We start from the raw sequence: 288,358 nt of genomic DNA on the forward strand, positions 1-288,358 counted from the left end.
TCATTTTGTTTCATATGTCCAACTTGGAAACAGTTTCTCTTTTAATTGTACAAATAATGACTTCAATGTGTCATTTTACACAAAATTAATATGCAATACACAACACATATTCACTTTTGATTAAACTAATACTCAAAACGCAGCTCATTCAGAGAACACCAATATGGTCGGGAGGAAATTAAACACAGAATAAATATGGGAAATGCCTGTTATTATCCAGTCTGCTGTCAAAAAATCTGAAAGTTAGAATTTATAAAACAGTTATATTACCGGTTGTTCTTTATGGTTGTGAAACTTGGACTCTCACTTTGAGAGAGGAACATAGGTTAAGGGTGTTTGAGAATAAGGTGCTTAGGAAAATATTTGGGGCTAAGAGGGATGAAGTTACAGGAGAATGAAGAAAGTTACACAACACAGAACTGCACGCATTGTATTCTTCACCTGCCGTAATTAGGAACATTAAATCCAGACGTTTGAGATGGGCAGGGCACGTAGCACGTATGGGCGAATCCAGAAATACATATAGAGTGTTAGTTGGGAGGCCGGAGGGAAAAAGACCTTTGGGAAGGCCGAGACGTAGATGGGAGGATAATATTAAAATGGATTTGAGGGAGGTGGGATATGATGATAGAGAATGGATTAATCTTGCTCAGGATAGGGACCAATGGCGGGCTTATGTCAGGACGGCAATGAACCTCCGGGTTCCTTAAAAGCCAGTAAGTAAGTAAGTAAGCAAGTAAGTAAGTAAGTAAGGTTGGTTGGTTGGTTGGTAGGTAGCCAAAGTTCTGCTATAATGGCAATGAAGCCATCAGCCATCTTGCAGTCGAATATTTTTCCGTGGTGTTGAGGTGAACAGGCAAGGCTTCTCAATTTTCCAGGTGGTGCTTATCCATGATTACGTCCTTTCCACATAACACACAATTGGGTGAGATGGAGATGCCAATTATATATAAATGAGCTGCCAAACAATCATGCCCGGTCAGAAGACGGAAGGCTATCAGTGCTGAATTTCTTGGTTCTTCAGGGATGATCTTTAAATTTTGGAGGAGGGGTTCCCATGAGTTATCTTTAGCCGATTCCTTTATTTTGTTCAAAAATTGTTGTTTGTATTGAAATTTTTAATTTAATATGACAGAAATAAATGATTTTTCAGTAATATGTTTTTCTATTAGGGTGCAGCCTTTTGCAGCCAGTTGACCCACCAATTGATTACCTGTATAGCCGCAGTGCACTGGAACCTATTGCAGAACTATTTTCTTGCCAGTTTTTGGAGCTTCTTGATGAGGGTGCAGCACTGAGAAGTTGTGTCAGTTTTCTGTGAACTATTATTAGCTGTAGCTTGTATAGCTGCTTTTGAGTCAATGAAGATTACAGGTTTGGAAAATTTATTTTTTTATTTGAAGTAGTTTGGTTAGAATAGTGCATACAGCTTCAACTCCTCCATCAAAGTTTGTGGAGTTCTTCCTGACTTCTTTATAGAAGGAAAAAAAATTACAATTTATTTTTTATTTGAAGTAGTTTGGTTAGAATAGTGCATACAGCTTCAACTCCTCCATCACAGTTTGTGGAGTCCTTCCTGACTTCTTTATAGAAGGAGAAAAATTTACAAGTTCCTCCAGCTCCTGCAGCATCAAAATCGTTTTATAAAGATGAATCACTGTAAATGTGTAGCCAAGTTTCACAACGATATTTGCTATTAATTGTTTCTAATGTTAATTGTTTTGCTACATTTGGATTTGTATTTTTTTAACAATTGTTTATTGTTGTTTATTGTTAGTAAAATAACATGTACAAAAATACAGTCTTAATTCTTCCCTGAAGAAGTAAAAAAAACTCGTGCTCAGGGAGTTCTAAACACATACTCGTACTTAACACAAACAGAGATAATTATTTGACACAAAGTGGGTCAAGGAAAAAAAAATTATAGGAATAAATTAACTTTAAAAACACAATTCCATTTTTAACAATTTAAATCATACAAATACATACACATATTAAATGAACATAATATGGGCATTTGTTAAAAGGGCAGATGTCACTTTTTTTGTTTTTTGTTTTTTTTACTTTTTCACAGATAATGAAACTATAAGGGTAAATACATCATTCTATGTTAAAAGGGCAGCAATATCTTAGTTACAAATAAGTTAAAAATGCTGTAATGATCTTGAGATATTGTTAAAAAGTCAGATGTCCTGGACATCTGCCTTTTAAACAATAATTAGTTGTATTGTTAAGTTGGGAGCAAATATCACCAGTTAGATCAAAGGCCAATCAAAACCCACTCACGCTGTGTGGAATTTGCATTGTTGTAAACTTCAAAGTTTCAAACCTTGAACAACATCATTAAGCATCATGAGTTCTACAGAAGAAGATGAATTTTCTCTTGGAGGAAAAAGAAAAGCCAATCCTCAAAGTTATAAAAGAAATGTTGTAAAACAAGCAAGACTGAAAGGAGAAGCTTACACAAATTACTCTGGAAAGAAAATAGATGCCAAAACAGTTGGTGAAAATTGCAGGTAATTTAATATTTCAATATTAGTAACTTAGCGTAGTCCTTATATTTAGGTGGTTTGAATGTAGGCATATTATTTTTTATTGGTATTGTTATTCTTCTTCTTCTTCTTCTTCTTCTTCTTCTTCTTCTTATTATTATTATTATTATTATTATTATTATTATTATTATTATTATTATTAGCTTTAATAATTCCATTGCACATATTATAGACTATGAACACGCTAATGATTAACTTTTATTTATCATTGGCACCATTTTTATATCCATCAAAGTACAAAATAATCATAATATAATATTATCATTGTAGATGCAGAATGCAGTGCACACAGAATATTGGAGATGATGATTACGTGGAAATCTTCAAACAAATTTACACTCTTAAAACAAAGAATGAACAAGACATATTTCTGCAGGGTTTAATAGATGTGCAAGACATAGCACGTAATCGTCTACGACAAGGTGAAAAAAAATTAGATAGAACCTCTTTTAAGTATCATGTGTTATTGGGTACTCAACCCATCCAGGTATGTTTGAAGTCATTTCTTTCACTATATGCTGTTTCTGCTAAGAGTGTTAGACGTCTCAGAAATTTAAAGCTGAAGGGACAAAGCCTTACTGATAGGAGAGGTAAACATGTTAGTTTTTCTTTTCCAGTGGATATAAAAATCAAAATTCATGAACATATAAGTTCATTTCCATTAAAAGAAACTCACTATACTGGAAAAGTAGATCGTTATCTAAGTGCAGATTTGACTATTAAAATGATGTATAACTTGTTCAGACAAAAACATCCAGATGCTAAGCTCAGCTATAGTGGCTTCTGTAAAATATTCAAGGAGAATTTTAATTATAAGTTTGGTCAGCCACAAGTTGATTGCTGTTGCACTTGTTAAGAGCTAAAACTTAAAATCAAATCACCACATATTAATGATGCTGCTAAATGCTGTGCTATAGCAGATCTTGCTGTGCATAATAGAAAAAGTAAAAAGTTTCATGCTGCACTTAGAGAAGAATTCTTGGATGAACTAAAAGGGCTTAACAATAATGTTCTATCACTGTCTTTTGATTATATGATGAATGTTTCACTTCCAAAAGTTCTAGTTCAAGATCTTTTTTATCTGAGGCAATTGACAGTAAATTTGTTCTGCGTACATGATATAAAGAAAAACAAAGCTGTATTCTATTTATATCATGAGGAACAAGCCAAGAAAGGTCCAGACGAAGTGTATTCATATTTGTTAGATTATTTACAACATTATTTGCCTGCTCATATTGAAGTAGTCCGGTTGTTTAGTGACAATTGTGTCGGACAGAACAAAAATCACCCTCTTTCCAGACTACTCGTAGCATTAACTGACACAAAACAATTGAAAATAATTCAACACTTCTTTCCCACAAGGGGACATAGTTATCTCCCTTGTGACCGCGATTTCAATATAGTGAAGAGGAGGTTGGAAAAGACAGATAGAATTTATACTGTACACCAGTTAACAGAACTAATAATAGAAAGTAGCACCACACAAAAATTTACTGTGAGAGAAGTAGATAGTTATACTATTTTAAACTTTAAAGACTGGTGGACAAAGTTTTATAAGAGAATAGCTATTTCCCTGGAAAGTTCATTGAATCGGAGGGATGAGAGGGTCCATTTTGGCATAACTTCACTGCATCATTTCATTTATGATTCAGATACTCCTGGCTATATTGTGGCAATGGCATTCATTAACGGTCTGGTCAAACATACCTTTAATGTTGGCCTACAACAACATGTTGAACTAGCTTAGAATGTAAGTTATCCTATAGATAAAGTGCCCTTAAAAAAGGAAAAAGTAGGAGACCTTCAAAAAATTATTCAGTATGTGGAAGATGGTCACCGGGAATTTTATATATATATATACATTTTGCAGGGTCCTGTTATGAGTGAGGAAACCAGCAGCTAGAGTTCTTGCTGAAGATTATGATATTGAAAAACTATCTTTAAACAATAAATTGTAACAAAGAGATATTTTTGTAAAATATAAGAAAACCATAAATGAGTCTTTAAAATTAACATCACTTGTAAGTTTTTCAACATTGTTAAAAGGGCAGAAGCCCTTGAGTTTCAAAGTGTACTGAAGTGTCAATTTGTTAAATTTAAGAGATTTCAAGTCCAAGGTCAATTTCAAGAAGATAAATACTATGTTCTGAGTCGTGCAGTATTTAATAAATCAGCAAAATATGGATAAAAATCAGTTTTTTGTTAATACTGAAAAGTTTACTGTGTTGTAAAAATAAGAAAACCAATAAATGAGTCTTTAAAATTAACATCACTTGTAAGTTTTTTCAACATTTGTTAAAAGGGCAGAAATCCGTGACTTTCAAAGTGTAATTGAAGTGCCAATTTGTTAAATTTAAGAGATTTCAAGTCCATGGCCATTTTCAAGAACATAAATACTATGTCCTGAGTTGTGCAGTAATTGCGAAATGAGCAAAATATGGATACAAATCAGTTTTTTGTTAATACTGAAAAGTTTACCCTAATGGACATGTGCCCTTTTAACAAATGGTCATTCATATATTCTTTAAAACTTAAATTCCTAACGCTACTTTTGAAATTTCTGATAAAAAATATTCCAAATTCGGGTATTTTTCAATTATTTTATTATATAACCTTGGACCAAAGTAGGTACCATGGCTAAGAGCTGTGCTTGTGAAACACTTTGGTTCCTCTAGTCGTATAAAATCGGATCTTTTAGTTCCATATTTATGATGATACAATTTGAATTTATTACGATTTTTATGTATTAAGTTTAATAAGGCAATATAATAAATCTGTTTAATTTTCAAAACATTAAAATCAGTGAACAAAAGCTCGGATGAGTAAGCAATTGGTTTATTAAGGCATATTTTAATTATTCTTTTCTGAATAAGTATTAGTGGAGTGAGATTAGAATTACAATCATTTCCCCATCCTAAAATTCCATATTGAAGACTGGATTGAAATAAAGCTAAATAAATGAGACGTAAATTATTAGCTGGTAAATATGACCGAAGTATAACAGAGATATAAATTGTTTTACGTAATCTATTGCATAAATATGTACTATGTTTATTCCATCGTAAATGTTGGTCGATTGTAATGCCTAAATACTTAACTTCTGTTCGGTTAATATGGGACATTCACAATAAAATTTTGGGAAGAACAATCAGAATGATGAATATTGGCCTAAAAGAAGATTGAGGAGATTTAAGACCACTGGATCTTAGTGAAAACGGAAAAACAGTTGTTTTGGATGTGTTTAAGAAAAGAGCGTTTGGTTTGGTTTGGTTCCAATAAGTTGTTTCCTGTTTGAATATTTATGTATTCCAAGGGATTTTGTCGGATTTGTGACATTTCAATGTTAGTTTGGGGAATGAGATGCGTTTGTAATCTTTTAACTTTCTGCATAAATCCTTCTTGTGTGTTTAATTTAGTAGGCAAGATTTTGTATTTTCTCCAATAATCTGCATTAGACAGTCTGTTTAATTTCTCATACCGGATTTCTGCTTGTTCTTGAAACTCGTGTATCAGTGGTTTTTGTTGAGTAAGTTGTCTCATTGAATCTATTGGTGTGAATTTCACTGCACCTATAATTAAACGTAGTGCTTGGTTTTGAAATTGTTCTATTTTATTTCATTGTTGTGGGGTGCATGTGATGAGTATTTCACTACAATATTTGAGGACAGGTTTCATGTACATATATGTGGAATTTAGTGTACGTCTCTGGCTTCCCCATTTGCAGCCAGCTAATCTTTCTAACAGATTTAATCTCTTTTGGGCTTTTTCTACTACAGTATTAATATGATCATTCCAAGATAATTTGTTACCGGTATCAAATATGACTCCTAGATATTGTGAATTGATTGCTCTTTGTAAGGGAAGTTGATTAAGCTTGATGTTATGTTTAGTGACATTTGTGAATATTTGATATTTAGTTTTGACTGCATTTACTTGCATTAGGTTAGTAGAGCACCAATATTCCAATTTAGTCATGCTGTGTTAATTTGGGTTTCCAATGGCTTGAGCTTATTCTTTGGTTTTGAAACCCAGATGAGGAGGTCATCAGCAAATAATGTAAACTTTACTTCTTTGCCAAAGATCTGGGAAGATCGTTGATAAATATATTAAATAATGTTATACTCAACACTGCTCCTTGAAGTACACCCATAGCTGTTTGTTTGTATTTTGAAAAATATGATAGATATTTAACTGTGCTGAATCGCTGTGTGATGAAGTCTTGTAACTAACAGAGCGTATTACCTCAGATTCCTATTTTATGCAATTTTTCTACAAGCTTACATACATGAGAGAACAGATTGTTAAACTTTTTGAATATCACCACTGGGTGAGTGGTACTGTATAAAGCTAGACTGCTGTTTTGAAAACAAGTTGTTGGATTCAAGGAACCAATTGAGACGTGCAGCAATCATTCTTTCCATATTTTCCATATCTGACTTGTCAGAGAAATAGGTCTGTAGTTATTAATATTAGATGAAGTTTTACCTTTCTTCAAAATGGGTATAATACCGGTAATGCTTTTTTTCCAGTTAGCAGGCACTGTAAAAAGTTCAGCATGGTTTTTTACACTTGTCTCTAAGGTTCTTGATAAATTCTGAATGAATTAAATCTGGACCGGGGACTTCATTCGATTTAAGAGTCCCAATAGCTGCATCTAGTTCATGGATTGTGAAACTATCAACAAACACTTCTCTTGTGTTTCATGTAAACACACTTCTTTTGTTCACCTTCATATTTTTTTCATGTTTTTTTTTTCTAACATTTTGTGAGTTGTTGTGATCCTATGTATTATTGTAGGTATATGTAAGGCATTTGCAATAACCTGGGGGTCTGTTAGTTGTGTATTTTTGTAAATTATGAGTGAGTTACTTGGTGGATTACTCTTTGTGATATTAGATATAAATTCGGGTAAGCTTTTATACCATCTTTTCTATAGTCCATTTTAGAGATGAAATTGTTAAAACTTTGCCTTTTGGCTGAGAGTACATCTTTCTTAAATGTGGCCACTTTACAAGCTTCCAGTCTATAAAATTGTCTCTATTACTGTTCTCTTCTGCTTGTTTTCTGGCTGTATCACGAGCTAATTTTAATGTCATTGACACTTTGTTTAAAAAACTTAAAATTGTTTAACGACACATTAAAAGTGTTAAAATTTTTAAAAAAGGTTATGTGCCTTAGACAGACGGCCCATTTCGACGCCGGTTCTGTGTCATCTTCAGTGTCCTACGAACTACTAATGTTCCTGTTGATCTTGCATACTGTCATTTGCATTCGTCAGTTGTAGGGGTGGGGGTGTGTTGCTCCTATGGTGGGGGGTGTTTGTTTGTGTGTTATGTATCATGATATCGAATAATGTGTGGGTATTGAACTGTATTTGTGTATTAAGTATATGTTGTGGGTGTGTTATTGTATGTTTGTATATTTCGTATTGTTCTAAGATGTTTAACTATGGACTTTTTGGTGTGATGTGTAGAATTTCCATATCTGTTTCTATATTATTGTAGTCATGATTATTGTTGATAATATATTGTGCGTAATTTGATGTGATGTGTGGTTTGGTTATAGCTTTAATGTGTTCTTTATACCTTGTTTGAATGTTTCTTCCTGTCTGTCCTATGAAAAAATGTGGGCAACTGTTGCATTTTAGTTTGTAAACCCCAGTTGAATTATATTTATTTGAATGTTTAATGTGATTATTTCGATATTTCTGTGTTGTGTTATTTGTTTTGTATGCTATCTTGCATTTTTAGTTTTCTGAATGAAGTTGCAATTTTGTGAGTATTGGTATTGTGATATGTTAATGTTATGTATTTATTCTCGCGTGGTGTTTGTGTTGGTTTGTTCTGTTTTTGTTTTGTCTTTTTTATTAGTGTGTCTATCATGTTAGGGTATATCCATTGTCTTGTGCTATATATTTTATTGTGTTTAGTTCTTCAGTATAGTTATCATTGTTCATTGGTATGGTAATTAATCTGTATGTCATTGTACGGAAAGCTGCATGTTTATGTTGTATGGGATGGTTTGATGAATTGTGTATGTGTGTTGTAGTTGTGGTGGGCTTCCTGTATATTTTGAATTCGTGTCTGTTATTTGTTTTGGTTATGGTGATGTCTAAGAAATTTATAGCTTGGTTATGTTCTGTTTCTATTATACACTTTAATTTGGGATGTATTTTGTTGAGTTATTGATGTAGGTTCTCTATTTGTCTTTTGTTTCCATTATATAGGACTATTACAGTATGTCATCTACATATCGATGCCAGTACATTATTCTCTCTGCGTGTTTGTTGTTGTCAGTGTTTAATATGTGTGTTGTTGTTGTTTTTTTGTGTTGTTTTCTAATGCCAGGCGTTTGACAATAAAGTCATTTGACCTTTTGCACTCCAATATTTTTCAAAGATATGTGTTTGTTCTATATTATGAATGAAGATTTCATCTAATATACTTGATATAGGTGAACCCATTGGTAATCCTTCAGTTCGTGTATAATATTTATTGTTATGTGTGAAATAATCTTTTTTTAATGTTTCTAAATCTTTTGTCCAGAAAGGTTTGTAGCTTGGGATCTTTCCTCGGGGCACCCATTTCTTTGCTCCTTTTAGTACCGGTATTATAGTTGCACAAATTATATTGTTACATTTTTCTGGGGATTCGTTCATATTAATGGAGAGGTTATTTTCTAGGTCTTCTCTGAATTTAGTCCAATTGGATTTTTTAAAATTCCAAGAACATCTGTTATAAGATTTGTTTGTAGGTTTCTGATGGTAGTAAAATAGAAGTAACAATGATTCTGTGGCCAAGTCCAGGGTCTTCCAAAACTTTCCTGCTTGCCTTGTTATATATGTCTGAAGATATTAGAGTTAAATCTGGATTAGATGTTTCATGGGAATGAAGAAATGTTGGAGGATCTTCTGGGTTGAATAATAATTGGATTGATTGGGTGTTAAGAAAATCTTCTATTGAACGGCCAACAGAATTGATGCCTACATATCCCCATTCTTTAGAATGACCACTGAAGTCTCCAATTATGAGAGTCTTTGGTGTAACTACTATATTGTCCAAATTGGGTTTGTTATTGGGGGGGGGGGGTATATGCCATACATTTTGAAGTGTTATTTATCCAAAGTTCTATTTTACAAATTTCAGATTTGTGAATAATTTCAAGGGAAAAATTGTTCCTGGGCCGGGTATCGATCGTGGGACCCTTTGCTTAGCGCATGAATGCTCTACTGATTGAGCTACTCCAGGAACTATACAAGACACCGTCACAATTCTTCCCTTTATATCCACACAACTCAAATGGGCTGACAAGACGCCAGAAACCCAACTTTGAGTGCACACAATTCTGTGTGACGTAAATTGTGGCTTTCTGTTAACGTACCTACAGTAATGAATATATTATGCCTGCTTCACAGGGAGCTTCTACCTGAAAGTCAGATTTGCATAATATATTCGTTACTTCAGATTTGTCTTCCTCAGCCATTTGTTTAATAATGTTGAAGGTTAAAGTTATTCTCTTTTGATGCCAACTAGTACGCCACTAGCTCTTTTTCTTGCTTTAGGTTGTAGAAGTGTCATTTGCAGAATTTGTATAACAAATGAGGTCCATCAATTCATATCCTTCCAATTATTGCATTTACATCGGTAACAATAGAGTTATAAATTCCTAACAGTGAGTAGTTTCAATACTAATGTAGTAAACGTCACAAGAATTATTTCCTTGATGTGAAATATTTCATAAGAATAAAATAAAATTCTCACAGTAACAGCTAAAATCCCGTGTTCATACTAGTTAAGTATTTAAAATGGAGCACGATTATGTACAGATAAAGCACTGTTTAATAATGTAATTGAGAAAAAAAAAATTAAAGAAACATTTGATCCATGTTGAATCTTTCGTACACTACTTTTAACACTTGAATATAAATAATTGATTAAATCATCAAACGCACCCACACAACAGGCAGCGAAGTTCGAGATGACGCCGAGATCTAGTAGGCTCTGAGGATGGTGTGAAGAAGCACCGAAACAGCTGTAAGCCGCAAATGCTTACACAATTAACACGAGTAAGATCGCCATTTAATCAATTATGAACATTTGATATTATCAAAACTTCTTCAAAACTTCTTCATTTATGTCTGACTTTATATTTCCTTATACAGTGAAACCTCTCCTTACGGACGCCTCCAAGATACGGACACTCCTCATATAGGGCAGATTTTTATGTCCCAACTGAAATAATATAGAAATAATGATCAATTTAACTCTCATTTACAGACACTCTCAGACATGGACACGGACAGCTGTTTCACAGTTCTAAAGCTTGCTTTACCTCCTGACTGCGGACAGAACTTTGATTTCAAAACCTAATGTGTTACAAAAATGGAAAATTTAGTTTTGAGAACTGTACAGAAATTCCTTACCATGAAAGAAGACAATAAGGGTCTCGTAGGCTACCACTAGCCCAACCGGCTACCCCTTGTTGCCTGGAAGCGGGTGGATAAACAAAGTCATAAAATTTAACCTGTCTGATGGGTCCAAGGTGAAATTGTATTCGACACATGATAGGGCTAGTAGGATTATTCTCTTCACTTCAATCAGTTGTTCTGTTTCGAGAGACATGGCACCTGAACGTAAAGGTTAAGTTGAAAACAGTAAATTACAGTACTGCATAACTGTAGACCTAGAATAAAATTGCATGGCATAGTACTGTATTTTACTTTTTCAGTCTTATCTACTGTAGTTGAAAGTTGCAAAGAATTTACTGTAGTATACTATATTTAGAATTAAACTACAGTAATACATTTCATTTAAAGCATGAAGAAATACATAATGTATAAGTTATTATAAATTTACTGTTACATTGGGGAGCCTCCCTCCCAATAAAGAACACCTCCCAGATGCAGACAGATTGTTACGTCCCTTCGATGTCTGTAAATGAGAGGTTTCACTGTATATGATTGCATAATTACTCTAGTCCAGTAAATCAGTCAGCTCTGTTACACCATTCTGTTCCTATGGGTACACAGTTGAAAAATAAATCCCACAGGTGTTAGCACAAGCCAAGATGATGCACAAAAACCATCTTGATTGTACTGCTATGTTCATCCATTTTGATTTGGCGAGTTTGTGTGTCATACTCTTGCTTTGTGTTTTAGTCTAAGCATGCATTTTTACTATGTCAGATCTGTTAGTGTTGTGTTTTCCACAAATAACAGGATATAAAGTCAAGATCAAGAGGACATAATAGTACACGTGTGCAGTAGCTAAGTTGCTATTTTGGAGATTTTTAAGAAAAAAAAAAAAACTTTAGGTTCGCACATGCTTATGTTTGCTTTGTCATGTCTGTTACCTGTCAGATCTATTACTCCATGTCATGCCTGTTACATCATTCAAAACAGAGCCTTAATTTTTTCTAATTATCTATCATTAAAGAAACTAAAGCTCAAATATCTTCGCCTTAAGGGCAATCTACTAAGATAATTGTTACTGAAAGAATGGTTTCTGTTAGTTACTGAACAAGTTATTATTTTATATTAGGTAAAAGATTTGATATTAAGATATTTAAAATATTTGTTCATTTTTGATCTGAAGTTAGTTCTGTTACCATTCTAAGACCTACTCACTGTTTAAAGAATGTCTGATATAAAAATAAAGGAATTCTATTTCTATAAAGATCCACTGTCTTGTCCTATAACACACCTGACATTTCGTCGTGCCATCAAAGATTCATCGATGCTTGTAGAGAATGCTGTACAGCAAGGTGAGTGTACAGTGGCTGATTACTATGGCAGAGACATTGCACTATATTAATACATGCAGTGTAACATAACATGACTTAAAATACAGATTAGCCCAAAAAATGTATACACTATTTGTTTATAAATAACTTTAGAACAAATTCAGATAAAATTCTCATTTTCGGGGAAATTGTAGCTTAATGGATAGGTCGAAGAGGTGCTGTCGAGTACCCAGCACAGTCCCCAGACCTAACACCAATTTCTACATATGGGGGACCCTAAAGGATGTTGTTTATCAGGAAATGCCAGCTACACTGGATGTGCTACGAGAACAAATCAAAATTTAACGTCATGTGCAGCTATGACACTGGACACATTACAGAACTTAGTTCGTGGAGCAGTTCGGCGGCATCAATAGTTTTTGGATGCTGATGGTGGCCACTTTGAACACCTATATTAAGCTACAATTTCATGAAAAACGAGAAATTTTTCTCAATTTGTTTCACTCTTTTAGGACCCCATCTTCTTTCATTCAGAGCAGAACTAAGTACAGATCTAATATTTTTCTTCCTAGGCATAATTAACAACTTAGCCAATTAAATATAACAACTATAAATAAACTGAACACTACAACTATACTTATTTCACTATTTTTAGGTCTATGCAAATGTTTCTGTGTAAATGAAACACTCAGAAAACGATTATAAACCCACAACACAAAACTAAACACTCAACTAACGATTATAAATGCACACAACACACCAAACAAGGCTGCAGGCCGAGTTTGATAACCAGTCTACTATTGTAATATGAAGTTACGACATGTGTATCGTACAAAGTTTTATCCACTTTGATTAAAAAAAAATAATCTAAAATTGAATATTGTCTAAATGTAAAATTTTTATTGCCAGCTATATACATTTGCTTTGTAGGTGATCGATTCATATAGAGGGGCTTGTACGAGAAACATTTGAAGCTATATACATTTGCTTTGTAGGTGATCGATTCATATAGAGGGCCATGTACAAGAAACATTTGAAGAATATTATTGTCGGTATTGTCACCATGACTATTTATAAATATAAGTGTCAATGGTATTGCATTAACAGCTGTACTGATTTATTAATTCCAACAAAATCGCGACAGAGGTATGAAGAGGAATATAAGAAGTTTGAAGAGTGGTGTAAAAAACAAAAGTAGAGAATATTTCTGAAAAGTTTATGCTGGAATATTTTTCAATGAAAAGTCAAAAGAAGAAATCAAGTTCTCTGTGGATTCATTATTCTATGATGCGGTGTACGATATCACTGAAGACAAACGTGGACATCAGTCAGTAAGTAGACACAATAATTGTTGGGTTTTTAAAGCAAAAAAGTGAATTGTGAAAATGTTACCATTAATGTGTATAACAAATAAAAAGCTTACAAGGACAAGGATCCTGCTGATCCAAAGTTGCACTTGGGCATGGGTTCGATTCCAGCTTGTGCTCATTACTGGTACTTTTTTCCGAGGTTTTCTCCAACCATAAGACGAATGCGAATGCCAGGTAATCTATGGCGAACCCTCGGCCTCATCTTGCCAAATACCATCACGCTATTACCAATACAATCAATGCCAAATATCCTAGTAGTTAATACAGGGTCGTTAAATAACCAACTAAAAGAATTGCAGAGAGCAATCAGAGTAGTATAATGAAGCATTAATGGTTGAAGTGTTGATCAAAACTTTTTAGTGGTGGTAGCAGTATGTGTAAGAAAAGTAAATAGTTGGTGTACTATGGTTGATGTTTAAGAAAGTGCGAAGTTAATACAGTGCTAATAGTACCTCCCTCATGCCAATAACTGCTACAGAAAAGAATAATAAAATTATGCCTTAATAAATTCTTGATTACCCTTCAGAACTGTTGTATTCAGGATTTAAAGTATTTGACTTCCATCAAATTCATAACAATGTATTATTGAATTTCGTACATAAAAACCGAAATATATTTAATTTATATTCACATAAATCAGTCATGTCAATTGATGCCCACAGGAACAAGCGCGCGCTTTAGAGCTGAGGAGAGCCTGAGCAGTTTACAGCGGAAAGGAAAGAGACAGACGAAAGAAGTAGTATATGCCGCTTGGCCGAGCTATGTTCAGGGATGGCCAGCACTGATTCAATAGATAAAGGGAAGAGAACTTATTAAAACTGTATCCATGTTAATTTTTAGATTTGTCTGGAAGTATAAATGCATTATAAAAATATAAGTTTTAATTTTAATGTTCATTTTTCACAAGTTTGATTTTTTTGTCCAAAAGAAATACCGTATTTTCTCAACTTTCTTTGTAGAAAAGTGAAATTTTCAGATATAGGCCTATTTATTTAGTAGCCTTACAGAATGTTTTCGTTAATTTAATATACCGTAAATGCGTATTACTGAAGATAGTGTATTAAAAGTTTTGAAAATATTCGCATGGAAATGAATTATTAACAAAGCAACTACTGTTACATCATAAGCAAAAGATACCTCCCCATGTGTTGTAAAAATGTCAGCTCTATAGCTTCAGCACGTTTCGAGAAAATAATTTAATATTCTGATGATAGGAAGTTGCTCACCAATATCACCTTAAAAGCATAATGCGATAAGAGTTTTGTTATGGAATATTAGTTACACTTAAAACATATACTGCACCTAGGTAACTGCTTTGTACTGTAATATTTTTTTGATTAGTTGATTGATTATTTTTATAGGGCTAAAGGTATCATCAATATCAATTACAACTTGTCATGTCATACTCAATCTCTTTTTTTGGGATATCACTTTCTTTATGAATGACATGTTTCATCCATTTAGTACAGTATAGTACAGTACAGTATGGAATTTATGTGAATATTCCTTCTTATCTCTTTATTATGTTATTAACATTTAAAACACAACTGCAATATTAAGAAATTGGTATTAGTATTTTTGTTTTACAAACAATATAGATAATATCAAACAGAAAGAAGCCATATAAAAATAACGACATAAAATGTCACATTCCGTTTGAAGTTTGTGCACCAGTGTTTTCTTAATCCTATAGGCTGCTTATTCATATACACAACCCTTCTCTTTCCAACTTAGCGCTTGATGCCTGCGCACGACGTCAAGGTCAGAAAAATGCGCTTGCTTTGACATCACTGACATAAATATAAAACCAAAAGATCAAAAAACATATATTATGCTTAACAGAACCTAAATGTATCATAACTGTAGCATATAATCACAGTAGCAACTTCGGTCCAAGGCTTTATAACATGATAACTTAATAGCTAAATTCCCAAATACACAATTTACTAATGCTCCTTATTTAAAAAAATCAATTAAAATTGCTGTTTAGAGAGAAAATTTAAATTATTGTGATATGTGTTTTTTCTTCTTCTTTTTTCTTTTTCCTTTTTTTTACTTTTTACTCTGTTATTTAATAAAATATCTTAACATTATGTGGAATGCCCTCTGAGCACGAGTTATGTAACTTACTCTTTCTGGGGATGCTAGAATGTTTTTATATAAAAAAGCAATATGTATCTTTGTTCTACGAGGGCTATTCATAAAGTAACTTCCGTTTATTTTTTACAAACCTGTGAATGACGTTAAAGAATTGGGTTACAATACGCTTGAAATTGTACACTTTAATTTATTTTTCCACACAGTTTTCAGTCACATTGAGACACTTGTTGTAGCGTTTGACGAGCTTTGAAATTCCGCAATCATAGAATTCGGCCAACCTATGATGCTGGTTTTCAACTCTTCGTCATCGTTAAAGCACTTCGAGCCAAGCCACGTCTTCATGTGCATGAAGAGATGGTAATCGCTAGGCACCAAATCTGGGCTATAGGGAGGATGATCCAATACTTCCCAGTTGAACTCTTGCAGTTTGGTTGCAGTACGACGCACTGTATGCGGTCGGGCGTTGTCATGCAGGAAAATCACCCCAGATAACAACATGCCACGATGTTTGTTTTGAATGACCCTTTTCAAGTTTGTTAGTGTGTTACAGTAACGCTCAGCGTTAATTGTGGCATTCCTCTCCAAGAACTCCACTAGCAAAATTCCTTTTCTGTCCCAGAAGACAGTTGCCATAAGTTTCCTCATGGAAAGTGTTTGACGACACTTTGTAAATTTTTTCGGGGAGTGAGTATGGCCCCACTGCATTGATTGAAGCTTTGTTTCTGCATTCACATACTGCACCCAAGTCTCATCTCCTGTCACACTCTGATCGAGAAAAGCATCACCTTCTCTTTCGTAACACTCAAGAAAGGACAGTGCTGCTCCCATCCGCTGAGCCTTTTGTTCCTCAGAAAGAAGTTTAGGCACCTATCTGGCAGAAAGTTTCCAGTAGCCCAAATCTTCGGTAATCACTTTGTACAGAAGAGTACGACTAATCTGTGGAAAATCCTCACTAAGCTCTGATATGGTAAACCTGCGGTTTGCTCTAATCCTTTCGTCATCCAAATGAATCAGGTCTGCATTCACGATACTCGGTTGATCACTTCTCTCTTCATCATGGACATTGGTTCGCCCATTTTTGAACATACGGCACCATCTAATTTTTAACAACCTCCTGACTTCAGCATTTCTCTTCTCTTCGAGCCTTTTTCTACCTTATTTTTGTATAATGTAAAAATGAATTGAAACATTTAATTTTTACATGGTTGAAGGTGATTTATATGTTGGATTCTGTTGTTCCAGAGATGCACTGAAATGTGCATCTAAGCTTATACAAAGAGTGTTTTCTCTTATGAACAGTAAGTGAACAGATATATACATACATCCGTATATAAGGTCTCGCATCCTCATTGAATAATCAAGACTACTATTTTTTGTTAGTAGTCAACATGTAGATACCTATTAATTTTGAGAAAAATTCGTTCCAGCACTGGAAATCGAATCCAGAACTTCTCAGCTCTGTGTGCTGATCGCTCTTTCCAACTGAGCTATTCTGGGACACGATCCACGGTGCCAGCCGAACTCTCCTCATTGTATCGTCAATGGCCTACTACCTGCATTTTAGACATATACCGGTAAGTCATATATGCAGGAGCACATATTTAAATAACTTTATGGCCTTATTCAACAACAGTTTCTGAATACTGTTAACATTGATATATACATATATTCACATATGAGGTCTCACCATCCTCAGATGTTCGAAACAGGAACGCGACACATCTAATCAAATCAGAACTGCAAATCACAGTCAACTTCAACTACTCATGTAGGGAATTTTTACAATTTGTTTGAAACTATTACGCTAGGTAAAATATCTCAAAATACTTTAATTTAAGCCTAACTGCCAAAATGTAGAATAAAATTGTTTTTAGTACCGCTAATTGAATTGAATAATTTTTAAATTTTTTATGTGAAATATTGTAGACCACTTAGTCTCCCGTATTTTCTTCAAAAATAGTTGGCAACCCTAGCACCAACACTATTTCTACCCAAGTCTTCAACAGAAATCAGAGTGAAAATTCCATGTGCTTGTGTAATACTCATACATGTTTTCCATCTATTAGGAATATTCACAATTTGTCGCATCTTCAAATAATTCTTTCGACATTCTGTAATATTCTGTGAATTTGTCTGGATGCTATGCTAACTCTACCAATAAAACATTACAAGCACCACGATTTTCAACCAATGAATCCAAAACCTACACCTTTATCTTCGCATTCTTATTATTGACTATAGCAGAAGATCTTCATCATCCGATGACTCAATACTGAACGACTCATTAGATCAAATAACATGGCGATATGTGTCATGCGCCATGTGCCGTGCATCATGTTGCTTGCATCACCCGATGTGTAACATGTGTAATCGATTTTATTCAAGCTATGGACTCAAGTTGCGCACCCAAATTATAAAATACAGCCCACATGGGAATGCAGCAGGTTTACAGCATGAGCTTCAATTGCAAGTCTGGTTGTAGTGTAATGTTACATATTTTTAAATACGAATGTTGTAATTATATTGTACAGGTGATATATTGTTGTTGGTCCAGTGTCTAGGCACTTGACAATAAGTCAATCGCTGTCTTGCACTCCAATATTTTTGTATGATGTTATCTTGTTCTAGCAATGCTTTGCATCCCTGGACATGTTTCACGTTCATTTCTTCATTTGCATCACACAATACACGGGCTGATGTATGGGAAATTCCTACCCTGTGCAGGTGGCTTGTCAAACAGTCGTGACCTGACTTGTTATCAACCTGATTTATGTGGCCCTTGAGGGATTATCTCGAGGTTAACCATTCAAAATTTCCAGGGTGTGTCATTTGCCCCATCCGAATTTTATTGTTTTGGGCAGATCTGAATTTACTTCTGATTAGTTGTTTTACAGAATAATTGTTATTGAATTGTTGTAAAATTTCAGTTTTCTTTTTAGCCAAAAGTCTACTGTTTCATTTCTTTCATGTCACAATGGGAAGGAAACAACTATTTTTTTTTTCTGTAGTTTAGTTAGATAATGCATCTTTTTTAAATCTTGTAGGCTATTTTAGTCTTTTTCGTGATCTGTTGTAAGATTATAGTCTGTATGGCTGCCCTTCAATCTGATAATTAGAATTTATTTACTCTTTCTTACTTACTTACTTACTTACTGGCTTTCAAGGAACCTGGAGGTTCATTGCCACCCTCACATAATCACGCCATTGGTCCCTATCCTGAGCAAGATTAATCCAGTCTCTATCATCATATCCCACCTCCCTCAAATCCATTTTAATATTATCTTCCCATCTACGTCTCGGCCTACTCAAAGGTCTTTTTCCCTCCGGTCTCCCAACTAACACTCTATATGCATTTCTGGATTCGCCCATACGTGCTACATGCCCTGCCCATCTCAAACGTCTGGATTTAATGTTCCTAATTATGTCAGGTGAAGAATACAATGCGTGAAGTTCTGTGTTGTGTAACTTTCTCCATTCTCCTGTAACTTCACCCCTCTTCGCCCCAAATATTTTCCTAAGAACCTTATTCTCAAACTCCCTTATCTGTGTTCCTCTTTCAAAATGAGAGTCCAAGTTTCACAGTCATACAGAACAACCAGTAATATAACTGTTTTATAAATTCTAACTTTCAGATTTTTTGACAGCAGACTAGATGACTAAAGCTTCTCAACTGAATAATAAGAGGCATTTCCCATATTAATTCTGCGTTTAATTTCCTCCCGAGTGCCATTTATATTTGTTACTGTATTTATTTAATCTATATAAGAAATTTTGCAAACATATAAATAAATAGCCAGAAATGCATATAGAGTGTTAGTTGGTAGGGCAGAGGGAAAAAGACCTTAGAGGAGGCTTAGACACAGATGGGGGAATAATATTAAAATGGATTTGACAGAGGTGGGTTATGATGGTAGAGACTGGATTAATCTTCTCAGGATAGACATCGATGGCGGGCTTATGTGAGGGCAGCAATGAACCTCCAGGATCTCTAAGAGCCATTTGTAAGTAATATGTAAATAGCAGTAACTTAAAAATTTGTTGTATATTCTCCTATAGAATAGTCAAATGAAAAGACAGGGCATATTCATCCCAGTTTCTGCATTCCTGAATATGATACAAGAAATCCATCTGTATAAATTTGTCAACACTCCATATGTGTGTATTTTGTCTCAATTGGCATAATCTTCAAACCTAGTATATCTGTAGCCTACATATAATATTTGTTTGTAGTTTATAGACATTACTTCAATAGTTACTTTAAAGCTGTAATGATATGTATTGAAAAGTCACTTTACAACATTTTTTGGTGTGTAAAAATTGCATTAATATTACTGCCAGGATACAACGAACGTATTTTTCATACTTGTTAATTGTTTTGGAACCCTACATAAGAAGTTGAATGTCTTAAGAGGAATGTGATGAAATAGAATGGTGAAGTGTTTGGCAGCGAAAATATATATTTTTCTTGTTTTGTTTTTTCCTCCCAATGTATAAAGACCATTATTTCGATATGTAGACAGTGTATATTTCATATGATATTATGCAAGTACTTTCGTTCCTTCACAGTTTATGACATTGTCACATAGAATATATGATGTTTCTTTCAAATAATTCACAATTTAATGCACATTAATTTTATCTTCCATTGTTTTATATGAAACTTTTCATAGCCTATTTTTGGAAATCTATTGAATTCCCAATATGCTCAGTCAGTTTAAGAGAGCAGTGTATTATGATAATAGATGTTTGAAAGAATTTTAGTTTTGTCCTTTAAAGAGAAAATTTGGTACGAACAAATGTAACATTTTTTCCTCAAAATACATGGAGAAAATAGAGAATACAGAAACAAAGAAAATACAAGATGATCAAGGTGAAGACAGATGGATGGGCAGAAAGGCAGGCAGATAGTTTAATTTTTTCCATAATATTCTTACAGTTGCTTTATAGCATAGAATATAGCCTAACATATCCAATTCTTACGTTTAACATATAAAAATGCAAATATGAAATATATATACAGAATTAATACTGGTACCTTAATAACATATATACAATGCAATATGTTTACCATTTAATAGTACTAAAACATTTACATAGTACAGTGAAATGTCAAGAATTCATTTACAGAATAAAAAAGTGTGAGATATTAAGTAATTTTTTAGTTTTACCTTAAATAATGCAGGGTTTTGGTTATGATTCTTAATGTCTTCAGGAAGACCAATGAAAATTTTTATTGCCATGTAACATATTCCCCTTTGATAGCATGATAAATTTGATAATGGTATACGAAAATCATTCTTTCTGCGGGTATTAGTGCTATGTATGGCTTAATTAGTTAGAAAATTTTCTTTATTACATAAGAGGAAATTTATTAAAGAGTATATGTACTGATTTGTTAAGGTCACAATCTCTCATTAAAAAAAAAATTGTCTATACGATTCTCTAGCCTTTGCTCCAACTATTATTCAAATTGCTAAGGAGACAAGGAGAACAAGTGTGGGTTATTTATAATAATAATAATAATAATAATAATAATAATAATAATAATAATAATAATAATAATTATTATTATTATTATTATTATTATTATTACTACTTATTTATTTATTTTGGTAAGGTTAAGGCCATCAGGCCTTCTCTTCCACTCCACCAGGACAGTGACAGTTAATTCCAGAGTTAGTCCACCGTTGTGGCTGAGGGGTCAGCGAGTCTAACTCTAAATCCAGTGGGCATGGGTTCGATTCCCGGTCAGGACGTAGTTCTACGTGGACAGTGGATACAAAAGAGAACAAGAGGGCATACACTCATTCATTCATAGGGTTCTGCCGGGGCCTTTGCTATAAGTTCTTTATCAGGACTGGATAGCAGAATCGTGACGTCATACAAACGGGGCATGCTCTGCATGCCATTTCTCTTGGGTATATTTAATAGCGGTGCTTGGCGTTATTTACTCTAGTTAATAGTAAATTATATTAACAAGACAGTAATCAGCATAATTATTATTTTATCTACCACTACTACTACTACTACTACTACTACTACTACTACTACTACTACTACTACTACTACGTACTGCGGTTGTTAAACGAGAGTTGATTGACTTCTTTTCCTATTGTGGATATATGCATGTTCAGCAGTCTTACATGTCGTACCAACATAACTTACGAGACATTACAAACGTTTCACGCTAGTTTGCATAGAAATTCGGCCATTTTCATACCTCAGGGAAGTGTGTAGGGGTAAGAAAATAGAGTGTTATGACAGGCTAGGTTAGTTTAGACTTTTATTATGTCTTACGTACTTATCTGTGACAGGTTAGGTTACGGTAGTTTAGGGTGTTTGTATAGGCAAATCTATGTTACGTTAGTTTAGAATTTTAGTGTTAGGTTAGGTTAGGTTAGTTTAGGTTAGTTTAGGCTTTTATTATTCTTTGCATATACGAAACTGTGACAAGTTAGGTTAGGATAGTTTAGGCTTTTGTTATGCCGTGTATAGGCGAATCTGTGAAAAGTTAGGTTAGGTTAGTTTAGGATTTTAGTGTTAGGTTAGGTTAGTTTAGGCTTTTATTATGCTTTGCATATACGAAACTTTAACAGGTTAAGTTAGGAAAGTTTAGGCTTTTGTTATGTCTTGTATAGGCGAATCCGTGACAAGTTAGGTTAGGTTAGATTAGTTTAGGATTTTAGTGACAGGTTAGGTTAGGTTAGGTTAGGCTTTTATTATTGTCAAGATGAAGGTGAAAGCGATTGAGTGTGGAACTCTTAAACAGGTAGTGATTTTTTGTTTTCTATGTTGACAGTTCAAGTCAGTCGATGTCTATTCCAAATTCGGCGGAAGTCATTCAAAGCTCGTTTCTTACTACTGTTAGTATAGAAAAACGACAGTTAAGAAAGCAGAAAATTGACAGGAATGCGCAGTTCTCTGAAGAAGTAGAAGCAGTATAGTTATTCATGAGATGTCATTTAAATACACACTGTTATCGGTACCTGTTTTTTTGTGAAACTCTGCAATTTTCTTCTTGTTCCTGAAGCACCGGCAATACTATCTTGTTTCATTTTAGAATATTAGCCATCTAGTTGTGGCTCTAGAAACTAGCATACTTGTGGAATGTTCGCAATCACCCACTGTAAAGTTACCACTATTACCAACACTTTCACATTGTTCACATATTAATGTTTTCAAGAGACGCCTTTGATTTGTTGCATTAATGAAGTCGCTCTCATATTTGTCCGAAATTAAACACTGGAATACATTATATGCAAGTACAGTCACATTTGTTACGAAATGTGTGCGCCACATGAGTCCTCCTCTGTCTATTATTCTTAAATAATTATTCAATTCTACTGTATCACTGGAATATTCTAATGTCTGATCACTGTATAAACTTGTCAACATCTAACACACTTTACTACTACACTTACACACTTGGTAACATAACCTACAATGTAGTAGGCCTATATCAGCGCCATCATATTATTTTCTTCTAACTCAACATCCTCACAAACAAAAATAACATCTTCACAACCACATTCCACAACAGCATCTAAATCTCCCTTATAGTTACAATCATCTCCATTCCCATTTTAAGGGAATTTTAAAAGTAGATGTTAGTTGTCCATTACATAATTTCTCTAGCACAGCGTTTCTCAAATTTTTTTGAAGTGAGGACCACCTTTTTAAGTTACTTGTGATTGGGTACAAAAAATATAATTAGAAAAGTATTGTAATTTGAATTTTTGGATCTGATTTGCCCGGATTTTAAAATAGACAGAGTCTAAAATTTCTTATATCGTCATCTGGAAAAACAGAAATAAAAAGAATTAATGCAGAAACATGCCTGATTTCCAACAAGTAAATATGCAATTTGGCACGTTCTATTATTGGTGTACGACGTACAGTATGTGACCATTTCAGTGTGCAGACTGGGTGTCGGCAAAACTATTAAGAAAGTCATAAATACATGAAAAGATTCGGTACTTTGGACCTCTGTTATGAATTCGGGTGGTCCCTGGCTGGGTTACAGACACGGGATGTGCAGGGAAAAGGTGGCGAGAAACACCACGTTCATAGTGCTTTACATCCCTCTTTTGTTGCTGAGGGTAGAGTGCGAATTCGGTAGACGAGTAGGGTAATAAATTTCATAAAATGTCAGTACTGGGAGAAAAAGTGAAAGGCGATTGCCATGGTTCATTTCCAAACTGAGATTTTCAGCTATAGTGTGATAAGAAATTCGTTTGAATTTTATTTTTTCTTCTGTCTTTTTTGAAGAACCAAAAGGGCAGACCTCGAGGACCACAGGTGGTCCTCGGACCATAGTTTGAGAAATAAATAATTAAATATATGAAAAAATAATTAAATAATAAATAAATAGTTTGAGAAATAAATAATTAAATATATGAAAAAGACCCAACCCACTTTATTAATAACTATAAAATATTTGATTTTTAATAATAATATTATTATCTTACGCAAGTTTTGTAGTTGATATATTAACAGCATGGCATTAACTATATTAATAATTAATTTCTAATGGTAATGATGTCATCAAACCACCTCAAGTTTTGTAGATTTTAATATCCAATACACAGCTATACTCAGAAAATTACACACCGGAGAATCCGACCTGTAAATTATTTTTAGTAAATCTTGAAGTTTTTAATAACCAATTGAATTTCAACTCTAAATATGTCAGCAATGCTGCAGATCATGGCCTTCGTGTAATAGCTTGTAGTTTATTGTAGTGTGTGTTTTGTTTTATTTTGAAATGCAATTATTTCTCAAAACTGATGAAAGATGGATTTTGGAAAATAGGAAAATTATGTAGGAAAACTGACATTTCACTGAAAACTACTATTTTTCTGAAAAACTTTGAGCTTCAAGCTTCAAAATGAGGGGTCATTTATTAAAATCCATTCAGCCATTGTCCCGTAATTTCCATTACCAGTTCAAATTATATATATAAATAGCATAGTTTAGTATACATAATGTAAATAATTTAAATTGTAAATATTAGTGTAATTGTTAAAGTAGTCCATGTTTTGTTCTGCCGAACACAGTCACGTGAGCAATCTGTCAAGTACTTCGCTTGCTAGATGTACTCGCGTCATCTACTTAAAACTCCAGTAATACTTAATCTTATAACCTCGTTGGACAAAGTATGGTCCCTTGTGATAATTGTACTACATCATAACATTTTGTACTTCATGTAAGTATACATATAATCAGAAAATGGAAGAACAGTTGAAAGAAGAGCAGTTTGGCTTCAGGAAGGGAAAAGGTACGAGAGATGCAATTGGAGTCCTATGAACAATCAACGAAAAATACCTAGAGAAGAATAAAGAAGTTCTTATAGTATTTTTGAACCAAGAAAAAGCGTTTGACAAAATGGATAGGACGAAATTGATGGGGATCCTAAAGAAAATTGGCGTGAATTGGAAAGAGCAGAGGCTATTCAGTAACCTTTATATGAAATGAGTCAAGTCAGGATAGGAGAAGAAATGTCAGAAGGAAGCAAAATAGGAAGAGGAGTACATCAACGATGCCCTTTATAACCTACCCCGTTCAACATCTACTTGGAGGACTTAGTGAAGAACTGTTTTCAGAACATGGGCGGAGTGATAGTAAGAGGAAGAAGAATAAAGTGTATAAGATTTGCTGATATGACAATGTTAGCAGATGAGGAGATGATAGTAAGGGATATGCTACTAAAGCTAAATGACAGCTGTGAGCGATATGAAATGAATATAAATGCCAACAAGACGAAGACCATGGTCATAGGAAGAAAAATAAAGAAGGTAAACTTGCGAATTCTAAATGAGGCAATAGAGCAAGTTTACAACTTCAAATACTTGGGATGTACTATAAGCAGTAACAAGAAGTCAAAAGGAGAATAGCAATGGCAAAGGAAGCTTTTATTAGGAAAAGGAGCATCTTATGCGGACCTCTGGAGAAAGAACTAAAGAAAAGACTAGTGAAGTGCTTTGTGTGGAGTGTATCATTGTATGGGGCAGAAACATGGACATTACGATGAAGTGAAGAGAAGCAACTAGGAGCATTTGAAACGTTTACAGTTCTTGCATTATGTATTTGTACCATTATCTTATAATATAGTGAGTCCAGCTTAGGTTTAACATCATAGCTATTTATAACTTTAGTTGTATTAGATTTTAGATTCAGACTCGAAATTCTTGTATATGTGATGATATCTGTGGCTTCATGCAAAATACCACATCGTCGCACTGGCATAGTGTGCGTGATTAGGATACACAAAAATGTCGATTTAGACTCAACAGAATTTAAAAAGTTACCATAATTTATTGGCAAACCTCGTGTATTCTGGTACAGAGACTCAAGCATTTTGTGTCACACTCAAGGAACTTCGATATGAAGAAGTGGATTCCAAACTGGCATAAGTCCAAATGACAAGTTATGAGAGAAATGACGAAAAATGGTAAAATAAATTTAACAATAGCCCTATAAACTGGAAAAGGATAAATTAAAATGTGAATAAAGCAAGTTAAAATCTTAAAAAAAAAAAATAACTTAGGACACTTTGGAATCCACCTCTTCATATGTGCAACCCCCCCCCCCCCCCCCCCCCCAGTGGCATGGCAGATATCCAACCTGCACTCCACCTCCAACCAGATATTCAGAAACATTTGTACTTGGATAGCTTGACGAATTTTGTGTCACAAATCGTTGAAGTTATCCTGAGGTACATGATACACTTGGTCCTTCACAAAATTCCACAGGAAAAAGTTCAGATGAGTAAGATCCAGTGAGCATGGAGGACAAGTGAATGCTTCGGCTCGAATTGACTTCCTTAGGATTTTTGCAAAGGTCGTGTGAATCTTTCCACTTTTTTCTCAAAGACCTTTATTTTACTATGCTTTCCATGCACGGACACAATACAGCCCATTTCTCTTAATGCTTGTCCCATTTAACTATGCTCACATCTAGGTAGGAACATCTTTGTGATGCCAAAGTTAAATTCATTCTGAAATGCACGTTGTCTACACTTCACAGATTTCATTTCCATCAGTGAAAGAATGCAGAACAATTTCTGTTGAGGTGTTCATATCGTCATCTTTGCTCATTCTGATCATGCACACCACACCAGCACCAAAGTATGGTATTTTTCATAAATTGTCATAGATATCATCATATTTACAACAATTTCGAATTGGAATCTTAATACAGTGAAAGTTATAAAACGTCGTAATATTAAACCTATAAGCCAGACATGTGGTACAGTACTTATAATGTGTTATGATCTTAAATTTTTCCATAATTTCGTAAGCGTAACATCATACAATGTTGTATTAATTGTATTGTTCATGAATATATTCTAGCTGTATTCTCTTTCATAAAATAAGCATTAATATCCGTTGTAGATCACAATTCAGTCACATTTTTCTTTTCATTTTTATTGGTTCTGAAATCTTGCTATCATGCTATTCTTAAATTCTTTACGGACTTCTGTTTTCCTGTTTTCAACTTGTTTATATTGTCGTTTCTCAGAATTATTGGGAATATTATTTTGTAAATTTTTTTAAAGTATTAATAAATTACTGTTCATGTTACCTTAAGTTTCTCACAACCAATAAAATATGATATATGGTTATAAAAGTCGTTCTTTTACAATACTGCGTATACAACTTGTGCTCTTCTTAAAGCGACACTTTTCTCTCTCTAAGATATTCTCAAATCATGTTTGAATTCATTTTGTATGATGCAGATAATCCATTACTATATTTTCCTTTACCTTGTTTATTAATGCAGTCCTTATTTTCAATTTCTATGTATCTGTTTATTTCATTCATTCGTAATTGTCTGCCCAAGGGCAGAATCTATCAGTCCAAATCCAATTTTTTCCATTTTTTCCTCTTTTCCTCCTACTTCTTAAACAATCTATACAATCTCTATATCTTAATATTGATCTGCTTATTGTTGTGGTTTAGTCAACTGTCCGAAGACAGGTCTGAACCTCATAAGTGACACCATAAAGCATCACTCATGAGGCATCTAGGCCAGGAGATAATTGCATACATCGCTGACTAGTTACATATTACACTAATCAGACTTCAGATGTATACAAACAATTAATCTTCCTCTGATACATATCATCAAGTGATGTACCTACTGCCTGATAATAGATGTACATATCAGCCAGAACTTCAATCAGAGGTAGCTCTGTTTATTATTCTTCACTAATTTATGGTCTTTTAAATTTTTTAATGCAAAATAAAAATTAGAACTATTACTTCCTCAGGAGGCAACAAAACTATGTCAGCATCAGAGCGATGGTGGCAAAAGAAAGCTGGACAAGATGATGGTCAACAGGGAAACCAACAGCAACTAACGGATTTGACAGAACTGGCTAATCGTCTCCTTACTGAAACTGGTAACATGGATATTTACCAGGAAAGCTATGAACATATATCGAAGTTGGTAAGTTCATTTAGATAAATATCTAGAATGGCTTTCTTACATAAATTTCAGAGATATATGGTCTTACTAATAAACCATATATAGTTTTTATAGGAGACTTAAGTAGAGTTGGGACAGAAAACATTACTAATAAACCATGCATAAGCTATGGATGTATAAACAGCCTGTAATTATACATGGGAATTGCTTTGCAGTAGTTATATACAGAAATCCCTTGTTTGAGTGTTGTACAGAGATAAAAAAAATGGGCACCCCTCTAACAGCTGTTTGTATAGATTGTCATTTTACGATGATGGTTGCCTTGTAACCACAGAAGAACAAACCAAGGAGCACAGAAGAATTAGAATAATATTGCTGTAGCTATACTCTTTGACCAAAATATAATGTGGTAATCGACCAGGTCCAGTTGTACTGTCGATACTTAGCGTGGCACACTAACGCTCAGAATCGGATGCAATAGAGAACCACAATTTTATTATTCTATCACATTTTGTAATGAAGTAATGACGAAACTATGACATAGCTATGTAACAGTTGTACTGTTATACATGACATATGTAGTGATTATTGGAATTTACATACGAATTATGAATGAGTTATTCATTGTGTACGTATAAGACAGTTAAATGTCTGTATAAGAGTTTTTATTAGTAAGACATAATAAAAAAGTCTACCAGAGACATTTCGAAATGTTATAAAGTCATGGCAATTCCAACTTTGTAATATAGCTCAGAAACATGAACCTTAACATTCTGACAACTTCAAAGAATAGAAGTGCAGAAATGAGAAGTCCTAAGACCTTTGGTCGGATATATTTTATATGATCACTAGGCCTGTGACATTGGAGCATGTGTACAGTGAAAGAAAGCCAACTCACTCCAGAATATAGGTACACAGAGTACGCAGCACTCTGTACTGTACAGTCTGCAGAAGAGAATAATACATACATCTCTCTGAATGGCGTCTAACCTCCTCTGCTGTTCGGGCGAGACATGTGATGCATACCATCTTTCTGTATGTTTACTGCCTTTAACATATTGGATGCTGCATCGGTAACAATCAGAAGTACCTTGTCATGCTCTATACCTTATGGCCATAATAATTGCATTGCATGTTGAAAAACCCTACATATTGTAGTTGAGGCGTGCAGTTCCAAAACCCTCTAAATCGATTTGAGCAAATTTTTCAGGAAACGAAAAAAACTTTTACTGCTTTTGTTTTTATTTTGAAATGACTGATTTTTTTTTCTAGTGAACTTAACTTGAAAGTAGAAAACATCAATATAATTTTTCATATAAATATTATAAACCATATTGCCAAAAATTAATGTTCTTTTTTGTATTTAGTGGGTTTTGGAACTCAATCTTTATTTAGAGGATATTGGAAAGGAATAAATGTATTTAGCGGATATTGGAAAGGAACTTTAAATATGTCAAGTTTTAGACACGAGATGAAGCCTATGAAAACAAAGATTTCAACTCATTCAATCATAAATGTTCTGCCCATGCGCAGATCTTTCACTGCAAACCCAGCATTCTCCAATCGTTCCTATTTTCTGCCTTCCTCTTGGTCTCCGCATATCATCGGTATATCATAATGTCGTCTATCATCTGATATCTTCTCCTGCCCTGAACTTTTCTCCCGTTCACTATTCCTTCCATGGCATCCTTAAGTAGACAGTTTCTTCTCAGTCAGTGACCCAAAAAATTCCTTTTTTCTCTTTCTGATCAGTTTCAGCATCATTCTTTCTTCATCCACTCTTTCCAACACAGCTTCGTTTCTTATTCTATCTGTCCGCTTCACATGCTCCATTCTTCTCCATATCCACATTTCAAATGCTTTTATTTGTTTCTCTTCATTTCGTCGTAATGTCCATGTTTCTGCCCCCATATTTTTCTTTTTTTTTCTTTTTTTTTGTAGAAATTTACTCTACTTTGTTTTTTTCCCCTTTATCCATTTTTTCTTTCCCCCCTTTTTCGTTTCTCTTTCTCTGTTTTCCGCTTTCTTAAACTAGTACGTACACAACACCCATGCCCAAGGCGGGACTCGAACCCACAACCTTTCGGACCAAGTGATAGAGACATGCCGTGCCCCTACTGCTTGAGCCATCCAGGCCGGCAAATATACAATGGCACACTCCACACAAAGCACTTCACTCGTCTCTTCCTTAGTAGATTTCAGCTAACATATTTTTTTATAGAAGCTTTACAAGGATATTATTGATTATTATACTGTTCACGTAAATAAGAATGCAGATTGAAGATAAAGAATTACTCAAGAAACAATCTATAGTCCACACCTGTGGAGTAACGGTCAGCACGTCTGGCCGCGAAACCAGGTGGCCCGGCTTCGAATCCCGGTACGGGCAAGTTACCTGGTTGAGGTTTTTTCCGGGGTTTTCCCTCAACCCAATACGAGCAAATGCTGGGTAACTTTCGGTGCTGGACTCCGGACTCACCGGCATTATCACCTTCATTTCATTCAGACGCTAAATAACCTAGATGTTGATACAGCGTCGTAAAATAACCCAATAAAATAAAGAAAATAACCTATAATCATGCTACAAATTTGGATATGGTGGGCTACGTGCTCGAATACATACGAAAGTAATCATTACTCAACTCTTAATAGAACACTGTTGAGCTGAATTCCAAGAGAAAAATATCTTCAAATGTATGCAACAATCACACATATCACAATGGAATCCCAGCAATAAAGATCATAGAATTCAGTCCAGGATTTACTTTGAACAATCTCCTTACAAATACACGTTTGCTCCTACAGCTTCAGGTCGTCACTTTCATCGACCAAAAATATCTCCAGATGTATGCAATAATCACAAATATCATAATGGAATTCCAGCAATAAAAAATAGAACTCAGTCCAGGGTTTACTTTGAACCATCATTTTATAAATTGACATTTACTCCTACAGCTTCAGGTGACCAAAATGTTGTTGTTGTTGTTGTTTTCTAATGCCAGGCTTTTGACAGTAAAGTCATTTGACCTCTTTCACTCCAATATTTTTCAAAGATATTATCATGACCAGCCAATGAAGCACAGATTTAGGTAACCAAAATGTTTCCTTCGTCTTCTTCTGCTTCCTCTGCTTGCTCTCCATTTTCATTGATGAGATGGGCATAAAATTCCAGATCGTTGTTTGTTTTCCACAAAGGACCGAAATATTTTGAAAAAAGTTTATCAATATCTTGAATTTTCTCCTTTATTACTGCCACCCCAAACTGTTTTCTTTGCAACTGCAAGTCATGGATCGCTTCTCCTCGTTTCAAAAGACTTCGGTAAACTCCAAAATCGTTACGATAGTGGCATTCTCCTCTCACTAATACACCTGACTTCCCTTTTTGAAGAAAATTCTCTTAGAAGGGGCTAAGTTGAAAATGCTTTCAGCACTTGTGTCACTCCTTTCCTTCCAGCTGTTGACAGGAACATCATATACTAGCTTCTTAACAGTTCCTTCTTCTACATAAATTCTGATGTATTCAGAAGAATCAGTGATCGTATTTATTTTCCTTATTCTTTTTCTAATCTACCAAAGACTCTACCTGCGGGAAAACATGATAAGGCATACCAAGTGCCAGATCTCACAATCAGTAGGCCTACACTACTAGAATATGCAAAAAATAAATACTGGTTGTAGAGAATATTGGAAAAGTCGCATGGTATTTAGAGGATTTTGGAAAAGTAGAGATTGGATTACTATCACCTTTACTTTTTAACTTCGCTTTAGAATATGCCATTAGGAAAGTTCAGGATAACAGAAAGGGTTTGGAATTGAACGAGATACATCAGCTTCTTGTCTATGCGGATGACGTGAATATGTTAGGAGAAAATACACAAACGATTAGGGAAAACACGGAAATTTTACTTGAAGCAAGTAAAGCGATCGGTTAGAAAATAAATCACGAAAAGACAAAGTATATGGTTATGTCTCGTGACCAGAATATTGTACGAAATGGAAATATAAAAATTGGAGATTTATCCTTCGAAGAGGTGGAAAAATTCAAATATCTTGGAGCAACAATAACAAATATAAATGACACTTGGGAGGAAATTAAACGCAGAATAAGTATGGGAAATGCGTGTTATTATTCGGTTAAGAAGCTCTTATCATCCAGTCTGCTGCCCAAAAATCTGAAAGTTAGAATTTATAAAACAGTTATATTACTGGTTTTTCTGTATGGTTGTGAAACTTGGACTCTCACTCTGAGAGAGGAACATAGGTTAAGGGTGTTTGAGAATAAGGTGCTTAGGAAAATATTTAGGGCTAAGAGGGATGAAGTTACAGGAGAATGAAGAAAGTTACACAATGCAGAACTGCACGCATTGTATTCTTCACCTGACATAATTAGGAACATTAAATCCAGACGTTTGAGATGGGCAGGGCATGTAGCACGTATGGGCGAATCCAGTAATGCATATAGAGTGTTAGTTGGGAGACCGGAGGGAAAAAGACCTTTAGGGAGGCCGAGACGTAGATGGGAGGATAATATTAAAATGGATTTGAGGGAGGTGGGATATGATGATAGAGACTGGATTAATCTTGCACAGGATAGGGACCGATGGCGGGCTTATGTGAGGGCGGCAATGAACCTTCGGGTTCCTTAAAAGCCATTTGTAAGTAAGTAAGTAAGTAAGAGATTGGATTTAGAGGATATTGGAATAGTAACTATTTTTCAAATGAATTTTTTCACTATATGTAGAGTTCTTTTGAACATTATTGATATATAGGTCAATAGAGTGCATTAATCCTTACTATAAAGAGATAAAAAATAATTTTGGTGAAAAAGTGGATTTAGAGGGTTTTGGAACTGTGCGCCTCAATTGTTCACAGCATTTATCACATCACACGATAGTAGGTATGATCCAGCAGGGCCTTCTGGATCTAGGCCTCCAACAATCACATTAACTACATGCCGTCCAACAGCATCCGTCGTCTCATCAATTGACACCATATGTGTTGGTTTGTTAGTTTACACCTGATCTCAGTAATGCATGTGTTGTAAATTTTCTCGACATATTACTTCAGTAACGTAGTCTGATGTGGAATTTCTCTTCTAGTGTATTTCTGTAAAAACTCGCGGAATGCCGTATTTGCGAGTTTGTTAAATGGTTTGTCGGCAGGTATAAATGCTTTACACATGTCTTCATAAAATGTTGAATTTAATATACGGTCTTCTGCACATTTACTGTTCCAGCCATTTGTGTTTCATTGTACTTATGTGCCTTTGAACATTATATTCCTTGTTTTTAGCAGACGTAATGCTGACATTGCAAAGTTTACAATACAGATTGCTATTTAGAATGCAAAATACATCTGCACCATACTGTGAAACTAAATATTCTAGTTTCCAAGACGTGTTTCTTTCCTTCTGAGCCATACTGCGGAGCGCAATTAATTGCTTCTTATTTAAGATAGATTGAATAATCAATACTTTTTGAATGCATGACAGTTTGTATCATACTTGAATGAACTGTACCACGGCGGTTGTGTCGTCTCCATACACACATACACTTGCATACTCCGTGTATATCCTGTAGTGAATTGGCTTCCTTTCACTGTAAACATGCTCCAATGTCACAGGCCTAATGATCACAAATGGAATGTCGACAACAGGAATGAATTAAACATAACTGCATCACTGATACCATATCAACATACAGAAACAACGGGTATGAACATGTATCACGGACGCCCAATAACAGGCTGCCTCAGAGGCTATTTCACTACAATCCTTGTGGGAAGCGAGACCTTGGACGACCAAAAGTGCAATGAAGAGGCCAGCTTTCGGCTAGCATCCAACATGGACCCTATTCTACAAAAGTATGGTCTAATACATTACAAGTGTATTGAGCTGTAACAGTTATTAGTCACAAAGATTCACAAAGATTTCTTGTACATTTGTACTTTATTACTCCATACTTACAACAGTAGAGTTGTAACTTTATATTCCACAATACTATACAAGAACTTTTACTAATAATTAATAATGTATTAAACTATACACCACACTAATATGGTGTATAATACAATTTTCTGCTGTAAATTACTATGAACTGAATATTTTCAACGAAATTGCAAAACGATTTTGAATCTTCATTTGTCACCTCTAACATAAGAGTGCTGAAAGCATCAAGCACACTTCTCACTTCTCCCTATCCACTTCCTAACCCACACTTTTATTTTCTGTTTCTTATATTTATTTTTTCACTTTTATTAAAGGGAGTCGTCAAGCCCTGTCTTACTAATGTTAAAACAGCAATATTAATGACCTGTTATCACAGAACATACTAGGTATAGAAATGTGATATTTTACAGGATTTTTATGCATTCCTTCTGAGTGCACTGATTCGTTTTGATGATAAAATATCTAATAGAAAAACAATATTTTTTTTATAAACTTCTAAAATTAAAAACAAGAATTAGACATTTTATTTATTTTTATTATTATTATTTTTTTAATAAACTATTACAGAAAACTCAATCAAAGGAATTCCATATCATCACACTGTTACCTGAAATGTATCGTAAAAATTTCATGCAGATAGACCTAGTAGTTTCTGAGAAAACAGGTCATTTATGTTGAAAAATGTAGTTTTAAGTAAATCATGTTTCAAGTAAAAATTTCTATAAAAATTCACCTATTACAGAAAAAATGTTTTAAAACCCTTCTGGTTGGTGGTCCTTGTCTTCTTCCTATCCTGCTCACCTAATACTGCCCCCCTTCTCTTGGATCTTGCCTCCTAGGTTGTGTTTGTTACATCTATCTCATCCGCCATGTTTTTTGAGGTATTGTATCCTATTTGAATACCGATCCCTGAACGCCTGTATTCTTGCAGTGTATTCATCATTAAATGTGAGTATAGCATCTAGTACACCAAGTTCCAACGATGATATCATCACCTGAATGTAAGAACTAGGTAACTCGAAATTTGCGTTTTTTAGTTATAATAGCATAGCAAAAATCGCACAGAATGTAATCCAAGAACTAGGTAACTGATCAAACGATACCAGCGACATCTATTTTCCACTGTAACAAATAAGTAAAAGAAAACGAGACATATTCCTTAGTGCAATATGTAAGTAAATAGGCAATATCTCAAAATAGGAAGAATCAAGTTACCTAGTTCTTGCATTCAGGTGACGATTATATCAACAAACCCATTTTTGGGACTCGATACCCAACAACGTTATTGAATGATTCATTAGTATTCTGAGTTCTTCCTCTCAAACATTTTTTTAGCTAATACTGCTAATGGCTTCATTGCCAGATGCAAGGCACTAGACAACAACATTTTTTTAGCAAATCAGAATGGACAAGATCTTAAAACACAGACTTTATGAAGCATTAATTTTACTATAAAACAAGCCGAACCACAGCCTTCTAAGACAATTTTAGTTCCTGAGATAATAATTTTTTTGTGAAAAGTGATAAATTTTTTTCTCTGAAACATAAATACACTAATATTTTTTAAAAAACATTTAAAATATTAAATATTCGAATATTTTCATAAACCAAATACCATATTAAGCAGAATGAACCATACTGTCATAAAATGTAAAAAATAAAAATTTATTTATTTATTTTTTTTCATTTTGGGTCTTGATGATTCCCTTAATTTAACAATTCTGGCCATGGCTTCAACCATTCCCACTTCTAACATTTTCTTATGATAGTATGGTCTCATTCTGAGTCTCGTATAAACACTTCCCATCATGAGAGTGGACTATAGCAACTGTCATGAGAGAACTGTCGCTGTGTAAAGGAGGCTTTAATCTGTGTAGAGTAAAGTAGGTTCACTTTGTGTTTCTCAATGTACCATAACTGACAACTCAAGTAGTGCTAGCTATCAGGGATTTCTTCCATAGACCATTTATCACAAAACTCTCATGGCATTGGTCTCCTGGAAAAATTATAGGTACAATGTAATAGATTTCCATTGATTTCTAGATGACTGTGTGAATTATGAAGCAGTGGTGGAATGACAGCACAGGAAAAGGGAATATTCTGGAAAAACTTGATACATCATCATCATTGCTCATTACAAATTTTACTTAGATTGCCTGGATTGGAAAGTCTGTGCTCTAGTTGTTTGGGAATGAAACATCAGATTCATCTCACACCTCCTGAAAAGAATATTCTGAAATGTCGTACCTCTCACCCATAATAATTCCAAGCTATATGCATAACTCAGTGCTTGGTATTTATGAATAGGGATTGGATTTCTGTGACAAGTCATATTTTTATCCCAGTCTCATTTTATAAGCTTAAGTTAAATTAAACATATTTCTAGCTTTTTTTAAACATGTCACAGTGTTTATTGATTATGTTGTTGTTGTTGGCCAATACTAAGGATCTTAGATTTCTTCCATTCTCCTGCGGGCGTCCCAATAGTATTTGGTGAGCTGCGATGGTAAATCAGCATCTAATTTCTTTATTGCTGGGAATTGTAGCAAATGTTCTTTATCCATGATGGAGTTCTGATTTCTACAGAGGGTGTACTGTGGATGCTGGTAGATATTAATTCGATGTAGATGAGAGGCGAGACAATCATGTCCAGTTGTTAAACAAAATATAGCAACAGCCTTTTTTTCGTGGTAAATCTGGGATGTTATTACTGTCTAGCTCTAGCAGAATGTTCCAAGGTTTGCCTTCGCTTTTCTTCAGGAATTCCTGTTTACAAAAGGACTGAACTATGTGTTTGATCCTGACTTTTGAGGCATGAAAAGAGATTGTATTATTTTGAGTTTGTCTGATGTTTGTTCCTTTTTTGGCCAGGAAGTCAGCTTTTTCATTACCTACTATTCCACAGTGTGAGGGTATCCATTGAAAAACTACCTCTTTACGAGCCCTTGTAGCATTTTAAGAGCAGAAAGAATTTCTCTTACGAGTCTGTTTCCTGGAGGACTTGATGTTAGTCCTTGGAGTCCAGATTTATAATCACTAAGTATAACCACTTTGTTAAATTTATGTATGTGATGAAAAAGCTGTTTCAGGGCTTCTAATTCACCATCATAATGAGTGGACAGTGTTCCAAGAGATATGTAAAAGCTAAAAATGTCACTGTAGATTCCTGCTCCAGCATTACTATGTTTATCAAGCAGAGATTCATCTGTATAAATATGAAGCCATTCAGATATTGGATATCTTGTACATATGGTTTCAATAGCTAATGATTTTAATACTGAGTGGTCGACGTCACGTTTTGCAGTGATGTATTGTATCAGATCATTTTCACATTTAATTTCAGGCTGAGAAAGTGGCTGTACTGAGAGTAGAAGCTTTTCTATATTATCAGTTGTTTGTACATTGTATTTACTTTGTAATTTATAAATATCCTGGAAGAAGCCAGATTGTGTTTTGAGTTTCCGTTCAGAATTTTTTAGTTCCTCCAAAAATCATTGTTTATTGTTTATAAAAATCCATATTTTACCATATTTTAGCATTAAGTCATATTTGATCAAAAATGGTAGAAAAGCATATTTTTAGTTACATTACAACAGTCTTAACAGTTCTCCAAACATGTTTTTTGTCAATAATGGCAAGAGATTTTGTTTACATTTGGCTATTTATTTAGATTTATTTTCTTTAGAAATATTTTGTGGTTAAATGAAGTTTGAAGATAACTGGATTCGCCAGCAGTAAATTGTCAAAATACAGAGGACAAAAGAATGTTAGGATTATGGTCAAATTGTTGCTGATCGGTCTCACCTTCATCCTCTTCACCCTCCCAAACATGTGACACTTAAGAGGTTCTAACTATACTGTTGCCATAACATTCAGTGACCCTGTTAACATAGCTGTCATGCAGAGGACAGACGTTGGATATTTTTCACCCGTCTTTTGCCCTGCTATATTTATAGGCTGAACAGTCTGCTATGGCCAGTACAAAAGTTAATATTCACGAAAACAGTTTTGTAAAATAGCCAATAACTTGTTTTGCGTCATATTTCCAATTTTTTTGCTATATTTTAGTGCTTTTATGGCCTAAGTGCATACATATTTCCAGAGTTTTTAGTAATAGAAATCCGAGCCCTTTTGGTAGTCTAGTCACTACCACAAGTCACAGGAGAGCCAGTCCTAGCAATTTCTCGTCATAGAATGTTGAGTTCAATGTTAGAGAAGGCTCTATGGCCTTAACTCTGCCAGGTTAAATAAAACCATTATTATTTTTATTATTACTATTCATCCTCTTCTATTGTCTCAGTCCCTCGTCAATGGAATTCTCTACTCAGAATATTAGGGACTACCAGACAATAACTACTTCCAAGAATAGGCTAAGCAATTTCTTACGAACATAGTCAAATTGAAGTTATAATTGTAATCATGATTGAGTTTAATCATTTCATTATATTGTAGGCTTAATAATGATTATTATTATTATTATTATTATTATTATTATTATTATTATTATTATTATTATTATTATTATTACATAATTATTGTATTGGTATTTTGGAATGACAAAAGAAACTGTATTTATTGTATTACATTAATGATGTATTATGTAGCTATTATATTATATTATAAATGTTAAATGTTATGTTTTATTTAACGATGCTCGCAACTGCCGAGGTTATATCAGCATCGCTGGTGTGCTGGAATTTTGTCCCGCAGGTGTTCTTTTACATGCCAGTAAATCTACTGACATGAGCCTGTCGCATTTAAGCACACTTTAAGCAATATACTAATTTTATATCATACTGATTGAGTAGAAGAGAAGGCTGAACGTCCTTAACTCTGTCAATTAAAATAAAACATTATATTACATAAAAGGAATGGATATTTGGAAAAATTTTAGTTGAAAATACATTTTTTAATTATTTTAAGAGTTGGCCTGGTGATGTAGTCGGTAGAGTGCTGGTTTTCTGTGCCTGAGGTTGCTTAAATGTGACAGGCTCATGTCAGTAGATTTATTGGCATGTAAAAGAACTGTTGTGGGACAAAATTCTGGCACACCAACGGTCCTTATATAACCTCGGCAGTTGAGTGTGTCGTTAAATAAAACATATTTTTTTTATTATTTTTAGAATTTTGGTAACTTGTAATTATTATTTATTGTATTTATGTTCATTTCAGATTGAGGATTCAGAACGTAAAAATGTCAAGAAAGAGAGTAGATCAGCAATAAATTATGATGATGCATTGGATATGTATGCTGAAGACTTTGATGAAAAGGAAAAAGCAAGACTTGAAAAGAAAAAGGAAGGAGTATCTAGTGCTGGTACAGGAGAAGAAAATGGAAATAGAGTTGATGATACATCCAGAAGTGCACACAAAGAGAGCGAAGGTATTTATAATCCCATAGTCAGGCATTCAAATTTATAATAATAGTAGAGTGATAGTGATGGAGTGTGTTCGTGTGTACATACATGCTCATGTGAGTGTGCGTGTGTTTTCTTTTGTTCAACTCCTGTAAGCCATCAGAATTTTTATATGTGTCAGTATTTAAGATCTGTCTGAAACGTTTAGAGGCACTAATTAAAAAAAAATAGCATATATCGTAGTGAGGATCATTTAAGAGCAGTTCTTAAATTGCTGATTTGACTGTCTCTTCAGTATTGACAACTAATACCAGATATCACCAAAGAGGGTAAAATCACAATGCCTTGTACTATAATAATAATAATAATAATAATAATAATAATAATAATAATAATAATAATAATAATAATAATAATAATGTACTGTAGTATTAACAATAACATTGTCTTGCTTATGCACAGTAGTGGCAAAAAAAAACCGGACCTACCCTTGTAGCTGATTTCAGAGTCTTGTTCACTTCAGAGCACGATAGACTGGTAACTAAGACTTTCGTGGTTCGAATCCTGCCTCGGAAGGAAACTTTTTTTTTGTTCCTTATTCAAATTTATTCCCAATACTTTTCGATTGCTGGTAAAAATTCATGTTCTGGGAATAATAAGTTAATTAAGTAGTAAAATATCGCTGCAATCGAAAAGTATTGGGAATAAATTTGAATAAGGAACAAAAAAAAGTTTCCTTCCAAGGCAGGATTCGAACCACGAAAGTCTTAGTTACCAGTCTATCGTGCTCTGGAGTGAACAAGGCTCTGAAATCAGCTACAAGGGTCGGTCCGGTTTTTTTTGCCACTACTGTACTTATTTACCACATCTCATCTTTATGTTGGGAGGTGTTTTGTAAATGGTTCAATAATTTGTGAAGTATACTTTTCTCCCGGACCTCTCACACATTATGTTGATAATTAGTAGATTAATATGATCTAATGTTTTATTTTCAAAAGGCCAAATATTTTACAAGTTTTTGGACATTGAATCTAAGTTATCTTGGCTAGGTAATAGGTACTGTTTTGTTTCCCTAAAGTTTGCAGCATTTACTCATAGAGAGATCAGCTGTTAATGTATGCTTTTCAAGGAGCTATTGTTGAAGAAATGTTTTGAGGGTCTGCACTGTTAATTCCAGGATCAACTTTTTACTCTGTACTATATTCTTTCTGCCATTCATTTTCAGTAGTTTGAGTTAATAACAATTAAGAGTTCAAGTGAATATTTTTTTGACTTAAAAATGTCACAGTTGTTTTGAAACTTGACAAATTAAGGACATTAACTCATCTGTAACATCCATGACAAAATGTGTGTAACATCCGTGACATGGAAGAAACAGCTATAAAATATTTAGCGATTATGTTTTTGTGAACTAATTAGATGCCATGAGATTTGCATAGCTTTCACATGGACACTATGAGAATGAATTTCCTTTTGCTTGAGGCAGAGACCTGAGTTTTACACTTTTTGTTAATAAGGTGTGAAGTGAGTTCACAAATCTTGTAACATCTGTGACGGAACCTTTCCTTTATTTTCTGCAATAATAAATATTATTCAACAACTTTTTTCTGTAAAATGATACTGATATTCTAAATTGATTCTAATAATAAAAACTGACAAAAGTCACTTCATTTTCAATATATATAATTTGAAAATAGTAAAAATGTAACATCCATGATAACTGGCATGGCTGTTATCAGAATTTCCCAGTGTTGTAAGTTTAACATGTTTAACAGTGTGGACAAAGTGTTAAATGAAATTAGCATTAACATGATCAATCAACATGTTGGGATGTTGATGGTAAATCATTTAACATGTTGTTGTTAAATGTTTAATAGTGGAGACGAGCCTTTACAAGCTTTTTGTAATGCTAGGGTAACCAAACTATTACAAGATTGGGTGGAAGCAAGGCAATCAATCAAGAGTTGGTATCCAAAGAGCTTTAATTGGATCAGTGACAGAGATATCCAGAAATGATGCTGTAGATGGAGTCAATCATCTTCCAAGGATTTGGCAACGTATTGTTGACATGGCAGGGGACTCTATTTGAATTATATCATGTCAAAAGTAACCTGAATAAATTTAGTTACGAACAATCTTAGCACAGTAGTATCACAGACAAGCACTTGTCAATAACTAACATTCGAATGGAGCGACAGAAAGGTCTCTTTGTTCAGGTCATAAACCGCTAGAGAAAGTGTGGAGTGAGTTGTTTCCGTACCAAACCAAAAACCCGCCTATTGATTCTGCCTGTACTATAGGTGTACATCAGTTGCAAGGAGGTAATTGAACTCATTGTTATGCTCCCTTTGTAAGAAAGGGACGTGACGTCATGTCGTTGTGTAGGGACCTAAACTCTGCTGTCTGATTTTGATAATAAATTATTAAAAGTATTTTAGTTTCGTCCTTTAAATGTGCAAAAATTTGATTTGAACAAATGTAATATTTTAAAATTCCTTTTTAGAACGAAATGTTACATTTGTTCAAATAAAAGTTCTGCACATTTAAAGGACAAATGTAAAATTCCTTCAATCCTTTATCATCGCAATACACTGCTCTCTTAAACTGACTGAGCGTACTGGAAATTAAGTCAATGACTTTCCCAAAACACACTATGAAGCAAAAAAAAAACGAGCAAAATTGTGTTAAACTTTTTTGTTTGAAGTATCTCAAAGAATAACCCTCTGAAAATAATAACATTTCTTACAGTCCACGCTGTATATCCTTGTTTCATTTAAGAGCTAGGGTATGTTAAAAGTATAAAATAATTGTATCTCCTTTTCTTAAAAATCAATGTGAAAATTCATACATAAGATAATTTTGCACCTTTGTAAAAGGCATACATAAAGTTAGTTTTTCTAAAACCTATTTCTTTGGTTATTTATTGAGATATTTATTTGGATTTATCACACGTGTCGTTTTCCTTAATGGTTGTTCTTAGCATGTTCGTGTTAAAATTTGTTTTATTCTACCTTAAATACTGTCAGAAGCATAAAATCTCAGCGCAATGTGTAATTTATATAGAACTTACCATTTTTATCATAAGATGCATTATTATTGATGGTTTTCCCTCAGGCCTTAACATGAATTGCAACAAATTATTTGAAATAATTATTTAGCTTTTAATTGATGTTTAATTTTTTTGTTGGAATGAAATCCTGTTCTTATTTCGCTTACTAAAGTAATACAGACAACTTTGAAAAACATATTATATGTCTTTCACGTGTTAAATTTTATGATACCTTATTAACACGTGAAAGACATATACTGTAATATGTTTTCCGAAGTTATATGTGTTAAAAGTTATGTAATCAAGATGTATATACAAGCAACATATTGTGGATTAATTGGTGGATTAATTGATTTCATTTCAACTAATTCAAATGAAGAATGAAAAATAATTCGTAATGTACGAGTATACAATTACGTGGTCAAAATTCGGTACGGAGATTATTATTTCAAGCAAATATGATGTATTTAATTTGTAGTCATGAAGACATTAGGTGGAATATATGTAATTGTGCTTAGTGTTTTCTGGATGGTTGTACATCTCTTCTTTTTGCTTAAATCTCTTTCCATTTCACAAAAACGTCTTATATATGCTTTCTAATTATGAATTTTGTATGATAGAAGCCTGTTTCCTATTTTGAACGTTTGAGAATATTTACATCTATATTAACCTAATAAAAATGTTCTTATACTTTATTTCTAAATTGTTTGTTACTTATCTGTATGCCTTGCTTTATATTTCGAGATCATTGTCAAGCGTCAGGTTTTGTAGTGTGTTGTACAGATTCTTTGTTTATACATTTATAATATCAGGAGTTGATGTTGATAGATATGTCACACCGGTATATTCGTAATTATTATTGGATTTAGAATACATTCTACTGCCCGTGTCTCACGTCCTGAACCGAGAGTTCCCTAGTGCTTATAACCACGCCTCTTTGGTCTGCACGGACTGGCACGTCAGCTGCAGCGTGCGGCACGGCAGCATATTACATGTTCTGAAAACATCCTATGCCAGTACAGGGGTTTTTACTGTTTATAATACTGGATACTGTAATCGTGGTTACCACTATCGCTATTATCTCTGATGGCGATTTCCTAAAATGTATGTACACACTAGGCCACTCTTCGTTCAGTCTGGACAACTGCTGAATTACCATAGAGCAGCATTTCTCAAAGTATGTTCCGGGGTTCCGTGAGCCCTATGTGAATTTAAATTTTATTTTATACTTTTTTACTTGGTTATTTAACGACATTGTATCAACTACTACCGATGGGATTGATGATAGCGAAATAGTATTTGGCGAGATAAGGTCGGGGATTCGTCAAAGATTACCTGACATTCGCCTTACGGTTGGGGAAAACCTCGGGGAAAAAATCCAACCAGATAATCAGCCCAAGCGGGAATCGAACCCGCGCTCGAGCGCAACTCAAGATCGATAGGCAAGCACCTTAGCCAACTGGGCTGCTCTGGTAGCTATTTTATACTTAGTGGATACTATAAAAATATATAAATGTTACGAAAATATGAATCAATAATAACATGAAACCACCAATAATAATAATAATAATAATAATAATAATAATAATAATAATAATAATAATAATAATAATAATAACCCAAGAATATGCTTAATAATAATGTTTAATGAACATCTAAAACGGAAAATACCCATAATACTCATCACTTTCATTACTGGATTCTCTGCGTATGTGTTCACTAAAACAAAATATCGAAAAGACAAAATGCAGAAGTACAGTAGAAATGAGACTACAACTTTCCGCCATAAAACCAGATTGCAGGCTTAAAAAGCAAATACATTAGTCCTACTGAACAGAATTATTGAGATACTAGCTTTCACTTGTCTGTTAATTATTAAATATTAATAAAATATTACAAGGATTCTGCTATTACACTTTAGATTAAAAGGGATTTCGCGGTGGAAAAAGTTTGAGAAACACGTGATAACTGTAATCGTGATTAGGTCGATAATCTCGAGTAGAGACTGTAGTGTACCACTGGTATTAGTGTTTAGTTACAGGAATTGATGAGGACATATCTGTTTTGTGGGAGGATAGCCTATACATTCGCTTGTCCATGGCTGATCTTGCTCCATAGCTGACGAAAGGAATCCTGAAAAGGCCGATGTATTGAATGTAGGGTAGTAGGCACATACGGTACCCAGTACCTCCTACTCCCCCCCTCTGCATCTCGCCCCGCAAAGAAACAGCTCAGGAAGTGAGGCAAGGGCAGTATATCTAATATATATTTCTGGTAGGTAATAAAAATACAAGTTTGGGATGTGTAGTAACTCCATTTAATGGATATCAAGTACACTCACTTTATTTTCTTTTCTATGTTGATTCAATTTTATTTTAGACTGTGTTTTTTCATTGTTCTCCAATGTTATATTGTTGTTATTAGTAGGTCCTGGATTTTTATGTAATATCAAAGTGCGAAATATGTACATAAAAATGTAGTAAATATCGGGGAAATATGTAAATTCACAAAAGTGTCGTCACAATTTAACTGATCAGTTGAAGTGTGAATAAGTTATGCTGCCTGGCAAGTCGATTTGCCATTTCCAACCCCATAGTATGGCTCGCAAATACAAATTATCTCTGCTACAATCTATGCTTTTTCTTTTATCATAAGATTTCGTATAAAAATATTTTTGTGTCGCACACAGAATGGTATTTTGACTTACCTGACACCCGACCCAAACTCTGAACTACTGTGTTTTACAGACATAGGGTTGGAATCCCCAGTTTTATGTTTACTTTTATTTTTAAAAGAATTACTCTCCCTCTCTCTCTCTCTCTCTCTTAAGCCAGCTTTAGAAATTGAAGTGAAATATTTTCTATAACTGTGAACAGAATATAACGACGTCAGTTCCAGGCCCTCTCTCTTTACTATCATCATGTACTATATTGCATGTTCAGTTCAAAGTGTGTCATGGCTCGCTGTATGTCGTCATGTGGCTAGCCGATGAGCCTAGAGAATTCAATCTTTCTACATTTCCGCAGAGGCGTATTACCTATGTGCCAGAGAAGTTGCGTGGCAAGTATGGCGTTCATTCAGAAGAGTACTTACCGATACGTACCGTAATGCCGGTAGTGGCAGGAATGTGAACTGTTCGAAAACACGTACTGAGGTGAGTTTTTTTCTTACTGGCGGGATATGGGGAGAGGGTTAAGACGATTACTTACATACAGTATTTGTTGACATTAACTTCGAAGGTCAACATGGACACGGAGCATTTGATTTGTATTGTGGAATGTTGCCGTACGGAACCGATGATAACAAATATCCTGCGTACGACTTGCCCGCGCAAAACACAGTTCGAAAGAGGTTATGGTAGCACACAGACCGTACAGACCGCCATCTGTTGCTACGACGTTCAAGTTATACTGTATATGTTCTCAAGTTCAGATAGAACGCCTTGAATAATAGGCAACGTCTCTGACATAAAAGCTGAAACTCGCTTCAAATCGCTGACTCACAACAGTGACGTCATGACACACTTTGAAATGAACACCCAGTAGTGAGAACAAAAGGTGGCCCTCCAGGCGGTGTTATGGGACAGGGACGTTAAGATTTATTTCCAAGTATATATGAAAGAAAATTCAATATTGTACTCTGAAAAATAAAACGAATTTAATAAAAGTATTAAAAACTCGATAATTGTTTAGATATGTACAAAAATGTTACATTCTTTGCATAATATGTAAAATATGTAATATTACTAAGAATATGTAAAAATATGTAAAATGAAACTCAACTATAACCATATCGGAACCACAAATCGCCAACATTTGTAATTTTCAGTAGTCCACAAGTAAAGGAATGCAATATGTAATTACATAAGAATCCGGGCCCTAGTTACTAGTCTAAGAACATTCGAGTCTGGCAGCATGAATTAATATCTGTATTGTTTCATTGTACAGAGGATGATTACTATGATTGCACATGTTTGTACATTCTGTTCAGGAGTTCTTACTGTTAATTTTTAATTAAAATTAGGCTTTTAAATACAAAGGGCAATCAATAAATTTCCAGACTGTCCTGGAATGTAGAACACGCATAGGACATATGAAACGAAGAAGTTATCTAGAACCAGGGAAATGCCTGGAATCTATACTAATGCATCACTTGAAATGCAGAGAAGAAGACTAGCCATAAGGTATATATGGAGAGATTCCAGGAAAAATCGCATTTCAGTGTTTGCACAAAATCACGTATAGAAGCTCAGTTCTTAACCCTTCAGTATTCGTGTACTTTTTCATAACGTATTCAGTCAGGTGTGGAACAGCTGTCACCGAAGTTATATTCTTGCTTTAGAGAATGAATTTGAACATTCTTTGAATATGAATGGTTACATAAATGTGTTAATACGAAGTATACAGAGTTCATTTATAAATAAATGTAAAAATAGTTTTGAAACGGAATTAGTTTATTTATAATTAATAGATACAGTAATTGAACTGGTGAGTGAAAAAGAGAATAACCAGCCAAAAAATTGAAAAATTAAACTGAAATAGCCATTTTGTAGATTTTTGCTTAAGCTATTTAATGAGTGTAAAAAGGGGAATATTCCACTCTCATATTATTAAAACCAGCATTGAAGCTTTATATATATATTTTTTTTCGTTGTTGGTAACTCTATAGCATCTATTACTTGCTTTATGGTTGTGCTAACAGATGGAGTTACTTGTCAACAATGACGCTGAAACATGTGTTCAGGTTACTGCCCAGTGACAGTCCTGATATATTTTTATATTTGTGATGATTGGTTAATTAATATTAACCCGGCACAATCACACTCACATTCATACAAATTTCCAGACTCTAGACGCCCAGGAATTCCTCTTCTTCAAGAAAAATTCCCGAGAACCGAGCCCGGGAATCGAACCCGGGACCTCCTGATCTGGAAGCCAGCATGCTGACCAACAGACCACGGAGGCAGTCGAAGCTTTAGTTGAGTGAAATAAGGATAACATTCTGCCATTTGACAGAACATTTTCAGTTATTAAACGACGAGTTCGAAGATTAGATCGGATTTACTCTCCAAATCAGTATGATGACATCATTAGAAGTGCCAGGAAACTCAACCCCCTCCGCCATATCAAGTAAAGGGACTTCAAAACAACCGGGTACTCAACTTCAAACACTATGGCACAGTATTTCAAGAAAACATGTAAAGATATTGAGAATAAAAACCTGACATTTAACATCAGTAAGTACAGGAAACTTATATTCACTCGGAAAGATGAAAGGCTGTGTCGAGACTTCAGAGTACATTGATGGTTTGCACCATGGAACATTCAGGTTGAAGGAACAAGATCATGTGGAGTTCCCCACTACTGCAGCATATAATGGAAAATTTGGAACCGATATAAAAAGTTAGAGGACATCTCAAAAGTCACGCATTACATACCTGATGAGTACAAGTCACTCTATGAAGACATCCTTAAGTGTCAAATACAGCAGACAGTGATAAGGATGAATAAAGACTCATATTATGGTCATCATTGTATAGAGTAAAACCATTTTAAAGTGTCGTTTTTACTATTAAACATTTCATGTCACAAAAAAATATTATAGTTAATAATTTTATCTGTTGTGAAAACATTGAGTGGAAAAAGGATAATATTCCAACACATTTAATTATTAATAATTATTTAAAAAAATAAGTATTTGACTTTGAGATTGTACGAGGAATACAGAATGACTAGTTCTACAATTGTCTACTAGTAACTTTCCCAATCCTAAGCTTTTTCTGCAAACTTGTTTTTTTTGTTTTCCCACAAACTAGGGAAGTTGGAATGTTATCCTTATTCCACTCACCCATTCAATTATTTATGTGTAAATTTCAAATGCTTTCTACATTTACCTACAAAATTAACACTGGAAACACGTTTATAATCCTTGCTTTGTTGTGAAAATCTTTCTTTACAATAATGCCTTAATAGCTTATGTCCTATTGTCCTATTTTTCTTGGATTATTCTTCTAAATGCATTCTCATGAATGCTTTCTACAGACATGTCTTTGCAGTACCTAACAGATATTCCTCAAATGGTCGACACATGTCTGTTTTGAACATTTCACACATCATTTCTAGTCTTTTGTCTCTATCTATCTTCATAGTGTATCCAGCTATTTGCTGACAACACGTGTTCCACTATGTTTCACTATGAATTTCCTCTTCTTGCAAATGATGGGTAAAAGCACGATGCTGGTTGTATATTTCAGCAGCCACATTCCAAAGATGAGGTGTATTCAGTATATATTGGAGAGAAGTGTCCAAGCTTACAGGGATTGCACATTTTAGATTAGTTCTATGGATGTTTGTGACAGGGCAGTTTAAGAGGATATGTTCCAAATCTTCGTTATTGTTGCACCAGCAACAACTACTAGAGTCAACAAGATCAAAGCGGTGAAGATACTTCTGAGTGATAATATGGCCTGTCCTGGCTCTTGCTAAGAAAGTTTGTATGTGTCTGGGAATGCTGCGGAACATTTGTAAATCATTACATTTCTTTTGTTTGTTTTGAAGAACTTTGCATTTATCAGAAGAATGCCATAATTCGACCCATACATTTGTTAAATGAGAATTAACTGCAGAATATGCGCTGGTTAAAGAAGTTGTTTGCATAGGTTTGGGCCCAAAAGATGTTGCCTGTTTGACAATATTATCAACAATCTAATTTCCAGTAATGCCACAATGACTAGGTATCCATTGGAAAACTATTTCTTTTTGAAGATTTAGTTTATTTAATATTTTCTGTATAGAATTGTAATTTGTGCATAGGAAGTTGGAGTATATTTCATGATATTTAGAATAGCTCCCATCAAGTCACTAAAAGTGCATATAATTATATCAGATAAGGAAGAGAGATGTAAAAGCGCTGTCTCTATGGCCAGTAGTTCTGTTTCGAGACTAGAGGGAGCTGAATATGATATATAATATTTCTCGTTATACAGACTTCTCCGTCACTGAAAATTAAGCGGCTGAATAAGTCATCGTCGTCTGCTGCCTGTTGTTGTAGCTGGCAAGAAAACTCATAGCGCTTGCATTTGTCATCTTCATTTAGCATATGCAGAAGCTGCAGTGTGTATGCTTTCATAGCCAGCCTCTTACACAAAATACTCCACACAGTCATTGAAGGAAATTGAAGCTCATGGGACGCTCTATGGACTGATTTCCCCGGGCTCCTTACGAATGCTTCTCTGACTCGCTCAACGTTCTCTTCACTCACCCTGGGATGGCCACTCCTCTTTTGTGGACACAAGACAAGATCTTGATGACGATTTCATCTTTCAGCAAGATGGGGCTCTGCCACATTTCCACAATGCAGTTCGTGTTTACCTGAATACGGAGATGTCTGATCATTGGATAGGACGTGCTGGAGTAAGGGACAGATGTTTCATGACATGGCTACCAAGGTCACCCGATACGACTGCATGTGACTTTTATCTATGGGGGTACCTAAAGGACCGTGTGTTTGTACCGCCTTTGCCACGTGATTTAGAGGAACTAAAAACCAGAATTCGAGAAGCTGCTGCCACGGTCACAGAGGATATGTTGAAAAGGGTATGGGAAGAGTTTCATTATCATTTGGACATCTGCCGAGTCACTCATGGTTCACACATTGAATCTCTGTAAGGTGTAAACAGAACTTTGAGAGTTTGACTTTAAACTGACGTTTGTTTGAAGTGCTATTATTAGTAGTTTTTGTGTAATAAAATATTGAAAGTGTTACCGGACTTTTGATATGCCCTGTATTTTGGGATATAATACTCTGCGTCTGAAAATCCATTATCAGGATTCCGTGACTCATCAGTATAGATATGGAGAAAATTATCATATTTATTACAGATTAGTTCCATGGCACTAGATTTTAAAACATGTGGTGCATCATTCTTAGTATGATCGCCAGGTAACAACGGCCCCTGGATCCATTCCTTTGTTCTGGGATTGGCATATCGGTTTCTTGAATTCCCAGTAATACATGAGAACGTCTTCTAATCTCTGAAGAAATCTGATAAACGTAGATCCACAATCCTTCGAAGTTCAATAGAACAAATTATCCCTAAAGATACAGTATATAACTCACAAAAGTGATAATGAATATTTACCAGAACTTTACAGAAACTGTAATGTAAAAAGTTGCGTAGTTGACAATTGCCACCCGAAGAATAAAACTTTAGCTACAATATGAGGAACTTCAAGACTGAAACTAAAGAACGTGAACTTGGTTTTGAAGGTACCTAAAGTTTCACCATTGTAAACCCTTTCTAGGAAATACAACAATGAAAAGAAACACGCTGGTTGACAGGTGTTCCCCACACGAGTACTGAAGGCTTAAAGACAATCTGACACTGTTTGATAGATTGACTTAACAGCCATGAAAGCAGCAATCTTCAGTGACACACATACATATAATATGGTTAACAGTATAATAAATACAAGCACAGTTCGGAAATATGTTGATTGCACCTTGTATTTTGCAGCTTAACATAAAATTCACATGTAATTTCCTATGTAACAGTTAGAATATCTGTAATATATGTTTTGTATTAGTTCAAACATTAACATTGAAAAAAAATTAAGAATTGAAGTGAATATTTGTAATCACTTGTGGTGCTCCACTACTGTTTTCGAAATATAATGATGCTCATTACCTGTATTGTTATCAAATATATAGTTATAAAATATATTTTATGGTATGGTAGCATTTGAAATACTTTTCAATGAGCTCCATGGTCACAAACTTTACATGAATTTCTTTATAGAAGGGTAAAAGATATGAGAGAAGAACAGGCATCTTAGCTTCCATATAAAAGTAACACTTCAGAAGAGTTTAACATATTACCTGACTTTTTATGCTTTTAAAGCACACATATGTCTTTGTAGCTGTGGCATAGTGTCCTTCTCCCTGCCGAGGACATGACAGGATACAGAACATGATGACATAATAAGTAAGCTCTGAACTGTCTCGAGATTTAATAATAGCAAATAAAACGCTAACAAACTCGTACTAATAATGACTACTTTAATAACATAAAAGTCAATCTTAACATTATAGAAAGCAGTCCTCAACTTGTGTAACAATTAGGCAAGGTACATCTATCCTCAAACAATTAGGCAAGGTACATCTATCCTCCACCGACCAAGGGAATAATAACAACTTACTAGTAAAGCTGAACATAAAACAATTCCTCCTGACAATGAGGTAAATTCAATAAAAGAACAAGAGTGACTGCACAATAACTAACGTGGCCTAGAAATAAAATGCCTCTTATATTACTTGTCTGATGAATGATTACCTGTGGCAGCGGAGACAACTGCTCGAAATGAAACCTGTGACAATCTCTTATCTCAGGCGTTGCAGTCTAATTTTCACATCCATGCAGTGTATCGTTGTGACAGTATTAAGTTCAGCTGTTGCTCAAGTACAGTGAATATGCACCCTCTCAGTACTGATCATTATAGTTGGCGAGAGTACTGGACAGATAACACCATTTACTAGAATTGTATTAGTGGCACTGCCATTCTCGAAAACGAGAAATAATCTGCCTGTTAACATTACACCGACTACTACTAAATACTACAATTCGTGACTCATACTAAAAAATCAATCCTCCTCTGAAACAATAATAAGCGGAGACAGAGGCTGTGAAGCAATTTCTTGTTATCAACATTCACCTTAATCAGCTTAATCACTCGACAGTACACATTTTGAATATTGTAAACACATGATTTATTTCACTTTGAATGCAGGACTATATAGCAGTAGATAAGAACTAATTACAATTAGCTATCGGCACACATTACATTAATGATTTCACAGTAAGAATATATAATATTGTAAAATGAAATAAACTGAAATATTATGATTAGAGCCAGGATGTTTGGCAAAATGGCTTTTTTACTGGTGGAAGTAAATCATTATTTCCATAGATATAAATGTGATTTGGAGTAAATCAAAGTGACAGGGATGCCTTTTTCAAAGATTATTGTGCCTCTTTTTAAGTTTTATTGCCTTTTTTACCTGCCTACTTTAACTGTTATAAATTCCTAAACATCCGGGCTCTAATTATAAGTAATAATTGACATTAAAAGAGGTGCTGGTATTAATATAATAATTTTCTTGTTATATTGGTACCAAGTGCAGGACAGCATGTGATTATATGTGCTGATAACATTCGTGCTAATAACGCTTTGAAGTGGAATGTACATGCCCTCCCTCTTGCTCCGCATAGTCCCTGCAGTGCCTACATACAGATGTCAACAAACGACAGTGCACTCACTGGACAGTGATAAAGAAATTTCAGACAACCAATACGAATTAAGTCAACATATAATCAAACACATTCATACTTATAACTTGCACTGTCAAGCATTACTTGCGGACCACTCCAGCCACTGAATTAATATCCGCAAGTCCAAGGAAGAGTCACCAAGTCAGCTCCAGCAGACTGAAAACCCGTGTAACACAGGCGAAACTATAGTGCAGTTACTAATCACTTGCTGCTGTACAGCTACACATCTCGTCGATTGACGCCTCACTCGGTGGACAAACAACCACCACTGTTGTCAGACATCAAATTCTGATGTGTACTCGGCTGCACATCGCAGATCACTCTTCCATGATGCACCACCACTCCAGTCGAATGCTGCCCTACAGTCACTTCCAATGGATGATGTCCGAAAAACAGGAGTAGGGATTTTAACTGACAAATTTGAAAAAGCACCCATAGTAGAAAAATCATACAAGACACTGGCTATCCAACATGCAAAATTCGCGGGTACTCGTGTAAAGGGGGTTAAGTCAAATTATAAGATATGTAAACTTCTCTCCTTTGGTATTGAACAAAACCACTTTGTCACAAAATACAGAGCACTGTAACTGCATTATGGATGGAAGCATGATTTAACAGAAATAATCGTGGAGGGTTCAAATCTTTACTTATCCCACTTTAGCCAATTCATAATTAATCCCCTTTACACAAGCACCCGTGAATTACTACCCTCATTTGAGGTGCCAATTGATATAATCAAAAGCAAAGATGATAAGCCACTAGGACTGCCATCTATGTAAAAGAAAGAAAACGAACAGAAATATATGAAAATGAAATACGAGCGAAATAGAAACAAAGTGGCATTAGAATACATCACATAACATATCATAAATTTAAACTGATGACACTGGTTCCACTTGTTGAATTTAATTTGAAGGACTTCAGTATTCATTAGGAAGTGGTATGTTATTTCACTTAGAAAACTCAATGGGGATTTCATTGTTAATGGCTAATATGAATTATTACTTACTTACTTATGGCTTTTAAGGAACCCGGAGGTTCATTGCCGCCCTCACATAAGCCTGCCATCAGTCCCTATCCTGAGCAAGATTAATTCAGTCTCTACCATTATACCCCATCTCCCTCAAATCCATTTTAATATTATCCTCTCATCTATGTCTCAGCCTCCCCAAAGGTCTTTTTCCCTCGCCCATACATGCTATATGCCCTGCCCATGTGAAACGTCTGGATTTAATGTTCCTAATTATGTCAGGTGCATTGTATAATTTTCTCCATTCTCCTGTAACTTCATCCCTCTTAGCCCAAATGTTTTCCTAAGCACCTTATTCTCAAACACCTTTAACCTCTGCAAATCTAATACATTACCGTAGGTACATTAAGAGAAAACCACAATTTCAAGTTGCACAGAGTTTGTGAGAGTTTCTGGCGTCTTGTCAGCCCACTCGAGTTATTATGTGGCCTCCAGATGTGGAGGGTAGCTGCGAATATATTGAATAAGCAGTCGTGGACAGCCGATAAGGAGTGGTCCTCCAGCTTGGAGTTGGGCGAAGGGCTACAACCCATTAACATAAAAAACAGCTTGTTACGAAACCATACAATAAGCTTCGGAATATTACTATTGTAAAATACACACTTTTAACCTTTTTTTTCTGACATTTCTGTAAATGTTGTGTGTGAACATGTGAGCCAAATCCCATTCTGTAACTACATTGCATACCAAGGTTAAAAGAGGACAAAGTTATGCAATGTGTTTACCGCATAAACTTTTTAAACCTGCATCAGAATATGTAACCTGGAACCTACCAGCATTCTATCAGTTAGGTTGTGGTGCAAACATGGAAGAACGCAGTTACAGCAGCAACTGTTGTTCTACACACATTCAACTGTTATATTAACACAACAGAGAAATGTAAACATTTTAACATAACAGAATACTGGTTTACTAATAGCTATAGGTAGGTAAAAGGGAGGAAAAAGTATATTTACTTAAAGTTACAAAGACTAATTATAAAATCATTACGGTAAATAATATTACCTACAATCTGATTTACTTCTTCCACCTATCCATTAAGGCAGGTTGCTGGTTTTTGCTTTCTTATAAACCCTATATACCACATTTTCAACACTGCTGGGTGCAGGCATTACATTATCATCACAATCAAATCTCATTAGGTATTTAGTAGTATTGCTGATGTCTTCCAGCGCTAACAGGAAAATTGTTGGGGACTCATTGTTTTCTTTATTTCCCTCGTCCTTTTCTTCATTTTCAGATGCATCAAATGTTAGATTTCTTTCTAACATTAATTGTTCCATGATTTGAACTTCACATGTTACATATTCTTCATATGACACACCAGCTTTTAATTGATCACATTAGTCGTCTGTTGTGTTAATTCTGTTCCACTTTCAGTCCTGAAAGATCCACTTTCATCCATAGATAATCCACATAGTATGAAAATAGTTGACATTATTGAATCTGTGATTGCTTTCCAAGCCTCTGCAATGACATGCAGAACATCCAGAACATTTACCTTAATCAGAGTTGCATCATGAATCAACTTGTCAATTGCACATATTATTTTTCTCACAAGATTCTTGCGGTAATAATGTTTAAATGACATGATTATATTTTGTTCAGTGTAGAGTAATCAGTAATTATGTCCACCACTATGGAGTAACGATTAGCCTGCCTGACCATGAAACGAGCAGGCCTGGGTTCAAATTTGGTTGGGACAAGTTACCTGGTTGGGGTTTTTTTCCATGTTTCCCTCAACCACTCGAAGCAGAATTGCTGGGTAATTTTCGGTGTTGGACCTCGGACTCATTTCTCCTTCATTAGCATCATTTCATTAATCATATTTAACAGTTAACAGGTTGACCAGGAGGAATTTGCCTACAGGTGGCATCTGTCTGCAGGAGCTGCACATATCCCAGAGATGTCACATGGGCTTCAATCAGCAGACTGGAGATTATTTACTTTATAAAGTACTTTACTATTTATAAAGACCTCATCTTGTCCTGCCCTAAGCTTCAACAAAAGATTGTCAGCTTCATTTTTTCACTTCAATACCTGAGGAATCCTCACGCTCAGTCATCAGTACAGCTTCAGAAAATATCTTTTTGACTTTTTAAGAAATTGAAATAGTAAAAATTCTCCCTTTTGTTGAAAAAGACCACAAGCCTGCTTGGAAATTTATCCAAGCTTAAGAAACAAGACCTGAGGGATTTATACATTTCACTCAAACAACTCAAAGCAGGCTTTAAAGAAAACCATCTGGTTTTGCTATGGTCTAACGTAATTTTATTTTCTCCTTCAGAAAATTCACAGAATGATTTTAAACTCTCCAGTTTGACAGTAAGCAAACGAAAAAAATTGTAAAATCCTTTCTATAACAGCCTGAAAGTCAAGTGGCAAAATACCTACAGCAGTTCTGTACAGTATTGTGTATTATATGGGCTGCACAACTACCCCACATATTTGCCTACTCAGTTCTTTTTTATTTATTAAATATTTTTTTTACCAGCCGCCACAGTGGTCTAGTGGTAGAGTGCTGGACTTATTATGTTGTGAACCTGGGTTCGATCCCCGACATACCTCAATTTATAACTTGTGTTAGGCAAGCCCGTGATCCAGGTAACATGGGTTTTCTCCAGCAGTTCCGGTTCCTCTGTGGCATTCCAACAAATCTTATCACCTCATCATGGGTGTAGTGTATGCCAGCCTCCTATGTCACATCCTTGGCAATGACTCTGTTGGTAAATTGGTCTACACAACTGGGTTCATATGGGTGAATGACGAAAAGTCAAGTACCCGCCATTAGTTAGCCTATAAAAAGTTTCTTTTTAAATAACCAAAATTGGTGTTTGTATTGTTGTCTGCTGATATTCCTAGTATTTTGTCTGAAATGTTAAATCTTTCAACAATTTCCATAATACAGTACTCTCATTTTACAAGGGATCTAGATTACAACAGAACCCCGGCATTAGGGTTGCCAACTTCTTTTGAAGAAAATATGGGAGACTAAGGAATCGACAAAATTTCACATAGAAAATTGACAAATTATTCAGTTCCATTACTAAAAACAATTCTGTGGCCGGGAGGAAGAAGGTCTTAAGTAAAAATTTTATACTTTTCAGGAGAGCAGTAGAAAGATGGCAATTGGTGTCAATTATAGAGTTTTTTTAATTAAGAGGTTTTCCCTGGATATTATTTGTTTATATTTCTTCTAAAATAGGTAATGTTGCTCATTTAACAATTTTCTTGATTATTTCCAAAAATAACCGCACTTAAGCCCTTTTAAGACTAGAACCCAAACTGAGTAGAAGGGACTATGTAAACATAAGACCTTTTTCATATCAAAATAAATGAGAAATGTAAATTATTAGGAATGCAAAATGGGTCTTAAACAATTATTATAGGACTGTTTACAGTAATGCTCTATAAATCCAGTCAGGAGTCTTATTTGACTTTAATCATTTTACCAGATTGTAGAGAATTGTTTCCGCTTTCACAATATATAAAAATCTCATTTTCACAAAAAAATTGACTTAAGACCTTTTTCCTCCCGGCCACAGAATTTTATTCTGCACTTCAGCACCTAAGCTTAAATTAAGAGTATTTTGAGACACATTTTGTGTCGCATAATAATTGAAGTCGTCAGCAGTTTGCTGTTCTGGTATGATTAGATGTAGTCCGACCAGATATTTTGTGGTCCAGCAGGGGACATCGGCAATTTCAAGAAAAACCACTAACACTTACCTAGTCATGCTCTATTGAAATGTTGCAGAAAATACATGTAACATTAGATACAATGATAGAACTTTGCACATTAAATTTGTTGAATATCTTAACTTTTTTAATTAAGTGCAGAAACAGAGGTAACTCCTATACATAATTATAGCCACTAAGAATTCAAGAATTCAATTTCAGTTCTGACGCATGCATGGAAGTCTTTCACATAATATTGTACACACTGAACTCTAACACACATTTTACAAGTACTTGTCTGAAGAATCTGTTCATTCCCATACAGCTTTCCACTAAGTTCTTCACATGAGAAATGAAAGTTTGTTTTCACTTGTAACAAAGCTTTAAATATTTCAATTTTCATTCTTGACTTTTCATCAGTCCAGATTGAGTTCATTGTGGAGAAAAGTCTTTCAACTGATGAATTACTGACTGAAAGACACATGATTAATGACACTATTTTGAGAAGATTTTCAAACTCAATGGAATTTTTTTTTATAAATGTTGAAAAACATCTTACCACTTTTCATCTGTTGGTTTGTCACAAAATTCCTCATTTTTTGAATTACATAAAAATGGACGCTGTGACAGTTCTAACGCTTCCATGCAACGCGAATGCTAAGATGACCAAAGAGAAAGATGCTATATTCTTCTCAAAGAGTGCAGAATATCTCATACTGTGCTCACTGGTTCTTCTGTCTCATACTGAGAAACTTTCAGAAATGTGCATGAATCACAGCAGTTTCAGTAAAATGCTATTGAAACAAAATCAAAGCTTCTGGGGACAAAATTCACTTCCGGGGACAAAAACAGGGACATTTTCTCCCCGGGGACAGCATCTCAAAACCGGGGACTATCCCAGGAAATCGGAGACGTCCGGTCAGCCTAATTAGATGCATCGTGCTCCTGTTTTGAACATCTGTGTAATTATTGTTCAGGAAATGAAATACCCTCTTTGTATGAGCATTACTACTTGGTACGCTTAGAATAAAACTCACCAGTTTTTTCCAGTTTATAATATAAACATGGTTTGATTTTAAACGAGTCAGCAATAAAAACCTATTTCTGACAAGCATTATCTTCTCTGAAGACTGCACATTTTAATTCATCTCTTGAACAACAAAATTCAGCATATAAATCATCATTCACGGCAAAATCAAATGCTTAGAATAATAATTTTTACATTATGCAAAAATAAAGAAGAAAATGCTCGAAGAGAAGAAAAATACAGGAGCCGGGAGAGTGTTAAAAATGAGGGGCAAATACGGGAGGGTTGGCAACCCTACCCGGCGTACACTTTACTTAGTACACAAGCAACAGTCACTCACATGTTCCGGTACAATTCTCAGAAGCAACTAACTGCTGGGAAGTTTTGTAGAACTGGCTTCCCACGATACGGTCGGGAGAGCAGGAAGTCGGCCAACGGAGGAATGATGCAAAGTTTTCTCATAAAATGAGAGCACTGTATAATGAACCAGAATATCTGAAGTCTCTCCACGTGTATTGGTGAATTTTAAATTTAATTTTTAATTTCAAAATTTGGAGTTTTCCAGTACCAACAAAAACTGATGACGTTTTCTTGTCAATGTGGTTTGATGTATCAATTTATAATATGCAAAAGGGCGAACCTTTTAAATCTTCAGTGATGTCCTTTTGAGCATGAGGTGTCAAATCATTTATGGTTATGGATTTGCATTTAGTCCATAAGTAAATTCCTTATCCATGACTTTAACCCGCCAGTGGTCGCTGTATGAATATTACTCTCACATCTCTTTAAATCTTGATTCTGAATTCTGGTTTTCTCTCTAGTTGAGTTTATGACTTTTAGTCACAAGCAGCTATTATTTTCACCAAACCCATAATTGCGATTTCATTAAGCCCCTGCATCATCTGTGAGGGATTCTCTTATCATGCGACCAACCATGCTTGGGCTTTTCTGCCAATTCTCAGAATGTCTTACGAATGTCATTCTTTGCAAAATGCAATTATTGTAGATTCAGTTGTTCAGTTAACAAATTATGGGATTATCCAGAGTGCTTGAGAGCTACAATGTGTATGAAAAGATTTTTTTCTTCTCCTTTGTGCTTTGAGGTTGGATAACATAAATGACAGGCACAGGTTGCTATATGAGAAGTATTCAATCACACTGTAAGCAAGCTATCAGATTGGAGAATATGGAACGGTGGACGAAATGTTGGAAGATTTTCGAGGAAGGTGTAAATTTCGCGTATATATTGAAAATAAAGCTACAAAATACAGCATAAAAATATATTCTCTGGTAGATGTCCGCACATTTTATGCAGACATTTTTGTAATTTATGCTGGAGAGCAGCCAAAGGGGATGTACATAGATGACTATAGCGCAAGTAGTTTTGTCAAGAGATTTGCGTCTCCAATATTAAATAATTGGAGAAATATTGCAATGAATAACTACTCCACGTCTATCCCCCTAGGCTTGAAGAAAGAACCTCAATTCTGAGAACTTTAAGAAAAAACAACTAAATCTTACAACTATAGTAGAATCCCTCTTAACCGGCACCAATGGGACCAGGCAAATTCCGGATACGAGATTTTTCCGGATAATTGAACAAGTATTTTAACAAATTACCTGTTCGTATTTTATGATGCCAACCTATTGAAATCGCAGTCATATGAAGCTTATTTCTCAGTCACTTGATCATAACTAAATAACATAAACTGTGTAGATTTTCTTTATTAAAAAACATCACTTAACACAAAAATACACTAATTTAGCATATTCACTGAACGATCTTTGTTTTGTTTGAAGCCCTTAGGTGAGGTTTCTGTCGCACATGCCAGTGTTGTGGAAGACATCTCCATAATAATCCAGTCTTGTCAGCGTTGTGTATTTGTTCCGCACTAACATTACTCTCAGACACAATTTTCTGGAACTGATTAATAAACTGATCCACTGACACTTTGTCGACACTCCTTTGTTCACCGGACTCATCTAGTTTTCGGATTCCATATTTCTCTTTAAATCTGTTAACCCACCCAACGAAAAATCCACACTCACCTTGCAGTTTCATTTTCTGGTGCAATTCCTTGGCTTTCTCAGTCAAGAAATGCACATTCCCTTAGATCTTTTAATTGCCAACCATTCATATAGAACACTATCTAATTCTTCACAATGGGACTGTAAAACAAAAACAATGGCTTTTCTAGGACCTCACCCAATTAGAGCAAAAATAGTTATAGATGGTAAAATAATAGAACAAGTTAGTACATTTAAATATTTGGGTTGCTCTATAACTTATGAGAAAAAGTTTGAAATTTATATTAAACTAAATATATTTAACTACAGTATTTTTGTGGTACAATTCGCTGTACTTTAGGTGAAAAGTTGCGAAAGGAAACTTTACTGAAGTTTTATAAAGTCTTGGCAATTCCCTGCTTTCTTGTATGGTTGTGAATGCTGGACTCTAACCAAAGACCACAAACGAAGAATCGAAGCAGAAGAAATGAAATTTTTTAGATACATAGCTGGCTATACTTTATTGGATAGAAAGAGGATTGAAGATATAAGAAAGGCACTAAATATACAGTAATAGAAATAATCAGAACAAAACAACAGGACTGAAAAGAACACATACCTACATACAATGCCAATTATATGTATTGCTAGAGCAGCCATGGATTATAATCCAAAAGGAGGGAGGTCACTAGGAAGACCAGTTAAGAGATGGCGAGACCAATTTTGGTGGAGGCGGAATAGGTCGAAAAGTCTAAGCCTTGAAGGAGATGATGATGATGATGATGATGATAAAAAATAAATTCTATATTTTTTTCTGAATACGGTAATCAGGTCATCCTGTAGCACCATGTTCGGTTCCGTGACATTTGGCACACTCCGTGGAGCTTTTGCCTACTGTTATTTTAACCTACGATACATTTAACCTATGTTCACTTCACCTATTATATATTATACATACTGCTTGTTTAGCCTGCTGGTATATTTCATACATTATTATTAGAACAATGTTTTATTAATGCCCATCAAGCTGTGTTTCCTGCAGCTTCTACCAGATTAGGGGCCTATGTTTCTTTCACTTGGGACAATCAGGTTACAGGACTGTAAAGGCTACAGATTTGCAAGCTTCATATAACATTGCAGACAATAGGGCATTTAGGAATGGAGTACATCAGCTGTTAAGTCTGGCGTTCGTTCCAAGAGCAGATATACCTTTTAGCATATGACTAGCTGTATGAAGATATTTCAGAACTGTTATTAAGGGAACCAGCTATGATTAGTGGTTAAAAATGCTACTTTTTGTTTTGTGTTTAAAAAGTACAAAACTTGCTCTTTAAATAATATATTGTGGGGGTATCTCTGCAGATAATCCCTTTAAATGACCTCTTTAAATTTGATGGCACATGTAATTCATGCATCATTTTTAATGCAGTTTTTCGTAAGTTGATATTTTCCAAACTTAAGTGCATTTTTCTCTGAAACTATTGAATCTATTTACATGAAACTTTTACAGTGTTTTCTACAGCCTGTGTTCTACAAAGTATACCTACGGGTTTAAGAATATCACACACATAACACAAGGGGGGGGGGGAAATATATGCATTAAAAAAATGGCAAAAATGGTTAATCAAAGTTCAATATTTTTCTGTTTCATTACGGGTGAAATATTTAAGTAACTTTTGCTTTAGAATTTACAATATACAATACTTGATAACTTTAAAAAATACAAGGCATATGAGTGAAGATTGTAGCAAGTGATGTGCACCTGAAGATTGGGGTACATTTAGCAAAGTGGGAAAACAGGTTATCAGTTAGGGTCTTTCTTTTGCACTTGGATAAGAAACTAATTAGTTGTCTTTTATAGAACTGAATTCAGAATGATTTATTGTATAACCATGGAAATTTTTGTTCCACTTTAAATACTAAATGCCTAAAAATTTGTGTGTGTGTGTGTGTGTGTGTGTCTAATGCTCTGGATTTAACAATGAAGTCATCATCCTTCTTGCTTCCCAATATTTTGATGGAAGGTCCACAAATGTCCTAAGAGTTTCACAATTAGCCAAGTGCTCCATCTCCATGTCCTCTTCTCTGGTGCACAGTAAGCATTTAGGTGAATTCAGTACTCCAATACGATGGAGGTGTTTACCGAGGCAATCATGACCAGTAATCAATCTAAACATGGCCACGGCAGATTTTCGAGGTAGATCAGGAATTAGTTTTGGATCTTTGAATGATTCTTTCCATTTTTAATTTTGATGTTTTGCCTGTTCGCTGTAACTTATTCTTTTTATGACTCGCTTTATTGATTCATATGGGAACTTGAAATTTGTTTTTAAGTTGATATAAGTTCCTTTCTTTGCTAACATATCTGCTTTCTCGTTACCGTTCAGTCCACAGTGGGCCGGGATCCACTTTTTTATTTAGCATTTGAATTTGTTTTACCATGCAATGAATTTCTTTCACTTTTTCCATTTTAGGGGATGTAGTTGAGCTGGTGGACTGGATTGCAGCTTTGGAGTCAGACAGGATGACTATGTTTTTGCACTGGTTTAGCCAAACAAATACATTTTGAAGTGATGTATAAATGGCTTCAACTTCGCCATCAAAATTTGTTGTGTACTTGCCAACATTTTTATAAAGAGAAAAGTATTGGCAAGTAGCTCCTGCTCCAGCTCCTTCATTTTGATCCATGAGAGATCCATCAGTGTAAATGTACAACCAGTCCTTTTGTGGATATTTTCTATTAATTGTTTGTAGGGCAATGGCTTTTGCTATTTCTGGATTTATATCTTTTTTGTTGAAGACTTCATCAAGATCAAGGCAGCAATCTACTTTGAAGTTATTAAGTGGATTATATCGATTCATCAAGTTTTCCTTTTCACTTGGTATTTCTAGAATTTGCTTAAGCTTTTCTACCTCTTGTATGTATCCATTTTGGGTCCTCAATGTAAATTTAGAATCTTTGTATTTACTCCATTTATCCCAATTTGGAAGCCTTCTTAATTTTTCATAGGTTAAAAGGGCTTGTGTTTCAAGATCTGTTACAACAGGTTTATTAGATGTGATTATTTGCATGGCTTCAATTGGAGTAGTTTTGATTGCACCAGTGATGAGACATAAAGCTTGGTTTTGAGTGTGTTCTAATGTCTGTTTATTTGTGGTTGATGAGGTTATTAGTGCTTCACCACAGTACGTTAAGATAGGCTTTATGTATGTGTTGTAGGTTGTATTGAGTGTACTCCTTGAGCTACCCCATTTCGTTCCCGCCAGTCTTTTTAGTAATTTAAAACGATTTGTTGCCTTTGTGCTGATCAGTTCAATGTGATTTCTCCATGAGAGCTTATTGTCGAAATGTATATCCAGGTATTTTACTTTTTCAGTTCTTTGTAACTTATCATCTCTATAGTTTAGATTTATTTTCACTGGTTTCTTTCTTAATGAGAAGAGTTTAAAGTTTGTTTTTTCTATGTTCACTGACATCATATTATTTGAACACCAAATTTCAAGTGCCTAAAAATATTGAACTAAACTTTTGTACTGAAATTATTTAATCATACAGGCATCACTACCCACTACCCTTAAAAGTTGCAGATTATTTTAATGTAACTTATATTCGAGGAAGATGGAAGGGGAAGACGAGGTATGCACCCCATTTATGGAACCAATACAATGCAGTCATATTGCAAGAGCCAAGAACTAATAACGTTACAGAGGGATGGCATCAATGTTTCCAACTAATGGTTGAAAAAAGTCACCCTTTCTGTGTTCAGTACTGAATGAAATTAAAACGGAACAAGAAGACATGTCACAAATGATTTTTGAACTCAATGCCGGAAGAAGAATAAGGAAGAGACAAAGAATGAATTATGCATGAGTCAATCGTCAGTTGCACAGTATTGCTGAGTGTTATGATGAGTATAAAGATGAGGGCCGAATCCTGGATTATTTATGTTCCTGCGAGCATAACTTTGATTTGTTAAGTATGAAATACAATTTAATAATACTCGTAAAATTTATCAGTCTCAAAATTATAAACAATACTTATGATACTCAACAACTTTTCCAAATATACAGAGTGATTCATGAGGATGTTACTTGAAAAGTGCAACGAGTTTGGAATCGAGACCCATCATCCTTTTGTTTATTTTCGAGCAGCCTATGATACCATAAATAGAGAAAGACTCTATGCTGCAATGGAGGAATTGAAGATCCCAAAAAAATTGATCTCTCTGGTGAAAGCTACGATGACAAATACCAAGTGCATAGTTAAAATTCAAAACATGATGTCTAACTCTGTTTCTACTAGGTGTGGCGTCCGACAAGGAGATTCACTAGCTTGTCTCCTTTTTAATATAGCACTGGAGAAAGTCATGAGGGATTCACGTATTAATACTAGAGGAACTATTTTCTATAAGTCAATTCAGGCGCTGGCTTATGCGGACGACTTAGATATCATAGGAAGAAGTCAGGCAGCAATGAAAGAGGCCTTTATTAAGCTGGAAAAGGCAGCAAGAAAGATGCATTTACAAATTAATGAAGAAAAAACAAAGTATATGCCAGTCACGAGAGCTAATATAAATGGACCCCCTTACCTGGAAATAGACTCTTTTAAATTTGAAACTGTCCATAGTTTTATCTCTCTTGGCTCTGAAATTAACAACAAAAATAATGTTAGTTCTGAAATAAAAAAACGAATATTATCTGCCAATAGATGCTTTTATGGTCTTAGAAGACATATGAAATCTCAAATTATATTTAGGAATACAAAAATTGTGATGTATAAAACTCTTATAAGGTCTGTACTATCTTACGCATCTGAGACTTGGCCATTGTCGAAGTCAGATGCGACATTATTATGTACATTTGAAAGAAAGATTCTTAGGCAAATCTTTGGACCAGTTAGAGAAACGGAACATGGAGAAGAAGATATAATTTCGAACTGTACAGATTATATAATGAGCCGGATATTGTTAAATTCATAAAAATAAGAAGATTGGATTGGGCCAGGCATATTGTGAGAATGCAAGATGATAGAGTTGCGAAGAGAGTTTTCAAATTTATTCCGATGGAAAGAAGGAAAGTTGGGAAGACTGTGTGATGGATGATATCAAGACTTTGGGTGTTAGAAATTGGAGAAGTTTGGCATTGGATAGGGAGGAATGGCGAAAACTTCTGAAGAAGGCCAGGGCCCATGAAGGGCTGTCGTGCCATTGATGATGATGATGATGATGGTGATGATTCACGAGGATTTACCGCCACTTACGGAGCTTATTTCAGAAGACATTCTGAGCAAAAAATTTCATGTAAACATGTGTCCAATCTCAATATCTTTAGAGTTACACTAATTTCAAAATTATTAGTGAAATACCTTTTTTTCTTAAGTTTTAAGGGTAAAAGAATATTACAAATAGAGAATGAACTATTCAGAAATAATGATTAGTGTTCTGAAGCTAAAAATGTGTTGTTAATTGCTTTGTACAGATTTTGTTTTTCAATTTTTAACTAAAAAGTATATCATTCACATGCACTTTTCACAAAAATTATTACAAATTATACGACTTTAGAAACTTGATTCTTTGCAGTTTAATTATGCATCCTAATGTACAATCTTACAGAATTTACAAGCAATTGATTTGTAGCAATTGTGATAAATACGTAAGAAAAATGTAATTTTGTAGTTAAAAATCGAAAAAAATTCTGTACGAAGCAATTATGGAATTCACAGCACATTTTTAGCTTCACAATTCTATTTAATATTTGAGGAGAAATATTACAGATATTATTCTGTAGGACAAATTAATAATATCTTTAATATTCAGAATTCTAGCTAATTAAAGAATTGATACTCTCATTAGTTCATTCTTTATCTGTAATATTCTTTTACCCTTAAAACTCAATAATAATGGTATTTTACAAATAACTTCAAATTAGTGTAACTCTGAAAATATTTAGATTAGGACTCATGTTTAGATGACATTTTTTGCTCAGAATGTCTTCGGAAATAAGCTCCGTAAGTGATAGTAAATCCTCCTGAATCACCCTGTATGTATATATATTTTTAAAAAATTGTTAATTATTCTTATTTAACTTGCATATACGTACAGTATGTCAAAATATGCTGTAGGTTATATTGGAGTAGGCGAAATGTGACAATTGCTGTGTGTCATCTTACACTAGGTGCAATGACCTGTGTGACAATTGTGTGCCAATCATCCAGAAACGGCACGTTCAGCTTTTAAACAAATAGGCATGTTGGCATCGTTTATTCTAAGAAGGAATAAAAGAGTGTTGCTTCTGTCAACAATTCATCATGATGACCGAATAGATGATGACAGGAGAGAAAAGAAAACCAGAGATGGTGACATTTTATTGACCAAGAGGAGGAGTAGTAGACATCAGGCTTTTATGGAAATTATTGCATTTTTTTTTCTATGTTTACGTTGATCTGCGTTACCTTCAATTCTTACTTGTATAGGCCTACTTTATTCGTATTGATTAAAATTGTCTGTCTTGTAACTGCGTAGTTTATTACTATTTTGTTTTAGTGCCACATTTTCATGTCCTTTTTTATACTAGCCTACTCATATTCACTTCAATGTAAATAAATATAACAGTCAATGCAAGTACAAATTTATTATTTATTACAGATTTGAACATTATTTTAAAAAAGAACTAGAAAACGTAATGTGAAGGGAATCCCACAAGTGCGACCAAGCGCATGACTTTTTCCTAGCGACCACTCCTGGGTTAAAGAGAATAGAGATGAAATTCATCAATTATGAATCTCTGATTATGTTCGATAGTGTTAAATGCAGAAGTGGCTTCTTGGATAGTCAATTCCTTTTCTTTTTCTTACCTATAAATTTGTACCTGAAGAATTTAGGGAATGCTTGACGTGAGCATTTTGCCGATTTTGCAGTTTTGTGTTTTGTAGTCTTGATATAGTCTACAATATCTGTCCTACCTACGTGACTGATGCTCAACACTGATTTTCACTTTTGAGTTGAATAAATTTTTTCAATTAAGGATATCGCACTTTTATATTGTCTAGAAATTTATAATTTCTTTTAGGCATGATGGTAAGGAATTGATAGCTATTAAACTGTTTAAAATAAAATACTACACTTTCTAACAGGTCTATTCTTTTAACGTTCATTGAATAATAGTTAACATTCAAATTCATGCAAATCTAGTCTTTCAGGTGAAGCTCCCTGTAAAGCAGATTTGAATAATTTCAAGGGAAAAATTGTTCCGGGCCCGGGTATCGATCCCGGGACCTCTGGTTGAACGTACCAGCACTCTACCACTGAGCTACCCGGGAACTCCACCTGACACCGTCTCAATTTTTCCCTTTATATCCACACAACTCGTGTGGGCTGACGAAACGCCAGAGACCCACAACGAGTGCACACAATCTCTGTGTGACTTGGAATTGTGGTTTTCTGTTAACGTAGAGCGCTGGTACGTTCAACCAGAGGTCCTGGGATCGATACCCGGCCCCGGAACAATTTTTCCCTTGAAATTATTCAAATTCAGTAAAACAAGTAAGGCACTTTCTCTTAGTAATGCTGGTAAGAAACTAAACTGATATAGGCAATTCGTTATCTTGTGAAACCAAATGAATGTGTGCACCATTGCTCATAGTAAAAATCCTATGGTGGAGGTAAGTGAGCTAGCTAGCTAGCTGCAAGTGGAAGCTTTTAGGGAGGGAAGCTTCTAAGCCCACTTTCTTCTTCCTCTTATGTGCAGGTAGGTTTTACAAGAGAACGAATGGCTATAACTACATGCAGGTGTTACGTGCTGTCTCTTCTCACTTTATAGATCTCTTGGATATGGAACAACAAGTTTTGATGGTGAAATCATTGCAATAAATGAATGTCTCAGGAATCTTCTATGCCACATCTATAAATTTAGGAATGCAGTTATATTGTCAGACTCCAAAGCAGCTATTCTATCAATCGTCTCTAAACACACACCTTCATCTCAAACAGCAGAAATAACTAAAATGCTCTCTCAATTATTATCACTCAATAAAAGAATTGTATTCCAATGGATACCATCCCATTGTGGAATCCTGGGAAACGAGAATGCGGATGCTTTAGCAAAGAAGGGCAGCACTGCTACTTACAGACCTGTTACTAAATCTACCTATTACTATGTGAAGAGATTTATTAAATCTACATACTTAGACTTCAACAAACAAAATTTGATAACTCAATCCCAAGGGAAAAAATGGAACTCTCTGCATCAAAATCCACAGTTAATTCCCGATTTACCACGAAAATCGTCTGTAGCTGCATTTAGATTGGCAACAGGCCATGACTGTTTGGCTAAACACCTGCATAGAATTGGAATATATCAGTCCCCTAACTGCCCATTGTGCAACTCAAACCAAGAAATGGATTCGGAACACCTCAAAATCTGTGCTTCAGTGGCTGGTCATGATAATATTTTTGAAAAATATTAGAGTGCAAGAGGTCAAATGACTTTATTGTCAAACGCCTGGCATTAGAAAACAACAACAACAACAACATTCAAAGAACAGACTTCACTTCCTACACGTGGTCTACACTTTTAATGTTCATCTAATAATGATTAACATTCAAATTCAATAAAACTAAAACAAAACTCCCATGTGCAAATGTATCCGAACTGCAACTGTAAATGCCAGTTAGAGAAGCAATCAGAATCAGAATGACGAACACCGGAAATAGTAAGAATGTTACTCATGCTCATACTAAGATATTCTCATTGAGTGTCAGAGGGGATAGAACTGCAACCAGTTGAATATTTGCTAATGCAATTTAGAAATTTTAAATAGGTAGGCCATTGCATGAGGATATGGGGAAAATTATTTTTAAAATTAAATTAAATTTTTTTTTTTTTTTTTTTTTAATTTCCGAGATGCACTCCTTCTATGTTGTTTCACTTGATAAAATATGAGTGTATACCAAGTTTTAGGTAATTTGGTCATGTCTTGACCCCCGCCCAACATGACTGACTAATAAGACATTCTTTTCTTATAGAAAAATAATGTGAAAATGTAATATTAAATGTTTCTCTTTTAATGCAGGTCATTATGCAATACTGTAAATCCACATATATAGTAATTAATAAGTACTGTAATTAAATCTTGCTCTCAGCTATACAATATCCACATCAAATCACTAGATTTACTGAATTTAAGGTTTGTTGGAGGCTGCTGTTAACATCCTTAATGTCTCTAAGTATTGTTTTTGAGTTTCGTCATTGATAACACTAGTTGAGAAGTCTTGAATCACCTTTACGGCCCATTCAGAGAGATCATTCACCACTTTGAAATGCCGTATGTATGCCTCAGCTTCTTGATATCTGGGATCTAGATGCCATTGGCTAATGGATTGTCCAAGCCATTGGACCTCAAGAACCAAGATTTAGGGCCAATAAGGGTACGGCCACACGAGCTACATTTGTGGCAAGTTTTCTGCGACAAATGTAGCTGGAATTATAGGCAGCAATGTGTTAAATGGAAGCGGCCACACGGAGCAGTAAATGTAGCAAGTTTGGCGCATCCCAAGGTCGTGTCGCAACTCGAATGGGTCCGGGTCCATTTTTTCTGCGACATTTACTGCTGTTGGGTGGCCACACGTAGCGACATGGGTGGCTACACGTGCAGCTACATTTGTAGCAACTTTCTGCGACAAATGTAGCTGGAACTATAGACCGCATTGAGTTAAATGGAAGCGGCCACACGGAGCAGTAAGTGTAGCAAGTTTGGCGCCGTCTGACATGTTAGGTCTACTCGTGACCAATAATTTTCCACCTTAAACGAATTAACATTGTTGTTAGTTACTGGGAATTTATTATGAAATCCATATTTTAAACTTTAAATTTATATTAATATTTATTTCCGCTTTACTAATTCCCAGAGGAGACTCAGTGAGTCAAAGAATATACATGTCAAAATACTTTTATCTACTAATTGACAATAAATAAAGAATAAATATCATGCAAACGAAAACAAAAAAAAAAAAATTGTAGTAAAAGTACAAACAACCGTGTAAAATGAATGGTTATGCTTTAATTTTTTAGGAATGAGATAGAAAGCGAAAATCAAATGTCATGTAAAGGACACACAGATTAAGACTTTAAAAAGAGTGAAATAACAAATCAAAGTTATTCATTTTACAGTAGAGAATTACAATAATTTAGCTCAATGTAAATTTACAAATGCATATGGAAACACGCGTAAGCTAATTTTAAATACTATTTTCTTAATCTTACTCCTGTTTTTTGTTACTTCACCAGAAGGAAAAGTAAATATCGCCACTAAGTTCCTTTCTGGTAATTGAATTTGCAGCCAGGCATACAACAGCTTGGCATTTTATTCAGGCCTAATGTATTTAAAAATAAAACAAGTGACATTGATGAGTGCAGTGAAATTTGTCTCTTGAATTAGCTATAAGATATCGCAATTTGTACCACCCCGCTTATCTTTTAGCGTTAAAATTTTCTTTTGTTGGTAAAAAAACTTTATGAGACATGAAACTGTAACATACCCTAAGATTCACCTTTCAGTTTCCCCCTCCCCCGAAATTTAATAATCTGAGAAACGTGATCTATCATGTTTAAGAGAACGTAAACTCTGTTTTCTATTGGATAAGATGTAGGTCTACAATGGAAGAAAGGCATTCTGAAATTGGAAGGAAAACCCGTTCTTTTTAATGGTTGAAATTCTCAGTATGTATATGTAATCATAACAACAGAATTTACTTGTGTTTATGAGGGAGTGAAGTAGAGAGGGAGATTGACTTTTAGATGGGAAATTATTATCATGACAAATTTATAACAGTACGATGCACTCCTATCTCACTGGCCGCCAGCAGTGTGTTGTCTTTAATAATCGGTTCTCCTCCTGGCAGACAGTAGAGTCAGGATTTCCCCAGGGTTCGGTATTGGATCCATTGCTTTTCTGTCTCTATATTAACGATATCGCCAAGTCATTTAAATATTGCAGATATCATATTTATGCAGATGACGTTCAATTATACATTTCTGCCAGTCCTAATAGACTAAGTGACTGTATTAATAGACTCAGTAAAGATCTCGAATCCGTTTCATCTTGGTCTCAACAATTCGGACTTAACTTAAATACAGATAAATCACAGGCTATCTTATTTTCGAATAAAAGATTAATCCTCGATATTAATAAGCTGAACTTTCCTCCTGTGACTCTGAATAAAGCGATCATTCTATTCAGTTCAACTGTGAAAAATCTGGGAGTTAATTTTGAATCTAACCTTACCTGGGACACGCATATCAAATACACATGCAAGAAAGTATTTTCCACTCTTCACTCATTAAAACGATTGTACCACTATCCAGCTAAATTAAAGCAGATGCTTGTACAGACTCTTATTATGCCTCATTTCGATTATTGTGACGCTTTATTCAGTGATCTCAGGGTGGATTTATCCCAGAAACTGCAACGTGTTCATAATGCATGTGTTCGTTTCATTTGTAATGTCCGCTACTACCGTACGATCACATTTCGCCTTCTTTCGATAAATTATTGTGGCTCAGGTTAAATGAGAGGAGAAAGTTACATTCCCTTTCTCTCTTATACCGAATTTTGCACACCTCTACTCCCTCTTACTTATCTGTCCGATTCCACAGTCTTTCTCGGTATCATAACTTAAATACTCGGTCACAATATAACACGCTAGAAATACCACTGCACACATCATCTCTTTATTCTTCATCTTTCACTGTTGCTAATTCTCGTCACTGGAATTCTCTGCCGCCCGAAGTCAAGGGCTGCCGAACTTTAATTTCCTTTAAATGTAAATTAGAAAAATATCTTATGATGAGTTGCCAAATCTAACGCGTTGCAAATATTTAATGGAATGTGTTCCACTGTATTTATTTTTATTTATTTTTTTTTTTGTTTCTTATTTTTATTATCGAAATCGTGTTTATTTATCACTTAACGCCAATATGTATCCCACTATGTTGTCGTTTTTTTATTATTAATCTATTTTTTTCTGTACATTTTATTCAATTGTCGGTTTCTGGTTTAATTATGTAAATCCTACTTAATTGTAATCTAATAGTAATACGTATACTAATGTGTTTATTTTTATTTTTACTGCGTACATTTTTTTATTGAATTATCGGCTTCTGTTTTTTATGTGATTTGTATTTGATTCTAACAACATTAATATGTATTTTACTATGTTTATTTTTATTTTATGAGGTAAATTTTATGTAACTACCTCTTTTGATCTCGTTATGTACCTAAATTGTATCAGTATGTAATTATTTAATTCCGATCCAGTTTTATGTTCAACTGTGTAAGCAAGTTTTAATCCTGTTGAGTGTAAGAGAAGGCCTTACGGCCTTAACTCTGCCAGGTTAAATAAAGTCATTATTATTATTATTATTATTATTATTATTATTATTATTATTATTATTATATATGACATATTTTGTTACTAACAATACGGTGCCAATAAATATTGCTTCGCTTATGTATAGTCCAGCTGAGTTGCCCTATTTTTTTTAACTCTCTTCCAAATATCTTTCTTTAAAAACTACATACATTTTTCTTCTTTCAATTTCGACCTAAAGAATTCTTCAATAATAAAATGTATACAATAGCGTTCTAGCAAACCCTTCACAGCAATTTTGTTTGGTAAAAAACGTACAATTCTTTTGCAGGACAGACCTCACAAATCAGTATTGTTTATAAAGAAATTTCCACTTTTAGTTGTATTTTGCGATATAAGGGTCAAGTTTAAATTGCTGCAACATCCAATAAGCATTCTGCAAAACCAAGAAAAAGATAACTTTTATGATAGATGTGTTTACTTATACTCTATTCAAAATACCGTTCTTTGAGAGTACGCATTTTTTTGTTTCATTTTCGACCAAAGGTTTCCTTCAATAATAAAATCCATACAATAGTGTTCCAGTAAACCCTTCACAGCGACTTCATTTGTTAAAAAACACAATTCTTTTACAAGACAGATCTCTCAAATATGTTACAAACCGATGGCCTCTTTGAGTTGTGTTTTGGGTCATTTTTACAACTCCTTTTTACTTGGAGATGCTTCAGAAATTCATGTATTAAAAAGGGAAGAGCATGTCTAATCTGTCGTACAATCCCAATGACCCTTCTACAGAACCACGAGAAATTAGGTCTTCATACAGCCTTCCAGCAAACCCTTCACCCACACCGTACTTCCGATTGTTACTGACGAACAATATTGCCTGTTGTAAAATCGACACAGGAATAAAAGTTAACTTTATGGCACTGCTATAAATTTTCTTCTCATGCGCATTACAATTGTGTGTGACCGTAATAATGTACACTAACATCACACACAAAGCGACTTTGGCTTCATAATCCATCTCGGAAGAAAGCTTTCTACTACACTACGGTTGAGTGCTGCAAAATGCAAAAGAACTAGCTACAAATTTCGCTACGTGTGGCATATCATGTGGCCACACGTAGCGACATTTAACGCAGAAACTGGCAGTAATTGTAGCACCCATGTGGCCACCCATTTTGCGACAATTACGGCAGCTTCATTTGTAGCAGAAAACTTGCTACAAATGTAGCTCGTGTGGCCGTACCCTAAGAGACGAGAATTTCGTACTGTGGTTCAGGATTGGAAATGTTGGAATGCCCCTCTCAAATTCTTTTGGTCTCAGAAATCGAAATAATGTCCGAGCAATTTTCTGCCATTCCGAATCAGTAACTCTGTTTGAAAATAGGGAGAACACTGCACACTCTTTGGTTAAATACCACAAGTGTCCTTCCATGGCTTGTATGGCTGCATTAGCAACTTGATGATCGTGCTTGCGGTATTTGGTCAAGTCATGCCACAGCTTCAGATCATTGTAGACTGCATCGGCACCATTGGATGAAGAGAGCCATTTTTCAACATAGAGGAGTGCATTGAATTTGCATAGTGCTTCTAATTTATCGATCATGATCTTGTCATATCCTGCTTGAGCACTGAAAGCAAACATCTTTGCTGGATACAAAATGGACGGCATCCATCGAGTGTGCTGAGCTGCTCCAGGTTTTAACCAGTGTATTCCTCATTCAGGTATTTCTCCCAGAATTAACAACATCAGTTCAGCACACTTCCAATAATCAGCACGAGGTAATAAGTTATTTCTATCTGAGGTGGAAAATATTCTCTTCATTGATTGAATTGTATTTTCCATTATGAGTTTCAGTGACCTGTCCTTGATTTGTATGGTCGTAAATTTTTCTTCTGTATTGATAGTTTCCCAAATAGAGTACCTGAATTGAATGAAATTGTCATTTTCAGGACCTGATGTTTCACCAAACAATTTCTAGTGAACCGAACACAAAATTCTCTCAAAAACGTGATGCAGACAAGCAAACAAACAAGTTTTTGTCCAGTAATTTTTTGAGCTGTACACGTGCTCCAATTTTCCATCCTGAATTTGAAGCTGTAGTATCAAAAACGAGAGATCTCATGTTATCAGAGAGCTCTCATTCATTTGCAAAACTGAAAGTAGCTCTTGCTTGCTCTGTACATGTTGTGTACCTTATAGCAAAAGTGATTATTGAGGTGGGCGGGGGTCAAAATATGACCTAAACATCTGAAAATTTGTACATAAGTATGTTTCAATAATTGTAATAACATGGCGGGGGTGCACTTAGGAAATTTAAGAAAAAAATTTTTTGCAATGCCTTATCACATAAACGATATTATACTTGGAGGAAACTGGGACATTTGGCATCCTAGACACACTCTTTTGGGACAGGGGTACAAATGTTAGAAATTCGAGACTATCCTAGCTAAACTGGGACGTCTGGGGATGCTACTAGGTAGCAAGAAAGGATACCACATAGAATAGAGAACCTACTTATGTCCAAGAAAATCTGACCATGACAATGCATTTTCTGATTGCTTGGTGATTCATATACTATCCGCAATATCTAGTCACAATTTCCTAACAGTCTATAAGTGTTACTGTTCCTGAAATGTATCAAGTTCTCAACCATCTTGCTACCAAGGTTTTTTACAACTTACTACTATACTACCAAGGGGGGGGTAATAAAATTACCACCATCAAAAACATATACCGATCTTTGTTAAGCATTTGAAATATAAACAATTTACTGTATGTATAGACTTACGAAAAATGTTGTTGTTGTTGTTTTCTAATGCCAGGCATTTGACAATAAAGCCATTTGACCACTTGCACTCCAATATTTTTCAAAGATATTGTCATGGTTAGCCACTGACGCACAGATTTTGAGATGTTCTGAATCCATTTCTTCATTTGAGTTGCATAATGGACAGTTAGGAGACTGATATATTCCAATTCTATGCAGATGCTTGGCCAAACAGTCATGGCCTGTTGCCAATCTAAATGCAGCTACAGACGATTTGCGTAGTAAATCAGGAATCAACTGTGGATTTTGATGCAGAGAGTTCCATTTTTTCCCTTGAGATTTGTCATCAAATTTTGTATGTTGAAGTCTAAGTATGTAGATTTAATCAATCTTTTCACAGAGGAACACGTAGATTTAGTAACAGGTCTGTAAGTAGCAGTGCTGCCCTTCTTTGCTAAAGCATCCGCATTCTCGTTTCCCAGGATTCCACAATGGGATGGTATCCATTGGAATACAATTATTTTATTGAGTGTTATTAGTTGAGAGAGCATTTTATTTATTTCTGCTATTTGAGATGAAGGTGTGTGTCTAGAGACTATTGATAGAATAGCTGTTTTGGAGTCTGACAATATAACTGCATTTTTAAATTTATTGATGTGGCAGAGAAGATTCCTGAGACTTTCACTTATTGCAGTGATTTCTCCATCAAAACTTGTTGTTCCATATCCAAGAGATCTATAAAGTGAGAAGAGACAGCACATAACACCTGCACCGGCACCTTGTTCCCTGGAGATCAAGGATCCATCGGTGTATAAATGAAGCCAATTTTGTGGAGGGTACCTAATATTAATTGTCTCTAAAGACAATTGTTTCATTATTTCAGTGTTTACTTCTGATTTCAGTATTTCTTGTGTTAAATTTATATTATACTCTATATTTAATAGTGTTAAAGGGTTTGGTTTAATTTGTAAGTTTTCTTTTAAATTCGGGATGTTGATTTTCTGTTTTAATTCTTGAACCATGGATATGAAACTTTTTTGAGTTTTTAATCTACGGAGAGGACTGTATGAATGCCAATTGTTTCCTGGTAATCTGATAAGTTTTTCATATTAAATCAGTGCTTTTTATTCTATTAATTATCATTTTGATGCTGTTAATATTAGTGAGGAATCTCATAGAATCTATTGGAGTTGTTTTGATTCCACCAGTGATGAGTCTGAGAGCTTGGTTTTGAACACGTTCTATTTCGTTTATGAAAGGTGAAGTAATTAAAATTTCTCGCAGTACGTCAGAACTGGCTGTATAAACATTTTGTATGTAGTGTTCAAAGTATTTCTAGAGCAACCCCATTCCTTTCCAGCTAGTCTTTTCAGAAGGGAGAATCTTTTACGAGCTTTTTCAAATGGTTGTTCCATGTTAACTTACTGTCGAAAATAACTCCAAGATATTTGGATTCATAAGTCCTAGGAAGGTGTTGGCCATTGTATTGGATATTGAATTCTCTTTCTTTTTTACCAAGTGAAAATATTTGGTAGTTACTTTTGCCTAAATTGAGTGTCATCAAATTTGATGTACTCGTATTCCATTCATGTAGTGGATTTAGAGCTTTAAGAGCAGAATTATGAATTTTGTCTCTATGTCTGTGAGATCTCGAAGTCCACAAAACTATGTATATCATCTGCAAATAGTGCTGTTTTCATGTTTGATTCCTCTAATATGGAGAGTAAGTCATTTATATAAATATTGAATAAAGTTGTGCTGAGGACAGCGCCCTGGGGTAGACCTCAATATGTTTGTCTGTAACTAGAAAGTGAGTTATTGAATTTAGTAGCAATGAATCGTTGACTAAGGAATTCTGATATCCATCTGAACATATTGCTGGAGATACCTAATTTCTGGAGTTTTAATAATAATTTATTTCTCCAAACAGAGTCATATGCTAACTGAAAGTCAATAAATATTGCCAAGGCATCTTCTTTTTTGTTAAAACTGTTTTTTATTTCTTGGCCGAGGCATATGACTTGTTCATTAGTAGAGTGTAGTTGTCGAAAACCGGCTTGTCTTGGTGATAAAAGATTTTGGGATTCTAAATACCAAGTTAATCTGTTGGAGATCATTAACTCCATGGTTTTTGCTATCATGCTTAATAGTGCTATTGGTCGATAACTATTAACATCATGAGCAGGTTTCCCTTTCTTGTGAATTGGTACAATGATTGCTTTCTTCCAAGCTGCAGGAATTGAGGTGTTCCATGATAAATTGAAAATGGATAAAAGTACAGACTTGGCTTTTTTCCCCAAATGTTAAAAAAATTCTGAATGAATGTTGTTGGGACCTGGAGATTTCTTGGTTTTTAAATTTTGTATAGCTATGCTTAATTCTTTGGAAGTAAAATTTTGATGGAATATTTCAGGTTTTGTGATATTGTTTTTTTATATATTTATGTAATTCTCTTTTGATAAATTTGTCATTTTTTTATATTGGGATGTAATCTGTGAGAGTTTGAGTAGTGTTTATTAAATGCATTTGCTATATCTCTATCTGTTAGTGTTTTGTTATTGTGAATAATAGGTTGGCTAATATTTTCCTGTGTATTGGAAATATTCTTCAGAAATTTATATGTTTTAGCGCTATCGGTTCTGTAATTAATATTTTCGATAAATTTATTAAAACTGTTCTTTTTTGCTGTTATGATTGGTTTTTTAAGAATGGCAGTCTTCCTCCCCCAATCTCGAGTATCTTCTGGTGTTTTGCTATGTTCTGCTTTGATTCTTGCTTTATCTCTATCTTGTTTCAATAAATTCAGGTTTTCTGTCCAGAATGGGGTGTATTTTTTTGGTTTGCCTCGTGGGATGTGCTTTTTTGCAATTTTAAGAATAGATTCACAGAAATATTTGTTCAATCTATCTGAGTTTTTATTTTCCATTAGTGGTGTGTTGAGCTGGATGTGTTCGTCTAGTTCTGTAGTAAATAGTTTCCAATCCGCTTTCTTAAAATTCCATGTTGTTTTGTTATTGTAGGGTTCTTTTCTTCGGTTTTGGTGGAGATGAATAGAAGCAATGATGACTCTATGGCCAGATCCGGGGTCTTCAATTATTTTTTTCTTGGTTTCGTGATGGATATCTGATGTTACCAGTAATAAGTCTGGATTTGTGCCAGAACCTGAATAATGTATGAAAGTAGAGGGATCTTCTTTTCTATAGACAAAAAGTGTAAAAATATAAAGTAATCATCTTATTTTAAAAAATACAGAGTGGTTCAAAAGTCCTGTTCCATTTTGTTGAAAACATAGTATACCAAAATTAACGAACTTCAGATATGTTACCAATGACACAATGAGGTAACATGTACAGTAAATTTAAATTTACCTCCCTTTCATTTCAAGACAAACTCCTTAATGCTACATAATTTTGACATGGTAGAAAACACTTCTGTACAAGCAATGAAAGTCACAGTACTATAACATAAATTGGAAATCAATTCAGTTAATTTTTGAAATTTAAATATTAGAACACCATATATAAAACAATGAACATTTCAAAAACATTTGTTTATAATAAAATAAAATAAAAATTTTTTGAAGTTATAATAAAAATATAAAACTAATAAATCAAATTTTAGTTCTTTGTTGAAATTAAAATATTCGAGCACCACCTATATAACAATAACATATCAAAAAGAGGAAGTCCGCCTGGGTAGCGTAGTCAGTATAGCACTGACCTTCTGTGCTCGAGGTTGCGGGTTCGATCCCGTCCCAGGTCGATGGCATTTAAGTTTGTTTAAATGCGACAGCCTCATGCCAGTAGATTTACTGGCGTGTAAAAGAACTCCTGCGGGACAAAATTCCGCCACATTGGCGATGCTTATATAACCTCTGCAGTTGTGAGGGTCGTTAAATAAACCATTATCGAAAAGAGGCTCCACTAATAATTATTTCAAACAAAATCACTTTTAGAAAAACCATAACACACAGAAATAAAAAATTAAAAATAGGGAACAAAAAAACATGATAATATAAATAACAATATAAAAATTAGTATAAATATCACAAAATAAAATAATTTGAAAGCAGACAAACTTAGAAATTAAGAGAATTAAGCTACAGATTGAATTTTATACCCTGGAATTTTCATGATAGATTATCAAGGAGGGTAACAAGATCACCCCACATGAATAATGTGAATTATATCTTAAAGTAGATTAATTATTTAGGTTATTTTTAATTCAAATTGTTAGTAGGCATATAACGAGAAATACATGGAATTTCAAAAAGAAATATGGAGAAAACTGAAAATTACATTGACAAATCATCAGTGGAGTAGTTCTATTGGCAGCAGGAGGGTTAATGAAGGACTTAAACAAAATACACAAGTATAGTAATTTTAATAGAATATTCAATCTTACATTTAGATTTCGGACACTTTTTCTGTTAATGGAGAAAATAATGATAAAAGACTCTGTGCATACACTACTACATTTCCAGAAAACTTTAATTTTTCTCGCGGAGTAAATAACACGTCTACCTGTCGTGTTCTCAAAAGTGTATATTTCCTGCTTCTGCTGCGCTAAGTAAGCCTCCTCGAATTGATATTTTTGTAGTGAGTTATAGCGAGGCAATTCCACACCATTCTGACATCAGCCGAGTGCACAGGTAATGTGTCAGAAGTCTACAGGTCGGTATTCTTATTTTCTACCAATATATAAAAGGTTAAGTAACACCATGAAACACTATTTTTAAAAATTAAAAAAGCCTGAAAATTCATATCCACATCTTGGCAATTGGACGTACTTGATGCTAGAAAAATTTGGGTTTGAATTGAGTACATTGCTTGACAAGGTTAGGGGAATTGAAGGAATTTTCTTAATATGGTAACAGGCATTGTGGTGGATGAACATTACAGTATGATGTTGAGAACAATGTATACGGTAAACTGTAGAAAGAACTGGATGGCATGTTTGGACACACTGCCTCAATTCCACATCAAGTGAACGTTTATAATAGCATGTTGGACTTTGCTCTGTGTTATGGATGAACATTGCTACATCTTTTAGCTATAAAGTTCCCGAAGATCTGGCATTCAACCACTTCATGTTGCCTTGCTGCAGATGCCATTAAAATTTCAAATATGCCATATTGAGTTTCTATTCCTCGATTCTTTGTTTTTTAGATATGAAAGGTGGAGATGAAGGCGTATTATCTTTATTATTGTTGTTCTTTCTGATGAAATAAGAAATAATAATCCTCGTGTTTTTGGTTTCTCTTTTAGAAGCAATGGAAATCAGGAAAGTTGAGGGGTCCACTCTGTATTATTCTATCTGCGGCATTTGAAGAGTCAACTTAGAAAAAAATTTTTATTCATTTGGAACAACTGGATAATGCCTGCCATACAGCAGTGCCAACTATGCTCGCATCGGGGCTCACGACAGGAAGAACTTGGCTGTGAGATCAAACTGCACATGCACAGACTTCTCTTGTAGTGTCAGCGTGATTCTTATCTGGATTTATTTTCGCGTGTACATTCCAAATCAAATGAAGTTCCATTTGTACTCCAGTTACCCATCTTGTATATACGAAGGTTAGGTTTGGTTAGTTTAGGTTTTCATTAACCAAGTCCGCACATGTACGGTTTGATCTCACAGTCAAGACCTTCCTGTCGTGAGCTACATGTGTCATTAGTGACCAGGCCATACTAAGCCGTAAACAAAGAGAATCGAAATGTTACTAGTAAAATTGGTGATAATATTCTTTAACTTTACTTTAGTAGGTTATTTTACGACGCTTTATCAACATCTTAGGCTATTTAGCGTCTGAATGAGATGAAGGTGATAATGCCAGTGAAGTGAGTCCAAGGTCCAACACCGAAAGTTACCCAGCATTTGCTCATATTGGGTTGAGGGAAAACCCCGGAAAAAACCTCGGTCAATGTAGAGTATCCACCACCCACTGAACGAATAATATTGATTAAACGAGCGTTGAGCGACTTCCTCCGATTTTGGAAGACACCGACGCACTTAGGTTAGGTTAGGTTAGTTTACGCTTTTATTATTCCAAATGTTTAGGATTAGTGTAAAACTGGCCTATGTCTCCTATAGTGGGCGGGACATAAGTAACATTCACCAAAACCTCAACCAGGTAACTTGTCCCGACCGGGAATCGAACCCGGGCCACCTGGTTTCGCGGATAGACGCGCTAACCGTTACTCCACAGGTGTGGACGATATTCTTTAATAATTCCCTGTACTTGTTAAATGTAAGATCTATGGAGTATAATGGCGATTTTTTTAATACACTAAAAGAAAATGCACATTTTCGAAGATATCATAACACTTTACCACAGACAAATTAATGAGAAATATGATGTGGTCCAGGGAATATCGTTGAAATCAACAGTGTGTGCAACTGACATTAATACATTATCTCCTCGTCAAACCCCAGCCAACCTTATCACTGGCAAAGTGTGTAATTAACACTAATGTACTTATCTCCTCATCAAACCTTATCCAACCTTGTGCTAATAGTGGAGCTATCTCTCAGTAATGTTGAGAATGAGGGAGAAAGTGAGAGAAAAAATTAATTTCTCCTAGTAACGACATCACAGGTAAATGTCATGTCCTTATGTTAACAAAATTGTGTACTTGATTATCATTGTAATGGTACATTGAAAGCTGCGGTACCTAATTCTCCAGTTTAGTGGTGTATTTTTTTCTGTTGTGATTAAAAATTATTCAGTCAATTATTTGAGAAACTACACATGTTCCCTTCTGCTTAGTTTTGACAAAAGTGTAAAAAACTGTCAGCTGTATATGATTTTCAATATTCCTGACTATTCTTAAGAAACTTACCTTGTAATCTGAAGGTGCAATGAGACCCGAAATTTCCAATGTATGTGGTTTCTCAAATAAAATATTAGTAGCACAAAAAATCAGTATATTTTGCTTTAAGTATGATATAGTTTGACGGATTACTGGTTTTGACGGATTTCGGGTTTTAACAGTACTGGTAACATATACATTTTCAAATTAACATACATATACAGCTTACACAGCATAGATTTACCTCTAATAAATATGGTTTCTTTGCAGATAGATGAATGAACGTTATTTAGAATCATATATTCATTTCCTGCTGCCTCTAACTTTTTGCTTTCATTGCCAGACTCTTTCAACCTTCCCTTCTTAATGACTGGTTCAGGAATTTGAAACAATATATTATACGCAACTACCTCGTTATACTCACTAAGCTATAACACCAAATACAGCAGACCAGCTGTTACAATATGTTGAAGGAGGGAAATGCACACGAAAATCATTGCTACTTGACACTTTTGTAAGGAAAGTGGCTTGGCTAACTGGGTTGTGACGTCATTGAAGCCGTTTGATGCTCATAGGTACTACCAGTACTTACTAAGTTACGAATTTCACTTAGCACTCTTGTAGAGGAAATGCAGAATATGAAATAACTTCATTCTACAATAAATATGAATTGTACTTCTTTGTTTACTTGTTTCCTTGTTTGTTTATTTATTTTTAATTTGGCTCTTTAGCCCTTTTGTAAGGTTAAGTAGGTACTCAATTCAAAGTGAGTTACCACAGTTTTTTTTTTCCCCCATAATGAAGGATGGTTTCCTTAGCAAAATAATTTCACGTGAATATCTTTATGAACTTGTCATAGGAAATGGAAATTTTGTGCTCACACTAAAATATGTTTAAAATGTGACAGCATCATGCATTATACAAGTTGGTATTTAAATAAAATTGAACTTACAGTGTTTAATCCTTCTCGAGGCTTGTCCTTCCATAGAAACGGCAAAGTCTTGAATACAAATCGTGTATTCTGATATATTATATCCTCAGTTCCAATAAATGAAACTTTTGAAATAAAAAATATGTAAAAAGATAGGAAACCACTGTGTAAACACAAACACGACCTATGTAACAAGTACCGGGTACTAGGAAACTACCACCATATCTAAATACTGGTAGGCCTATATACATCTTTTGGTATATAGTAGGCTATACAGCAATGAAATGATTCAGTAGAAATTAATATAATGCAATTGAAAGCTATCACATTTTTACATGTCTTGTCATTCAGTTAGATCACTGCTTGTTTAGTTTGTCCACAATGTAGAACTGGTTGTTAAATGTTTTAAATTAAAAAAAATAGCATTTACAGGATGGAAGAGCACTGACAATACGATATTATCAAGCATTTTAATATTGCACAAAACATAATGTAATAGTTATTTAGATACCAATGTCGTAACGTTTTATTTTACAATACGAGATTTTGTCAAACAAGGCTGCAGGCCGAGTTTGATAACCAGTCTACTATTGTAATATGAAGTTACGACATGTGTATCGTACAAAGTTTTATCCGCTTTGATAAAAAAATAATGTAAAATTGAATATTGTCTAAATGTAACATTTTTATTGCCTGCTATATAATTTGCTTTGTAGGTGATTGATTCATATAGAGGGCCTTGTACGAGAAACATTAGAAGCTATATACATTTGCTTTGTAAGTGATCAATTCATATAGAGGGCCATGTACAAGAAACATTTGAAGAATGTTATTATTGTCGGTATTATCACCATGACTATTTATAAATATAAGTGTCAATGGTATTGTATTAACAGCTGTACTGATTTATTAATTCCAACAAAATCGCGACAGAGGTATGAAGAGGAATATAAGAAGTTTGAAGATTGGTGTAAAAAAAAAGTAGAGAATATTTCTGAAAAGTTTATGCTGGAATATTTTTCAATGAAAAGTGAAAAGAAGAAATCAAGTTCTCTGTGGATTCATTATTCTATGCTGCGGTGTACGATATCATTGAAGAAAAACGTGGACATCATTAAGTAGACACAAATTGTTAGCTTTTTAAAGCAAAAAAGTGAATTGTGAAAATGTTCCTATTAATGTGTATAACAAATAAAAAGCTTACAAAGACAAGCATCCTGCTGCTCCAAAGTTGCACTCGGGCATGGGTTCGATTCCAGCTTGTGCTCATTACTGGTAGTTTTTTCCAAGCTTTCTCCAACCATAAGGCGAATGCGAATGTCAGGTAATCTGTGATGAACCCTCGGCCTCATCTTGCCAAATATCATCACGCTATTACCAATACAATCGATGCCAAATATCCTAGTAGTTAATACAGGGTCGTTCAATAACCAAATAAAAGAATTGCAGAGAGCAATCAGAGTAGGGTAGATGCACTATCTGTGGCCACTTTTAGGATTATTTTTAAGTTTATTTAGAAAATCAATAAATGGGACACTATAATCCCCAACTTTCTTGAGGTACGTGTTAACTAATATGTTTACTATGAACTGTTTTATTAGCATAGCTCAAAACAAATACATACACTTACACAAAAACTTTTATACATATTTACAATTTTCACCATTTGTGGCGACGAAAACGCCATTTTTGGCCACCCGCTTGTACCATATGTGGCCATTTTTGTTTTTGCCATAACATTGTCACAATCTTTCATTTCCATAAATTTAACAAGATAAGGGATAAATTACTGTAATTTGAGTTTACAAATGAGTATATGTTTTGCAGCAGACAAATCTTAAATACAAACAACATACTATGTTAAGCTTACTAAATAAACAGAAAAATCACTCCACATTCAAACGTTTAAAGCCTCCAGAGAAAATGAAGCATATTGCACGGTCATCTTTTCCATGGAATTTGGGAAGAGATAACACTCTTTCTATTTGTTCATTGTCAACTACTGATATGTCATCATTTACAATCCATTTAAATTTATTCGCCCCAACTCGTCTAGCAAATTTCACAAGCCATCCATCAATATGTTTTTCTTGTATTAAACCCACAAATCTTCGGACACTTTTCTTGTGCCTAAATGCAACAAGTACCCAATCATTTACTTCAGCCTCTTTGGCATGAACATTTTCATCACTGGATTCGTCACAAAGTTCAGATTCAGATGAAATAGCAATGTCACTTTCGGATGTGGTTATTTCATCTTCCATCTTCCTTTGATTTTTAGTTTTTGATCTTTAGGACACTTTCTGTTTATTTTCACGCCTCTTCTTAATTTCATTCTCTTTCTGCTTTTTTTTTTTTTTTTTTTTCAATTTGCTTGCTTCACAACTGTCATATTAATTCTTTCATATTTATACAAAGTCAGAGGAGGTGCCAATACTCCAGATGCATTCACTGTGATAAGTGTTGTAATGTTCTCCTTATCACTAGTCTTTGACGTGTCATAAACATGCTCATCTTTGGGTGCTAGACCTAAGCCTCCTGAGGGTGAAAGGCAGAATGAAGTTTCATCACAATTCCACACTCTCTGGGGATCATTTAATATTTCCTGTTCTTCAGGAGTAAGCAGATCAGTAATTTCCCTAAACCAATTCCGGATTTTTTCCTCTGTGATTAATGCCTGAGCCTTGTTGATATGCTCTGCTTCTTTTATACTTAGATCAGGATGTCTTCTCATAAATGCATCAAACCACTTACGTCCAGGTCTGCAATTGATGAATGGTGTGTTTAGTTTACAGTTTCGTACAATTTTTTCAACATAATCCAGCAAGCTTTCTTTATTTATTGGAAATCCAGACCTCGCACAACTTTTCAACCATTTTGCCAGCAACATCTCCGAGAACCGCACACTGTCCAACTTTTCCAGATGATTCAGGTGCACGTCCTGATAGTTTATTCCTTAACGTAGATCTGGGAACATTAAAGGTTGTGGCAGCTGTTGCAACTTTCATTCCATCTCTCACTGCACGCAGAGCACGTGATACTTTTGATGGCGAATATTGAAATAATTTTCTTTTGTATTCACGATTTTTCTTAGAACTCATGTTAAGTAAAAGTGCTGTAAAAAAATAAAATAAAGAAAAAACGAAATATTAGAATTTCCTAACTGGAATAATACATTTCAAAAGTGGTCAGAAATGGTGCTTAAGTAACCCCTATTTGTGGTCATTATTGTGATCACAAATGGTGCTTGATACTACATTCATGTTCCATTTGTGGCCATCCCTGGTATCAAGGATTGTGATTATGTTTTCATAAAATACTGAATATCAGTAGATACCTTTATGCTTTGAGATGGATCACAACAACAATATCATGTAACTTTATAGAAACTAGTACAGGTTTTATATTGTAATTCTTACCTGCAACTCTAAAGAAAATACGTAAGCAAGAAGCACAACTTCAATACATTTATGAATTAACCATTTTGTACAACAAAAGATTGGAGCTGAATGGCAACCAATCAGAATCATGGTTGCACAGCAACACACTGGAACATGTTAGCATGATTCCCATTGCCAGAACTAAATTAGGCACTTAATATAACATTTTAAATTCGAAAATGGCCACTAATGGTGCACTGGCCACAAATGCTACGTCTACCCTAGTATAATGAAGCATTAATGGTTGAAGTGTTGATCAAAATTTTTTAGTGGTGGTGGTAGCATTATGTGTAAGAAAAGTAAATAGTTGGTGTACTATGGTTGATGTTTAAGAAAGTTAATATAGTGCTAATAGTACCTCCCTCATGCCAATAACTCTGCTACAGAAAAGAATAATAAAATTATGCCTTAATAAACTCTTGATTATCCTTCAGAACTGTTGTATTCAGGATTTAAAGTATTTGACTTCCATCATATTTATAACAAGATGTATTATTGAATTTCGTACATAAAAAACCGAAATATATTTAATTTATATTCACATAAATATAAAACCAAAAGATCAGAAAACACATATTACGCTTAACAGAACCTAAATGTATCATAGCTGTAGCATCACAGTAGCAACTTCAGTCCAAGGCTTTATAACATGATAGCTTAATAGCTAAATTCTCAAATATACAATTTACTAATACTCCTTATTTCAAAAAATCAATTAAAAATTGCTGTTTAGAGAGAAAATTTAAGATTCATTTATTGTGATATCTTTTTTCTTCTTCTTTTTTCTTTTTCTTTTTTTACTTTTTACTCTGTTATTTAATAAAATATCTTATGTGGAATGCCCTCTGAGCACGAGTATGGAACTTACTCTTTCTGGGGATGTTAGAATGTTTTTATATAAAAAAAAGCAATATGTATCTTTGTTCTACGAGGGCTATTCGTAAAGTAACTTCAGTTTATTTTTTACAAACCTGTGAATAACATTACAGAATTGGGTTACAATATGTTTGAAATTATACACCCTAATTTATTTTTCCACACAGTTTCCAGTCACATTGAGACACTTGTCATAGCATTTGACGAGCTTTGAAATTCCGCAATTGTAGAATTCGGCCAACCTACAATGCTGGTTTTCAACTCTTCGTCATTGTCAAAGCGCTTCGAGCCAAGCCACGTTTTCATGTGCATGAAGAGATGGTAATCGCTAGGCACCAAATCTGGGCTATAGGGAGGGTGATCCAATACTTCCCTTGCAGTTTGGTCGCAGTACGACACGCTCTATGCGGCCAGGCGTTGTCATGCAGGAAAATCACCCCAGAGCTCAACATGCCACGATGTTTGTTTTAAATTGCCCTTTTCAAGTTTGTTAGTGTGTTACAGTAACGCTCAGCGTTAAAAGTGGCATTCCTCTCCAAGAACTCCACTAGCAAATTTCCTTTTCTGTCCCAGAAGACAGTTGTCATAAGTTCCCTCGTGGAAAGGGTTTGACGACACTTTGTGGATTTTATCGGGGAGTGAGTATGGCCCCACTGCATTGATTCAAGTTTTGTTTCTGCATTCACATAAAGCACCCAAGTCTCATCTGCTGCCCTCATCTGCTGAGCCTTTTGCTCCTCAGGAGTTTAGGCATCCATCTGGCAGAAAGTGTCGTAGCCCAACTCTTCGGTAATCACATTGTACAGAAGAGTACGACTAATCTGTGGAAAATCCTCACTATGCTCTGACATGGTAAACCTGCGGTTTGCTCTAACCTTTTCGTCAACGAATCAGATCTGCATTCATGATACTCGGTCGACCACTTCTCTCTTCATCATGGACATTGGTTCGCCCATTTTTGAACATACGGCACCATTGTCTTACACCACCTTCACTCATTATGTCTGGCCTATAATCTCCACAAAATTGGAGATGAATTTCATTGGCTTTACAGTTTTTGGCCACAAGAAATCTTATTACAGAAAGTATCTCACACCTGGCGGGACTTGCAATTGCAGCACACATTTTGACAGGAACAAAGACACGACCTTGACTCTACCGCTGCTTGATGCATACTGCTTCAAGGTACACTCCACTGCAAGAGCGGCGCCACTGTCTCTGTTGTTACGCACGCTATATGAAAACGGAAGTTACTTTATGAATAGCCCTCATAGCAGTAAAGTATTATTATTATAATATTGTTGTTTCAGTACATCACTGCCACTTCTTATGAATGCCATGGTGTATTTTTGGTCTAGAGTAGGGTGACCAGATTTACAAAATAAAAAAACGAGACATTTATTAAAGTTGACATGAATCAACATTTTATCTAAACATTCATTATTAGCCTACTTGTGTTTATATAATGTCAGTGAGCAATAAGGTCCAGTTTTATTTATATTAAAGTAATAAATACTACACTGTTTACAATAACTAGGCTATAATAATTGTTGTTTTCTAATGCCAGGCGTTTGACAATAAAGTCATTTGACCTCTTGCACTACAATATTTTTCAAAGATATTATCATGGCCAGCCACTGAAGCACAGATTTTGAGGTGTTCCGAATCCATTTCTTGGTTTGAGTTGCACAATGGGCAGTTAGGGGACTGATATATTCCAATTCTATGCAGGTGTTTGGCCAAACAACCATGGCCTGTTGCCAATCTAAATACAGCCACAGACGAGTTTCGTGGTAAATCGGGAATTAACTGTGGATTATGATGCAGAGAGTTCCATTTTTTCCTTTGGGATTGTTTATCAAATTTTGTTTGTTGAAGTCTAAGTATGTAGATTTAATAAATCTTTTCACAGAGTAATACGTAGAGTTAGTAACAGGTCTGTAAGTAGCAGTGCTGCCCTTCTTTGCTAATGCATCCGCAATCTCTTTTCCCAGGATTCCACAATGGGATGGTATCCATTGGAATACAATTCTTTTATTGAGTGATATTAATTGAGAGAGCATTTTAGTTATTTCTGCTGTTTGAGATGAAGGTGTATGTTTAGAGGCTATTGATAGAATAGCTGTTTTGGAGTTTGACAAAATAACTGCATTCTTAAATTTATTGATGTGGCATAGAAGATTCCTGAGACTTTCACTTATTGCAGTGATTTCTCCATCAAAACTTGTTGTTCCATACCCAAGAGATCTATAAAGTGAGAAGAGTATGTAATAGAGTAGTATGGATACTTGGCTTAAGTCACTGTTGACAATTTTTTATGTGGCAGCTAGTCTGAATTAAATAGGTTAACTTATCTGTTTAAAAATACTTCAGATTAATTGGACCTTACAATTATATGTCACTGTATTCTGAACTTGTTTCGTGACAAAATTTTTTGCCTCATATTACCTTTTAACCAGTGGTGATATTCAAGAAATTTAACACCAGTTCACTCATGTGTACCTATGTTAAACATATACGGTATATGTCCATGGTAATTGCAAATATTACTGAGAAATAATAAGTATTTCAACATTCTCCATGAAGATCAACTGTACAATTTGCATCATATTTCTTTGATGAGTGAATTTGCTGTAGAAGTGTTGGCTTTTCCTTCAAGAAACTATAAAAGTCCATGCAAGACACATTTTTGAAATTACATTTTGTGATTATGGTTTTAACTGGAAACTGATTCCTTTCGTCAGACCAAATTGAATTCAACAACGAAAACACTCTTTCTGATGATGCATTGGTACCAGGTATTCCTAACACAAAACTTACAATCTGAATTATGTTTGTAACACTAAGTTAATGTATTTATCTTTCATAATAAAATAAAAGAAAAATAAATATCTTAATGATAATTTAGGGAAATGCGATGCCATTTAAAAAACGAGACATTTGGCGCACCGAGCATACTTTTCTCGGGACAGGGGACAAGAAGCTGAAAAAAGGGACAATCCCGTTAAAAATGGGGCGTCTGGTTACCCTAGTCTAGAGAAAATATTAATACTTTCTTACGAAAACGTTCCTATTTTTTACGAGTATTACTGTAAAAGAAGTGTATTTTCCCTGGACCAAAAATACAATATGGCATGCTAGAAAGTGGCAGTGATGTGTTAAACATTTAGGGCCGTATTCCAGTGGATGATCAGCGTTTTTCGTATTCATAAATCAGTGAAAGCGATTTGATATGATTTGAATTCTGTACAAGTAACCAGTGGATAGCAGGGGGCTAGCTTAGTACGCTCATAGTGCATGCTGCGAAATGTCTATGAATATCACCCATAATGTTAAACTAACCTGATGTAACAGTAATGATAAAAAGTACTCTGCATATATACTCTGTAGCGGTAAAGTGTGTTGTATTTTGTTAAATGCACTCTATGTTCACTGTTGATGAAGACTGAAATAAATGTTATTTGCACAACCACACTTAATGCAGTTCGAGCTTGCTAAACCCCTTTTGATGTCACAGCGAAAAACCGACAAGCTATGGAACACAGCAGTTCAAGTAAGACAGGATACACACCAGAGACGGTTCCTCGGGGGAGGGAAGGGAGGAACATCCTCCTCACATTTTTCTTCTTTCGAAAGTAAATACCAAATAAAATATGTGCCTTGAAATGCAAGGAAGATTCGATAATTTTTAAGTTCACAGCTATAAGAAAACCTCGGTTGATCGAGTTTTAAACGATGCGCGCTCATGTGCTGCTAGAAAACTCTAAGAAAGATGCGAAATTGTTTGTGCGGAGGAAAGCCAAGACATTCCTCCTTTACTGCAGTTAGCACACATAGACAACAGCACACTAGTGGCCAGAGAAAGAAGCAGAGTTTTAAAGCGAGTAAATGAACGGAGAGGGAGGAGATCCTCCTCTGAATCAGTCATGGGCGGGAAATAGAAACCGACTGGTCGTGCAGCAAGCTCGCTACCACTGCCATCTAACGATCTTGCATTCAAGAAGACTATAACACATCTAGGAGGAGGCACAATAAAACAGTTTTAACGCAACGCTATGAAAGACACCGTATAAATTTTTTTCTAAAATTATAAACCAAAAATATTATTCATTGCACTTTATATAGGCTACTATTCATGGTTTGAAACTTTCAAGGATATTTGAAAGTTAAAGTCGTGTTTATATAAAACAAAGAGGAAGTAGTTCTACATTGGTATCACAGATCTTTTTGGCCCCTGAAATTCACTTCTATTCATTGTTTACTAGACAGAGCAACAGCCAAGTTGTCAGTTTTGTACAAATATATTTGAAATTGAAAGTAGGTACTCCAAACTACATTATTTTAACATAAAAAATTGGCCACCGGCAACTTTGAACAATAATGGTAGTATGACTTTACAAGAACTGATATTCTTAAAAAGCATGTGATACTGAACTTGTAAAATGTACATGTGGCAACACAGACCACTTGGGTGGGTGCTGTGTTCTCGCTTTCCTCAAATTATTTCCCATTCCCATTTCCGCAGTTCCGATTACGTGTTAGTAGCTATAGTCTCTTCCAACACGTGTGATGCTGTAGTGTGCTCGAAAAATGCTGCGAGGTGAATTTCCTTGTAATTGTTAATTTGTGCAATTATTCAACAATGAATGGAAGTGAAAACATTATATTTTATGGAAAATTTAGGAAACTCAGTTTACAAGAACAGATTATTGCTATACAGAAGGGAAGGCCAACCCCAACACTACCTGGTCTTACATGTGTGCATGTTGGCTAATTTGCAGCATGTTTCATTCAAGAAGGTGTCATTTCGTCCTGTTACCTTCTTTCCTCCTCTTAAGAAATACCGCAGGAGCCGCCACTGATACACACCAGTCGATACAGTTACATGAAGCAGTATGCATGGAACATTAAGCATGCATCAAAGGAGAATAAACGAACGCCTTTAGGTGCTACTAGTCAGGCCAGATAATGCAACACACAAGCAACATAATGCATGTGCCTTGCATCATAACCAAGATAAAACATGCTGATTCTTTGTGTCGTACTTCATGCAACCTGGCCACTACAGCCCAGAGTTCAGTTGTCAGTGTACACTTTCCGATCATCATGAACTACCAGAAATTTAATGTGATGAAGAGGTATCCAGTTATTTACGACTATACAGGAGCAGATTATTCAAAGAAGAATCTCAGAGATAAAATTTGGGCGGAGATAGCTGCAGAAGTAAAACATAAACTGAAATAGGATTGTCCGGGAAAGTAGCTATTTAGTTCTCGTATATGTATTCATTCATTTATTTATTTGTTTTAAAATATAAATCTTCACTTAAATATAAATATCCCATTTCATAACAAGTTTTATTAAGCCACTGGGAATTAATTGCCAAGGAAGAGCTACGCTAGACTTAAAAAAATAAGAAACTGACCTATCCCTCGTATAGACATTTTCATCTGTAGGTCGGTCATCATACGGCGTAATGGGCAGCACAGCACCAACTAGTGTTGCCAACTCTCCCGTATTTAGCCCCAATTTTTAACAGTCTCCCAACTTCCACATTTTTCTTCTCTTCGATCCTTTTTCTCCCTTATTTTTGCATAATATAAAAATTTATTTGAAAAATTTAATTTTTATATGGTTGAAGGTGATTTATATGATGGATTCTGTTGTTCCAGAGATGCACTGAAATGTGCAGCTAAGCTAATACAAAGAGTGTTTCTTTTATGAAAAGTGTCGTATGTATACATACATACATACATTCATATATGAGGTCTCGCCATCCTCATTCAATAATCGAGACTACTATTTTTTGTTAGTAGTCAACATGTAGATACCTATTAATTTTGAGAAAAATTCGTTCCAGCACCGGGAATCGAACCCAGGACCTCTCAACTCTGCGTGCTGAGTGCTCTTTCCAACTGAGCTATGCCAGGACACGATCCATGGTGCCAGCCGAACTCTCCTCATTATATCATCAATGGCCTACTACCTGCATTTTAGACATATACCGGTAAGTCATATATGCAGGAGCAGTGCTCCTGGAGCACATATTTAAATGACTTTATGGCCAATTTTAACAAGCTTTCTTTAATACTGTTAACATTGATATATACCTATACTCACATATGAAGTCTCGCAATCCTCAGATGTTCGAAAAAGGAGAGCGACACTTTAATCAAATCAGAACTGCAAATCACAGTCAACTTCAACTATTCATGTAGGTAATTTTTACAATTTGTTTGAAACTATTACGCTAGGTAAAATATCTCAAAATACTTTAATTTAAGCCTAACTGCCAAAATGTAGAATAAAATTGTTTTTAGTGCCGCTAACTGAATTTAATAATTTTTCAATTTTTTGTGTCAAATATTGTAGACCACTTAGTCTCCCGTATTTTCTTCAAAAATAGTTGCCAACCCTAGCACCAACACTATTTCTACCCAAGTCTTCAACAGAAATCAGAGTGAAAAGTCCATGTGCTTGTGTAATACTCATACATGTTTTCCATCTATTAGGAATATTTACAGTTTGTCGTATCTTCAAATGATTCTTTGGACATTCTATAATATTCTGCGAATTTTTCTGGATCCTGTGCTAACTCTACCAATAAAAACACTACAAGCACCATGATTTTCAACGTTTTGAACCAATGAATCCGAAACCTATGCCTTTATCTTCGCATTCTTATTATTGACAATAGCAGAAGATCTCCATCTGATGACTCCACACTGAATGGCTCGTTAGATCAAATAACATGGCGTTATGTGTCACACTCCATGTGCCATGCATCATGTTTCTTGCACCATTCGGTGTGTTAACGTGCAGGGGCGAATCTAACTACTTGGCGCCTCTAGGCAGAGAAAAATATTTCTGCCCCTTATTTCGCCCTATATGCGTCATTTGGATCAAATGAAATAATTGATTCTGCGTCATTATTACTGTTTCTAATATCAGAAACGCCTGACTAAAATAAACCACATGCTGCACTATTTTCAGAAACTACTGTTCACCACATTATTACACTCTGATGTACCTGGACTCGAACTGGACCAAGCTGGCTATGTTTGTTTTTTAAATAACACATATTTTTGCACTTTTTCTCACCATTTCCTCTCTTTTTATTGCCTTGTCTTTCTCGAGTTTCTGGTATTGTTATTTAGTCAACTGTCTGAAGACAGGTATGGACCCCACAAGTGACACCATCAAGGCATCACTCATAAGGCAACTAGGCCAGGAGATAATGGGGTAGGGTGACCAGTTCCTTTCCCCCTCCATTGCATACATCGCTGACTAGCTACATATTACACTAATCAGATTTTAGATGCAGTTCATCCTCTGATACATATCGTCAAATGAGATGTATTGTCTGGTAATAGATTTACATATCAGCCATAACCTCAATCAGATGTGTTTCCGGTATTGAGAACCACTGACATTTTTCCGACTGTCACTTATTATAATGAAAATTAAAATATGTCTCCTAGGTACAAAACAACTGCACTCTTTACCGTTTCAAATTAAACTGAACTCCCAAGCGTCCGGCTGATACAATGACTGGCGGTATTTTCTTTGAATTTAAGTCTGCATGGGGATTACTGAGTGTTGATACTGGCTACTTTTATGACAGAGCAGCGTCTCTCTCATAATTTCATCACAAAGCTTATGATTGCGAGCAACGAGATTTGCCTTCCTAACATATCATTATATAATACCAGTAAGTTCTTTAATGTTATTTCGTGAGAATCTCACGATGAGAGGGCATAACATTAAAAAAGGTACTATTATTGCATTGTGACACTAATATTGAAAAACTGTCATTTTCCCTTGGCATACTGTTGATTAAATTTTAACTGATTGTTGCCAATGTTATTGATATCTTTTTCATTGTGCGTTTAAGTTCATGTACTCTTTTAAAGAGTTATGAATCAAATTTTAAAAAATGTAAAAAAAAAAAATTAACAGTAATAGCTTAAAAGCCGCCCCTCAAATCTGTCGCCCTAGGCAGCTGTCTAGTCTGCCTAGGCCTAAATTCGCCCCTGGTAACGTGCCTAATCGATTTTATTCAAGATACAGTCTCAGGTTGTGCACCCAAGTTACAAAGTACAGCCCACATACTGTAGGAACGCGGCATGTTTACAGCATGAACTTCGATTGCAAGTCTGGTTGCAGTGTAATGTTTACCTTCCTGAATGTTACATATTTTTATACGAATGTTGTACTTAGATTGTACAGGTGATATATTGTTGCTGGTCCAGATCCTAAGCACTTGACAATAAGTCAATCGCTGTCTTGTATCCCAATATTTTTGTACGATGTTATCTTGTTGTAGCAATGTTTTGCATCCCTTGATGTGTTCGATGTTCATTTCTTCATTTGCATCACACACGGGCTGATGTATGTTGAAATTCCTATCCTGTTCAGGTGGCTTGTCAAATAATCATGACATGACTTGTTATCAACCTGATTTATGAGGCCCTTGAGGGATTATCTCGGGGTTAACCATTCAAAATTTCCAGGTTGTATCATTTGCTCCATCCGAATTTTATTGTTTTGGGCAGATCTGAATTTACTTAGAAGTACTGATTAGAACTGATCGAACTGATTAGTTGTTTTACAGAATAAAATGGAAGTCTGTTATTGGATTGTTGTAAAATTTCAGTTCCCTTTTTAGCCAAAAGTCTGCTGTTTCATTTTCCTTATGTAACAATGGGAAGGAATCAACTATTTTTTTTTCTGTAGTTTAGTTAGATAATGCATCTTTTTTTATAATCTTGTATTTCAGCCTTTTTTGTGGTCTATTGTAAGATTATAGTCTGTATGGCTGCCCTTCAATCTGATAATTAGAATTTATTTAATCTGTATAAGAGATTTTGCAAACGTAATATGTAAATAGCCAGAAATGCATATATAGATTGACAAATCGAACTCAAACCCTGACAGAGTTACTACGTGAGTGCTGGCTGTCTTGGGGAGGAGCAAGTGAGAAAGCACGGGGGGAAGGGAGAGAGCACTATGCACTGTGTACTTGCAGGTCCACTCACAGTTTGTCAAACCTGCTAACAAAAGCTTTAAAAGGTTGACTAGTTGCCTGCAATGCTATCATAATGGAACCTTCCTAGCCGACAGAAGAGGCAAAAATGAAGAATCCGTTATTGTGATTATACTGGAGAGTGGTTCTTCTATTGGTCGCGATGCCCACACGCACCCTCTCAGATATTTACATGGTGATTGGTGACTGAATGACGAGGAGCGAGGGAGAGAGAAGAAAGAAAGAGAGAGATTCCAGAAGTTGGCGTATTTTACGGGGTTTCACTTGAAGTTGTCAAACTATAGAGTGTTAGTTGGTAGGCCAGAGGGAATAAGACCTTTGAGGAGGCTTAGACATAGATGGGGGAATAATATTAAAATGGATTTGAGGGAGGTGGGATATGATGGTAGAGACTGGATTAATCTTGCTCAGGATAGAGATCGATGGCGTGCTTATGTGAGGGCGGCAATGAACCTCCAGGTTCTCTAAAAGCCATTTGTAAGTAATAGGCCTATGTAAATAGCAGTAACTTAAAAATTTGTTGTATATTCTCCTACATAATAGTAAAATGAAAAGACAGGACATATTCATCCCAGTTTTTGCACCTCTTGAATATGACATAAGAGATTCATCCGTATAAATTTGTCAACACTCCGTACGTGTGTATCTTGTCTCAATTGTTTCTATAGCCATAATCTTCAAACCTAGTATATCTGTAGCCTGCATATAATATTTGTTTGTAGTTTATAGACATTACTTCAATAGTTTCTTTAAAGCTGTAATGATATGTATTGAAAACTCACTTTACAACATTTTTTGGTGTCTAAAAATTGCATTAATATTACTGCCAGGATACAAACGAACGTGATGAAATAGAATGGTGAAGTGTTTGGCAGCAAAAATATATATTTTTCTTGTTTTGTTTTTTCCTCCCAATGTATAAAGACCATTATTTCGATATGTAGACAGTGTATATTTCATATGATATGCAAGTACCTTCGTTCCTTCACAGTTCATGACATTGTCACACAGAATATATGATGTTTCTTTCAAATAATTCACAATTTAATGCACATTAATTTTATCTTCCATTGTTTTATATGAAACTTTTCATAGCCTATTTTGGGAAAGCTATTGATTGAATTCCCAATATGCTCAGTCAGTTTAAGAGAGCAGTGTATTATGATAATAGATGTTTGAAAAAATTTTAGTTTTGTCCTTTAAAGAGAAAATTTGGTACGAACAAATGTAACTTTTTTTCCTCAAAATACAAGGAGAAAATAGGGAATACATAAACAAAGAAAATACAAGACGATCAAGGTGAAGACAGATGGATGGGCAGGCAGGCAGATAGATTAATTTTTTCCATAATATTCTTACAGTTGCTTTATAGCATAGAATATAGACTAACATATCCATTTCTTACGTTTAACATATAAAAATGCAAATATAAAATATATACAGAATTAATACCGGTACCTTAATAACAATAATATATTATACAATGCAATATGTTTACCATTTAATAGTACTAAAATATTTACTCAGTACTGTGAAATGTCAAGAATTCATCTACAGAATAAAATGTGTGAGATATTAAGTAATTTTTTTAGTTTTACCTTAAATAATGGAGGGTTTTGGTTATGATTCTTAATGTCTTCAGGAAGACCATTGAAAATTTTTATTGTCATGTAACGCACTCCCCTTTGATAGCATGATAAATTTGATGATGGTGGTATGAAAATCATTCTTTCTGCAGGTATTTGTGCTATGTATGGCTGAATTAGTTAGAAAATTTTCTTTATTACGTAAGAGGAAATTTATTAAAGAGTATATGTACTGATTTGTTAAGGTCAGAATCTCTCATTTAAAAAAAAATGGTCTATACAATTCTCTAGCCATTGCTCCAACTATTATTCTAATTGCTGAGGAGACAAGGAGAACAAGTGTGGGTTATTTATAATAATAATAAAAATAATAATAATAATTATTATTATTATTATTGATACTAATTTATTTATTTATTCTGGTAAAGCTAAGGCCATCAGGCCTTCTCTTCCACTCCACCAGGACAGTGACAGTTAATTCCAGAGTTAGTCCACTGTTGTAGCTGAAGAGTTAGCGAGTCTAACTCCGAACTCAGCGCGCACGGGTTCGATTCCCGGGCGGGACGAGATGCCTGGGTAAGGTTTTTACGGGGTTTTTCCCTCACTCCTATAGGTGAATATCAGGTAACTTTATCAGGCGACTGGAACCCCACTCAACTTCGCCACTTCCTTTCCTCCCCTATCATCCTTTCATTCATCATCCCGTTGCTTCTTCTGGTTTTCAGATCGTTCTACAGGCGGCCCTCCGAAGCTCCTGGCTCTCTCAACCGGCCTCTGTGGATTGTATTCAAGTGATGATGGATAGCTTCTGCAACGGAACCTGGGGCAAACCTTCTCTGTGGAGGACTTCTGCCTCAGACCGTTAAGGGAGCCTTGGAGGGGTTGCCGGAGCAGGAGTGGTACATGGACTTTGTTGGCTGTTGTGACCGATAGTTAAGGGGGTCAAGTGGTTAGGTCAGTGCGCGTAGGGGATTGATCGGTGGGCATGCAACTCATCCCATATAGGGGGTGTACAATAGACCTCAGGTCGTAGTGCGTGGGATGTTCCCTCCCTCCCTTCCTCCTAACAAGAAAAAAAAAATCCAGAGTTATCACTGATAGGCACCTCCTGAGGAGAAAGACGTAGTTCTACGTGGACAGTGGATACAAAGGAGAACAAGAGGGCATACACTCATTCATTCATAGGGTCTGCTGGGGCCTTCGCTATAAGTTCTTTATCAGGACTGGATAGCAGAATCGTGACATCATACAAATGGGGCATGCCATTTCTCTTGAGTATATTTAATAGCGGTGCTTGGCGTTATTTACTCTAGTTAATAGTAAATTATATTAACAAGACAGTAATCAGCATAATTATTATTTTATCTACTACTACTACTACTACTACTACTACTACTACTACTACTACTAGTATTGCTGCATACTGCGGTTGTTAAACGAGCGTTGATTGACTTCTTTTCCTATTGTGGATATATGCATGTTCAGGAGTCTTACATGTCGTACCAACATATCATACGAGACATTACAAACGTTTCACGCTAGTTTGCAATGTTCCAGCGGCATAGAAATTCGGCCATTTTCATACCTCAGGGAAGTGTGCAGGGATAAGAAAATGGAGTGTTATGACAGGCTAGGTTAGTTTAAACTTTTATTATGTAAGGCTAGGTTAGTTTAGACTTATTATGTCTTACGTACTTATCTGTGACAGGATAGGTTACGGTAGTTTAGGGTTTTGTTATGCCTTGTATAGGCAAATCTGTGTTAGGTTAGTTTAGGCTTTTATTATGCTTTGCATATACGAAACTGTGACAAGTTAGGTTAGGATAGTTTAGGCTTTGTTATGCCTTGTATAGGCGAATCTGTGAAAAGTTAGGTTAGTTTAGGATTTTAGTGACAGGTTAGATTAGGTTAGTTGAGGCTTTTGTTATGCCTTGTATAGGCGAATCTGTGAAAAGTTAGGTTAGGTTGGTTTAGGATTTTAGTGACAGGTTGGGTTAGTTTAGGTTTTTATTATGCTTTGCATATACGAAACTGTAACAGGTTAGGTTAGGATAGTTTAGGCTTTTGTTATGCCTTGTATAGGCGAATCTGTGAAAAGTTAGGTTAGGTTAGTTTAGGCTTTTATTATGCTTTGCATATACGAAACTGTGACAAGTTAGGTTAGGATAGTTTAGGCTTTTGTTATGCCTTGTATAGGCGAATCCGTGAAAAGTTAGGTTAGGTTAGTTTACGATTTTAGTGACAGGTTAGGTTAGTTTAGGCTTTTATTATGCTTTGCATATACGAAACTGTAACAGGTTAGGTTAGGATAGTTTAGGCTTTTGTTATGCCTTGTATAGGCGAATCTGTGACAAGTTAGGTTAGGTTAGATTAGTTTAGGATTTCAGTGTTAGGTTAGTTTTGGCTTTTATTATTGTCAAGATGAAGGTGAAAGCGATTGAGTGTGGCCCCCCTTGAACAGGTAGTGATTTTTTTGTTTTCTATGTTGGCAGTTCAAATCTGTCTATGTCTATTCCAAATTCTGCGGAAATCATTCAAAGCTCGTTTCTTACTACTGTTAGTACAGAAAAACGACAGGAATACGCAGTTCTCTAAAGAAGTAGAATCAGTAAAGTTATTCATCAGATGTCATCTAAATACACACTGTTACCGGTAGCGTACCTGTTTTTTATGAAAGTCTGCACTTTTCTTTTTGTTCCTGAAGCACCGGCAATACTATCTTGTTTCATTTTAGAATATTAGCCAATATAGTTGTGGCTCTAGAAACTAGCATACTTGTGGAATGTTGGCATCACACACTGTAAAGTCACCACTATTACTAACACTTTCACATTGTTTACGTATTAATGTTTTTAAGTCCCTATTTACACTTGCTATTTGTCGCGCAACATCAAGCGCTTTCTGTCGGCTATATGTAGCATCACCAGCGAATAGGGATTATAAAGAATGGACACTGAGTTAATTTTCCTGTGTTTTGTTTCTCTGTGCGCCAGCGGATAGTTCCACTTTCAAGCGCTAGAGGTAGTGTAATCGAGCATACGCTAACATAATAATTGAGAATAGAGTTGAGACACAGGATCCAAACATCGCCTACCTCATTGCATAATCCAGTAACGCTTTGCTTCAAATAAATTCAAGTTAACAGCTTTTCCTTATTTCTCAGTGACAAACTAGTTGTAATAATAATATTTTATATTTCAGATATCATAAATTATATTATAAAATAATATAATACATTATAAAATGAAGTATCAAATTCGTTTAATATTTGTATATAATATAATATAGGTATATGGTTTTACTTCTCGTGAGAGTTTTGTTTTTCCATTTTCAGCGCTATCAAATCATTACATATTTTAATTGTTGTTGGGTCAACGTCTGAACTCTCATTATAAAGGAACTCTAGAATCTAGACATTACAGTTAATGAAGGATTTATTATTTTATGGATCCAATTTATTTTATTTGAGTACATAATGTACCTAGATGTATTAATTATATGTGTTATATTTCCGCTGTGTCGACTGCTAGCTGGTGTGATGTCAGCGCCAACTCTAGGGAGAAAGCAGAATCTGACGCTCTAGCTGGCTTAAAGGCCATTGAAATCGGTCCGGCTACATCAAAGGTACCGACGCGAAGTGTCCATTCTTTATAATCCCTATTCGCTGGCATCACCGTTTACACTTGGCAGATTTTTCGTCCACAAGTCGACGCAAGTTGTTGCGCTTTCTGTCGGCTAAATGTAGTATCACCGTTCACTCTTGGCAGATTTCTCGTCTGCTACTCGAGGCTAGTTGTTGAGCTCGAGCAACGTGTGAATGATGTGGTGAGCCTTTTAAATGAACAAAATGGATTTTAATAACAAAAAGTAGCTATTTTAGCTTCTGCAGGTTCAAGTGTTTTGTTAGTTTGCACTAATGAGAAGCCAAAAAAAAAAAAAAAAAGAGAGAGAGAGACTGGGAAAGGAGATGGAGGTCCAGAAGGCAGGAGAAAGGGTTATTCCATGTTCTCAGTAAAGATTTCAAACTGGAACAAAATTGTCCAATAGATATTTATTATATTAAAATGAATTGAAAGTTTATTTTTTTTTCTTGCATATTGACTCCTGATGTTCTTTATATTTGTTTTGATGTCGGAAGGAATAGTATTGGGACGAACAGACTCCAAATTTTTACAAACAAACTCCAGTGCATTTTCCCTCCAAATCCTATTGTGATAGTCCTTATTTCTGATGTCATAAAAGTATGGAAATTCCTCGTAAAGCTTGATTAATTTCATTACTTGGTTTTTGTTCCACTCTGACATTATGCTACAAAGCGCGTGGAAAGAGAGAAACAGCCGCGGTTATTTAGTAAGTCTATGGAAACAGCTGATTAAAAGTTGTCTGCTACTGCTTTTCCGAACCATGTTCGGGTCCTGTCGCGTCAATTCGGCTGGCCCACCTAGGAAATGTCGCACAGAAATAGAAACCTCGGTTATTTAGTCATAGAGTTACTACTCTATGATAGAAACAGCTTCTACTCAGCAGATGTCGAAAGGAAAGGAACGAAATTAGTACTGCGCATGCGCCCGCGCTGTAAGTCGAACGACAAATAGCAAGTGTAAATAGGGACCATGGTGGAAGAATGGTATTCTTCCACCATGATAGGGACTAGAGATGCCTTTGATTTGTTGCACTGACGAAGACAGAGTCGAAGAAAATTTAAGAAGTTGGTATCTCTGAGTCTATGGCGCCAATAAAACAGCTGAACGTTATTTGAGAAAATAACTCATGCAGCAGAGGGTTAATGAAGTCGCTCTCATATTCGTTCGAAATTAAACACTGAAACACTTTATATGCCAGTACAGTCACATTTTTTACAAATTGTGCGCCACAAGAGTCCTTTTCTGTCTATTATTCTTATATAATTATTCAATTCTACTGTATAACTGGAATATTCCAATGTCTGATGACTGTATAAAACATATCTACATCTAACACACTTTACTGCTACACTTACACACTTGGCAACATAACCTGCAATGTAGTAGGCCTATATCAGAGCCATCATATTGTCGGACCATAGGATCTGTGCCCCTTCAGCGCTGTCGCCGTTCTTGAAAAAGTTAACGCCTGTACTCACTCCATTCCACCTGCTTTGCTCCCACCATGTTAAACAGCAAGCCACGAATCTTGCCGAATAGGGATGTTGCCAAACTTTCGTCAAACGGTATCATAAATAACTGGTCCTCCATGCTACAATATCATTTCTTTCAATCAAAATACATCTTCTATTTCTACATTTTTGAAACCTAAATCCCATGTCTCGAATCACTTTCCGCAGCGTTTTTCTCCAACCTTGGAAAATATTGTCTCTCTCAATCTTCAGTAATTTCTTCAATGTCGGAACTTCATTCTACACGGTATAAAATTATTGTGTCTTTCTTCTTAAAATACATCGGTTCATATCATCTACAAGAATTAAAGGTTCCCTTGGTCTGTTCTTCTCTTCATCTCCTGTACAGCCTCCCTCTCTCCTGATTTTCTTTGTTAGGCGCTCTGACCTGCCTATATAAATTATAAATTACATAAAAATATTGTATTATTAGTATTAGTTAACTAAGTAATTTTAATATGTAATCAATTGAAATAAAATTAGCCCCACCTGTGATCGCAGCTGCTCTTTACGTTGCCTGATTTATAGGAAACAGATATTGACCTGTTTGTTTCTCTTCATCGCAAGATGCTATTACGTACTTGCTTAATAATATTTCTTTCGCCACTCCGTGCTACAGTGTTCATGTTGAGTTGACAACACTGGACTGCAAGTGCAAATAAACTGTCCCGCAAGAAGGCTCAAAATTGTGAGTAGTGGGAGAGAGAAAGGGAGAGAGCTAGAAAAGAGAGAGATAGGAATGCAGGGAGAGAAATGAATTACCGAGGCTGAGAAGGAATTACGGTTCAGTTCGCATATCTTACGGGGGCACAGATCAGATGGTCCGACAATAGTTTCCTCTACCTCAACATCCTCACAAACAAAAATAACATCTTCACAACCACATTCCACAACAGCATCTAAATCTCCCCTGTAGTTGCAATCATCTCCACTCCCATTTTGAAGGAATTCTTAAAAGTAGACGTTAGTCGTCCATTACATATTTCTCTAGCATGTTCCAGTTGATTCTATTGTTGTCTGAAATGAGAGTGATACCTCGAAAACCGCACTGATTCAGGATATTTACAATTGATACTGCGAACTCGTAAAGCTTTCCTGAAGTCAAATTTTTTGCGGGAAAAAGACTTTATGATGTATCTTTATTGTTTGACAGAGTGACGTAATCATAAATGCTTGCACTGTGGTAGCAGGTTCAATTTATCTGCGAAATCCTGTATTTTGCCACCCTTGTAAGAAATTGCAGGTTTAACATAAATTTCATCCAGTAATAAGTTAACAACTTTCTCGTGATCTTCTAATATCTAAGCTTTTTCAGAAAGATATTTTAATCAATAGGGATTTGAGCATGGGAGTGGACTCAAGACGTGGGATAGCTGTCTTAGATAGGATGAGGATGGTGGAACTCCATAATTGTCTACAGCAGCCGTGGCAAAAGTGTGATAGTGCGCCGAGCCACTGTGTAACCTGCAACGTGCATAGCACCTATGGAGGGAGGTGGACACCCGAAAGGGAAGTGAAGCAACTGTCTGACTTATTAACGGATTTTCATTTTCCTTACGTCAAGCACTTAAATATAATTTTATACAGTACAAGGCTTCAAACTAATGTTTAGCACGTGTAACGAAGAAAGAAATGAACAAGGAAACATAGGAAACATTATCACAACCTAAAATTAACTGTCTTCAGAATGTCTCTGCGATAGAGTTTCAAAAATCAGGAATTAAGTCACTTACTGCCAGTCGTAGTTGATCACGAAGGTATTTGTCTGTCAGTCGTGATCTAAATTTGGTTTTTACTATTTTCATTGTTGAAAATAACTTTTTCACAAACGTAAGTTGCAGCGAACATGGCTTGAACAGAGCAAGCGAAAGAACGAAAATTCGGATATTTATTTTTTGGCAAGATTTGAAAAGTTCAACATTTGTGAAATCCTTACATCTAGCTTTCATTTAACATCACAATACATTGTAAATCTGTTAGTTTAAACAGAAGATCTAACCGCATTATTCGTACATCCGCTGAAAAAGGATCGACGTACAGAGATAATAATAATAATAATAATAATAATAATAATAACACTTAACCTTTTAATGTTTCATGAGTGACATGTAGTAAAATGCCGTTTTGTTATACGACCATTTTCCTCGTAATACTTGTGAACAATTCAAATATTTAATATTCTCATCATACTGGCAGAAAAAATCTTTCGTATTTGTAGAGGTACATGGTTTTGAGAGAGACATTGCGATGATACGCCACTCGCAGGTCAGAGACAAACACAAATGGAACGGAGTTTGACTCCAGTGAGTGAGAGGGTGGGGTTGGGGAAGACAGGAAGCAAGAGAAATGCACAGATATCATTGCGAGCCACAATGTTCTCATGAGTCATATTTTCGCCACGGCTGTTCTATAGGATGGCGGATTTGAAAAATAATTCAAGGATGCCTGTACTAAAATATCAATCGAGTATTACGGCGCTTTTGTTGTTAACAGTGATACTTGCTCCCATAGGTTGAGAGAGAACAGCTTTCTTGAGGGGACATCATTTACCTTCGGGGCATTTGTTTCTTACATTTACATCCATATCCGCGATGTTTCAGACCGAGTTGTATAGGGCTTGAACTGTAGGTCTAGTACATATTATAATAGGCATAACTTAAAACAATCTCCCTGTTTTTGTCTTTCGTACAGAAATACATGCATGCATCAATAAAATTACGTAACAGTGCTAACAAAATTGTTTATATGAAGCTTACTTTCCTGAAGATATCATAACAATTAATGTAAACTCTAATTATTTTATTTATCTCGTCTTTAAGTTTACACATTATACCGGAATCACTTTTTTTTTTTCTGCAACGTTGTGCAGTATGTTATTTATATTTCTCCAAGTGGCGGCCTGAACACCTGCAGACTTCTAACACATGAGTACAGGCTGTTACAAAAGAAACATTACAATGCTTTCATTCCTCAAATGAATGGAAATATTGAGAAACCCAAAATGTCCACTTTTTTACGAAATTGAGTTACATTCCATTTTGTATTCTACACACCAGGACGCATCATTCTGAAGAGAGACACTACCAGTGGCGACTCGTGATATTTTTTGTTTGTAGGATGAGATTGACGACTGATGACCAAGACATAAAATAATAATAATAATAATAATAATAATAATAATAATAATAATAATAATAATAAAGCATGCGCAACTAATTTCTTGCTACAGTTACATTCTTCTAAATGATCAAATGCAACTTCAGATATTCGTTCGGCAGTCCTGTCATGTAAAAGTTCTGTTAATTCTTGTGTTTTATTAGCCTATAGCTTATTTTATTTATTTTTATGTAATTTTGGTTTTGATTCATTTTATTTTTTATGTTATATCATTTTAAATTATTATTTCATTTATTCCGGCCTTTTAAAATGACCAATGAACTGCAATTAAGGAGGCTACAAGGGTACTTGAAATTCGTATTGTAGTCTCTGATAGGGTTTCCTCACCACCACCCAGAAAGAAGGGTCGTAGTATTAGGATATATGGTCATATCCTCAAATGCGGTTAAAGGCAAGCCATACCCCGCCCTCCGCACTCACCCCTGTCTGTAACTTCACTGCTAGAAAAAGCCGTTTGCTGTAATATTAATTGTAAGATATTTGGATGGTTCCTCGGAAAGTTTTCCTAAGGTCTGAGATGTGCAGTGGCGACAACTCACGACAGAAAGTGAAAGTTTGAAGAAAATTATTACATCGGGAAGCATTAAAAATAAAATCTGTCATTAAAATGTTTTCTATCCTCAGAGGCACGAAATTAAACTGTAGGATCATCCTCATATCCTTCATGGAGGAATCGTCACTGGACACTACATCTTCCATCATATCCTATGCCAGAATTCAGTTCAACTTATTTCCAATATGAAGAGAAACCACATGTATTCAGAACTTGTGAGGTTTCTCAATATTTTAGATTCTTAGATTGGCAGCACATGCATAAGATTTACCATCAATTAATTAAAAATAATTATTATAGTTTGGTAACAATGTATATTAAATACAATTTTCCCCAGCACAGGGAAGGTTTGAAACAATCACACAATACTTCCCCATAAGAGGCCATTCCTTCCTCCCCTGCGACCGTGATTTTGGCGTTATAGAAAGGAAACTGAAAAAGTTAATCAGTTCAAAAAATTACTTTAAGTTACAGTTCCAGAAAGAACTGAAATATTGATTTTAAAGAATGGTGGCCTCACCATTATCGCAAGAATACATAGTCTCTGGAAATTCAAGTGAGAGGAACCCCACGTTCTCAGTAAGAACCATTTTAAACTGAATTCCATCAGTTTCATTACTCCAGTGAAAATTTCGGAGTTGTAAAAGCAAAAGTACACATAGATGGAAGAATAATGGAACATACTTTTGTATTATCAGAACGTTCATTGATTCCTCAGAGCCCTAAAACCATATCATATAAAGGAAGTTCGCCAATTAATAAACAAAAGACTGATCATTTGGAAAAGTCCCACAGATTCCTTCCAGAAAACGAAGGGGTGCAGGAAGTTTACATTATGATTACACATGAAAATGATTGAGTATTATAATATGATATTGATGATTTGTGAAGGATTAAATTTGCAATATGTACCCTTTGTTCTGAGGAATGCGCGCTCGTTCGAGTCCTCATGGGGAAAGAAATTTTCTCATGAAATTTCTGCTAGTGTAGGCCTACTAATGGGACCGATGTGCACCTAGCATCATGATGTACTTGGGGAACTGTGATAGGTAGCGAAAATCCGGTTTCGCAAACCAGCAATAACGGTTGGGGTCATCATCATGCTAACCACACGATACCAGTGCACACCTGTGGGGTAACGGTTAGCGTGTCTGGCCGCGAAACCAGGTGACTCGGGTTCGATTCCCGGTCGGGGCAAGTTAAATGCTTGAGGTTTTTACCGGGGTTTTCCCTCAACCAATATGAGCAAATGCTGGGTAACTTTCGGTGTTGGATCTCGGACTCATTTCACCGGCATTATCACCTTTATCTCATTCAGACGCTAAATAACCTAATATGTTGATAAAGCGACATAAAATAACCTACTTAAAAATACCACACGATACCTCCAGTCTGGTTGGATGATCGTTCACCTCTGCTTCAGCATGTCGACGTGAGACCAGCAACCGGCTGGTCAGTCTTGGTCCTTCATATGCTGTAGCGCCACGGATTTACTTTTTTTTTATTATTTTAGTAGGTTATTTAGCGTCTGAATGAGATGAACGTGATAATGCCGGTGAAATGAGTTCGGGGTCTAGCACCGAAAGTTATCCAGGATTTTCTCATATTTGGTTGAGAGAAAATCCCGAAAAAACCTCAACCAGGCAACTTGCCCCGACCGGTAATCGAACCTGGGCCACCTGGTTTCGCGGCCAGACGCGCTAGCTGTTACTCCACAGGTGTGGACAATTTACTTTTTACTTTTACCCTTTGTTGTGAATAAAAATCTAATTTTATTGTTCTATTCCGACGTTTACTCTCTGAGTACACATAAAAATAAATTAATATTGTATTATATTGATGATCTGTGAATGTTTAGAAATAAGTAACAATTTTTCCTGAATAAGAATATCATTTTAACGTTCTATTCTGAAGCTTAAAGTTTGACTATACATGAAAATGAATGAATATTTTATTATATTGATGATCTGTGAAGGATTTGCAATCCTAAGTAACAATTTATTCTGAATAAAAATTTAATTTTATTGTTCTGTTTTGAAGTTTACAGTAATACTACACATGAAAATGATATATTGATGATCTGTGACAATTTTGCAAAGAAACCATTTGTTGTGAGTAAAGATGTAATATTTTATTGTATTCTGCTAATTAATTTATGTTCAAAATATGGAGAAACAACACATATCCAATGGCTTTATATATTTTTTCTCGGAAAATAGATGTCGCATAGGGATGAAATCTACTGAAAATCTTTAACTTACTGTACTGAACCACATATATTTTTTTACGGGGTCAAAGTATTAGATAAAAGTAGCTGTGTGGTTTTTGTCGTTCCTGAAAATTTTATTTTTATGGACGTGTGTGGTTTCTCAATATTCCCATTCAAATGATGTATAGAGATTATTATACATTCAGAAATTTAAAATAAAATATATTATAGTCCAGACACATGGTCTGAAAACATTAATTCGTCAATTAAGCACAGAAACTTAATCATAAACGAAAACAAAAAACATCTTTTGAATTAATTATTTTCTAATTTTAATATACAGGATGATTAAAAAACTCTGCAACAAACTCTGAGGGGTGATAGATCTCTTTTTGTTAAACAACCTATGTCGTTTCAAAGTTACCGTTGAAAATGTTTTTGCGCGGGCATACGTCAATGTATGAGAATGTGTGCACCCTTGTTTGTTGAGATGTTTGTAAGACAAGAGAAGGGTTGTTGTTGTTTGTTTACGTTTAATGTTCAATGCCTTTTCATTTCAGTTCAGTGTAATCATCAATTTAGAATGGATGTCTACGTAGTCTTCCACCAATGCGCCGGAGACGAAGAGACCCATCGTCTCGAAGGCGCTGATAAAGTAGAGCAAACATTGTGTGGTGAGGGTGATTTCTGTTTTGAAACTGTTGTTGGTACATGTGGAGAGCTCTTCTTCCGTTTCCGTGAGCCTCCCCCATAACACATTACCATGTCGTCTAACTCGGGAAAAGTGTAGACATCCTTTCTCAATTGATGATTAGACTGAACTGAAAGGAAAAGGTATTGAACATTAAACGTAAACAAACAACAACAGCCCTTTTCGTCTCTTACATACATCTCAACAAACAAACAGGGATGCACACATTCGCCTACACTGACATACGCCCGCGCAAAAACATTTTCAACGGTAACTTCGAAACGACGCGTCAAAAAACATAGGTTTTTTTAACAAAAAGAGTTCCTTATTGTTAGATCTATCACCCCTCATAGTTTGTCGCAGAGGTTTTGAATCATCCTGTATAACGGTAAAGGAGTTGACAATTTTTGGGGGGTAGTGTCCCCCATGTACCCCCCTATAACTCCGCCTATGCTTGCTCCTTCAAAAACTTAACCTTACTGTATAGTCCAGAACTTTAGTCAACTTCATCGCAGTAGTTGCGCAACAAGTTTGACGCTAGTTCAATTTTCTCGTTTGGTGATAAATTCCAAATTTTTTAAGAATTCAAATGACTCAAAAGAGTGTCGAATTTAGACCACTTATGCATTACCATATCTTTGCCAAGAACCCATTTAAATTTAGAACTAGCAATGGAAATGTCGTTGTTTGAAATAATAATTCTAAGTTCGTTAATTACTTTTAAACTCGCGATAATCTTTGGCACAACAGAAGTACTGCCAATTTTCAAAAATACAACGTTCAGTATCATTTACTATTACCGTGAACCCATCAATTTTCATATTTTCGATCCTACTTCTGTATTGGTTAAAATCTGAAATCACGTCATTTGCCAACCACTTGCTAAATGCATCTCCATCTCTCGCCTCTGCTTCTTTTCGTCTTTCTTCTGGTTCTTCACGTTTTTGTTTACATTCAGAGGACAAATATGATGGCTGATTTTAAAGTTTTGAAGGGACTGCATCATCTGTGAGTTTAGGTATTTTTCTGGGCACTACAAGAGCACTACCGTCACTTCGAACTGCTCTTCCAGATTTTAACCAGTTCAAAAGTAGGATCGAAAATATGATAAGTGTCTCTGGTAATCGACTTGGATACCACGAAACCTGCGACATGAGTAGCACAAAGGAAACTGGACTCTGTTCACTATGTGAAGATGGTTGTGCACCACTCAATGACAGTGAAACGGTGTGTGAACTAGATCCATATAATGGAAAGACTATTATTAAATTGAAATGTGTGGAATACTACTAAACGTGTTAGAAATGCTCTACGCCAACTAGCAAAATCAAACAATCTAGGTTGTAGAGGGGGGCTAACGCACAAACTTATCGACAACCTCCAGAACTACTTTGGCATTGCTTTGAGGGACAATACTGGCAATGTAGAAGATAATTGTAGAGCAATCTGGGTTTCCTTGTTCCATATCGCAGCAGATGACGATCAGCCTCTCCATGCTAAGCGTCCATTGGGTGAAGGGAGTTGGTGTCCTTACCAAGTAGTGAAATTCAAAGGAGAAACATACAAACACAAAGGACCTGGCATGAAAATAGATATCGTAAGAGCGATTAAATCTGTATATGAGAGATTGATCGACCTAAAGTTGTTGGCAAGGTGCTTACATAGAAAAACCCAAAATGTGAACGAGGCTTCAATGGAACAATATGGAATAAGTGCCTCAAGGAAGATTATACAGCTCAGGAAACTGTAAATTTGTGTGTCAGTAATGCTGTGTGTCATTTTATTTTTGGATCCAGAAGTAGAAATTGAAATTCTAAGGAGGATGGATGTAAACCCTGAAACAAGCACCATCACAGGAGTTGCTGCATCAATGGAAAATGAGGACAAAGCCGCATCAATGGAAAAAGGGGACAAAAGTGCCAGAAAACAACAACACCTGAAGTTAAAACAAGGAGGAGGTATCTGAGAGACAGAAAGAAGCTGAAACTGGACCAACATGAAGCTGCTGAAGGGGTGACATATGAAGCTGGAGGCTTCTATGCTCTGAAAGTTTGTGGCTCATTTCCTGTAAGTAGTAATTTTAGAACATTTAATTTTTTGAGACATGATATCTCAGCCAAATATGATGATTAAGGAGCGGATTCCTATGTAATTAAATATTATTTTTGCGTGTGATAAAACACATTTAACAAAGTTAAAAATTCCGAACATGAAGTTTCAAGCTTAAAACCCGAATTTTATTTCACATAAAAACACATATTTTCACAAAAAATTATGTAAATACATATTTTCAGGAAATCTATTATAAACACATAAATCTTGGAGTTTTTTTACTTAAATAACTTTTTACAAGAATTTTTAAACATTTTAAAACTAAATCAATTATGTAACTCAGAAGGACGTTATCTTTTTAAGAATTCTTGGTTGCTTTGTGTTTCTAAGCGCTGTGTGGTGTATCCGTGATCCATTTTTGTAATAGTCCTAGTTTCGCCTCAAGTTCTGAGAACTGCTAGGCAGCATATCAATGTTATTATTAGGAGAATAAATTAACATAGATAAGGAGGAGAGATCTTGCAACACATAATTAGGAATGTTTATTGTTGCTGAAGATGATTTCATTCAACGCTTTGCTTGTGAAACACAACAGATAAGAGCTCGGGTATGAATATTTTATTTTTTTTTTTAATTTAGACCGGCCAGAGGCCGTTTACCAAAGTTATCTCTTTTGTTTTCTGTTTTTAATTTGTTTTCCTTTGTTTTACTTATATTAATACAAACACAACACCCATGCCCGAGGCGGGACTCGAACCCACAGCCCTTCGGAGCAAGCGGTAGAGACAGTCCGTGCCTCTAGTGCTTGCGCCACCCAGGCCGGCTAATTTAGACAAATCTCTCGCCTCTCGTTCGGCAATACGTCTTGTTGTGATTCCCTGATATCGGCTTCGTCAATCGATATCCTTCAAGATATACTGAAAGATGGTTGTTTAAAAAACGATTTGGCTTTCATATTAGCAAATCTAAGCTTTTTGTGTGACACCACAAAAAAAACTCGAAACATCCAAAAACCTGTTGTCTGAAACAGGGAGGTGCGTGCCGTGAAAATTAAACTAGACTCGCTACCAGGTTCAGAAGTACAAGTACTAAGGGACAAATTCCAGAATGTGTTTGGGAAAAACAGTAGATATAAAAAAAATGTATAAAGTTGCTCAAGTATTGGAGGGTGTGCCTATAGATGAAGCTGACGGTGTATGTGTTTGTGACATTCCTCTCTTTAAATATGCACGTCTGACGTCCTGTGATGTGGAAAGATCGTTTTCACAGTATAAGTCGTTGTTCAGAGATAATCGGCAAGCATTTGTGATGGAGAATTTGGAGATGACCTTTGTTGTTCACTGCAATTCTCGGCCAACTACTAGCACTCAAGTGTGGTTGGTGAGTATCTAGTAACATTTTTTTTTTCCAAGCTAAGTAAGGTATTTTTGTCATATTAAAAAAAAAATATTTTTTAATTTTTAGCAAATATTTTCGTACTTTTTAGCACATAAAAATAAATATATTTAAATTTTTTAGCACATAAAAATCCGCTCCCTAATGATGATACCAAGAAGATATTGGTATCATTTTGAAGCTTCTTTAGTGCCAGACAATGAATAAAATTACAATAATATAGTTAATATCTTTGGATTTTTTTTACATAATTATGGAACATAAAACACTGTCATATGTTACATATATGGTAATATTTAATTAATGTAAATGAAAATAAAAAATAGCTCTATGTCAGGCATTAAACAATAGTTTTAGCTATAAAATAGTGAAAAAAAAAACTGTGGCTCTATCTTGAAAACTGCATGAGATATGTATCAGTTTTAAGTCAAATTTAAAAACAAAATAATTTTTAGAAACAATTTAGAAACAATTGCAAGGGATCTGTTCAGTTCATTCTCTTTCCGGCACTATACTCAATTGTTTACAAATTTTATAGGGCAATATTATGCAAAACAAAATTGTTTATATGTAAAGGTGTACATATACCTAAAGGCAATTTATTCATTTTGTTTGTCTATAGTTGAGTTGAGATTTCTGAAAAGTCTAACAAGTTTAATGAAAAATAGAATCAAGAAGGTGCTTTCAGATGGTACAACATAAAGACATAAAAATTACATTATTTTGTTTTGTTATAAAATAAAATTAATTGCTCTATTGAAGGACAACGTTTTATAGCTTCTTCTTCTTCTTCTTCTTCTTCTTCTTCTTCTTCTTCTTCTTCTTCTTCTTCTTCTTCCCTTCAAGTATTAGGCCAAATGGCCTGTTACGATCTCACGTTTTATAGCTAAAAGAAAAAAATAATGACATTTCATCAACATACTCTAGGATTCCAGAATCACAATATTTTCGTTGAAATTTTTTAATTTTCCGAAAACGTAAGATTCGAAAATAATTGCAATGCAATGTTCATTACAGTGGTCAACAGTCATTTTGCGCCAGACATAACACTAACAAATTGTTACTAATTTCGACCTCCTGAATTAAAAAAAAAATAACAAGAAAAATGTTCCATCAGTTTGGGTTTTCGAGGTGAACAATATAATTTTCTATGTATTTTATTTAAAAAATCACCATATTTCTTGTGAAACTATTTGTGATGGCCTATTATGTGGAAAACAATGTGTTAGAAACACTTGTGGAAATGTAAATTATTTTACTGCCCTTTCACGAATCTATTTGGAGGAGGTGGAAACAGGTTCGCGATATGAATTCGCTTGAGTTGACATGATTTTACTTGAGATGTGTATTTATTTCACTCTGAGCTTTGATGACATTACTGTAGTTTATATTTTTCAATATACTACTCTGTAAAAACCATTTATAGAAGTAGAAATTGTTTTAATGCCCTTTTCGTTTCCATTTGGAGGGGGAGATTCAGGTTCGCCACATGAAATCACTTCAGATTACCAGGAGATTTCCTTGATGTTAGTATTCTGTATAAGACGTGTATTGCTTTAAAAAGTGTTTTAATGATAACATTCAAAGTATGAATGTTTAAATGTGCGGATTTGAAGGTTGTAGCATTGTTTCTTAGAATGCAATTATGGCTACACAAAATCTTTCTGTGCGAATGGGATATGCTCGAAATGAGCATTATAAAATAAAAGTATGGCCAACACAATTACTAGAGCCAGGGAAGAAAAATATTATACATCAACTCATTGTACCTCAAAGTAAAGTAATTTCATCCCGTTTACACATTAAGTTAGGGTTAATGAAGAATATTGTTAAAGGGATGACTCATGAAACTGATGCATTTAGTGACTCAAAAATAAAAGAGAAAGTTTTCAACGGACCACAAATTACAGTAATAATGAAGGACAATCACTTCGAATCTTTGTTGGAAGGAAAAGAGAGAGCCGCATTCAAGAGGCTGTATTAAATTTTCTGGGTAACCGTGGAAGTTTATTTTTATTTTATTGGGTTATTTTACGACGCTGTATCAACATCTAGGTTATTTAGCTTCTGAATGAAATGAAGGTGATAATGCCGGTGAAATGAGTCCGAGGTCCAGCAACGAAAGTTACCCAGCATTTACTCGTATTGAGTTGAGGGAAAACCCCGGAAAAACCTCAACCAGGTAACTTGCCCCGACAGGGATTCGAACCCAGGCCACCTGGTTTCATGGCCAGACGCGCTGACCGTTACTCCACAGGTGTGGACACCGTGGAAGTGAGTACAACTAAGAACTAGTACAAAATTTACTGTTGGCGTTTGAAGCTATGGGTTGTAACATATCCCTTAAAATTCACTTCATTTACTCCCATCTTGACTTCTTTCCTGAGAATTGTGACAAATTCAGTGATGAGCATTGTAAGCGCTTTGATGAAGAAATTTTATCTATTTAAAAAAGATACCAAGAACAGTGGAGTACCAATATGCTAGCAGACTATTGTTGGACTTTAGCTCGTGATGTACCTGATGTCCAGTATAAAAGAAAATGCAGAAAAAGAAAGCTGTAATCTTTTGAAGAGTGAGTATTTAACTTTACGGTCGTTACGATATATAAAGCAGTATTTTGAATAGATATAAATTCGAAAAATTTCTTAAAAAACCGTAACCTAAAACTGCTTTTTATTGTCATATTCGTATTCAGAAGGTTAAAATTATGTAGAAAACATGTATCACATGCCCAGTGCAAAAAAAAAAGTTAAAATTGCTTACACAGTGACCAACATTAGTTTTGAAAGTAATTACTAGGAAATAGACATTTATTGCAATGATCGAATGTCGAATTAACCTATTTCTATAGTATTATTGTTTGAAAATGTTTTGACTCCTACAAATGTTTCTAATCTATGTCTTCTATCAGTAAGTTCATTACCACATGATTGACATAATGTAGTATCAGAAACTGTCGTAGTGTGATAAAAAGCGGTGAAATTTCATCTGTCTACTTTCACTTGTTCAAGAGAAAATGGGGACACATGCAAATAAATGTAATTTTTTAAAAACCAAATACACAGTTGAACACGTGGTAAGAACTATATTTCCTTAACTGCACAGTCGCAACATTGAAGTTCATCTCCTATTATGAAAACGCAGCCAACATAGTATAGAATGAATTTCTCCTGCAGAATTAATAAAACAAGAGGAAGAAGAACTCCAAACCAAAGAGTGAATTTTATAATGATAAAAATCAAGTAACATGAGTGCAATACATAACTGCATCATAAAATGTAAGTTATATCAGTTTCTTTACAAAACTCAAAAATACGGTTTAAATATAAAATACGAAAACGACAATATTTAAATTCCATTGCGGCCGGTTGACTACATTTAAAATCAGGTCGAAAGTTCTCAACACAAGTACCATCAATTTTCTTACCTACAGCTTCTAATCCCTGACGCTAGTTCCAGTTTTTCATTCTCTATGGAATTCGCGTTCATCGCTCAACGCGTTAACAAAGCCCTCTTCAACAATGCAAATGACATATTGGACCGCCATTTTGAGTTTTAATTTCTTTTAAAGCAAGAAAAGATAGCGCTTTATGTGTATTGAGGAGCTCGGTTCGATTCTCATGGGACAATCAGGATGAAGCTCTTTCCACTGAGGTAAGCTTTCTAAGTTATATTAAAATTCCTGCTTGAAAACTACAACAGTAAGTAGGGAATAAAACATTTACGTTTCGTAGCGTCAATGGCTATTCTAGGAATAAATGTGTATATTAGGGGGCTGATAATTAAGACTGCATTGGACAGGCATATTTAAAAACACTAACGAACGCATGACGCAGTTTAAAAATTACTGAGGACAATGAGGTTTTATGGTTATAATGCATTACACTGTTTTATGGCCATCCTTCCTTACTAATAGTAATAAAATAAATCATATAATGCTACACATGTGAAAGTTTCGAAACATGTGAATCGTAAATAGTATTTAAACAGTATTTTAAATTTGGATAATACTGCAAAATGTATACAAACTCACGAAAATACGAATCAATAAAAACATGTAATATCACCAATAAAAATTATTATAATATAATCGTAACAGAAAATAAATAGGTAGTTTCCTAGTACCCGGTACTCGTTAGATAGATCATTTTTGTGTTTACACAATGGCTCCTTTCTGAAAAGAATTTTAACAGTTTGTTACTAGATGTGATTCTAGTCATTTTATAATATAATTTTGGGCCAGGGAAAATATGCATCTTTTATGATTACACAACAATGGCCGACTTAACAGCTTATGTAACGAGTACCAGGTACTAGGAAACTTCCAATAAATAATAATAATTATTATTAATATCATTAATACAATTAAAGATCTAAAAGATATATAATAATTATCAGTTCCATATCTGGGTTCTCTGCGTATTTATCCATGAAAACAGATTACCGAAATAGGCTAAATGAAGATGCAGAAATGAGGCTACACCTTCCCGCCCTAAAACCAAATAATTATACAAAAAATATGTAGCCTTTTAAAAAGAACATATTCACTCCACCAAACAAAACAATTCAGTTCTATATTTTATATAATTACGTGTGTTATTTATTAAATATTATTAAAATATATTAACATTTGCATCGTAAGCATTACTTTTTTTATTCTTTTAAAGATCTTATGACCGTTCATAGTAGGGCTACTGAGTAAAGCGAAGGTGCACTTCAAACTAAACTGAAAATACAAGTTTTGACAATGTATGTGCATTATTAACATAGTTTCAATCCACTTACACCCACTTCAATAAATTTGTAATAATAATTACTTAGGCCTACAAATGGCTTTTAAGGAACCCGCAGGTTCTATGCTGCCCTTACATAAGCCCGCCATCGGTCCCTTATCCTGTGCAAGATTAATCCACTCTCTATCATCATATCACACCTCCCTCAAATCCATTTTAATATTATATTTCCATCTACGTCTCGAACGCCTCAAAGGTCTTTTTCTCTCCGGTCTCCCAGCTAACACTATATATGTATTTCTGGATTTGTCCATACCTTCTACATGCCCTGCCCATCTCAAACGTCTGAATTTAACGTTCCTAATTATGTCAGGCGCATGCAGTTCTGCGTTGTGTAACTTTCTCCGTTCTCCTGTAACCTCATCCCTTTTAGCCCCAAATATTTTCCTAAGAATCTTATTCTCAAACACCCTTAATCTCTGTTCCTCTCTCAAAGTGAGAGTCCAAGTTTCACAACCATACAGAACAATGTGTAATAATAATAATAATAATAATAATAATAATAATAATAATAATAATAATAATAATAAATTCTAACACTAATTCTAGCAATAAAGGACCTTCGAAACCCTCCCATACCACATATGAAACTTATTTGATTTGCGTTGTGTTAATTTTATTCATGTTCTAATGAAGGTGAGAAATGCATTAATATTACTAATGAATAGCCATTTTTTAGAAAGGAACTAAGTCAAAATTTCCTGCTATTCAGGAGCGCAAAGAAACTTATTTTCAAGAATAGGCTAAATATGAGTGTACCGGTCCCGTACTATAAATATCAACTTGAACTTGAAAGTATTAATCATTTCATCAGTAAAAAAAGTTACAAATTTTGACTTAGTTCCTTTCTAAAAAGTTTTATTCAAATATACAGGTTGAATATATAATGTTGTTGTTGTTTGCTAGTGCTGAATTTCTGACAATAAAATCATTAACTCTCTCTCTCTCTCTCTCTCTCTCTCTCTCTCCAGTATTTTTCACTCAAGGACGCTAAGTTGATAGTGGCTGGGTAGTGTTGAAGATGATTTTGATCCATTTCCTCACAGGTGGTTTATATTAATTATTGGATAAAGTACACATATTTTATCACCTAGTAACATAGTATCTGGGTGACCTGCGGTAATGTAAGCTTAAATTCTATTTGTTCCACATAAAATACTAATTTTTACTGAATTTCAATATAATAATAATAATAATAATAATAATAATAATAATAATAATAATAACCCTATTCTTGCGAGGGTTGTGAAGGACGAGTATTTTCCCTGGACCAAAAAATGAAATACAAATTAAGTAACAATTTGTATTTTATTGTGGACCTACTACTGAAGTTGTTCATTTTCATTCTTTAGGTTATCCTAGTAGTTAAGAAAACAAAGTGTCCCGAAATGCCATTTCTGTGTTCATCATTTACCAACATTTGCCCCCAGTGTTTCTTAAAATAATACTTATGTTGCACGTTAATTTTTATTTGTTCTTGTTTACAACTTAAACAATGATGCACAAATCGGTCAACACAAAAAATGACTTCCTAGGTTACACAATGCAGTTATTGAAATTGGTGTGGAGTGATTTATTATGGATAGTATACAAGGCTGATTTAGAAACGTGTTAAAGGAATTATTCTTACATCAAATGTATGCTTCATGGACTAAAATTATCGTAGATATAATTAAGTTAAGTTGAATTCACAAACATGTTGAAGAATTTCTTCTTGTGCAAAATCGGATGCAGCCTGGACCAAATGATCATATCTTTATTATGTAATTTACTTTATAAAGTTTGTTCAGGCATGGTTCGGAATAGATATTGAACTACCTACTCATGCGCAGGGTACGATTAAATATAAACTTACAATTAAATAAATTATTAAGGGAAATTAATATAGGGTTTAATAATTAGTTGCTATGTATTAGTCTCATTCATTTATAGTGTCCGGCACAAGGGCAGATCTTTCACTACAAACCCAGCATTCTCCAGTCTTTTCTATTTTCTGCCTTCCTCTTTGTCTCCGCATATGATCCATATATCTTAATGTGGTCTATCATCTGATATCTTCTTCTGTCTTGAACTCTTCTCCCGTTTACCATTCCTTCTAGTACATCCTTCAGTAGGCAGTTTCTTCTCAACCAATGACCCAGCCAATTCCTTTTCCTCTTTCTGATCAGTTTCAGTATCATTCTTTCTTCATCCACTCTTTTCAACACAACTTCGTTCCTTATTCTGTCTGTCCATTTCACACGTTGCATTCTTCTCCATATACACATTTAAAATGCTTCTCTTCACTTCGTCGTAATGTCCATGTTTCTACCCCATACAATGCTACTTTCCACATAAAGCACTTCACTAGAGTCTTCTTTAGTTCTTTCTCCAGAGGTCCGCAGAAGATACTCCTGTATTAGCCTTATATCCTTGTGAATATTGGTTATAAATTTTTTTCAATTGTGATCCCTTTATATCATAATTGTCGACTCTTGTTTTTGTAATTTCTGCTACTTTAGCCTATTGCTTATATTAATTGTTTACTTTGCCTTCTTCTTTCAGCTTATCTACAGCGCGGTTTTGATCTCCCGACCATGAGCATTTGCTCATACGAGAGACAAATTCTTTAATTTATATATCTGTTTTTTTTTTAATATTTGACACGTACATTTTTGTTCGACGATGTAATAGCTCTTTTAATGAATTTTTATGTCTTCTGTATTTAACACCTATTTTTGTAGTTTCCTGATTGCAATAATTGTAATCGTTATTGTAACATGATTGTTTCCCAAATAAATTGAAAAAAATTACAAAAATATAATAATAATAATAATAATAATAATAATAATAATAATAATAATAATAATAATAATAATACTTACAAATGGCTTTTAAGGAACCCGCAGTTTCATTGCCGTCCTCACATAAGCCCGCCATCGGTCCCTATCCTGTGCTAGATTAATCCTGTCTCTATCATCATATCCTACCTCCTTCAAATCCATTTTAATATTATTCTACCATCTACATCTCGGCCCTCCCAAAGGTCTTTTTCCCCTCCGGCCTCCCAATTAACACTCTATATGCATTTCTGAATTCGCCCATACGTGCTACGTGCTCTGCTCATCTCAAACGTCTGGATTTAATGTTCCTAATTATGTCAGGTGAAGAATACAAAGCGTGCAGTTCTGTGTTGTGTAACTTTCTCCATTCTCCTGTAACTTCATCCCGCTTAGCCCCAAATATTTTCCTAAGCACCTTATTCTCAAACACCCTTAACCTATGTTCCTCTGTCAAAGTGAGAGTCCAAGTTTCACAACCATAAAGAACAACCGGTAATATAACTGTTTTATAAATTCTAACTTTCAGTTTTTTTGACAGCAGACTGGATGATAAAAGCTTCTCAACCGAATAATAACAGGCATTTCCCATATTTATTCTGTGTTTAATTTCCTCCCGAGTATCATTTATATTTGTTACTGTGGCTCCAAGATATTTGAACTTCTCCACCTCTTCAAAAGATAAATTTCCAGTTTTTATATTTCCATTTCGTATAATATTCTCGTCACGAGACATAATCATATACTTTGTCTTTTCGGGATTTACTTCCAAACCTATCTCTTTACTTGCTTCATGTAAAATTCCCGTGTTTTCCCTAATCGTTTGTGAATTTTCTCCTAATATATTCACGTCATCCGCATAGACAAGCAGCTGATGTAACCCATTCAATTCCAAACCCTCTCTGTTATCCTGGACTTTCCTAATGGGATACTCTAGACTAGAGCAAAGTTAAAAAGTAAAGGTGATAGTGCATCTCCTTGCTTAGCCCACAGTGATTTGGAAACGCATCTAACAGAAACTGACCTATACGAACTCTGCTGTACGTTTCACTGAGACACATTTTAATTAATCGAACTAATTTCTTGGGAATACCAAATTCAATAAGAATATCATATAAAACTTCTCTCTTAGCCGAGTCATATGCCTTTTTGAAATCTATGAATAACTGATGCACTGTACTCTTATACTCCCATTTTTTCTCTATTATCTGCTGAATGCAAAATATCTGGTCAATAGTTGATCTATTACGCCTAAAACCACACTGATGATCCCCAATAATTTCATCTACATATGGAGTTAATACTCGATTAAAACTGTAAAATTCATTATTCCACATTTCTGAAATTTTCTAGGAACATCAGGAGCGCATGCAGTTGGAAGGCATCGACGCCAAGAATGACATGCAGCCCATGGAGTGGGAGTCTGCAACTAACCCAGTCGAACATCTGGTTACAACAGAATACCAGACAATGGAATGGGATACCCAATGGAAGTAATGCTAGTGAACTAATCGTTTCGCCAACAAGGTAAGACCTTGCGGCTTTCATCTTCTTTATTAGGTCACATAACTTAATTAGCATGATCTATTACTCCAGCAGTATTTCTGGTCCGCACTGCACTAGCAGGAAACTCAGGGTTTAAGATTATTTACCTACAGAAATATAAGGCTTTTGTTTTGAGAATTATTCTAATTCAGTGGTGGGCAAAATGAACGCAACCCACAAGACAGGATTTAAATGGCAACTACATACAGTGGGAGGGGTTGCACTCTACAGTGCAGTGACGGATTTACAGACAGTTGCGCCACTACACTCCTACCTACCACATGTAATTAGAATAGTCCATTCACTTGATATTTAATTAATCATTTTTCAAAGTATTTTCTTCGAAATTGGGATTTATATCTGTGTATGCTATCTTCAGTTGCGCAAGAAGATGAGCATCGCTTAAGGGGAGTCTGTACTGCCTATCCCAGCAATGTAAATTTCATCTAATTTAGGTACACTTGTCTCAGGACTTACATAAGATACACAGTTGAAATTTTTAGGGGTTATTCTTCAAGTATTATTGTATGTAACAGGCTAAAATTACGGTCTTTATCTATTATTGCTCTGCTTTACATTGATGGGATGGCAGTACAGACTCCCCTTAAGCGGGATCTGTGGCTGGATTTCATTTTAGAAAACAGCTGTTCGCACTGGTAGGTTGATGAATACATACCGTCATTTCCCACAACTATGGTTCTGGAACACAACTATGGTCCACGATACAACCATTCAAAGATCATTGCAGAAGCAACATAGACCGTTCGTAGATAGCTGCAGTGACTTGAATTCAAACTACAGTACAGCAAGAATATAGACAAACGACGTACTACGTTATGGAGTACAAAATTTGAATGGTTGTATCGTGGACAATAGTTATGTTCCAGGACCACAGTTATGGAAAATGACGGTACTCATTATTTTTTAAGCAAACTGTCTAAGCAGTAGATATGTAATACTGGACATCTTTTAAAAATTTTAGCCCCCAGTAGACCTTCACATTCTGCTTTCAAGAAGCCATCATTCTGCAAATCCAGTACCTCTAACTGCAATTCTGGGATAACATTTTCAATTTAAACATGAAAAGGAGCGGCAAAAATATTGAAATCTTTCACCATCCTTTGAAAATCACTGAATCTGTGTTCTTTGAACTCGTATAACAGGTGATCTATTTTAAGAATGTACATATTTAAGTTCGCGTCCTGAATACTTGTAACTAATTTTAAACATGAGAAATGAAAGAACCGCCTTTCTTGTAAGTGTGATATCCTCTCGATTCATATGATTCTGCGAAAGACATTGTACCACTAATGGAGCTCCGAAGTACAGCAATCCAGTATAATCCGCCACGTACACGCGCAGTATTTTCATGGAGTGGGGAAGGGGAAGGTAGGGGATAAGTTTGATGCTTCGCTGAGGTCTGACGTCACTGCGACCGCAGGAATGCCCACCATTGTTCTAGTTAAATGATTGCATTTTTATAACGTCTTGAACGGGCAATTTTAACGAAGATAGAACACTATGTTCTTTCGTATAGGTTTTGTGTCTTTTGGGATTTAGGCAAAACCAACTGTTACAGACCGCGTACAAAAGTATTAATCACAGATCTACGAGTATGTACTGTATAGATACGGAAAAAAAAAATTGGAGCTCCCTTATTGTTCTAGTTTCGCTTACCACACACTGTGCATGTGCAGTAAACAAGTGCCCCTGTAATATGCTACTTGTGGACAGTCGTGCGAAACTGTTGCCTACTTACCAGTGGACTTCCATCAAGACTCGCTCCATGAAATAATTTCGAGAAGAATAAGTACTCAGTGCGTATGAGAATGCGTAGCGCTTCTGTTTCATTACGATTTTATTGAGACGGGCTGTTCGCTCTTAGTAGCGCCTGTTCTGTCTGCTTAGCTATGTTTTTTCTACGCGAATCATCAGAGGACTGAAAGCAAGTAATGGTCTCTTAAACCAAATTATAGTAATTTAGCAATTCCTTCTGATGACAAAACATAGGAACTTCACCAATTTTAATACCTTTCATAGTATGTATTGAAACAATTAGAAACATAATTCGACCTGGTGTGTACAACAATAATGTCAAAGAACACTAACTCCAAAATCACAACTTTACAGGAGAGGCAAAAAACAGTTCAATTGTGTATATTTTCTTATGTTACTGCTTTAATTTAAGAGATATGTTGATAAAATTTAAACCATATATATATAGGATATAACCTTAAAGACAATACAATACATATTTTCTAGAAATATTTAATATTGACTTAAAGATTAACATATTTTGGAGATAGTGTTCTTTGTTACTGACACGAAGCATTCAATTTAGTAGATAGTGTTAAAAATAAATGCCAAAATATTGAATTCAAACACTCTAGTAAAAAATTATAGATCTATTTGACAATGCAAATTAATAAATTTAACTTATTGTGGAGAGCTGCAATTATCATATTTCTTCTTCTTCATAAAGGAATATTATCTAAACTCAAAACATATCTGCATTATTATAACAGTGCTAGTTAATATTATTTATAAAGCATAAAAGCATAATGTTATCATTATTAGATTAATTTATACTATTATCTGAAATAATAATTTTAACAGTGCATTTATAAAATAATAAAAGAGTAAAAGTTATCTTCAATTTACATTGCATTTTAGAACAACAGTGTTTTTAAATAGTTGCTAATGTTACACTACTTTAATTTACCACAGCTGATGAGGAGTTTCGATGAAAAAGTTATTTAACTAATTATCAATTTATTTTTAAAAATAGCAAAGCCTACAAATTCAGTTGATTTAAAAGTCTGTCTGCACGTAATAAAACGAAAATACACACTTAACTCAGAATTTATACCCTAAATGACATTGAATAAAATTATAATCTGAATAGGATTATATTTGATTTTATTCAGTATTTGTTTTGAATAGTATCAATATCCATACCTCTCATATAAAAATTTAAAATTTCTTCTTGATTTTATAATCACTTATTGCTCTTCATTTTGAGTATCTTCTTCTACGATTTCCTGTTCATTTTTAAACTGTTGTAAAGGAAATGGTAATTTCCTGGTATAATGTTCTGTTTACACAGTTGCAATACATTATTCATTTTCTAATCTTGTATATTTTCAGTGCACCATGATCCTTTGGTTTAAGTTGAAGATTATCCAGCCTAAATCCACGTGTAATCTTCCTCTGTACCTTGAATTTATGGAATTCTTCATCATAATTGTATTTAAAAAAAATACGTGTTCACTGTCACTTTTCCGATACTGGAACCACACTATATCCAGCCATCTACAATGTTTCCATTAGTGTCAACTTTCTTGTTCTTTATTAATGTCTTCTGAATTTCTCTTACATCATTACATTACTCTGTTCCACTTCTATTTTTGATACAGCTCTAACTATAGTATACCACTCTGATGGATCAAATATTTCTGTATATTTTGCTGTTTTTTTTTCAATGTGCGTGTGGACTGTGTCCATTTGTGAATTTCTTAGTTAAAAATAAAGTACAATTTGAGATACGTCCAAAACATTCACAGCGTAGAGGAGCATGGTTGATATAAGCACAGTCCTCCACAGGTATCGGACATGAAGCAGAACCTTTTACCATTATGCAGTTTTTTCATTTGAGCAAAGAGACATGATGGTACCTCTGCAGCTCCCCTTTCTGCAATTTTCTCGTTCCATAAAAAATTTCCTGCTGTTCTGTTGGCTACATCCATACTTGGTCAAATTATGTACAGGTAATCCACGTTTATAAAACACTCATTCCATTTTAACATCTGGACCATTGCGCACAGGTTCAAATCAAATTAAAAAAAAGTAAAGATCATTTACTGATGCTCTAAATTTTGTAATCTTTTTTTTACTTGACGAGCTGCTTCCTTCTTTCAATGTGGGACTGATGAACTTCCTCCGTCTCTATCTTCTTACTTTCATTGATCCTTTCTGGAATTATGAAAAGGTATATTAAAATTATTTTTGAAAATATGACGATAATATGAAAGGTTTTTCTGCTTTAACATTAGCATTCCTGTGTCCCCCCCCCCCCAACATTTAGGCCCGTCATTGCTCCGGACGCACTGCAACCTTAGACTTATTGGGCTGCCTATGTTTTATAATTTAATACCGATTCATCAGCCCTGTTACCTTGATTAAGGTATACAGTCCAGATATAGAAATCGGTTCAAAATCTGAATTTTTCTTTATACAATTCATACATATTTTTGTAAATTTAAATCACAAGACAGATATTCTCTTGCAGTTCGTTTCTTGTACTCTTGTTGGACAGTACTCTTGAAAATGATGCAGTGTGGTTCACTATACATTCACAAGTATTTTCAGATTTCTTTACTCCGTGTTCATGCTTTCCTCTTCGATCAGTTTTCACTGTGTTATTGTCACTTTTTTCAAAATATATTCTATTATTGTGTTGGATATGTCAAAGATGGCGAGAAAAAAAACCCCTGCATATCCATATGTTTTCTTTATTTTTCACCAGGCAAGAACTGGTGTTTCGCCTTCTAGATTCATCCTTTTTGGATTTGGATTTCCTTCACTTCTGTAAGGCCCATAAAAAAATTGCCGCTTCAAATCGTTATTCTCAATATTCCAATATTGTTTATGAATTTCATGTTTGTCTTTAGCACTAAATGAGAGGTTGCATTTAAGAAGACATTTTGTACAATCTTTGTCTAGAACTTTTTTTACCAGCAATTTCTTTCCACTATTTAAGGACTTGTGGGCTTTCCTGTTATCCAGCGTTGGACATGGACTACTAACAGCTATGCTCTTATTAGCTTCATCACTCATTCCTTGCGAAATTTTATATGTCGCTAAAGCCAACTTCACCATTAACCTGCCCCTAATATTCGATCTGAGTATTTCTTAGCTCTAATAAAAAAGTATCAAATTATCAGAGCAATCCTGTGCTGCGTCTCTTACAAACTGTAAACTTCTTACAAACTGGATTGATTTAAGAATTCTTGTTCTATTAATTAAAAAATTATAAATTCTCTAACAATGAACAGTATGGTGACTGTATTACATTCTTCGTTGTATGTTCTGAGGCAGTGTCAACAATAAAATCTTAGAAATGTTAAATAATTTAGTGACAAAGAACACTATCTCGACTTAGTGTTCTTCTAGTCTATATTTTGTTACTGTCAAAGAAAACTAAGTCTAGATAGTGTTGTTTGACACTCAGCATCTGTCTAAATTAACACAACACTATCTCAAAAAAAAATTAATAAAACTATTATTTGTAGAGACATATTACTTTCACACTATATAAAGGCTACTTTGTACAATATGATACTATAAATAACTCAAAAAGTCGATTTTTGGACTTAGTGTCCTTTGACACTAAGCCGTCGAAATACAGAAAGACGGGAGTAAGCTTATTCCAATATTCATGTTAAACAGTGTGATGTACACAAATTTACAATATGAATAACACTGGGCAATTCTGTAAAGCATAGCCCAGTGATGTCAAAGCGAGCGCATTTTTCTGACCTTGATGTCGTGCGCGGGCAGCAAGCGCTAAGTATGGAAAGAGGAAGGGTTGTGTATATGAATAAGCAACCTGTTGGATTAAGAAAACAGTGGTGCACAAACTTCAAACAAAACGTGAAATTTTATGTCGTTATTTTTATATGGCTTCTTTCTGTTTAATGTTATCTATATTGTCTGTAAAACAGAAGTACTAACACTGATTTCTTAATATTGTACTTGTGTTTTAAATCTTAATAACATAATAGAGAGTTAAGAAGGAATATTCACTTAAATTGCATAGTAGTATAATATTATACTGTATTAAGTGGATGAAACACATCATTCATAAAAAAAAATGATATTCCAAAGAAAGAGACTGAGTGTGACATGATAAGTTGGGATTTATATTGATTGTATCTTTAGCCTTACAAAAGTAATCAATAAACTAATCAGGTTAAATTTATATTGTGATGAGTAGCCAGACCAAATGAAAAAATACTGAAGCTCCACTGGCAGTATCTTAGTCTGGTAAGATGCCGATTTTACTGCATCTACAAAGTCTGCAAAATCATATACTTTATATCCACGTCTTTTCACTGACTGTTCTACTTTGTGATGAAAGGATCAGAAGCCATTAACGAATGGCCTGGTTCAAAATAACTTATCACAATTTCATTAGTACTTACTTCATTTGAATTAACAATGTAAATCAAAAATGAAAAGAATGTCCAATTTTTGTTCTGGACCGTGCAGTTGTCCAACCATAGAGTAATTTTGAACAATCTCTCTTGTACTTGAAAAAATTGTAGAAAGTGCTTACTATTTCTTCTTTGCTCCTTTTAAAGAGAGCCTCGTGCCGGACAGCTGCAAACGGCTTGCACATTTTTTGTTTTGTTCCCCACCCCCAACAGGAACGAAGCTCTCATGTAGACAGTCAAACACTTGTGAATATAGCTACCTTAAATGTGTCTAGTCTTGGCAACAAGATAACTCTTTGAAGATCTGCATAATAAATTATTTTGTTAACCTCTTCAATTTTTTCAGTATCTTCTCTATATTTGGCCCGAGATTTTGATGCTCTCTCAATATGTTTTCCACATTTTACAAGTTTAAAAATTAGTGTCCAAATTTTCCTTTGTGTGGCATTGAAGATTTCACAGTTTATCAAATGATATGTCCATTTCACTGACTACCGTTCTGTACTTTTCATATGAACATTTTTAATTAACATTCTGAGTAAAAAAATCATGGTGCATGGCAGTCAGCGTTATATCACTTGGTAAATAAAGACGATTAGATGCATGTTCCCTCCGGTAATGTACTAATGTGATATGGTGGGATTAAATGAATTTATGTGTCTACGAATAATTTCATTGTCCATTTCGTTGTCTCTAAAACATATGTGCATATGAACTATCAGTCCAATAGTGATAAAAATATAAATTATTTTACTTACATGGTGATTATAATGGTGTTTCTAAAATAAGGTTGAGTAGAATCAATATTCTGTGTTTTGGCTACATAACAACAAACAGGAAAATGAAAATTGACATGTTTTCAATAATAAGCTAGAAAAATTAATTGGAACACACCTTGCATATTAATTTTCATGATCAACAATGAATTAATTATAAGAACTATGTTTAAACTATGAGAAATGAGTATTCGGGTAGTGGCGATTACATGCTGAAGGATTTGTTACTAATGCAGTTACGTCTAATTTGACTAGAATGGCAAATAGGAAATACTAAGCGAAAAGAACGTATGCCTGAGAAACGGCCTTTTTGCTTAGAAAAATGAACTTCCGCCAAATTCGCTTAGGAATTCATATTAATTTTGAGATACGGCTTTCATTAAATCACATCTTAAAGGCACAATTTATTGAGAAACGGCCATTTCCTTTAGGAAATAGATATATTAGCATCTGAACTATCCAATTATTTCAAAAACTGATTTTTAGAAAATCATTGAGATACGCCCTTTTGGCTTGGGAGGGCAGAATATGCAAGCTTAATAATGAACTGATGGTGTGGTGTTTTCTTTGGGATATGAGATTGAAATTGAAGTAAAAATATGTATACTTATTACTAATTTCGGAAGTTTCCTAGTACCCGGTTCTCGTTGCATAAGCCATTAAGTCAGCCATTGTTGTATAGTCATAAAAAGATGTATATTTTCCCTGGACCAAAAATATTTTACAAACTGACTAAAATCACATCTAGTAACAAATTATTAAAATTCTTTTCAGGAGAAACATTAAAAAAATTAGGCGTTACATAAACCCTGATATGAATCCGAAAATTAACCTACAACAAAACTGTTTTATGTGGAAAATGAAGATACTATGTGCTACGTTAGACTTTAATCTCTGAATATTATGATAATAATAAATCTCTTTTATTAGACCCTTTTCTACTCGTAATATGACGGTCTTTCCTCAGTAATTGGGAGATCATTTTAGGTGAATTATAGGCGAAGCTTTCATTTTATTAGAGTGTAATTATTTTATTTTTTCAGAAAGTAAAAGAATTTAATTTGTGACGGTTTTCCACATAAAATTAAAATTATGGGAAAATAAAAAAATGGTGATTTTTGAGTTGTGACTATTTTATTCCAAGGCAACGATTTGTCACCAACAGATGTTTATAATGGTCATTATGAAAATTGTTTATAATTTACATTATCGCTATTTTAAATGTTATGTATTTATTATTATTATTATTATTATTATTATTATTATTATTATGTACAGTATTATTTATTTTTATTATGTAGCACTTATGGCTGAATCCAGAAATGCATATAGTGTGTTTGTTGGTAAACCGGAAGGAATAAGACCTTTGGGGAGGCCGAGACGTAGATGGGATGAATTTGAGGGAGGTGGGATATGATGGTAGAGACTGGATTAATCTTGCTCAGGATAGGGATCGATGGCGGGCTTATGCGAAGGCGGCAATGAACCTCCGGGTTCTTTAAAAGCTATAAGTAAGTAAGGTATTTGTTTATTAATATTGTACTGTTTTAATAGAACATATTCTTGAATATCCTTATAAAATCTTTGAATCGTAATTTTTTCACATTTATCCAATTTTTAACAAATTTCAACTTCTGTCTAATTTTGTATAATAAAAAATACTTGTGTTATTATTACACTTACATAAAAAGTTTAAATTAAAGATATGAACTGTCAAATGCACATAACGTTAAACGAACGTTTCACAATAAAGTCAGAACTCTAACTAACGAACGGGTGAATACCACTCTTAAGATTAATTTAAAATCGGCAATGCACAATATTTAACATCTGCACTGTAAAACTGACAAAACAAGCTTTTCAATATGTTTCACAAGAAGTTAGATTTCATATTGTGTTGGCTTTATTTTATTAGGCTGTAGGTCTCTTTGTAATAAAGATAGCATGATTATAATTCGTACGTGCCGCGGCATCAAACACAGGGATTATATTGAACAAGGGTTAGGAGGGCTATGTCTTATGTCGATGTAGATTTTGTTACTCTGGCAGTGAAAAATTAGACAAATGAAAACGATTATGGATACAAATAATACTCAAATCTAAATATGCCATTTTTTAAGTTCAAAGGGGGGGGTAAAATCCCGTAACCCCCTCTTACGTACGGCCGTGTTAGGACCTGATGATGCCCGACATAAGTGAAGACGTTAGTTCAAATGATATAAAATTGTATTAAACAGGAGTTATTCACGGAAATAAAAACTTGTAAGAAAGATTATTTAAGTTATCAGAACCACAATGCCATCAAACTATGACTCATTCATTCATTCATTCATTCATTGTTCTGTCCAAGGGCAGATCTTTCACTGCAAACCCAGCTTTCTCCAATCGTTCCTATTTTCTTCCTTACTCTTAGTCTCCACATATGATCCACATATCTTAATGTCGTCTATCATCTGATATCTTCTTCTGCCCCGAACTCTTCTCCCGTTCACTATTCCTTCCAGTACATCCTTTAGCAGACAGTTTGTTCTCAGCCAGTGACCCAACCAATTCCTTTTTTTCTTCCTGATCAGTTTCAGTATCATTCTTTCTTCACCCACTCTTTCCAATATAACTTCATTTCTTATACTGTTTGTCCATTTCACACGCTCCATTCTTCTCCATATCCACATTTGAAATGGTTCTATTCACTTCTCTTCACTTCGTCGTAATGTCCATGTTTCTGCCTCGTACAATGCCATCTCCATGTAAAGCACTTCACTAGTCTGTTCCTTAGTTATTTTTCCAGGGATCCGCAGAAGATGCTCCTTTTTCTATTAAAAGCTTCATGAGCCATTATTATCCTTCTTTTGACCTCATGGCAGCAGTTCATGTTACTACTTATAGTAGCCTACACTCCAAGTATTTGAAGCTGTTCACTTACTGTACTGTCTCATTTAGAATTTGAAAGTTTACCTTTTTTATTTTTCTTCATCGGTATTCTAAATTTTGTGCTTTGTTGTTATTATTATTGTTATTATTATTATTATTATTATTATTAATATTATGTTGGTATTATTTATTAATACTGTACTATTCTAATAGAACATATTCATGAATATCTTTGTAAAATCTCTGTAACGTGATTTTTTCATAGTCAATTGTTAACAAATTTTAACTTCTGTTTAATTTTGTATAATAAAAATACTTGTGTCATTATTATACTTACATAAGAAGTTTATACTGTATTAAAGATATGAACTGTCAAATGCACAAAATGTTAAACGAACTTTTCATAATAACTAAGGAACGGATGAATACCGCTCTGAAAATGATTTTAAAATCGACAATGCACAATATTTAACGTCTGCACTGCAGAACTGTCAAAACAAACTTTTCAGTATGTTCAACGAGTTAAATTTCATATTGTGTCAGATTCATTTTATTACAAGGTCGGTACTAGGCGGTATAATAAATATAGCATTGTTATAATTCGAATGTGGCGAAGCATCAAGCACAGGGATTATATTGAAGGAGGGGTAGGAGGACTATACCTTATGTCGATGTAGTTTTTGTTACTCTGACGTGAAAAATTAGAAAGAATACGATTATGGATTAAAAATACTCAGATCTAAATATGTCTTTTTTTAGTTTAAAGGGGGTTCGAACCCCCTCCACTCTTTGCGTACGTCTCTGTTAGGACCTAATAATAATCACATCAGTGAAAACGTTAGTTCAAATATAAATTTGTATTAAACATAAGTTATGAAGGAAATAAAAACTTGTAAGTAAAATTATTTAAGCTATCGGAACCACAAAGTTAATCAAGCTTTGATTAAAGAGTGTTTATTGGCGTAATGGAAGCGAGAGAATTACAGGATGGTGACTGGGAAGGTAAATTGAATGTAGGAAGAAAATTTCAATTGTAGTATAACAATCAGGCACAGGGAGCTGATATATCTGTATATATAATTTGAACTGGTAATGGAAATTACGGGAAAACGGCTGAACGGATTTTAATAAATGACCCCTCATTTTGAAGCTTGGAACCCAAAGTTTTTCAGAAAAATAGTAGTTTTCAGTGAAATTTCAATTTCACTACATCATTTTCCTATTTTCCAAAATCCGTCTTTCGTCAGTTTTGAGAACTAATTAATTGCATATCAGAATAAAACAAAACACACACTACAACAAACAATAGACTATTACACGGAGGCCATGACCTACAGGATTGCTGACATAGAGTTCAGATGGCTCAGATTATTTCACATCATAATTCAATATGTCTATCTTCATTTGTGTAATTTTTTGATAACCTATAAAAAAATAATTTACAGGTCTGATTCTCTGGTCTGTAGTTTTCTGAGTACAGCTATGTATTGGATATTAAGAACTACAAAACTTAAGAATGTTTTATGACATTATTACCATCAAAATGAAATATTATTATAGTTAATGCAACACATAATGATATACTGATAATATGAAAGTGAATCCTTTTGGGGCTTTAAGTAAGTAGACGCAGGGAGAATATTTTATATTAGATCTTCATTTTTATAATTTAAAGAGTAACGGCTATATATGTTACTGAAAACTATAAAACTTATGTAAGGTAACTATATTGTTATTAAAAATGAAAAACTTTTATAGTTATTAATCAAGTAGTGTGGGTTTTTTCATATACAGTATTCAATGGCTGTGTGGTATAGATATGTATAATTATGATTCTGATTCTCTAATTTTCCTTGGTAGTAACTGAGTCATGCTTCCTATTTTAGCTGCATCTTTAAACTGCATAAAAATTAATTTAATATTTCTTTGGTTTAATAGATTAGATTTGTGATCGCTGCCAAGCATATTTTGTTGTAGGGAAAATAGAATGCCATTTCACTTCTTGCTACCGTGATGAGTAAGTTTATATCCTGCAACCAGCAACGACTGAAACACTGACACTGCTAACGATTTACGATGGACAATTTTATTTAGGGCGAATATAAGATTCTACAACTCTGACATATCATTCGCCTCATTTTCTGCATCTCAGCAATAGATTCCTCACAACAGCCTATATTACAGAAAATATACGGGATAACATTCATTGTTACACAAATTAATCCAGCAGTATTTGGTAGATCAGTATTGTCTGGAGGAAGCGCAAAAATTACAATTCCTAAGAAAAGACCAAAAGGTATTACTTACTGCTAAAATAAGAGGCCTACAAGATTTTATATTCTCTTGATCACCTCAGCAAGATATCTTAGTGGGAAAAAGTGATTCTGCCCTCTACATTTCAGGGTAGTTCACGAAACATGCAGCAGCTATACCAAGATGCTAAGTCTTTTGTTCAAAGCATGACAAACCTCACATTTTCTTAAGTTTCACCTACAATCCGCAATGACCTGAAACAGCTACTTCATTACTCCCACATGAAAAACTCGCTGATCGTCCTGACATTGTTACTCAAGAACTGGAGATGGATAAGTCCAAGAAAAAGTATTTGGTATAAAAAGAAACATTCAGAGGGAGAATGTTTCACTATTATGGAAGCAAATAACTTTCAAAATGTCAAGTATTCTTCACTGAAAATAAATCTGAAAAAATTTTATTTGAACGTCTCACGAACTTAGTTTGCAGCAGCATTTGCTGCACAAGCCACTAGTTTACATTTAAACCCGTGTAATGCTGTTTTACATTGACGTAGTGCAATGACGTGCACTCTCGGGTGGAAAATACATTTGTGTCGACATTTCTTACAACTTCGCAACGTGGCGAAGGGTCAATGACTGCACAGGACTGGCTTTATTCCGCTGCAGTGCTGCAGTCTCGAGTTATCACGGCACTGCAGCTGCTCGCACCACGAATCGATTATTTGTGTAATTGTGCGCCAATGCGATATTAGGATGACACATATCTATTCAAAAATCTGTTTTCTATTTATCAGCCTCAACGTTAAAATCTTGCGCTATTTTACATGATTTCATGCAGTCAAAATAAAACTGGAGTTTTTGTTCAGAGGTTCTGCAGTAATACGGAGGTTTGAGGGACACTGGGACTGAGTTTTGATGGTTTTAATGTTTTTGATTAATTTATTTCAAATTCGGCGGGTTTGTTGTGTCTATACATTTAAATAACAGTACCAAATTTCATCAAGTTTTATTCATTAGTTACTAAGGTTGCTATGCATAGAAATTTCGCTAGCCAGCGCTACGAACGTGCTAAACTAGCCCCGGCTATCGACTGGTTACTTGTACAGGATTCATATCATATCATATCATATCGCTAACACTGGTTTATGAATACGAAAAACGTTAGTTCGCTGATCATACACCGGAAGTCCGCACTAAGAATGTCTATGAATATGGCCCATAGACATTAATTTTCATTTATTTTAATAATATTAAATTAATATTAAATATGACTAGGTTAAGAGAGAAGTTTTATATGATATTCTTATTGAATTTGGTATTCCCAAGAAACTAGTTCGATTAATTAAAATGTGCCTCAGTGAAACTTACGGCAGAGTCCGTATAGGCCAGCTTCTGTCCAATGCTTTTCCAATTCACTGCGGGCTAAAGCACTGTCACCTTTACTTTTTAACTTCGCTCTAGAATATGCCATTAGAAAAGCTCAGGATAACAGAGAGGGTTTGGAATTGAACGGGATACATCAGTTTCTTGTCTATGCGGATGACGTGAATATGTTAGGATAAAATCCAGAAACTATTAGGGAAAACACGGAAATTTTACTTGAGAAAGTAAAGAGATAGGTTTGGAAGTAACTCCAGAAAAAAAAAGTATATGATTATGTACGAAATGGATATATAAAAATTGGAGGTGGAAAAATTCAAATGTCTTGGAGCAACACTAACAAATATAAATGATACTCGGTAGGAAATTAAACGCTGAATAAATATGGGAAATGCCTGTTATTATTCGGTTGAAAAGCTTTTGTCATCTAGTCTGCTGTCAAAAAATCAGAAAGTTAGAATTTATAAAAGTTATATTACCGGTTGTTCTGTATGGTTGTGAAACTTGGACTCTCACTTTGAGAGAGGAATAGAGATTAAGGGTGTTTGAGAACAAGGTTCTTAGGAAAATATTTGGGGCAAAAAAGGAATGAAGTTATAGGAAAATGGAGAAAGTTACACAACACAGAACTGCACGCATTGTATTCTTCACCTGACGATGGCAGACAGAAAATAGTCTTCAGATGGTCTGCAGCATTTTTCAGAGAAAAATAACATTTTCCAATAATCTAAAACACTTATATCAGGGTTTAAACCTAAAGATTTAGGATCAATAAGGCTATGTTGCCTCAATTCATTGAAAGTATTTTGTAATTTGACATCATGCAAATACCGATAAGTGTGAAACTAAGATGAAATATTTATCTTGTTTTAATATTCATGTATTTCTTTTAATATAGGGTAATTTAGGATAAATCTTTGATAATGTCGGTTTACAAGCAAAACAATTTAAGTAAAAAGATAGATAATTTGTAGGAACAAAAGCCGTCCTAAATAAGGGTTCGATAGATCGGCCTACTAATAAATTCATAAAGAATAATAAGTAAACAAAACAATTTTGTGACACTTGGAAAGAAAAAGAAAAAACATTAAGATAAGAAAACGTAGGAAATCATTTACAATAAAAATTTTGTTGGGTACAAACGATTACTAATTATAGCTAAGGATGATTTTAACACGTGAGATCCTATGGCATCAATCGTTGCTTCAGAAATTTTATATTGTTTAAGTTGATTTAAAGTTTCACGTGGGATCGTGCCACGGGCACCGAACATGAGCCCAAAAACTGTCCAATGTGTGATGTGGTATTGTGCTCCAAAATGCTGACAAGGCTCATATATGACTTGTTTTTCACGACACACCTCTTGTGGCTGTTGCTCATGCATCTCAAAACGGATTGTGGGATCCAGAATGACACCCTTATCCTTCTGCCGATCAATTATGATGATATCAGCCCGTCTAGTAGAGCCATCAGAAGAAACGCAACCAACCTCCTCATAAACCTCATAGGAAGCATTCTGACAGATTGAAGCTGCGATGAGAGAACGAACCGTATTATGTCTGTTGATTCGGAGCAATTCTCCATGATGGCAGAAACCCAAGACGTGAGGAAGCGTTTCTTGCTCGTCGCATCTTCTGCAACGGGTTGAGTCAAGAGTTCTACCAGGGAGAGTAGGTACAGTTATTGTATTACAGTTCATCTTAATGGCTTGCGTCCACTGACTGCTCGAAAGTCCCTTTTTGGTTGAGATCCACGAATTACCTTTCTTCCAGTGAGAATAGAAAACAACTCCCAAACCTTTACTTTTCAATTTGCTCCATTGATGAAAATAATCTTCACGCAATGCTTAATTAATTTTGAGAAACGGCATTTGTATGTTCTTGGAAAAACTGAATCCTCAAAGTATTATTTTTAGTAAGTTGTTCTCTTTATGTGTATATGATTGTTCAATTCTAAGTTTATACACATAGACTTCATTGTGCACATTATATACGCCTTTTTCTCAGAAGTTATATTTTTGACTTAATGTGTTTTGCTTCTAAACCGACGATATAAAGGAAACGAATCAGGAAGGTTGTTCTTTCACACATTGTTAATATGATTTTGTAACCCAGTTATGTCAGATTGCATTACTTTCTTACAATATCGGATTGGCACTGCTCCAACCCCACATAATATGAGATTTGCAATATCTGCATTGAATTGCCCTCTTCCAAGACAATTACTTGATTAAATTACTTTAACGCGTCAACCTATAGCCCTAGTACATAGCCTAACACTGCACTCTCGGGCTAGCGTCACTTACCCGCGGACACAGCGATTTCAACGATTTCTCTCTTTTTCGTATTCAACGTACAACGATTTCAATGATTTCTCTTTTTTTTGTTTTCGGCGTACAGCGAATTTAACGTTTTTTTTCAGCGTACAGCGATTTCAATGATTTTTTTCGTATTCAGCGTACAGATATTTCAACGATTTTCTTTCATATTCAGCGGATAGCCATTTCAACCATTTCTTTTTTTCGTATTCAAAGCATAGCGATTAAAACGATTTCTCTTTTTTTCGTATTCAGCTTACAGTGATTTCAACGATATTTTTTTCGTATTCAGCGTACAGCTATTTCAACGATTTTCTTTCGTATTCAACGTAAAGCGATTTCAACGATTTTTTTCGTATTCAGCCTACAGCGATTTCAACGATTTCTCTTTTTTTCGTATTCAGCGTACAGTGATTTCAACGACTTTTTTTCATATTCAGCGTAACACATTTCAACGATTTTTTCGTATACAGCGTACAGCGATTTCAACGATTTCTCTTTTTTCCGTATTCTGCGTACAGCGATGTCAACGATTTCTCTTTTTTTGTATTCAGCGTAGAGCGATTTCAACAACAATTTCTCTTTTTTTCTTATTCAACGTATGGCGATTTCAACGGTTTTTCTTTTTTTCTTATTCAGCATATAGCGATTGCTACGGTGTTTTTTTTTTTTTTTTGTTTTGGTATTCAGTGTAAAGCTATTTCAACGATTTCTCTCTTTTTTTTCGGATTCTGCGTACAGCTAATTCTACTATTTTTTTTTTTCGTATTCAGTGTATAACGATTTCTCTTTTTTTCGTATTCAACGTACAGCTATTTCAACGATCTCCCTTTTTTTCGTATTCTGCGTACCGCTAATTCAACTACTTTTTTTCGTATTCAGTGTAAAGCGATTTCAGTGATTTCTCTTTTTTTCTTATTCAACTTATAGCTCCTTCAACGATTTCTCTTTTTTTTCCTATTCAACGTACTCTATTTCAACCATTTTTTTCCTATTCAGCGTGCAGCGATTTCAATGAATTCTCCTTTTTTCGTATTCAGCGTACAGCGATTTCAATGGTATCTTCCTTCTCGTATTCAGCGTACAGCGATTTCTACGGTGCTTTTTTTTGTTTTGGTATTCAGCGTACAGCTATTTCAAAGATTTTTCTTTTTTTCGTATTCAGCCTACCGCTATTTCAACTATTTTTTTTCGTATTCATTGTACAGCGATTTCTCTTTTTTTCGTACTGAACGTACAGCTATTTCAACGATTTCTCATGTTTTTCGTATTTAACGTACAGCAATTTCAACCATTTTTTCCTATTCAGCGTGCAGCGATTTCAATGAATTCTCTTTTTTCGTATTCAGCGTACAGGGATTTCAACGATTCCTCTTTCTTTCGTATTCAACGTACAGCTATTTCAACCATATTTTCTGTATTCAGGGTACAGCAATTTCAAGGATTACTTTTTTCCGTATTCAACGTAAAGCGTGTTCAACTCTTTCTATTATTTTTCGTATTCAGCGTACAGCAATTTCAACGATTTCTCTTTTTTTGTATTCAGCGTACAGCGATTTCCACGATTTTTTTCGTATTCAGCGTACAACTATTTCAATGTTTTTTTTTTTTCGTATTCATCGTACAACTATTTCAATGTTTTTTTTTTGTATTCATCGTACAGCTATTTCTATGAATTTTTCTCCTATTCAGCGCACAGCGATTTCAACGATTTTTTAGTATTCAGCGTACTGCGATTTCAACGATTTTTTTCGTATTCGGCGTACAGCGATTTCAACAATTTTTTTCGTATTTAGCATACAGCAATTTCAACGATTGTCTTTCATATTCAGCGGACACCTATTTCAACGATTTGTCTTTTTTTCTTATTTAGCGTACAGCGATTTCAACGATTTCTCTTTTTTTCATATTCAGCGTACAGAGATTTCAAAGATTTCATTTTTTTCGTATTCAGGGTACAGCGATTTCAACTATTTCTTTTTTTCGTATTCAGTGTACAGCGATTTCAACGATTTCTCTATTTTTCGTATTCAACGTGCAGCGATTGCAACGATTTCTCTTTTTTTCGTATTCGACGTACAGCGATTTCAACGATTTCTCTTTTTTCATGTTCACCGCACAGCGATTTCAACGATTTCCCTTTTTTATGATCACCGCACTGCGATTTGAACGATTTCTCGTTTTTTCGTATGCAATGTACGGCGATTTCATCGAATTCTCTTACATGTTCACCGCACAGTGATTTGAACGATCCTTTTTTTTTCTTAATCAACGTACAGCGATTTCAACGATTTCTCTTTTTTCATGTTCAACGGATAGCGATTTGAACGAATTCTCCTTTTTCCGTATTCAGCGTACAGCGATTTCAACGAATTCTCTTTTTTTCGTATTCAGCGTACAGCGATTTGAAAGATTTCTCTTTTTTTCGTATTCAACCTTCGGCGATTTCAGCGATTTCTTTTTTTTCGTGTTCAGCGCACAGCGAATTCAACGATTTCTATTTTTTTGTATTCAGCGTACAGCGATTTCAACGATTGCTCTATTTTTCGTATTCAGCGTACAACGATTTCAACGATTTCTCTCTTTTTCCTATTCAACGTACAGCGATTTCATCGATGTCTATTTTTTTTCATATTCTACGTACAGAGATTTTAACGATTTCTCTTTTTACGTGTTAAGATCTCAGCGATTACGAAGATTTCTCTTTTTTTTTCGTATTCAGCGAACAGCGATTTCAACGATTTCTCTTTTTTTCGTATTCAGCGTTCAGCGATTTCAACAATTTCTCCTTTTTCCATATTCAACGTACAGCGATTTCAACGCTTTCCCCTTTTTCGTATTCAACGTACAGCGATTTTAACGACTTCTCCTTTTTCGTGTTCAGCGCACAGGACTTAAAAGGTTTCTCTTCTTTTTCGTATTCAGCGTACAGAGATTTCAACGATTCCTCTTTTTTTCTTATTCAGCGTATAGCGATTTCAACGATTTCTCTTTTTTCATATTCAACGTACAGCGAGTTTAACGATTTCTCTTTTTTTCGTATTGAGCGTACAGCGATTTCAACGTTTTTTCGTATTCAGCGTACAGCGATTTCAAAGATTTTTTTTCGTAGTCAGCGTATAGCTATTTCAACGATTTTCTTTCATGTTTAGCGTATAGCCATTTCAACGATTTCTCTTTTTTTCGTATTCATACTACAGCGATGAAAACGATTTCTCTTTTTTTCGTATTCAGCTTACAGCGATTTCAACGATATTCTTTTCGTATTCAGCGTACAGCTATTTCAACGGTTTTCTTTCGTTTTCAGCGTACAACGATTTCAACGTTTTTTTTTTTCGTTTTGGTCCTACAGGGATTTTAACGATTTCACTTTTTTTTCGTATTCAGCGTACAGCGATTTTAACGATTTCTCTTTTTTACGTATTCAACGTACAGCGATTTCAACGATTTCTCTCTTGTTGGTATTCAGCTTACAGCGATTTCAACGGTTTTTCTCTTTTTCGTATTCAGCGTACAGCTATTTCAACGATTTTTTTCTCATTCAGCGTACAGCGATTTCAACGTTTTTTTGTATTCAGCGTACAGTGATTTCAACGGTTTTTTTCGTATTCACCGTACAGACAATCCTACAATTTTTTCCCTATCATCGTTGTGCAATTTCAAATATTTTATTTCGTTCGGTCACTATTCCTACTAGTGCATCCTTCTGTTGACAATTTCTTCTTAGCCCTTGACCCAGGCAATTTCTTTTTTATCATCCTGATCATTTTCAGCATCACACTTTCTTCACCCTTTCTTTCCAACACAGCATCATTTCTTATTCAGTCTGTCTGTTTCCCACCATCCGTTCTTCTCCATATCTACATTTCAAATGACTCTAGTCTCTTCTCTTCACTTCGTCGCAATGTCTATGTTTCCTCCTTATACATTGTCACACTCCACACAAAGCAATTCACTAGTCTCTCCATTAGTAGTTTTTCTAGAGTTCCGTAGAATGCTCTTTTTCCCTATTAAATGTTTATTGTTATTATAAATGCAACTAATGGTTTAAGAAAAAGGATTTGCTCTCCTAGAGGACTGTGTAACTCTGTTGACTAAATCTTTTGCATGCATTTATATTACATCAACTTGTACTGTATTTAGTTAGACATATTACACTTTGTAATATGTACAGTATTATTACTCTTCTCTACTTTAGGATATATTTTATTGTAATTATATATATTTTGAAAATTTAAAAAAAGGAAAGAACAATAGGCGAGGTAAGGTCGGCTAGAGGGGAGGAGGAGGCCGAAATAGGAGTAATAATACTGTACAGTTTAAATAATATTGCCTGTTAGATTTAATAATAATAATAATAATAATAATAATAATAATAATAATAATAGTAATAATTAATAATAATAATAGTAATAATTAATAATAATAATTTTTTTTTTTGAGAACGGCCTGGGAATGCGATGAAAATTGTCAGGGAATGTTGGTTGAAGAAGGTATTAATTCTGTAGGTAGCCTACCCTGCATTACTGTAAATCCTAATATTCTTCACAGTCCGTCAGAAGTATTCGCTGTCCTCGAAAATTATTCAGACTTCTTCCCTATTACTCGTAATTCGTAATTATCCGTCACCCATTATAATTATAATTATTTTATTTTATTCATTGTAGTCATCCTCTATTACTTGTCATGGTAGGTCATCGTCATCAGACGTTATACGTCACCATAGTTCGTCATCCAACATTATTCATTATCATAGGTTGTCTGCCACAATTCATCGTAAGTTATCCACCACAATTCTTCGTCCTCGTAACTCGTCAATATTGGTCGTCAATCACCATTCATCAGTCATGCTCCATTATTCGTCGTACTGGATCATCGTATCATATAATTCGTCTGTAATCCTCCATTAACCGTCATAATACATCATCAATCTTAACTCGTCATAATCATCCTCCTCGTCGTCATAGCCCATCATCAATCACAGTTTATTTTTGTCAGCCTTTATTAAGCGTCATTTCAAATTGTTGTTTAGCCAACAGTCCTAAAACAGACCTGAACCTCATAATTCATTACTCATGAGCAGACATCGGATTCTAGGGCAAATGCCTATTTTGTTTCTTTAGGAGAAAAGTAAAAATAATTATTAATATTTGTGTTTCATGGAAATTGAAAGGTATTCAAAGAGTTTTATAGTGCCCTAAAATGCCCTAAAACGGTTATTAGAGCCTAATTTGTTAATATTCGCCTAAAAATGCCTAACTCACTGTAAAGTTTCGCATTTTACTCTTACTTTTTATAATTTATACATTCATTCACTGCGAAATTTAAGGCATTTAAAAAGTGGAAAGTTTGCTTCACACCGGCCATGAAATCATTGATAAAGGAAACAAAATGTTTTGAATCTCACGACACTCGCAATAGATTTCACCAAATTTAACATGTTTGGAGGCATAAATGCCGACAAAGAACCAACCTTAGTTTTGAAGCAGGCAACAATCACAACATGTGCTGCTACCGATTCAGAGATATACTATACTATAAAAATGACTGTTTTCGGTCTGAAACCGATTAGCTGTACTGCCCTTCAGAATGTCCTAAAATCACAATTTTTGGAGAAAGAGTGTTTTTGAAATATTTATGAAAAGTCGTAAAACTGCGAATTAGTAGGGTAAACCGTTACAAAATATTTAAAAGAATGGCCCTCCTAGTGTTAACACTACCAGGAAATGCAACAATAAGTGGAACTTTGTATTTTTGTCCAATTGAATCTCAATAACAACGGTTCATTTGAATGCTCGTTAACAGTTGCTCTTTCCCTCACCTTATTTGTGTTGAGAAGTTTTGAGCGGTAGGACGTTTTCCTGTGAAGTTTAACGCGATAATGCCGAAAAATATAAGTGCAAAATCTACATTGATCCGGCAATGGCTAACAGAATATTCAGAATTCGCTTATGATGGAAAAATAATATTCTGCAAGATTTGTAGCAAACAGGTATGTAACAATAGTTGAAATATATACATTCTATTAATTTTAATAAGTAGGCCTATAATATTTATACACTGACTGAGCTATCCTGAGGTATAATTCTTTTTAAGACCACTACACTTTAACCTTTTAAATTCCGATAGTTGAAGTATTTGCAGGTCATTAAAATTTTGATTGTTCGAACCCACTAACTTTGTGATAGAAATGCGGCAATACAACAATTAGGATTTTATTTTAATTCAGTTTACTTTACATTTTTAGATTTCGCAAGAAAAGAAGTGCCACCTAAAGCAGCATGTGCAAGGAGCGGCTCATAAGGCTAAAGCAACAAACTTTACTAACATAGCCTACTTCATCCAATATCAGCAGCAATTTCTATGCTGATTTAACCAGAGCGTTTGTTGCTGCTAACATTCCCTGGAATGCAATTGAAAATCCGGTTTTAAGACAGTTTTTACAAAAATACTGCAAACAAAATATCCCATCTGAGTCGACCCTAAGAAAAAATTACTTAGACAGAATATACAATGAAACTTTAGCTTCCATTCGGGAGGATATACGTGATTCTTACATATGGGTCTCTGTGGATGAAACCTCAGATCCTATGAATAGGTATATAGCAAATATGGTAGTAGGAAAACTTAGTCCTGATGGACCTTCGATTCCACACCTCGTATGTGTTAAGGAACTTTCGAAAGTGAATAGCCAAGCCATTGCTTATTTTGTAAATAAAGGCCTACAGTCTTTATACTCAGGTAATATAGACGATTCTAAAGTTCTGTTGTTTTGTACTGATGCTGCCTCATACATGGTTGCTGCAGCTCCACTTCTTAAAACATTTTATCCTAACATCACGCATGTAATCTGTCTAGCACATGGCCTTCACAGGGTTTCTGAAACAATCCGGAATGAATTTCCTCTTGTCAATTCGTTTATTTCTAACACAAAAAAATGTTTTTGTAAAGCCCCATCCAGGATTTCAATATTCAGAGAGAACTTTCCAGATATCCCACTCCCACCTCAGCCGGTTGTTACACGATGGGGAACCTGGATTCAGTCAGTGGTGTATTATTCTAAGTATTTTAAAGAAGTGGTCACAGTTATTGATAAATTACCTGAAACTGATAGTGCAGCGTGTGTGAAAGCAGTGAAAGATTGTCTGAATGACTCACGAGTGAAAAACGATATTGCCTACATAACATCAAACTTTTCTTTCATACCTGCAAGCATTGAACAATTAGAACGTGAAAAACAATCTCTTTGTAGCCAAATAGCAATAGTAAAGGAAGCTCAAGTGAACATACATTCTGCTTTGGGCGAAGCTGGGAAAAAAAGTTAAAAATAAGTGGGACAACGTATTAAATAAGAATGTAAGATTTTCATTGTTGGAAAAAGTATCAAGAGTGCTATCGGGGGAAAGTGTAAATGTTCCAGTAAGTATCGATGTTTCTATTGTCTCTAATTTAAAATTTGCGCCTCTCACATCAGTTTCGGTTGAAAGAAGTTTTTCTGCTTTCAAAATGATTCTCAGTGACAAAAGGCAAAGGTTAACTGTGGAGAATTTAGAAAAAATTCTGGTGGTGTACTGTGCAGATAATTATAATAAAGTCTGAGCATGGAACTGAATTTCAATAACTTAAAATGAGTAATCTTGATATCAATAATCATTATTTCATTAGTTTCAATATATTAAATTTGTGCAGCTCTGTTTATAAATATAATATAGTATTCTTTTTTAATGTTTAAACATACTTTTTTGTGCGTATTTTAGTGTATAATTAAAAATTTCAATGAAAGAAATAAGTATGATACCTTGATGTGCCTAAAATGCCTATTTTCATTAAAATAGAGCCTAATTTTACAAATTTTGAGCTTATTTTAGGCGCCTAAAACTGCAATTTTTAGTGCCTAAAATCCGATGTCTACTCATGAGGCAATTAAGCCAAGAGATAATGGGGTAGAATGGCAAGTTCATTTCCCCTTCCATTGCATACATCGCTGATTAGTTAGATATTACACTGATCAGACTATTATTTTTTAGTAGGTTATTTTACGACGCTTTATCAACTTCTTAGGTTATTTAGCGTCTGAATGAGATGAAGGTGATAATGCCGGTGAAATGAGTCAGGGGTCCAGCACCGAAAGTTACCCAGCATTTCCTCATATTGGGTTGAGGGAAAACCCCGGAAAAAACCTCAACCAAGTAAATTGCCCCGACCGGGAATCGAACCCGGGCCACATGGTTTCGCGGCCAGCGCGTCGCTGGCCGTTACTCCACAGATGTGGACTCAGACTATTATGAGACACAATTAATATAATTCGTCATATTTCGTTAGTATCCTCTGAAATTAGTCAGTTTTTCGTCCGCATACCCAAGGTAAATAACATAAAAGGACGTCCAGCTCAATTTACGAATTGCATTCAGCGTTTAGGGGTGGTACTTTTTTTGTATTCAGCGTACAGCGATTTCAACGGTATCTTTTTTTTCGTATTCAGCGTACAGCTATTTCAACGATATCTCTTCTTTTCGTATTCTTCGTACCGCTAATTCCACTATTTCTTTTCGTATTCAGTGTACAGCGATTTCTCTTTTTTTCGTATTCAACGTACAGCTACTTCAACGATTTCTCTTCTTTTTTTTTTCGTATTCAACCTACAGCTATTTCAACCATTTTTTTTCTATTCACCGTGCATCGACTTCAATGAATTCTCCTTCTTTCGTATTCAGCGTACAGCGATTTCAATGGTATCTTCCTTCTCGTATTCAGCGTACTGAGATTTCTACGGTGTTTTTTTTGTTTCTGTATTCAGCGTATGGCTATTGCAACGATTTCTCTTTTTTTCGTATTCAGCGTACCACTATTTCAACTATTTTTTTCTTATTCAGTGAACAGCGATTTCAGCGATTTCTCTTTTTTTCGTATTCAACGTACAGCTATTTCAACGATTTCTCTTGTTTATTGTATTCAACATACAGTTATTTCAACTATTTTTTTTCCTATTCAGCGTGCAGGGATTTCAATGAATTCTCTTTTTTCGTATTCAGCGTACAGCGATTTCAACGAATCCTCTTTCTTTCGTATTCAACGTACAGCTATTTCAACCATACATTTTTGTATTCAGAGTAGAGCGATTTCAAGGATTATTTTTTTTTTTCCGTATTCAACGTACAGAGTCTTCAAATATTTCTATTTTTTTTTTTTCGTATTGAGCGTACAGCAATTTCAACGATTTCTCTTTTTTTCGTATTCAGCGTACAGCGACTTCAGCGATTTTTTTTCGTGTTCAGCGTACAAATATTTCAACGTTTTTTCCGTATTCATCGTACATCTATTTGAATGAATTTTTCTCCTATTCAGCGTATAGCAATTTCAACGATTTTTTTCGTATTCAGCGTACTGCGATTTCAACGATTTTTTTCCGTATTCTGCGTACAGCTATTTCAACGATTTTCTTTCATATTCAGCGTACAGCTATTTCAACGATTTCTCTTTTTCTCTTATTTGGCGTACAGCGATTTCAACGATTTCTCTTTTTTTTTCATATTCAGCGTGCAGAGATTTCAAAGATTTCATTTTTTTCGTATTCAGCGTACAGCGGTTTCAAAGTTTTCTTTTTTTTTCGTATTCAGCGTACAGCGATTTGAACAATTTGTCTTTTTTTCGTATTCAGTGTACAGATATTTCAACGATTTCCCTTTTTTTCGTATTAGCGAAGAGCGATTTCGACGATTTCTCTTTTTTCGTATTCATCGTAAAGCGATTTCAATGATTTCTCTGTTTTTCCTATTCAACGTACAGCGATTGCAACGATTTCTCTTTTTTTCTTATTCAACGTACAGCGATTTCAAAGATTTCTCTTTTTTTTATGATCACCGCACAGCGATTTCAACGATTTCCCTTTTTCTCTCATTCAACGTACAGCGATTTCAACGAATTCTCTTTCTTCTTGTTCACCGCACAGCCATTTCAACGATTTCTCTTTTTTTCCTATTCAACATACAGCGATTTCAAAGAATTCTCTTTTTTTCCTTATTCAGCGTACACCGATTTCAACGATTTCTCTTTTTTTCGTATTCAACGAACAGCGTTTTCAAAGATTTCTCTTTTTTCGTATTCTGCGTACAGCGATTTCAACGATTTTTTTTCGGTATTCAGCGCATATCTATTTCAACGATTTTCTTTCGTATTCGGCCTACAGCGATATGAACGATTTCTCTTTTTTTCGTATTCAGCTTACAACGATTTGAACGATTTCTCTCTTTTTCCTATTCATCGTAGAGCGATTTCATCGATTTATCTTTTTTTCATATTCTAAGTACAGCGATTATAACGATTTCTCTTTTTAAGTGTTCATCGCACAGCGATTTCAAAGATTTGCCTTTTTTCGCATTTAGTGTAGCACGATTTCAACGATTTTTTTCGTATTCAGCGTACTGCGATTTCAACGATTTTTTTCGTATTCAGCGTACAGCGATTTCAACGATTTTTTGCGTATTCTGCGTACAACTATTTCAACGATTTTGTTTCATATTCAGCGTACAGCTATTTCAACGATTTCTCTTTTTTTCTTATTTGGCGTACAGTGATTTCAACGATTTCTCTTTTTTTCATATTCAGCGTGCAGAGATTTCAAAGATTTTATTTTTTCGTATTCAGCGTACAGCGATTACAACCTTTTCTCTTTTTTCGTATTCATCGTACAGCGATTTCAACAATTTGTTTTTTTTTTCGTATTCAATGTACAAATATTTCAACGATTTCTCTTTTTTCGTAATAGCGTAGAAGGATTTCGACGATTTCTCTTTTTTTCGTATTCAGCGTAAAGTGATTTCAACGATTTATCTATTTTTCGTATTGAAGGTACTGCGATTGCAACGATTTGTCTTTGTTTCGTATTCAACGTACAGCGATTTCAACGATTTCTCTTTTTTTATGATCACCGCACAGTGATATCAACGATTTCTCTTTTTTTCTTATTCAACGTACAGCGATTTCAACGAATTCTCTTTCCTCATGTTCCCCTCAAAGAGATTTCAACGATTTCTCTTTTTTTCGTATTCAACGTACAGCGATTTCAACGATTTCTCTTTTTTCATGTTCACCGCAAAGCGATTTGAACGAATTTTCTTTTTTTCCGTATTCAGCGTACAGCGATTTCAACGAATTCTCTTTTTTTCTTATTCAGCGTACAGAGATTTCAACGATTTCTCTTTTTTTCGTATTCAACGAACAGCGTTTTCAAAGACTTCCCTTTTTCGTATTCTGCGTACAGCGATTTCAAAGATATTTTTTCGGTATTCAGCGCATATCTATTTCAACGATTTTCTTTCGTATTCAGCATACAGCGATTTGAACGATTTCTGTTTTTTTTTCGTATTCAGCTTACAACTATTTCAACGATTTCTCTCTTTTTCCTATTCATCGTAGAGCAAATTCATCGGATTCTCTTTTTTTCATATTCTACGTACAGCGATTATAACGATTTCTCTTTTTAAGTGTTCATCGCACAGCGATTTCAAAGATTTGTCTTTTTTTCGTATTTAGCGTAGCGCGATTTCAACGATTTCTCTTTTTTTCCTATTTGCGCTAGCGATTTCAACGATTTCCCTTTTTTCGTATTCTACGTACAGTGATTTTAACGATTTCTCCTTTTTTCTTATTCAGAGTACAGCGATTTCAACAATTTCTCTTTTTTTCGTATTCAACGTACAGCGATTTCAAGACTTCTCTTTTTCTTATTAATGTACAGCGATTTCAACGATTTCCTTTATTTTGGGTTCAGCGCACAGCGATTTCAACGATTTCTTTTTTTTTTCGTATTCAGTGTACAGCGATTTCAACGTTTTCTCTTTTTTTCGTGTTCAACGTACAGCGATTTCAGCGGTTTCTCTTTTTTCGTGTTTAGCGATTTGAACGGTTTCTATTTTTTCGTGAACGGCGTACAGAGATTTCAACAATTTCTTTTTTTTTTTTTCGTATTCAGGGTACGGCGATTTCTATTTTTTTCCTATTCAATGTACAGCGATTTGAACGATTTCCCTTTTTTTCTCATTCAACGTAGAGTGATTTCAACGATTTCTCTTTTTTTCGTATTCGCTATATAGCGATTTCAACGATTTCTCATTATTCGTATACAACATACAGCCATTTCAACGATTTCTGTTTTTTAGTATTCAGTGTACAGCGATTTCAACGATTTCTCTTTTTTCTTAATCAACGTATAGCGATTCAACGATTTCTCTTTTTTCTTATTCAACTTATAGCGATTTCAACGTTTTCTCTTTTTTTCTTATTCAGTGTACAGCGATTTCAACGATTTTTCTTTTTTCATATTGAACGTACAGCGATTTCAACGATTTCTCTTTTTTTCGTATTCAACTTACAGCGATTTCAACGATTTGTCTATTTTTCGTATAAAACGTACAGTGATTTCAAAGATTTCTCTTTTTTCATGTTCACCGCACAGCGATAACAACGATTTCTTATTTCTTTCGTATTCAGCGTACAGCGATTTCAACGATTTTCTTTCATATTCAGCGTACAGCTATTTCAACGAATTCTCTTTTTTTCTTTTTTGGCGTACAGCGATTTCAACGATTTCTCTTTTTTTTTTTATATTCAGCGTGCAGAGATTTCAAAGATTTCATTTTTTTCGTATTCAGCGTACAGCGATTTCAACCTTTTCTCTTTTTTCGTATTCAGCGTATAGCGATTTCAACGATTTGTCTTTTTTTCGTATGCAGTGTACAAATATTTCAACGAAATCTCTATTTTTCGTATTAGCGTAGAGCGATTTCGACGATTTCTCTTTTTTTCTTATTCGACATAAAGCGATTTCAACGATTTCTCTATTTTTCGTATTCAAGGTACAGCGATTGCAACGATTTGTCTTTGTTTCGTATTCAACGTACAGCGATTTCAATGATTTCTCTTTTTTTATGATCACCGCACAGTGATATCAACGATTTCTCTCTTTTTCTTATTCAACGTACAGCGATTTCAACGAATTCTCTTTCTTCATGTTCACAGCAATGCGATTTCAAAACAGACTCAGTCCCGTGATGTGAAAAGGTATCGAGACTTACGCCATACAAAATGTAAGGAAGTACTTGAGACTGTTATGATGCACGTTTTCCACACAGTGAAACAACAGTAATGTCAGTTGATCTTCAGCAAGTGTTACTAGTTCCAAACCTTACCCACAGCAACATGTTTTATAGCAGACAGCTCAATTGTTATTATTTAGGCTTACATGTTGCAGATCCTCATGATCGTGTTATGTGTATGTGGGATGAAAGCATTGCCTCTCGTGGGACTAATGAATTGCATCATGCTTATTGAAATTAATAAATGAAGGAGGGTATTTGAACAAGAGAAAATTAGTCAATTAGTCTGATAATTGCGCAGGTCAAAACAAAAATCGCGTAATGACTTTCCTTATTATGTTTTTGGTACATCATGACAGAAACACGGACATTACAACGAAGTGGAGAGAAGCGAATAGAAGCATTTCAAATGTGGATATGGAGAAGGATGGAGCATGTGAAATGGACAGAGTAAGAAACGAAGCTGTGTTGGAAAGACTGCATGAAGAAAGAATGATGCTGAAACTGATCAGAGAAAGGAAAAGGAATTGGCTGGGTCACTGGTTGAGAAGAAACTGCCTATTGAAGGATGCACTGGAAGGGATGGTGAATGGAAGAAGAGTTCGGGGCAGAAGAAGATATCAGATGATACACAACATTAAGATATATGAATCATATATGGAGACAAAGAGGAAGGCAGAAAATAGGAAAGACTGGAGAATGCTGGGCTTGCAGTGAAAGACCTGCCCTTGACCTGCGACCGTGATTTTGGTCTTACTGAGATGAGAAAGAGAGTCTGCAAGGCATGCATTCCAAGAGATTTGCATTATGCTGTGGAAACTGCTCGACATCTTCAATGTCATGGAGATTGAATCTGATGATTTCTTCGATCTGAAATATACTGCAGATTCTGTCATTACGACCTCAAAATGTGAGATCTCAAAATTAAATATGATTCATGTAACTAAATAGTTACCAGGAAAGCTTCTTACCAAGAAAACTCACAGAAACCTAAAGTGGAAGGTGATGAACATTATGAGGACAGGAAAACTTCCTACTAAGATAAGAGACACTTTTCTGCATGTATTCCCACAACCTATGTTACCAGTTGCTAAACCTATGTTACCAGTTGCTAAAATAGCAGATCTGAAAAACATGATATCGTTTCTACCAGACTATGCAAAGGTTCTTTTTATGAAGAACTTTGCAGAAACTGAGTATTGGAACAGTAATCCTGAAACTATAGTCCCGTCGCTCTAATTTCCGGCAGCCAATCGCGTTGCAGGTAAGCTACATTTAAACGTGTGCGTCTTGTAATTCACTGATGAAGATGCTATTCATTTCTTAAAGCTCGATAAATACTTAATATAATCGCCCGCCATTTTGGCTCTTTCGTTGGCGTTCGCAGAAAGCACACAAAGACATTATATGCCACTCAATTATTTGCTCAATTACAGTGCGTTTGATTTATTATCATAGGAGCTACGACATGATAATGTTCAACGGTGTGGCAAATAGATTCCTCGTATGGTAGCTCGGCAATGAAAGAACAAAAATGGCGAACGATACTACCTACCTAGACTTTATAGAGCCTTCACTTCCTAAGACGTAAGCAAAGAGGAGGAGTCACGCCGGGAATAACAGCATCGCGACTATATAATAAGACTTTTTTTTTTAGTCTACAGATCTTATATTATCACGCCTTTGTGACGTACAGTTGTCAAAAAAAAAAAGTAGCCGCACTCGTGAACAGCGAATATTTTCAAAGGCCACTTCGGGTCGCGGTGATGTTACACGATGCATGTGCTTGTACAAGCAGTTCTGGAACTATGAAAGTGTTCCATATCTGCGCCTCGTAGACCAGCGGTAGAGTGCTTGTTTAATGATTCAAAGGTTGTGGGTTCGGGCCTTCTTCAAGTTTTCATTTTATTTTTTAATCGTTCTTTAGCGATGTAAATGATATTCAAATTATCATTTATATCCAGTTATTGTTCTTTATGGATATCACGTTATTTATATTTTGTTATCGTTCTTTAGAGATATGAATAAAATTCAAGTCATCATTTGTATTCTGTTATCGTTTTATAACGATATGAATTATTATTATTATTATTATTATTATTATTATTATTATTATTATTATTGTATCTCCAATGGGGGTTAGCCCTATTTTACATATGTATGTTAGGGCTATAGTTTTATACACAAAAAAGATAAGCATAAAGAGAAATGGAAAAGAAAATTAAATTAGCTTACGCGATGTAAACAAAACATAAACAATCCGTAAATTAGGCATTGCGATTGCAAAACAAATATCAGTTATCAATTTGAAACATACAAAAACATTAACAACACACATACGTAATACTTCTATAACACAAATATGTAGCTTTCCGTACCATACATCATAAATTAATACACAATAGTCACACAAACACAATCAAACTATAATTAGACATTGTGACGACATCAAGCATCCCATAACTGACCCACATACATAACAAATCAAGCATCCGTTGCAACACACACACTTCAACACAATAACCACACTTTTAAAAGTTACAAATTTGGCTCCAAGAAGAATAAATAGGACACTGTTACTAATTACTATTCTTCTACAATTTCTTAAATACATCTATAATAAATCTGTGAAATTCCGATATGAATAATATTCACGTTTTTTATATTGTTATCGTTCTTTAGCGATATAAATAATATTCAAGTTATCATTTGTATTGTTTTCTTTCATTAGCATTATAAAATAATATTCAAGTTATTTATATTGTTATTGTTCTTTCGCAATATAAATAATCTGTATTTTATGTAAGTAATTATTATAACACAAATAACCATCTTTCTTTGTAAAATAGGTTATTTTATTTAGATAATTAAATACGTATTATATAATATCTTATATTAATTAAACAAACTGATATTTATCATTTATATTCTGTTATTGTTCTTTAGTGATACTGTATAAATAATATTCAAGTTATTAATATTGTAATCGTTCTTTAGCGATATAAATAACATAAATTTAATATGAAGTTTGGAAAAATCCAGTTGCATAATACTAGTAGGCCTATTAGTTTTTCTTTTTATATTATTACATTATACTATCTTGAACCACAATAAAATGAAAAGGAGTAACGAGGAATTGAACCTGAGACGTTGACATCTAAATTACGACGTTCGTCCGCTGAGCTACGAGGACAAAAGTGTGGAAACATTTTCGGAAAAATTGGCCCAGTCACACTCTAAGATTTTCTGATGATTCGTAGAAGCTAGTCCAGGATGCGGGGGGCAAAGGCTAATTGAGATTTACTGGTCTCTGATCGAGTCAAACATCCTGATAGAATTAATATTTAACCCTTGCCGTGACTTTCGGTGAAGTCTGTAGGGCCCAATTAGTCAAATCCACTCTCCTCATCTCCACGCTTGGGCCCCCTGGAATTTAATAAGATGCGAAAGAGATAGTGGTGTGCGGAAAGCAACGGGATGTTACCGCATTTAGCCCTATCCTTCCCAAGAAAAACTGCAAACATGAACAAAGGAAGCTTTTAATAGAAGAAGAAGGATCTTCTGCGGACCTCTGGAAAAAGAACTAAGGAAGAGACCAGTGAAGTGCTTTGTGTGGAGTGTGGCATTGTATGGGGAAGGAACATGGACATTACGACGAAATGAAGAGAAATGAATTGAAGCATTTGAAATGTGGATGTGGAGAAGAATGGTGCGTGTGAAGTGGACAGACAGAATAAGAAATAAAATTGTGTTTGAAAAAGTGAGTGAAGAAAGAATGATGCTGAAACTGATTAGAAACAGAAAAAGGAATTGGTTGGTTCTCTGGTTGAAAAGAATAATAGACGACATTTGGATATGTGGATCATATGCGGAGACTAAGAGGAAGACAGAAAATAGGAAAGATTGGAGATTGCTAGGTTTGCAATGAAAGACCTGCCCATGGACAGAACACTTATGTATGTATGTTCAGAATGCCTGGAATATCGTGTCTAAGAACAGTTGCTATTTGCAAAGATTAGTCAATTCCATGCCCACTCGACTGCAAGATGATCGAGATAAGAGGAAGATAGACTAAATATTGAATTGTGGCTTTTTGTTTTGTTTTTTAAATGCTTAATTGTTTGAATGTTTTAAGGCCGACGGCAGTAAATTTGTTTTGTTTATGCCACGGAAGATATTTTTATTGAGAATAAAATCTTTTTTCTTTCCATATGCAGCCACAATATCATAATGATAAAGTCATGGCATAATATATTAATGAACTTGATGTTAATTACTAAAATAATCGTAAAAGAGAAAGGAGCCATTATGTATAGTTTGTCTCTCTCAAAAAGAGAACAAAAAAGAACATAAAAAGCAAGAGGTTGTAGTCGAACGCAGGACCTCATGAATAAGAGCCTGAACGCTACCATTACACTATCGAATAACACACAGAATACTTCAATTATAACTGTAGATATCAGGCAATATGGTCCAACAACATGTAACATCACCTGTCTCTGAATTGCAACGAAGATACCCGAAGGGAACTTTGTTTCATGAGAGCGGCCACTTTTTCTTTTGACAGCTGTACATGTTATAATACCTTACTACAAAACATGGCATTTGGAACACTATGAGTGAGATGGACAAGGTACTTAGAATATTCTATAAGTTTCATTTTTTTATATTTTATACTACATTCCAATTATCAAGAAAGTGTGTTTAAGTCTTATACTAACATATATCCTGTACAAATATGTGTCTATTTTGAACACAAAACATTAAGTTCAGAAATTGAGAAGTTTTTATTGTCTCCTGTGAAATTTTCTGAATGGCACTTAGAACTTTTGCCATTTCCACTCTTCAAATAATAAAGAAGGCTTTTCTACATACCTCGATTTTTGTACTTCCAACCTGATGTAATACTTGAAAGATTTCACTCTATTAGGTTTCTTCTCATTTCTCGTCCTGTGTCGTTTTATATCACTGGCACATATACCTTGTAAGAACCAGTCTTGCTGATCCTTGCTAGCAATATTTAAAGGCATTCACCAATTTTTTAATCCCTCAGACCTATTTGCCATACGCATATACGCAGCTCTCTAGGTTAGTTCTCAAGTGATTTTACATACACGTGTAAATATCATGCATGACTGCACAAAACCGGCATAGTTCGTAATCAATTTGATATATGAATAGGCCTATGTGGTTTTTTCAATTGTATTGCAGAGAGTATGTTTTTTACTGTCATAATGGTTATATTATGTTTAAGCATTTCGAAAACTGAAATAAAGGAGTGAAGTAATGTAAATTCCATTCTACTAGAACATTTAAATACCACTTCAGCACTTAGTGCAAGGACTTTTAGGGCAGTATTCATAGACATTTTTAGCGCGGGCTTTCGGTGGATTATTAACGTTTTTTCATATTCATAAACCAGTGTTAGCGATAGGATATGATTTGAATTCTGTACTAGTAACCAGTGGATAGCCGGGGCTAGCTTAGTACGCTCGTAGCGCGTGCTACGAAATGTCTATGAATACCACCCTTAAATACCTTGTTGTCGGATTAAACCCTCTTTCTGGCATTTGCAGTCTTCACTATTCACTTTTTAGGAACATTCTTACCACTGTGGTTCATATGTTCTCCACCATGAATTCTGGCCTTTTCAACATTTCTTCTATATTCCGAAGAATGTTTTGTTCTTTTCTTGCTATAAACACCAGTGAACACACATGCAACTGCACGTGTATAGTACTGTACCCAGATAAAGAGCAGTTCTGCAGTAGTGCCAGCTGTTTCCTGTTTATTGCAAAAACAACTGGAATCCTGCACTTCAGATGAATATTGATGCCTTTTGCTTCACAGTATTAACTGTCACTTCGGTTGTTTTTCTGCTCAGACTGATGTATCTATGTGTGACGTAGTCATTACAATGCTCCACTTATTTTCAACCAAAAATGTGACTTAGAGTGTTTTTATAATCAGTATTTACTTGATTACACCACAGTTCACTGTTCCTGATCACTTACCTATGTGCGGAACTTTCTCAATATGTTACAGTCAACTATTCCTGACTACTTATCTCTATGGAAAGCTTTGATGTACTGTACTGCAATCAACGGCTCCTGATAACTGAACTTTGTGTAGAATTCATCTGTATTACAATCCACTGTTCTAGGTCACTTATCTGTGCACATAATTTTCTCTTTGTGCTACAATTTACTGCTTTCCATGACTTACCTGTGTATAGAACTTCCTTGCTGTGTTACAGCCCAACAGCTTGGACTCCACTGCACTTCTCACTTTATCAATAACGGAATCTTCGTGTAGAAAGTGCACTTCATGTTTGGCTGGGTGGACATTCACATCCACATTCCTAGGGTCCAACTACAGACTCATGTATATGAATGGTTGACGTTCTTGTGGGATGTACATCTGCTCAAAGGACTTCTTCAATGCTGCCAACATGTTATAAACGTCAATTTGTTACAATTCGTACATTTGTTTACTGATGCTGCAGCAATAGAGAAAACAAATAGGAGTTCAATCTTGGCTAAAGGCAACAGATTTTTAGGTGGCAAAAATTTTAAATGTGACTATCATGTGATGAAGAAATAAAGCAGTTGACCCACGTAATATATTTACTTTATGTACAAAAAAAAGCTATTTACTGTATGTAAAAAAAAAAAAACAAGTTTTTCGTTCATAAATTAAAATGAATAAAGGCAACATTTTCATCTCTATTACTCTGTTCTCAACTTAAAAACAAAATGTCTTTACGTACTGTATGATAACAATTCTGGAGAAAGAGACCACAAATTACAAATTCACTGTTAAGTACTCAGCACAAAAATAAGCCACCAACCAATTTCGCATGGACTTGGTAAAATTTAAATCTGAAAATTCCTGAATGGAAAATTAATGCTGTAGCTATTTAGAATGCTGTACTTTTCATAAATACTACAATTTAAGTGTAAATCCAAATTTAATTCACTTACAATGGGAGAAGAGGTTAGAATTAGGCACCTGGGTATTCACTGTGTCCTGGAACTTGACATTTCCATTTCAGAACTACATAAGGTTCCATCTTCAGAGCAGACAGGTAGTCAACTACTCTGTTTGGACTCATTATGTCCGACAAATCTGGAACACTGAGCCAAAGTCTAAAGACGAATATGGGAGAGGAGATTGCTTTTAACTTCTCTAAACACTACAGTCCATAAAAGCTTATTTCTGTTCTATTTTGCAGCCCCATGAGACAGCTGCAGTCTCAATAAAGATGCAAACCACAGGGACAACTTTAGTGCAGCAAGGAACTTGCTTGGCGAGGAGTAGAGTAGATGCAAAGAAGAGCTGCACAAACTATCAGCAACGTTCATGTGCACTCAGCTTGGCTTGATGACATTTCGAGTGAGATTTATTAGCGGATGTAACGTAACGTGAACCTTGTTGCAGAGTAACTAATAACACAATATATTTGAAAAAAACCTACCCCCCCTCTCTCTCTCTCTCGCCATGCAATATTGATGTAAATCAGAATGTGTAGTATTACAAACTGTAATGGAACATGTTTAATAAAGTTCCTTACAAAAAAAATTCTCTCTCTCTCTCCCTCTCTCTCTCTCCTGCTGTTCTGTGGTTTCTAGTTAGAAATTACATTAATTATATGTCACAATAGAGGCTCCTTTAGTGCTAAACTGGCGTTAATTACATAGAATTAGAGCCTCATGTTGAAGTACAAAATCTATACCAAAGAAAAGAATGAAATCATATGACAGAATTCCAGCACAGCCACAAGGTTGACTTAGTCATCTATCAAATAGAGTACCGGGTCTTTCCTGGGGATAAAACGCGATCATAACTATATAAAACACAGAATATTTAATGCTCACGTTGGCTTCTACCCACTCTGCACAATATGAACAGCTCAAGACCATGCTTTCAAATGCGCCCTGTAATTGGCATTAGGTGGTTCATAGAAGCCTGAGGAATGAATATCGTTCTCTGTGCAAGCTCTTCTTGCATCTACTCATTTTCTTGGATTAGGGTACTTTTGCATGCCCTGACACTTCCTTCCTAATGAAGCACAGTATTCCTATCAACACTGCCCTCAATCAGAGTTGAATCCATGAATCTGAGATAACTTAAACAATAAATTAGAAAAACCAGTTATTTACCAGACTATTTTTTGCAACAACAAAAAAAAAACTGTACTAAACTGAAAAGTAATGAAATCACTATTATCATAATTTGATAGCCAAAAAAAGAGAGTAGCAATATGACAATGAGACTACTTCATCATGTCTTAGTAATCGAATACTTAATGTTTAAAATGAAATCTGAATTAACAAAACTGATTACATGAACATGTTTTATCAATTACTATGTGCCATACCACATGAGCTGCTAAGACATGAGTAAAAAGTCTCTACTTCAGAACGCTTATTTCAAATACATTATTTGGTTCTAGTTATATTCATGCAGTTAAATTCAGCTATAATGGCTGGGGGATCATCATTCTCCCGTCACACCTGTACCGGTTGGACTATTCACCTTTACTGTGGCATGTGGGCAAGAGGCCAGCAATCCAGCTGACCATAAGCCTTGGCCCTCCATGGGTTGTTGCATCACAGATTTATTTTATATATATATATATATATATATATATATATATATATATATATATATATATATATAGTAAAAATAATGCAACCAGAGGAGATGTATTAGTTGGCATAGACTAATTTTCTGAGTTTGTATTTGGAGGAAGCTGGACATATGAGACTTGAATTAACTTATAATAATTAACAGGAAAACTCTGTTGACAGCTGTACTATTTGGTGAGCTGTAAATCTATAGGCAACAGTATTTTTTGGAGGGGAGGGGGGGGGAAGTGTACACAAGACATTTGAATGGCCTGAACTCAATTAGGTATCCCAAATGTACAGTCATTTCTTGTCATTGTTGTGTGACTCCATTAAACTTCAACATATGTATATTATTTATACTTTCAACTGCCTATTGCACAATATGCTCGGTCTTTGTGGCAGCCTGTTCATACAGGGAGCTGTTATCGCTTAGATAAATGAATAAATATATTACTGCCAACACTCTCTCTCTACTTAGATTGTTCTTGTAAAATTATCTCAAAGAGCAATGGTGAACACTGATAAAAGAAATCGAATATATAAAACAAAACAGAGATTCAGAACAAGTGAACTCCTATAAAAATTTGAGAATATTTCACTTCTGGTTGTTTTAATGCACACAAACAATAAAGTTAACGTTATCACAACACAAGAGATATATTCAACAATTAAAATCAAGCATATTTCAAGTCATTATGTTTCATGGAAGTAAAAAGACATCATTTATTATTGCTATGCTGTTTGAATGATTTTAATACACCCAACATTTGTATCATGTCACAGAATGTGTGAGTACAGTTTATGTGAGGGGTATAAAAAAACTGTGACTTAGGAAGGTTCAGTTATGTAAATCAAGAGTATAGGCTATATTCAGGGAGGTCGTGCAGTAAGTGTTAGTGAATGTTAATACGCGACAGTTTGTGCTAAATACGACTAAGAAACCTTATTCCATCAAAAACAAGAACACCAAGGCAATGCCATACTGTAAATCACTAACTGTGCGCAGCCAAAGGGCTGTAAGAAAGGAAGAGCTTACAAATGGTAGTGGATTTAACATTCTGCAGACGAAGAGCATATTGATCAACTATGTCAGACATAAGCGCCCAGCAGTCCCCACCAATTAAGGAGAAGATACAAAAGCAAGACGTCTGCCCTGTATGTAAACTAAAAATTGATGTTACCAGAAACAGCAGCAGAATGCAACAGATTAGCCTGGCATAACGAGCCAAACAGAGTAGGCGACCCCTCTGGTCTTACTTATTTGCTCTGACCTGTATGTAGTTCCAAAATGTGAAGTTTCAGGATACGGTGGAATATATCCAAAAGCTTAATTTTGAGGCACAAAATTGTTTCGAAGCAGGTGTGTAGGGAAGTGAGTGATGTACGAATGTGCACAGTACAGTCTTACAGTGGAGTGTTTAATAAGTGAGTACCAGAAACATTTATGCAGAAAGTGACCTTATCAAGATGATTCACTAATGGAGTAAGTAACAGAAAACTGATTTAATGTGAGTGTTGTTAAACAGAATCCCTGTATTGTGGGTCCCTATCACCACTGCATGGCGTGTCTTCAGGTTGCGGATAGAGGAGATGGCCTCCAGATATGGAGGGTAGCTGTGAATATATTGAATAAGCAGTCATAGACAGCTGATGAAGGGTGGTCCTCCAGCTTGGGAGTCAGCTAACAACCCATCACCATAAAAAACAGCTTGTTACGAAACCCCAAAATAACCTTGGACTCTCACTTTGAGAGAGGAACAGAGGTTAAAGGTGCTTGAGAATAAGGTGCTTAGGAAAATATTTGGAGCAAAGAGGGATGAATTTACAGGAGAATGGAGAAAGTTACACAACGCACAACTGCATGCATTTTATTCTTCACCTGGCATAATTAGGAATATTAAATCCAGACGTTTGAGATGGGCAGAGCATGTAGCATGTATGGGTGAATCCAGAAATGCATATACAATGTTAGCTGGGAGGCCCGAGAGAAAAAGACCTTTGTGGAGGCCGAGACATTGACGAGAGGATAATATTAAAATGAATTTGAGGGAGGTTAATATGATTGTGGAGACTGAATTAATCTTGCTCAGAATAGGGACCAATAGTGGGCTTATGTGAGAGCAGCAATGAACCTCCGGGTTCCTTAACCTTTAAGAGCCGAGCTACCATTATAGTGGTATAGCTAGTATTATGATCATGACATGATATAATATGTTATAAATTGTATATGATATATAAAATACGCTGATATTCTTTAATTTTATATAACATTAAGGTCATTGCATTTGATTACAATAATTTAAAATCTCCCTCCCCCTTAAAAAAGGAGCAAAATCATTTCAACTGCAGTCAACTGAAACTCCGTCAGCTTCCATGCGTACCATTACAATGATTGTTTTACATGGGCCCTCCCCATCCTTTACCACAGGCTCAATTGACTGCAGTGACCAAGACGCAAACCTGCGATCTTAGGCATGATATGCTGGCCGGACATAGCTTGTGCACCTTAAACCGTTCAGCTAACGAACCCAACACGAATTTACCTGATTATGCAGCTATACGAACTCCTGTTTAAGAGTTAGAAATTTGCGTGCAATAGTGGTATAGGTCTTGCGGCTTCTAAACGTTAAAAGCCATTTATAAGTAAGTTGTTAAACAGAATATTTTGTACTTATTGCAGTTTGTGGGATGTCATTTTGTGTTTCAATTATGTGACAAAATATTTCATTTTAACTTCATATCTGAATAATACGAAAACATGTTCAAAACAACAAAAAAATTAGGACCAAGGCACTTACGCCTTGAAGTGGTTTCACTGTACTAAAACTTTCAGACTGTTTAATTCCTTTCTCTTTTATATAAATCAGGTAACAATAATGCGTCCTTGAGCTGTGGTAATTATGCACTTGTGAATAATATGATCTATCCTCTTCTATATCGAAAACTATGAGAAAAAAATTACACAAGTATGTCACGCCATTAACAAATAATATGTGACATTATCATGATTCATATAAGTTACCTGTACGCACGCTGACCATCTGCTGTCTTGATCAGATGAGCAATATGGCTAATGCTCTACTCTGAAACTGTATGTTGCTATTGTACACAAATCTTCAAACTTCTGAAGTTTGCTTGCCCGACTTCACTATTCAAACTGGAATGAAAAGTTCTCATTATGCATAATATAAACCTATCAGTGAATGCTGCTAATTATGAAAAATTATGTAACTCCAGAAAGTTTTATTCAGTATCAGTATGTATAGCTAAGAATTATACAGCTTGTACAGTAGAACCCTGATTATCTGTCACCCTATTAACCGATTGGTGGATTATCCGACTGTTTTTGTTTTACTTTTATTTCAGAACTAATTTACATGAAATACTGTTTTGTACATTATAGGCCTATTAGTACAGCCCTGGCATAAGACGGGAAGTTAAAGGATCAAAGACACACACACCCATGTCCTTTTCGCTTACACCGCCTTATAAACAAATGCAGAGTAAGGTTCTTTGCATCAGTGGTGGATTTTAGACGACCAGCGAGGGCCGTAAGTTCGTAAAAGCCTGATACAATCCGTCACTGACTTCCTCTCCACTCATACCATAGCGAAACAAAACTGTCTAAGCCAGGGAAGGTGGAGTTAAAGGGTGATCTGCAGTGACTCAATCGAATTAATAACGCTCAAGTCTGTATTGGTACGTATTTTTTAAAGAGAGCATTATTACAATCCTTTATCATTACACACTACGGTCTACTGTTCGAATTTCCGTACTATATAACTTTTATTTTCTTGTAATTGTTTATTTTACGATGGTTTATCAACTTTTAAGGTTATTAGCGTCAAAATGAGATGAAGGTGATAATGCCAGTGAAATGACTCCAGCGCCAAAAGCTACCCAGCATTTGCTCTTAATGGGTTGAGGGAAAACTCTGGAATAAACCTCAACCAGGATTTGAATTCGGGCTCGCTCGTTTCACGGTCATGCATGCTAACCATTAGTCCACTGCAGTGGACTTACTGTATAATTTCTATATAAAATGTCTTCCACGGGTGTCAAGAGAAAACGTATCGAAAAACGTGCAAGTAATTTAATGGTTTGGGAAAGGGAAACTATGACTCATATCGCATCAGAATACGAGATTGGAGTTATAACTGCGATATTTAATAAAAAAAAACAAGTATAGAGTTTATAAAGTATGTAAATCTACAAATGAGACCTCCATTATTCCTATTTTTCTGCAGACAGCCATTATAAAGAGTTTTCTTGTCCCTTAAAAACCCGTTGTTGACAACCAGAATAAAATTAGTGAACTGTCCACTATTTAGCATCTTAAACACATCACCACAGAGAAAATTACGAAATATTTATGGTACGGATTATCCGATTTTTCAATTAACCGTTCAGCCCATCCCTTTCATTACCACGGATAATAGAGTTTCTACTGTATAGGGATGGTCGAAATTGAACAGCATTTTAGTTTACACTTAAAATTAAGGCTGCAAGGAAAAAAAAAAGTTAAATTAAGGATGCAAGGGAAAAAAAATGTTAATCTTGTGAACCAGTAATCATGATGTTTAAAGATTCTCATTGAATCAAAATGCTACAAATATTATGTATTCCAATAAGAATTGTGACTTGGTATCCAAATATCCAACATGTAACTGCACCTGAGGACATTTTAGCTAGTCAGTGATGTATGCAATGGAGGGGAAAGGAACTGGTCACCCTACCCCATTATCTCCTGGCTTACTTGCCTCATAAGTAGTGCCTTCTTGGTATCACTTGTGAGGTTCAGACCTTCTTCGGACAGTTGACTAAACAACAAGAGTCCAAAAACATACATTTTCAGGAGAAACAAGAAACTATCTGGCAGGAGTGTTGTTGACACTTCAAGGTCTTGTTAAAATTCATCAAGCCACTTCTTAAGGTGTTATAAAAACTTGGGAAAACTGAAGTACATATTTTACAATGTAAATTGTCTCATAGAAATACATGTGTAAATATAAGTAACTGTGGACAATGGTTGTTTTAAGAAAAAATACTCTGTTGTGGCTGGTGTGCTTCCCCTTTAATCTTCTTTTTCTTTATTCCTGTTTCTTCTCCTTTCCTTGCTTACATTTCTTCCATGGGATTACTTCTGCACCTAAAGATGACGAGTCAAAAAATGACTTTCATACTCCATCGGCAAGTCTATCATGCTTTCAAAAAGGAGTGTGTTATATGGCAGTAAAAATTTGTAATAGCCTCCCTATGGATATAAAAATGAAACTGAAAACATAAGATTATTTAGAGCCAAATTACAGAGGTATCTAATTTCTCACGCCTTCTATTCTGTAGGTGAATTCATGACATTCAACAATGCTTCATGAAATTGATACTAAAACTTTGTGTTGTACTAGTAGACTATATTGTAAACCTCCACTAGACTGTAACTATAAATTAAGACTTTATAGTAGTGTTAAGCTTTTTGACTTGTTTCATATTCTAGCTGCGAAGCAATGTACGAATGCATGGAATGTTGATAAATACAATACAATTCATATTTGTTTTCAGTTTTCTACTTGTAATTTAGAACCATTTAACTGGTAATAGATAGACAACTAAAATGTACCAGGGTCACTCCAAAAAGTAATGCACAACATTTTTTAAATTTATGTTTTATTCTACACCTTCGCAATTTATGGAGGTCATAGATACAACCTTCCCACTTGTAGATATTCATATTTGATTTAAGTCGTTCCCGTGAGTGGCGCCATGATAGCACTCCTTCAAGATGGCTGCTGTACTTGACATTCGTCAGAAGCAACGTGCTGTTATCGAGTTGCTGTGCTGTAAAAACGAGACAGTGGGAAACATTCACAAGAGGTTGAGAAAGGTACATGGAGATGCAGCTGTCGATCGCAGTACGCTTAGTCAGTGGTCAAGCAGATTATCTGGTGAAAGAGGACACGCCAATATTCAGAATACTCCTCGCAGCGGCAAACCCTTCACTGCACGAAGTCCTGACAATGTTCAGCTCTTTAACAACATGGTTGTGGCTGACAAACACGTCACAGTGAAAGAATTGTCAAACCAAGATGGAACAGGAGAAGCAATTGTGTCCAGAATATTGAAAGGTTTGTGCCAGGTGGGTTCCGAGGATGTTGACAGAAGCCCACAAAGAAACCCGAAAAACAGTGTGCAGCGAACTTTTGGACCAGTACGAGAATGGTGGAGATGATTTTCTTGCAAGAATTGTGACAGGAAATGAAATATGGCTCCATGATTTTGACCGGAGATAAAGAGGCAGACAATGGAGTGGATCATACCAATTCACCAAAGAAAAAATAATCCAAAACTGCGCCTTTGGCAGAAAATGTTATGGCTACTGTGTTTTTTCGATTCAGAACTCTTGCTTGTGGACTTCATCCCACACGGAATCACCATTAATTCTGACACGTATGTGGCAACTCTCAAGAAACTTCAAGCTCAACTGAGTCGTGTTCGACCACATCGGAGCAGGATGTTCTGCTATTTCACAACAACGCACGGCCACATGTCAGTCACAAGACCACAGACCAGATAAGAAAACTTTGATGGACAACATTGAAACAACCACCTTACAGTTCTGATCTGGCACCATGCGATTGCCATCTCTTTGGTAAACTGAAGGAACGAGATTTGAAGATGACGACTCCCTCGTGCACGCTACTAAAAAGTGTTGGTCCAGACTTTTATTGTGTAGATATACAGGCCTTTGTTCTAATGTGGAGTAAGGCAGTTGAAAGGGACAGGGATTATGTGGAAAAGTGACATTTTGTTCATAAAGGATGTAACTACATTCTGTGAAAATAGCAAAGCTGTAGGATAAAAATTTAATTTTTAAATATTGTGCATTACTTTTGGAGTGACCCTTGAATAATAGCTTTAAATTACTTTAAATGTTATAATTACTTATTTTATATAGTTAAGGAATAATACAGAAACCCTATCTTTCTGCTCTTTTCCATGGGGCAAGATCAGCAGCTTACTGCCGAAGTTGCCCCAATTGGCAAGAAAAAAATTATTAATCAGTACCCTTACTAGGGGCCTGGAACCAGCTTTCCAAGTGCATAGTCTGATACAGATTTAGTCGTTCTAATTAATGATACCACTCACTAATATCGTCAATGTTATCATTACGGTTCTTTAAGACATTCAATATCGTAATTATAATAAGCCATGAGTTAAAAAATTATATTTACCTGTCAGAACTGCAAATATCTCTCCATACCACACAAGCATTATTCACAGCAAGCGACCATGTTTTCTTAATACCCTACCCTCTAAACAAGCCCCTATTTGCTCAGGTCTTCGAAACAAATGCCATGACGAAGTTGCCCCTAATGCCGAACTTGCCCCGACCTCCCCTAGTAAAGTTTACTACACAAACACTTTACCAACTAACTAAGGGTAAATAAACAAATAGTAAACATAATTCTTAGGGAGCATAAGTTATTTACATTAAGTTTAAGCTTCCTTATGTAAAGTTATTTTTTATTAATTTGTCCTACAGAATATCTGTAATATTGACAATTAAAATTATAGCCAGCAGTGCATATTTCTGTACAGATTACTGTGCACTTAACTGCGGAATCCCGGCCAAACAAGCCACTCAATTGAGTGCGCTCCTAATATAATGGCAGTTGACACTGGACATATATATCAACCTATAATGTAAGCCTAACTTGGAGTCAGGCCAAAAGGGAAACATTCAAGGAGGAAGGTTCGGTCTGGTGCTGTGGATTGAATTCGGCGTAGCTCAGTGGTCAGAGCGCTTAGTACGTAGAACCAAATACCCGGGTTCGATCCCTGGTGCCGGAGCGAATTTTTCTCCTCAATATTAATTCCTTATGTAAGTTGCTTTCAAATTGGTTTTAATAAGTTATTACAGAAATAGTTACAAAATACACTAAGTTACTCATGTGACAATATTCTTATAAATCAATCCGCCTTGACCTTGTAATACTTCTCTAAAGAATGAATTTCACTTAACAAATGTTTATTTTGAACAATCATGTCATGAAAAGCAACACAGTCCTCATTGAAGAATGATTTTACAACAAGCATTGATTTTATTGTTTTTACAGACAATTTATTTTTCTCATCAGTCCATAGAGCATTCATGCAGGAAAATAATCTTTCGACATACGCATTTATTCCAGGGATACACATAATGAACTCCACTACTCTCTTCAAATTTGAGAGTTCTCCTTCAGTACTTTTAAAAACCATTTGGTGTTGCCATCACTCGCCTTGAGAAATTAATAACTCACAATAATATTGTTTCATAATAGTCCAACTATAGTCATCTGCAATGATGATGTGTGATCTTTGTAATTTATAATATAGAATAAACATTGAAACTTTTCCATTTTTTCTCAGTTTAGAACTCTAAAATACGAGACAGAAAGCTGTCCCGAAGACTTTTCTCGGGAAACTGGACGCATTAGCGAAAAACGAGATGATCCCGTATTTTACGGGACGTCTGAGAACCCTATATCTGTTGGCATTTCAATGCAAGGGACATATTTACATCAATCCTTGCCACATGCTTTCCCAACAGTTATTAACGTTTCCACTTCATTATCACTATAATTATATTATCAAAATCGCATTTCTCCTCTTTGAGCTGGTATGGTTGGATACTTTTTTTTAGTGGGTTATTTTACGACGCTTTTTCAACTGCTGAGGTTACCTAGCGTCTGAATGATGTCAGCAAAATAAGTCCAGGGTCCAGCACCGAAAGTTATCCAGCATTTGCACTTGATAGGTTGAGGGAAAACTCGGGGAAAAACCTCAATCAGGTAACTTGTCCCAACCAGGATTTGAACCCAGGCCCGTTCGTTTCAGGGTCAGGCATGCTAACTGTTACTCCACAGAGGTGGATGGTTGGATCCCTGAAGCCATAGCACACTATAATTTATCTCAAAATGAATGCGATTTGTATATCTGCATAGAAACAGGCGTATGTATGCAATGTTGTCACCGGCAGCTGAGCCAAATGATATCAGGTACTCGCTTTTCTCCATCTTTCCTCGGGTGTTTTTGAAGGTACAGATGCCACGTTTGAATTAAACTGATTGTAATTCCTTCCTATGTTAAACTTTATGGTGAAACTAGTGCTGACGCTGAGGTAGTTCCAGTGATTTTGGAAGCGAAATTCCTTTAATTTATAAGGGATTTTGGTAATTCAGTATAAAACGTTGGTCAATATGGCGGACATCATCTAGAATCTGTGACAGGTTAGGTTTGGTTTGTTCAGGTTTTTTATATGCCTATCAAAAAATGTATATGCAAGGCAGTAGCGGCCCGCAGTTACAAAGGCTGGCAGCTCTGCATGAAACATAGTGTATTTAGCAAACGCATGCTGTTTATTGCATCTAAATCGGATAACGCGTGTAATTACAGCGCCTTCTCGAAGTTGACTGTACACCCGAAATTGTACTCCGACAATCCATGCGGCCTACCCACCCCGTGCGCTACACCTTCTCTCACCTAGCACAACTAGTCACTTAGTGGAGATATGCCCCACGTGTTAATACCTGAATGAACAACCATCAGGAACTTTTTATCTTCGAACACTTTTAACTCCTACCTAATTTCGTTACGCCAACTTTTCTAGCCTACACCCATACCGGTTGACGGAATTATAAGACAGAGAGCTGGGAGTTCCTATAGATTTGCAATAAAGTATCGTAACTTGACCAGTTTGTGAACATGTTTGTTCCATTATTAAATTTAATTCTCTGGCATAACAGTGCAAGAAATGAGCTGTGGGGCACAATACAAATTCTCCATGTTTCCAACTCATTATGTTAGCCCGCCATTAACCAGCACAATTAATTTATGTGGTTAAATTATGACTGAATTTCCGTTAAGCCTATGTTCCAGTAAGATAGTTTGCACCAAACTTTCAGCATCATGTTTTGGTGGCACTGAAGAGAAATTTCCAATAATTTTATTGCTATCCAGCAATTAATTTTGAATTGTTTTCGTAATTCCTTTCAATTGTGGCCAGCCCTATAAATGATCTTTGAAAGTTTAATCTAAATGTGGAGTGAAATCAGTCAAACCCCGAAATATATCGCGGTTTATTGAATCTTCTGATTCGGCAAGTCCTCGCATCACTAATTCAAATGCGACACAGAATTTCACACACTTAATTATTTCAGATAGACAATAACTTACCTATTTTTAGAAACATTTTCATCTTGTTTCTAAATGTTAATACAATATGGAGAATCAAGCTGTGTTACAATATTTTAATATCGCTAGCAGTGACAAATCTGAGTGACAAATCTGTTTGACTTGAATTGAGTTCTCGAATTTTCATGCTTTTCTAGTTTTTTAAGTGAAATTAATTAAATCCTTCACTCCGGTCTTTGTCCATGTATTTTCTCCTCTAACTAGAATACACTGGTGGGGGAGAAAGCATTTTCATGAGCACAGCAAAAAACCAATCGCTTCCATTGCACATGTCGGTATTAGAATGACTAGTAGGCTACATGATTTCCTCGACTTTTTCCAGAAATTTCAATATTTAAATTTGGTGTAGGACGTCCTAATTTAAGTTAAAGTGCAATTTCTCTTTTAATTTCGGAAAGGGTTTGTCGATTAGGTTTTCATTTCATTCATTTTTAATATAAAATATTTCCTTAGACACACTGACTAATCACATCACTCCACACACTGGCTATAACACACTGGAACTGTAATGATAGGCTATACAGTAGTCCAGAAGCCTGTGTGTTCTAACGCAGGTCATAAAGAGATGAGGGGTTGGCAGTTCTTTTGTGTATTCAAAGAGAGCTGCTTCGGTTGCAGCTCTAATGCAGTCTTATGGAACGGTGAAGAAAACCAGTTTTCTGCTGCCAACTGCCCTATGTTGAGCTTCAGGAACTGCCAATCACAAACCCGAAAAGTACACTACAGATAAAATTCTCGAGCAGTTCAAGGCTCCTACAGACAGTAAAATCTCGAATCAAAGGAGAATGAATTGGAAATATAAATGAAACAATGAACTAGATTACATAAAAGCACGTTTTACATTTTTAATTTTACAGGTCCATTTAAATGGCGGTTCTGCAGCTTTGCAATTCTTATTGTAGAACTACCCCTGATGCAAGGCATACCAAAAACCTCAACAAACCATACCTAACCTGTCACTGATGTCCATCAGATTGACCAACGTTTTCTACAAATTATCAGGATTTTTTAAGTGAAACTAGGACTGAGGTAGTTCAAGTGATTTCAGAAGTGAAAATCGTTTAATTTAAAAAGGATTTCTTATGATGATGCAGTTGATCGTATATGCAAGGCATAACAAAAGCTTAAACTAACCAAGCCTAACCTGTCATAGATTCGTATATACAAGGTGTATAAGCGCAGTGTGAAGGAAATTACCTCAGAGGTAGTTTAGCCATTTTTTTGTGGAAATGCAATTGATTGTATATGCAAAGCATAACAAAAGCCTAAATTAATCAAACCTAACCTGTCACAAATTCATATATGCAAGGTGTGTAAGCACACAGAGAATTAGCTCAGTGCTATGTAAAGATTAACTTTTGGTCCTACACAATTGATCTGTTATGGTTATAATGGTTATTAAAGGAGAAAAATTCGCTCCAGCACCGAGGATCGAACCAGGGTCCTTGGTTCTACGTACCAAGTGCTTTAACCACTAACCTACGCAAGTTCAATCCACAGCACCGGAAAAAACACTAGAGAAGGGTGATTCGATCTGGTGCTGTGGATTGAACTTCGGTGTAGCTTAGTGGTCAGAGTGTTTGGTACGTAAAACCAAGGATCCTGGTCCGATCCTCGGCGCCGGAGCGAATTTTTCTCCTTTAATAACCATTGTTACCTCAGCGCTAGTTTACCTAACTATATGATAAACTAAATATAGGCCCTAATATCTTTTTGTGTTGTGATTCCCTTTAACAGTAGAAAAAAATGAAATTGAAATGATATAGCTACATGTAAGGGGAGAGATGTAACTTCTGCGCCCCATCTGGCACTGTTTATGCTAGACAGTAGGCTTCTTGGCCACACTTGTGGATAACGGTTAGCGCATCTGACCGCAAAACCAGGTGGTCAGGGCAAGTTATCTGGTCGACGTTTTTTCTCCTCAATCCAAGAGGAGGAAATCGCATCCTTAGAATAATACTGCCGTTAACTCTCAAAAACTGAATTTTCAGTTACAGGTAGTTTTGTAATCTTTATTTAATCCTCTATCAAACAACAGAACTGTGGTATCTCTAAGTTCAAGCGCAAAGTCTGCAGGGCCCATAGGTTGGCTAATAATACAATGGTAATTCGGAGTTTTCGTACGACTTGGATACGTTTATCTTGCATTTACTCAAACCTAACGGGCGCGCTTCCGAACAGGGCAATGGCATTTTCCCTAAGGTTAGAGCTCAGTTTAGGTGTGTGTGTGTGTGTGTGTGTGTGTGTGTGTGTGTGTGTGTGCGTGCGTGCGTGCATTAATCGAAAATTAGGGGCTAGAAAATATTGAAAATAGGACACATGTTTATATGGCATTTTTTTCGATTAGGCTAATACACACACCTAAACTGGACTTTAACCTTAGGGGAAATGCCGCTGCCCCTGTTCGGAAGCGCGCCCCTCATTTCATCGGCATTATCACCTTCATTTCATTCAGACGCTAAATAACCTTGGTGAAACGAGCGTTGAGTGGATTCCGCCGATTTTGGAATAGACACCGACGTACTTGAACTGCCAACATAGAAAACAAAAAATCACACTCAATCGCTTTCATCTTCATCTTGACGGAATAATAAAAGCCTAAACTAACCTAACCTAACCTAAGTGCGTCGGTGTCTATTCCAAAATCGGCGGAATCCGCTCAACGCTCATTTAGCCATACTTTTATTGTTTGGATATATTTTAATGTTAAATGTGATGAAAATAAATTATTTGTAACAGTTATTAAATACACAACACAGTCTGAGCATAATTACTGACGATATAATTCATTTTTTAAATTTTCCGTAGGGTAGTTCCAGACAGGAGGGTTGCCAACATTGATTACGTGAATAGCTATACTGTTGGTTATCATTTAAGTATATAGGCGTTTTTAAAAGCTTTATAGTAAAAATAATGTCAATTTCTGAATACTAGATACGACAGAAAAGCAAATAATAGATAAGGAAGCTTTCGCATGAGTTTCTTAATAATGCGAACATAACCACAAAATGTAGGCTATATTGAGAAGTCAACACTGAGATGGGAACCTGCAGCATGACTGCGGCTGCAAAAGTAGCGCCTTGCGTGTGAACAGACTCGCAACCTCCAGTTGCAACTTTTGCAGCAGTCGGGTTGCGCAGCACAAAAAGTAGCGTGCAGCGTGCTACTTTTGGCTTACGTGTGAACACGACACGCAACTTTTGCAGCTGCAGTATAAAAGTAGCGCTGCAAAAGTAGCGACGTGTGACCGTACCTTAATATTGATAAATTGATATGAGATGTGGCCATGTATTCTTGACGGTTTTGCTTTAAGTAATAGAAATACTCATAGTTGCTGTTATTTGTTCCACAGAAAATTTAAGAAATAACTTAAGTCTATCTTTGGTTAAACGAGCGTTGAGCGGATTCTGCCGATTTTGGAATAGACACCGACGCACTTAGGTTAGGCTAGGTTAGGCTTTTATTATCCCGTCAAGATGAAGGTGAAAGCGATTGAGTGTGATTTTTTGTTTTCTATGTTGGCAGTTCAAGTACGTCGGTGTCTATTCCAAAATCGGCGGAATCCGCTCAACGCTCGTTTCACCCCCAACAAGTCATAAGTAGTTTTTCTCAAATTCAGTTATTCATATAGTTGTAATATTCATACATAGGCCTTTGAGGGGTTGAGGCTCAGTGTGCATTTCACAATGGCAATAGCTTAAGTTACAGTGAATTGCAGTGAGGTCGCAAGTTTAGGGCATGTGGAATTTTTTAGTACCGGTAATTAATAAAAAGTCAGTTTGCTTTTCTTTCTTTTTTTACAGGTTTACAGGAATTTGAAGAATTACATGTGCTATTCACACAATTTGTTAGTGTTAGTTGGGAGGCCTGAGGGAACAAGACCTTTGGGGAGGCCGAGGCATAGATGGGAGGATTATATAAAATGGATTTGAGAGAGGTGGGATATGATGGTAGGGACTGGATTAATCTTGTTCAGGATAGGGATTGATAGTGGGCTTACATGAGGGTGGCAATGAACCTCTGGGTTTCTTAAAAGCCATAAGTAAGTATGTATTGGCACAATTTAGTATGTTTGTGTACTTTTTTCAATGTCTTGGCTTATATATGTATGTATGTATGTATATATATATATATATATATATATTTATTTATTTATTTATTTATTTATTTATTTATTTATTTATAATATACAAAAATGGCCTTCTCTGTCTTCTTTTCTACCTAAAATTGTTTTCAAGAAATAAAATGATTGTTATTGGTCGTGTATTGCTGAAATCCCACATGTTCAGGCAATTCACACTTTTTTCCAGAAAATAGTAAAGAAAAAAATTGAAGTTCGTGTATGTCATACATTAGAATTTATTATTATGCTTTAATAAAGAAATAATCACTTCGAAATACTAAACGCTTTTGAAGATAATCAGTTTTTTGTATCACCTAAAAAATTTACTCTGCAATTCATGATTCAATTAGTAAACAGTTAGCAGCACAAATTCAAGAAAAGACTTACCTTCATTCTATTCAAGCTAAAATTCGACTTAATACAAGTATTCGGTATTCAAATACATTCATCTGGACCAGAGAACAGAATCAAGAGAATATTTCTGCATTGCTTAAAATATAACTGACCTAATTATGTACATGAACACATCTCTTATCAATGTATCTTAATGTTAATTCCTCACTTTTAATGCACCACAATTAACAATGAACATATTTATTTTAAAGGTTCCTGGCTACAGATTTAGGATGGCACATAATACTATCAGTGGATTTATCCCTGAAATCTATTCATCACTGTAGCCGAAATTCTTGGTATTCCCAAATAAAGAAGACTGGGCTACCATTGCACACAAATTTGAAACAAAGAAACAGTTTCCTAATTGCGTGGGTGCATTAGATGGGAAGCATGTGAGGATGCAAAAGCCAGACAACAGTGGATCTTTATATTTTAACTACAAGATGTATACATCCATTATCCTCATGGCACTTGTGTCTGCAGATCTACGTTTCATTGTCATTGACGTTGGATCATTTGGGAGGAACAGTGGTGGTGGGGTATTTGTAAGTTCTGCATTTGGGGAGAAAATAATTAATAAACAGATAGGCTTTCCAGATGATAAGCCACTGTACACTGGAGGACCAACTTCGCCTCATGTGATAGTGGCCGACAAGGCATTTAGATTACTGCCTAATCTAATGAAACTGTATCCAAGGCGGGGCCTCACTCCTGACAAGAGAATATCCAACTTTCGATTGTCACATGCAAGAAGCAGTGTAGAGTGTGCCTTTGGGCTATTGGCTTCCAAATTTAGAATTTTTCATACACCTATATCAGTTAAACCTGAGAATGTAGACAAAATAATAAAAAGGCTACGTGTGTTCTACATAACATGATATTGGACAGAGTTGGGAAAGTGTGTGATGAACTTTTGCCTTTGTGAACCTAACCAGTGAGATACAGAGCAATACAGAAACAAATGTGAATGCCTCAAGTCGTTGCTCACGAGAAATTAGAGACAGATTTAAAGAATATTTCAACAGAGACTATGTTACACAAGGGGAATAGACAAGCAGTAGAGTTTTAAGACTCTTACCCATTTTTAAATTTATCATTTACCGGTACCATTTTGGAGCAAATATATCAGATATTGTTTGAACATTATGCCTGACAAATCATAATTAATATGGTAAGGAATTGCATATAGAATATGATAATAAGATTGTAATTACTGTATTTATTTGGAGAGTTTAGAATAAAGCCTGGTTCAGACGGTGCGTGTTTCTGTGATGGATTCCAAGGTGGCTGCACGGATGGGTCGCCTGCGTGGTCACTCACCGGAAGTAATGCGCTCTGGTGGCTCCGTGGATGGTTAGCTTGCTGGATTTCGAGGGTAGGTTCCTTGCTATTTTTCGTGATGGTTTGCAGGCTGGAAACCAAAGACGATCATATAATATCACCACTGAAACCATGTCGCCATGTTCGTTGTTTTCCAACTAAACCTGTTTTTTCTATATTTTCTAGTTTCTAAGAAACGACAATTAAATATCGGACTTTAGCTGTTTTGCACTTATGGCTTAATTACTTTATTACGACATTTACTACTGTTAATGTAGGACTTTAGTTGTTTTCCACTCACGGTTTAGTTTCTTTCTGACCATGAGTATTGGCAGCAGATGAAGCAGCAGATGATTTTCCAATTTGAACTGTGAAAAGAGCCAGCTCCGTGTGAACAACTACCATCATCGTAGGCAACACGGGAGCCAGCTAGTCAGCACGCAGGCTACCCATCCGCACAGCTACCTTGGAATCCATCACAGAAACACGCACCGTCTGAACCAGGCTTAAGTTAGGTTAATGCATGTTTCCTTCATTTATTTAATAGTAATTTATAGTATAAGAGTGTAAAATTGGATTTTATAGCTTGGGCGATAATTTCCACGAGTGCATAAAATCTCTTCACTCTCATGTGCTATACAATATTTTATCCATTACTGGTATCTAAATTCAATTTTAAATTGTACGCCTTTTCTTTGTCATGTATTGTTTGTGAACAAGTTATAAATGAATGAATGTAAGTTATGGATTTTATGGTTGCTAATGTGAAATAGTAATATGCGTTACAAGAGCGGTATGTTGAAGTTTTCATGTTCGAGGAAAAGTTTGAAAAAGTGAAACATAGTTTAGCTTTTTTAATTTCCGAGAATTGAAAGAAAACATACCGCTCGTGTATCGTACATTATTTTGTGCGAAGATCGTTTATTACATACCTGAAAGAGGAATTTCTAATTAGTTGCAATGAAATCTCCATCTTGGTTTCTGTTCAATGACGGCAATTTTGGAAAACAAAAATATCTATCTTCAACATTGTTGCTTTAAAATTTTTTTCTGTGTTTACTATACTCCAGCAGGCCGTGATATACGTCTGTCTTTTTTTCCCCCCCAGTCTATAAATGCGAACTTAAAACAAACGGCTTCCTTAATGTTACATGCATCACGAAATGCAGTAACTTTAGTGGAGTTTTAGAGTTTACTTAATTTTTGCAAATGTATAAAAACAATAATTAACAGTGCAATTTAGGTGAAATTGCAGTGGTAAGTTTCCAATTTATAATTATTACTATATTGAATGTCTCTAAAAATAATATGTTAAAAGCCTAAAGCAGTAAAATGAATATGTCACTTAAGCGGTAAGAAGAGGGAAATTGTTATGTGTCTTTCGGTTGGGAATACTGAATGTGGAATTTTAGACTTACCGCGGGTTGGTTTTGTGCGGAAACCAAGCAAATACGCACGATCTCGCACAAAAGTTTTTAATTCAGTGCTGTGTAAAAAGCCATTGTTTAGGTTGATAAGAACAATGAAATTAAGACCAGTTTTGAAACCAGTTATGGATAAAATATTTAATAGTACTAAGGCATTTGTGTAGTTCATTGCATATCACTGCAATTTATATTTGTTTGTAACTCAAGTGATGAATTTTATATGCATGTAAATCGAATTAATCTGTTTGTTATATAGTGTATATTTTTATAGAGGCCACTCTGATTACCTGGTTGGTTTTTATCCCCCTCCCCCTTCGAGTTATTTTTTTTTTACCACCTTAAAGCAAATTTCAAATAATCTATGATGAATTCTTGGCCTCCGCTCATCTCGCCAAAAATTTGTGTAACTCTTGAGTTTTCCTACATTTTAAAACTTCAGTGCTAATGTAAGTTCTGTGGAATACAATAAGTGTAGTGGAAAATAAATTAAAGTGCAACTTCGCTAATATTATGAAAGGAAAAAAATCAGCTCGGTCTCGATCATTACACTGTTCCAGCCACCTTAAATGAGTAGCTATATCAAAACAAACTCGTTATATTAGTGAGCAAAATAAAATTTATCAATATGGTACAGTATGCATTCCTTTAACATTTAAGAAGTCTTTGTATTACACCAGTGTATTAATACTGAAAGTAAGATATTTGTGTTTTGAAAGAAAATTAAAAATCAGTATGATAATAATGAACAAGTTTGAGTATGGTACCTATTGGCTTCTTGCTGTTCACTAAAAATTCTCCACTATTAGATCCTACATTTGAGAGCTGATGTAGAATTTTGAGGAGAATTGTGAGTATAAGTAAAATGTGTTGATTTATTTGTTCTGTTCAATGCTATAACTTACGATATCTTGATCGTGAAATTTTTCGTCCTAAAAGAGCTGTCTAGACTCACATGACTAAAAATTGGTATTTGGTATTTTATTAATAACTAACACTTTTTTTTTTTTTTTTTTTTTTTGCAGAACTTTCAAAATATAACTTTCAGTTCACAACTAGCTATTATTACCTCAACCTCAAGTTCTGAATTAAGAAAGCTCTTCCCATACTTACTGAGTGAAAGGACTTGATGAATTCTCTAGTTTTAGAATTAATTTATTGAACTTTAGAAATCATGCTGAGATATTTAACTTCAGTGTTGAGTGTAAAACTTCTGTTTCATAATATTCTGATAACATTGAGAATAAGCCTTACATATGTTCTGTTTGTTTCCTTATACTGTATATTGAAATGTTTTTATTCTCATTGTTACAGAGACTTTGTCACGGTGTTTCACGATAAAATAAAGTAGGCCTACCATATATATTTTCATAAACTTATCCTAATGTAAACTTACTCATTATCAGGGCAAGAACTTTAGACAACTTATAGGATATACCAATGCAGTATTAATAACAATATCATTGTAACATAAGCAAAATAAAAACTATTATGACTATTACCTAACACCGGTATGGCCTATATAGACTAGGTTGTAATCTGATATAAAATGTTCAAATATTATGTATGAATATCTTGCCCTACTCATTATATCACAAAAAAATTGTTACCTTTGACTTCGAAATTCAATCTGGAAATATAAGAAATAAGGAAGCATAAAAATGTAACGTAAAAAGAAGAAATTTAACAACACTATTTTTTATTAAACACTACCTTCATCATCTAACATGGTGTTCAGAATTTCTTGAACTCTAAGTTTGAAGGCCCTTCGACCTCTTTCACTAAGTTTTTCCACATCCTCGTGTAAACTTTCCAGAAATAACATGGTTGAAGTTTTTTTTTCCCCACTATGTAGTTTTTTTTTTTAAGTATTCATTCAGCACACCATTGTCACTTTCCTTCCTCTTTCTAGAAGCTCTCCCATTCGTACTCGTCGAACTGGAGGTGGCAGCAGAAGTCTCTTCCAATAGAAATTCCACGTCCTGTACTTCCTCCTCCTCTACAACCTGTGAAGGTACTTCTGGTATGTCTGGTGCTACTTCAGTAGGGGTGTTTGTAAACGAACTGGAAAGAATAATGATATCTGATATAATATGCCTTGTTTATACAATCTTCCTCATTTTTTTTTTCACTAGCCAAATACATCTAATTGCGGTAGAGATCCAGATTAATTTAGTAGGTTAGGAAAATTAAAAGAACATAACCTAACTTAAATTATTCATAAACTACACTAAACCTAACCTAACATAAGTTAATAATAAACCTAGCTGAACCTAACAACCTATTGGGATGTGGATATTTATCTACATTTCTTACAGGCTTAGACCTATAGAAGAAAAGAAAAATATTTTATCTTCTTCCAGCAACAAATGGCTCCAAAAAAATTGATGGCATCAACGTATACAACCACTTCTTTACTTCCGATGCTCCAGAGCCTGAGGGGAGCACACTGCCTCTTCTACTTCTATACCCGGCCCGGCATAAGTCTTTGCTGAAACAAAGAATTACATGTCATGCAATTGTTCACATAGCCTACTCTTTGTGACTAAAGAAAACAGAGTTGTCCATTAAATGTGTTGACTGAGTGATAGAGGTTAAGTATATGGTATTGCTTTTGATTATGTCATGAGTATAATTACTATTCTTATACAGGGTGATTCACGAGGAAAGGTAAAAAATTTAGGATACGATATCTTAAGCCATTTTGAGTGAAAAAGTTCATATGAACGTAGGTCTGTTTTTGAATGATGGCAGAGCTAGATGAATTTTTTTGGTAAAACGTCTCACCCCAATGTGAATCAGACGTTACCATATGCTGCTGATATGAGACAAGGTCACCCATTGATCGCAATGAATGAGGTAACACTGGAATCTGCATTGTGAGCGATGTAGATAAGAGAAGAGAAACAAACTGGGTGGTGAGGCATTACAAATGTCACAACAAATACACTATCACTTATCAGTTCACAGCAGTTCAGTCAGTTACCTACAGTACAGTAGTTATACAGATACAGTTATCGGAAGTGTTAAGTTGTGTTTTTCAAGATACCTTATAAGTTTTCGACTGCAGACTATGCCGATATTGTGTATGTTTATGGTTTGTGCAATGGAAGTACCTTGCGTACCATTGCTGAACATTAACGACACTTTCTGAACAGAAGGGTACCATATCGAAGAGTATTTGCTGTCTATGAGGTTGGATGAAATACTTGGTATAGCAAAGGAACGGGGAAACGAGAGAAGCATTAATCGATTGTATTTTGGATGCGGCATAAAGAACAACATGCAACTCTCCCGAGCGATAAGCGCAATTCACGCCCGAGCGCAACAGTGCATTGAAGCAAAAGGAGGTACCTTTTAAAATGTGCGAAAACATCGACCCCGACATCTAGAATATTAGGTATGTATGCATACGTGAATATTACACTTGTATCTGTTTTACCTCTTTTTTCGTGTTATATGCAATTCTATGTTTTTTTTTTTTTTTTGGTGATCAATAAGATCTCCCAGCTAGGTCCAATGGACCCGTCGACCAACAGCAGGTGTGGTCCTCCAGACATTCTGGGGGTTGTGTGTGAATGAAGTAGCCACCAAAACGTTATAATATGGTGTTCACTTAAATCGGCTACAACTTGCCATTTTTCAGTGGCTGGTCATGATAATATCTTTGAAAAGTATTGGAGTGCAAGAGGTCAAATGACTTTATTGTCAAACGCCTGGCATTAGAAAACAACAACAACATGTTTTTTTTTTTTTATCTGTACTGTCTATTATAATTAGGGCTTTGTCCTGTTATGGACATAAATAGATAAATAAATCAGAAACTGTTTTGTGTTGAGAAATTCACTGAATTATTGCTGTGTGAATTTTCTGTTTCTGTTTTGCATGTATTTATCAACATTCACATCACGGTCTAGGCACTGAACAATATCACTTTCCGAATACAGAACCAATAAGTTTGACAATCGATCCTGTGTCATTGTTGACCGAAGCCATTTGTTTATTCTGCACATTGTTGAGAAAGTCCTTTTGCATGTTTCGCAGTTTTAAGGCAGCTTTAATGCTATTAACACTTGGAAGAACATCAGCTGTTATTTTATCCAGAAGTTCACTTATTATTACTTGCAAAGTGTCCTCTTTGAGTTTAGTGCTTACCACATTCCTAGCAATATCTATATCAGCTTCTAACATTCTCTTATTTGTTTGTGGCACTGAATAATGAATGATCAATAAAATATCTTGCGCCTTCTCAATATCTCAATCTCAAAAATTCTTCACATGACATTGCTAATATCATACCTCCATCTGAAAATCTTATTTCTGCTAATAGCATGTCAAGTACAGGGTAATACAAACACTTAAGCTATTTCTTACTCTGTGTTGCTGCGCTGTCAGCCCTTCCTGTATCTTTGCCCCACAGTTTCACTAACAATATAGTCATCAAATTTTTTTTTAAATTGTGCGAGGTCGTTTTAGTCTGTATTTACATCTTTCTTGCTCTGTAAATGTGTCATTCTCTTTCAAAATATCTTTAGGAAAATGTTGTAAATTATTATTGTTACAATATTCTATTACTTCTTCCCACATCTCCAACCACATCTTTTCATTCCTACTTGACTCCAAATTTCCAATAGCCCCTTGAACTGCCAGATTGCAGGAAGCAATACATGAATTGAGACGCTGTAGTGATCTACGTACAACATTTGTATTTGAAAAATGACGTTCTAAAATATCAGAAACACAAGGAAATCTGAGGATTGAATATTTTGTAGCAGTTCTTTAGCAATTGAACATCTTGGGTGTCTTAAGGTACTAGATGTATTCTTTAGCACCCTTACTATTGCAGGATATGTTGCTTTAATGGAAATCAAAGCCCAGCGAGTATCACTGAGTTTGTTGATTTCATGCTTATTTATTTTAAGCTTTTTCTGAATATCCACAAATTGCACATGCGTATCGGGATGAGAGAAAATTTCATATAATGACTCATTATATTAAATCCATAACAAGCAAGTAGAAACTATAACAAGATTTAATTTGTGAGCCATGCAGTGTATGTAAGATGCATACTTGAGGTTTTCATGAACTAAAGCCTGCAATCCACTATTAACACCCGCCATAACAGCATCATAAGATTGCCCAATCATTAATGCTGTGATCCCCAAATTCTTAACATGTGACTGAAATTATGTGCACTACCAGTACATGAAGTTCCTAATAAGTTTTCCTTTACAGCAGATCCCTTAGCTATCTAACACATATAGCCTACTCATCTCTTGCCACTTATGAGACTTAGCTTCATCCACAAGAAGTGCATAAAACCCCGCATCATTAATTTCTTCAACAATTTTTGTCACTGTTTCATTATAACATATCTCTAACAATTCGTTCTGTACAGTTCCACTGGTCAGATTATAATAACAACTGAATTTACTTTTGAAATGTTCGTGTTTCGAAAAAATTTCACATAACTCCAGAAAGGTTCCTTTACTGCACGATTCTTCAACATCATTATGTCCTCTTATACCTAAACCCTGCTTTGCTAAGTACAACAGTATGTCAATTATCTTAAATAAATACTGTCGATTTTTGTTAATCAGATCCTTGTGTGAACTGAAAATCTGTGTGATTACTGATGCTTACAATGTTCCATATTAGTCCATTTAGTAACTGAAAACAAATGAGATGAACTTATCGCGTGTTTACTAAGTTTTTCTGATATTTTCTTCCAGTTGTGAGTGCCCATTTTGGTAAATACACATTCTTTACCAGAACTCGAAAATTGTCTGCAAGGAAAACAAAATACAGCATCTTTCTCCACACTGTACTCTAGCCATTCAGATTTATTGTACCATGAAGTTGTAAAACTTCTCTCAATACCAGCATATTCACTTTGGGGAAACTCCGAGACAACTGGTCTGGAAGTGCCACTAATAAGATTGCCAAGATCAGAAATATCTACTTCACTGACTGCATGGTCACTAGCACTAGCAATAGGTTGATCATCACACAGTACTGGTTACACTAGCATTAGCATCAGTAGTGATGCTGATAGTGGTAGTGATTACTTATGTTGCAACTGGAGCATTTTTAACACTAGTTAACCCATTTTTAGATTTTTGTACACTGACAAAGAATGAACGAATGTCTCAAACTCATTGCCCCGAAATCTCTCGCACAGCTGGCAATCATAATAATGGTGTATTGACGGTACAGAGTCACAGTTCCGTGTTTGTTGTGCATTGTTGTCACTGATCGGTATTTTTATAACATATTCACAACAATATATTGAAAGTAAAATTGTAACAAAATATACAGACAGTTTTACATTTAATTTATCTGTTTATTTCAAAAAGCAAGATATCATGAAATATAAATTCAAATTATTTTATTTAATCTCGTCTTTAAGTTTATTTACACATTATACTGGAATCACTTTTCTTTTTTTCTGCATTGTTGTGCAGTATGTTATTCATATTTCTCCAATGCTTCTATTCCTCAAATGATGTATAGAAATTCTTATACATTCAGAAATTTAAAATAAATATTATAGTCCAGACACATGATCTAAAGACTTAATTCGTCAATTTAAGTACAGAAACGTAATCAGAAACAAAACCAAGAAAAATCTTTTGAATGCAGTATTTTCTAACATTAATAAAAAAAAAATAGGAGTTCAGACAAGTTTGGTGGGGGGCAGTGCCCCCACCATAACTCCATCTATGGTCCTATATATGTCATTTCAAACTTGAATTTTAAATTTCTGACCACCCAGTTCCTCTCAGGTTATAACATAACGTAAAATGCAGGTGATCACTTAAAACAGATAAACTTCACTCTGCTTGGACTTAGAAAGTTGTTTCAGGACTTAAAAGAAAGCTAATTCATTGTTCAACAATTTTGAGTGAGGAAATTAAAAAAAAGTAATATTTCATTTATTTAAAAAATGAAAAAGCTATTTTAAAACTATTTTTTTATAATTATATATTAGAAAAATCATAAAAATTGTAAATTAACAGATAACAAAATTCCATCTCTCCAAATCACTCGTTCGTAGGCTATGTCTTCATCATGCCATGCATATTTGAAGTATTTATCTTTAATGGCTACAGAGTTTTTACAGTTTCATCATCATCATCATCATTGGCTCAACAACCCATTGAGAGTCCTAGCCTTCCTCAGTATTTTATTCCAGCCGTCTCTACTTCTGGCCTTGACTGTCCACATTCGTGCACCAATAAAGTTGGCATCCTAGTATACATTATCCTCCCATCTGCTCCTCGGTCTTCCTTTAGATCTGCTTCCTCCAGGATTGGATGTAAAGGCTCTTTTAGCGGGTCTAGTATTGTCCATTCTTACCAGGTGTCCAGCCCACTGCAATCGACCAATTTTAATAACTGTTATAATATCTGGCTCCTTAAACAGATCGTATATTTCTTTATTATATCTAATTCTCCATTCATTATTTATTTTGACGGGTCCATAAATTGCTCTCAGAATTTTCCTCTCGAAGATACTAAGTCTTCTGATGTCCTGTTTGTTCATAGTCAAGTTTCCGAGGCATGCGTCAACACCGGCCTAATAAGCATCTTATGTATTCTTATTTTACTTGAGATGGTTAAGAATTTCGATTTAATATATTTCAGTAATCCAAAGTAACATTTATTTGTTATAGATATTCTTCTCTTAATTTCAAGACTGATGTTGTCATTATTGATCATGGAGCCAAGATATATAAATTTTTTTACATATTCAAATTTGTAATTTTCAATTGTAAGATAAGTTGGTGCTTTATTAATAATACTTCCTTTGCGGCTGGAGATCATGTATTTAGTCTTGCTCTCATTAACTCTCAATCCCATTATCTTTGCTGCCTTTTCCAGGGAGATAAATGCCTCTTCTAGTGCTTTCTGTGACCTAGCAATAATATCTAGGTCGTCTGCAAATGCCAGAACTTCAACAGACTTATAATAATATTGTATTAGTTGTCTGTATTCCTGATTCTCTTATTGCTTTTTCCAAGGCTGTGTTAAATAGCAAGCAGGCCAATGCATCTCCTTGTCTTATACCTCTGTTGGTTTCAAATTCCCCTGATAAGTCTGACTGGATCGTAATACAGTTTATAGTTTCTTTCATTGTCATCTGGGCTAGTCTAATGAGTTTATTAGGTATTTTCAGTGCTGCCATTGCTTGATATAGTTGTTGCCTATTAATAGTATCATACGCCATTTGGAAGTCAATGAATAGATTGTGTGTCGTTACATCGTATTCGTTAGTTTTACCTAAAATTTGTCTGAGTGTATATATCTGTTCTATTGTCGATCTGTTGGGCCTAAAGCCACATTGGTAGTTTCCGATATCTCTTTCTGTATATTTAGATAGTCTTTTATAAAGAACATTTGAGAGAATTTTATAGACATTGCTCAGCAGACTGATGCCTCTATAATTGCTACATTCCAAGGGGTTCCCTTTTTTTTTTAGTATAGGACATATAATACTGATTTTCTAATCTTTTGGCATGGTTTAATATGTCCAAACTACTTACAGACCTGTTACTAAATCTACGTATTACTCTGTGAAGAGATTTATTAAATCTACATACTTAGACTTTAACAAACAAAATTTGATAACACAATCCCAAGGGAAAAAATGGAACTTTCTGCATCAAAATCCACAGTTAATTCCCGATTTACCACGAAAATCGTCTGTAGCTGCATTTAGATTGACAACAGGCCATGATTGTTTGGCTAAACACCTGCATAGAATTGGAATATATCAGTCCCCTAACTCAACTCAAACCAAGAAATGGATTCGGAACACCTCAAAATCTGTTCTTCATTGGCTGGTCATGATAATATCTTTGAAAAATATTGGAGTGCAAGAGGTCAAATGACTTTATTGTCAAACGCCTGGCATTAGAAAACAACAACAACTTATTCACTTCCACAATTAAATGCATACAACTATTGACATTAATTTGCCATAAATGTTATAGAAAGCTTTCTATTGGAGGTATAGCCAGTCGTACGTTAATATATTCTTTCTGAATGCATTTTTCAGAGTATGATACAATAAAATTCATCGAAGCTGGGAAATGTCATTTTGAAGTTAATTAAAATAAACTGATTCCTCCTTGTGCAACTAGTTAAACAATACATGAAAAGTTCCTTGTAATAAAGGACTGTTGACTATTGGATGTACTCAATGTCTTCATCTTTACTTTGCTTATCAATAACTGCATTTCGAAGTACACTAGTATTGCACAGTGATTAGCATCTATGGTGACTGTCCATCTCAAATCCTTCCGTCCATCTTTCATCCGCTCGTGTGGCCTCAGAATGGTGCGGCCTCCGCGCGACTGTCATTCCGCAGACATTCCGCTCGTGTGAACCGGGCCTAAAGTGGTGCCCTTCTTTGTCTTACTAATAAGTTGATGTAAAGCAGTGCCCATTCATTTCAGAACATGGTTCACCCATTCCTCTTTCTCAATGGGGTGACTGTCTCCATATACATTTAGCCCGACCAGTTCTTTGAAAGCTTTGGAATCCCCATCACTGAGTATTGTTGTATATCTAAATCCATGGCCAACAGATCTTGTCCACAAGCGTACAGCAGCTTCTCGTTCCATGGCAGGAGAGGAACCAATATAGTTTATGATACAATCTGGTTTATGGCCTTCAAACCAAAAGTGAAATTCTGCACTGTTCTCATGAAGCTTTTCTTTGCTACTGAACATCTTTGGCTGTTTTCGATAAAACAACAAAATCTGTCACATATCCTGTGACTACATCAGTCACACAACCAACACCAAAATTTGAGGTATGGCCTCGTTTGTTCCAAGTACCATCGAAACTGACCATAATATTATGTAGCTTGTGGGTATCAAGCACTTCTTGTCTAGGATAAGCTAGAACATCTGTACTAGTGTGTGTAGCAGTAACTCATATTTTACTTAGATGATCATTGTATGCAGTTTCAGACAATGGGTTCATATCCATGACCATTGCGAAACTTTCTTGTACCATGTAACCTTTTCCAATTTCGGAAAATGCTCGTACAATCCTGCGTTTGACATCAAAAGCAAAGCTTGAAGTATCATCACACTTTACTCTACTTGATGAAGTAACATTTCCTCCAAAGCCACAATCTTCGCATATAAAACCAGTGTGTGACTATAACCACGAGAAGAACTTATTTCAAGATTTGCTCTGCCTCCACACTTACATCCCAGCCTCCCAACTAATTCAAATAGTTTATTTTTAGATAAAAATAAATAATTGGGACCCTCAATATCATTAAGCCTACCATTACTGTTTCCACATTTTGAAAAATATTAAAAACTAGTCATACCTGTGCGCTTCACTGCAGTTGTTAGAAATAAATATGAAGTAATTACATAATTAAAATAGGACATTTGGTCCAGGGAACATCCGTGTTTGATAGGAGGATAAATTGTTTAATATGTTACTTAATTGAAATTGTATTTAAATAATTAAAATACGATCATTTTGGTCCAGAGAGCAGTCATTTCCTGCAAGGATAATTCTTTTAACACGTGCTTAAATATATAACACTGTAAGTTGCCCATTTATCAATCTTCTGTAATAAAGTGTTAAAAGTAGTGTACACAAGACTCAAGATGGACTGTAATATTCCATCTGACGTAGTATTATCGTAATTCATAAAATAATGCTTATTACATTAGCTTTCATCAATATTTTTCATAGCAATACAGTCCTGGCCTTATAAATGAGAAGAGAAGTGTAGACGTATAATTACTGTGTAACTAAAGCCTCAACCATGTTGGCTTTCTGAAAAATCTGGCGGAAAAACTATAACCACACAAACTTTGGCAAACATTGACCATTCTGTTTCATGTGCTCTGGAAATATAACGTAACAATATGAAATATGGCCCATTTTGTTCTGTTCAAATAATGGTTGGCATATCCCATTTTGATTAATTCATTAATAATAATATATCCCATTTTGATCTATGTACTGATTTTCTCCATGCATTTTATACGTCTAAAATAAACCATTTTGAAACTGAACCTTTCTCTGTATAAAGTCTTCAACCCAAACTTGCCCATGACGTCAGTAATTCATTTTCTAAAAGAAAGTCACATAGCCCATTTTGATCTCAAGCACCTCATTTGAAAAGAGTAAAATCCTGTCTTAGAAATACGATGAAAGAAGAGGGACTGATCGCATTAGCCATGTTGTCCATTGAAAAGACTATGTTAAACGATATTAATAAGAAGGTGATTCAAAAGTCTGCAACCTACAAGACAAGGCGAATGGAACTAATCTTTAAATAAGGAAGTTGCATGATTTATAATGTATGCAGCCCCTCTGAATTCAATACCCACGAGCCACTACTGTTATTATATTTTGTCTTAAATTTTCATTACTTCTTGTACTTCCATTTGCAGATGGTGTCCAGATGATAACCCTCTGAAACAGTCAACATATCACATGAAGGGCCTGGATGCACTGGTTCTAGTGGATGAAAAAGATGGTACTTTGACTTTTTAAAGTATATCTTTCATTTGTAGCATTTCTCTGTTATGTATAATAAAAAACCACCGATTTTCTAATTAGTTGTGAAGATTGTTCCACTCAGTGCAACATCTGGAAAAAGGGACTAAAAAGTGAAGATTCCATGTATGAACAATCTAAGCATTGTTTACTAAGTTCTTCTTTCTCCTTCACCTACACACTGCAGACAATGATCGTGAAGCAATTGAAAGGAATGGTGGAAGGCCATGTATGGAATTCTATTCAATCTTTACCACATCAAAATAACACCTTTCCAAGGTTACTTTGATTTCTGGGAACAAAAATAAGTCGCATGGTGCTAAGATCGGCGATTACCTGACTACAATAGATGAGACAACACATTTTTTTTTTGTGCTGATCAGAAACTTCCTAGTAATGCAAGCCTTGTGACGTATTGTGTAGTCAGGCAATAGGAACAAACTGTTTTCTTCTTGACACTTACACTGTACACAATGGAATCTCAAAGTTTCCAGATAATAGTAACTGTCTGGTCACCGGTCACAAGCATTTTGTGCACAGCTCCCTTGCTGTCATACAAAATAACTTACAGCCTTGTTTATTTTTTATACAGCCGAACCTCATACAACATATTACTATGATGTACCGAAGTAAATATGGAGTTTCAGTGCAGTAATTCTGCATCTCCATATGGTAAAGAATTGGTACAATGGAAAAAAAATTCTCTCTGGCACCAAGACTCGAACTCGGGTTTCCAGCTTTATGTGCTGGTGCTTTATCCACTAAGCCACAGAGAAAAGAGAGAATTTATCTCTGTTCTGCCGATTCTTCGCCATCTCAATACAACAGTTTTCTGGGGACTAGAAAAATTGTATTATATTAGGTTTATTGTTGTATTGAAGGATTATGAAATTTTTCCCAAATTTTCTATTGTGAAAGAGAGAGTACAGTAGAAATAGCTATGAAACATTACATACTGTGAAATAACATTTGATTACCAGCACTGTGTTTGATTTTTCTTCTACAGCTGCCACTTTAATGAAAGTAATCCCATGTCTGACCTTAAAACGTTGTAGCCAACTGTTGTTTGCTTTGAAGTTCAACTCACATTGACAAAATTAACTGCTTTTGACATACAATAGGGCCTGTATGACACTTCTGCCCAGCTGAACTGTAAATTTTATGTGCTTTCTTTGTTTCATTCTTGCTTTATGACACACACACACACACACACACACACACACACACACACACACGCACGCACGCACGCACGCACGCACGCACGCACACACACACACACACACACACACAGTATATAAGAGAGACCTATAGTATATGAGAGAGACCTATAGTTCTTCTCACACATTTCCTTCTCAAATGGTGTCAGTTTATGATGACCTTCAGTGTAGCACTTTTAAGAACAATCTCTCTTTGGATTCATATTCACCTCTGGTAGATGACAGCACCAGTTGATGCCTCGTAACACTAGTCCCGTGTTTCAGTTGCCGCACTGTGTGATCTAGTACTTGGAACATTTGGACGAACTTTTTTTTACCAAAAAGGCAAATATATTTGTTTAATATTCTGTCCTATACTTAGCCTTCATCTGTCATTTTTAAAGGTCTGACAGCCATTTTTAAAATGCTATGCACAGCTCTTTTAAACTGTCACAGCCAGTAAAACTTGGGTTTTCTCAGAACTACGTTTGTGATCAATAAAAGGTCCCTAGAGGCTTCTATTTGCTCTGATTTATATGAAACTTTTCAGCATGCTCCAGTGGGTACAGTACACAAAGTTGTGCATGAAATCAGCTCTTCATTATAAACTTTTCATCATATAGATTTTTAACTTTAAAAAACTCAAAGAATATTTTTTATTTTTTTATTTACTTTTATTTATGCAGGGCTGTAGAGTTTATCTTCAGCCTGATAAAGGCAACATGCAATAGTGTGAGATAAGTAAATAAATAAACAGTGAGAAGAGTACAAAAATAGTTCATCTCAGCAAGAATGATGGAATTTGGATGGCCATCATCTTCTCTCTTGCTTCCCAATACTTCTCTACCAGTGCATCAAAGAATATTATCGAGTAAAAATTATGATTTCTATTAAAATTTTTATCTCATTAATCAATACTCAAATCTAAAAATTCATGCACAGTTTTCCTAATCATGAGATGTAATTTAAAAAATGCAAGTAAAAAATCTGAAGCTGTGAGGAATGTTTTGAATTTATACATAATTTAATTAAAATAAGTGAACATTATTACCTAAGGAACTAACTGAAACTTCATGAAATTTGTTACTATCATTTAAATGTACAGACACAAGAAACACAACGAATTTGGAAGCAATTTATAAAAAATTTTAAAAGTTTCTAAACTCAGTCCCAGTGACCCTTTATAGGAACAATGGAATGATTTGAAATCACAATAAAAACAGAGGACAGTATAAACTATAAGTACAGTAACAACTCACACTTGGCAGTTGGTGTCAAACATGTAAAGGAAAAATATCCAGATTGTACACGGTTTGTTCCCCACAGCTTGACAGATCATGTGTGATTGTATTGGACATGCCTTAGATATCACAGAAAATGCTCCAAGAAAACAAAATTCTTGGAATCGATTTATTGCAACAGATAGCTCTGAAACAGAGTACTGAATTACGGAATGGGAATGCAAAGAAACTGTGGTTGCCTCAGGTACACCGAGAAGAGTCTTGCGACCTCGGATACCACTCCACTGAAGATGTCTGCCGCAGTTGCAGACAAAACGTCTGGTATAAAACCAACCAATAGACCACGGCCTCTCAGCCCGGAAAATGAATCTAGATCTATAGACTCCGGCCGTGAAAGCCTACACTGCAAAACGGGGGGTTGCTGATTTGCTTCAAATGTAGTAAAGGTTTTATTCATCGAGAATTTGTCTCTTTACTGTAACTTCTTTGTTCTTCATTGATAGCACAAACTTTAGTCAGTCGGAAGCACTAAGGCTCACTATGTCATTGGAGAGTACAATAGGATCTCCATTATCCAGCCCTCAACTAATCCTACTGTGGGTTATTTGCATCAAAAAGAAAGAACGCGATTTTTTAAGTGTATTCAATGATGGTTTTAGACTGCTCTTTTCTAGTTCCTGAATTGTGCTCATAGTAAAGAGATAGGTTTGGAAGTAAATCCCGAAAAGATAAAGTATATATGTTTATGTTTCGTGACTGGAATATACTGTAGTACGAAATGGAAATATACAAATTGGAAATTTAAATTTATTCTTTGAAAAGGTGGAAAAGAACGTACGGTATATAAAACCTTAATAAGACCAGTTGTTTTATATGGTGCAGAAACATGAACGTTAAATGTTGAAACGTGCAACAGGCTAGCAGTTTTTGAAAGAAAGATTTTGAGGAAGATATTGATAGCGGTTCATGATGGCGTCAACTGATGAAGAAGATATAATAATGAGTTCATGGATATGTATGGTTAGTTGGGAGACTGGAGGGAAAAAGACCTTTGGCGAGACCAAGACATAGATGGGAGGATAATATCGTTGTGTGAATGCTAGAACTAGGTAACTCGAAATTAGCGTTTTTTAGCTACCTCTTTTATAGCATAGCAAGAATCGAATAAAATGTAATGCAAGAACTTGGTAACTGATCAAACGATACCAGCGGCATCTATTTTCCAATATAACAAATAGGTAAATGAAAACGAGACATATTCCTTAGTGCAATAAATAAGTAAATAGGCAATGTCACAAAATATGAAAAATCAAGTTACCTAGTTCTTGCACTCACATGACAGTATAAAAATGGATTTGAGAGAGGTGGGATATGATGGTATTGAATGGATTAATCTTGCTCAGGATAGGGACCGATGCGAGCTTATGTGAGGGTGGCAATGAACCTCCAGTTCTCTAAAAGCCATAAGTATGCTTAAGAATTCTTTTGGCATAAGTCTCCTTTTCTGTAGGCCTATACAATTCCCTTGTGACTTCATGAACAGAATTATTAAAAAGAATGGGTGGAAGGAGACAAGCTTGTTATTGTTCTGTGACCCCTTGTGTTACAGTGCAGTCTTCGTATGACATGTTGAAGTACACATTCTTGTTACTGACCATATTTTGTAAAATATAATTAAATAATATGTGAATTCATTGTTTAGTTGGTTCTTTTAGGGCCATTCATTCTCATTGTTCTTTCTGACTTTTCATTGTGTAGTGCAACAGTACGTTTTAAACTGTGCATATTTTTTACATTTAAGATAGTTTCATCTGTATGTTGGAGTTTAGAATGTCATTTGTGCCCCTCGTATTGTCTAGTTACAACCTGAGCTTCAAGTTTAAAAATTAATAAACGTGTGGCACAACAGCCTGTAGAGGATCAAGGCCGACTGCTGGCAAAGGTGAACGATCATCCGACTAGTATGGGGATAGCTTATGGCCCAAAGTGTTATGAACTGAAATTGCGTTTATATTTTTTATTTATTCTTGAGTTTGTAAGGCTACTTAAAAGAAAGTAGTGAGTTTTGTCGCAAACATACAAATAATCAAATTTTGAATAAATTAGACCTACTTGAGGTTTTCTGGAAATATATTCCTTGATACTTCGTACATGGTTCTGAAATGTACTGATGACAGGAAAAGGTGAACGATCATCCGACTAATATGGGGATAGCTTATGGCCCAAAGTGTTATGAACTGAAATTGCGTTTATATTTTTTATTTATTCTTGAGTTTGTAAGGCTACTTAAAAGAAAGTAGTGAGTTTTGTCGCAAACATACAAATAACCAAATTTTGAATAAATTAGACCTACTTGAGGTTTTCTGGAAACATATTCCTTGATACTTTGTACATGGTTCTGAAATGTACTGATGACAGGAAAAGGTGAACGATCATCCGACTAGTATGGGAATAGCTTATGGCCCAAAGTGTTATGAACTGAAATTGCGTTTATATTTTTTATTTATTCTTGAGTTTGTAAGGCTACTTAAAAGAAAGTAGTGAGTTTTGTCGCAAACATACAAATAACCAAATTTTGAATAAATTAGACCTACTTGAGGTTTTCTGGAAACATATTCCTTGATACTTCGTACATGGTTCTAAAATGTACTGATGACAGGAAATGAATTTGGTAATTCTCTAAAAGAATTACATCGAAGGAGGCACATCTGCCTTTGCTCCCTTCTTGTTAAACAGACGAGAGGTTCAGGACGCAATACTAGGGAAGCAGACCATTTCCCTAGTAATTCGTTTTGGACCTCTCGCTTATTATGTTGGTATTTAGTAGTGGAGAGAAAGAGAGATGTACCTCCTTTGATGTTTTTATGGAGAATTAATTTCAATTTTATTACATTGTTGTAAGTTTAGTCAACTGTCCGAGGACAGGTTGGAGCCCCATAAGTGACACCAGTAAGGTAACACTCATGAGGTAACTAAGCTATGAGATAATGGGGTAGGATGGCCAGTTCCTTTCCCTCTTCATTTCATACATCATTGACTAGTAACATATTTCACTAATCGGACTTAAAATGTATACAAATAATAATTATTGTTCTTCCTCTGACACCTATCGTCAAGTGAGATGTACTGCCTGATAATAGATGTACAGTATACATCAACCAGAACCTCAATCAGAGGTGTTTTGACATTGTGGGTAGTAAAAATATATAAGTAGACAGATTTTGTCTATTCAGAATCCATTGTGTGAAAATTTATGGTGAATAAATATGCAGGTTACGAGACATGCACACTTGCTGCTGCTGCCGCTGCCGGTAATTGAGATAACACTGTCAGTTCTTTTGTTTTTATGTTTTAAAGCTATAATTTTTTTACTTAACCCCTATGTGGTTTTATATAGTGTTCCCATCCTAGTGATTAGTTGCTTGCCATTAGATACAAAGTTTCATTCTTCAAAATTCATTGTCCTTGACCATGCTCATACTTTGGATCTAGTTGATTGTAGTAGAACTGAGTTTGCTCCTTTCAAGAAAGAAACTTTACAATAGAAAAAATTTAAAATTATTTTATTTAATCTAATGTTCTTAATGCTACATAAAATTGAAGAATATCAACATACTTTATAAATAATACACAATTTGTAACATATCAAGTCATGACTATAATACTGTTTTAACATTTATCTCTTAAAGGTTAATGGCTTTGCAGTACTCATCTTTGAATAATTTCTATCTGCTCAGTCCTTGAAATCAATTTTGAGTCCATTATTGTTTTTAATTTACATCAATGATTTAATCTCAAACATACATAAATTATCCCAGGTAATCTTATTTGCAGATGTCAAAAGTGTGATTACGATACAATCACCTTATTAACACATCTAATAGTGTTAAATCTAATGAGTGTATTGTTTAATGTAAATAGACTAGCACTTAATGTTGATAATTCCATTGTAGTCAAATTTAGTGTACCAGTAGCTACATGTAATAGTGCTCAGTTTTTCTACAAGATTAGATTAAACGGTATTGATCTCAAACAATCTATAAGGACAATCAAACTGGAAAACCCACATGTAATATATTACTCCTAAATTAAGCTCTCCTTGTTGAAGCATTAAGATCCATATTTTCTGTTAGTGATATAAACATTCCTAAAGTTTTATACTTTGCATATTTCCGTTGTGTAATGAAATGTGGATTAATATTCTCATCTGAAGCTGAACATATTTTTGTTTTACAAAAGAAAGGTACTGGTATAACGATAGTGACAGTTATGCATAAAAGGACACCATGTGAAAAGATTTTAAAAATTTATAAATATTGACTTTACCTTGTGAGTACATTCTTTCCTTTGTAATGTTTTGTGTTAAAAACCAAAATACATGTAGTACTAATTAAATAATTCATAATTTTAATACAAGACACAAATCAGACATCCATCTACCCTCTGTTAGTCTCAGCTATTATAAAAAAGAAGTTCACTATTCACTGCCTAACTATCTCAAAGCTTTGAAAATCGAGAGAAAATGTTAGAACAGAATTAACAAAATTTCTGCATACCGGTACTTATACCTTCTACTCAGTAAATTGATGACTTGTTTATACTTCTAAATTGAATTAATCTGACTTAGTATATTGAATGACATCTGTAAGTTTAAAGCATCATTAAGTATTATTACTACTGCTATAGATAACGATACTTACTGTTATTGCTGTTAAACATTTGGATGAAATAAGCATTATAATCTTGTATAAATGTTTATTAAGGATTCTGCATGCTGCCGTTGCTGCTGGGATAATAGACTGATCATTAAAGTATATTAATACATTAAGTAGGCCTACTTCTAATGTTGAATTTTAGTGTTGTTAGTAGGAACTACACAGTTTGCTCAGTGGTTTAAGCCCGTTGCATGATCATTCTTCATGCTTAGTACACAGTTCAATGAGATAGGGTTCCAGTTTTGTTTAAATATTTTGTCAAGGTAACTGTGTTACAAAATGAGTCGAAATGTTGTGTCATTGTTTCTCCATGGAATATGTTTGGGCTGATCAATTGATCATTAAAAATACTGTCACACATTGTTCTCTAGCTAAAGTTCGTGGTCATTGTTAGTTCTTGAGTTGTGGTGAATTTCTCTGGTTGAGTGAGATGTTGAAATTCTGTAGTTATTGCACATCCTTTCGTGGTAAGTTGGTTGGCAGTTTCATTCACAACAGTAGCGGTTATTCAAATGAAGAAGGTGAAGAACATTTCACTTGTTATTTTGCGAGCCATTTGATTTATATTTCATATATTAAATTATTTAATTTTAAAAACTAAAGCACTATAAATCAGTAAATCTCAAGTACAGTATCACCAGTCTGTTTAAATATTCCCGCTGTTGTGTAACTTTCACATCTCAGTTCCTCGAGCGGCAGCAACAAGGCACTGATTCTCAAATTTAAAATATCATTTTGTTCCTATGTGTTAGGGTGGTTGCTATGACAATGACTGAGTCATTTCCCCCCGCACTTCCATATTCTTCAAAAAATGGGTGTTGCTGTGACGAACACGTATTTGGTCTTCGGCCCAGTCGATGCGCTTTTTATAATGGGTGACACGGAGATTTACGACTACTTGTCTGTCCAGCAACATGGCCCATCCTAAAGAAAACTTTCCTTAAAATTCTGCTTTGTCAAGTCTTCTTTCTATATAGGTCCTATTATGTTTTATGATTTTAATTTTTGTGCTGCTTCATTTTTTATTCTTCTGGCTACAATTTTACTGTACCTCATAGGAAAATTCCACTAAAAATTAATACTATAAAAGCAATGGAAAGAAAGTTTAATGTTCTGAACACAGCCTTGTTAGTGCAAGTTATGAATGAATTTTTGCCTTTCCTCAGTACCTCAGTCTGTTTTTCATTGTTTTTTATGTCAGTTCTCGACTCTCGCTATTCAGTTGTGATAATTTTTAAAATATCATTTATTTTACTTATTACTTTATTAGGTGAAGACATTAAGTGCGTTTCAGTTTTTAATAAATCTCTAATAAGTGTGTTAGGAACTACTATGTAAGTTTTTGTATTGTTATGTTGCAATGTCAAAATGAATCCATTCAATCACACAGTATGTACATTAATTCATACCTCGTTTAATCACTGGTGTGAGCAGGATAAGAGTTATCTATTGTTTCTAGACAGAACTCAACGAATTTTAGACATAAACTGTAAAAAGTTAAACTCACAAGCTGGTGAATCCTACGAACTTAATTTTAAAACTTCATGGTACTGCAAGCATCAGTGAGTGGTAGTGTGGGAGCCACTACATTGAAATACTATTTTGTTTAATTTCTATTACTATTACTATTTTGTTTAGATTTGCATACTATTTTGTTAGTCATGCCTACTATTGGAGTTAAAAGACGTGTGGAATGAAACCGGATTCAGTGATTTTCTAAAATAATGTTAGTCATGCTCTACAAAAACATGAAAATTCGGCAGAACATTTAAAGTGCGTGCTGCAGTTCAAGCATTTACAGAAGAATGTGAACACTATTGGGAATGTTCTGAAAGAAAATGCTAGGCTATTGTTAGTGCAGTGTATTGAAAATGTTCGTGTAAACAGACATGTTATGCGGTCAGTCATTGATGCTGCTTTGTATTTAAGCAAGCAGGAATTATCATTTCGGGGCCATGACGAAAGCGCTTCTTCGCTTACTCGTGGAAATTTCAGATACTGCACCATGCTAGAATTTTGAACGTAGAGAAAAGTAGAAGTGAATTCTCAGGGAGGAAGTACAGACTGACTGCTGCTACAGTGGAAAAAGTGATGTAGAACATGATCGTCATTACAAGATATTGTTCTTTGAGATCCTTGACATCATCATGCAGATCGATGAAAGATTTGGGGATTTAGAAAAACTTTGTTTCTTCAGAAAATGTATTGTGTGTCTTTCTCATGTTAAATTTACATTACCTCGTTAACATGTTTCAGCCTGTTATTGGCCATCTTCAGAACTGGTTGTAGCTGGTCTTGGCACCTTTTGTTTGTGTTTCCTGTGGGGGTGTGTTTGTATAGTGTAGTGTGGAGTCAAAGAGTGTGTGTGTTCTGAAATTGAGTTGTGTGTTGAGAATTTCATTTGGATGTGTTTTTGTGTGCCTATATATTTCGTATTGTTTTAGTGTGCTTAGTTTCTGGCTTTTTAGTTAAATGTGTAGAATTTACATGTGTGTTCATGTCTCTGTAGGTGTGGTTAGCATTTGTGATGTGTTCTGCATATATGGAAGTGTTTTGTAGTTTTGTTATGGCTGTGATGTGTTCTTTGTAACATGTTTGAAGTGACTGCCTGTCTGTCCTATGTAGAAGTTGTTGCAGGTGTTGCAGTTTACATTACACTACACAAACACACCTCCACAGGAAACACAAAGAAAAGGTGCCAAGACCAGCTACAACCAGTTCTGAAGATGACCGATAACAGGCTGAAACCTGTTAACGAGGTAATGTAAATTTAACACGAGAAAGACACATAATATGTTTTCCGAAGTGATATAGTGTTAAAAGTTGTGTAATCAAGATGTATAACTTCGTTTTGTCAGCCTGGCTGATGCATCCAAATTTGACACTTATAGTAGAAACTTTCCACATGATCCACTTTCTTCACTGCAAGCTAGCTATTTCAGCATATTAAAAAAAAGACGCAGGTTCTGACAACTAAACTTGAGCTTTTGTACCTGAATAGTGAATAAAGGAATATATCAGTTAAGAAAGTGCTAGACTTCTTCATGACAACGATGTCAACAAAGATGTATTTGGAGAAGTGTATAAGTTAAATTCCCTCATTTTAATACTACCATCTACTAGCGTATCCGTCGAGAGGAGCTTCTTGTATTTAAAACGAATAAAAACAAAACAGAGAAACTCAATGTCACAGAAGAGACTGTCGGTGTTAGGGAATATTTCGCTCCAAAAAGATGTGTTGGACAAGAGATTGGAATCACATCCCTTCCATGAGAACGTTATTAACAGGTTCCAGCCCTGAAGGAATGGAGGATCAACTTAGTGTACAAAAGATAGGTAAGCAATAAGCATATCTTAATTTACATGTACTGTTAAGTGCACTGATAGCTGGCAGAAATAAATACAATGGAATCACTTTCCACGATTGAATATAATGGAAATTTATGGGAGGGAATTACTTTAGTTGCATAGAGTTCCGATTATTATCAATGCAACTAGCTACATGGGCTTTGAAAACCTTGCAACAATTTTGTGCTTCACCTACTTTTTCAGGCACGAGCTGCTACTGATTCACAGTGATGCCATAATGTGCCAGGAACTATCGAAATGTGCATTGTTCTTCTACCTATGAAGACATTTATTATTTTGCAGCACTCAGTCTGAGCTGGAGACGAATGTAAGATTTATTTAGTCCAACTCTTGTCTCCCATTTTTCTTGTGATCATAGCATGTAACAGACATGGGCATATGGGTCTCAAATAAGCCAACGTGCTTCGCAATGCTCATTCAATATGATGTCAGCATTATAAGCCCCTTGTTTGCACTGCGGGCAGTATCAATGTGCTTTGATGAATGTTTTGTATTTATTCATCTCTCTAAGCATTCTATTTTTAAGGTGTTTAAAATGCTGATGAAATAAATATAATAAAATATTTCAGTGGTGTTACGAAATAAGCTTATATTTAGTTTGTCTTTTAATTTATGAGCTGTCTAATATTCAGAATTAGGCTTTTTAGTATTTCACCATGTCCTGGAACTTGAGATTTGGAACATTCAAGAACTAGATACAGGTTTCAACATCAGGGCAGATAGGTTGGGCTCATTATACCAGGCTAACCCGGACAACTGAGCCTGGCATAACGGCCCAACAAAGTAAGCCACCCTATCTGCCCTGATGATGGAACCTGTATGTATTTCCAAAATTTTGGAGATGTCAAGTTCCAAGACACGGTGAAATACCCAGAAGCACCTAATTCTGCTCACAGTCACCATGAAAGCCTGAAAACTCAAATGTATGGTAGGCCTATTTATTTTACGCAGGTCTAAGGCTCTAGTACAGTTTTTCTACCACATCTGTATTTTTTTGGTTCAAATGCCATCCTTAACTGAAAACAGTAAAGTCTAAGTAATATTTTTAATTATCTTTATTGTCCTGCTCCAGAATTTTATATTAATTTATTGTCTCTCGATTACACACACTCAAATTTAATTTGAGCAAATATTTATTGATTAAAAAATGAGCAGAATTGAAGAAAATAATTTAATTAACTTTATGTTACACCGAGTGTAGGAGGCTTTTGCACTGGGATGAAAGTGGAGATGAGCAGGGACTGGGTTTGGGTTGAGTTAATTCTTGACCTTCAATTACGAAAGTAGGATAAGTTGTGTCGTCATATCAGCCAGCCTGTACAGTTATGCTGCACATATATTATGTTGATGTGGAGCTACACTACAGCTCTGCATCGGTAAGCTACCCCTTTTAGGTATACATAACTACGACTTTTCAGATACAGGATTTGTTATGAACAGTAACATCCTAATCTTCGATGTCAGTGTCAATGCCTCTATACAATATTTCTTCACTGCCGAACTCCCTCCGCACACGTGTATACTGATCCGCTGTTCGCTCTGGACTGAGAAATTGAAATGTGTTGAATTCCATTACTACTTGCGTCCCACTTGGTCTAATCACTTGCTTGGGTCACGTAATCCCGTAGCTCATCATCAATTCATTTTGCCTTAATATTACCTCCATTCCACCAATTCAGTCGACACTAAGTGATCTCGTTAAATAACAGACTCACAAGCTGCCAGAAAGGAAAAAGAAAGTGTATGCATTTTATCTTTCCACGTTTGTATGTGGAAAGTTGCACTGTGTGTACTGCATTTTCGGCATTGCCTCCAATAGCGTGAAAAGAAAAAAATATGTGCACATAATTATAATCAATCAGCCGGAGTGTAATCAAACTCACATCCCAGCACACGAGTCCCTTTTCCTACTCCATTTACGCCGGTTATCACCAGCTGTGTTAAATTGCATTCCAAATTTTAGGCGGTGTTTACAAGTCTTTCAGAACTTTCGAAAGAATTCCAGGAATCTTCAAGTAATTCACTGATTCGATTATCGAAGTTTCTTGCAGTATTGTAGGTTTACAGAGACATCTTTTTGTGAAAGAGAACATTTTCAGAGAAAATGAACTCTCAATCTTTCATGGAATCCACTCATTCAGGAATAAGACGAATTTAATTGCGTCAATCTGTATCATGGGATATCTCACTTTATTTTTATTAAATCTACATACATAGACTTCAACAAACAAAATTCGATAACACAATCCCAAGGGAAAAAATGGAACTCTCTGCATCAAAATCCACAGTTAATTCCTGATTTACCACGAAAATCGTCTGTAGCTGCATTTAGATTGGCAACAGGCCATGATTGGCTAAACACCTGCATAGAATTGGAATATATCAGTCCCCTAACTGCCCATTGTGCAACTCAAACCAAGAAATGGATTCGGAACACCTCATAATCTGTGCTTCATTGGCTGGTCATGATAATATCTTTGAAAAATATTGGACTGCAAGAGGTCAAATGACTTTATTGTCAAACGCCTGGCATTAGAAAACAACAACAACTTTATTTTTGTTCTAAAGTGAGACAAAGAGCCCTTAAAACTTCACCATCGTCGATTAAAGTTTTACCATTTATTGTTCCACATTTCTGAAATTTTCTAGGAACAAGAGGGGCCCATGTGGTGGGAAGGCATTGACGCCGACAACGACCTGCAGCCCATGGGGTGAGACCCTTTAACTAACCCAGTCGAACATCAGGATTCCAGACAATGGAATTAATGATGGTGGACTAAACGTTTCGCCAACAAGGTAAGACCTTGCGGCTTTCATCTTCTTTATTAGGTCTAATAATTGAATTAGCATGAACTATTACTCCAGAAATATTCCTGGTCCGCATTGCAGTAGCAGGAAACCGAGGGTTTAAGATTATTTACCTCTAGAAATATAAGGCTTTGGCTTTGAGAAATATTAATGTTAAATTATTGCATGTTCATACCATCTTGAACAGGCAATTCTTCTTAATTCTTGAAATTAGTTAGTAGAGATTTCTTGATAGTTTCTGCGTTCAAATTATGTGAAAATATGTTGATTTTAACGACGATAAAACAGTATGTTCTTCCTTATAGGGGTTTGTGTCTTTCGGGGTTCAGGTAACACCAAGACTCAAGGGGCTTTAGTAGCACAATCAAAATTATCCCATGCATACCTGTGTGCCTTCCACTCCATACGAATATAAAACTTGAAGTTAAAACTTTTTTTTTTTTTTTCAGAATTCTATCAATCCTATAGTTATTACTTTAATAAATTATATTCAGTTCACGAGTTTTCTTTATATTTGTTTCACAACTTCTCTTATCACTGCATAAATAAATAATATTGAAGTGTTAGTTTGCTTAACCCCTTAAGGCCTGATGTTCCTACATTATACTGTACATTGTTTCTTTTTTTCTTTTTTGGAATGTTTTCGATACTTTTAAATATTTTGAAAAATTCAGTGTGATAGAAATGAAGAATATTATTTTTTAAACATTTCTATACCTGAATTAAAAATAAAATTTAAAATTTTGGGCCCCCAGGGGTCAAAATTGTTCCTAAATTTTGATTTTCTGTGAAGACTTGATTCGGGAATTTTGGATCCCGAGAATGATTATGTGACCAGTTTTTTTTTTTTTTTTTTTTTTTAACATAAATTCAGGTCTGAAGGGATTAATCTTGATAGAAGTTTAACTTTATCTTGTTCCTGTTTCGCATCTAGTTATTGCACAAACTAAAAATTAATTAATAGTATTTGTGAACTTAAAAATTATGTCGTTCTAATAATCTTATTATTAATGTAGACAGAACTTCACGTTTATTTCTTAGCATGTATCCTATGCATCTAATGTCTTCTCACTTCACTTTAAGTGATTCGGATTCCGCATATTGTGGATAGATGGCAGGAATGTGACCCATTTTCTAGACTTGTGTCTAGCTCCTAACCCATCAAAAGCTTCCACTTGAGTAAGTAGTTATAATTTCACTCACCAGGTGGCAGTGGTGTTAATACAAAAAACCAAGGTCGGTGAACTGTCGGTCGCTATCACTCTCACAGGTCCCTTCATAACAGCATTTAAAGAGACAGTCAAGAGGGTTGTAAATCTGTGACGTCACCACGGCAACATTGGCAACCCTTAGCTTACACTTTCTAACAATAACCAAGTGATTTAAAGACCTATATTTATATATATTTGTTTGGGTTACATACACACTGGAGGAGTAAAGGCTTAGAGGTAGAACTCTCACTTCAATATCCCATCTTTTTTTTTTTTTTAATTCAATGATCGTTTACTTTCCAAATTCTCATAGCAATATAAAAACTACTGTGAATGCTTCATTGTATCTCTAATCTTTGTAGAATATTTCAGTCCAATTTTAAAGAACGTTATTAACGAATACACATTGCTCAATAGGTAGCCTATATTTAATTTATTTTACATGGCAATTTCTGTTTCCGAGCCTCAAAATATTAATTATATTACTGATGAACGACAGAATTTAAATTACGCATGCAAAATGTATTAAATTTCTCTTAATAACAGTGGAATAGAGTGTGTACTAAAACTAATTGATGATTAATTTTATACAGGATTGTAAAATGAAATTTTGTAAATTAACCTATTTTAGTGAAATGGTTGAGGATGGATTGCAATAGCAGCGGAGAGTAAAAGTATCCCAATTTTAACACTGATTGTACAAATACAACAATTTATTTTAAGAATGTTTCACAAAATTTGAACTGACTCAAATAGTCTTGTGAAGGACGCGATGAGCAGCTCTGCAGCCATTGCTTCTGCTTCATACGGTTTCTTCTTTTGACGTCCTGTTTTCTTCTATTTAGGTAACGAATTCTAAAAAATGTTCGTGCTCTACTAAATAACTTTAGTAATTCCAGGTCTTCATTTGGAAACTTTGTCCTCAAAAATATAAATAAGTGGCCTATGACATTCTTTTTTCTCTTGACTGATTTTTTATGAAATTTTCTAAATATAACTTCACACTCTTCAATTGTTGCCATCCACTGAGGAGAGGGATGAACCAGTCCAACACGTGTAACGACCTCTATTCATCCTGGAGATTGTTGACTGGAATTAGCATTCGAAACAGCACTTCTGTTGTTACATTTTCTAGCAATATAACCAGCAACATATCTGAGCAATTCTACTTCTTCCCTTTCTATTAGCTCTGTTGTGTCAATTCTATCATCAGTATCCACTTCTAATGAGTTTATTTCCTCAAGGATTTCGTTCACGCTTTCATGAGAAATGTCCACGAGATCCTGAAAAACTTGCTTTGTTATTATTATTCCACCTGAATCTTCTACTGTGGCACTTGTAGGGTGGGGCAGGCGACGTCCCAATATTAATAGGCGCAAGAGATTTTTCACTTCCACGGTCAGATGATTATTATAAAAATGTCCCATCCCACGAATTTGGGAAAATAGGTTCTCCAGAGCACCCTGATTGAGTTTCCTGGTCATTATAGAATCAATTCCTTTTCTTTTAAATCGCTATACAACCGTTTCAAGCTCTAAATAGTGGTAAGGAAGCCATTCTGAAAAGGTAGAAGAGTATTTTTGCCTCTGACGCTCAGTTCTACTGTTTCCTACATTCCTTCTCTACTTGTTTCTTGTGGGATCTTTCGGAATTCCCGAATTCATTACATCTGTGAAGTCATTTGTGAATTAAAAAATTCATGAACTTACTCAGTTTCGGGTACCAAATATTTAATCAGCGCAGCAGTGAGATGCGAAAAAAGTTCCATGGCTGGTGCAACTCTTTGGCTGTCATTCTCTTGCACGGTAAAGTGACCCCAATGTAATTTCGGGAATAGCTGCAACTCCTAAGAATCGGATTTAATAATCCGTTCAATTACATTTTTTTCTATAATTGTCTTTCAATTGAAACCCACCATCAATAAAATGGTTCCTTGATAACTTAATCAGGTGGGGTAAATATATTCTTCCGAAGCAGGATTTGAAAAGCAGGTCTGATTTACATTTATTTGTAACTCATTCCACAGTCTTCTGTTGCTGCCACCCAGATCAGAAACTATTGCAACTACTCTGAAACCTGCCACTTCAATTTCTGTTATAATTTCGAACAGTAGCTCTCTGTCCATTGTTTTATCGAAATCATAACAGATGGGCTGCTTCCACTCACCTGTCAATCCTCGGATCATTACGATTTGAGCACTTCTGTGAGGGCCCAATATCGAATCATCCTCGTGGTCATAACAAATGACACCATTGACACTCAACTCATCAAATAGTAACACTGATAACTTATCCATTTCGCTCAAAGACAGTCCCTGCTCTTTTAAAATTTTCAGTACCGGTTAAGAATACCAGGAGAAAAGGGCAATTTTTTTGTCCAACGCTGCAGGGTAGCAATGCTTGGTAGAGGAATTCCCACCTGTGATCTCAAATGATTGTACAGTTTATCACTAATTGCTCTCTGAGCTAATGCAGGGATTATGTCTTGTTCTTCCCTTCTTTGCTTCCTTTTCCCGCTATAAGCATTTTTATTTGCCCTGGAGTGAATACTTTAGCTAATCTGAAAAAAACAGTCGAAAACAATCTGAAAGAAGAAAAAATAAATTTGACTTTGAACTAGCTCAATTTTATTACTATTATCAAAGGAGGAAAATTGTTCGTCATGTAATATCTTCTTCTAATTCAATTGAATGTAAACTCAATACCTCAACTGTTTCCGATTATTTTAATAACCAGTTTGGATCTACAAATGATATTCTAATGGAAAGATATAATCTATATATTGATCTTGATAACTTAGACCAAGAAAGTATACTAATAACAGATACTGACGTCATCAAAGCTTGTAGGAGTATATGCATTGATACTGCCCCGGGAGAGGATGGAGTAAGGATGAAAGTTATAAGAGAACTTAAAATATATAAAGCAATTTCTTATCTCGCTACCTACATGCTTCGTTGGGGTTATGTCCCACTCCCTCTCAAGCATGGTCGAACAATTTTAATTTTTAAGAATGGTGACCCAGCTGAAGTTAAAAACTGGCGCCCAATCACAATTTTCTCCTTAATCTGCCGAATTGTTGAAAGAATAAATGACACCAAATTTAGAATGTTTCTCTGCCTTAATGCCAACTGACGAGGATGTATAGCCACTCCAGGAGCTTACATTAATTCATCGATTTTGAATGGTTGTTTAACTGATTCCAAATTGAAACATAAAGATTGCACAGTAGTATTCTTGGATATAACACTAGTTTTTGATAATATTTCTCATGCTCACATAGAACAGATTCTTCATACTTTCCCTGTTCCTTCTAAATTGAAAAATCTCATCATTGCTTTGCTTAAGGGCAATACAACTAGTGTTTCCATAAAAAGAACAGCTAAAACAGGACAAATCTCAATGCAAAAATTATTTGCACAAGGTGCTCCTCTTTCTCCTATTCTCTTCAATATGGCACTAGATTTTCTTTTAAAAGAATTGAGTGGAAAGCAAGTTGTAGAAGAATATGGTTACAATATCATTCGTAACCTTGAAAACAATATCAGTGCTAGCTTTTGCTGATGATTTAGTTCTTATAAGTCAAAATGATAGTGCTGCAAAACATCTGACAATGTTAGTCAAGAACTCACTTACAAAAATTGGACTGCAGATTGATACTGATAAAAGTAAAGTCATTTCTCTTCACTAAGGTCAACTCTCTTCTCAGCCTTTAAGTTAATAGATGGATCTATAATATCCTGTCTGACTTCTAATGAAAACATCAAATATTTGGGAATCACTTTTCATGATCAAATTAAATTTAATCCTACAGAAATTATTAATAAATTGACAAATAGTCTCAACCACCTAGTGTCATCACCTTTGCTCATTCCTGATCAAAAACTGAACATTTTAAACCAATATATTTGGCCTCAGTTTATCTATCCATTTCAATGTGCACCGTTAAAGGATCTTAAATTAAAATTTCTTAATGATATTGATAAACTTATCCATAGTTCTGTCAAGGAAATCGTTGGCTTACCGACAGATGTACCAGATGCAATGCTATATGACCTCGAAATTTGAGAGGACTTGAAATTTTTAAAGCACAGTGGGAAGCTTTTCTCCAACATCTATGTTGAATCAATGCTGTCATGCGTTCATTCATTCTAACGTTGACCGTAATCAAATACACGGAGCTTGTATTTGTCTAACTTCAACGTACTTCACTGCAATGTAACGTAATGCAAACGAACTTCGACCGTAATCCCGGCCTTAAGGATAGAATGAAGTAACGTCGTGTTCAAGAGTGCTGCCGGAGAATTGTTATACTGATAAAAATCAAGTAACAAGACTGCAAAACATAACTGCATCATAAAATGTACGTTATATCATATCCTCAGAAAACTTAAATACGTAGGCCCTACATATTTTTCAAATGAAAGAACAAGCCCTAAATAAGGCTTAAATATCATCATCATCATCTTCCTAACAAGTATTAGGCCAAGTGGCCTGTTACAGTCTCAAACTAGAATTTTCAGTCCATCTCTTCTTTGGACAGCCTAGAGATCTTTTGCCATATGGATGGTAATGAAACAGTGCTTTTGGAATTCTGCATTGATTCATTCGTTCGAGATGACCCTTCCACTGAAGTTGATATTTGCTGATGAACTGTATAATGGGTTCTGTTTGAAGTTCTTGCATTATGTCATTTTTTTTATGATCCCAGCGAGTATATCCAGCTGTTGCTCTCATAAACCTCATCTCACTTGCTGTTATTCTATTGACATCTTTATTCTTCACAGTCCATGCTTCACTACCATAGCTTAATATTGGCTGTGCTAAGGTTTTATACAAGCCTATTCTTGTGTGTCTTTGTACTACTGAAGGTTTCTTGATTTTATTAATGATCCCCATTGTTTTATTATATTTACATATTTTTTCAGCAATATCTACTTCATCATAAGGTGATAGTGTATAGCCAAGGTAAGTGAAGGTATTTACTCTTTCTATTATTTTATTATTCAAACAAATTTTACTTGGTACAGGGAATTTCCTACAAAATGACATGATTTTCGATTTTTCAATATTAATTTCCATGTTATATTTTTCACTGACCATATTTAAATTGTGTACTGAATATTGTAAATCATCCTCAGTTGATGCCATGAGAACTAAATCATCAGCGAAAAGTAAAGCATCAAGCTGCAAATTTCGATTAATTGGAATAAATCCATGGCGTGTCTGTCGCCAATCTTGAATGATTCTATTTATATATATAATAAACAGAAGTGGTGAAAGGCCACAGCCTTGTCGTACTCCACTATAAATGGGTCGCCATTGTGAAAGTTTATTGTTGCTTCGAATTGCTATGATAGTTGTTTTATATATATTGTAAATATTTTGTATAATCTGTTGAGGCACTTGATCATCTGCCAAAATCTGAAGTAATTTATTCCGATTAACTTTATCAAAAGCCTTTTTAAAGTCAATGAATGCCATATGCGTTTCTAGATTAAATTCTCTATGTTTCTCAACCAGTAATTTCAATGCGAAATATCCATCACAACAGGACCTTCCTCGACGAAAACCATTTTGTTCCTCACTGATAATATTGTCGTAATGCTTATTGAGTTTGTTTTTCAAAATATTTGCATAAATTTTATATCCTGCGTTCAATAAACTTATTCCTCTATAGTTATCTGTAATTTTCAAATCTCCTCTCTTATGTATAGGGATTACAATAGATTTAGTCCAGCTTTCTGGAAATCCTTGTCCCTCCCATATCAAATTTTAAAATCTCAAAAATCTTTGTAGAAATTTATGGCTAGCATATTTAAATAATTCACTATTTATTAAATCTTCTCCTGGAGATTTATTGTTTTTCAAGACTCTTTGTAGTTCATCCATAGAAATTAACTTCATTAAAGGATTAGTTGAAAATGGAAGCATGAGAGATTGTGTTGATGTAGACCATAGTAGTTGAAAATACTGTAACCAATTGTCCTGAGAAATAACATTTATTCTTAGATTATCTTTTACTTCACAATTTAATTTCTTAAGAATTTTATAAGTCTGTGATTGAGGCCGAGTAATATCATTTTTTAAGTATGCCACAAAGTTTATCCAATTCTGTCTATGTTTTTTTCGAACTTCTCTCTTTGCGATTGCCCATTTCTTACGATAATCAATTTGATCTTCTTCTTTCTTGGTTGAGATATATTTATTGAATGCTTGTCTGTTATCAGCAATTATCTTGCTTATGTCATCATCCCACTGTCGCAAGCCTTTCTTTCTAAGCCACACCTTTTTTTGTCCCAAACTTTCTTTGGCGGCTTGTGTTAAAATTTGTTTCATATTCAAACATTCATCTTCAACATTATCAAGAAGGGGTAATTGATCTACAAGAATAGCCATTCTATTTCGGTAGAGATTAGCAATACTAAAATCTCTAAGTAAACTGACTTTGAAGAGTAAATTATTTTTCATATGCGTTTTCTTTCCCAACCATCTTGGTTTTAAACGTACTGAGCTAATTAGTAGATAATGATCTGTTTCTAATTCCTGGCCTCTAAAAACTCGGGCATCCATAACCATGTCTGATAAACGAAAATTACATTTGATATAATCGATCATAGATTTTGAATCCCTGGCTTCCCATGTATGTTTATGACTTTCTTTATGTTCGAACATTGTATTCATGATTTTGAGTTGATTATACATCACAAAATCAATTAATCTATTACCATTATTATTACATGTGTCTTCACCATGAGTACCTACAAATTGTTCAATTTTTATATTTCCACTCTAGCATTAAAATCTCCCATGATTGAAAGCATATCTGATTTGTTAACTTTACTGACAATTTTTTGTAAGTTAGTATAAAATTCTTCATTTTCTTCTTCTTTCCCTTCTACTGGAGCATAGATGTCAATAACTGTAAGATAACCTCTTTGCAATTTTAATCGTAATTGAATCAATCATTCATTCAAGTAATAATAATTATCTACAACATGCCTGAAACGTTTATGTATCATTACCATGATTCCAGCTCTGGCCCTACTCAACACCAGAATAGAATTGAAGGTAGTTTTCAGTTTCTTTAGATCCTTTCAATTTCTTTTTAGTTTCCGAAATTACTGCTATTGATATATTCTTTTTGGCTAAAATATCATCTAATTGATCTTCCTTGTGTTAAATGTCCTGTACATTCCAAATTCCAAATTTTAAAATATTTTCTTTTTTCCATGTCTTGTCCTTGTTCTTGCCTGAGTCGTCATCGTTATAATCCATCCTTGTCATCCGAGGCTTATGTTGAGACTTGAAAGCAATGTGAAAATGATGCGCAATGGGTTGCTAGCCCAGAGAGGTGCAATTGGTGGCTTAAATATAAAATATGAAAATGACGATATTTAAATTTCCTTACGGCCAATTGACTACATTTAAAATCAGGTCGAAAGTTCTCAACACAAGTATTATCAGTTTTTTTACCTACAGCTTCTACTCACTGAACTGTGCTCACTGGCGCTAGTTCCATTTTTTTATTCTCTATGGAATTCGCGTTCATCGTTCAATGCATAACAATGCTGTCTTCAACAATGCAAATGATATATTGGACGGCCATTATGAGTTTTGATTTCATATAAAGCAAGCAAAGATAGCGCTTTATGGAGTGTACGTTTATTGAGGAGCTCGGTTCGATTCCCATGGGACAACTACGATAAAGCTCTTCCTACTGAGGTAAGCTTTCTAAGTTACATTACGATTCCTGCTTGAGAACTGCAACAATAAGTAGGGAATAAAAACATTTACGTTTTGTAGCGTCAATGGCGTTTCTAAGAATAAAATAATATGTACATTATTGGAGGTTGATAATTAAGCCTCGATCGGACAGGCACATTTAAAATCACAACCAAACACACGATGCAATTTAAAAATGACTGAGACAGAGAGGTTTTGTGGTTTTAATACATTACATTATTTTATGACCATCCTTCCTTATCAATAAATACAAACAAAATAAATCTTATATTGCAGTGCTTCTAAAAGACAGGAATTCTGTGAATCATAAATTGTATTTAAATCGTTGCTTACATAGTATAATCACGTGAGCAATGGTTTAATAGTACTGGTTCTTTAAATTTTGAGAATACTGCAAAATGAATACTAAGTCACGAAAATATGAATCAATAAAAACATTAAATATCACCAATAATGATTGTTATAGTGTAATCGTAATATTATAAAATAAATATTAATAATTATCATATTCCATTATTAATATCATTAATACTATTAAAGATCTAAAAAAATATATAGTATTTATGAGTTTTATATCTGGATTCTCTGCCTATTTATCCATGAAAACAAATTATCGAAATAGGCTAAATGCAGAAGGAGAAATGAGGCTACAGCTTCCCGCCCTAAAACCAAATAATTATACAAAAAATTTGTTGTTGTTGTTTTCTAATGCCAGGCATTTGACAATAAAGTCATTTGACCTCTTGCACTCCAATATTTTTCAAAGATATTATCATGGCCAGCCACTGAAGCACAGATTTTGAGGTTCAGAATCCATTTCTTGGTTTGAGTTGCACAATGGGCAGTTAGGGGACTGATATATTCCAATTCTATGCAGGTGTTTGGCCAAACAATCATGGCCTGTTGCCAATCTAAATGCAGCTACAGACGATTTTCGTGGTAAATCGGGAATTAACTGTGAATTTTGATGCAGAGAGTTCCATTTTTTCCCTTGGGATTGTGTTATCAAATTTTGTTTGTTAAAGTCTAAGTATGTAGATTTAATAAATCTTTTCACAGAGTAATACATGGATTTAGTAACAGGTCTGCAAGTAGCAGTGCTGCCCTTCTCTGCTAAAGCTTCCGCATTCTCGTTTCCCAGAATTCCACAATCGGATGGTATCCATTGGAATACAATTCTTTTATTGAGTGATATTAATTGAGAGAGCACTTTAGTTATTTCTGCTGTTTGAGATGAAGGTGTGTGTTTAGAGACTATTGATAGAATAGCTGCTTTGGAGTCTGACAATATAACTACATTCTTAAATTTATTGATATGGCATAGAAGATTCCTGAGACTTTCACTTTTTGCAATGATTTCACCATCAAAACTTGTTGTTCCATAACCAAGAGATCTATAAAGTGAGAAGAGACAGCACGTAACACCTGCACTGGCATCTTGTTCTCTGGAGATCAAGGATCCGTCAGTGTATAAATGAAGCCAGTTTTGTGGAGGGTACCTAATATTAATTATCTCTAAAAACAATTGTTTCAGTATTTCAGTGTTTACTTCTGATTTCAGTATTTCTTCTGTTAATTTTAGATTATATTCTATATTTAATAGAGTTAAAGGGTTTGGTTTAATTTGTAAGTTTTCTTTTAAATTCGGGATATTGATTTTCTGTTTTAATTCTTGAACAATGGATATGAAACTTTTTTAAGTTTTCAATCTACATAGAGGACTGTATGAATGCCAATTGTTTCCTGGTAATCTGATAAGTTTTTCATATTGAATCAGTGCTTTTTCTTCTATTGTCATTTTGATGCTGTTAATATTAGTGAGGAATCTCATAGAATCTATTGGAGTTGTTTTGATTCCACCAGTAATGAGTCTGAGAGCTTGGTTTTGAACATATTCTATTTCGTTTATGAAAGGTGAAGTAATTAAAATTTCTCCGCAGTATGTCAGCACTGGCTGTATAAACATTTTGTATGTAATGTTCAAAGTATTCCTAGAGCATCCCCATTTCTTTCCTGCTAGTCTTTTTAAAAGGGAGAATCTTTTACGAGCTTTTTCAGAAAAGTATTTCAAATGGTTGCTCCATGTTAACTTACTATCGAAAATAACTCCAAGATATTTGGATTTGTAAGTCCTAGGAAGGTGTTGGCCATTGTATTGGATATTGAATACAAAAAATTTGTAGCCTTTAAAAAGAAACATATTCATACCACTCAACAGGCCAATTAAGTACCAGTACCAGATTTTATATAATTGCCTATGTTAATTATTAAATACTATTAAAATATATTAACATTTGCATCGTAATGATTATTTTGTTCGAGTAAACTGAAAATGCAAGTTTTTAGACAATGTAATGTGCATTATTAACATAATTAGTTTCAATTCTATAGTTACACCCACGTCAATAAATGTGTAATAATAATAAAACTTCGAAATCCTCCCATTCCACACATGAGACTGTTATCTGATTTGGGTTGTATTTTTTTTCCAACATTTAGGCCCGTCATTGCTCCGGACGCACCACAGCCTTAAGCTTATTGTGCTACCTATGTTTTATAATATAATACCGATTCATCAGCCCTGTTAACTTGATTAAGGTATACAGTTCAGATATAGAACTCGGTTCAAAATCTTTTGGTTCTAGAGAATCTTTTCCAAAGGTAAAGTATGGTATCTTCTGCGAGCCAATGCGTCACAGAAGCAAGTAATGTTCTGGGCTGTTTCAGCCTCCTTCCCGCAGAATCTACAGTGTAGGTTACCTTGAAGTAGGCCCATTAAATTAAGATGCTTTTTCACAGGTGCATGACCTGTGAGAAAAGCTGTGACTGTTCTCAGCTGAAATCTGTTACATTGTAGTAATATTTCAGCTCTTTTGTTGCTTGGTCTAATAATAAATTGTTTCCCATGATTGATACCTGGTGTCTTAATCCAGGTTTAGTAGTGTTGAACCTTGGACCATTTTTTAATTGCTTCTCTGACAGAACAACTAGATATTCTGTTACAATATATTTTGAAGCCACTCCTTGTCTTGCATGTTCGTCACCTTTTTCGTTTCCCTGGTACCCAGATGAGTTTAACCTCATTCTGTTCTGCCAGGATCGAAATTATATTGAGGCAGTTAAGAACCAGTCCTGAAGTAACAATATGGCATTTAAAGCCATAAGGGCAGCCTGGCTATTCGAGAATATAAGAATCTGCTTTCCTATATAAGCTCTTCTTATATTTTCAAGAACGCATTGCATAATGGCGTATATCTGTGTTTGAAAAACAGTGGCATATTTACCCAAGGGGAAGCTTAAGCTAATCATTGGTCTGATGCCATAGACTCCTGATCCAGTCCTAAGTCTGTGTACCTCAGAGACTTCTCAGGAAATGTTGGAGTTTTGTTTTTCCATATTTCAGAGTCAATGATGATTGAAATTCTTTGTATAATGTCGAACAGGATTAATATGGTCTGATTCCATGCACAGTATATCATCTGCCATAAATCTCTTGAATTCCAGCAAACCCAACTCTACATCTGAGAATATCAGTTGCTTAGAATGTTGCAGTCTCGCTTCCTCCATTCCTACTGTGTCTAATGGAGTCAAGTTTATGAGTGCTTCCATAGCTGCAGTGGAAGTCGTTTTCATAGCTCCCATTATAGCCATGCAGGCTGTTCTTTGAATTCTGCATAGCTTGATTTTGGAGTTGTTTTGAAGAACTTTTTTCCACCAAACGAGAGCTCATAGGTTATAGATGGTCTGATTATTCTAGTGTAGATCCAGTGAATCATACTAGGCCTTAGTCCCAATTTTTTTCCGTACGTGCGTCTAACAGTTTCAAAAACTGTATTTGCTCGTTGTGTTATTCTTTTTAAATGTTGATTCCAGTCTACCTTAGAGTCAAAAATCACCCCTAAGTATTTGACTTCCTCAACCATTTTGAGTTTTTCACCTTTAAGAAATAAGGTCCTAATCCCTTCAAATTTCTTTATCTGGTGAAAGGTACTAAGGCTGTTTTATGAGGACTGATCTTAAGACCTTCTCTCTCAGCCCATGTCGTTACCTTATTTAGGGCCACTTGCATAAGTTTCCTAATGGTATTCGTGAATTTTCCCCGAACTATGATGGCCATATCATCAGCATAGTCCATAATATCAAATCCTAGATTACTGACTTCATCCAGTAATCCATTTGCAACTAAATTTCACAGGATGGGTGATAATACACCTCCCTGTGGACATCCACTCATGACCTTTGCAGCTAAATTGCTGCCCATGAGGGTTGTATGTACCACTCTGCCTTTCAAGATGGACTCAATCCATCTGATACAGGTTTCATCTATACCATGTTTCTTTGCAGTTGTAGTAAAAGCTTTAAAGGAGGTAATGTCAAAGGCGCCTTCAGTATCAATGAAGGCACCTAGTGCCACCTACTTTGCTTTAATTGTCTTTTCCAGTTTTCGTGAAACCTGAAAAAGTGCAGTGTCGATTGATCTGCTAAACCAGGTCAGCTTGGTATCAGGATGACGTTGACAGACAACTGCCATCTTGATACCCGCAATAAGACACAGTCTGCTCCGCAGTGAAGCTCCTGTGGTTTTTGGGATGTTGTTTGACGGAAGTAGAGGTGCTAGAATCCGAGTGGGGCCTTTTAAATCTCCCACTGGGTCCCGCTATTTATTTTCCTTTTGGAGAGGTATTCTTGCGCGGTTTTTCAACTGTTTAAGTACCTTCTTTCATTTTTTTATTTTTCAGGAGTTTTTTCCTTTGAGCTCCTAAAAGCTTCCGGACTGCAGTCAATGCCTGCAGCCAAGGACTCGACAGCCTTTTCTGAGGAAGTACTGCCAAGTCTGCCGAAGTGGCTCCTTGGTCAGTTTCAGTTAGTTTGATTTCTGTACTTGTGTTCATTTAGATCCCACAAGTGTGGGGGGATTAAACAGTCCACACTGGCAGAGCCCTCTTTGCCAGTGCAAGGCTGTTTACTCCGAGAGGTCGCCAGTTTCTCGGAGATTCCATTAGTGACACATCCCATGTGCCTTGCACCCCATCGGCACGGAAACGCGTAACACTTTAGGGTTGGGGAGTTTGTTCACAGTCTGTTATTTGATATTCAGAGACAGGCCCAGTGATTTCGCACTATTCCCAGTGCAGGTCCTCGGCTATCCACCACCTGCTGGCACGTCCGATACCCACTCAAGGTTGGGCTTTTAGGGGTTTGTGGATAATGAATATCTGCCAGGGACCCCCCAGCCCAACTGTTACCTACTAATATCACCTTGTCAGTGAAGACATTGTGTCTCTAGAATGGTATGTTACAATTTTGAAGTTATTTTCAATGATATATGTACGTTTTTCCTCCTGAGTGTGGTGAAGAAGTGCCTATGATTAATAATAATAATAATAATAATAATAATAATAATAATAATAATAATAATAAAAATGGACTACAAGAATTCTAAGTTTGTACAATATGTTAAAAGTGATCGGAAATGGAAAAAGTTTGAGAAACACAGGCATAATGCATTACAATAAGTTTACAGTTATTATTAAATTTAATTCAAATTCAAGTAACTGTTATGAAAATCTTCACCTATCTCTAATTTAACAGGAATATATTGTGTGAATGAACAACTGCTACGAAATGTTTGTAATTTTTCGTCCACGTTATGAACTCACAATATCAAAGGCCTTAAAGGTGGCCACAGGTCCCTTAATAACAACTAAATTGACATGAACTCATCTTTCTTCTTTGGAGCTACTATTATCGAAGTGGTCTCAACATTGACAGCAATTGAAATATATTGAATTCCACAACTGCTTGTATCCCACTTGGTCTGATCACTTGTTTGGGTCACATAACCCTTTCATTTTGCCTTAATAACCTCTCCATTCCACTAATTCAGTCGATGAGTGACCTCGTTAAATAACAGACATATAAGTTGCGGGAAAGAAAAAAAAGTGCATTGGCCTACAGTTTATCTTTCCTCATTCAAATGTGGAAAGTTACACTGTGTACTGCATTTTCGACACTACTTCCAAGAGCGTTGAAAGAAAAAATATATGCTAATATAATCAGTGAGCCGGAGTGTAATCAAACTCACTTCCCCAGCACACGAGTCCCTTTCCCTATTCTATCTACGCCTGTTATCACTGGCTGCGTTAAATTAAATTCCAAGCTTTCCGAAAATTTTATAGACGGCTTTTACAAGTCTTTCAGAACTTTCGAAACAATTCCAGGACTCTACATGTAATTCGCTGATTCGATCATCAAAGTTTCTTGCAGTATTTTAGGTCTATAGGGAGATCTATCTGTGACAGAGAAAATTTTCAGAGAAAGTGAACTCTGAATGTAACATAGAATCCACTCATTCAGGAATAAGATTAATTTAATGCATCAATCTTTATTTTTGTTGGAAAGTGAGCCAAATTACGGCATTTATAGCCCTTAAAACTTCACCATTGTCGATTAAAATGTTACCATTTATTATTCCACTTTCTGAAATGTTCTGGGAACAGCAGGAGCCCATGCAGTGACACCGAGAATGACATGCAGCCCATGGAGTGAGACTAACCCGGCCGAACAGAAGTAATGATGGTGGACTAAACATTTCGCCAGCAAGGTAAGACCTTGCGGCTTTTATCTTCTTTATTAGGTCAAATAATTGAATTAGCATGAACTATTACTCCAACAATATTCATGATCCGCATTGCAATAGCAGCAAACTGAGGGTTTAATATTGTTTACCTCTAGAAATATAGGGTTTTTGCTTTGAGAAATATTCATGTCAAATTATTGCATTTTCATAATGTCTTCAACGGGCATTTCTCCTTAATTCTTGAAGTTAGTTTGTAGAGATTTTTGATAACTTGCATGCAGTAGCCTAAGTTCTTCCTTATAGGGTTTTATGTCTTTTGGAGTTTGGCAACACCAGGGGCCTATTCCACAAAGGTATGGTGTTGTACATTACAAATAAATTCTCTAGTAAGTAGTGAACGTACTAGAGTTTCTATTCCACAAAAGACTCCTCTACAGTAGTATTTTACCACTCCATACTTACAAATTACCAATGAAGTTTCCTGATTGTGTTCCACAAAAGTACTAGTATATTTAACTTACTAGTGAATTGTCAAGTATTAGGAGACTAATACATTACATGTACTAATGCGATTTAATTATATTTATTTCATAATATTAAGATATATTTTGATAAATATGTGCTATAGAATATCTTCTTTTCTTGCTCCTATTTCCTTCAAAAGAAACAATTTCATCTCCTTTGACGCCATTTCAATAACTTTGCAGCGTTTGTAATTTCGCAACAATTAAGTTTGAGGGTGAAGATCGTTATTATAGTAAAGGCAGAAGAAATAGGCGGGTTTTTGGTCTTGTGCGGAAACTACTCACTCCACACTTTCCCCAGCGGTTTATGACCTGAACAAAGAGACCTTCCTGTCGCTGCTAGTTGTTGACAAGTGCTCGTCTGTGATATTACTATGTTAGAGCTTGTTCGAAAAAATATATCATAATAACACAATAAACAGTATTTTGAAATACTAATTATCCAGGCAATCACTGTCATGTCTCAGTGGAGCCCTGATATCAGAAGTCATGCTAAAGGCGTTATTTATCAAGTTTGTTGTTTCTTGAAAGAACTTAAAGTTTGTGACGACATTAAAAGTGTCAACACAGACAGCCACTGCGAAGGAGTGTGGTGTATCTCTACATCAGTTAAGAGAATCTGTACAGAACAATTTTTAGTCATATTTATTGTGTTATTTCTTTTGTTAAGCTAAGCCATTCTTAAGTGTGCTTCTAATACATAAGTATTTTTTATTATGATATTCGTTCATGTTACAATAACGTGTATATTTTTTACACACAGAAAAATATATTACTTTTTTGCACTTTAATTCTTAATTTCCTCATGATTCACAAAGTCGACAACTGTATAAACTTTATTTAGTAGTTACTATTTCAATACAATATTCTGAAAACACATAAAAACAAAATACTAATAATTGTGTTTAATGCTAAATATTTGATTTCTCGTATTACGTTCACATTACATGATGATAATTATTACATTTGTGAAATGGCTAACTTGCAAAATATTATAAATGATAATATAATCTAAAGTCTGATTAGTGTAATATGTTACTATTCAGTGATGTATGCAAAGGAGGAACTGGCCACCATAACCCATTATCTCCTGGCTTAGTTACCTCATTAGTGATGCCTCATTGTTGTCACTTATGAGTTTGAGACCTGTGTTTGGACAGTTGACTAAACAAAACAACAATATTCAGTAAATCAGGTATTTGCAATTACTAGAAATCACGTTATTATTTCATTTGTTCTTTTAAGTTTTCCTATAATGCAAAAAGTGTGAATGGAGGAGTAAGTTATTTGGCACAGGACCATACACCCAGCAGGTTCTGAGGGGTATAGAGTCGGGGTAGTGAATGAGGGGTTCGCCATTCCCGCCTATTTCTTCTGTCCCTAGTACAGTGCTAATATGGGAAACTATCGAACTATCAAGGAGCATTATGTGTGGATCACAGAGGAACATGATGATAATAAGGAAGTAAATTTTTCATTATTAAAGAAGTAAACTAAAATAAATAACATTGCAGTGTTACGAAATTCATAGAATCTACGAATCTTTGCTCTATAACCAACCTTAAAATACATTACAATTAAAGAGGCAAACATAACTGAATTCGATTAATGAAATACGAAGATAACCAGTTGCTTCATGTTATGACATAGTATGTTTATTGATATGACTCATTAGTAGCGGTTCATTGGTAATGTACAATACACTTTAATTCTTTCGTGGAACAGAAAGATACAACTCCATACTTTACAACATCTTTCATCAGTAATTTGTAATTTACAACACCATATCTTTGTGGAATAGCCCCAGGTGTTACAAACCACATACAAAAGTGTCAACCACAGATATACGAGTATGTACAGATATGGAAAACAAATTTGGAGCTATCTTATTGTGTAAGTTTTGCTTACAGCACACTGCGCATGTGCAGTAAACAAGAGCCCCTGTATATACTCGTATGCTACTTGTGGACAGTCGTGCGAAATTGTTGGCTACATACAGGTGGACTCCCAACAAGACTCGCTCCAAGAAAGAATTTTGAGAAGAATAAGTACTCAGTGCATATGAGAATGCGCATATTTTTATTACGATATTGTTGAGATGGGCTGTTCACTCTTTGTAGTGCCTGTTCTGTCTGCTTAGCATTTTCGTGTAACTTTAATGGATCATACCTGGAAATGAAAAGTGCCGTAACTTTAACTGTGCTTTTTCTGGAATGCACAAGAGTAAGATTATTCCAGCTTTCATATTAAACAGTGTTACGTACACAAATTTACAATATGAATACTGAATACTGTTATTGTTGTTAACCAATGCTAAGGATCTTGGATTTCTCTGATTCTCCCAATAATATATGGTGGGCTGTGGTGATAAATCAGCATTTATTTTCTTTATTGCTGGGCATTGTAGCAAATGTTGTTTATTCCATGATGGAGTTTTGATTTCTACAGAGGGTGCAGTGTGCACTGTGGATGCTGGTAAATATTAATCCAATGCAAATGAGAGGTGATTAAGCGAAATATAACTATAGCCCTTTTTATCGTGGCAAATCTGGGATGTTATTACTGTCTAGCAGAATATTCCAAGGTTTGCATCGCTTTTCTTCAGGGATTCCTGTTTACAAAAGGACTGGACTGTGTGTTTGATCCTGACTTTTGAGGTATGAAAGGAGATAAGGACTGGACTGTGTGTTTGATCCTGACTTTTGAGGTATGAAAGGAGATTGTACTCATATTATTTCGAGTTTGTCTCATGTTTGTTCCTTTTTTGGCTAGGAAGTCAGCCTTCTCATTAGCTACTGTTCCACAGTGTGAGGGTATTGATTGAAAAACTACCTCTTTACAAAGCCGTTGTAACATTTTAAGAGCAGAAAGAATTTCTCTTACTAGTCTGTTTTCTGGAGGACTCGATGTTCGTGTTTGGAGTCCAGATTTACAATCACTAAGTATAACTGCTTTGTTAAATTTATGTATGTGATGGAAAGCTGTTTCAGGGCTCTATTGATTGCTTCTAATTCACCATCATAATGAGTGGACATTGTTCCAAGAGATACGTAAAAGCTAAAAAAGTCACTTAGATTCCTGCTCCAGCGTTACTGTGTTTGTCAAGCAGAGATCCATCTGTACAAATATGAAGCCATTCAGATTTTGGATATCTTGTACATATGGTTTCAATAGCTAATGATTTTAATACTGATTGGTCAATGTCATGTTTTGCAGTGATGTATTGTATCAGTTCATTTTCACATTTAATTTCTGGGAATAGAAGTTTTTCTATATTTTCAGTTGTTTGTACATTGTATTTACTTCGTAATTTTTAAATATTCTGGAAGAAGCCAGATTGTGTTTTGAGTTTCCTTCAGAATTTTTGTAGTTCCTCCTAGTAAGCATTCTTTGGAATTCGTTTTAATTTCTCAAACAAAATAAGACTTTGTTTCTCAAGTTCGTATTTAATAGGTACAATTGGCAGTTTAAATGTAACGTTTTTAAGTCAGGCTCACACAAGCAAACTCATTTTGTTCGAAGGCAATGCTGTGTTGTTTGTTCCAGTTGAGTCTTTGACAGTGACCCATCTGCAATGCAGCACTTGCAACGAGGTGGTGTGGCATTGGGATAATGTTTCTGATTTCGAAACCAGAGGTGTAAGTTCACTTCCTGGTAGAGTTGATTTTCTCGTATTGTATTATTTTATATTTTTAATGACAAATGTTAGTGGAATTTGTTAATAAACTTAGTTATGCAAGTATCATTGTGGGCTATTAGGCACGACCTAGCCTGTGTACAAAATTAATAGTTTATTTGCTTTTTTGAAAATCAGAAGCACATCAAATATGAGTAAACAACATTTATAGTCAGTTTCATGGAGTCTTAAGCAAGTTGCAGAGGAAGTTGGTTTGCTTTGTGCAAGTCAGGAGATAGTAACGTGTAGTAGAGGCGTTGACCTGTGTAAACTGGTGAATAAGTGTGCGTAATAGTGAAATGGAGGACAGTACAGTGAAACAAGACCTAATGGTAATGAAGGAGAGCATGGCAGAGCTAAGGAAGAAGATGGAAGAAATTCAACTGGAAAACGAAATTCTGAAAAGCAAATGGGATCAATTTGAAGAGGAAAAGAGGAGAAAAAACTTGTTATTTTTCGGTATAGAAGAAAAAGATAGAGAACAGAGTATCGATACATATGAGAAGATATTAGGAGTGTGTTGGGAGTGTTTTGGTATGGACATGAGCGATGGACAATTACAGGAAGCATTTAGAATGGGAAAAAAGCAAGTACAACATTCAGAACAAGCTAGGCCAATATTAGTAAAATTTAAGAGTGTGGTTACGAAGGAGAGGATTATGAAGAATAGAAGAATGCTAGGGAACACAACGATCAGAATAGATGACGACTGGAGCTACGAAGTGAGAAGTAGAAGAAGAGTTCTAATCCCTTTTCTTAAAGCAGCACGTAATAATGGACAATTCGCGAAACTCATCAAGGACAAAATTAAGATAAACAATTTGGTTTTTAGTGTAGAGGAGTGCTTAGTAACATTAAAGGAACCGATTGTAGGCTCAGAAGAAAAGGAAAGGAACAGAAAAATTTTGAAAGAAAAAATCAAGAATATCGTAGCTAAAGGCGAGGTTAGTGACACAAGTATTGTGAGTGTACACGAGAAAAATGCAAACGTATCAAACTCAGTGACGATCTCCGGAAAGCAGGCAGTGATGTCAACTGATGAAACAGAAGTGACGCAAACTGGCATTCAGCAAGCTGAGCAGAACAAGACCTCAATGCAAGCGAATGGAAATAGTGGACATCAGATGGGAGCAATTCCGAAGCGGGTGAAGGAACTAAGATCTAAATCGAGGCTGACGAGAAGCAGAGTAATGCAAGTAGGAGATAGTTCAGGAAGCAGTGATGAAGGGAGAGGGGAAAAGAAGGTGAAAAAACAGTATGACTTAAGGAAATGGTGTGAAGGGGAAATAAATCGTGAGAAAAGAAAACTAAGATCTAAAAAGTAGCAATGTGGAAAAGTGAGTAGTGAAAAGTGCAAATAATTAGAGATGTAGAGTGAGGGGAAATGTGTCATACAGGAGGGGGTTACAGTATTTTTGGTATAATGATGATTAGGAGTAAAATAGGGGATGAATTGATGACAGACAAAAAAAGACTAGTGGAAGAATTGCAATAAGAAATTTAAACAAAGTAATGTCCTAATTGACTTGTACGAGAGGCGTGTAAAACGGTGAGATGGCACTGTATGCTAATATTGTGAAGTGCCGCCTCACCGAAAGGTATATTGCTTAAAGACAAGACAAATATATACATACATACATTTATAGTCAGTTTCATGTGTTCACCATATCACCTTAATAATAATAGTAATAATAATAATAATAATAATAATAATAATAATAATAATAATAATAATAATAGTAATAATGATAATGATGATAATGACAACCGTGATAATAGCGATAATAACAATAATAATAATAATAATAATAATAATAATTTCCCAGACTCTTATACTTTGCAGAAATTAATAATTTTATGTGATATTAATTATATAAGTACAGCCATGCTACATAGGGAAATTATAATTATATCTCAATAAACAGAAGATTACAATAATAAATGGAGACAACACGTAGAATGAATAGAATCCTGGAGTACCATATAAAGTATATAAAGTAAACTGCTTTATTACAAACCAATTGAAAGGAGAAACATAGGGCGTCCAAGAAAACGCTGATCAGACAAATATTAAACCACTTTGAAAATGAAATAATTTTACTTAATCCGTGTCGTAAAATATGACGATGTTGATAATGATATTATTTCTACTTGTTTGTTGAGAAATGTCGCAGACCAAGCCACATAATCGCTGAGTGAAGATTGTCTCATTGTAATAGAATTCTCTTCTCTTGTCATAACACATTTGTAAGACGTGAATGATCCAACATTATGAGAGTTGTAAAAACTTCGTGTCACGGGTGTTTTTGGACGAAAATACAATTTATTTCTGGAGTTAATATTCAAAACACATATTAAAGTAAAATAATTTTAATATGTATCTAAATAAAAAGACGAACTATCCTTCTCTAGTCCCCATGCAAAATTTTATGGTTTAATTCAATATGTAGGCCCCCAATTAATGTTTGCAATATCATGTCTGCCCAAAAAGGGGCTTCAAGAACCTAAACGGCTGCAGGTATCGGCTGACATATAACTGATGAAGAATATGAAATATCAATATAATATGTTATATATTAAGTAAAGTAAATCCATTGCACTATAGCCCATGAAGGGCCAAGGCCGACCAGCCGGCTGCTGGCCTCACGTCCACATGCTGAAGCAGAGGTGGACGATCATTCAATATGTTATATATTATTATAACATATCACTCTACTTTTTATTATTATTTCAAATATTGTTTTATTATTTATGAAAATTGGCTTTCAAATGTTGTCAACACTCCCTGTGAAGAATATAGGTAAACAAAACAAAGCTAAACTGAAGAATGGTAAACAGTATCACTTGAGTATAGCCATTATTAAAAGAAATAGAACAAAATTAATGTTTACAATGGTAACATGTTTTAATGTTGTAGTTAAACATATTTTTAAAAGCTATAAATGAGATATAAATGCAGACAGTTTTATTAAGACAGTAGTGTTGCCCAGGGGACGGGTTGTGCTATGTACTAAATATTCAATCGACATGGTAATTTTGTAATGTAAAACACTAAGACTAACCGAGATTCGAACCTCCTACAACCAATGCTATCTCGTTTAGACCCATGTTTAAGCCACCTATGCTACAATGGCTCATACTTTAATCTGGCGTATTATGTAGCTTTCTCATTCATCTTCGTTTTGGTAAATTTTGTACCCCATTTTGATAGATTTAGTATTTATCAATTTTATTGCCATTTCACTCTTCAGTTGTTTTAGAACAAAATGCAGCACACTTACATGAACTGGAGCTTCAAGGCGACGCCATGCGCACTGTTCTGTTCCTGGAACTCAGACATGTGTCATCAGCCCATTCTTTTTTAACCTTATTGTACGTATATTGTCAGTACTTATTTGCGTGGGGGCAGATTTAACACTACATGTAATTATCCTCTTAGCTTGGTTCTGTTTCGTTAAGTTGTATTGATATAAGAACTTCACTGCCATACATTAAAACTGGTTTCACATGTCTTATTAATTATGATTAAATTTCCGACTTCCTTACTGTGTTAATCTTTAGGATTTACCTTGCTTGACTAGTTTCGAAGTCTTGTGCTTCATTGTCCAAAGTCTAGTGGAAATCCTGCGCTATCATCTGGTTTCCTGTTGTGGTGGGATGTGTTCGTGATTGTGTGTGTTTTGAAATTGAGTTGAGTGTTCAGGATGTTGTGTGGGTCTGTTTTTGTATGCTTATAAATTTCATATTGTTAGGGTGTCAAGTTTCTTTTTTTTTATTGGGTTATTTTACGACGCTGTATCAACATCTAGGTTATTTAGCATCTGAATGAAATGAAGGTGATAATGCCGGTGAAATGAGTCCGGGGTCCAGCACCGAAAGTTACCCAGTATTTACTCGTATTGAGTTGAGGGAAAACCCCTGAAAAAACTCAACTAGGTAACTTGCCCCGACCGGGATTCGAACCCGGACGACCTAGTTTCACGGCCAGACGCGCTGACCGTTACTCCACAGGTGTGGACGTCACGTTTCTGGCTGGATGTTTAGTATTTTCATGTCTTTGTCTATGTTGCTGTAGCTGTGGTTGGAGTTTGTGTTGTGTTCTGCGTAGATTGAATTGTTGTGTAGTTTGGTAAGGCTGTGATATGTTCTTTGTAACGTGTTTGAAATGATCTTCCAGTCTGTCCAATGTAGAAGTCGTTACTGCTGTTGCATGATAGTTTGTAAACTCTTGTTAAGTTGTATTTATTTGTGATGTCTTGTCTGTGTGTTAAGATGTTTTTGTAGTGTGTTCTGTGTTCTATGTTGTATTTTATTTTTTATTTTAGTTGGTTATTTAACGACGCTGTATCAACTACTAGGTTATTTAGCGTCGATGAGATTGGTGATAGCGAGATGATATTTGGCGAGATGAGGCCGAGGATTCGCCATAGATCTATGTTGTATTCTAGTTCCTTGAATGATGATGCAGTTTTGTATGTGTTCATGTTTTCATATGTTAGTGTTGTTTGCATTTAGTCTTTCTTATGATGTTGTCTATTATGTTGGGGTTGTATCCATTTTCCTATGCCATGTATTTGATAGTGTGTATTTCTTACTTATAGTCCTGCTAGTTCATAGGAATGTTGATGAGTCTGTGTATCATGGATCGGAATGCTGTGTGTTTGTATTGTGTGGGATGATTGGAGGTGTTGTGTATGTGTTACCATGGTAGTGGGTTTCCTGTATATTTTGAACTTGTGTTTGTTGTCTGTATTTGTTATTGCGATGTCTCAGAAATTTATGGATTTGTTGTTCTCTGTTTCTAGTGTATAGTGTAGTTTCGGGTGTATTTTTTTTTATGTGTTTGTGTAGGTTTTCAATCTGTCTTTTGTTTCCTTTGTATAGTTTTAGTATGTCGTCTGCGTATCTGTGCCAGTTTATGCTGTTGCAATGCAGAAGGAAAGAGAGGGAATGGAGGCAGTAAGCATGGAAGTTGAGAATGTGGAGGTGCCAACAAAAAAAAAAAAAAAGAAGAAAATAGGTCTACTTACATTAGTGTAGTGTAGTTTCGGGTGTATTTTTTTTTTATGTGTTTGTGTAGGTTTTCAATCTGTCTTTTGTTTCCTTTGTATAGTTTTAGTATGTCGTCTACGTATCTATGCCAGTTTATGTTGTTGCAATGCAGAAGGAAAGAGAGGGAATGGAGGCAGTAAGCATGGAAGTTGAGAATGTGGAGGTGCCAACAAAAAAAAAAAAAAAAAGAAGAAAATAGGTCTACTTACATTAATAAGACTGTGGCAGCTAAGGAAGTCTGCGACAACAATGCAAATCAAGCAAAAAGAAGATTTTCTTTTACTGCTCACTTTTCTGCCTTGTGTCTCTTTGATGCCAAAAAATTTCAACAATATGAGAAACTCTTCCCTTATGAACTAATTGAAGAAATAATAGATGTTTATGAACTTCTGGAAAAGGATCACCTTAAAACAGAATTGCAGATTATCTACAGAAGATCGGATTTTAGGAATATGAGTGGCGCTGTCAGTCTTTTGCAATTTCTCATAGAAAATAACTTACAATATACATTTTCAGAGACTTACAAGCTATTGCTCATTGTTATTACAATTTCTATGACAACTTCTGAGGCCGAGAGATGCTTCTCAACCTTAAAAATGATAAAGACCTTTCTAAGAAGTACCATGACCGAAGGAAAGTTAAGTGCATTAGCAATGCTTTCTATTGAAAAAAGCATGATTAGCAACATTGCTAATTTTAATGAAACTGTGATTGATTTGTTTGCTTCGAAAAAAGAAAGAAGGATCGACTTTCTATACCAAAACTGTACATGAACATTGTTTTACTGTGCCAAATTCTTAAATACTGGGTGTTCATTTCAAAGTGTGTCATGACGTCACTGTTGTTGGGTCACCGATTTGAAGCGAGTTTCAGCTTAAATGTTAGAGAAGTTGCCTATTATTTAAGGCGTTCTTCAATCTGAACTTGAGAACGTGTACGGTATAACTTGAACGTCGTAGCAACAGATGGCGGTCTGTACTGTCTGTGTGCTACCATAACCTCTTTCGAACTGTGTTTTGCGCCGGCAAGTCGTACGCAGGGTATTTGTTATCATCGGTTGCATACGGTAACATTCCACAACACAAATCAAATGCTCCGTGTCCATGTTGACCGTCGAAGTTAATGTAAACAAATACGTAAGTAATCGTCTTAACCCTCTCCCCATATCCCGACAGTACGTATTTCCAAACAGTTCACATTCCTGCCACTACTGGCGTTACCGTACGTATCGGCACGTACTCTTCAGAATGAACGCTGTACTTGCTAGCCATCTTCTCTGCCTCTTAGATTATACACCTGAGCTGCGGAAGTGTAGGAAGATTGAATTCTCTAGGCTCATCAGCTAGCCACATGAAGGCATACAGCGAGCCAAGACACATTTTGAACTGAACACCCAGTATTGTCTTAAATCTTTTTATGCTTGTATATATTGTCCTATTGTGTGTAAAGCTTTAGATGTTTTTCTATCATGTGTTAAATTTTTAGAAGGCGTATATTTCCACAGATAAGACGAGGTATAAATTTCGAGCACAGTATTATGGTTTTACTGTAGCTTATATCTGTTCTTCAAGACGAACCCCAAACTATGAACATGTGTACTGCGTCACTTATGAGTTCGCGCTGAAATCATGGAAAAAAGTGGAAGTGGAAACAGTGATAAAATCCTTTAAAAAATAAGTGCGGAATTTCTAACGCTATGGATGTCCAGAGGATGATTTGTTATGGAATACTGATGAAGTAGAACTGAGTCACCACTTTCAGAATGGGACCATATGACGACGCTGTTAACACTGAAAGTGAGGACGTGCTTGACCAGTTCTTTGCCTTTGACGACGAAAATTATGATTTCGCAGGATTTTAAATATACAAGTAAGTGATTTGTTGTATTTTGTAATGGTTTTAGTGTAGAATTTTAAGATCTCCTCCTTTTTGTATCTGCCAGATGAGACTACCCTCGTCTTTCGGATATTTTTATAATTCAGTTGTCGTCTTATCTGCAGAAATATACAGTATTTGTGTTATTGTGTGTAAAACTTTGAGATATGTTCCTACTATAAAAATATTTTGTGTCAAATCTATAAATATTAGGCCTATCTTATTTTGTAACTGATCATTAGGCCTACGTGTCTTATTTTATGTCGAAGCTTCATACATATGTGTTATATTACCCTACAGCGTGTTAGATCTTTAGATATTTGTGTTTATTGTTTGTCAGATCTTTATATATTTTCCTACTGTGTGTAAAATATTTAGATGTTGTTCTATCTTATTTTTGTGTCAAATGTACAAATATTGTTTTATTTTATATCCGATCTTCAGGATGTCTTATTATGTGTGAAATATTTAGATATTTTCTAATTTTGTGTCATATTTAACATACAGTATCATTGTGTATCAGATCTTTTGTTTATATTTAGCTTATACTTGTATAAAGGATACAAGAAAAATCGAAGTCCAGCCGTGACATAAAAACTGAAAGATGCATATTTCTAATGGGTACTTTTAAGATAATACACTTTATTTTTTTTTAAGTTCAAACTATCAAATTGTTTTAGTAAAAGGAAATGTTTATTGTAGAAACAAATAGTAGCTTTTACTTTGAAAATTTTAGATATGAACTTGAATTTTAATCTTCATATTAATTAAGCTTATTGTTTAAATTTAGTTTCAGACCTTGTCAAAATGAATTTCTCTTCCAGTACCTATTTAAAAATATTTGTCTTATATTATTGGCAATTAAAGACACATAAGAAAAGGACAACATTTAATCAATAGTCTCCTTTGTTATCCATATACTATTGTGAACCCCGAATTTAATAATTCACGAGCCGCCACTGTATTATTATTAATCATATTGGTGTCATATCCTGTTTTTTCTAGCCAATTAGCTTAAGTGATTTGTGTATTCTAAAAATACAACTTACTCAATAAATAAAATTCACTATTTCAGATTATTGCGCATGTCTTTTACACTTGTGTAGTAAAATAATGTAATAAAGACCGAAGTTCATCACTTATCATCCTATTTATTACCCACACTATTAAATTCAGACGTGAGTGTTCATTATCAGTTAGAGTGGTGCATTATGACCTGCAACTATGCAAATTTTTGTTAGTGTTGGTGTAATGATTTAGGAGATGTGATGTTTTTTTCGTCTCCTGAAATATTTATTTCTCTGGACTTCAGTCCTTATTCCACTGACTGATTCAATTATAACATTTTTAAGTCTTTTCCTGTGTATAGCATGCTTTGTTAATGGTTACTAACAATCCGCCACTGATCATCCTAGCAATTAAGATAAGCGGACGAGTCCACACCTGTGGAGTAATAGTTAGTGCGTCTGGCCGCGAAACCAGGTGGCCCAGGCAAGTTATCTGGTTGAGGTTTTTCCCGGGGTTTCCCCTCAACCCAATATGGGCAAGTGCTGGGTAACTTTTGGTGCTGGACCCGGACTCATTTCACTGGCATTATCACCTTCACCTCATTCAGACGATAAATAACCTAAGATGATGGATGATAAAGCATCGAAAATAACCTACTGAAAAAAAAAGATAAGTGGACGCTGGTCACAGTTTGAATCTTCCTTCCTACTCTGCCCTCCTAGTAAACAAAGTATTGTGTAATATTGTGCCTCACGCAACTGAAAATTCTGCCCATATATGATTTATTTGTTTCATGATTGTTCTGGTAATACTGTTATCAGTAGATATTAACCCAGAAGATTATTGATTTTTTGGCTATCTGAAGGAAAGAGTGTTCTTGAGGAAACCTACGACAATTGATGAGTTGGATTTCATCGCACACACCGTGGCAGATATTACAGAACACGAACTCAGCCTGCTGTGTAAAACATTGAAGTGGGGCTGTTACTTGTACAAGAACAACATAGTGAACACACAACAACTATGATTAAGTTATTACGATGGGTGGTGATGCGAAAAATCCTATTTCTTGTGTAATATGCCAATGCCAGAATTTTTATTCTTGATTAGGTATTACTCTTTTCATTCATTCATAGTGTTCTGCCCAAGGGCAGGTCTTTCACTGCAAGACCAGCATTCTCCATTCTTTTCTATTGTCCGCTCTTTTAATGTTTATATATTACTGAAGAACTGTTAAGTTCTTTTTTAAATAAAGGACTACTTTACTGTGTTGATATTAAACTATGTATTTTTGCCTTAATTGATTAGTTACAATGTGACCTATGCAGAGCACATAACAAACCCCAACTACAACTACAACAATACAGAAACAAAAAGGGACTGAAATATTGTTATGGACGACGTCCCAACTTTTGTATCACAACTTGAAATGATTAGTTAACCGCTCATTTAGGAATGAGTTTCTCTCAGATCTTCAAATAAAGAATGATGGCAAGAAATGGGCTGGTCTTGTTGACAACTGCCTGGCAGAATATTTATATAAACTGGGTATTTTACCATCACCTCAGTGTGTCATTTGTAATGAGGAAAATTCTATTATGAATTGGGAACATTGTATTGTATTGTATTTATTAACATTCCATGATATTCATACATGCTTACAGCTAGAATATGGAACAAGTCAAAAAACTTAATACTATTATAAAATCTTCATGTATAGTCAAAGTCTAGATGAAATATATATAGACGAGATTTACAATATAGTCTACTAGTACGACACAAAGTTTTAGTATCAATTTCATGAAGTGTTATTGAATGTCATGAATTCACCTACAGAATAGAAGGCGTGAGAAATTAGGTACTTCTTTAATTTGGCCTTAAATAATTTTATGTTTTGAATTTCATTTTTTATATCGATAGGGAGGCTATTAAAAATTTTTACTGCCATATAACGCACTCCTTTTTGATAGCACGATAGACTTGCTGATGGAGTATGAAAGTCATTTTTTTGACGTGTATTTATGCTATGAACTGTTGAATTAGTTACAGAGTTTTCACAATTGCATACGAGGAAGATTATTAATGAAAAGATATACTGACAAGCCATGGCCATTATTTGTAGTTTTTTTAAAATAGCCCTACACGATTCCCTAGATTTGGCACCTACTATTATTCTAATTACTCTTTTTTGTAATAGAAATATATTGTTACTATCTGTGGAATTTGCCCAGAATATTATTCCAAAACTCATATTGATCCTTGAGGAATTCCATTATTAATAGTTCACCATGTCGATGCAGATTTCATAGTTGTATTAATTTCAACTTTCTGTTTTCTGTTTGAAATGTTTGTAAAAAACTTTACATTTTAAATCCTCTATGGGAATTTTGTACTGGTCTGCCAGAAACCAAATGATGTTGAATCAATCTGGTTGAGCATTACATACATACATACATACATACATACATACATACATACATACATACATACATAAATACATACATACATACATACATACATACATACATACATACATACATACATACATACATACATACATACATACATACATACATACATACATACATACATACATACATACATACATACATACATACATACATACATACATGTTGTTGTTTTCCAATGCCAGGCGTTTGACAATAAATTCATTTGACCTCTTGCACTCCAATATTTTTCAAAGATATTATCATGACCAGCCACTGAAGCACAGATTTTGAGATGTTCCCAATCCATTTCTTGGTTTGAGTTGCACAATGGGCAGTTAGGGGACTGATATATTCCAATTCTATGTAGGTGTTTGGCCAAACAATCATGGCCTCTTGCCAATCTAAATGCAGCTACAGACGATTTTCGTGGTAAATCAGGAATTAACTGTGAATTTTGATGCAGAGAGTTCCATTTTTTCCCTTGGGATTGTGTTATGAAATTTTGTTTGTTGTAGTCTAAGTATGTAGATTTAATAAATCTTTTCACAGAGTAATACGTAGATTTAGTAACAGGTCTGTAAGTAGCAGTGCTGCCCTTCTTTGCTAATGCATCCGCATTCTCGTTTCCCAGGATTCCACAATGGGATGGTATCCATTGGAATACAATTCTTTTATTGAGTGATATTAATTGACAGAGCATTTTAGTTATTTCTGCTGTTTGAGATGAAAGTGTGTGTTTAGAGACTATTGATAGAATAGCTGCTTTGGAGTCTGACAATATGTTGTTGTTGTTTTCTAATGCCAGGCGTTTGACAATAAGCCATTTGACCTCTTACACTCCAATATTTTTCAAAGATATTATCATGACTAGCCACTGAAGCACAGATTTTGAGGTGTTCCGAATCCATTTCTTGGTTTGAGTTGCACAATGGGCAGTTAGGGGACTGATATATTCCAATTCTATGCAGGTGTTTGGCCAAACAATCATGGCCTGTTGCCAATCTAAATGCAGCTACAGACGATTTTCGTGGTAAATCGGGAATTAACTGTGGATTTTGATGCAGAGAGTTCCATTTTTTTCCCTTGGGATTGAGTTATCAAATTTTGTTTGTTGAAGTCTAAGTATGTAGATTTAATAAATCTCTTCGCAGAGTAATACGTAGATTTAGTAACAGGTCGGTAAGTAGCAGTGCTGCCCTTCTTTGCTAAAGCATCCGCATTCTCGTTTCCTAGGATTCCACAATCGGATGGTATCCATTAGAATACAATTCTTATATTGAGTGATAATAATTGAGAGAGCATTTCAGTTATTTCTGCTGTCTGACAATATAACTGCATTCCTAAATTTATTGATGTGGCATAGAAGATTCCTGAGACTTTCACTTATTGCAATGATTTCACCATCAAAACTTGCTGTTCCATATCCAAGAGATCTATAAAGTGAGAAGAAACAGCACGTAACACCTGCACCGGCATCTTGTTCTCTGGAGATCAAGGATCCATCGGTGTATAAATGAAGCCAGTTTTGTGGAGGATACCTAATATTAATTGTCTCTAAAGACAGTTGTTTCAGTATTTCAGTGTTTACTTCTGATTTCAGTATTTCTTCTGTTAAATTTAGATTATATTCTATATTTAATAGAGTTAAAGGGTTTGGTTTAATTTGTAAGTTTTCTTTTAAATTTGGGATATTGATTTTCTGTTTTAATTCTTGAACAATGGATATGAAACTTTTTTGAGTTTTCAATCTACAGAGAGGACTGTATGAATGCCAATTGTTTCCTGGTAATCTGATAAGTTTTTCATATTGAATCAGTGCTTTTTCTTCTATTGTCATTTTGATGCTGTTAATATTAGTGAGGAATCTCATAGAATCTATTGGAGTTGTTTTGATTCCACCAGTAATGAGTCTGAGAGCTTGGTTTTGAACATATTCTATGTCGTTTATGAAGGTGAAGTAATTAAAATTTCTCCGCAGTATGTCAGCACTGGCTGTATAAACATTTTGTATGTAGTGTTCAAAGTATTCCTAGAGCATCCCCATTTCTTTCCTGCTAGTCTTTTTAGAAGGGAGAATCTTTTACGAGCTTTTTCAGAAAAGTATTTCAAATGGTTGCTCCATGTTAACTTACTATCGAAAATAACTCCAAGATATTTGGATTCATAAGTCCTAGGAAGGTGTTGGCCATTGTATTGGATATTGAATTCTCTTTCTTTTTTACCGAGTGAAAATATTTGGTAGTTACTTTTGCTTAAATTGAGTGTCATCAAATTTGATGTATTCCATTCATGTAGTTGATTTAGAGCTTTAAGAGCAGAATTTTGAATTTTGTCTCTATGTCTGTAAGATCCGGAAATCCACAAAACTATATCATCTGCAAATAGTGCTGTTTTCATGTTTGATTCCTCTAATAGGGAGGGTAAGTCATTTATATAAATATTGAATAAAGTTGTGCTGAGGACAGCGCCCTGAGGTAGACCTCGATATGTTTGTCTGTAACTAGAAAGTGAGTTATTGAATTTAGTGGCAATGAATCTTTGACTAAGGAATTCTGATATCCATCTGAACATATCGCTGGAGATACCTAATTTCTGGAGTTTTAGTAATAATTTATTTCTCCAAACAGAGTCATATGCTAACTGAAAGTCAATAAATATTGCCAAGGTATCTTCTTTCTTGTTAAAACTGTCTTTTATTTCTTGGCCGAGGCATATGACTTGTTCATTGGTAGAGTGTAGTTGTCGAAAACCAGCTTGTCTTGGTGATAAAAGATTTTGGGATTCTAAATATCGAGTTAGTCTGTTGGAGATCATGGACTCCATGGTTTTTGCTATCATGCTTAATAGTGCTATTGGTCGATAACTTTAACATCATGAGCAGGTTTCCCTTTTTTTGTGAATTGGTACAATGATTGCTTTTTTCCAAGCTGCAGGAATTGAGGTGTTCCATGATAAATTGAAAATGGATAAAAGTACAGACTTGGCTTTTTCCCCCAGATGTTTCAAGAATTCAGAATGAATGTTGTTGGGTCCAGGAGATTTCTTGTTTTTTAAATTTTGTTAATTCTTTGGAAGTAAAATTTTGATGAAATATTTCAGGTTTTGTACTAGTAATATTGTTTTTATTATTTTTATGTAATTCTCTTTTGATAAATTTGTCAGTTTTTTTGATATTGGGATGTAATCTGTGAGAGTTTGAGTAGTGTTTATTAAATGCATTTGCTATATCTCTACTATCTGTTAGTGTTTTGTTATTATGAATAATAGGTTGGCTAGTATTTTCCTGTGTATTGGAAATATTCTTCAGAAATGTATATGTTTTAGCGCTATCGGTTCTGTAATTAATATTTTCAATAAATTTATTGAAACTGTTCTTTTTTGCTGTTATGATTGCTTTTTTAAGAATGGCAGTCTTCTTCCTCCAATCTTGAGTATCTTCTGGTGTTTTGCTATGTTCTGCTTTGGTTCTTGCTTTATCTCTATCTTTTTTCAATAAATTCAGGTTTTCTGTCCAGAATGGGGTGTATTTTTTTGGTTTGCCTCGTGGAATGTGCTTTTTTGCAATTTTAAGAATAGATTCACAGAAATATTTGTTCAATCTATCTGAGTTTGTATTTTCCATTAGTGGTGTGTTGAGCTTGAGGTGTTTGTCGAGTTCTGTTTAAATAGTTTCCAATTCGCTTTCTTAAAGTTCCATGTTGTTTTGTTATTGTAGGGTTCTTTTTTTTGGTTTTGGTGGAGATGGATAGAAGCAATGATGACTCTATGGCCAGATCCAGGGTCTTCAATTATTTTTTTCTTGGTTTCGTGATGGATATCTGATGTTACTAGTAATAAGTCTGGATTTGTACCAGAACCAGAATAATGAATGAAAGTAGGGGGATCTTCTTTTCTGTAGACAAGTTCTGCAGTTGTAGTATTTAGGAGGTCCATGATCATTTTTCCAGGTTGGTTTACATTATCGTAGCCCCAAAGTTGGGAGTGGGCGTTAAAGTCACCAATTATGATAGTTTTAGGTTGTATATCAAACAAAGTTAGATCAAGGGGTTTATTAGGTGGGTTATAGGCACTGTAGATTTTGAAATGTTGTTGATTTTTCCATACTTCATTTCTCTCTCCACAAATATTTTACCTATCTGTGTGTATATACTGTGTGTTTCAGACCACCTGTATCAGCCTTTTTCTCGAAAACTATATGATTCTGTTTGTTCATATAACAATATTTTGATAACTAAAAGCTATGTAAAGAATCGATTGGTGGTAGTACCATTTTCTATAACTGTAACAAACGGAAGTAGGAGTACCTGTGGTCAACTTCAAAATTTCAAATGAGAACATGGTTCATTGAAGGCACTATTGGAAATTACTTTTAAAAAGAAACAACTTTTACTCAAACTTTTTATTGTTTACTCACAAAGCAACACAAATGGTATCTTCTGAGTAAGGCTGTACTACATTGTTTATGTACGTACACTCTTCATAGTAAGTGTTCAAAATGACCGCCAGCCTGTCTAAACAACGCTATGATCTCCTCCTAACATCCATGATTGCACTGAGCATTTCAGCACACCTGACGTGAGAGACCCACAGGCTTCTCTAATTCTTTGTTTCATGTCTTCTCTAGTTGTTGGACGCACCTTGTAGATCATGTCTTTAATTCTCTCTCACAAGACGTCATTTGGAGCAAAGTCAGGAGATTGGGCCAACCAAGCTACTGGTCCTCCTCGTTCAGTCCACTGTAGGGGAAATAACCAGTTAATAACTCACTGAGCCCTATGTGAAGAGTGAACTGGACAGCCATCCTGCTGAAGCCACATTATTAACCAAAGTGCAAGGGGAACATCATGAAGCAAATGGTGCAAAATGTTTTAGAGGAAGCGTGCGTACATTCTACCATTCAAATTCTCAAAAAAGTATGGTCCTATGACTCAGTGTCTGAGGAGGCCACACGGTGTTGAGGGTCCACACGTGCTAATAATCCATTTCCCCTTAGCCAGTGTGGATTAACCTGAGACCAATAATGGACATTGTAGAGATTCACCTGACCATTACTTTTGAAAGTTGCCTCACCAGTCAACAGAATTTTGAGCTCGAAATCATAGTCCATGTTTAGAAAGTTGCAGAAATCAACACGAGTTTGGAAGTCATGTTCCCCAAGTTCCTGATGGAGATGAATATGGTATGGATGAAATTTGTCTTCGAGAATTCTAAATATTGTACTATGTGTAATTCATGGGCAATCCTTCTTGTGGAGTCATGAATATAATTATCACTGCAGTGAGGACATTCCTCACAGGTCGTCTGATACGTTCACCTTAATTGTGTTTCGGTTGCACCATGCCGTTTATATGCACACGCTTTGCAAGACGCTGGAAAACATTGTACGAATGATGGGCTCACAATGGATATTTCTCTGTGTAAACATGTGCTGCTTCTCTGCAATTCCAATGGCATTCTTCCAAGTATCATGAACATGTTAAATGTTTCTTCGTTTGTGAATGGCATTTTCCAAATAGCAAACCCAAAGGAAGACGATGTGATATGGATGAATGAACAAAATGCACTATGGCTATGTAAAATAAAAGACAGTGAAAAGTGACTTGGTTTCAAAACCTGCATTGTTTACAATAGCTGTACATACTACAGGTACAGTAAGTACATAAACAACATACAGCATTTTTCAGAAGACAATTTCTGTTGCTTTGTGAATAAACAATAAAACCTAGAAAAAAAAATGTTTGAGTAAAAGTTGTTTCTTTTCAAAAGTGGTATCCTATGGTACCTTCAATGACCTATGTTTTCATTTGAAATTTGGAAGTTGACCACAGATACCTCTACTTCCGATTTGTTATGGGAAATGGTATCTTCTACCACCAATGGATTCTTTACTTAGGTTTTGGTTATCAAAATTGTTATATGAACAACCAGTAACATATTGTTTTTGAGAAAAAAAGCTGATACAGTAATCACAGGTTGACATCGGTACCATAGTGTTCTGATTAGGGGTGTGTAAAGTCTGAATATGACGAATAAATTGTAGGTTTCGTTTTAATTTCCAAGAAACATGGGAACAAGACTGTTTTGTTATTATGAATAAAGGTAAAATTCAATGTCTCAATTGTTCAGTTGAGATTTATGTAAAATGTTATAATATCAGACACCACTTCAATCTTGAACATCAGAAGGATTTTGGCGAACATAAACTTATTCATAATAAATAGACAGTCAAATGAAGGTTCTTTTATCAAAATTTATTTATATGTCATCATCATCATCATCATCATCATCATCATCATCATATCCTTCACGTATTAGACCCTACAGGATCTGTTACAGTCTCATGCCAGCGCTTGCGTGGTCTTCCCAATTTCCTCTTTCCTCTTGGTACATAAGTAAGAATCTGTTTAGGCCATCTTGTGCGATCCATCCTTTCGACATGTTTTTTCCACTGAAGTCGATATTGTTGAACAAAATTAACTATAGGATCCATTTTTAGTTCCTGCAATATGTCCACATTTTTATGGTGTTCCAGCAAAGAGCATCACGCTGTTCGTTGCATGAACCTCATTTCAGCTGTCGTCAGCCTTTGCTCATCAGCTTTTCTGATTGTCCATGCCTCGCTAACATAAGTGAGGACCGGTCGAGCTAGTGTTTTATATACCTTTAGCCTTGTATGTTTCTGAACATGGGATGATTTGAAGATGGTGTTAATTACGCCAGTGATTTTTATAAATTTAGATATTTTGTTTGACATATCTTCATCAGTGATGTAAGAGAGGTTATAACCTAAATAGTTATATGAATTAACACGTTCAATTAAAGTATTATTTATCATGATCTTACTGGGAATTGGGTTCTCTCCCGAAAATGCCATGACTTTCGTTTTCTCTTTCGAGATTTCCATATTGAAATCTGAGGCGATTATTTGCAAATTATAAATGGCTCTTTGTAAAGCTTCCTCTGTTTGAGCGATAATAACCTGATTGTCAGTAAACATTAGTGTATCGAGAACTGTGTTTCGATTAATTTGAATTCCAGCATGATGACTTTGCCTCCAAATGTATAAAATATGGTTCATATATATATATATATAATAAACAACAGAGGGGAAAGACCGCACCCTTGTCTAACACCTTGGTTGATGGAAGTCCAGCTAGTATTTCCGTGTTCAGTTCTTATGGCAATTTCATTTTGTTGATATAAATTATAAATGGAGAGAATGATTTGGTTTGGCACATTATCATAGCGTAAAATCTCTAAAAGTTTATTTCTATCAACTCTATCAAAAGCTTTTATGAAATCAATAAAAGCTAAGTGGGTTTGAATATTAAATTCTCTGTGCTTTTCAATTAAAATCTTCATGGTGAAATAGCTGTCACAACATGATCTTCCTTTTCAGAATCCATTCTGTTCTTCAGTGAATTTGTCTTCGTAAAGATGTGATAGTTTATTTTTGATTATGGCTGTATAGATCTTATATCCAGAATTGAGAAGACTTATACCCCTGTAATTTTCACATAATTTTTTGTTTCCTTTCTTATAAATGGGTACTACAATGGCTTTTTGCCAACTTTCTGGGGGTTTAGATCCTGCCCATATATTGTTTAAGAAATATAAAAATCTAAAGGTAAATTCTTCTCCAGCGTATTTAAAAAGCTCGAAATTTAAATTATCCTTGCCTGGGGCTTTCCCGTTTTTTAAACGTTTATATACTTCAATGAGTTCATCATAAGTAATAATATCTGTTGTGTTGTTGTTGGAAGTCTTTAATGTAAGAGAGATGTTTTTGTGAAACCATATATTTTTAAAGTAATCAAGTAGAGATTCGTTAGGAATAGGGTTTATAACAACATTTTCTTTTATCTCCGTATTTATTTTCTTTAAAATTTTGAAAGTTTTGGGTCTTGGTAATGTTAAATCTCTTTCTAATCTTGAGACGAAATCATTCCATTTCTCTCTGTGTCGCTTTCTTGTTTCCCGTTTTGCAATTGCTCTCTTTCTTTTATAATCAATTTCATCTTCAAGTTTTTTTGTTTGTAAAAATCGGAGATATGCTTCTCGCTTATCATTTATCACCTTCTTGATATCCTCATCCCATTTCAGTATGTCTCTTTTTCTCTTCTTAATATTTTTTACGCCAATACTTTCAAATGCAGCCTTTTTTAAAATATCTGTTAAGTTGTTCCATTCTTCCTCTATATTATCCGAGATTTTGATTTTTTGAAGATATTCCTTTATGCGACATTCATAAAGCCATTTAATACTATCATCTCTCAATAAGTCTACTTTAAAAATAAGCCTATTACTTTCTTGCTTGGAATTTTTAATATTTCTTTTATGTCATGGTGCTGGTATTCTAATAGGGGATACAATTAAATAATCATCTGTCTCTAATTCAGGACCTCTACAAGCTTTGACATCTAAAATGAAGCTAAACAATTTTTGATTACAGATGACATAGTCAATAATAGATTGTGATCCTCTTGCTTGCCATGTATATGTGTGTATATTTTTGTGTTTAAAGAAAGAATTTATTACTTTTAGATCATTATAAATCACAAAATCTCGTAGTCTTTGTCCATTATTATTACAAGGTGCTTCGCCGTGTTTTCCAGTGTGCCCTCTAACTTCATTATTACCAATTCTTACATTGAAATCCTCTAATAAAAGTAACATGTCTGATTTATTAACTTTATTGATGATGATTTGTAATTTATTGTAAAACAACTCACTATTATCTTCGTCTCCTTCCACAGGTGGATAGGTGCCTATTACTGTCATAAAACCTCTTCTCAATTTAATTCGAACTTCTATTAATCTTTCATTCCAAAATTTATAATGATCAATAGAGGAGCGTAGTGACTTATGAATCATTAAGATAACCCCAGCTCTTGCTCTTTCTTGTCTATTAACACCACTGTATAATTGAACATAGTTATTTGTTTCTTTCGATCCGTTTTGTTTTCTTTTTGTTTCACTAATTGCTGCAATTTTGATACCTTTTTTTTGCTAAAATGTCATCAAGCTGATCGTCCTTGTATGATAAGCCTTGAACATTCCAAGTGGCAAATTGTAAAATACCTTTTTTTTTTTTTCATTTATTTTTACTCATAGTTCTATTCACGCCATAGTCGTCAACAGATTCTGCATTCCGGCTGTTAATATTATGAGACTTGAATGTAATATAGAGTTCCTGTGGATAGGTTACAAGCCTGTCACACAGTAGTTCAGTGGTAGGACTGCTACCTTAATAGTCTTCTGGACAGGCGTTTATATGGCATTTCCTCCATATGTGTTGGAACAGTTATACCGCTGTGACTTGGTCCCCAGAGCCTCGTCTGTTTAGGAACAGGTTGCACCACGTGAAGGTGAGGTTGGGAATTAGGTAGGAGAGGTGATGTGGAATGAACTTCACTACCCTTTATACGTAAAAGTTTAAAATGGGATTGTTAAAAATGGTTTACATTAATGAAATAGTTGTTACATGCAATGAAGCAGTGTGTTATTTTAAGTAATTTGTTGTGCAAGTTGAAATAGTAAGAAAGTTTTAAAAAATCCATAAGAATAATTTTTTAATGGAAAAGCCAACCCATAATCGCTAGATTACTAATTGAAAATGCAGTTCGATCAATTTATTGCATTTCAATCATATAAGCCGGTCATAGAGAACAATCCCCTTTTTCAAATGTCAGGTAAAACCAGCAAGGAATTGTATGAATTATTACCTAATAACAGGTCTCCTAATTTACGTAATTTCGCAACTAAGATGCTGGCAATCTCTGAATCCCCTTATGTCTGAGAACATTTCTTTTTTCTAAAGTGAATCCAATGAAAAATATTGCTTGTACACATCTAAAAACCTATCATCTCGTAACTGCTCTACGTTTATGTAGTAATAGTATTCATCCTAATATAGACAGACTCATCCTGACCAAACAGTATAGGCGATCTAACTTGTAAGTGAGTATTTATAATGAGTATATTACATGTTCAGTGTAACTGTTTGCCATATTAATTTTGTATATCCCTAAGTAGAAGAAAAGCCAAGAAATATTGTTATGCCCAGCTCTGCTCTACAACAATACGAAATTTATAGACACACAAAACCATACCCACTTCACATACTGAATACACCCGCTACTAATTTGGAACATATCGCACCAAGAATAACAGAAAGCCAGAAGATTGCACGAGACCTCACTAGAATTCAGAAGATAGTGCACATCACATCGAAACTATGAAAGTCTAGTTTTTCAGGCAAAGCTCCTTGTGACGCAGACTTGAATAATTTCAAGGAAAAAATTGTTCTAGGGCCGGATATCGATCCCGGAGCCTCTGGATGAACGTACCAGTGCTCTACCAACTGAGCTATCCAGGAACTCCATCCGACACCATCTCAATTTTTCTCCTTATATGCACACAACTCGACAGGGCTGACAAGATGCCAGAGACCCACATTGAGTGCACACAAATTCTGTGTGACTCAGAATTGTGTTAGCGTACCTAGAATAACGTATATACGAGGCGTGTTCTTAAAGTAAGTTCCAAAAGGGTGTAATAAGTAAACGGGAAGATATTTACAAACCATTTTTGTTGCATCGTATTCCCCACACTTCAATTACTTCTCAACATAATTCCACCATTATTGAGGCATTTATCGAGTCATGGCACAAGTCTTTCTATCCCCTCATTGTAGAATTCGCCCGCCTGCGATGCGAACCACTCCCACACTGCTGTTTTCACTTCATTGTCGCCATCAAAACGTTGACCACCGTGGAACTTCTTGAGGTGCAGGAAGAGATGAAAGTCACTTGGAGCCAAATCCGGGCTGTAGAGGGGATGGTCAATTTGTTCCCAGCCAAATTTCGAGATGAGATTTTGGGTTTCATGAGCTGTGTGTGGCCGAGCGTTGTCATGAAGCAACACAATTCCGTCGGTCAGCATCCCACATCTCTTGTTCTGAATTGCGCGATGGAGCTTCTTCAAGGTCTGACAATAGGTTTCTCTATTAATGGTTTCACCCCGAGGCAAGAATTCGATGAGTAGGACTCCTTTTCTGTCCCAGAAAACAGTGCACATGATCTTGCGTGTTGACATGGTTTGTTTGAATTTCTTTTTCCTTGGCAATGCAGTGTGCCTCCATTCCATGGACTGCTGCTTCGATTCAGGTGTCATGTGAGACACCCAAGTCACGATATGGTCAAGAAACTCATCATCTTGCTCACTGTAACTTGTGAGAAAGCTTAATGCACTGGAAGCTCGTTTGGTTTTGTGTTCCTCGGTGAGCACCTTGGGTACTCATCGTGAGCACAATTTTCGATATTGTAATCGATCTGTCACAATTTTGTAGAGAACACTCCGCGACATTTGTGGAAAATTCATGGAAAGCAAAGAAATTGTGAACCTCCTGTCCTCATGAATTTTTTCATCGACAGCACACACCAAATCATCATTGATTAAAGATGGCCGACTACGCTGCTCGTCATGCTCAGAGGCGCGGTCCTTGTTGAACTTCCTAACCCATCTCCTGACCATTCCATCACTAAATCATCACCATACACCTCACAAAGTTGACGATGAATGTCAGCTAGTTTGATGTTTCTCGCATTCAAGAAATGGATAACAGATTGCATCTCATAGTCGGCAGGGTACTTGATCACTTTAAACATTTCAATTGATCACAACTAACCACACACACACAGACTGAAGCTCTGAAACTGCATGCACAGCTTGCCTGAGGACTGAAGAAGAAAACACACATGCACAAAATAACGATTGCAGCGATGCGACGGCTATAATTGAAAACGGAACTTACTTTAAGAACATGCCTCGTATTATGCCAGTCTAGTTTTTCAGGTAATGCTCCCTGTGAAATTATTCACATCGAAACTAGTCAAGAAAGGAAAAAATACGTAGTTTAATAGTAATACAGCGAAGTATTCTATGTGAATAACTTGACAGTTCTTCAGTGAAATATGAACAATTAAAATTACCTCTTACTTTTGAAAAAGCTTATATTAACAGATTTTCGTGAAGGAAACTGTATTAACATATCTCTCATAAATGAAATGCATCTTACTGCAATTAGATGATTGACAATAAGAAATTATGTTATATATCGAAATGACGGACCAAGAACACCACAGAGTGCCACTGCTATAGCAGTGAAATCTTCATTTCATTAAAGGCCATTCCCAACATCTTAATTCATCAATCTAGAAGCTTCCTTTATAGAAATTCCTATAAAGAACACAAATCTGCAAATTGGAAACATTTACTGTTCCCCGAATTTGACATCATTAAAATCATATCTCTATTTACTTTGCTTTCTTTCAAATATTTAGGCCTATATGCACGCTGGGGATTTTAATACTAAGAATATAAGTTAAAAAAAAAATCCGTGGCACTACAGCCCGTGAAGGGCCTAGACCGACCAGCTGACTGCTGGCCTCATGCCCACATGCCGAAGCAGAGGTGGACGATCATCCAACCAGATTGGAGGTATCGTGTGGTTAGCACGATGATTCCCCAGCCGTTATAGCTGGTTTTGCAACCGGATTTCGCTACCTATCGTAGCTCCCCAAGTGCATCACGATGCTGGGCGAGCACCGGTCCCATACACTGGCTGAAATTTCATGAGAAAATTTCTTCCCCCATGAGGACTCGAACCAGCGCGCATTCCGTAACGCGAGTCCTAGGCAGGATGCCTTAGACTGTGACGTCACGGCACGGGACAAGAATATAAGTTAGAATTCATCAATCACAACTTTCAGTGAAGAAATAGTTGTTGATCATTCAACTCAATATCATTGCAATATTATATCTCAACCTACACGTTTTCCATACATCAGTCATCGATATGATTTATTGGATATTGCAGTAATTCATATAGTTACGTTATGATATTACTTTATGCAGAATCAATAGTAGCTCTAACTTCTGATCATAACCCTGTTATTCTTATCTTGCACTATTCTTCAGCCTCAGCAGCAATAAAAGTTAACAGTGATGCTGACAATGATTGTAAAACTTACAAAGTCATTTCCATTCCTGGAATTATAAATCCTACGTGAATTGAAGATTTGGATATCGCAATGGATATGTACTTATATATCAACTATTAAATTTGCAGTCAAAATAGCAACAAAATGATACGACTATTCATTCTAAACAAATCCAGGAATTAAGTATTTATGCCTACAAAAATCAAAAGCCAGAAATAGTGGCAAAGAACTAGATCAGAGGCTGACAGAAATGTAGGCTATATGGTAATCTCAAAAACAGACTATGGGAAAACAAATGAGATAAAAATAAACAAATTTGAGGCTCATATTCGATATGCCGGACCCTCTAGTAATATTTGGTGTATCACAAAACATCTTAGTAAACCAACTATAAAATAATATATCTTCAGAATTCATTGGAATATCTACTGTCAACTTATGAACAAAACTGAAGCTCTTGGAAAGTACTTAAGGGACTATTTAGAGAACCCTCTATTCATGAATTGAACATTAATGAATAAATTATTTCATAGAAAATATTAGTATAGGCCTACCTTACACTACTCCGTCAGAAAAAAGAAGATACTGGTAATTAAAACTCTAAAATCGTTCAAAGCTCTGGGATCTGACAAAATAAATAATCTTGCTTTGAAAATAATGTCCTGTAAGACAGTACCTATACCACATCACTAAGCTGTTTAACACAGTACTCAGGTTGGAATATTGTCAAAAAATGGAAACATACAAAAATAATTACAACTAAAGCCAACAGAATAGAAGACGTATCATTCCACTAGAGCACCTATGACAAATTTTTGGATAAAAAATTATTATGAAAGGAATTGATCAAATAATCCCTCCTTCGCAAACTGCATATGAAAAATGTAAATCACAATTTACTAGCACTGATTGAAGATATTACAAAAGACAAAGAAGAAAGAATTTATGGGTCTTTATAAGACTGCAGAAAAATGGTTTTGTGTCTCTTGCTGATTGGGTGAAAGATGTTGTATATACACATACTGTATATGAAGAAGAATGGTTACAAACTCAATGTCTACGTATAGAATATAGAGTAGTCAACCAATGATAATGAAATTAAAATACAAGTGGGTAACATTGAGGTCTGAAAGAGTGTGGTGAAAGAAAGGTCGCCCTTCATTGGAAAGAGAGGGGTGGGCCCAGTACTTTATATCCAAAAGTAAGAAAAATCACAGAAGCCAAATTGAAGGATCTCAAGCAACTTTTTCCTTATATGCAACCAATGCAACACATATTATCACAAGATGGGGTAATAAAGTTGAGATTGTTGTTTCTATAAAAAAAAGATGATGAAACCAGTACGAAAATATTCAGTGCAAAGCCAATTTTGTGGTTTAATGCAATGTAAAATGTAAGATACATACTACACATTCTTGCAGTATAAATGTACAAAATGAGTATTGTCCAATTTTACCTCAAAATTCTGTCACTTGACAATAAGAAGAACACAACATACCGACACCAGCCTTTCAGAAAGAGGATTAAATCTCAATCCTCTAAAAAGTAAATCTATTGTCTTACGAAAAGGAAAAATCACCACTCTAGAAGGATCAATTATTGCTTCAATTACCTCAAAAAACGAACATATTAAATATCTAGGGATATAGTTTAATAATGAAATCTCACTTGATAAAACTAAAGTAATAAAATGCATAACACCTGACTTGAATAACCTTGTCAAAACAAAACTATTGAAACCAGATCAAAAACTTAAGGGACCCAGAAAGCCAAAAAATCTTGAATTTTTCATTTTTTCCTGTTTTATTGATCTATGAAGCTTTATCTTTCAGATGAGCCTTGATTTAAGTGTGTATCTGATTCCTAAGTATGGTTTTTTTTTTCGGTTTAAATGGACAGCGACATTTAAAGTGGGTGTGTCTCCTGTTCGTCTGGCATTCTACTATGTTTCAAATTTTGCGCCTTATATGCGAAATTTTTTCATTGTAGGGAATTTATATGTATTGGCACACCTGGTTTAGCGTCCTGTGCTTTGTTTCGTAGCAACGGTTTGTTTACAATGGTTGTGACGTTATACACGTGCTGTACATTACAACCTAGATCATGGTTACAGTTGAGTTGGTTTATAGATGTGCATTTTGTGATATTTTCTTACAATATGGGTTATAGAAGTAGTTTGAAAGTATTTAAATTAATTGTGAAGCTTGGGCACGCCATTTCGTATTTAAGAAGAGAAGAAATGTTGGTAAACGTAAGAACACTGTTAGTAATGTGAATTCTAACCTACAACCCTCTAGCATGTGGTCATAGTGAATCTGTAAAAGTGGCTGTGCATCAGGAAAGAAACTTGAAGATTCTAAAATGAAACTCTGAAACAAGAACACAGTGTTAGTGATACCAATGAGGTTATAGATGTTCGCATACTATCTAGTGTACTGCAAAATAATGTATTCTGTAAAGGCTGTGCAAAGGTCTCTTAAGGTAAAAAAGCACATTTTATTTTGAAATAATTACTCTAACACAGTAGCGGCCCGCGGTTACAAAGGTTGGCAGTTCTGCATGAAAAGTAGTGTATTTAGCAAACGCATGCTGTTTATTGCATCTAAATCGGGTAACGCGTGTAATTACAGCCCCTTCTCGAAGTTGACTGTGCACCCGAAATTGTACTCCAACCATCCGTGCGCTACACCTCTCCCACCTGGTACAACTAGTCACGTAGTGGAGATGTGCCCCACAAGCTTTTCTAGTTTTTTAAGTCAAATTAACTAAATCCTTCACTCCGGTGTTTGTCCATGTATTTTCTCCTCTAAACAGAATACACGGGTGGGGGAGAAAGCGTTTTCATGGGCGCAGCAAAAAAACAATCGTGTCCATTACACATTTCGGTATTAAAATGACTAGTAAGCTACATGATTTCCTCGACTTTTTCCAGAAATTTTAATATTTAAACTTTGTGTAGAACGTCCTAATTTCTTGAGTTAACATGCAATTTCTCTTTTAATTTCGAAAAGGGTTGGTCGATTAGGTTTTCATTTAATTCATTTTTAATATCAAATATTTCCTTAGGCACACTGACTAATCACATCACACCACCCACAGTACTATAACACACTGGAACTGTAATGATATACAGTAGTCCAGAAGCCTATGTGTTCTAACGCAGGTCATAAAGAGATGAGGGTGTTGGCGGTTCTCTTGTATATTCGGAGAGAGCTGCTTCGGTTGCAGCTCTAATGCAGTCTTATGGGACGGTGAAGAAAACCAGTTTTCTGCTGCCGACTACCCTACGTTGAGCTTCAGGAACTGCCAATCACAGATCTGAAAAGTACACTACAGCTAAAATTCTCGAGCAGTTCAAGGCTCCTACAGACAGTAAAATCTCGAATCGAAGGAGAATGAATTGGAAAAATAAATGAAACAGTGAAGTAGATTACATAAAAGCATGTTTTACATTTTTATTTTTTTTTCAGGTCCATTTAAATGGCGGTTCTGCAGCTCTGCAGTTCTTGTTGTAGAGCCGCCCCTGCTCTAGCAGCTAGTAAAATAGTTGCAAAAAAATTTGGCTTGTTATGAGACTTAGCAGGACACTTCAGGAGATTCAGAGTGCATTTAGATTCTTAGTGCAAGCCCTATTACTCGGGTTACTTAATTAAGATGTTATTGTCACGTATGGGATACTTGAAGTCCACCATCATATTGCTTTTGTAAGACTACTATCAAAATTCAGCTAAACTATCAATGTTAAAAATTTGGCCACTGTGTTCCATGGATTGCCTTTTCTATTTCAGTTCTGATATCGTCTTTATTAATGTGGAAAATACAAGTTTACGGTATAGCTGTGTTGCCAAATCAGGAAAATATTTTGCACACTGCACAAAGTTGGAATTTCTTTTATTTATAATTTTTTGCCTCACTAAGCGTTTCACATTACTGCCCACATCATCTATCACATCTTTCCTGTGAGACGTAACGAAGTATTTTCAACTGAATTGTTTCTTGTGTTATCAGAGAGGAACTGCATCAACCTAACAATGTACTTATTCTTAAATTCAAAAGCTGGTTCATCACGCCAAATTGCTTCTTCAGCAGGCTGTTGTGAATCCCTTTCCAACATAAATATTCTGTTACAAAGTTGATCATGACAAATATAATATCTTTATCCTTGTAATTAGTTCAATTTTAACGCTTCCTTCTTCGAAGATTCTGGTGGATATTTTGTGTATTGGTGAAATAGTGCGTCAGTGCTTCCTGAAAATATTAGGAGTGTTTTTCATTATGTGATAGTGTTTTAAATATTAAAAGAAGACATTGCTACAATCTGTTTACGCTTGTAACCAAGGACAACTCTGAAATATGTTACGTTTTCATTTTATTTACTGTATATTCATTCACTTTTCAAGAATCAAGCTATTTCTTTTAAAACACTTAAATTCTGTTATAACTGCCCTATCTTGAAGATATTGTTGTGAATTTTCGAAGAAATCTCATTGCCATGATTATTCCTCCTCCAGCTAATAATGGGTTGCTGCATATAATTCAGTTGATGAAACGAGTAAATGAATGCGAACAGCTATACAAAGTGAGCGGAAATTATATAACTCTTTCTGTATACGTGCATATTAAATATAACAGGAAAAAGCTATGATCTAGTGTAAAATAATAATTAGAAAACATGGAACAACTTTATGATTTCTTCTTAGCTTCTACAAAGTCTTTTAATTTTATTTATGATCATATACAATGAGTTGCAAATTAAACTCTGAGACATCTCCTGTTTTAACATTATATAACGAACCTAACTGCACTCAAAATTCTTCTACACAGGATAATACTCAATGCAATTCACAATGTACGCGCATGCCTTCCTCTACTACGCCTTGCCCCCACTGTGGACAACATGGCATTTAAATTCATATAGCACGTGCCCATCCGGAAAAACATAGGATTGCTATAGTCGAAAGACAGCCCAACTGGCAAAATAAAAAACATAGTAGCAATGAACACAATGATACAACTTTAATATCGTTAGTTAGTCCTGACGTTATTTTGGATCCCATCGCCACAGAGAAGTCTCCTGTCAGACAAACTCCACACAACTCCTCTTCTAGGCAGTTAAATCAATATCATCAAGAAATGTCTCACAAAAGCACGGACTATATTAATCTACAAAGGAGGCGATGTTACTGACCAATTACCATTTGTTCCATATTAAGAAGAATCATCGAGCGTGTACTCGACAAACATCTTAGGAAAATTGTTACATTTCACGAGTTCCAATGTGGATTCATAAACAGCCCCGGTACTTTAATAAACACTTCCTTACTTAATTCTATTTTAAAAGAGGCCAAATCCAGAAAAACGAACATCACCTTGGTATTCTTGGACATTCGTAAGGCGTTTGACAATATTGGCCACCTCCATCTGAGAAACACTTTATCCTCCTCTCAATGTGCCATCTCCCTTAGCCGAACTTATCGCTAAATTACAGGAAGTTAATACCACTCAGATCAAGGTTAACTACAGAAAAACGGAACCTATAGTAATATCAAGAGGTGTAATGCAAGGTTCACCCTTATCGCCTTCATTATACAACATCGCGACGGATCACACCTTCATGAACTTACTTCTGAAGAACTTGCTGAAGAATATGGTTTTAAGCTCGTATCAGGTCTTCCCAATGTAACCGTTCTGAGCTTCGCTGATGATATGGTAATTGTTGGGAAAGACTCTGAAGCTGCCAAACATATTGCCGAAATAGCAACTAGAAGACTTCATGAAATTGGATTGGAGATTAACGCGAAAAAATCTAAATGCATCTCTATTGTAAACGGCAAACTTAATACATCTTCTATTTACCTCGATTCCACTACAGAAATGCCCGCATTAGACATCAATGAAACCGTCAAATATCTTGGAGTAACTTACAATGACGAAACCATTTTCGACTCCGCGAGAACTATGGAAGCCCTCCGATCTCAGTTAGAATGTCTGACCACCTCACCCTTGCTCCAGCCTTACCAAAAATACAACGTGGTTTCTTCCTTCATTTGTCCGAAGCTTGTATACCCTTTTCAAACAACCCCTCCCGATAAATTACCTGTCAAGTTCCTCAAAGATGTAGATCTTCTTATTAAAAGCTCAATTAAGGACATCCTACAACTTCCTAGAGATATTCCAGACAATATGTTGTATTCCAACAAAAAATTTAAAGGCTTAGGTATTTTCTGCGCACGTTGGGAAACCTACTTGCAACACGTCAACTCTTGCATGAAGTTGAATATGTGTAATAATATGTACATAAACAACACTAGATGTCTAACGGAGGAACAACCTGTTTGAACAACCTTCAAATCAATGAAACTGAACACCTAACTTCTACGAGTGGAGTAATAAACACCAGAAAAATTAGGACCGAATTACGCCAGCGAGAGTACAACGCATGGTGCAACTTACCTCAAAAGGGAAAAGGCGTTATTCTGTACAGTGAATTCACTCCCTCTAACAAATGGATAACTAAGCCCGATGGAATGACTAGCGGTGAATGGAAGGAGGCTATCAAGATGACTGCCAACATAAGCGCTGTAAGAGCCATACCCGGAAGGTCTCAGGACAGCCACTGCAGGCGATGCCTCAGTGAGATAGAAACCCTTGGACATGTCCTGGGAGCCTGCCCTTATGGCGAAACATTGTATATAAATAGGCACCATGCAATTAGAACTAAATTGGCCGATGCCCTTAGAAAACTAAAATACACCGTCTATGAAGAAGTCCACGGAACCGCCGACAATGGCAGTAACAGACGAATTGACATAATCGCCATTAGCGAATCCCTGTCTCAGGGTATGATAATCGACTCCACCATCAGGTTTGAAACATACAAAGGACAGCCCAAAGACATACATGAGGAGAAACGAGCAATCTACGTTCCAACCATCCCGCATTATAAAGATAAATACCAACTTCACGATATCAGTGTTATGGGATTGATGTTTGGAGCAAGAGGAACGATACCCAACTTCTGTTCTCAATTCTGTAAGACCCTAGGACTGCACAAATCGTTTCTGAACGAACTGGCCCTCCTCATAATTAAAGAGTCAGTCAAACTTTTACGGAACCACGTATATGGACTCTAATTCAGTGTATGGAAAAAAAATTGACGCACCATTATCATTTTTCTTTTTCCTTCTTAGCTTTCATTGATTCTTTACTTGAATTTTTTTTTTCTTCTGTAAACTGCCATTGTTTGTGTATTTGTTTGCCTTTTTTCTTACTCTTTTAGCTCTCATCTTCTATTGTATTGTATTGTATGCTTTGTCTAATGGCAGCCTCTAATTTGAGGAAGCTCTGATAAATAAAAATAAAACAGACTTGAAACATCTTGCATTTATCCATGAAAAATGTAGCAGCTGTAAACAAAAGGATTCTTCTCCTAGACCATAAAGCCATAGGCGGAGAGAGAACCGTTTCCTTGGCTGGGACAAAGTAAAACCACAGAATTCCCATATAATGGGGTTGTGGGGGACATCATTTACTTCCTCCCCCTGTTACAGCTTGACTGTGGTACATAAGTGTTCTGCTGATGGTCAGGTCTTTCACTGCAAACCCAGCATTCTCCAATCTTTCCTATTTCCTGCCTTCCTCTTAACTTCTGCCTATGATCCACATATCTTAATATCGTCTATCATCTCATATCTTCTTCTGTCCCTAACTCTTCTCCCGTTCACGATTCCTTCCAGTGCATTCTTCAGTAGGCAATGGTTATTAATGGATATTATTGGTTATTAATGGTTATTCTGTAGGACAAAAAAATCAGTAGGCAGTTTCTTCTCAACCAGTGACCCAACCAATTCCTTTTTCTCTTTCTGATCAGACATCAGTATATGATAATTTAATACAAGTATTTTTGGGAGGACATGTTTCTTACAGTGTTACATCCATATCTGTGATAGTTCGGACCGAGTTGTATAGAGCTTGAACTGTAGGTCTACTACATATTATAGGTCTAACAGGGCATAACTTAAAACAATCTCCCTCTTTTTCTCTATCATACAGAAACACAAGCATGCATCAATAAAACTACGTAACAGTGCTAACAGAAACTTCCTTATATGAAGCTTACCTTCCTGAAGATATCATATGAAATGTAAACTCTAATTATTTTATTTAATCTCGTATTTAAGTTTAAACATTATACCGGGATCACTTTTCTTTTTTCTGCATTGTTGTGCAGTATGTTATTCATCATCTCCAAGTAGCGGTCTGAACACCTGCAGACTTGTAACACAGGCAGTTACAAAAGAAACATTCCTCAAATGAGGTAGGCCTATAGAAATTCTTATACATTCAGAAATTTAAAATAAAATTATAGTGCAGGCACACGATCTGAAGACATTAATTCGTCAATTTAAGCACAGAAACTTAATCACAAACAAAAGCAAATAAGATCTAAATTTAGATCTTTTGAATTCAATAATTTCTAACGTTAACCGGAAAAAAAAAAGAGTTCAGACAAGTTTGGGGGGGCAGTGCCCCGCCCCCCATTTCCCCCTCTCCCATAACTCTGCCTATGCATAAAGCACTTTGTATTTCATCCTGGTATTCACAACTGAATCACACTGAGAAGTCCACCTGTAATATACAAATATTATAATCCAGTTTGTCATTTTCAAATACCATGGTTTGAATTCTCTTCAGATTGACATGTCACATCATTTCTGGAAAATAGTTAATTACAATATCTCGAAGTTCATCAACAAAGCCTTCCTTCAAGAACAAAGTCAGTCTGCCTCTGAATCTTTTTCCCCAGACCTTCCAGCAAGAGTTCTATCAACATGCAGAATTTAATGAAACATTACTTAGCGTAAATTTCCAGAATTCTTCAGAATAAATTATTTTTAGTGCTTTCAATTTAAAAATGAAGTGTTCATGTAAATGACATCTGCATTGATCACATGGTATATCCTTCAATAAGAGGACATTTTTGAGTTTCAAACTGCAAAACTTTGAAAAGCCTGAACTGTTCCTCTCGAAAGATAGCATAAGCCTCTTTCAAAAACATTGTAATGTAATGTTTTTGTAGTGTCACCTTTTTGGCATTTTCCCATGTAACAGTTGAATCTTTCCTGGGCGTGTGTATACAATGTCAGGATGAGGTAGGCGAGACCTCATATATAATGAATATGTGATATAGCTATTAACTGTTAGCAGTTTTCACAAACTGATGTTGAATATGGCCATAAAGTCATTTAAATATGCGCTCCTGCATGTATGACTTACATTGTCTAAAGTGCAGGTAGTAAGGCTGTAAAACATTATGAGAGGAGTTCGGCCGGCACCGTGGATCGTGTCCCAGCATAGCTCAGTTGGAAAGAGCACTCAGCGGGTAGAGCTGAGAGGTCCTGGGTTCGATTCCCGGTGCTGGAACGAATTTTTCTCAAATTAAATGGTGATAACACACATTGGCTACTTCATAGTAGTCGTGTAATTTTTTTTTAGTAATTTAAGCTAGTCTTCAATGACGAAGTAAAATTTCCCTATATAGGAAAACTCGCAAAATTAGTACTGACACTACCTCATTCAAATGCAGAACTTCGAAGTATTTTTTCGATAGTCATGTCAAAAGGAAGAAGAGAATAGAATAGCACATGAAGCTCTCAGCTAAGTTGTACTCTTTGCTTCCAAATAAAAGAATTGAACTAGAGCACCTTTGAAGTCACCAGCATCCATTTTAGTTTCCGCTATTGGGATACACTATGCTAGATGTGGAGGAGATTTGGTGGTTGGTACATCCACCCTTCTCTTTTATTGTAGCTGAACATTTAATTATGACCTAATTAATTATTTTATTATAGCTCACACTGTAGGTTGTGGGAAAATTTGTGTTCGTGTGGGAAATTTTTATACTTTTATATGGGAATACCATAGTAGACAGTCTGAAGAGCTGTTAATTTAAGGTTGTATTTTGACTACTTATGTATAGGACTGTTTGTTTTTAGGTCTGTTTTTTCAGCATTTTAGGTCATTATTAGAGCCCAGAATTTTATGTGCTAAAAGTTAATGTCACTGAGTGTAGATGAATAGAAGTAGGCCTAGTGCCCATGAGGAAAGTTTTAAGCTTAGTTCACAAGAGTCTGATATGTAATAATAGACAACAGAGTCAGAAGAAGGACTGAGCAATGGATCTTGTAAACTGTGTGCTAATTTGTAAGTGGGGTTAAGAGGATTAAAGACCTTTAACGATACCAAAGGGAAAATACTGAATGGCAAGAATGGCATCTCAATGAAGTGGAGGTATGGCAATGATCTTGTAAATCGTATGCTAGTTTGTAAGTGGTAGTTAAGAGGATTAGAGACCTTTAGCAGTACCGAAGGGAAAATACTGAATGACAAGAATGGCATCTCAATGAAGTAGAGGTATGGCAATGATCTTGTAAATCGTGCGCTAGTTTGTAAGTGGTGGTTAAGAGGATTAGAGACCTTTAGCAGTACCGAAGGGAAAATACTGAATGACAAGAATAGCATTTCAATGAAGTGGAGGCATGACTTTTATATTAAACTATAGCGAGGAACAATATTAACTTTTAGCACCTAAAATTCCGGGTTCTAGTCATTATAGTATAACATTTTGGCGCTAAACTGGAGAATTCCCACGGTATCTTTGAACTGTGCCGTTATGTTTAGCACCAAATTTAAGTAAATACACAATCTTGCCAACATAAGAACACGACATTGGTGTGTGGTGTCGTTGGAGGGAGAAATTTGTTTCTTTTCTCTCTCTACCTCCTTCGTTCTGAACATTACTGAGAGATAGCACCACTGTTAGCTACAAGATATATTTGCGCAAATATATTGAAGTAGATTACTTGACCTATTACGTGAATTAGATGAGAGTCTCGAGACAAAACAATTTTGCTATATTTCTTTTTTTATTAAATGTTAAGCACAGGAACGCCATTTCGTAATTTTATTTAAGAAACAAGCCAAACAAATTATCTTTGCATCAAAAACGGATGCTCCCTGGACAAAATTATCGTATTTTATAATTGTTTGAATGCAACAGAAGCCAGAAGTCTTGCACTTGACTAATGCAGTGAATTATTTAAGAATATAATCGCGAATTTTACTACCACCATTTTGATTGTGTTTTGTTTGGCACGGCTTGGTACGGCCTGGTGACTAGTGGCCAGCGAGTAATGTCGACTATCGACATTGCTCTGCCGTGGGTATTATCCAGTTGTTCCCTTTTTGGGTCTTTTATAGATCATTTCTTAAGTAATCAAAATCCTCACTCTGGCTGGGGATCGTCCCATACATCAGGGGTATTGTGGTAGCTGTACAGGCTGGTCAGCACCAGAGAGAAGCTGTGTCTTATGACGCCTTTCCCCCACAACACACGTGATAGACGTGAGCTTACACTCACTTTCGGCACGGAGTAGCCACAAAGATACTTGTGTGCAATGCCCAGACTGAAGACTGACACAATCCCCATGACCCTGCAATTGGGAAAACCTGTAAAACTTCCTATAGCTTTGCCAGTTTTCAATTCCATTACAGCAGTTTCTTCATTTCATCAATTTATCTTATTTATCGAAATAGAAACATCAATTTTGAGGCGTACTTATGGCATTTCACTAGTTTCTGTGGCATCTCACAAACATTTCAAGACATATTCCAACATTAATAAGGAACATTTAAATATTTCTGCTGATGCCCAGTTCACTTTCTCGTTGTACAATTTAAGTTCTCTGCATTGATTGATGATTCAGTAATATAACTGTATAAAATGTAGATATAAACAAATTATATTATTAATTAAAGTTTTGCAATTTAGAATATTATGCATTTATTGTTTGCAATAAATTATATTGTTTGAATGTAAATTAAACATCCTTCAAGAGCTTACTTGTATATTTTTGTGAATGTAAACACATATCCCTTCAAAATGATCTGATTTATCTGATGAAGAGAATTGAGAAAATGCATTAAATTTAATTGGAATTGGGTTGTAACAAAGGGCTGCCATATGCCGCAGACAGTCCATGGCTTTATAGTGTAGGGAGAAAAGACTGATGTCCACGATTTTGAATGAAGTCGGACAGAAATCTGGAAAAATGCAGTAATTTGTAAGATAGTGTTCAAATGATACTCAAATGGGTGCAAGATAATACGTCTTACGAACTCAGTAAGAGCCTTCTGTCTGACTAGGTGATAAAATTTAATTTTTTCCTACTGCACAACAAAGAGGAAATTTCTAAAAATATGATTTCACACGAAATCTCGATAAATTTTTGTCGCAGTTGTATTTCCGTGGTGCAGTACTTAGAACAGCTGCAAATGGTAGAATTGTTATTTCTCTCTATGTGGATATAATACCAATGTTCAAAGATCATTTTCTTTGATGAATAGTCAGTGGATACAAGAAAGAAACAAATTACGGTATCACTTAAGTTAGTAAACACATCTGCAGATAGAGTATAATATGGTAAATGTAAATTGCAGTTAGCTTCACAAACTCATCCTTCCTTCTCTTCACAGTTCTGAGAAGTATGAGAGGTTCTGTGACGGTGATATACAGACATGAATGGTGTGGTGCTAAAATAAATGGTAATAATGTAAATTGCATGCCAAATAATGTGCTAGATAAGGTAAAATGTATTACTGAAGTGGCCAGTCTCATCCACATTAAGTAAACAAGTGATATTAATTTGAAAAATAAATTATAAGTTTCTTATAAATTCCTACGTTTTTTCCTGTCGATCAAATTGACATGTGAATCATGTACTGGTTTCTTTGTTTCTTCATTATGGCAACCCTAGTTTTAACAAGTTTCTATTGTTATGACATTCGTAATGAGAAATAAGATCAATTAGTATTATTTTCATTTAAAACGCCCCTGTATTCGACTGCATGATATTTAGAGTGCAAGTTCCCTATGAGCTTGAAATTTCCGAGATAGTAATTTATCCTAATATTAAAATTAAATACCAGTCCTAGGGAAAATGTCTGATTTCAGTAAAGGCATATTATATCCTTGGTTTTTACATCTTGATCCCTTGTTTTCTTGTTGTTTAGTCAACTGTCTGAAGACAGGTCACAAGTGATACCGAGAAGGCACCACCTATGAAGCAACTAAGCCAGGAGATAATGGGTAGGTGGCTAATTATATCCTTTAATTGTTCTATTTTTTGTTTTAGAAAATTGTTCATTAGCTTTTTTTTCCAGAATTCATCAAATTGTTGGAGGATAAATTTTACATAATGGGATCTACACAAGTGGAATCTAATTTATGAGAATTATATCTTGAAATATTGTTCCTCTCCAATGAAGTGTTGCTATGAGACTATATTGCATCGTACATTATTGGAAACATAACTTTTCGGCTTGGTATCACTGCCGTGTGTTGAATTCTTCTGATTTTTAATTTCTATCAGAGCTAGATGAGATTTTGTTTTGAAGTATTTGAGAATATGTTGAGGAATCGACATTTTCAAACAAATGTTTGACCTCATAAAATGGTATATTATGTTAAATCATTATATTTCAGGAAATCAGAATAGGCCTACATTTTGTCATCAGAATTATGGTTTTTCTTTCCATTTGCAGTTACTTGGTTTTGATTAGTAGACCTACAATGATCTTTTGATTAGTAGACCTACAATGATCATATTCCCTGTCGGACAGCTTGTAAATTAATATTTTTTGCCAAATATTTTTTAACCTTTAACATATTTACTGAAAGTTCCTCAGGGAATAGAGTGTAAAGCAGCAAGACTTAATAAAACAATACACATCTCTATTTTTCGGCTTTAGTGTTGCCGCCATCTAGCGTCAAAAGAGTCTATTAATACGAAAACTGTAACACCACTGCCACCTGGCGAGCGAAATTCTAACTATTTACTCAAGTGAAAGCTTTTGAATAGGTTAGGCTCTAGACGCAAGTTGTGCGACATAGTTGCCTAAGCAACAAACAAACATGGCATATGAAGAGTTAGACCTGAAGTCCATTCATAACATGTTTGAAGATAACAGTGATGCTGACAAAGATTATCAACCCAATTATGGTGATCTGACTTCATCAGGTAAGTAATTTTTGTAATAAGTATATTTTAATGGATGATTTCTTATTTTTAATTGTATTTTTTGCAAAGTTTATATAATGTGACGCTTAGGCAAGTTTGTCTCTTACATTTTTTCAAAACCCATAAGAAATGCAGAGGGTTAGGCACTATTTTTGTTGGATATTTTCAGTTAATATTTTATAATGTAAGCAAGTTTAGCTCTATTTGCATGCATATGAAACATAATTAAAGGTAGTTTTTTACGAAATCAAATCTATTAAAATCCCTTGATGAGGTTGGTTTGGCAAGCTTAGTGCTAAGTACGAATAATTGTTGTTGTTTGGCTAAAATTTACAGCTTATGTCACCACATGTACCATTTTATTTTGTCATTTTAGATGACTATAGAGTTCGAAATGGCATGCCTTCTCAATCATATCAACAATTTTCTCCCACAGACAACCAAAGTTCTTACACTCTATAGTGACAGCTGTGGAGGGCAGAACAGCTCTCTTCTTATCTTACGTATTGCCAAAACCATCCAATCCTTCAAGTGATCAATCAAAAATTTTTCATTCCTGGCCACAGTTTTGATATCTGTGACATAGACTTTGGAGTCATCAAGAGGTCTAAACGCTATCACGAAGTATATGTTCCTGAAAAGTGGGAAAGAGTAATAGCTGATGCGAAGAAAAGAAATCCAAAATTTCAGGTCCATCGTATGACTAGCGAACTATTATATAGTTCAGATACTTTAGAAAATGAAATAACAGACAGAAAGATATCAGAAAATAAACAAAAAGTGGAATGGCTCAAGATTCGATGGTTACAGTTTCGGAAAGATGAACCCAAGAATCTTTTCTACAAAACATACAGTGTGTCTGACTGCATAGATTTTGATGTGGTTGATATAGCACGGAAAGGGCTCTGAGGGCGCCCATCGCGAAACTTTTCTCAGAAATTGAACCTCCTGTATCCCAGAGGTCGGCCAATCACGAAAGAGAAGAAGAAAGATTTAATGTCACTACTCAAATATATCCCTCCAATTTACCACCATTATTACCGAAATCTGAAAGTAAGAGGAGAAGGTTTCAACAATCCAGACATGGAAGCAACTGACAGGGATAATGAATAAAGAGTTCCATATTTTTCTTTGTGTTCCAAAGATTTATAGTTCGTAACTTTGTTAATTAGTCCAATAAATCGGGCATCATACCACTGACCTGCAATGATTTTAATGTCTTATACTTTTGAACCTAACTTGCATATCCCACTTATTTGGGTTTTAAATTTTTTTTACGAGGGCCAAACTTGCCTAACATTGCCTATGCCACATGTTTGGGCCTGAAATATAATTTGTTTTAGGGCTAAACTTGCCTATCATTCGTTTTACAGTTAACACATTTCTGGGTTAATGATATTTTTCAACTTACTTTTTTACATGAACTAGATACATACTAGATTACGGTAAAAGAGAAATAATTTTCTTTTGACATGTGATTATTTAAAAAAAATGACGTCCAATTTAGACTTGAATAACTCTTTTCAGTGTAATTGTGGTTTAGGCAAGTCTGGCACTGAGCCACTCAACTTGTGTTAGGTGATTAGCATAAGTATTAAATATTGTATATCTGTATATATTGTATTGTTATATTACAGAACAACTATTTTAATTACTTATTAACATATTTATTACGAGGCTTATAATTTATTGTGTCAATTTCTCTGGGAATTTTTGAGACAAACATAAATAACAAAAAGTATGAAGACTCACCTAGTTAATACTGCTTCATCCATGATTTTAAACATGTGAGTGCATTCACATGCTCCAAATTAAGTGCCGCTCTATGTTTAGTAACAATGTTTCCTGCATCACTAAACACGAAAAAACTTTTTTTCTGTCAAGCACTTCTCCACGATCGTTTAATTTAAATCCTAACATTTCACCAAGTTTGCCTCTCAAATTCTCATATGATATAATGGAGTTTACACTTTTCACAAACCACAGAAAACTGATTTTTTTTTTCTTTTTCAAACTAAACACACAACCTTCATATACCAACTCAGTACAGAAACTGCAACTGCAAAAGTACAATGGTCGAAACAGAAGACTGGCCCCTGTTGTAATTGAATTGCCAGATTTTAAAAAGAGAAGAAGGTAGTTATGCTCTCACTTGCACACAGTATAGACATGGCTATTTTGAAATGGATGAGGGAGACAAGCCCAGAAAAGTATGTATTTCATATGCTAGGAAGATGAGCTATCAACATGGTGGAAGTTTTCTTGGAAAACCATAAAACTTAATAAGGGTTTCGCATTGTGTTTCAACTTTCAATAGAGGTAGACTAGGTCACTGTCCTCATATTTGCATCTCTTTCTGAAGTGTTTGTGCAAAAATTTTCCCTACGCTACCTGCTTTGCAATAAAAAAAATAACAGTATTATTGTGCTTTTTAAGTAAGCAATTTCCGAGAGAGGAATATCAATTAAATATTTTGATCGATTAATCTTACAACAGAAATTGATCAATTAATTGATTAAAGTAATCGTTTAAATCCCACAACACTAGTTTTAAGCCCATATAGCGACCGAACAATGAACAAATGCATTTGCTGACTGAATTCGGAACATGTGGACGTACAGCGAAGGTAAACCAGTCATTTGGTTTGCTTTGTATGTGATCCATTGCTTGTCAGTACATCAAAGGAAATTGGTATTCACTGTGGATGGGATTTGTCACTTTTTCGTAGTTTGTTGTTTCACAAACCAGTACTAGTATATCAAAACTGGAATGGATTGAAGAAGATGTCATCAACAAAGGGCCATATTTACGCATGGACCAACATGAACCATGGCACTGGATGGCAAATTTTTGGGATTAGTACCATACTCAAGCTGTGAAAATTTGAGAAATTTTATACACATGTGCATTTATGACAAACATTTTACATTAATTTTATATATCCGAACAATATTTATTTTATACTATATGCGAACAGGATGTAATTAATTAACTAATTAGTAAAAGGTAGTAAGGTTGTCTGATTATAATATACAAGCTTTATTTCACATGTGCGTCACATAATTAAAGCTTGTAAGTTACCGTACTTATTTTTACATGGCAGCTCATAACATCTTAAAGCAAAATAATACTTGTTCTATGCAAAAATTGGTAACTTATTGGTTAAATACCTGAAATTTTATTATTATTATTATTATTATTATTATTATTATTATTATTATTATTATTATTATTATTATCAGTTGAAATGAACTAGTACACAAGTTACAGGTTTAAAATGACTGTCGGCAGTTGTTAAATTATGAAGTTTTAAGTTATTAGTATTATTAAGTTCGGATATGAAAAGAATTGAGGCTGAATATAGAAAACAGTGAAAACTTAAAATAATTAGAAAAGAAACAAAAAGTGCTTATGTTGTAAGACACAGTTGTTCAAAATGAGACTGAGGTATTCTTTCAAAAACTGATGTGAGTACATCGTCACTGTTATGTGATACATCTTCTAAACTAACAATAAGTACAATAATGAAAGTGAAATGAATGTCAGTATTGATCAGCACCCATGTAATTAAAATAATGACTGATGAGTATGGAAATGAAATAAGTAAAATTAGATCCAGCATTCTGAGCAATGAATGAAGTAACTATTTCACCAGTCAAGGAGTGAAACAACAAGCCCCTCTAGAAGATCGCTGAATGTACTGTAATACATTACTGACATTTAAAGTTATATTTAATTTTATTTCTTTTGTATTATTTTCTTTTTTTACTAATTAATTCTATTTGAATATTGATTATTCGATTCTCTGTTTTCATTTCGACTAATTTTCATATATCATTATTTATGTAGAGGGGGCAACATTTCTTTAGTTGCCTGAGGTGACAGAAATTATAAATACAGTCTGCATCAACCTTATTGAATTATTTCGGGACCAGGAAATTTTTGGAAAAATCATGGAACTCGGCTGTTTGGAAACTTCGAATAAATACATAAAACTTGTATACGAATCCTCTGTTGCCAGATATTGAAGTGTTAGTGCTAATCTTTCATGAACAGGTATTGCTTCTCACCAGTCTGTCTTTCTTGCAAAGTGTTAGCCTATTTTGCATAGTAACATTTCAAAGTCTGTTGCTGAAATTCGACAGAAGTTTTAAAACTATCCCACTGAATTTAACGTAAGTAATTAAACAAGTCAATGCTTCTATTCTATATCAATTGCGACTTTTGTATAGTGGAATCTATCACAATCACCCTTTATTTTTCAACTTAATTTTTGTTAGACAGCCCATAATAACTGCTGCACTTACTATAATAAATCATCTACCATTATTGCGAATAACCAGCAAACACGAATGTTCCCTGACCATTTGCTGATTATTTGTATGTTGCTCCAAACAGTGAAAGTTCGCTTCATCACTAGTTCATTGTTTGTTCCCTATGTGTGTATGCACTTTTATTGATGTCACTAATGAGGTTCAGACCTGTCTTCGGACAGTTGATAAACAAACAAATGTAAAGTAAAATATTGATGTTTGCATTAAGGAACGCACTCGGGATAATTCTAAAGAGGCAGAAGGCTTCCGTGAACAGTTCAATACTCGCAGTGCAGAATATGTGGAAGAAATCTTGTCACCTCACTTTGGTGGCATATTGCGGTTTGTGAAGGAAGGTGAAGTGCTGGTTGACAAGGGACAAGCAGATGAACTGAAAAATCATGAGAGTGAGTATCTTTGTTGCATATCATTTGATTTTGTTACTGCCACTATAGATATTCGATACTTCCAACATGTTGTTATGGCTGGTTCTACCGGTCATCAGTTTTGTTATGATCAGTTCTGACACCAAAATTATTGTGGCTCTACTTGTGTAATCAGAAAGGTAATGGTCGAGCTATTATCTTAGATTGGTACTGCATTTACAGGCCAGGATCTTATTAAGTACCTGACAGTGGCACTGTCGTCAACTCTTTTGAAACTCATTCTCGGAAGTCTTATTTAATAACATGCAAAATTATGATAAACAATCATGCGAGTCATACAAACGCTTCATAAGTTGATCTGGAGCTGTCGAGATTTCCTAGCACGAATCTGTTGACCACTGACGATGAGTCTTTCAACATATTACAACTTTTCTTCCTCTCGATGGATAAAATTGCTAGATTACAAAGCCTTGTGCTTGACATGGCTGTCTTGGTATAAGTTTTTATTCGTCATGATGCAGAAAAATTCCTTTCTGCGGATGCAGTCGTGATGGGACAGATCAGTAGGCCTATAATTTGTAAAACTTGGAGTAGTTCCTGGAATGCCAAACCCATGCTTATGTTCTGTAGTTTAGAATATAGGTCACACACATGTTTTGATTTAATATTCACAGGGAACACTTTCTCTGGAAGTTCCTTGTTTATGTTTAACACAAAATTTGAAGTTCCATACAAGTCAGCCAGTTCTGGCAGCATCTTGAAGTTCATGAAATCAGAAGACTTTGGATCACCAACTGATACTGCTTCGCAGAAAACAGAATTTTCTTCAAACCATCTTTTCATTTCTGATATGACATTATCAAGTATATTATATAAACTTGCTGTCAGCAAAATCTTATCTTGTTGTTCTGAATCGTAACTTTTCAGCATAGCGTCACCATCATCAGTAACGAAATAGTCTCTTACCAGAGACTGAGGTGATTGATTTAATTTAATTATGGTTTATTTAACGACGCTCACAATTGCAGAGGTTATATGAGCATCGCTGGTGTGCCGGAATTTTGTCCTGTTCTTTTACATGCCAGTAAATCTACTGACATGAGCCTGTGGCATTTGAGGTGATCAATGATTTCTTTTTTTCTTGTGCAGAGACACTGATTCCGAAAACTTCCGTCATACAAACAGCACTAGAATAAAATTCTTCGAATTTTTCTCCGTTTTGGAGCTTTGAAAAGTTTTCTATCATTGTCTTAATGAGGGACGAACATTTACTAATATCCATTTTTGAAGACTGAGGTGCTTCCGATAATGAATTTGCAAGAGCAAGAACATGGTCTAAATAAACCAAATAAAATAAGGTGTCTTAATTATTGCTCTGGATTCATGGTTTATTTTTGATGTTGAGTGTTTTCCGTAAAAAAAAAAAAAAACTAAAAATTCATAAATTTTTTTGGGCCCAGGCCCACCTGGCCCACCCGTTGGCTGCGCCACTGATGACAATTTCATTACTTTTTGCACTGTTGAGTAAGAATGCAATGATTATTTTTTGCACTAAAGTAAACAAGGTCTTATTTGCAGCTTGTTTCATGGACATTCTTTCAGGCTTGTGTTAGTTGTTCCAGATGTTGTCTTAAAATTAAGTCATAAGTGAAATGGAGGTATCAGAAATAACAGAGAATATAGCTATGCAGAATGCTAGTACAAAGAAAATAAAATTTTTTGATGTACTTCTAACTCATCAAAAAGAATACAGATCATGAGTCAAATACATTACAGAAGACGCTTGTTTAAGTGTTGAGGATTGAGATGTTCTCAGAATATTTTACTTATAGAAAGTAGTAGATTAATGAGTGAATGAAATCCAATGGCTTCCTGTGCTACATAGAATGCTCACCTGACAGGACATCATTGTAAATACTATGAGGTCAGCATAAGTTTTGGGTATTTCAGAAGTGACGCATGTATTTGCGATAAATTTAGAACCAATATATCTCAACTTGAATTAGAAATAAACAACTATAAAGATGCAACTCAGGTACACAATTTGAATAGGCAAAAACGACAGCGACTCAAAATGAACTACATAAGAGGAAAAGAGATACTTTGTATGAGGTAAAGTGTTCTGAATGTTTGGATACCTTTCAAGTCCAGAACGGTTTCGAACAAAGCGCATGATGAAGTATGCTTAATGTTGTGGTATTCCTGTTTTGAAATTTTGCCTGACTCTATGCGTAAATTCAATATGTTCTATGAATCCTGCTGATGACAGAATAACAAATTTTATTGTGATTCGATTTTTCCATTTCTTAGTGCATATAGTGAAGAAATTTTGTTTGTTGGCAACATTTCCAATAAGAGGCCATTCGTACCTCAAGTGCAATAATAATGTAGAATTTATAAACCAGAAGATAAGATGTGAGTTTCCTGATGACTATGTGACATGAGATTGCTAATCCTAGGAAGGAACCTGAACCATTCTTCATAGTTGATTACAAGATAGAAGAAGTACTTTATGGATGGGGAGAATTTCTGAATAGCTACTGCAAAAAGAAAGCCCTTTCGCCTAGAGGTCCATTGCAATCTACAATGTAAAATAAGATACCGTACTAAAAATATGTTCCTGATTATCATCAAGCGGATGATATGAAAGCTATATAGTGAGTTTCTATTTTATTTGTCAAAATTATTTTATCTTTAATTTTATTTATAGCATTTTAATTTCAAATGCTATTAAACATCCAAATTAATCTATAATAGCCATTTTCTAACATTATTTTAATTATATTTCAAGCCACTAAAAAGAAATCAGAAGAAGAACAATGCGAAAGAGTTGAAAATGTTCAACTGCTTTATATGATGACATATTTCAAGTCCTGCACTGTGACGTTGTGGTCTCAGACGTTCTGCCTAAGACTCGCATTACAGAATGCGTGCTGGTTTGAGTCCTCATGGGGAAAGAAATTTTCTCGTGAAATTTTGGCCAGTGTATGGGACCGGTGCCCACCCAGTATCATGATGCACTTGGGGAGCTATGATTGGTAGCGAAATCCGGTTGCAAAAGCCAGCTATAATGGCTGGGGGATCATCATGCTAACCACACGGTACCTCCATTCTGATTAGATGATCGTCCACCTGTGTTTCGGCATGTGGACGTGAGGCCAGCAACTGGCTGGTCGGTCATGAGCTGTAGCGCCAAGGATTATTAGATTTGAAAACGGCAACATTCAATGACTTTCAAATAAAGAAGCAGTTCTGCAGTCCTGCAGTACAAGACCAATGAAAGGAAAAGGAGAATTATATTTTGAAATTATATATAAAACGATCAAAAGCAAATTAAATGTCTGAGGTAGAAGTGGTGTTTCACTATAATGCACGCTGTATCCCATGTATCTCGAAGATTCATATTTGGAACTTGATCGTTCTTATTTTGAAGTTTACACATTGTTTGTTTATATTGCATTTTCCATTGTTGCCATCCAAATTTAGAACAAAATGGCATTGTATAATTAATAAGAAATAATCGTTCTTTACATTCCACCACGTCAATTTCTATTATATACACATATAACTAAATACTAAAACTTTAAAATTATTTTTTTTTTTCGAAACTTTCTGAAATGGACCTTGATCGTTATTCCTGTGTACCCTTCAATGAGAGAATTGAAATTCCGATGATAGGATTTGGTGACACAAAGCATAGACCTATACAACAAGAGGTATGCCACCTATTTCTGAATCCTCTCATTTTTCCTGATGAGTGATGACTGGAACTTGAGAGCTCAAAATTTAGTAAACATAGCCAGTCCTAATGACTGTATATTTTGCAAAATGTTCTGAAAGGTTAAAAGTTTATATCTTCTTTCCAGAAAAAGCATTGGCACTTGTTCAGTCTTTCTCTGCGGGATGGAAACGATCTTTGGAGGAGTTGAATCGAGAGATCCTGGCTTCATTTCCCAATTTGGTGACTGGTTCCTCACTTCTGCAGTTGGCTCTCACCCAGTTGGTACAGTACTATCACCGTTTCCAAAAATTATTAACAGCAAATGCTCGTGCGCAGCTGACGAATATTCATCACATGAAGGTGGAGCTAAAGAAATACAAGACAAATTTCTGAATATATATTATGGCTGCTGTGATAGGTAAATGAGGGAACAGTTTCATGAAGAGCTTAATATATTTAAGTTAGGAATATTTGACTTTTTTTAATTAATATATTTAAATATTTGTTAGATCTGAATTGTGTATATATAGTCACTGTTTAATTAATCATATATGAACAATTAATGTGTTGATATAATTTTTGTTTTAGTGTTTGAATGCTAGATATCCATTCACAGTAATGTGGTTCAGATGTTATTTATGAATTATTTACAAAAATGTGAACAAGATTTAAAATTGGAATCATATCATAGTTGAGCATTCTTCTCAAATCACGTGCGACAATCATACTGCTTTTGTGGTGCTTCAGTTTGTAGAAGTTGTACCAGTTAGTGTCTGCAATGTTTGAACATGAGAGAGATAACAAGACATTAAAAATTTCGTCTTATTTCATATGAAAAACTAATCGCAAGATCTGTGCTAAAATGCTTAAGCGGTTAAAACATGAATGGGTGGGAGGGGAGAACAGAGAATATTTTTTAACAAGATGGAACAAACACGACAGCCTCCTCCTACATTGGCAAATATCGAACTTCGTTGTACTTGACAAACTTGAATCAAACATAGCGCCTATAATGCACAATGCTAATACCAACTGTATTAAATGAATGTAGTGTAGCAAGTTTTTAACAACATATGCAGGATGTAAAAAGAAAGTTACAAGCCTTGGTGGTAGGTAAGTGCATACTACGTGATCATATTTTGTTAAAGGAACCCATGTCCAGAAACACTTTGTTTACATGCTAGCATCTCTGAAATGTGGAAGAAAACATAGGCAGTACAGATCACAAAAACTAGGAAAGAAGTTGAAAAGGCAATTGAAATACTGCAAGTAAACATTATTTTAATCAACTACAGAAGATGCTCTAAATGGCTGCCACCAACTTCGATACATTTTGTGCATCTCCTGGTTATGTCATGTCGAACTCTTGGAAATATTCTTGGCATATCTCGGATGACTCCAGCTGCTACCTGAATTCGTGCCATAAGATCTTGTTGTGTCTCCATGGGAGTCTCGGTTTCCATGTACAAAGAAATCCAATGGTGTCAGGTCAGGTGAGCGAGGGGGCCAGACTTTTGGGGATGGGTCTCTGGACATGGGTGCAATTTTAATTTCAATTGTCTTTTTTACTGTACTTCTTTCCTAGTTTTTGTGATCCATACTGCCTATATTCTCCTCCACATTTCAGAGATGTTAGCATGTAAACAAAGTGTTTCCAGACATGAGTTTATTAACAAAATATGACCACGTAGTATGCACTTACCTACCACCGAGCCTTGTAGCATGTATTTTTTTACACCCAGTATAGTGGAGGGGTATAAGTTCATATATCCTAGTCCGTAAGATTTTAAATGAAGGAACAGCATGACTACTGAGCATGTACAGCTTATGAGTGAGAGGTGTTTTGTCTGAATCTGTGGCAGAGAGCCTGTGCAAAGTCACCATTTCAAGATGTATGACGTAACTCTGTAACTTGTCTCAGGTCGGTTCTACAACAAGTGTCCTAATAAACTTTTTTGTTCCTAATAAGATAAAGAATAAAAAGGGTAAGGGTATATTGTTTATACCTTTCATAATTTCTGCGATATTGCTGAATGTGTGGAAACTAATTTAATTATCATCATACTCGTTGTCATCATCATTTTCAGGGATTAAGCCTTGCATGGCCAGTTCCAAATGTCATGAATTAGAATTGTTGTACCCACCTCTTCTTAAGTCGGCCAACATATCTTCTATCCTTATAATTTAATGTTAATTTCATAATGTGGTGTTCCTGTATCTGACCTCCATATTCCTTCCAGCATTTCTGTATTGGTGTATATTTTTATTTGTTGATTTGCAGATATTGAGTTCTCTCCTGATATTCTTGTTCCTGTTCTTGTCTAGTAGAGTATATCCAGCAACATTTCTTAAAAATCTAATTTCTTCGGCCTCAATTTTTCTTTCCTTATTCTTGCTTAATTCCATAATTCTGAACTTCACTTTAACTGCCATTAATTCATACAGTTTTAGTTTAGTTTCCTTTCCAGTATTCTTAAGTTATCTTTTTATTGTGCCACACACATAATTAAATGTAATTTCTTGAATACCCCACGCACTTTTCTTTCCAAAATATACAAGTAAAAAATACGGGTACTTGGCTTATTCTAAGTAAAGTTGGCAACATTGCCCAATTTTCCTCCTGCGGAACTCCTAAGGTGATAGTACATACCACTAACTTTTCACGTGAGTATGTCAGTATTGTTAACATTGTTAATTGGGATTTGAATTAGCAGTACAGGTGTCAGAATCAAGTTCAAGTGTGATAAATGTATAGTTTGTGCGTCTTATATTTTCAATTCTCAAAATCAGTACCATCTTAACCAAACTCTTCAACCAGATCATAGAGGGTGATACTATTCCACCAGAATGGACCTTATCATATATAAGTACAATATACAAAGAGGAACCCAATGAATTATCGAGGTATCAATGTCTTGGCATCAGTGATAGGATACTCAGTAAAATAATCAAGATATGATTGGAGTCTTTAATACAAAATGAGATATCCAAAGAGCAAGCTGGATTTACAACAGACAAGTCCTGTGTAGACCATATATTTACAATTAGACAGATGATGAAAAGAATGTTAACCGAAGGAAAAGAGATACATTTTATCTTCATTGATCTAGAAAAGGCATATGACACAGTACCAGTTAATCGACTTTGGACTGCCCTACAAAAAACTGCAGTCCCAAATCCTCTCATAGACCTCATAAGGAGAATGTATAAGTATATAGTATGTGTCAAAATGGGGGAAAATCTATCAGCAGAATTTTGTACTACAGAAGGTTTGAGGCAAGGGTGTGGAATGTTACCAACTTTATTTAAAATCTTCCTAGAGAATGCCTCTAAGAAATGGAATGACTCATGCAGAGGTATGGGCATCAATATTAATAACCATATGTTGCATACCTTGCTATTTGCCGACGACCAGGTAATAGTAGGACAAGATCAGTAAGATATTGAGTATATGTTCCGCAAGCTTGTAAGTGAGTATAGACTACACGAATTGAAAGTGAGTTTTATGAAGACAAAATATATGGTTGTTGGAGGGAAAGGAGAGGACTTGGTTGTATATGGTGTAACAATTAAGAATGTCAGCCAGTTTAAATATTCAGGATCAATTATAGATAGTTCTGGTACTTGTGAAAAGGACAATAACTAGAAAAGAGAAAAATAATTAGATCCTTGAATGGTATCCTTTGGAACAGAGAAATGACAAAAGCAACTAAGAAATGTATCTTGAAAACAGTGGTAGAGAGTGTCCTTATATATGGGTCAGAGTTTTTGACTTTGAATGACAGATGGAGGAAAAAGTTGGAGAGCACTGAGATGGATGGGTTACGTCGAAGTATGAGAGTGTCTCGGTTGCAGCATGTAAGAAATGATTTTATTAGAGCAGAGATGGAAGCAAGAGAAATTGTAGTAAACAGGACTGAAAAACGGATACTGCAGTGGTATGGTCATGTACAAAGAATGGAGGAGGAGAGATGGCCCAGACGGATAATTCATTGGTCCCCCACAAGGACAGAAGGAAAAGAGGAAGAACTCGTTTAAGTTGGTGTGGTAGTGTGAAAAAAGTTATTAAATTCGACTTAGAAGGTGGACAGTGGAATGATAGATCCTTATGGTGAACAGGAATTAGAAGCAACCATTGAAAAGTGGATAGCTGAATTAAGAAGAAAATCAGTACCACTAAAGTATGAGATTGTGATCCTTTACTTACAGCAAAAATCTTAAAATGATCAAAGATCCGGAGGAACATGGAAATCGTAATGCATGCTAATAATGTTTCAGGATATCATGTTAAGATTAAGGCTGGTATTCATAGTCGACACTTTCGATTGAAGTGTCCTTTGGAAGACGCAAAGTATCACTTTTCCGTTGCACAGTCGACACTTTGGTGCAAAGGAACACTTTGGATGAAAGTGTAGTTCGACCACACTTTGAGCCGAAAGTGACACTTTGTAGAAAAATGGCGTACGTCTAGGAAGTTGTCGATTATTAGAATGTGAGGAAGAGATGGCACAATGTGGACAATGTACAAAAGCGCTACATTAGGGATATGCCTAAAGACAATCCCGTGGAATTTTATAATGATATAGAATTTTAAAAACTGTTCCAATCTGATAAAGAAACTTATTGAGATTGCTTATATTTTCGATGACTGGTTGACAAAAACGAATAATAGAGGTTTGCCAGTGCCTCCAATAATACAGTTATTGACTGCATTAAAATTCTATGCTACAGATATGTACCATACATTAATATATATATATATATATATATATATATATATATATATATATATATATAATATTATAGTTCAGATATTTCTGTAGTAACATTCGTATATTTATAACCTCAATTCGATGAAGTGATATGTAGGTACATATGCCTATATAATCTATTTTTTTTATTACTGAAACGAATTTGTTAACTTAAATAATATTAAACTAACTTCAATCTAATGTAGGCATAACTATAAATTAGCATTGAGAGATCTCAAGTGCCTGCCTTCTAAGCAGATTCCATAATTACTCGTATATTGGGTTTAAAATGATTTTGATTTTTGTTGACTACCTGTATTTTGAGATAAGATTTATCTTGATGTTGATATAACCATTACTGTTTTGATACCGGTAATATATATTTTCACGCCGGTAAGCAATACATCTACTGTCTCTAGTTCATGTGCAGTCATAACCTCACCATGAAAAGAGATCTCATACTATTAGGCCTATTTTATTATGCATTGTAGAAACATTTGGCATTCAAAATATTCCTGAAGAGCAGGCAATAATGGAAACGAGAGAGAGAAAATGGTAATAGTAATAATAATAATAATAATAATAATAATAATAATAATAATAATAATAATAGCAGTAGTAATGTGTTTATTTCATTCTTTTTTTACTTTTATTCACTATTCACGAAAAAGACAAAAATGAAAATAAAGGAAATAACACGATATATCAATGAAGGAGATATGTACAAAACCTAACTTAACGATATAAATTATATATATATATATATATATATATATATATATATATATATATATTGTGACAGCGACGTGAGATTCGAACTCACGACCAGCGTCCCGCATGAAAGCAGATCGCACAGGCTCCACGGAACATTGAGTGACGTCGCGCGGTGGAGAGAAGAGAGAGGGTGTATTACGTCACGCGACGAGTTTGCGTGCGCATCTGGTGCTGGTAGAGAGGAGAGGGCTCTGGATTTCTCTGGAATGCCATCTCTAGAGACGGGTGGAAACTTCGAGGTTACGTCACTGTGGTTATAAATTACGGTCGCGAAGGAACGACAGCAGTTTTTAGAGTTTTCAGTTATTCAGTCAGTGAGAAAGCCAGAGCAAGCAAGCCGGAGTTCGACTCGAGTGTGCGTCCGCATCTGCGTCAGCATCCGAAGGCCTGAGTTCGAGTGCAGTGGACCGCAGTTGGAGGGACCTGAGTTCGAGTGCATTGGCCGCAGTTGGAGGGACCCGAGTTCGAGTACAGTGAACTGTCTCTGGAGGTCTGTGGTTCGAGATACTGTGAACTCGAGTGACTGAGATAGAAGAACTGAGAACTGGTAGTTCTGATTTGTAAATAGTACTGTGTAAATATTAGTTAAGATTAACAGTTCATTGTTGTGCGTAATAGTCCAAGTAAATTGTCATTGTCGTCGGTGGAGTGCTATAACGAATACTGTGTTGAGTGAAGATCCAATTGTTGACGAGAGCGTTAAGGTGAATTGTAGAAAGGAATTATTGTTGTGACGAATAAATTACATTGTTGTTACTAATAAAATTCACATTGGTGTCAGAACCGGGACCCTGATCAACCACGCGGTATGGTCCATCCCAGGCACGCTGCAGCTTTGGTGATTCCCCTTTGGTCCTGGTAGGTCGATACAGCCACACCAGGTCGCCCTCCTGGAATCCTGCAGAGTTGGCCAATCTGTCGTAGCGCACCTTCGTCCTGTCGCTGGCCATTTTGAGGTGCTCTCTGGCCAGTTGGTGAACTCCATTCAACTTCTCGGTGAGTTCTGCCACATAGTCAGTTGCTGGCTGGTCGGCGCTGGGTGGCGTGCCAAACAGCAGATCACAGGGCAGGCGCAGCTCTCTCCCGAAGACCATGTTTGCCGGTGTCATCCCTGTTGTATCGTGGACCGAAGCTCTGTAGGCCAAGAGGAACAGTGGGACTCTGGCATCCCAGTCTCGTTGATGGTTGGACACCACCTTCCGCAGATGCTCTTCCAAGGTTTTGATGTAGCGTTCCACCATACCGTCGGACTGTGGATGGAGGGGAGTGGTCCTGGTTTTATGCACCCCCAGACGCTCGAACAATTCTCCCATCAGCATCAGCATAGCGATCAGGGGCGCAACTTCGAATCCAACCTGATGGGAGAATTGCTCGAGCGTCTGGGGGTGCATAAAACCAGGACCACTCCCCTCCACCCACAGTCTGATGGTATGGTGGAACGCTACATCAAAACCTTGGAAGAGCATCTGCGGAAGGTGGTGTCCAACCATCAACGAGACTGGGATGCCAGAGTCCCACTGTTCCTCTTGGCCTACAGAGCTTCGGTCCACGATACAACAGGGATGACACCGGCAAACATGGTCTTCGGGAGAGAGCTGCGCCTGCCCTGTGATCTGCTGTTTGGCACGCCACCCAGCGCCGACCAGCCAGCGACTGACTATGTGGCAGAACTCACCGAGAAGTTGAATGGAGTTCACCAACTGGCCAGAGAGCACCTCAAAATGGCCAGCGACAGGATGAAGGTGCGCTACGACAGATTGGCCAACTCTGCAGGATTCCAGGAGGGCGACCTGGTGTGGCTGTATCGACCTACCAGGACCAAAGGGAAATCACCAAAGCTGCAGCGTGCCTGGGATGGACCATACCGCGTGGTGACCCGGATCAACGACGTGGTGTACCGGATCCAGCGACAACCTCGAGGGAAGATGATGGTGGTGCATCTGGACCGATTATTCGGGAAGATCGTTCCACATTCACTGCGTTAAATAGCAGCTGCGCGCGCAGACTCGTCGCGTGACATAATACACCCTCTCTCTTCTCTCCACCGCGCGACGTCACTCAATGTTCCGTGGAGCCTGTGCGATCTGCTTTCATGCGGGACGCTGGTCGTGAGTTCGAATCTCACGTCGCTGTCACATTTACAATAGGATTAAAAAAAAAAAAAAAATGTGACAGCGACGTGAGATTCGAACTCACGACCAGCGTCCCGCATGAAAGCAGATCGCACAGGCTCCACGGAACATTGAGTGACGTCGCGCGGTGGAGAGAAGAGAGAGGGTGTATTACGTCACGCGACGAGTCTGCGCGCGCAGCTGCTATTTAACGCAGTGAATGTGGAACGATCTTCCCGAATAATTCCTTTCTACAATTCACCTTAAACGCTCTCGTCAACAATTGGATCTTCACTCAACACACTATTCGTTATAGCACTCCACCGACGACAATGACAATTTACTTGGACTATTACGCACAACAATGAACTGATAATCTTAACTAATATTTACAAAGCACTATTTACAAATCAGAACTATCAGTTCTCAGTTCACAGTTCTATCTCAGTCACTCGAGTTCACAGTATCTCGAACCACAGACCTTCAGAGACAGTTCACTGTACTCGAACTCGGGTCCCTCCAACTGCGGTCCACTGCACTCGAACTCAGGTCCCTCCAACTGCGGTCCACTGCACTCGAACTCAGGCCTTCGGATGCTGACGCAGATGCGGACGCACACTCGAGTCGAACTCCGGCACACAGGTCTGGCTTGCTTGCTCTGGCTTACTCACTGACTGAATAACTGAAAACTCTGAAAAACTAGTTCGCTGGCACCTGCTCTTTTATAGCAAAATCATAGTTGCGAGAACCTTCTACAGGTGTGTAGAGAATTATCTCGATATCTCTACATCGACAGACTTCTGGAATATTCGGGAAGGTCGTTCCACATTCACTGCGTTAAATAGCAGCTGCGCGCGCAGACTCGTCGCGTTGTCGTAATACACCCTCTCTCTTCTCTCCACCGCGCGACGTCACTCAATGTTCCGTGGAGCCTGTGCGATCTGCTTTCTTGCGAGACGCTGGTCGTGAGTTCGAATCTCACGTCGCTGTCACAATATATATATATATACAAAACTTTACCTACTCAATCCAACTTAACCTAACTATATAAACTAATAGAAGATATGTACAAAATCTAACCAAACTATATAAATCAGTGGAACGGATACATACAAAATTAAACTTAGCGACATAAATCAATGAACAAGATATGTACAGAACCTAATCTAACTATATAAATTAATGGATCAGCTATGTACTGTACAAAACCTAACCTAATTTCACCAGCAGTATCACTATTTAATAAAATGTTATATATCTGAACTGACTGAAATAATCTAAACTATCGTCAACAAAACTAGAAACTGAAATAAAACAACTTTAAATATATATTTTCTTTCTCGCGCGATCAATTAGGCTCCCAATTCAAATCACAAGCATTGTAATTTGTAGGTTATACGTCATTAATTTGTTATTGTTTATTCACTTGTTTTGAAAGGCATTGTGGGACTTCTGTTACCAACCAAATTGTAACTCTACACTTTGCTGGCGTAAAGTGACACTTTGTGAAGTGCACTTCTTCAGTCGTCTATGAATACCAATAATATGAAAGAGCCACTTTCGTCAAAAGTGTTACTTTGCAAAGTGGTGATATAAAGTGTCGACTATGAATACCAGCCTAACATGACAGCTGACATGTGTGCAGTGTATGTATGCATAAGATGGGTTTGAAATGCGTCCTATTCCAGTACAAAATATATTAATTTATTAACTGAACTGTATTTGTGTTTTAATTTGTCGTGAATACATTTTTTTCGAAGTTCAATTTTTTAAATTTGTGTTTGTTTTATTTTTATTTTTTTGCCTTTCAAAAGTGGGGTGTGCAGCTTATGCGAGGACTTGAAGTATTCGAGAAAATATGATAAATGTATTTATAATGTCTTCCTTGTATGGCTCTTATGGTTGTGATAAGGACACCTTTATCTTACAGTACGATTATTTAGTCCTGGCAGTCGCCAGCAGTGTGTGCCTGAGTCAGGCGAGTCCATTTAGTTATGCCAAGGGATGTTTGGGTTAGTCAGTCGCTTGTCTTCAGAGCGATCGGATGTCATGTGTGAGGTATAGCGGTATGTTTCTAGTACAGTTGAGCTTAACTGCATTCCTTTACTGACCACTCACTCTTATCTCTACTCCTATTACTTCCCCTCTTTCGCCTCGTCGAGCTGTCAGGACTAAATAATCGGTCTGTACATCTTTTCTTCTTTCTCAATATTTTTCAATCTGCCATCAATTAAATTTTTGCAAATATATTATTATTGTTATTATTATTATTATTATTATTATTATTATCATCATCATTATCATCATCATCATCACTACTATTAAATGTTGCGTTACACCTTTTTGTTTCATTATAATCCATAATGTGATTTTATTAAAATTATCAAAAGTTTCTTTAAAATCTATAAAAACCATACATGTTATGTTAAACTCTGATTTTAATTATTTGATTGTGAATATGCATTCTGCATAAACTCTGCATTTTCAGAATCTGTCTTGAACTTCTAAAGTAGTATATTAATATCTATTATTATTTCCAAGTAGTTTATTTTATTATTGTCGCATATGTTTTATAATACAACATATTATATACAAAATGCTGATTCCTCTGTAGTTGTTATATTTATATCTGTGCCTTTTTTTCAGTTAGGTATATGACCGAATTTTAAGATATGTTTAATAGATTTAATGTGCGGTAGGCCTACTTTAATTAGTTGCAAGCATATTTAATTAGATCATTATTAATATTATCGGCACCAGGGAAGTCTTATAAAGTATAAACTATTTGACGGATTTTGTTCATATTCAGTATTCACAAATCAGTTTATCTTAGAATGATGAACGTGAATTACAATCATTTTAGCAAAGAAATTAATAGATATTTATTTGAAATAAATAATGGAATAAAAAGGCAGTCAACACGAAATTGACTGCATTTTTTATTTTTCTTCTTGTATGAGATGAAATAAATAAAATAGCTGCCATGTTTGTCCCCAGACATTTTTTTAATGAAATATTGGCTTTGAATAGACTAGTTTTACACACAACAGCACTCATCAAAGGAAAGGGATCTGTACCCCATTTCTAGTAGTTAACAAGTCACAGGTATTGATGTGCATTTCAAAATTATGCACTTCTTAGAGGTTACAATCACGGTTCAGTGATGGTGGTGTCCACTTCAATTACGGAGTCCATGTAGTTTCCTATAACATGGTCGAAATTCTCCTATCTGAGGGTGTTGCAACCCTCCAAGTCTGATAATGAGCGGTACTTGTACAATTGTCTGAGCAGACTTCTGGACATATCCCTTTAGTTTGCTCTTCTCAACTGTGTTTCCAGTTGCTCACCTTCCATCCGTAAATCTTGACAATTCTTCTCAGTCCTTTTTATTTTTGTTGAAGTTATTGCATCCTTAGCTTATTAACCCATGTTGGCCTTCACTTTCACGCCTTCTGTCGAAAATTGTTATCATTGTTAAGACCAGTAAAATAAATTTAGTAACAATTTGTATCACCATGGTACAGTAGATGCCCTTGATTTGGGACAATGCTCAGCTATTATCTGTGTGTGTGTGTGTGTGTATTTGTGTGTGCGAGTGTGCATGCATTTTAAAATTTTAACAGAGCTGCTGCTGTTTTAACAAAGCTAAAATGCAGTACTTAAGGAGTTAGGTACAGCTTTTTTCTTCAAAATTCAAAATGGTGGCAATTCACTGTACAGTGATGAAGCATTTCCCTCTAACTCATAAACTTGTTAACTTTTTCATGTTCTCTCCCTTTTATTTTATTGCTGAAACCCATGTTTACAATATCATGCTCTTTCAACTACAGTCCTTAATAAATAATATTTTTTTTTTTTTTTTTGTGTTAGAAGAAAATACTGATATTTGACCATATTTTAAATGAATTTATTTTTTTATCACACAATCTATCAAAGGTAGAGAAGTGATTCTGCATCATATTGTAGATATGACATGCATAAATACATATAAAACATTTCATCACAGTGTTGGATAGTTTTTGAGTTATGAGGGAAACGCTTCATCATTGCACAGTGAACTGCCACCATTTTGAATTTTGAAGAAAAAAAATGTAATTATTTTTTTAAAATCTAAAAGTATTTTTTTCATATAGCAGAAGGACAGTGCTTTACATATACTAATTTTCATTATTGTACAAGATACAGTAATGGAGGAAAAACATGTTGAATATTTCCAAAATGTTATTGCTGTAAGCTGTACCTAACCCCTTAACCAAAGAAGTGAGCTGGAAGTATCCCTCAGTGCACAGATGCATAATATTAATAAAGAATGACTGGTAGAATGCTAGTGTAATTAGGCAAACATTCCAGTTTAAATAATTTTACATGCAGTGTAAAAATGAAATATGAACATGAAAAAACGAATAAAGAAACCTCAATAAAAAGTAGTTTACATTTTCTTCTAAGTTTTCATGTAAAATTTCACCCTCGGGTCTAGGAGAGATGGCGGTGCGCAATTTCCAATCACTATATTGAGGAGCGTTTTTGCAAAAGTCGATAGATGCAGAAATTTTCTAAAGTGAGTTACATATGGATATTGTATGTTTTCTATCTCCGGAATGAATCTATGAAATCAGATTTACCAAAACTTGATTCATACTGTATGTAGAGACTACCAAACCTTCCAGATTTTTTCAAAACTCGATAGATCCTGTCACTTAATGTAATTTCTGTAAAGTCTTGATTTCTGCATCTATCGACTTTTGCAAAAATGCTCCTCAATTGTGCACCAATATACCTGGGTTAAATCCCAAATCTCTCCGCAGTGCACATGTCACTGTTGATAGTAATTCATCCATCGGATGGAGATGTTAAGACTGGCGGCCCCCTTGGTGCTATTCGATAGGAGTGGACTATGTGCTGGCACCGGGTTTCCCCTTCTTCCTTCCTCATTATCATAATCATCACCACCCATACCCTACACTACACTTACACATACACTCACCCTAGTACTCGACATAACTCTTCACAGATATACATCATGCACAACGTGGCCCGCCGAAGTGGTGTGCAACTTGAAAATGGGTCACAGTCCTGCCATCTATCCGCAATATGCGGAACGCGAATCACGCAAGTGAAGTGGGTAGGCATTAGGTACACATACATTTTCTGAAAATGTTGTATACATTGTGTGTACCGGTACGTGTGTGTCTAATGCCTACCCTCTTCACTTAACGTGATTCGGGTTCCACATACTGCAGATAGATGGCAGGACTGTGACCCATTTTTTTTTTCAAGTTGCACACCACTTCGGCAGACCACGTTATGCATGATGTGTATCTGTGAAGAGTTATGTCGTGTTTTTAGGTGAGTGTGTGTGTGTAAGTGTTCGTGTAAGTGTATTGTAGAGAATGGGTGAGGAAGGGAGACGGGGAAACCTGGTGCTGGCTTGTAGCCTACTTCTGTCGAATAACACCAGGCTTAATATCCCAATCCGATGGATGAATCACTATCAACAGTGACATATGCACTGCAGAGAGATTTGGGATTTAACCCAGGAATATTGGTGCTCAGTGTAGTGATTAGTACACAGTATATTTTATTGTAACAAAGGATTGGTTTTGTGTGGAATAAAAAATCATTTCAGTACGGAAAAACGAATATAACGTCTAGTAGTTCAGTTGGGAATGGCTACAGACTCAATTGGGTCGTGAGTGTTTCTCGTTGCCAAAACTTTCAGAATGGCCCCAAGGTGTACTCAACCTCCTATCAAACTGAGTAACAGATCCTTCCTGGGGATAAAAGGCGGTTGGAGCGTGGTGCCAACCACACAACTTCGTTATAGTGCCGAGGTCATGAAGGCATGGAGATTTAGTTCTAAGCTATTATCTTTTATATAAAGAAATGAATTGTTTATTTGAATATTCTGGTACACTATCTATTCACATGGAAGTAATAACTTGGACAACTTTTAATTGATTTTATCCATTACTCGTATCTAACCTGGTCTTTATTTCACCGTCCTTAGCAACCTAAACAATTACTTCATTCACAGCAGTGAATTAAAAGTTTTTAAATCACTCTCTCCTTGACAACATTAGCACAGCAATAAAATTCATACATTCATTCATTAATAGACATCTCTGTAATTTTAAAATGGAGCTTTAACAAATTTTCAAGTTGGTACGTTCACAGATTCTCCCTACAACAAATAAACGCACTACAAGTGATAAACAAGTGCAAGGACGTTAATATCAGTTGTGTGCAGACTCGCAGGATGTCGATAAATAAACTGGAGTGAAGTTAACTTCTTCACAAACAACACATTACAAAGAAAAGGGCTACAATTTAAAATTAAACTTAGACGTTAGTAATGGATAAAACCTGTGGTCTTCAGGTAAAGGGGAATATGTCAAAATTTGGCCAAAATGAGTTATATATACTGTTATAATCCTGAAAGCATGTTCTTTGGTTGGGTAAAGGGAAACAAGAGATATCTCTATTAGAAATTGTTAAATCCACGTGTATAAAAGGACACAGAACTTTAATGTAATAATTTGGTTTGGGTAAAAGGCAATATGTAAACTTATTTCCTTAAGCACAGTTTCGTGGCATTAAATTGTAATTTCTAAATTAGAGCTCATAAGTATGTTGTGTTGGCACTTCCTAAATAGTAGTAAAATTTTTGTGAGTTGTGAATTAAGATTTCGCAAAGGACTTGTAATATCACAGCACTCTGTTCTATGCGTCTTGGCAATTCTTCATCAAGAGGTAAGTGATAGTATACCTATTGTAAGCAATATTGAACTGAAATAAATGAGAAAATATAGATTTTAAAATCAGATCAAGCTCGGACAGAAAAAAGAAAGAAAATAAGTGGAATGTCTATCGATCATCCACATGATTGGATGCAACTTGTCAGAGGAACAGGGAGAAAGAAACCAATTAAAGTGATAAAAATGAAGCAAATTTTTACCAGTGTTCTGATTTCTTCAAAGATGCCTTGCAAATGAAGGAGAAGAATGATAACGGCGAAAAGTTTATGTGGAAAAATGTGAAATGGCATCGATTTATTCAAGAAAATGGGATTATGATGTATAGAGAGTCTTTGGACGCAGCAGCACCTTTCAAAATTATGACTCTTGGACAAAGAACACAGGCAAGAAATTTATTTAATTCAATTGTATTCAGAACCACTAGCTGTTTTTTGCAGCTAGAATGACAAGTTGTTTCAAAGCCAATTATCAGAGAAGATGATAGGGAATCCCAACCTGAGACAAGTTGTCTAAGCACTCTAGTGCTGCTTCGCCATGAGAAGCTGCATGCATGCACTGAGTGTTAATGTACATTGTACGAATCTATTTGGCTAAAGTAAAGACACATTAACATACGTCATCGTATGATCAAGTCTTGTTTGTAACTCTTAAGACAGTTGTCCTTTCAATGTGTCCATTTGCACACTATTGTCGGAAAGATTTCTGAGACCTTTTATTAGAGCAAGACTGGCTTAACGTCATCTTTGCTGGTTTCGTAACACTGCCATCAATTTGCATGTGTTCGTTCACAGCTAAGTGTTGCGTCACCCCGAGTTAGATAGTCAGTAGTCAGTCAGTAGTTGAACCATTGCTAGCAAGACATCATGAACTCGACAAGAAGGCTTTATCCTTCTGCGAGGAAGAAGTTTAGACTTTGCATCTGATGTCACCATGGCTTCAGAAGAGGAAGACCCATCACCAAAACGTAGAGGCAACAAGCCAACAATATTGTATCTGTATGTATCCTTTAAGGTTCTTCCAACTTACAATCGTAATGAACCTTGTTTTGTTGTGAACTAGACTTCAGTTACTAGAAGTGCAAATTTCTAATAATTTACGAATAACCACAAGTCATTTCCAAGTAGGAATCCTGTATGAAGTTCCTTGTAGTCCTACTGTTCTACAATAGTGGTGTTAGAATACTGATAGTGTAACATAGTAGAATAATAAGGAGGTGATGAACGTAAATAATTCTTAACTCGAACCCATCTGCCATCCTTGTGGAATAATAGACCAGGAGAACACGACAAATTTGGTTTTCAGAAGTGGGATATAACCCGCTTTTTTCTTGGAGATAAATACATGATTTTTCTGAGGTCCTCACAAGCACATGGGTTATTTGTAAGTTATAAAGATTCTATACATTTAAAGTAAGGTAATGAAAATATTTTTAATTTAATAAGGAATAGGAAGAGTTGGATGTCTCTGAACGAAAAGTTTAGTTTTCTAGACATGTGGGGTTTCTCGATATTTTGGTTCAATTTACCCATGCTAGTATACTATATCACGCTTTTGGTGTAAGCTCAAACGATGGATCTTAATGTACACGTTGGAGCGACGATCAATTATAAAAGAAGCAGTGATGCTATATCAGAGAGAATTGAAGCATGCATTGTCATTGAGGTGTGCATACTGGAGTAATGATAAAAGCAAAGATAGGACGATAAAAGCGACGAAAAAGAAAAATTTCATTTTCTTCGCTCTTATCATTCATAATAGGATCTCTGACACACACACTCACACTCACACATACCGAGATTCTATATATAAACAAGCAAACCTCCGGAAGTTGCAGAGGGTACAAAGACTTATAATTAATATAAAGATGGCTAAGGCCTATAGAACTATCTCTTTGAAGCCTCCTGTGTGATGGTCAGTGTGCCACCAATAGGAGTGAATGGTAATAGAAGAAAAAGTGCAGCTCTACAAAGAAAAACACCACATAGAGAGATCTGATTATGATCTCCCACTACCTGTTGACTGGCCACACCCAGCACAACAGACGAAAATATATGAAATAAATGGCTCAACATCATACCAGGTAGATATCTTCACGGACGGCAGCAAAATTGAAGACAAAGTTGTGCAGGAGTAACAATATGTGTAAATAGAACTCTGACAAAGAAATTTAAGTACAGACTATATCAAAATTGCTCAAACAATCAAGCCGAGGCCATTTTGAAGTCCCTGGAACAACTACAATCTCTCCTCAACTGTACTAACAACAACAAAAGAGGAGCCATTCACACTGATAGCAAGGTGACGCTTGCCTCACTGAAAAACACTGTTATACATAGCCCAATAATAGAAGTAATTCGAAAGGACATTCGCCAACTTAAGGATCTCAACTGGACAATTCACTTTGGATGGGTAAAGGCACATATTGGTATAGAAGGCAATGAATTGGCAGACAGACTTGCCAAAGAAGCAGCCAAAGATAGTGAACTAGCTATAATCTATAACAGGAAAACTGTAACATCAGTCATCACTGAGCTGGGAAAGAATGTCTTGAAAAGTGGCAGAGTCAATGGAAAAACACACAGAAAGGTGTCCATGCAAATCATTCTTTCCAACAATAGAACAACGATTAACTCAAAATCTTCATATCACCAGAGTTCACAAGCTTACCTTCATAGGTTTAAACTAGATTAGAAGTTGTGTAATAACCATAATTGATTTTTATCGTCTATTTATTGTGGAAATTTAAAGTTACATTATATATATATATATATATATATATATATATATATATATATGGTGTGAATGTTAAACATTTGATGGTACCACTGACAGCAGATTCAGATTTTTAAATACTGTTCAATTTGTACCTCCGAGTATTTCTAAAAAAAAAAAAATTCAAAGTGGAGTTGTTTGCTCTAGCCTGCCCTCACAATTATACATAACTACAGATGTGGACTAGACTAAATATAATTATTTGCATACTTTGGTCTATTTATTTTTAAAATGGAATACATAATTCATGATCTGTGATAAAAAAAATATTATACATCTTGATTACACAACTTTAAACACTGTATCACTTCGGAATATGTATGATAAGAACTTTCTTGTGTTAAATATTAACGTACCTTGTTAACATGTTTCGACCTATTTTCGGTCATCTTCGGAACAACGACCAGTTCTGAAGATGGCCGAAAATAGGTCGAAACATGTTAACAAGGTACGTTAATATTTAACACAAGAAAGTTCTTATCATACATATTCCGAAAAAATATTAATATTTTATATGGATTTCTGTTGCCTTTGTGAGAATTTCAAATCTCTTTCGAATAGTGTTTATAATATTTCTGCAAGACTTCTGAATTTAAGTATCTCAGTGGCAAATTGGTATCATATTATCACAGTCTACTATATACAGTCACGAAGCTTGAGTTTTGAGGGTGCTAGAAACAATAGACTGTGATGGTACTATTTTGCATTGCCTGTAATGAGGCGATATTAGCGATCCTAGTGGTGAGCAACTATCTAATGTTTGCAACTGTATATACTAGACTGTGGTATTATTATTCTATGAGCCCAACTTGAGTGGTAATACTGAATTTCTTTAATCTCTTCTTGACACACAGTCGGACAATATCTAGTGAGATTACTGTTGATAAGAATCAAGCAGCCTAACAGTAATGTAATACATAATTGCTTCATAAAATGTACGTTATATCAATTTCGTCAGAAAACTTAAAAATACGTTCCTTTTAAATATAAAATATGAAAACGACAATATTTAAATTTCCTTGTGGTCGGTTGACTACTTTTAAAATAAGATCGAAAGTTCTCAACCAAAGTACTATCAATTTTCTTATTTACAGCGACTGTACTACAGCACAGTCTAGTATAGCTTTGTGACTGTATACCTATACTAGACTGTGGCTACAGCTTCTACTCACTAACGCTTGATCCATTTTTTTCATTTTCTATGGAATTCGTGTTCATTGCTCAACACATAACAATGCAGATGACATATTGAACCGCCATCATGATTTTTGATTTCAATTAAAGCAAGCAAAGATCAAAGCAAAGATAGCGTTTTATGGAGGGTATGTGTATTGAGGAGCTCGGTTCGATACCCATGGGACAACCAGGATGAACCTCTTCCCACTCTGAGGTGAGCTTTTTAAGTTATTTTATGATTCTTGCTTGAAAACTGCAACAATAAGTAGGGAATAAAAAAAATTACGTTTTGTAGCGTCAATGGCAATTCTAGGGATAAATCTGTATATTGAGGGCTGATAATTACGCCTCAATTGGACAGGCACATTTAAAAACACTACCGAATGTGCGAACCAATTAAAAATTTATTGTGGAGAATGAAGTTTTGTGGTTTTGATACATTAAACTTTTTTATGACCATCCTTCCTTACCAGTAAATACAACAGAAATAGTATAATGCAGCGCTTCTGAAAGTTTGGAATTCTGTGAATCATAAATTGTATTTAAATGGTATTTTAAATTTGGAGAATACTGAAAAATGTGTACAAAAATCACGAAAATACGAATCAATAAAAATATGAAACCTCACCAATAATAATTATTATGATATAATCGTAATATTACAAAATAAATATTAATTATTATATTTCATTATTATTAATACTATTAAAGATCTAAAAAGAAATATAACATTTATCAGTTTCATGTCTGGATTCTGTGCGTATTTGTCTATGAAAACAAATTGCATTATTTACTACTACTGCTGCTCTGCTGCTACACATTTGTTGAAGTAAGTTTAACTGTAGAATTGAAACTATGTTAATAATGCACATACTCGTATATTGTCAAAAACTTGCATTTTCAATTTAGTATAGGCTACGTGTATATCTTAATATTTACATAAAATACAGAAAATAATAATTCTAACAATAATGAAACTTGAAAATCCTCCCATACCACACATGAGACTGTTATCAGATTTGCGTTGCGTTAATTCATGATCAAATGAAATTGAGAAATATATTAATATTACAAATGAATAGCACACTTTAGAAAGGAACTAAGTCAAAATTTGCTAGTTTTCAGGAGAGCAAAGAAACTTATTTTCATGAATAGGCTAAATACGAGTGTATCAACTGGATGTTAGAGATACAGAGAAAGGTTTGACTAAGTTCCTTTCTTTGCAAATCAATATTTGGACCATGCTAGAACAAACTTTATAAAGTAATTACATAATAAAAATATGATCATTTGGTCCAGGCAGCATCCGTTTTTGCACAAGAATAAATCCTTCAACATGTTTCTGAATTGAACTTGTATCTAAATAATAAAATACGATAATTTTTATCAATGGAGCATATTCCTTTAACATGTTTCTAAATCAAACTTGGATACTATCCTTAATAAATCACTCCAAACCAATTTCAATAGCATGGATTGTGTAACCTATTAAGATAATTTTTTGTAATTTATGCATAATAATAATAATAATAATAATAATAATAATAATAATAAAGTAGACCTGGGTAGCGCAGTCCGTATAGCGCTGGTCTTCTGTGCTCGAGGTTGCGGATTCGATCCCGGTCCAGGTCGATGGCATTTAAGTGTTCTTAAA

The 288,358-nt window shown here is 35.2% G+C and overlaps 1 protein-coding gene and 3 long non-coding RNA genes across 10 annotated transcripts; 3 read left to right on the forward strand and 1 right to left on the reverse strand.

Moving 5' to 3' along the window:
* Positions 1–262: 262 nt before the first annotated feature.
* On the forward strand, positions 263–123,005 carry LOC138715359 (CD2 antigen cytoplasmic tail-binding protein 2 homolog). Of its 7 annotated transcripts, none has more exons than XM_069848194.1 (5): positions 806–1,374; positions 17,191–17,337; positions 28,035–28,213; positions 39,312–39,522; positions 47,391–48,039. In XM_069848194.1, exons 3-5 carry the CDS (start codon positions 28,049–28,051, stop codon positions 47,489–47,491), a joined length of 477 nt encoding a protein of 158 aa, XP_069704295.1. In that variant the 5' UTR covers positions 806–1,374; positions 17,191–17,337; positions 28,035–28,048; the 3' UTR covers positions 47,492–48,039. The 7 variants fall into 7 exon arrangements, 6 of the variants coding, with proteins under 6 accessions (XP_069704294.1, XP_069704295.1, XP_069704296.1 ...); XR_011336253.1 differs by lacking the exons at positions 806–1,374; positions 17,191–17,337; positions 47,391–48,039 and adding exons at positions 27,739–27,949; positions 93,673–93,819; positions 122,645–123,005; XM_069848193.1 differs by lacking the exon at positions 17,191–17,337 and having other exon boundaries at positions 263–1,374.
* Positions 50,773–163,551, reverse strand: LOC138715360 (uncharacterized). The gene is made up of 3 exons (XR_011336254.1): positions 163,400–163,551; positions 157,970–158,187; positions 50,773–54,424 (listed from the first exon to the last, which is right to left on the reverse strand). It is a non-coding gene; the product is annotated as an uncharacterized lncRNA (long non-coding RNA).
* Positions 163,552–217,922: 54,371 nt separating this feature from the next.
* On the forward strand, positions 217,923–227,726 carry LOC138715361 (uncharacterized). The gene is made up of 2 exons (XR_011336255.1): positions 217,923–218,302; positions 227,363–227,726. It is a non-coding gene; the product is annotated as an uncharacterized lncRNA (long non-coding RNA).
* Positions 227,727–259,537: 31,811 nt separating this feature from the next.
* LOC138715362 (uncharacterized) lies at positions 259,538–273,877 on the forward strand. Its single transcript, XR_011336256.1, has 3 exons — positions 259,538–259,945; positions 264,488–264,665; positions 268,511–273,877. It is a non-coding gene; the product is annotated as an uncharacterized lncRNA (long non-coding RNA).
* Positions 273,878–288,358: the final 14,481 nt, after the last annotated feature.

The sequence above is a fragment of the Periplaneta americana genome, chromosome 15 (assembly GCF_040183065.1).
Source record: "Periplaneta americana isolate PAMFEO1 chromosome 15, P.americana_PAMFEO1_priV1, whole genome shotgun sequence".
Lineage (NCBI taxonomy): Eukaryota > Metazoa > Arthropoda > Insecta > Blattodea > Blattidae > Periplaneta > Periplaneta americana.

Bases quoted from the DNA above. Each gene is read 5' to 3' on its own strand.
- LOC138715359 (XM_069848192.1), top strand. From the start codon at position 27,919: ATGTACATATCAGCCAGAACTTCAATCAGAG. The intron at 27,950-28,034 runs GTAGCTCTGTTT...TTACTTCCTCAG, and splicing joins AGCCAGAACTTCAATCAGAG to GAGGCAACAAAACTATGTCA. The intron at 28,214-39,311 runs GTAAGTTCATTT...TGTTCATTTCAG, and splicing joins ATGAACATATATCGAAGTTG to ATTGAGGATTCAGAACGTAA.